This window comes from Chionomys nivalis, chromosome 21, assembly GCF_950005125.1.
Source record: "Chionomys nivalis chromosome 21, mChiNiv1.1, whole genome shotgun sequence".
In the NCBI taxonomy this organism is placed as follows: Eukaryota; Metazoa; Chordata; class Mammalia; order Rodentia; family Cricetidae; genus Chionomys; species Chionomys nivalis.
Window position 1 is genome coordinate 7,070,815 of NC_080106.1, and position 251,786 is coordinate 7,322,600.

General features: G+C 52.7%; 10 protein-coding genes across 27 annotated transcripts; 7 read left to right on the top strand and 3 right to left on the bottom strand.

Moving 5' to 3' along the window:
- Nucleotides 1-27,092: 27,092 nt before the first annotated feature.
- On the top strand, nucleotides 27,093-80,450 carry Cbfa2t3 (CBFA2/RUNX1 partner transcriptional co-repressor 3). 5 transcript variants are annotated; one of them, XM_057753364.1, is made up of 12 exons: nucleotides 27,093-27,633; nucleotides 55,038-55,184; nucleotides 57,790-57,867; nucleotides 61,746-61,987; nucleotides 62,129-62,218; nucleotides 66,469-66,650; nucleotides 67,248-67,477; nucleotides 69,811-69,896; nucleotides 70,563-70,761; nucleotides 71,279-71,347; nucleotides 72,642-72,832; nucleotides 74,462-80,450. In XM_057753364.1, exons 2-12 carry the CDS (start codon nucleotides 55,064-55,066, stop codon nucleotides 74,729-74,731), a joined length of 1,758 nt encoding a protein of 585 aa, XP_057609347.1. In that variant the 5' UTR covers nucleotides 27,093-27,633; nucleotides 55,038-55,063; the 3' UTR covers nucleotides 74,732-80,450. The 5 variants fall into 5 exon arrangements, with proteins under 5 accessions (XP_057609347.1, XP_057609348.1, XP_057609351.1 ...); XM_057753365.1 differs by lacking the exon at nucleotides 57,790-57,867; XM_057753366.1 differs by lacking the exons at nucleotides 27,093-27,633; nucleotides 55,038-55,184 and adding an exon at nucleotides 56,807-56,829.
- A 2,513-nt stretch (nucleotides 80,451-82,963) lies between these two features.
- On the top strand, nucleotides 82,964-85,895 carry Pabpn1l (PABPN1 like, cytoplasmic). The gene is made up of 7 exons (XM_057754283.1): nucleotides 82,964-83,191; nucleotides 83,491-83,626; nucleotides 83,901-83,968; nucleotides 84,533-84,639; nucleotides 84,732-84,819; nucleotides 85,225-85,367; nucleotides 85,799-85,895. The coding sequence occupies exons 1-7, from the start codon at nucleotides 82,964-82,966 to the stop codon at nucleotides 85,836-85,838; spliced, it is 810 nt and encodes a 269-aa protein (XP_057610266.1). The 3' UTR covers nucleotides 85,839-85,895.
- A 2,680-nt stretch (nucleotides 85,896-88,575) lies between these two features.
- On the bottom strand, nucleotides 88,576-92,509 carry Trappc2l (trafficking protein particle complex subunit 2L). 3 transcript variants are annotated; one of them, XM_057753647.1, is made up of 5 exons: nucleotides 92,378-92,509; nucleotides 90,530-90,702; nucleotides 89,791-89,878; nucleotides 89,590-89,669; nucleotides 88,576-88,765 (listed from the first exon to the last, which is right to left on the bottom strand). In XM_057753647.1, the coding sequence occupies exons 2-5, from the start codon at nucleotides 90,643-90,645 to the stop codon at nucleotides 88,720-88,722; spliced, it is 330 nt and encodes a 109-aa protein (XP_057609630.1). In that variant the 5' UTR covers nucleotides 90,646-90,702; nucleotides 92,378-92,509; the 3' UTR covers nucleotides 88,576-88,719. The 3 variants fall into 3 exon arrangements, with proteins under 3 accessions (XP_057609630.1, XP_057609631.1, XP_057609629.1); XM_057753648.1 differs by having other exon boundaries at nucleotides 92,352-92,385; XM_057753646.1 differs by lacking the exon at nucleotides 92,378-92,509 and adding an exon at nucleotides 92,175-92,227.
- Nucleotides 91,883-123,831, top strand: Galns (galactosamine (N-acetyl)-6-sulfatase). Of its 6 annotated transcripts, XM_057753642.1 has the most exons (15): nucleotides 91,883-91,968; nucleotides 92,695-92,827; nucleotides 97,951-98,074; nucleotides 98,704-98,778; nucleotides 99,411-99,513; nucleotides 103,674-103,817; nucleotides 105,274-105,340; nucleotides 105,434-105,561; nucleotides 105,938-106,077; nucleotides 108,619-108,722; nucleotides 111,599-111,735; nucleotides 112,433-112,535; nucleotides 117,753-117,874; nucleotides 118,834-118,951; nucleotides 122,785-123,831. In XM_057753642.1, exons 2-15 carry the CDS (start codon nucleotides 92,708-92,710, stop codon nucleotides 122,869-122,871), a joined length of 1,572 nt encoding a protein of 523 aa, XP_057609625.1. In that variant the 5' UTR covers nucleotides 91,883-91,968; nucleotides 92,695-92,707; the 3' UTR covers nucleotides 122,872-123,831. The 6 variants fall into 6 exon arrangements, with proteins under 6 accessions (XP_057609625.1, XP_057609622.1, XP_057609626.1 ...); XM_057753641.1 differs by lacking the exon at nucleotides 91,883-91,968 and having other exon boundaries at nucleotides 92,560-92,827; XM_057753639.1 differs by lacking the exons at nucleotides 91,883-91,968; nucleotides 97,951-98,074 and having other exon boundaries at nucleotides 92,328-92,827.
- A 1,119-nt stretch (nucleotides 123,832-124,950) lies between these two features.
- On the top strand, nucleotides 124,951-130,426 carry Aprt (adenine phosphoribosyltransferase). Its single transcript, XM_057753809.1, has 6 exons — nucleotides 124,951-125,107; nucleotides 125,237-125,343; nucleotides 126,353-126,486; nucleotides 126,615-126,693; nucleotides 126,783-127,375; nucleotides 130,252-130,426. Exons 1-5 carry the CDS (start codon nucleotides 125,028-125,030, stop codon nucleotides 126,923-126,925), a joined length of 543 nt encoding a protein of 180 aa, XP_057609792.1. The 5' UTR covers nucleotides 124,951-125,027; the 3' UTR covers nucleotides 126,926-127,375; nucleotides 130,252-130,426.
- Cdt1 (chromatin licensing and DNA replication factor 1) lies at nucleotides 127,703-132,573 on the bottom strand. The gene is made up of 10 exons (XM_057753807.1): nucleotides 132,235-132,573; nucleotides 131,611-131,754; nucleotides 131,381-131,532; nucleotides 130,702-130,899; nucleotides 130,464-130,609; nucleotides 130,222-130,322; nucleotides 129,520-129,708; nucleotides 129,113-129,265; nucleotides 128,829-129,030; nucleotides 127,703-128,450 (listed from the first exon to the last, which is right to left on the bottom strand). Exons 1-10 carry the CDS (start codon nucleotides 132,448-132,450, stop codon nucleotides 128,290-128,292), a joined length of 1,662 nt encoding a protein of 553 aa, XP_057609790.1. The 5' UTR covers nucleotides 132,451-132,573; the 3' UTR covers nucleotides 127,703-128,289.
- A 14,644-nt stretch (nucleotides 132,574-147,217) lies between these two features.
- Nucleotides 147,218-213,988, top strand: Piezo1 (piezo type mechanosensitive ion channel component 1). 3 transcript variants are annotated; one of them, XM_057753800.1, is made up of 51 exons: nucleotides 147,218-147,540; nucleotides 181,581-181,676; nucleotides 187,814-187,936; nucleotides 188,847-188,889; nucleotides 188,978-189,125; nucleotides 191,330-191,495; nucleotides 191,614-191,827; nucleotides 191,915-192,086; nucleotides 192,204-192,290; nucleotides 192,367-192,454; nucleotides 193,554-193,654; nucleotides 193,921-194,178; nucleotides 195,187-195,298; nucleotides 195,387-195,565; nucleotides 195,646-195,794; nucleotides 195,914-196,096; nucleotides 196,308-196,423; nucleotides 196,826-196,986; nucleotides 197,334-197,510; nucleotides 198,472-198,597; nucleotides 198,681-198,881; nucleotides 199,309-199,513; nucleotides 203,002-203,106; nucleotides 203,577-203,730; nucleotides 203,820-204,063; nucleotides 204,142-204,238; nucleotides 204,332-204,503; nucleotides 205,048-205,137; nucleotides 205,213-205,313; nucleotides 205,761-205,832; nucleotides 206,188-206,288; nucleotides 206,895-206,988; nucleotides 207,065-207,121; nucleotides 207,208-207,380; nucleotides 207,512-207,621; nucleotides 207,818-208,024; nucleotides 208,198-208,456; nucleotides 208,522-208,710; nucleotides 208,870-209,182; nucleotides 209,548-209,677; nucleotides 209,763-209,910; nucleotides 210,030-210,244; nucleotides 210,386-210,544; nucleotides 210,630-210,777; nucleotides 212,039-212,227; nucleotides 212,331-212,423; nucleotides 212,516-212,688; nucleotides 212,764-212,886; nucleotides 212,961-213,040; nucleotides 213,123-213,339; nucleotides 213,417-213,988. In XM_057753800.1, exons 1-51 carry the CDS (start codon nucleotides 147,477-147,479, stop codon nucleotides 213,664-213,666), a joined length of 7,632 nt encoding a protein of 2,543 aa, XP_057609783.1. In that variant the 5' UTR covers nucleotides 147,218-147,476; the 3' UTR covers nucleotides 213,667-213,988. The 3 variants fall into 3 exon arrangements, with proteins under 3 accessions (XP_057609783.1, XP_057609784.1, XP_057609785.1); XM_057753801.1 differs by having other exon boundaries at nucleotides 191,333-191,495; XM_057753802.1 differs by lacking the exon at nucleotides 205,761-205,832.
- Ctu2 (cytosolic thiouridylase subunit 2) lies at nucleotides 213,950-220,252 on the bottom strand. 4 transcript variants are annotated; one of them, XM_057753805.1, is made up of 15 exons: nucleotides 220,128-220,252; nucleotides 219,863-219,937; nucleotides 218,317-218,395; nucleotides 218,077-218,136; nucleotides 217,020-217,080; nucleotides 216,428-216,537; nucleotides 215,964-216,250; nucleotides 215,755-215,890; nucleotides 215,449-215,580; nucleotides 214,923-215,014; nucleotides 214,704-214,807; nucleotides 214,482-214,620; nucleotides 214,300-214,366; nucleotides 214,166-214,224; nucleotides 213,951-214,095 (listed from the first exon to the last, which is right to left on the bottom strand). In XM_057753805.1, the coding sequence occupies exons 1-15, from the start codon at nucleotides 220,193-220,195 to the stop codon at nucleotides 213,984-213,986; spliced, it is 1,581 nt and encodes a 526-aa protein (XP_057609788.1). In that variant the 5' UTR covers nucleotides 220,196-220,252; the 3' UTR covers nucleotides 213,951-213,983. The 4 variants fall into 4 exon arrangements, with proteins under 4 accessions (XP_057609786.1, XP_057609788.1, XP_057609789.1 ...); XM_057753806.1 differs by adding an exon at nucleotides 219,546-219,697 and having other exon boundaries at nucleotides 215,964-216,537; nucleotides 220,128-220,185; XM_057753803.1 differs by having other exon boundaries at nucleotides 213,950-214,095; nucleotides 215,964-216,537.
- Nucleotides 220,253-220,326: 74 nt separating this feature from the next.
- Nucleotides 220,327-230,035, top strand: Rnf166 (ring finger protein 166). Of its 2 annotated transcripts, XR_009055755.1 has the most exons (7): nucleotides 220,327-220,553; nucleotides 225,567-225,723; nucleotides 227,310-227,422; nucleotides 227,683-227,797; nucleotides 227,960-228,067; nucleotides 228,872-229,902; nucleotides 229,949-230,035. XR_009055755.1 is itself a non-coding variant. In XM_057754147.1 (6 exons), the coding sequence occupies exons 1-6, from the start codon at nucleotides 220,399-220,401 to the stop codon at nucleotides 228,935-228,937; spliced, it is 714 nt and encodes a 237-aa protein (XP_057610130.1). In that variant the 5' UTR covers nucleotides 220,327-220,398; the 3' UTR covers nucleotides 228,938-230,035. The 2 variants fall into 2 exon arrangements, 1 of the variants encoding a protein (XP_057610130.1); XM_057754147.1 differs by having other exon boundaries at nucleotides 228,872-230,035.
- A 5,688-nt stretch (nucleotides 230,036-235,723) lies between these two features.
- Snai3 (snail family transcriptional repressor 3) lies at nucleotides 235,724-244,479 on the top strand. Its single transcript, XM_057753793.1, has 3 exons — nucleotides 235,724-235,853; nucleotides 239,981-240,586; nucleotides 241,952-244,479. Exons 1-3 carry the CDS (start codon nucleotides 235,778-235,780, stop codon nucleotides 242,131-242,133), a joined length of 864 nt encoding a protein of 287 aa, XP_057609776.1. The 5' UTR covers nucleotides 235,724-235,777; the 3' UTR covers nucleotides 242,134-244,479.
- The last annotated feature ends 7,307 nt before the right edge of the window (nucleotides 244,480-251,786 follow it).

Sequence of the window (251,786 nt, forward strand, 5' to 3'; positions counted from 1 at the left end):
ACCACCATAGACTCATATATTTGAAAGCTTAGTCTCCAGGGAGTGGAACTCTTTGAAAAGATTAGGATTAGGAGGTGTGGCCTTGTTGGAGGAAGTGTGTCACTGGGGGTGGGTTTTGAGGTTTCAAACCCCGTGCCAGGACTAGGTCTTTTCTCTATACCTAGGAATCAGAATGTGGCTACCATGATGATAATGGAATAAACCTGAAACTATAAACAAACCCCCAATAAAATTCTTTCATTGGTAAGTTAGTTACCTTGGCCATGGTGTCTCTTCCCAGCAATAGAACAGTCACTAAGACAGGTGCAAGTCATGGTCTCCTAAGGAGAAGGGACTAGGGCAGGAGAGACAGGAAACCAAGCAGCCCTCAGGAGGAACATCAGACGTGAGGGTAGGATCAGAAAGCATGTGCCCTAAGAGACCAGGTCATGCCAGAAAGAGAGGTCTTGAGGTCCCTCTCTGACACCCCCTCCATGTAGCCCTGCAGGTCCATCCCTTAAACCTCAGCTCCTGAGGGTTCATGGGAACAGATTCAAATACCCCCAGGGTGTCTGCCTCAGCAGGGTTTCGAGACAAATGCCCACGACCAGGCACACCTTGGTGTGCCTGAACCTCCCCTCTGACCCTCTGCCTTCACCCCCTGCAGCGTCTGGAACTTGTATTGAACATGGTGGAGCAAGACAGGGTCTGGGAACCCCCAGAATTTGAGGCTCCCAGGTGGTATGTGCCCAGGCGTACCTCAGGCCTTGTGCAGGGATGCTTGGGGCGCAGGGACAGCGAATGTGCAGGGAGCAGAGCCACCGGCTTGGCTGAGCCTCAAGGGGTTCAGAGTCACTTCTCTGGCGAGCTCCGCAGCTGAAATCTGTATGCTAATGAGAAAGCTTAAATTGAGGAGATAAAGGGAAAGTCGTCTGCAGCATGGGGAAAGCAACCCTCCGCAGTCACTTTAGGATGAACCCCAAACTCTGAAGCTAAACAAGAGACACCAGCAGCAGGCAGGGTCCATAGTGATACAAGGATGCCAGAGAGTGGGCCTTTTGCTAGTTGTTGGGGGGGGGAGTAGGGGTGTTAGTACGGGACAGGACAGGGACAACACTGACTTTTAAATTATATTCTCTCTCTCTCTCTCTCTCTCTCTCTCTCTCTCTCTCTCTCTCTCTCTCTCTCTCTCTCGTGTGTGTGTGTGTGTGTGTGTGTTCAAAGAATGAGAGAGTACAGAGCTGGTTCTTTCCTTCCACTGTGTGGGTCCCAGGGGTTAAACGCAGGTTGTCAAGCTTGGTGACAATTGTTTTTACCCACTGAGCAATTTCAGCAGCCCTACCTGACGTTTTAAGGCGTTAAGTTAAAAGCCAGGTATGGCGGTACATGCCTATAATTCCAAAACTTGGGAGGCAGAGGCAAGAAAATCAGGAGTTCGAGGCCCGTCTCGCTTACAAAGTAAACTGGAGGGCAGCCTAGGTTACTTGAGGCCTTATCTAAAAAATGGGTTTACAGCTTTGGTGAAAGTGAGGGGCTGGTACGTGAGCATCACATCCGCTAAACTTGTGTGTGCAGCACAGAAAAACGTTACTAGAAACCTCGATTTTTAAAAAGCAATGCAAATTTTTTTTTTCTTGGCAGATACAGGTTAAGTTCCCATTTAATCCTGAGGTCGCGTCAATGGCAGTGCTGTAGTTGCTGGTGGTAGCACCCGTTAACACCGAGGAGTCAGCTTCCGGAGAAAACCTGGCTAGCTACATCCGTGACTAATCAGATTGGAGGGGTAACTCCAAGAGTCCCCCAAATCCTGCCAGGTGCCTAGACACCAGTCATCCTGTTGGTCCACCGTGACCATGGCACACCTGCCGGCAACCCACCCACAGGAGGAAGGGTGGCACCCTTAGTGTGGTGTGAAGGCAGAGTTGGCCCCAAGGGAAGCCGGCCAGCAAACACCAGGTTCCATGCCTGCTATTTCACTCCACGCATCAGGCTATAAGCAACAGGGTATTCAGAATGTTCTAGAACATGAGTCAATTGTCCAGAACCCATTGGCCCCTTTTTAAGCTGCCCCCAACACCAAAGAGCAATAAACGAAGATACAAAAGAAACAGTGTCTGTGCTTAAGGGAGGTTCTCCAGTTTCTGCTCCTGTGGTTCAGGCACCTGCTGCCCAGGCCAGCTGCACTTCTGGCTTCCCAGACTCAAAGGAAGTGAAATTAGAGCAGATTGCTGAGGAGAGTAGCTCCACAATAAGGGTGAGCCTCCAGCCCCAACCTCACACTCATACAGAAACCAGGGGCCGCCCTATGCGCTGGCCCCTTAAAGGGAAAGTGGCTTCTGGAGGGGCTCCCCCACCATGGGCAGGCAGCACCCAGGCTCTCAGGATGCCTGCCTCTTGAGGGTCACTGCATGGTGTGCTGGGTTGTATAGAGAGGCTGGCCTCTCCCCTGGGGGAGCCTTGCTTTCCTGTTCTGTAGTAGGAGCTGAGAGACCAGGTCTTGATGGAGCAGAAGCAGAGGTAGATTGGACCTTGTACCTGGAAGCGAGGGTCACAGTCATATCCAGAGTCACCAATCTGGGTTCAGCCTGGCTGGAGAATCCCAGCCTTGTTCCAGCAGCTGGGGAACCTCCCGTGATGTGATGCTGACAGTTAGATCCCACCAGAGGCCGAGTGGGTTCTACGAGGTCACAGGCAGGCCTAGCGTATCCAGGTGCTCAGTAGATGTACTTCCTGTGTGGTTTGGTGAATTTATTTATGTTCTCTGAAGCAGCTATGGAGTTTACCAGATAGCAAAGGTGTAAGCACACCCCCAAAAGATGAGGACCCAAATTCTAGCCCTCACCTGGGGTTAATTCCAAACTGCACTTAAGCCTAGGGACCCCCGCCCAACAGGCTTGTCTTCTCCAGATGTACACCTGATAATCACAGTCCCCCTCCTGGATTTTCACGTGTCATCCAGCCACGTGCCACATCACCTGCTCCGGGGCTCTGCATTTGCTCAGCCACACCCTGAACGGGTGCTGGTGGCCAGCACTGGCCAGGCTCACCTGGCACCCAGGGGAATGGTTCCTGCTATGCGCCCATACTAGACACAGCTCACCTGGGACCTCGAAGTGGAGGTCCATAGCCTGCTACTCAGTGCACATGGAGCTGCGTATATACATATGCACTGTCCTCCTAGTCTGGGGTGGCTGGGACTTCACAACCCTCTTTCCAGGATTTAATAACTGGAGACATCAACCTGCTGACCCTATCCCTTCTGTGTAAAGTGAGTTGCTATGAGATTTGAGTAGCCTCATGTTTTTATCCATCTGTCTGTCCATCCATCCATTCATATTTACCTATCCACCCGGCAGTCATGGAGTCTCATAAACTAGGACAGGAGACAAGAGTGAGCGGGGTGCCTCCTCACTTCCCATCTCCACAGCCTCTGCACCCCTACTCCCAGCCCTCTGGCTAGACTGTAGATTCTCAAAGCCCTGGAAGGAAGCCTGCCTGGATTCCTAACCCTGAATCACTCAGCCACATTATCTCCCACAGTGCAGAAGCAAGGCCATTTTGACATCTTGCTACTCTGGCATGGGAAGAATGTGAGGGTACAGGAGGAAGCTCCCAAACCCTGGCAAAAAAGCTAGGTGAAGACTACAACCAGCCATGGTTTCTGCAGGGAACCACCACCCCCTCAAGCCCTCTGCAGCCACTTCCTTCCCCACTCCTTATCTCTAGGACCACCCAGCTCAGAAAGCCACAGTCAACGTCTACTTCCCCACAAACATCAACTGCCCTCCTGGGGGCATCGTGAGCGGATGATCACCCCCAGGTGCTGGGGCAGCCCCCCACTTGCGGGCAACTTTCTTCTCTTTCAAACCCCACTTCTGTCAGGCCCGCTGATTGGAAAAGCATGAGGGCAGGACAATAAGCAATTCAGAGCCTCCTCTCGAAAGCGGAAGTGTCCCATCTGCGGGCCCCACAGGTGCGAGCCAGGAACATCTGCCTGAGTCTGAGGTGGAGCCACCCGCTCCCACCAGCCGCACCCAGGGGCCAGCCCTGCCGCCTCTCGGGTGTGGGGCTGTCTACCCAAGCCCCTCACTACCCCAAATCCAAAACCTCCCTTAGCTAACTCTCTTGGATATACTGGGGACAGTTGGCTCAGCTGGACGGGTGCTTCGAAGTCCAGGAGCCTGACCGAGCAGGATTGCAAATAAATAGACAAAAATCTAACACCCTCTGTCAATCCCACACTCCACCCTCATCAGAACACAACAAGCATGGTGACACTGGTGGACAGTCCTCGCTCACAAGGTCCTCTCTCTCCAAACCCTGAAGGGAGCAGTCAGCCAGCATGGCAGAGAGGGCAGAAAGGGTAAGAGACTCCGTGTTCCAGAAGTCTCCAACTCAAGGCCTAAACGTGCAGCTTGTCTACCCTTAACTTCAAGACACCCAAATGCCAAGTCAGAGACATCCAAGGGGACATGCTGACATGGGGATTTAACCAGCTATGTACAGGAACAACCTAAACATTAAATCAAAGCAAAGTGTAGCGAACCAAGTGACATCCTAGGACCATGTCTGAGGACCCCCACCAGGCTTAGGAGAATACTATTCCTTCCCATGAAGACACAGGACAGTTGCTGTCACCCTTTAGTAAGTAGCTGTCTCTGGAACCTAAACCTCTGGGGGCATTATTTCTGCTAGAAGTCAGCTGGAGAAGGGCTGGAGTTTCCCCCAAGTAGACAGCCTTCCCAGCCAGTTCTAGGCTGCCAGGCAAAGGGGCCCGCTTGACTCGAGCTCCCCATGGGGAAGATGGGATAGGACTGTTTCCACTCTCTGGGAGACTGTGAGCCTGATCCTGCTCAAGACCAGGCAGAAGGTGACAATGGAGATTCTTAGAGGGCACAGGTGGCCAGAGAACCCCTGATGGTACAATACAGAGAGCCCACCTGAGCCCTGCGTGGGAAGGAGGCTGGCCAGAGTCCTGACCAGGCTTACTCCTGACTCTGCCCCCCCACCAGGCTTTTCATTGGGGATAAATAGAAGGGGGATCTTGGGCAAAGTCTGGCCGAAGGCAGTTAAAGTGGGTGGAGTCTCTGGACCTCCCAGGCCACAGGGAGGGCTCTACTCCATGGGGAGACAGCAGATGAGCCACGGTCTCTCTCTGGCCAGGATGGACATTACCCCAGCATGGAGGAAACACACACCATGAGCCACACCAGACCGGGTCCTTTGGGAGGTTGCCCGGCTGCAGGCGGGATAGGAGGAAGTTGTTGGAAAGTCACACCGGAATGGCATGGTGGAGGGAGGTCTGGCAGCCGGGCAGATGGTTCCTGCCGAAGAAGCACTGGGCACAGCTGCAGTCCCCGACCCCCACCGCATTATCACTGTGACACAGCTGGCTGCCTCACCCCTGAAGGCTGCAGGAGGACCTCCCCCACGCTGTCCCCAAGCCCGCCCCATGTCACATGAGGCCCTGCAGCCTCCCACCCTCTGTCCAGGGCTACAACCTAGCTCTGCTGGCAGTAGTGACTAGAAGGGTCTGGGACCTCCAAGGAACTGAGGCACCGGCGCTAAGACACCAAAGCTGCCCCACACCTCCAGTTCTTTCTACACCCCAAGCAGTCAGAGAAGGTGCTTGAGGGTGGGTTCTGGAAGCCAGTCATTTCACCCCAGCTCCAGCACCGGTCAGTCTCCTGCTCCATCTGCAGCTCCATGTCCCAGGCATCTACCACCGTGGAGAGTGGGGCGCTGCTCTCAGGACCCCGGGGTCTTCGGCATGGCAGTCCAGGTAAGAGGCTAGGGGAGGGAAGGGGGAGGGACTGGAGAGATAGCAGCTGGGACAGGTGGAGCAGGTGACAGGAAGGTGACATCTCCAAGCTGCTGTGCGTGTGCCCAACTTTGTTGACAACGTGGCTGTGTTGACCTACCTCAAATATCAACACAGTCCCCCCGCCGACAGCTCACAGCTGGGGCAGGTGGCCCCATAGGAGCATGGCAGGTGCCAAGCCTGAGTCCTGGCCCCACCCAGAGGCAGGTGCCTGGCTCTGTGGAAGAAGGAATGGGCTATGTTTTCTACAAGTGGGGGATGAGGCTAGATGTCAGGGGCTCACAGATGCTTCCAGACACAAAGGCTCAGTGCAGATCGGATGAGGCAGCATAGTGCAGGCCCAGTACCGTGAGCAGACGACTTCCAGCAGGGCGGTGGGGGAAATGGAGACTTTCTTACCCGCAGGAGTTGCTGCTGGCTTCAGGAAGGGAACCCAGCAATCTGCCAGGCTCCTCTATATCTCTGTCCCCACTCCAAAAACTCCAGGGACTCAGAGATGGCTAAGCAGGTGGCTCCGTCCCCAGCTCACAGCCAACCATGTGGTCATACTCCAGGCAATCTTTGGAGCTTTCCTGAGCCCACAGTTCTGAGTCCCACAGTACTCTAGCTGTGGCAGACAGATTCGTTACCAGACCGTGGACCTGGGGCACCCTTTTCTGGAGAGAGAACCACTGTAAGTCTGCTTCAAACCCGCAGCTGGTCCAAACCCCCACATATCCAGAGACATACAGGACTTAAAGATGGTGCCTGGGTCTATATGGCCTAACTTCCCAAACAGCATGTGTTAGTCTTGGCTTCTGCCAGGTGAGGGGATTCAGCAACACCTGTGAAAATGTGCTGATTCATACACCCAGGTGTGAGCCCCCTGCAGGTGGGTGCAAGCGAGCTGCCACCTCAGAGGTCTGTCCTCACAGACCCACTGTCCTGAAAGCTGCAGCCAAATCTGTGCCCTTTGCTGCAGGTCCTGGGCCAAGTCCTTCCTTCCCTTCTACCCAGTCTTCCACATGGCTCCTCCGAGACTAGGAAGGAGGCAAGCGGCGAGCTAGAGGTTGAAGAAAAACCACTGTGTGATTTGGATGGAGCAGTAACCTTAGAAGCTCAGGGCCTCAAGGTGTACGTGAACTTGGTTGTGCCAGCAATAAGGATGTGTGTGTGGTGTTTGTGGGATAGGGGTGCGCAGAGCAGACAGTCTGTGTATGTCCCTGACAGAATACCCATCCTCCAGTTTAATGTCCCCAAGGTCACTTTGTACATACATATCACACTCCTAAAAACAACCTCCATCCGAGGGGTCAAAGGTGGGACTCTGCAGTTCCAGAAAGCACCATCAGAGGCAGTGTGGAGCTGGGCCCCTTTGGCAGGTCTAGGTGGCTAAGATACTTCTGGGTCCTCTGTAAACATCCAGGAATCTGTGCAAAATCTTGGAGACAGAATATGGGTTAATTGGCTTCATTCAAATCATTGCAAGAGCAGAGAGGTTTGAAACTGAGTGCCAAGAAGCTCTTTCTCTCCAAAGTCAGTATGTAGAGAACTCCCTAAACTGTGCTCATGGTTAACGGCAACAGGCGAGAGGCCTCTGCTGTGAGCTGGGACATGGAGGGCTATGGGAAAAGTGGATGGCAAAGACAAAGAAGACTTTAACCGTCCCTGTGACAGGGTGAGGAATGAGGAGTCAGCCCTGCACGGAGCCATCCCACCCCTTGGAACGAGGGTGGGGCATCCTGGTCTGTCGCAGACCCCAGAGCGCAGAGGGGCCAGAAGCAGACCAGGGAGAGTGTTTGCAGGCTCACATTTATTAGGTGCTTACTGTGTGCACTGGGAACAGCATGAGCACTGCCGGTCTTGGAGATCTGGATCAGATGGGGACTTTCTTCCCGGGAATGGGGCCAGGGTGCGCCATGTATGGAAACCTTGAAATCCACTCACAGTAGTTAGATGATCCAAGTGGATTTAGCACCCCACACATACACACATAGGGGAGGTCCAGGTAGTGAACTCCAAGGAGTAACCAAGTCAGGCTTGCTGGTGTGGCTTTAGAGAAACAACATGAGGCCCAGCTGAGCAGGAGATAGGGAGTGTCACTAAGTGGAGGAGCCCAAACAGAGGCAGGAGGGGCTCTGGCAGCAAGGACACCTGGGCCTCTTGGTCCGGATTGGAGTTCTGAGCCCAACCCTGGCCTGGCTTCTACTACACATTCCCTCCTCCCTCTTCTTCCCCTCCCCCCTGCTCTGCCATCTTCCTCTTCCTTCCTTCTTCCAGTCTATCACTGAGCTTGAATGCCCAGGGGTTCCTTCCTCATGCATAGATTCTGCTAACCCTGGGTAGAAGATATTCGTGAAAAAGACACCTGAACTGAGTCTCTTATTGTCCTCGTAGGTCTGCCTACTTGTGTCAAATATCACATTATCCAATGCGCACAGGACGTACACAGGTTCTGTGCAAATGTTGGGCCATTTTGTGTGAATGACTTGAGGCCATGCAGCCACCTGGAAATGGTTCCCTGGGATAACAAGGGATGACTGGGGATTTCATGGCAGATCCCACGGGCACCAGCTGCCAGGCACCGCGAACATCCCCAGGGCAACCACAGTAAAGACCAACTTAGACGTCCATGGATGTCTCCACTTCACACTCAGCCTCCACGTAGGCTGCCCAGCCTCTGGGCTTGTTAGTGGGATCCAAGCTTTGCCAGGGACAATGTGACTCACGCAGGAGGCAGATTCCTAACAGATGAGAGAGGCTAACATGGGAGCAAACTTCTGATGTGACAAGTCCCAAAAAGAGGGTGGGGGGGGGATGAGAATCTGCAGAGAGTTAACAGTGACCTTTGACCTAAATCTGTATGAGCGACTGTGATCTCTCACCCACATCTGCTTGAAATGAGGTGACCTCTGACCATATCTGTGTGACATAACATTGACCTCTGACCAGCATCATCACAAGGTGATGGTGCCTTTTGACACAAGTCTGTGTGATGTGGAGATGATCTCTGACCCATGTGGTGCCAAAGCACCTTCAAAGTGTCCTTCCTGTTAGGCTCACCAGCTCCGTGCTGTGACCTTGTGCTCCACACGCCTCTTCCAGCCCTTCTTCCTTGTCAGGCCACTCAGACTCCACCTCGGACTCCATCTTGCTGGCCTCATGGTCTTGGAACCTTCTTGTGAGATTGTACCCAGCTTTGAGAGATAGCAGAAGGTGGATACAGAGGCTCCAAAGAGCACCCAGCATGCTTTGCTGAGCTTGCAGCCTAGACCCGGGAGCACATGGGTTCAGGTGCAATGATCTGTCTGTGGGAAATGAGATAGCTCCCCCCCCCCCATCAACTGCTGGGTAAAGGGGCCAATTGCAGAGCCAGAAACACACGGGTTGGAAAGTGAACAAATCGTGAGGGACAGCTTGTGAAAGTCAGACAGAGGGAGGAAGGCGGAGCCCCCAGCCTGAGCCGGCAGGGAATGGAGGGATAAGGAGGGCCACTGGGGGCTCACGTCCTGAACTCAAGTCTTCCTCCTGCTAGTGGGCTCATCCTCCCACACCATGTCCAGGTCTAGATGAGGTAGGAAGCCTCTGCTCCAATCCCCAGAGATTTTCTCCTCCTGCCCTGGTGATAGACAGCTCCTTCTGGACACAGACCTCTCATTCCCACGTCACATACCCTCTCCAGCCGTAAGACTGAAGCCGGAGGGGCGGGGGGCGTGTATGCAGAGACAGGATGAAGTCCAGGCCAGCTTCCTAGAGAAAGTGTCCCCGAGGGGACAGCTGGAGGCCACTCTTCAGGCAAGGGCGACTTTCAGTTCTCAATGCAAATTGAGCAGAAAGCATGTTGGTGGGGGTGCTAACCTAGACAGGCCTCTCTGATCTCTGTTCCCCGAGGGGATGCCCGTCCTGTGCTCCATCCAGAACTGTCCACTTCAGTAGGGGAAGCCAAGGGAGGAGAGAAAGGGGCCTCTCTGAAAGTGGTCCACCCCCACCCTGGGAGTAGTATGGGCTTGGAGGTGTTGTGAGCATGGTGACAGACCCAAGGTCAGGCCACACGGAAGTGGTGGACTCGCCATGAAGTTCCCAGGTGCATGTCTCCCCAGCCCAGGAGTCAGGCCACTCAGAAGGACAGGAACTCTGCCCCGGGGAGGCTCTAGCGGCTCTTAACCAAGCAGAACTGTTTGCTGTCTCTTGGAAGAATGACGGCTCTGACAGGCACAGGCACCATTCTTTCCAACCGCCTTCTGCTCCTTGCGGTTCCTCCGCCTGATGAACTCCCCACTGTGTCCCAGGTTTATATGTGACATGTAGTCCGTCCCTCTCAGTTGTGTTTGGCTCCATAAGGTTGGGTCTTGGGCTGCTTAGAGCAAGAGGAGGGTGTGCTCAGGAGCACCTAGCACCGAAAGGGAAAGGGATGCCCATGGAGAGGTGCAGCCATGACAAACTCACACAGCCAGGGCAAGCAAATGTTACCAGGGTCTACGGAGCAGGGCAACGGGGAGAACATGATTCTTGGTCATGGATGCAGGGACACACCCCTTCTGCTGTATCCACTGTTGGCCTCCAGCCTGGCAAGATCAGAACAAGCTCTCCTGAACTCTAGGTGAGTGAGGAGCCCGGATGCACATTGACCCTCCTAGCAAGGAGGTCCCAACTTCCTACAGGGCCGAGAGACAGGGGACACAGTGGCCTCTTCCAAAGGGGCATCTCCCCAGGAGGATTTAAGGAGGATCAGTGAAACAGAGAAGAGCATTGTCCCTTGGAGGCCCAAGGGCAGCAGGCTTTAACTCAAGTTGGGTCCCTCAATTTCCTATCTTCCTATTATTAGCATGTTGCTTATAGAGGAGGACACAGAGCCAGGGAGCAGAAGTACTTACACAGCAGTGAGCTGACATCAGGCCATCACCTCCCAAACCCATGCTCCCTTCCTTTCACCAGCCACAGCAAAAGCCAAATTACCTCCCCAAACTGAAACTGCACGTCCTGACCAGGGTAGATCAGAGCCAGCTTTGTGGGGCTCGTCTACGAGAGACAGCGAGAAGTGAGGAGGAATCTCACAAGAGCGAGCCTTTGGCACTGGCTTCTCTGTGTGGGCGTTTGAGCCCAACAGAAGCACCCTAAGCTTGGCTTTTCAGGGGCTCTGCTTGCTTCCTAGAGTATCAAGCATGCCTTGAAGTCTAGCTGATGGCATTAACGGTCACAGGGCAAAACTGCTCTGCTAGGGCCCCCATAACAGTGCCCTGACAGAAGACCTCCCTCTGTGTGAGAACCTGGCCTCTGTCTTTACACACTACTGAAGTTCAAGTTGGTTTTGCAGCTGAGGGTCCATAGAGTAGAGCCCTGGGAGGAGGAGGGGGAGGAAGAGGAAGAGGAGCAAGGACAGAAAGCTTCCTTTCTACCTGAGAAAGGAGACGCCCTTTTGGGAAGCTCTGTGAAGGCAGAGGCAGGTGAACAGAGTTGGTTTTAGATCAGCAGCTGAACTCAGGGCCTTTTGAAGCCAGGCTCCTCCTAACGATGCAGCCTATGTCCCGGCTCTATGGACCAGAGTTAGCCCATGTCCTTGCTCCCCAAGCTACAGAGAGTCTGCCACATAGATCTGTATTTTGGTGAGCTGGGCTTCCTGGTTTTCTATAAAGTGTGAAGATGGGAATGGGCTCTACCTGCTCCCACACCTGGATGTGACGCAGACCGTGGAACACCCTGCTTAGCCTGGAATGGAACCGAGTGAGGACAGGCCCACCCTGGCATGGTGCCTGGCCCCCTCGTCTCAGCCTTACCTCTCCCTCACCACTTCCTAGGGTCCCCAGCTCCCACCCCATCAGGACTGATCCTAAACAAAGGGGAGGGGGTACCACAAGGCCTTGCCAAAGCCAGAGGAACTGGGAGTCTGCCCCACCCTCCGACCCAGGTGCACTCTGAGTATCTGGAAAGTCCCGGCTCTGGGGGAGGAGAAGGGGGAGCGCTGCTTGAGGGGCTCAGAAGGCCCCATGTTGTGTCTACACAGCTCCTCGCTGCAGCCACTGCCCCAGCGCACCTGTGTGCCAAGAACAGCAAAGTCTGCTGGGCCCGTGTAGTTCTACCAGACTCTGGGCTTCCTCAGAAAGCGTCCTCGGTACACCCAGGGCCTCAGCTGCTGTTCCCCAAGGCTCCAGCCTGAGAAGAGGGAAGGAATACATTTCCCACACACACTGTCAGGGAATGAAGTAGAGGTCCAAGTGAGGCCGCAGTGTTGGCCTGGCCGCACCTTGAGTCTTGCCTTTCCAGCTACATTGTATATCTTCATCTGTCTCACCTGCTCTATGAAACCCTTCTAATGCTCTTGATATCAGACAGACATCCCTGTGTGACTGCTAGTTTTCTCAGTGTAAAATGGAAACAGTAACAGCCAGGTTCTCCCCCAGATCCATGTCAGCTAGTCAAATGGGCAGTGCCAGAGTTCAGAGGTATGCTGGGCATAAGAACCGCCTGCAGCTCCCATGTCTACAGCGTTCCTCCCAGACACTATAGTGTTAAATCGCCACACTAAGAGCGTTCAGTCCTAAGCTCTCCGCCGCTCTGCGCTGGTCCCCATGGAGGCTGCTGGTCCCCATGGGGGTGGACATGCCACATAACCCACTTCTCTGCTTCCCTGTTGAGAACTGAGTCCCTGACTCCCCTGTTACAAAGATTCTCAGATGAGGGTCCTTTCCATATGCCCACATCCAAACACAGGGGCAAGAGTAGACAACAGGCCACATCCTGGTCCTTAGCAGAGGCCCAACTCTGAAGTGGCTGTGGCTATCACTCTCAGGAGCAAGAGGTTGAACTCCGAGATTGGCCCCTGGTGTGTGTGGCCCCAAGTGCCAAAGAAAGGCAGAAATGCAGGGTCACAGCTCACACTCAGAAAGGCTTGTTGTGCCCAATAACAGTTCTTGGTGATCTTGCAGGCCCTGGCACAGGTCCTCAGAAGAAGGTACTAGGTGCTAAGTGGGAATGGATGCCTGGTAAGGATGCGGGGTAGAACCATGGTCTGCCTGGCCCAGGTGTGGGAGAGTCATGGAGGATACCTAGCTGTACCTAGTTGTACTAGGTATAGATGCGAATATATGTGCTGGAACAGATGTGAGAGGAACCAAGAGGTAAGGGTACATGCCCTACGATCAGACTCTGCTCGTTGCCAGGTCACTCACAAATGTCCTCTGACCCTGCATGGGGTGACCCACCCTGGTACCCTGCTCCCAGCTAAGGCACTCAGGGAGACTCGAAAGTTCAAATGGATGGTGGACACCTGAGATTGTGCAGGCAAGTGCACACTGGGCTCAGGGACCTGGGAAAGTCTGCATAGTGGCCCGCGGGAATCACCTCAGCTCTGCCCTTAGTGCAGAAGGAAGGGGGAGGGTTGCTCACTCTACTGCGTGGGTGGTCAAGGGGAATTCTGACCTCCGTTCTGTGGACTCTCTGTGCAGGCCCTGGCCTCCCCTGCACAGCCCAGATTGAGCAGTTGGCCAGTGGGGGAGGGCATGTTCTTTGTAGAAGCCGGTGGTTCTGCGGTACTTTTTAGCTTTGGATTTGCACGGTCTCTAAAATTATTTGTTCACGTGATTACAAATTGGCCTCACTTAGCTTTGTCACACAAGAATTTGGGCTGTTCCTCTTTTAGCGGATAACAATGGCCCAGTGTCCGCTGGAATTCTCACCGGTTAGTTAGGCCTGGAACTTCCCCACCCAGTTGTGCAGCTCAGGGTCAGAGCATCTCCCATACCACACAAAGTCGTGGCAAGTGCCACACACCCCACAGTAGATATATGACAGCATTATAGTAGCCACATACAGGGACGCTGTTACCCAGGTCAGCATCTTATGGCAAGTCTCTTTCTGAACCAGTGGATGGATGTAGGACCTTGGCGAAGGTGCCCAGCGGAGTACGGGCAGATGGAGGGATGGATGGATGATATATGTATGATTATTTATGGAGGATGATGTATGGATGATGGATAGATGGAGAGAGTATGATAGAGGGTGGTGATAGGTGGATGGATAGAGGATGGATAGTTGATAGATAAATGAATTGTAGATGAATAGATGAATGGATGGTGAATGATGAATGGGTTGGATGGAAGATGGCAGATGGAGGGATGGATGGGTTGTTGATGATGGATGGATGGATGGATGGATGATAATAAAGCTTTTTATACTGCTATCTCCTGCCTGAAAACTCTATCCAGGAAGGATCTGAACTCTGATTTTAAATCGGATGGTTTTGAATTGCAAATAGCAGAGAGCCTAGTCAGAGACTGTACATGGTTTATGTGAAGCCACACAGCAAAAGCCCCAAGGTATGTGGACCAGCTGGAAGAGCAATGATACCCATCTGGAACCCGGGTATCCATACTGTCCGCTTTACTAGCCTCTTGGTTAAAGATTCCAAGACATAACGTGGCTCTACCGCCTTCAGGATTTCTATCTGTGTTCTAGCAGGGAGAAAGAGAAAGAGGGGCAGAAGGCAGAGGTTGGGCTTAGGTAGAAAGCCCAGTCTTCAGACTTCTACTTACACCCTGTGACAGGGGTTCATTCTGTCTACAAACTGAGAGCTGAGAGTGTTTGACCCTCCTTGTGTGCCATTTATGGTCCATTCAGCCCCTGTCCACCGGAGTCATGGTCCTCTGTGTCAGTGCCCAGCATGGAAACCCCTTGCTCAGTATCCTGTCTGAGCTATGGAGCAATGCCTCTCTACCCTTAAAGTCCACTGCAAAGAGACACACGGAAGCCAAAAAATGCCAGAACCCAAAGGTCTGTTTATCCCTCCACTTTGCCTCTGTCCACCCCAGGCTCTACCACAGTCCCTCAATACACACACACACACACACACACACACACACACACACACACCAAGACAACTTCTCCTTTCCTTCCTGGAACAGTTCTCCTCCTGGCAGCCACACTGCCCTCAGCTTCTCCTCAGAAGTTTCAGGCCCTGCAGTTATTTTAGATCCCAGCCACACCCAGAGACACCCCCCCCGATACCAGCCTTGAGGAGATACCCCCCCCAGCCATCTTGCCTTGAGGAGATACCCCCCCCAGCACCTCTGAGCAAGCGCAGAGCCAGTGGCTGCAGTCCACTATGACTAAAGTGGCATCAGCCAGCTGTTTCTCGCTCGGTGCCTCGGTCGCCACGGCCAGGGCATCGGCAGTACAGTTCTCAGAACATTCGCAGCTTTCTAAAGGAAGCCCTGTCCCCTCCTTCCCTGGCCACCACTAGCCAGTTCTCTGTCTCTGTTGGGTTTTCCCATTCTGGACGTCTCTTATCAAAGAGAGCATACGTCATTCAGACCCCCACTTCCCACTTCTTTCACCTAGTGCCATTTTTCAGGGTCACCTGTGTGTAGTGTATGAGTGTTTCTTTCCCTTACAGCTAACTAGCATTCAGTCCTGAGAACAATGCCCCTTTTTCAGTTTGTCTGCACTTTACTCTTGGTCTGAGGAGAACCCAATCCCACCACCTGTATGTCTTCCTCAGTGAGTCTCTGTTTACCTGATACGTTAATGAGGGCAGTGAGGACAGTGGCAATGTGCAGATGCAATGTGGTAGGAGGTAGCATTGCGATCTGGCTGTCACCTTCCTCTTAACCGCCCTGGACTTGAAGGGGCATTGCTGTCCCTACACAGCTCTGGCTCAGTTTACACTCTCTAACTTGAGGGGTGTGAGTGTGGTTGGGTCGGCCCTGGAAGTCCACCAACCCTGGGGCGGTGAGAGGTAAGGAGTGGAAGCTGTTCTAGAGTATTTCTGACTAGGATCTTCCTCCAAAAACACTGCTGCGTCTCCAGATCTGTAGCATGAAAACTCTGTAGGAGAGGGGCAAGTGCCTATCAAGGGTCCTCTAGGAGCATTCATGGGCATCTGGCCTTGGACACCCCCATTGGGGCATCAGAGCCCCAAGGGACCTCTATTCCAAGTTGACCTGGGTGCTCCAGACCTCAGATTTGGGGCACGGTTGTGTGTTGTGTGTCCCAGGCTAGGTGAACTGGGATGTGGTGGTCATTGCCAGAGCCGAGATGCCGAGATAGGAGGACTTTGAATTTCAGGTTACGTAGTGAGTTCTGGGGTTTGTTACTTACTTTTCCCATGGCTATGACAAAACACCCGGAAAAACAAGGAAGGAAAGGTTTGTTTTGTCTCACAATCTGAGGGGACAGTGCATCGTGGCAAGGAAGGCACGGAGACAAGAGGCGTGAGGCATCTGGTCACATTGCATCTGCAAATGTTCATCTCACATCCTCCTTTCTATTTAGTTCAAGACCCCTGTCCAGACACACAGTGAAGTTGGTGGCAGGATGGGGGTCTCTAGAGAAAGGCATCAGATTCTGGGGTAGATGCTTTCTGTGGGAGACACCTAGAAATGCCTGGGTCTCTTTGAGGTTTATCTTATATGTGTCAGAAGTTAATGGTGCCACACAGCTCAGTACTCAGAAACAGACCTTCATCCTAAATGGCTAGACATGGCACAGAGGGAGAGTTCCAGGTGTCAACCACACAAGGGTGGGACAGTCCCTCCTCCCCAGCTTCTGACTTTCCCAATCCTGTCCTCCATATGCACACCTGCCAAGTGACACAGCCCACACAGGCACTGCCCCTACAACCCCAGATGGGACCCTGAACTTCACCCGACCCACAGACATAGAAAGAGAACATATGTTCTCTTGCAACATAGGAAGGTATGGCAGTCAGTTCTGGCCAGGATGGTGGTACCCTTGGACTGACCCAATGCTTTGGCACCCTCAGCACACTAAGGAAACTGAGACTGTAGAGAAAATGGGATTCCTGGAGCAGCTGCAAAGGCTGGACTGAGCCCAGGCCAGGCGAGGGAGGGAAGTCAGCCCCTCAGCAAAACCCAGGATTTTGGATTAACATTCATGGGATGTCGTCAGCCAAACAAACGCAAATGTTTATTTTCCCAGCGGTAAATTACAACTTCAATAGACAGAAATTATGGTCCTGGGCCTTGAAAAGCAGTGACAGGTGCCTTGTCCCTGGATGGTCACACGGCCTAAATCTGTTGAGTCTAAGAGCCCCCAAGCTCATTCATGACTCCCTGAAGCCTCTCCCACCCCTCAGACTTGTGTTTCCCACCAGACACATGTCCAGGTCTGCGGCATATCTAATGCCCAGCTCTCCAGACACACAATCACTCTCTACAGAGTGACTGTCATCAGCCTCCACCACTGGCCTTGTCCCCAGCACACTTAGAAGCTCCAAGAAGGACATGGAACAGAAACCACACAATCTCGTGTGACCTCCCAGGAGGTGACTGGCATGGTGATGCCCAGAGCCTCAGTCCTTGTTTCTGGTCTTTTCTGCCCTCCCCTTTAGATACGGAGCTACCCAGGCAGATCAAGAGAGAGAGGCAGGGTCTTCTGCCATTGTGTCTTGACCTTTTATCCTCAGGCAATACTCAAGAGACCCAACTCTAGCCCCACAACCGGGCATAGGATCATCGCAGCTGCAAAGCACCCTGGGAAGGCAAGGATAGACAGGTGGGGCAGCTCCCATACCTCTTTGCACAGTGTTTCCCTAAGAATATTGAGTCATTTGACACAAGAACCCTACAGAGACTCCTGGATACTTTGGTCACACGCCCTTCTGATCTGCAGAAGACATGGTCTCATAAGATCGAGGGTCAGGGAAGTTGGGTGGAACAGAGCCTGGCCTGGAGAGCCGAGAACTCCGAAGGGCAATGCCCTCCAAGTCTTTCCCTCTCCAAGGCTCGGTTTCATTATGTGCAAAATCAATGAATTGTCTTGGGTGCTCTTAGGTCTCTTTACATTGTAATTAACTCCTCTCCCTAGATTCAGGGCAATATCTGGGACCTGCCCCCTTTTCTCTGGGCCCATGATTGGGAGTCCAGAATTAGTCTGTGTGCCCATTGAGGTTATGGGGCTGCGGATCAAGCACTAAGGGGAACATAAGAAGTGACTCCCCTAACCTGGGCACAGCCATCTGTTAACAATGTCCTCTCCTCTGTCATTGCTTGAGAAGGTGAGGACTTGATTGACAGATACATCAGGCCAGGCAGGTTCCATGAATGGTTATTTCTTCCCTTATTTTTGTTCAAGGCACTATCCTTGCAGAGTCCCAGTGTTGATGGGGCCCTGACATTTTGCACCTCAGCATCCAGTGGGTGCAGGAAGCCACAAGTTCTGATGCCGGGGGCCTCCTCTGAACCAAGGAGAACCACAGATCTATAATCATGGGACAGGACAGAGGAAAGTTTCCCATGGGATATGTTGAGGCTGGGCAGGACCCTCACTGAGAATGTATGCCTGCAAAATGTTCTGAACAGAGTATCTATGGACCTGGAGCTGGGAGGGGTGTGGAGGAGGCAGCTCAGGAGCTGACCCTTATCTGGAGCTGGAGGGGACAGCACCAGCCTCCCCGTGTCACATTCTCTCAAGTGGAGATGGATGGAGAGAGAAGCTCCCACCACCAGGCCTGGCTCCAGTGATAACAAACGGCCTGTCAGCAACAGACACTGTGGGTCGGGAGATCATCGGCTGCCTGGCCTTGATGGATGAGCTGTGCTGGCTTCTGTGCGCTCCCAGCAAGCCTGTTCCCATCACAGCAGGCGCTGGGTTACAGGAGCCGCTCAGCTCTGTGTGCAGTAGGACAGACAGGTGTGGGTCATTCAGGATTCTGGGGCTACAAGTGACAGAAACCAGCTCCAGGGAGTCAGTCAAGCACATCTGTGACAGGAGGTTTTCTGTCCTTGCCCTCTGTCCCCGCCGCCCACCCGTCCATTCTGCTGTGTCCCAGCAGATGGCCTGGGACAATTCGGCCCTTACCTCCCATGTAGAACCAGAGGCATGCCTTCCTTTCCTGTTAGCCAAAACAATCCTGGGGAAGGACTGTGAGTGGCCAGGTGGTCACCACCCTCCTTATCTGAACCAGGTGTCCACTTAAGGCCAAGGAACAGGGGCAGAGAAGCTGAAATGGCATCAAGGCTGGTGGTCCCATTGATTATTACCAGGGTGGAGTGCAGGCTAGAATTCAGAGATGTTTTAAAAAAGCAAAACTAGACCTAATAGGCCGGGCGGTGGTGGCGCACGCCTTTAATCCCAGCACTTGGGAGGCAGAGGCAGGCGGATCTCTGTGAGTTCGAGACCAGCCTGGTCTACAAGAGCTAGTTCCAGGATAGGCTCCAAAACCACAGAGAAACCCTGTCTCAAAAAAAAAAAAAAAAAAACTAGACCTAATATAGTTGGAATCCTATCATTCAGGAGGCTGAGGCAGGAAGATTGCCCATAAATCCAAGGCCAGTCAAGACTACATAGTAAGCACTTGGCCAGCCAAGACTAGCTATGTAGCAAGAATGTATGTGTGGGGCCAGGTGGTGGTGATCCACGCCTTTAATCCTAGCACTTGGGAAACAGAGGCAGATAGAGCTCTGGGAGTTCTAGGTCAACCTCGTCTTCAAGAGCTAGTTCCAGGACAGCTAGGACTGTTACACAGAGAAACCCTGTCTTGAAAAAGAAAAAAAAAACATGTCTATCTTCATATTACTCACAAAAACAAAAACAGAATAGAATGTTTCCTAGGGAGTGGCGTGAAATGACATGAAGTCACTTGTGAGTGCATGTAGTGGTACTGCATTCCAGGAGCAGAAAAGCGGTGGACAGTAGCCAGATGGGACACCAGAGCAGAGCAGGGAACAGATAAGCCATGGACAGACATAGATAAAGAGGGAGGGGGAAGGACACAGTGTGGAGGAGATTCAGGGGAGCCTGAGCTGAAGGCAGAGGCGGAGGAGTGGAGAAACAGCTGACCTTGGGAGGAGTTTCCCTATTTTATCCTCATGGGACTTAGCTATTCACATACTTTACAATTTGTATTTTTGCTTGCCTTTGGTTCTACCTATCCGTCCGTCCGTCCATCCGTCTGTCTGTCTGTCTGTCTGTCTGTCTGTCTGTCTGTCTGTCTGTCTGTCTGTCTATCTATCTATCTATCTATCTATCTATCTATCTATCATCTATCCATCCTCTCTGTGTGAATATATGTGTGCATGTGGAGGCTGGGGTACAACCTTGGTTGTCACTACCTTTCTTTTTGAGACAGGGTCTCTCACCAGCCCAGAGTTTGATGAGTAGCCTTCACTGAACCCCAGAAATCTGTCTCACCTCCCCAATGCTGGGATTATGAGCACAGACCACACCTGGCCTTTTCGCATGGGTCCTGGAGATCAAGCTCATGTTCTCATGTTTGCGTGGCAAGCGCTTTACTAAAACGCCACCCCAGCCTGCTGTTTTCTCTTCCTTCTTTGTGTATTGTAGCCTTTGGTCCTTCGGGCACATGTCCCAGCCTGTTTCTCATCTTTCAGGGTGAGTCAGGGCCCTGGGGAGTGCAGGAGCTGTCACCATCATACAATAAGATGTGTCCTTCTTGGGGTTCTGTGCTGACTTACATCCGCTACAGGTGTTCTTCTCTGCTAGCGTTCGGAGTGTCTTGTACTTCACAATGAATTCTTTAACTACGGACAGCTGAGTTTTGCAAGCAAAGCGGGAAATGCATAATATATTTATTCACAGTGGGACCTGGCCCTGATACAGTCTGCAAGAGAACTCCACATCTCTGGGGACATTACACGGTGCCTGATCATACCCCTACCCCTTGGCATGCATGTAAGCAGGTTGCCTCAAGTGTGCTTGACAGTGCCTCATTTGAAGCTGAGCCAAGAGAACAGTCTTTGGCCCTCTGCACACATGTATGGCTATGGCTCCCACTGATTCCAGGGCTTGCAGTCATCCCCACCCCAATATACACATCCACCTCCAGCCTAGAGGAGAAGGGCAGGAGCAACAGCTTGAAGGCTCCTACGGTGAGAGCAGCAGAAAGCGGGGCACATAGGGGACATGCACAGTCACTCAGCCATGCGGTGCTGCTGTGGCCTTCAGGGCATCCCCTTGGGTCTTCCCCAATCTATGGCCTGTGCTCTCCTCTTCACTCAGTGACAAAACCTGGACCCAGTTCTCCTCTGTCCATAGAGGATCAGTGATGTTCTGGGTCTTGTTTCACTGTCACTCAGAATGGGTGACAAGCCCTCTACCTTGTCATTGTTGGGCAGTGTCCAGGACTGCAGCGCACAACGCCTGTCTGCGTTCTGTGTGCTACAAAACAGTTCACGAGCTTCAGGCAAGGGGCTGGAGGTTGAAACAAAGACACACAGAGACAGACAGACCGAGAAACAGAGACACAGACCTCCAGTCACTGGTAAGAAGCCCTTTTTTCAATAGCACCATGGAGGCTTATATACCCAACAGTCAGGTGGGCCAACAGGTGAAAACCTTATCCTCTGATCCTCAAGGCAAGGCAACACGTGCTCGTGAAGCAGAGCTGGTAAACAACTTTGACACAGCTTTCAGTAACTCAAATCAGAAGGAAAGTAAAGATCTCTAGCAGGGAAGAGCAGTGGAGGCCAGGACTCCAAATGGTCCCAACGCAGGACAGTAGAGACTTTGGCAGATGACTCCGAATGTGTGACTTTCTGGATCATTCTTAAGCCTTTTCATAACAATGGCCACGGTGCCCTGCAAATGAGCGTCACCCTTACCCTGAGCGAGCCCTCCTGCAGAGCGCAGCTACACCACTGTGGGCTCCGATGATTTTCCAAATCTTGCTTTCGCATGCAGGCGAGAGGCAGAGTTGAGCTAAAACATCAGCATCAACGCAGGGGTCTTAGCAGGCAAGGGAAGCTCAACATCTTCCTGCAGTCCCAAGTTATCAGTGCTTCTGAGAGAGAGAGAGGTCGTGGAAAGAAGCTTCCTCTCTGACTTCTGGAGATCCTACAGGACGGTGTAGATGGGTTGGCCCTGGGAGTTCTGGGTGCAGGATGTGAGTTACTGGGGAGGGAGACCTGTGTTGGCAGCCTCTGACATATGCAGTGTTATCTCACTCACGAAGGCCACTTCTGAGCCACCCTGCCCCTCTCCACTTGGTCTCAGCCCTTGTGATAGCTGTGTCCTTGCCAAAAGCTCACACTTGTTCCCTGCTGTCTGAAAGGAACAGAGGCAGCCATCTGTCCGTCCTCCTGCCTCAAGACTGTCATACGCTGTACGGTTGGCTGGTAGATGGTCCCAAGAGGGGTGGGGGAAGCTAAAGGGTTGGGACTGAACCAGGAAATTCTGAAGCAGGTGGGGGAACAAAAAGCATGGAGGTTTCTGGGTGAAGCCAGAATTCATCCCAGCCGCCACAGGACTTGATTCTCCCAGGGCCAGCTTCCTCATCTGCAGAAATGCATCATTCCCAAGTGCGTATGAAAAGCACCTAGACCTCAGCAGAGGAGGGAGGCAGCAGGCGGTGCTTCCCTGAGCTGCACTCTTTGAGGTAGCTTGGCCCGAGGCTGTTGTCTGTGCAGCTTAGAGCTGGAACTTCAGCTTCCTGGATTTGTACACACCGTGACTCACTTTTACCTGGAGAGCCTCACCTCTCAACTCCCTCATTTCAATCCTCCCCTCTTCCTCCTCTCCCCCTCCTCATTCTCTTCCCTCTTCTCTCCTCCTCATCCCCACTCCTTCCTCCTCAACAGAATCTCTCTATATAGCCCAGGATGACCTGGAACTCTATCTTTCTGCTTCGACTCCCATATGCTGGGATTATAAGCATCTGACATTGCAGCTGGCTAAGCCTTGTTGAGCAGAATAGAAATATGCATTGAGAGGAAGAGGAGCCATGTAAGAATCCAGGTGCTAGACCAGTGTCCATTCCCCTACGCCTTCTCAATTGTGCGTACCCTTTACTATTTACATGAGATGCTTAAAATGTCATTGATATCTTTATTTTTCGTCTCCCAGGCTTTTTTTAAAAATAAATAGACCAAGCGTTTTAGAGCTGATTTGGATTTGCAGGGAGACTGATCAGAAAACAGAACTGCCCCTGAATCCCCACAACACCAGCAGGGGCACTGGTGACAGGCACTTGTAATGACATAGGAGGGGACAGAGACACAGTATTATTGACCAGAACCCGTGTTTACAATGAGCTCCTCAGAAGATCCAGCAAGGAGTTGGGTATTCTGTGCGTTCAGACAAATGTCTAATGATAGTGTCCGCCATCAACACGTCATCCACAGTGGCCTCCCTGCCTTACCTCCACCTGACCCAACCGGATCCAGGGGTTCAGGGATTGGGGATCACAAAGAGCTCATACTGAGCCGGAAAAGTCAGAAGCCAGGCACTCACATCTTTCCACTGCCCTTTCCTTCTTCCCTTTTGGAGGATGTTACGTCAGAGTTGGGCCACAGAGAGCTGCCCTCCCCAATGGGCTTCTTCTCTCCACAAGGTATACTTGAGAAGCCTCAGGGTTTTTTCATCTTCGTACAAATGAATAACATCCACCATCTGATGTGTTCCAGGCAGTGATATCGGTTCAGAGACTGGTCCACTATGTCTGACTTTGAGCAATTGCAAATACAATTGCTGTGAGCAGGTGCTGGCGGGCTTCCTTCTGGACAGTTTTTGTTCATTTGCTTTTGGTGGTGTTGTTGGTGGAGGTGGTGGTGCTGGTGGAGGTGGTGGTGGAGGTGGTGGTGCTGGTGGTGGTGAAGGTGGTGGAGGTGGTGGTAGTGGTGGAGGTGGTGGTGGTGGTAGGTCTATTTTGTTCTGAACTTTAGATCCTCCTGCCACCACCTTCTGAGTGCTGAGGTTCCAGGCATGCACCACCATAACCAGCTAATGAGGTTCTGGAGATTGAATCGGGTATTTGTGCCTACTGGGCAAGTGCTCTTATCACCCGAACTCCATCTCCAGCCTGGAAGACTCTGTTTACTTGTGTTTAAAGCTGCATTTAGTGTGTGTGTGTGTGTGTGTACCCTGGCTACTTGTGAAGTGTGGGTCTTTTCAGGCACTCGGGTACTTTGCCTTTCTCTTCCTTGAGAGACATCTGTTCAGGCATCTGACCCATGTTAATTGGGTTGTTTGTTTTCTTATTGTTTAATCTTATGGACTCTTTGCTTATTTTGGGTGACAGCCCTTTTCCAGATCTGCGTTTACACGTACGCTATCGAGATTGTGACATGTCTTATTCTTTCAACAATGTCATTGCACAGTGGAGGTTTCACACGTCTACGTTCCAATTCTTCAGACTTTCCTTCCAGAGAGGATATATTTGGTTGTACATAAGATCTCATTGTTTGGACTAGAGTAAGGTTTTTAAGGAGAATTTATTTTAAAACAGATAACAACACCTATAATTACCTATGACCCACTAGAAACTATTTTGTTCTTATTATATTTTATTGGACAGTCTCACTGTATAGCCCTGGCTAGACTAAAACTCACTATCTAGTCAATGTTGGCCTTGAACTCACAGAGATCTGCCTATCTCTGCTTCTTGAGAAAGAGAAGGGATTAAAACTATGTGCCAACATGCCTGGCCTAGATAGTCTTTTATTTTAAAATACCAGTATTTTTGTCAACTTTTCTTTTCTTGGCAGATATCTAAACTCCTGTTAAAGATTTTTCGATATCACAGGGATGTGTTTAAGGGAGTCTAAAGCTATTCGGAATTATTATTGAAGGTCAACAGCAGGTGACAGCTGGGACTCGGGCTGGGCTGGCCGAATGGAACACTCAGCTCTGCCAAACACTAGCTTGTGACATTCAGGTCCCCAGCATCCTCCTCAGGCAGGCAGACTGGCAGAAAGATCATCTCCCAGGGCTACAGAGAGCAAGGTAGGAAGGGGTAGTGCCTGGCACTTGGCACGGGCTCTATTGTAGGCTTTATAGGGTATCAGAAAAGAGTTTAATCCTAATAGATGAACTGTGGGTCAAGAATCCCTGGGCAAATATTTTCATGTCAATTTTGTTTATATCAAAATCCTGAGCTGGGAGCTATGAGGAAAAGAGATGCTACCTTTTTGGGGGTGGGGGGTCAGGATGGCAGAATGAACCCAAGTGCTGCTGGAAATGGTGGGCCCTGAGATTGTTTTCTTTAGAGAAAAGGATATCCATTCCAAAGAGAGCCCCCAGTTATGAGTCAAGGTATATGAGCCTGGTGATGGCTCTACCCTGGGTGTACAGAGAGACAGGGTTTCTCCGTAGTTTTGGAGGCCGTGACCAGGCGCAGTCAAGAGAGCCCCTCTCAGATTCTCCATGGGAGTCGGGGACCAGATAAAGATGTAGAGCTGGCTTTACTGGGGAACTCCACGATGCCATAAGCAAGGGACAGTGGCTTCTTTGAACTGAATTGAGCCTTGTCTCTATAGACAATAAACACAATAAAAGCGTCAGGCAGCACCTGGTTTCCTGACCCCACTGTCTCAAGTGTCCATTAGACCCTTGATGCTAGGTGATTATTTGTTGTTCCAGTGGGTGTGTATACATACCTTTGTGTGGCTGAGAGCTTCCTGAAGGTAGCATGACTAAGAACTGTGACCTGGCCATTCCCACAAGGAACCAGGCCTTAGTGAAGGAGCAGGGAGGCCAGGAGGGCAAGAGACTAGGCTTCTCTGTCTAACAAATGGGTCCTGGAAATAACCTTTTTAGCTCGTGGAAAATGTAGGGACTGTAGCTGTCAGGACCTAAGTGACAGTGCTGCTGTGGGACCCGCCCACTGCACACAAAGGAGCCCTCAGTGCTCCACCATCCTCTTCCCTATCCAGCAGCCATGGCTTTCTCAGGAGAGCTTCCTGAGTGGGGAGGCTCACGATTACATTGGAATCTGTATCTCCAAGAGGGGTTGTGAGCTTTTTTTTTTTTTTTCCTTTTGGTAGCTTTGGCATCTGTCCTGGAACTCGCTCTATAGACCAGGCTGGTTTTGAACTCACAGAGATGTGCCTGCCTCTGCCTCCTGAGTGCTGGGATTAAAGACATGTGGCACTTTCTTAAGTCCAATGGCTGCTTGCCACAAAGCAGACACACCACCAGCACCAGGTGGGAAAGACTGCAGCCCAACCTGAGGGTCCAGCTCCTGCATCAGGCTGAGCTCCCAGAGACTGGCTTAAGATTTCTGTTGTCAACCCGCTCCACCCAGGCAATGCTGCATGGTAGTATCTCAGAAGGGAACAGTGCTTTGCTTTCTTAGTGCATATACAAAAGTCCCTTCATGCTAGAATTCCACACAGCTCGTGTCCATATGTCTAGTGTATGAAGTGTGTGGTCTCAAGCCATATATCCAACCCAGAAATGGACTCAGGACCCTCCGTTCTGCTCCAGAATGGATACAGCCGGTGTGGTCAGGTACAGCCATGAAGAGAGATCTGAAATGTGGACATTGTCGGTGCCAGACTAGGGTTGGATACCATTTTCCACGGAGGGAGAACCAGGGGACCAAGGTGGCCAGGATGGGGGAGGACCGCTGTTTTGTGGATTCCTAAGAGGAACCCCCAAACTGGGGGGCGGGGGGAGGGGGAGGAGTGGTGACAGGCCAGTACGGCAAGCAGCAAACGTGGAGTGGGAGGTTTTTTTTTTTGGCATATTGTTAGATTTTTATTCTTCACATGCAAATTTATGCTTAATGAGATTAAAATCAAGGCCCCGCTGATCTGAAGTTCTGGCCCCTTCTGCTTCCGCAGACCGTGACCCTGGGTCTCCCCTAGTCTCAAAGAAGCCAAGTGTATGAGGAACAGTGGGAAGAGAAGGAAAGAAAGTGCAGCGAGTTTGCTCAAATGTACTAACCAGAGGACCGCCTGGGACTTGTCACAGGGCGCTTCCAGGCAAAGTGGGCAAAGTGGGTGGGGAGAAGGCTCGGAGGAAGAGGAGAAAGTAGGACACGGACAGGCAGAAATAGCGGCTGGGGGCTTTTCCTCAGGTTGACATTAAAATGAATGATATGCAAACGAATGCAAAGCATATGCGAACGATGGGCCCGAGGGCGGTGGGGAGAAACAGATCCTGAGCCCCTCTTGCAGCAGGTCGCCTGGCGCCTAGGGGACCAAGGCCGTGCGCGGCGGGAGTAGCGCGCCCCCTGCCGGCCGAACGCGCTGGTGGCCCGAGTCCCGGGAGGGCTTGTGGGGGGCGCGGCGGCCGAAGGAGGGGCGCCCGCCTCCCGTACGAGAGTAGACACCGCGGCTCCAAGAGCAGCGAGGCCGTCGGGCTGCGACTGCTCCGAGGTGGGTGTGCGCGGTGCGCTCAGCTCGCCCGCCCTCCCGGGGCGCGGCCTGCGCGGGGCGGGGGCGCACAGCGAGGAGTCCGCCCCGCACTAGGTTGCCCCGCGCCGCGCGCACTCCGCACACTGGCTAAGCGCTGGGGCTCCTCGGCCCGTTCTCACTCCACAGCCCCGCGCTCCTGCACCCACACGGGGTTCCACGCGTGGCCTGGAGCTCTTGAGGTCCCCGAGTCCTGAGTCGGGTCCCATAGCCAAGTCCGCCGGGTTTGTCCCGGGGCCCGGCGGCCACCCAGGCGGTGGAGGCGGGAGTCTCTCTGGGCGTTGGGCGGCGCCGGGCGCACGGAACCGGGCCTCTCTCCCGCGGCCGGCGCCCCGGGGCGGAGCGAGCGCGATGGGCGCCGGGCTGGAGGCAGGTGGCGCAGCGGCGGCCGGGCGCGGGAGGCGGGGGCGGAGCGCGCGGGGCGGGGGCCGCGGGGCTCCGTGAGACGCGCGGGCGAGCGCGCGGCAGCAGAGCCGAAGGCACGGCGGGTGGACCCGGCGGCCGCCGAGGCCGAAACCGCCCGGGCGGCGTGCGCGCTTTGTTCCCGCGCTGGGGGCCGAGCGCACTCGGCATGGCCCAGGCGGCCGCCCCGCCCGTCCCGACCCCGCCGCGCGCCTGAGCCCCGCGCGGCGCGAGAAGACAGCGTGCGGATCGCCCCCAAGTTATGGAGGTGGCGACCGAGTGAGAAGGAAAAGCCACTTCGAGAACCGGGTTGCGAGAGAGCGACAGTCCGCTGGAGCCCAGACCGTAAGTGCCGCCTCTGCCCCGCTCAACGCCGACGCTGTCACCCTACTCTGCTGATGACTGTCCTCCCGGGGGTCCGCACTGCGCCCTCCGCCCCTTCCCGGCCACTTTACAAAGTTCGTGCCCACGGCAGGGTGGAACCAACTCTGCCCACTCATTTGACCGAGTGCACCCACCCTAGGTGAGCAGACAGCTTGACCTGTCCAGGGTGTGTGTGGTTAACATTTAGGTGGGAGATGAGTCGGTGGAGGAGTACGGATTCACCACCACCCGCAGGCGCCCCCTGGGGTTCTGGGTTTCCTGACAAAGACTGGTAGCCTGAATGCCAGTGCTCGGTACTGACTGGAGAAGCAGAGGGCAACCCCCGGAGAGATGGGGCTGGCAGGAGAGGGTCTGCTGCTTCCTCTAGCCCTTCGCCCTTCTTATTTTGGTCCCAGGATCAGCCATTAAGGCCTTGGGGCTGAGCATCCTTCCTGGTGGTGGGGAGGGGGCTCATGACCGCCCTCCCTGGGGTCCTGACAGCCAGGTGCAGGCACAGCCTCCGGCTCTGATCCTTCTCACAGCCTTTGGGAACGGTCCATCTGTGTGTAGGGCAGGCCCAGAGCCAGGCTGTGGGAACAGCGGGGAGGAGGTGTGAGCACTGTGGAGGGACAGATGGCTGGAGATTCAGCCGGAGTCGGGCTGACTAAGGTGGAGCAGAAGGCAGCCAGGCTGGCAGCTCCTGGCTTGGAGCCGCCGACTCTGAATGCATAGCCCCGAACTTAGTGTGTTTGGGCTTCTTGACCAAAGTGCTGAATGGACTTAGAGTGCGGAGACCCCTACCCCATGAATAGAACTATCTGATCATGTGAGCTGAAGCCCAGTTCCTCTAAATAACAGAAAATCTCCCGCTCCTGTTTGTGGGGTTGATCCCAGTAACTGTCACACCCGTCCCTCTTACCCTGAGGCCAGGATGTGGCTTCATTATGTCTGGCTGGGTGTGTGCTTCCTCCCAGCGATCAGAAACAGGAGGTTCCCAGGCAGCCACTCAGAGGATGGGGCTGGCGGAAGACAAAGGGAGCGGTCACTGTGCCCTGGCATTGCCCTTGCAAGTTGCTGGAAGGTTTCAGAAACTTCTCAGGGCTGGGATTCTCTCATCATCTCCCCCAAATCCCAGGGGCTGGTCCCAGAGAGTTCAGCCATATCTGGCCAGAATGCACTTGGCTCCCAGCTTGGGAAGAGGTAGGAAAGCCCTGTGGATAATTCCTGGCCTTGTGCATGGAAGGCTGTGGATAGGGACACATCGGGGTCACGCTGTCGCCCACCCCATCCACCGAAGGGCAGAAACTAGAAAATGTGGTTGTCCCCAGTTGGCACTGGGAGCCCATCAAGCTGATGAAATGACACTATCTGCGACTGTGTTTTGCAGGGCCACAGCCACTCCTGTGCACAGAGAGGGAAAAGCAGAGAGAGAAGGAACAGATGTGATGCTTGGTGCTGCCCGGGAGCTAGACAGACGAAGGGAGGGAGAATATCACGTTAGGACTGATTTTCTGGCGGAATCCACCCTCATGGGAGGTGCTGTGATCTTGATGATTGGGGAGAGAAGGGAGGGCCATGTGTACCTGGCACACCACCATGTTGTTGCTTCTGCCAGCTCAGACTGGCATATGGAAGACACCCCTGGACAGCTCCCTGCAGGATGCTCTGGGCTTGCTGTGGGCCACCCACCAGCCCTCCAGGTCCCTGTCAAGCTCTTCCTCTGTCACTGGGTTATCCATGTAATTGAATTACCACCTCCAGGAAATCTCTCTGATTGGACTCCACGTATTTTCATTTCTGCATGACTGGAAGGTACTCATTTTCCTTCCTACACGAGGATCTGTAAATGCAAACGCTGGCAGGCTGGGTCACTGGGCCACAAGATCTGAGCCAGTGGGGTTGCCCACCATGGAGGGCCAGGCTTAGCTGCAGCCTCCTCTGAGGCAGGCAGGAGGGGATGTCAAGAGAGGCATTCCCACCACCTTCTGGAATGGTCTTCCCTCCCCTGCTGCGCTGCAAGCAGGATGAGTTTGGGGCTTTCTGATTCATTCTCTGCCTCCCACATGCCAGGGCAGTGGGACGATGGTAGATTTAATGGATCTGGATTTCCTCCACCACCAAGAGGGAAGAGAACCCACCTCGCTCATTCATGTCTGCACAGATGTACGTGCACACACAAGTGTGCGCAGGATCCAGCACAGGACAAGCAGCACACAGGCAGAGGGCTGCCTCCATGGAGCTTCCTTGCCTGGCCATTGTTCCCTCTGGGTCTGCGTGCTGCGCACCAGGGGTCACAGCATCTTCTTTAGCAGTGACTATGAGCATCAGAACTTAGCTCATTGTCTGGTTTAGATGGGCACGCAGTGAACAAGCCTAGGTGGGGTGAGTTTGATGACTGCCTGGTCCCTCCCAGCTTTGTAGTCTCCCCTGCCTGTGTCCTGGGATCCTTATGCCAGGTCTTCTCTTCAGCATCCTTGGAGCTCTGAGTGTATCCCAAGGGCTGCAAGCCACCAGGGTTGATGCTATGGGTGGGGAGCCCTCTGCTGGGCTTCCTCTGGCAAGTGGGGTAGAGCTGTCTCACAGTCCCTGCTCAGCCCCATTGCCAACATTATTGGCCTTCATGAAGCCGGGCCACCCAATCCCTGATTCAGACGTCACAGAATTGGGGGGTGGGGTGTCGCTCAAAACCCTCTGGAAACCACTGGAACAGTGTTTGGCTGTGGACACAAACCCACTGTAGCATCCGCTGAGCAGTGTTACCCCTGGGTCCCCTGAGAGTGGTCACCAGTGGGATTTGCTGAGGCTACTCTGCCTGTATAGAGCTGGCCCTGGGGAATGTTTGCCATTGTGCACTAAATGTCTGCTCCATGCCACGTAGAGGTAGATGACAGAAATAACCCAGGGGGTGGTCTACCTCACCTTTAGGACCTCAGGCTTGCCAGATCCAGCACTGGCCTGCCTCATCCTGCTGGGTCCTTACAGCAACCCAGAGTGGCAGCCAATGTCACTGCCCCCACTTTACAAACCCAGAGAGGTTTGGACCCCAGGGACCAATGGACACTTAGGATTCTCCTGAGTTCTAACCCTGCGAATGAGTTGGCTAAACAGTCATGCAAGGTTCTGTAGATATCTAGGTTGACCAGATGTACCCCTCAGAGGGAGGGACAGTATGGGGAATAGGCCACAGGCCTGAGGCTCCTTTTTACAAGGATTTCCAACCTCTAGATCAGATGAGGGGTATGGGGCTCAGCCGCTAGCCCAATAAGGCGGTTACCTGCTCTTTTAGCCATGTGGCTCTCAGTCTCCCCAGCTGAGTGACTACCCTCCTTTTCTGGGGGCATAGTGCCCAATGTTCCTAGGTACGGTGAGCAAACTCAGTTCTGCTTCTGAGGTCCCCAGACTGGAGCAGGATGTGTGAGCCGGGTTGCCAGGGCTTCCCTGGTGTGGAAAACAGTGCTTGGTAGAAGTAGCCCTTAGCAGGGAAAGGCTGGGCAGGGCCTGGCATCCGGGTGTGCACCTGAGATAGTGGGAATGATAAACACTCTGGTTCCTCATTTCCACCTCCAGGCTCAGCCTGACCAGGTGGAGAGTGGCTTGGCAGAGCCACCCCTTCCCCTGAGCGACAGTGCACTTCCTGAGGCAATAAAACACAAGTTCAAGCTCCTGCTTTTTGTAATTCACGAGACCTCAGGGCAAGCCAGATGTCACTGGGAAGGAAAACAAAGATGAATTTGGCCATAATAAGGAAGATTTCTCCAGGCCAGGACTCCTAGAGCACAGCCTGCAGCTCCTGAGTTCCCTGGCTCTTTCCACCTCCCTTTCAGCCATTTATCCCTGTGCTCCCAGCCTCTGGGGCAGATCCAGAGGCTCCCATAGGGGCAGCAGAATAGTCTCCTGTTTACCCAAGGGAGAGGAGAGGCAACAGAGGGATTGAGGGAATGGGAACATGGGAACACTCCTAAGTGTTCCCCTAAGGACCTTAAGGACACCCCTAAGGACAGGTGAAGAGGGCCCTTCGTATACCTCGGACCTCCAAGGCTGACTAGTGGGAATCAGAAGGAAGTGTGCCCCTCCCCTCCCCACCCTGGAACATCAAGGAGACAGTACAGAGAAAACCTACTTTGACTGTGGTTGTTCCCATATTACAGAGAAGGTGCATGTCAAGAGATTTGGGGCCCCTACCCATCTGTGGAGTCTCTCTTCTGTCCTCAGAAAGGAAAGGAACACCACTCTGGCTTTCAAAGCCTCATCCACAGCTGTGTGACCTGCTGCAAATTACTTGCCCTCCCTGTGCCTCTGATTTCCAATATGTCTACTGATGGGTCCAGACTGTCCTATCCACTCCTCAGAACTCCTAGTGCCATCTCTGGATCTAAAGTAGATCAGGTAGCCAGACTCAGGTCTCCCTCTTTTCTTCCTGACCCTGCGCCGAATGCTTGCTCTCTTGCTCTAGCGAGCAAGGTGGCCTCCTACACAGCAACTCCGCTCTTGTGGAGACGGCAGTGAGCATGGAGCCAAGCCTGGCTGTGTGTGCCATGCCCTTTGAATATCCACTTTATGGAAGGACACCAGAGCTGGTAGAGCACACCCTGAAGCTGCTCAAGAAGAAGCTACCAGGTGTGCACATAGGGCTCTCACTGTGGCTCTAGGGATGTGGCACGTACCACAGGGTGCACTGTCCTGGGGGACCCAGAGCGGCCTCGCAGAGGTGACCCATTTAGTTGAAGCCTCTGCCGGGCAGGACTCTGGGCTCAGACCCCAAGGCTTTCCTCTGGGCCGAGGAAGATCACTGTGCAGAGCCTAGAGAGGCCCTGCAGCATCCACACAGAGGTCACAGCAGCGCTGAGGGATGTGTACCGCTTAGGACCACCAAAGGGGCCAGAGCTGATAGTTTGTGTGTCTGAGGACCTGATCAGTCTGTGGCAGACACCCCCAGCTCTCACTCTGCCCCCCATAACCTCCCCAAAGCCCATCAGTCTGTCTGTAGGGCACTGTGTGTAGCTTTGTAGAGGGTACCTGGGCAGGGCTGCTGCGTAGACAATGACAACAGCTAGTCTGTGGCAGGGCTATGGGGACCTATGTGTATACTATGCAAGCAAGTTCAGGTGTGTAGGTATATGTATGTGCAGTGTGGAGACACAGTGTGTCTTGTTGGGGACCACTTGGCGTGTTTTCAGGGTTCTTCCAGTTATAGTATGTCTGTCCCTCCCTCATCCCCCCCACGCCATAGGTTCTAACTATGTGACAAAACTCCTTACATAAACCAGGCTGGCCTCAAACTCTTGGAGACCCACCTGCCCCTGCCTCTGCTTCCTGGGTACTGGGATTAAAAGTGTGCACCACTGGCTCAGCTTCTGTGGCTGAATGATGTTCCTCTGTGTGCACAGGTGGACATAGTATTTCTGAATTCCCGTTGGCTATCATTTGAAATGTGTGCCGTTTCTATCTCGGTTATGGTGACTTGTGCTACTGTGGGCATCAGGCAGGTTCCGAGGAGTGGGTCTGTGTTTGCTGGCTTTCAAAAGAGAAAAACCACCTGCCTAGTGGCCAGGGCTGGCTGTGTGGTTGGTTACCTGGTCCTCCCTGCCGGGGACAGGTGGAATAAGGAGTGCCGCCCCAGGTCCCCTGCTGGCTTAGGGATGCCTGACCAGTGCCTGTAGGGGGTTGTTTGAACAGCAGCAATTCTGCTTGCAAGCTGTCATCGTGTTTGATTCCACAAACAGCCACCGGGCTCCCCAGCACCTGCTCTGTGACCAGATGGTCTAAACCCAGTTTTGTCCCCAACCTCCCTGCTTCTGCCCTTGTTCCCGAGTCCATCCTGTGTGGGCGGCCAGAGGCGTCCCCACCAGTGCCCGTCAGGAAGGAAGCTGAGCCACAGATTTGAAGACCACATAACCCTCATCCCACTGACCACTCGCTCTGTTGCCCAGATGTGCCAGGCCCTCTGCCTCCGGGCTCTTTGCACTGCCTGGTTCCCTCTGCCTGTAATACTCCCGCCTCCTGGGATGTACACAGCACCCACCTTCTCTTCCTCGCCCTAATGTTGCCTCTTTGGTGACACAGACCCACTATCACCTCCTTGGTTTTATTTTCCAGTGTAGGACTCAGCCTACACTGTGCCATCTTCTGCTTCCAAGCATCAGGCCCAGCCAGCCAGCTGCCCTCCTGGCATCTCTGGGGGCAGGTTTTGTCCATTCCAAATCACCTCCTTTGGCAGGCGAAAGTCTGTGTCTAGCTGCAGAGTCCCTGCTGGCTAAGAGGCTCTCCACCAGACTGAGGGAGCGTCACTTGCTGAATGCTCTGTGTCTGTACCCCACCCCTGCCTACTGGGTGGCAGGGTCTTGAAGTCTCAGTCCCACCAGTCCGGGAGGCAGCTTGGGGTCAGCTGGATGTTCCTGGAACTGTTGATCTCCCAGATAGACGTTTCCTAAGGGACCACACCAGGCGATTGTGGCCCCTAGAGGAGCAGAGGAAGGAGAGGTGCCGACGGAGAGCAGCAGCTCACGGGGGACCCCAGAATTCACCCCTTTGCATAGATAGGACAGATGGTCCCACAAAATGGCTGTTTTGCTTTGCTCACAGGTTCTGGGGCAGGATGGGGACAGAGCCCATGAGGAGAGCATCCCTGCCCCATGTCCTCTGGGCATTTCATGCCTTGGCCGCCAGGGCCATCAGTGCATCAGAAGCAACCTGAGTGAGTGGTGGGAGGCTGGTGCTGGGGCCGCAGCTTTTCCTAAGTGGACCTTGGAGCCCTGCAGTGCTTTCGGTGTGGCCTTGGGTGGAGGCCTGAGCAGATGTGCCATCTGGGGAGCAGCACTGCCTGCTGGAAGGGGAAGCGAGAGTCAAGCTGACCTCTGGGCACACATAGGAGGGTCAGGACAGACTGGACTTTGGGCATCCCAGTAGTGTCTGCACCCTGAGTGGATGATACCAGGCTTGGGGAGAAAGTGGTATGGTGGGGGAGGCAGATGATCTGTTCCCCACTTGCTTCTCAGTCTCCCCCAAAGGCCAGTCTGTCTGGTGGCCACAGCCCAGCCCACCCTGGAGCCGCTGAGATCCACCTCTGGCTGGTGTGCCCCTGTAGCCAAGGTTGCTGTGTCCCTGACTCTGACCCTTACAGGACAGGGAGGCTGGTGGAGAAGAGCAGATGCCCCACCTCCCATGGCCCAGCCCCTCTTCCAGCTCCTGGACAGAGGGCAGAATCCCAGTACCAGACCCCCTAGGGACACAGTGAGCCAATTATGTTTTTTACTTCTCGCCAAATCTGAAAGCAGGGGCCCTCTCGATGTGCAGAGTGACGCGGTGTTCGGGGCTTGCAGGAGGGGTAGGTGGGCTGCACGTGGGAACCCTGGCTGTGGAGCAGCTCCAAGAGTTGCAGGGTTGCCCCTGGATCCCCTCATCTGAGATGTTGGCCTGGAGCTGCACCCCCAGGCTCACAGATGGGCAAGGGCTCTACAGATGGATGGGTGGCTGTGGAAGCCTGCATTCAATGCCAGCGTTCTGAGACCTCTGTCCTCAGTTGAAACAAAACACAGCAGGTAGGGAACGTTCCTTTGACAGTGACTGACACCTGCTACAGACTAGTGCGGTCCAGAGCCCAGCCAGTGTTGCCCTGTGTCTGAGAGGGACAGTGAGTGGAGGGAATAAATGGTGGAGTTGGAGTCTCAGCCGGGACCATGTGAGGTCCCTGGCTGGCTTGGTCTCCTGAAGGGATTGTGCTGAAACCTGCTGGGGAGCAGAGTCTCAACCACTTTTTTTGTGGTTGTGCAAAGGCCCTGAGGCAGGCATCCTAAAGGTGGTGGCAGATTGATTGTGCTGGATTTCAGGAGATGACCTGAGGCCTTGGCCTGTCCCTCAGTGGTGAGCGCACTCCTGGTGTGTGCACGACCCTGGGTCCCACCACAGTGCAAAAGATGTCAAAAGATTGTCACAGCTTTTAAGCACCAGAACCACTGTTCTCCGTAGCAGTGGCACCCTGAGCCCCAGGGGACAAAAGGTATGTTGCCTGTCACTGGTTGTTCCAGGTTCCTTCTCTTGCTAAGACAAAGTACCCCGACTAAAAGCACACTATATATTCATCTCAACAATTCTACGTCATAGTTCATCACGGAGGGTAGAGACTCAGGGTAGAAACTGAGGAGATGCTTGCTTGCTGTTCCACAGAGTATAACCTCCAAGGACTACAGCCAAAGAACTACAGCAGGAACAATGGAGGACGCTGCTTGCTAGCTGGCTTGCAGGCTGGCTTATATACAACTAGCTTTCTTACGAGTTCAGTGCCACCTGCCTAGGGCATGGCGCCTCCCACAGTGGGGTGGACCTGCCTACCTCAGTGAACGGTCAGAAAATTGCCCCACAGACAGGTCCATGGGCAGTCTGATCTAAGCAGATCTTCCGCTGAGACTTTCCTCTCAGATGGCTATAGGCAGTGTCAAGCTAACAGTTAAAGCTGGCCACAGTCCTGAATATTCTAGGAGCAAGCTTTCTGACCTCTTGGTGTGGTGTCACTTAAAGTCAGTCTCCAGCATGGAGGCGGTGGCCCTTAACCCTCAGGAGGCAGGAAAGAGGTGGGCAAGGTGAGAGCCTGCTGAAGAACACACACACACACACACGATGGCCTCTCTCCTAAGAACATCCTATAGGACGAGCTACAGAGGATAGACCACTCCAGCCAGCCGCTTGTGGTAACTTCCTCTCTGCTTAGAAAAGTGCCTGCCAGGTTCTCCTGTTTGTTGGAGTTCCTAGCTGTTGTACACACCTGCAAATCCCTAGAGTGAGCATCTCAATGGGGTGACCTCTGTTGTCCTCGCTGTTAATGGAAGCAAGCACCCTCTTCCCCGGAACATTCCCCAAGGGCTCCACCCCCAGATCTCAAGGTCCCCTGAATCCATTTGGTGGGATGAGTCAAAATACCCATAAGGTTCCCCCCAGAAAGGTAGGCAGCTTAGCAAGCCCCACGGCTCCCCCAGAGCAGCCGCACCAGCACCAACACCAGCCCATATGCCTGCCTGGAACCTTCCCAGGGCCAGAAGAGGAGATTGACGGGGCTAGGATGGGAAAGAGTTTCTACACACTGTGAACCATCCCTGTGTCCTAAAGCTGGGAAGGCAGGGGTAGAGCTGGGCTGTCTGTCTCTCTGTGTCCACCAGGGTCTCTCTGTGTCCACCATGGTGTGGTATAGAGCTGAGATGATGTGGACACCCTGCGCCTTTAGACATGACCAGTGGAAAACCCCACACACAAGGCTTACATTAGACATGTGCCTCTGTCCACATAGTCAGGGTCTTTCTCTATCTGTGTGGATCACTGTGTGCTCCCCAGATCCAGGGCTGGGCAAGTGAGCCTGAGCCCGAATTCTTTTACTATATGGTGGCTTATGCTTGTAATCCCAGCATCCAAGAGGCTGAGGCAGGAGGAACGATACGAATTCAAGGCTATCTTGACCTGTATACTGGGTTTCAGGCCAGCCTGAGCTACGGAATGAGACTCTCTCTCAAAAAACAAAATTTGACATCAACATGGCAGTGTACACCTGAAATCCCAGCACCCAAGAGGCCAAGACCCTGGAGGTTGAGGCCAACCTGAGCTACAGAGTGAGTTCCAGGCTAGGCAGGGCTAGAATGAGACCTTGTCTTAAAGGAACAGGCAAATAGACAAAAGCTGAGCCACGTGTGGACGCCTCCACCTCCCAGGTGTGTCCTAGTTCCCAAAGCAGGCCTGGATAAGACCTGGGTAAGGACTCCATTCTCTGGTTGTCCTGGGAGAGTGTCCTCCAAGAAGGTGCACAGTGGACTTTAGGGAGTCCAGTGTCCATGTTCTAACACAGGACCTTATGCCAGGACTCTTTCCCACTCGACAGCCACCACAGGTTGCTCTGAGATCAGAAGTGACATGCTGAGCTGCGTTCAGAAGATGCAGCCTCCACTTCCTGTGAAGCATGGAGCGAGACCATGCTCCTCCATGGCATAGCTGCAGTTTCGTCTTCTGTGTAGGGCATGCTCCTTATAGCTTAGATCAGTCATAGCTCAGACCCTTACGCTAAACAGTTGGTGTTTGCAGGAAATGTGGGCTACAGATGCTCCAGAAGGCACTCCAGCTGCGGCTGCTGTGTGATCCTGCAGCAGGAGGCTGGCCTGGACCCCTGCAACTGGGAACCCACAGGCACTGCCTTGGAGAAAGGGCAGAAAGGCCTGCATGCCCATGTAGTCCCGTTTCCCAGTAAGAATTCCAAGGAACCCTCCCTCCGCGCTCCACAAAGTAGACACTGACTTCAACCCTAAAGCTGTGCCCTCCCTCACCTTCTTGCTCTGTGGTCCGTCTCATCCAGTCTTGCCAAGTAGGGAAGGCATGGGAAATTCAGTGTGCCCTGTGTCGGAGCCAAGCAGCCATGTGAATGAGGGTTGAGGGCCTGTGTGGGGCAGGCTGGCTCTCTTTGCTGTGTGCTTCGGCAGTCTGACCCTCCCTGGGCTTCTGTTGCCCTGTCTATGAAACGGAGATTGGAAAACCCTTTCCTTTCTCATCTTATCATCTACCAAGCACAGGCTGGGAGGGTTAGATAAGCTAACATCTCACCCGGGGCACAAGCTGTGCTGCCAGAATGTGGTCTCCCCTCCGACACTGACCAGTCCTGGGAATTTGACCTTGGATGGGCCTCTGCACATGGCGGCCCAGCTTGGAGGTCACGATAGCCAGCTGCGATGCTCCCCAGAGGAGGCAGGCGAGGCTTCCTCCCTCCCTGAAAACAAACGGAGATGTTTGTGTGGTGCTGAGGTTGGAGAGGGAGGACCAGATGAGTAGATCTGGAGCGGTCGGCACCTATCTCAGGTGTAGTGAAGGGTATTCAAATTGTGAGGGCCAAGACAATCGGCACCCATGTAGTCAGACGTACACAGTGCTGGTGCCCATCCCTCCCGGGGATCCCTGACCCCAGCAGTAGAGCACAGGTGACTGGCTAGGTGAAACCCTGTTCTCCTGCCCTCCAGCCTTGCCCTTCAGTGGATCCGGGGAGCTGTATGTGGACAGCACTCCGTCCCTGATGTCCTGTATTAACAGGACCTGACTGCAGAGTCCTGGGGCAACCGAGTGGGAATGGCAGAGGCAGCTCGGGCCAGACCCCCACCCAAGAGACTCTGAGAAAAGGCGCCTGCTTGGCAGCTTTGGATCAGGAAATCCCGGCTGGCAGGATGCCACCACCTCCCTGCCACCCTGATCCGTCACCAGCCAGACATATTTCGGATCCTTGCCAGGCATGGGGGGAGGGGTGTCGGGGGAGGGATGCACCCAGCCCCCCTGCTCCATGCCATCCTTGCTGCTGCCTGTGTGTAATTAACAGAGTAATTAAAAACAGGATGAGTTAATTGGTATTCATTTATGTGGCAGATGTTTTTAATTGAGGCAGGAAACAATTTACCTGTTTACATAAACAATGGCAAAGGCAGGCTTGTAAAACACATTTAAAAAAAATTTTTTTTCCTCCCCCTGCCTGAAAAGAAGAATTGAAACCACTGGGTCTCCCCTGTGTAGCCCTGGCCTCGCAGTAAGAGTGGGAGTCTTGCAGTGGGGAGGGCGGGTGGCTCCGGCCTGCCAGGAGGAAACATCTGTTTGCCGGTTGCTTCCAGCAAAGGCTGTTTCCTTAAATTCTGAGAAAGGATGTGTTGTTCCTAGGTTGTGGGAGCCTGCTTGGGGTGACAGCTGTCCAGGCCACTGTGGTCATCAGAAGGCCTGGCAAAGCGAGGTCCAGCCAGATCTAGCTAACCCTCTGTTAGTGTGCTGTTGTCTGAGTCTGTATAATGGGCTACCGTGCTTCTCGGACAGTGACTGAGATTTAGAGTGAAATAAAAATTTTAAATTCAAGTCCCCTTCCATAGTCACCTGTCAAATACTTGCTGGCAGCAAGGGCTCTCGGGCCTTGTAATGTACATTCCCCCATCACAGGGCCCTGTAATGTAATCTACCCCGTCACAGGGACTTCGAGCGGGAGGACTCAGCGGCACCTGCTGGGGAAGGGCACAGAGAACTGGCACACGAGAAAACCTATCCTTCCGAAGTCACCTGATTACAGTGACACAATTAAGTACTTATTGTATGTCTGGCCTGCTTTTCATTTTGTGACATGCATGTTAATAACTCTTAATTCTATATGGTGTTCCCATGGTAATGCCCGAGAGAGGGGTAGGATGCTCCCATTGCAGTGCAGGGCTGGGGGCTGAGTTCCAGGTCTACACTGGAGAACACCTTGGCTTTGGTAGGTGGAGGAAAGCCTATGATAGAGCACTTGGCTTGGAGACACTTGGTGGGGAGTTGGGTTGATTTTGTTTTGTTTGAGACAGTTCTCACTATGTAGTCCTAGTTACCCTGGAACTCACTATGTAGACCAGGTTGGCCTCAAACTCACAGAGATCCCCCTGCCTCTGCCTCCTGGCGCTGAGATTAAAGGGTGCACCACCACACCCTGCTTTGGTTTTCTTTTCCTTTTTCTTTTTAAAGAGTATACATGACTGAAATTGCTTGCACTTAGCTAGAAATTCCAGAAACACCACAGGAGGGTGCAGGAAATGTTAGCTGAGCAGAGCACGGCGGAAGGGACAGGGATGCTGTCCTTGTCCAAACGCCAACCCTGGAGTCACCCGCCCCGCTTGTTCGCATCTGCCTGCTTCCGTGTGCGTCCTCACCTGTGAAGCAGATAAATGACAAGATTCAGGGGCAGTGTCTGAGGTGACACTTATCCCAAGCCCAAGCAGGCAGCAAATCCTTGAAACTGTCTTTTCACAGATGTGGAGAATCAGGGCTTTTGGAGACCTTCAGTTGGGATTTTGCAGATATTTGGAGATAGTTCTTCGGGTAGGATAGAGGATAGAATGTTCTGGAATCCATCAGGCATGAAGGTTTTAATCAGAGAAAGGGCCCCAGAATTCTACCTTGGGGTGGCAGAGGGTGTGGTCCTCCTTGACTCTAGACTTCATAGACTAAGGCTTACCTGGAAAGTCAGCAACAACTTTTATTTATTGTTTGTTGGGGCTGGGGGCCATGAATGTGGAAGTCAGGAGACAGCTTTCGGGCATCAAGCCTCTCCTCCTGCAAGCTCTGGAGTCGGAACTCCGCAGTAAGACATGGGAGCAAGTGTTTTTATCTACTGGGACATCCCACCAGCCCCACAGCCATAGATTTTTTTTAGGTCATCCAGAGGACAGGACACTGGACAAACAGTCTGTGGGGGTTCTGGGCCGGTAGCTGAGTGGCCTCAGAAGAATGCCAAACTTTCAGAGCACATGGCTGGGCCTGCCCAAGGCTATAAGCCCTGACCTCAGTAGTGTCCTCACAAGCCCCCAGCAAAGGCCCAGACCCACGTAGCTTCCCTGGGGTCTTCTGACAGCCTGTGGTCTCCTCTGCATGAGCAGGAGATTCACAAGTTTCCTCTGATGTGGTCTCAGACCTAGGTACTAACCCTGGCCCTTGCTAAGCCTTCTCAGGGCAGCCCTGTGCCCTAGGTATGGAAGAACAGAATGTTCCAGAGGGGAACTGGGTATGCTGTCACCTGGGCAAGACAGGAGAAAGAAAGCCATAGGCCTGTCCCTTCCAAACTCTGAGGAAGTGCTGGGCTTCCCACAGTGGGCACCACATAGGGCTGACTTTCCACCAGTCACAGCAGCTCACAGGACACCTGTGCACCAGAGGAAATTAGAGAAGCCCTAGAAGTGAGACGTCCGCCCACCCCACCCTCCTAGGGCCTGTCACTACCTCCTCCGTTGAGGGTGGACGCCTCAGGTCTCCCCCTGTGGACTCTAAACCCCTGTCTTCCATGCGTGTATCCTGTCCATCACTGTATCACTGGAGTGGGTGAGGAAGAACGGTCTCCATGTGACACTCAGGTACCACCATGAGTCCCTGGTTATTGTTTAACCTCCAGGTGAGCAGCGCTGGTGTTTTGACTTTGTAGCAAACCTCTGTGGGTTCGAGGTGCTGTGGAAACTCTGGAAATCAAGAGAACCCAGGGCTCCTTGCTCCGCTGGCACAGGGAAGTCCTGCTGCTGGCTTGTGTTTCCAGACTCTTTGCTAACCTCTCCTGGCCTGGTTTTTAATTTTTTTAAGTATTTGTTTGTTTATTTTGTGTGTGAGAGAGAGGGAGGAAGACACACACACACACACACACACACACACCCGTGTGAGTGCTCTATGCATATGCACACAGGTGCCTGAAGAAGCCAGAAGGGACTGTCAGATCCTCTGGAGGTGGCTGTGAACTCTCCAATATGGGTGCTGGAAGCCACAAGAGCAGCAAGTGCACTTAGCCCCTTAACAGTCTCTCCAGCCCTCCCGACTCTTTTTTTTTTTTTTTAGAACTTTCTGTTTTGAGACAAGGTCTCACTAAGTTGCCCAGGCTGGCCTTGAGTTGGCAATACTGCCACCCAAATGTCTCAAGTGACTGGGGTTGCAAGACTGCATCTCCGGGCCCAGCTTCCAGTGCTGTACCTATATAACGATTTAAATTTTTTTATTTCATTGTTAAGATCTATTCTGTTTAATTATCTAGAGGAGGGGCGTGTGAATGTGACTCCAGGCACCTACAGAGGACAGAGATATCTGAGCCTCCTGGAACTGGAGTTATAGGCTGTTCTGAGCCCCTGACATGGGTGGGAATCAAACCCCAGTTCCCTGAGGAAGTCTGTTCCCTTAAGCCATCTTCTACCTGTGCCATCTTTCAGCTCGTTTAGTGACACTTGTGGTGATTTGCAGTGACTTCTCTTTGCTGTCACTGTCTCCTCACTGCCTCCAACCCAACAGAGTTCATTCTCCTCCACCACCCAGAGGTGACCCAGGCTTGGCACTGCCGGTGACGAGGGTGAATTATAACAGTAAGTCAAGGACTTGATTTAATATAGGACAGCAGGGAGACAGAGAGGAGGAGATACCCTTCTCACCTGTGCTTTTCAGAAGTAGCTTCTCCCCCCTTGCAGAAACATCCTATGTACACGTGAGGTCACACGAGCCCTGGTGTTGTACCTTCTCCCTAGGTCACATGCCCTTCACTAGAGAAGATGTGTATGTACACCGTACACACGTGTACAGCCCCCACCCGCTCACACACACACATGCACACACCATGTATTCACAGATGCATCCACACACTTGCATGTGTGTGTGTGTGTTTGTGTGTGTGTTTGTGTGTGTGTGCGCCAGTGTGCATGTGGAGGTAAGAGAACAATCTCAGGTGTCAGCGGTCCTCACCTTCCACTTTGCTTGAGACAGGGTCCCTTGTCTAACAGGACATAACTGGTTGGTCACAGGTTTCTGAGGTCATCCTGCCCCCACCTCCCAACTTGCCATAGGATCACCGGGATCGAAGACCTGTGTTACCACTTCTGCATCTGAACTCTGACTTCACGCTTGGACATGGAGCACTTGACTCAGTGAGCCATCTCCCCTGTCCCATATTTTTCTTTACTGATGGTTTTTGCATGTCCCCCTGCTGAAAGGCTTGGTCCTGGTCTCTTTTAGGGACATAGTGAGGCAGCCTCCCTAAGTGCCCCCAATCACAGCGTAGCCAGGAGGTTGTCAATGCCAGGGAAGCAGGTGTCAAGTACCTAGGTAGCCACAACCCAACCTTGATTATCATTGCCATTTGTACTTAATAAACCGTGCCAGGCTGCTAATGGTGACTTCTTGGTGTCATTGATGGCGCAGGGTCTGGGGGTTCAGATCCATCCATGCCCCTTGCGTGCCAGGACTCATGCAGAGTTGAGGGGGTCCCTTCCCCCTGTCCTTCCCCTAGCCTGGCAGCCTCCCCTGGCAGTGGGCGGCCCAGATGGTGGGGCACCTCCCCCACGGCTCTCTGGGAGTTGTTGGCTGCGCAGCCCCAGCAGCTGGGAGAGGAATGTGTCTCCTTTGCAAGGCAGCCGCAGGGTGAGCGGGCTGGACATCTGGATCCCATTTGCAGCCCCGAGAACAGCATGGAAGGCTTTAATTCCAGCGTTCCCCATCCTCCCCTGCCTTTTAACTCTGTTTGGTCCAGGGTGCTGTGAGGACTGAGCATGCCAGGGTTCTGGATGCTCTCATAGGCTGGGCCGAGGGCTCCGGCATCTTCTTTCGAAGATTTCTGATCTTAGGTTCTTGTTCTGAAAGAATTATGTCACTGTCTCCTGCCCAGGAGTGTCGCCCCGTGTTGCTTGTCCTCATTTTTCCTCCACGTTTTTGTCTGCAGTGAAGGTACACGCTGCCGTCTGTATGAATGGTCACTCGTGGCCACTTTTTCATGTCAGTGAATAGCATTTGTGGCATTTTTGTAAGTCAAGAGACTTTGGGGTATAGCCACACAGAGAAAAATACAGTCCGAAGATACTCCGTGTACACACATCATCAGCAGACATTACCTGATGGGTCCCCAGACCTTAGGGCCCCTCCTGTCCTGGGAAATTACCTTCCTGACTTTGAACACCATACTAGGCTGTTTGCAAACTTCATACGCGGGGACCCTTGGGTGTGTTCCCTGGAGTCTGGCTTCTTCACTCATCTGTGTTTCTGAGATGGAGCTGGGTCATGCTTTTGTGTATGTCCCTTTCTCATGGTGGGGTAGTTTAGTTTTCTGCTGTATGGATATATCACATTTTTTTTTTCCTAGACAGGGTTTCTCTCTGTAGCCCTGACTGTCCTGAAACTAGCTCTGTAGACCAGGCTGGCCTCAAACTCACAGAGCTCTTCCTGCCTCTGCTTCCCAAGCTGGGATTAAAAGCATGCACCACCACTTCCCAGCTGTATTACAATTCCTGATGGTCACTTGGGAGGCTTCTATTAAGGCTTCTTATGGTCAAGTGGCTAATCTCACTCATTGCTTACAAAGCTATTGTGCCTTGATGCATTATTAAGATTGGCAGATGCTGACCTATGGGTTTCCAGATGTAAATCAACCCAGATGTCCCAGTCAGTTATGGGTGTGTAACAAACTACCCCAGACAAAGCGCTATGGAGCCACCACTGACCTCCAGCAGGGGGCACCTCAGGTGAGCTCCATTGGCTCCTTCTGGCCTCAGTTGCTGGTGTGGGAATTTTCTCCTGGGGAAAATGAGCCATTGTATCTATTAGGCTTACGTACAGGGTATGCATGAGGGTTACAGGCAGATGCATAGCTATACCAAAACAGCTGTAGTGGAACGTCTGCACCCAACATGGGTGAGAGCTCCCCACAGTTTCTTTCCCTAGTCCTCCCCAGCCTATACACTCTAGCACCCATCCTAGACCCTGGGATGCAATCAGGGCAGTAAAGCCTCCAGATGGTTGGGAAGAGTGACATCAGATGAGGGGCCATGACCCTCCCACCCACTCTTTCTCTGAGGAAATGTCAACAGTCCCCAGGCTGGATCATGACGAACTCTGGTAAGCAGGCACAGCTGATCTGGTGAAGATGGCGGCTGTTTTGCTCGGAGGGTATTTACAACAGCTGGCCTTGCCCTCGACCCTATGGTTGGCCTGGCAGGAGCTGCAGCTCTGTTGAGTGCAAGGGACTCTGGTGACTGTGTCCGCTGGGACAGCTCTATCCATGTGTGTGGCATGCCCCCAAGTGGTCTGAGCCTGTTCACACACAGTCCCACAAGGGAGCAGGTGGGGCTGGCAGCAGGTGACACCAAGCTCTAATGTCTCACGTCTCTTTGACAACATCCTAATGGTGATAGCCGGTCCTGTTCAAAGGACAACTAGTGGACTCCCCGCTCCAGAATGAGCTGGGGCAGGGGTCAAGGAGGAAGGGAACCTGGGAAGTAGGGCTGATACCACACCCACCTTGCAATGGCCAGTTCTGGCACACACTGAACTCCAGACAGAGGCCCAACTCAGTGGCTCAACAGTCATGAAAGGGGATTCTGTCCCCTTCTCCTGAGAGGAAGTGCTTGCTGAGTTTACCAAGTGGAGAGACAGGTTCCCCAGTCCCGCTGAGCCAGTGAGCTGGTGCAGGGCAGCAGAGGAAGCAGGGGCTATAGAAGGGTCACTAAGTGTCAGGCTCTATGCTGGTCTCTATCTAGGGGTGGGAGAGGCCATCAACATAAGGACCAGCATCCATGATGTTTTTTTTTTGTTTTGTTTTGTTTTGTTTTTTTTTTTTTATCCATGATGGTTTGTATCCTGAGAGGTGCTTCACTAAGCATATGGTAAGGGAGTGAATGCAGAGACAGGGTGGGCTGCAAGCCCACTCTGATGGATGTGGAGACGGCTGGGGGAGGGGTCTTGCTGATGCAAAGGTGCAGAGGAAGGCTGTGATGTGATGTGGAGTGACCAGAGCAGGTGATATCATAGCTCTGTGCCTCAGTTTCCCCATATGTAAATGGAGTTCTGAGACCCCATAGCTTTATGATGTGAAAGGGGAGAGGTCGCCGGGCGGTGGTGGCTCACACCTTTAATCCCAGCACTCGGGAGGCAGAGGCAGGCGGATCTCTGTGAGTTCAAGGCCAGCCTGGTCTACAAGAGCTAGTTCCAGGACGGGAACTAAAATAGCTATGGAGAAACCCTGTCTCAAAAAAGTCAAAAAAAAAGTCAAAAAAAAAAAAGGGGGGGAGAGGTCATTCCAAAGCCCAGGTTAGCACAGTGCCGCTGCACAGGGGAGCCAGTCTGACATGGCAGGTTACACATGCATGCTGAGAACAGCCTTCCTCCGTGGCCCCCACGCTGCCACCACGGGCCCACGTGTAGAACCACGTGTCTCGCCCACATGGAGTGAGTACTCTTTCTAGATGCAGCTCCTCTCTTTCCCTTTCTTCGGTTCCAGTGGCGATGGCTCCCAGGACCTTGCCCGTTCTAGGCCAGTGTTCTTTCACTGAGCCACCGCCCAGGTCATTTCTGTACCTTTTGCTTTTGAGATAGGATCTTGTTGCTAAGTTGCCCGGGCTGGCCTAAAACTTACAATCTTCCCCCATTTTGTAGGCAAGAAAACTGAAACTCGGTGTAGGAAGAGGAAACGCCAGTAATGTTCCCACTATAAGCTGGAAGTGGAGCTGCCCCTTCCCTGCCTGCCTCTTGTCCTCCAGGGCTTTAAAGATAAGGACGAGACCCAGACCCAGCCTCCCACCACAGGAACCATAGCAGACTTGGCCCATGAGACCCTTTTGCCTCTGCAGTCTCAACTTGTCCCACCCATAATGTGCTCCTATTTGGTGGTGGATACTAAGGTTCAGAGTCATATGAGGTAGCCCCCTAGTTTTCAAAGTTGGAGTAGGAACTAGGACTCCTGCCATGTAGCCCTCCACTGTTGCCATGGTAACCTTATGACTTTAATTGTCATCATGGACCAGGGATCATGGGGTTCTGGGGTCCTTCTTGAGGTGACCCAGTGCTGGACTGCAGGACGAGCAGTGGTAGCAGTGGCAGGCAGAGTTAAAGCCAGAGAAAGGGCCCTGATTCAGACCTCCGAGGACAAGGCAGGGCCAAGCAGGACCAGCCCTGCTTGCTCGGGGTCCTGTCACCGCTGGGGCAGGAGGGCTGCCTGGCCAATGGAGCAGAGAGCAGGAAACACTAATCCCTGTATTTTTGTATTATTACTTATTCATGGCAGTGTAGGCTGATGGAGACCAGATGTGGGAAGCCACTGGAGCAGACACCTGGGACTCATTAGGGCTGCATCCCACCCACTTCCAAGTTCCCTGCCTCAGGGATCAAAGCCCAGTGCCTCTGATCCTAGCCTTGGACAGGACAGGATGGAGGTCCTCCCCCAGGTCACACTGCTCCCCTAAACATGGAATCACCCAGAGGAAGCCCTCAGCTTTTTGCTGTGCCTTGGGTCTAGGAGCCCGTGTCTAACCCAGTCCTTTGCTGGAGATCAGGGTCCGAGTTGCCTCTGCGTGTAGCACAGGGGAGCTCCAGGAGAGGGCTGTATCTCCTGGAAGTTTGTCCTGGGCTGAAAAGTTGACAGTCTTACATGAGCCCGCCACCCAATGACTCCAGAAACTGTAGCTAGGCCTCAATGTCCAGTACAGGAGCCCCCACTAAGCCCCCTGAAAGAGGATGGGGATGAGAAGGACAGGCCAATGCTGCTACATCAGTGGCCTCAAAGGACTTATACCTGCCCCCTAGGGCTATTTCTCCCTGCCCCCATGGCTGCCCCACCCCCGTGGCTGTGCTGCCCATCAGCCAACTCCTCTCATTTTAAGGGGCCCATCTGAATGTTAGGCAGCTGGAAAACCCTCAGGACTACGACAGCTAGGACATATCCACAATTCCCAAGGCTCTGAGCATTCAAGAAAGGCGACCCTGTCAGCATGGAGCTGCAGTTCTCTAGGGTGTCCTTTTGTCCCCAGTGTCACAGGGGTCTCCATATCTCCTCATGATGGTCCTGTGAGGCTTCCTAAAGTGAATCTTTGCTGTGTCGCTTCCTGTGTGTCACATATCTGGGCTCACTCTTCACTGCTTTGCTTGTGTGTGCAAAGGATGAGAGATGTCTGGAGGCAGAGGCAGGTAGATCTCTGAGTTCAAGGCCAGCCTGGCCTATAGAGTGAGTTCCAAGGTGGCCAGGGCTGCACAGAGAAACTCTGTCTGGGGGGAGGGAATGATAGATGTCTGAGTTTGTTATTTAGCTTGTGAGGGTATCAGGTTGTTTGTGATTAGATGGGGCTGTAGGCCTTGCAGGGTTGAAAGACGTTTAATTTTTTATTATATTTATTGATGTAGTATTGATAGAATGTGTGTAGGGACACATTCTAGGATATGTATGTGGAAGTCAGAGGACAGCTTGTGAGGGTTGATTCACTAACTTCCACCACATGGGTTCTGGGGTTCAGGATGAGCTCAGGTTGTCAGGGTTGGTGGCAAGCACCTTTACCCACTGAGCAATCTTCCCAGCCCTACAAAACCATTTTAATGGAGATCTCTAAATGGCTGGATGAGTGAACGAGTAGATGGATGGATGGTGCATGCATGGTGTATGCATAGATTAACGGATGGGTGCTGGGGAGGCTAATGAGGGTTGGGTAGATGGAAGAGTGGATGGTGGGGAGGGGGTGGGTGATGGATGGGTGGATGATGGGCAGGTGGTGATGGGTACATGATGAATGGATAGATACATGCATGGATGGATGCATGGGTGGATGCTGAGTGTGAACTCTGCCAAAGATGTTCCAGTAGTCTATGTGATAGCATCAAGATGTTGAAGCATTCCAGTGAGCCTCCCAGTCTTTGGCCTCTGACATCCATGTGAACTCCCCACCCCTCAGTTTTCCCATCTTTCCCATGGGAATGGTGTTGCCCAAGTTTCAGGAGCCTCTGGGGAGCAGATTCTTTAAAACAAAACAAAACAGCAGCCGTTGTGACAAAGATATGAAGGATGAGAAGGTTGACAGCAAAGGCCTGGAGAAGGTGGCATTTGCACAGGGGGACGCTAGCCAGTGCAAAGGCCCTGGGGCAGGAGCATCTGAAACTAGAGAGTGAGACTGGACAGTAGGGGCAGAGAGGACAGTCAGCTTTAAGTGGCAGGCGGGGAATGTGTCCTGGAAGGTTAGCTGACCCTGCTGAATACGAGGAAATACAATCATGTGGGTTTACCTTGGCCTTGGTGGCAGAGTGTTGGACCACTTCCCAGCCGAATGTAGAGGCTGGAATCCAGAGATAAAGGCTCTGTGTTCCTTACCCACTGTGTGGCATTGCAGTGACCTCAAGTGAACTTGAGTATTGGTTACTCTGACCAGGTTATGAGGATGCAGTGGGGTGATCTCATCTTACATTTCCTGCAGAATGATACAGTAGCTCTCCATCTGTCTCTTTCTTTCTCTCTTTGTGTGGGTGGGTGTAGGAGGGGGCTTGCACATACATGCTTGTGGAGTCCAAAGGACAGCCTTGAGTGTCATATTTCAGGTACCCCCCCCTTTTTTTTGAGACAGGGTCTTTCATTGGCCTGAAACTTGCTAAGTAGACTATACTGGCCAGCAAGCCTCAGGAAGCCTGTCTCCCACCTCCCCAGTGCTGGAGTTACAAGACCATGCCTTCGTGCCCAGTTTTTGACATGGGTGCTGGAAATTGAACTCTGGTCCCGTGTTCAATCCCTGGCACCATCATATTCAGATCCTCGGCCCCGGAACACGGTAGTTTCATGACGGAAGGAGACAGTAGCCATCGCTAGCACACGTCTCTCACCTGATGATATGCCATACACGTCTGATCTTCACTGCAGTCCCCAAATGGCAGACGTGAAAACAAACGGCCCGCCCGGGTCAGTGTCCTAAGTCTGAACCCGTCCTCTCCAGGTGCCTTTATTTCTTCTACCTTTTATTTAGGACTTGCTGCTTTGGGGGACACTGGGTCCCCTCAGTATGTGAGGGTTTGGCTGCACTTGTGGAGGAGATACCTAGACCCGGGGGCCCCTCCCTGACACCCATGTGCCTTTGAGCCCCTACCTGTCTGTGCTCAGCCCAGAAACGGAGACACAGCCCAGCCATTTCAGCATTTCTGTCCAATCTCCACTCGTGTGAATGTGTCCCAAGACTTCATAGAGAAGAAACCTCACATTTGACCTCTTGGAGTGGAGGCTCCCTACCTTGCCGTGGCTCAGTTTCCTTATCCGCTGACCTCATGGATTTATGGTGGGGACAACAGGAAGTGGTGAACATAGAGCACTCAGGTCAGGGCCAGAGTCTCCGTCCTAATGTTACCTCCGAGACCTGTTGATACACGCAGTGACCCAGGTGACTGCAGAGGTCTGTCTGCCTATGCTGCAAGCCAGGCTCTGAATCTGCTAGGGATACAAAGGTCTGAAGAGACCCAGTCAGAAGGATGGTCAGCTCCATGCTGGGCCTAGGCCAGTTCCCAGCTGGGAGGGCGGGCTGGGAACCACAGCCGATGGGGACAGTGATGGATGGAGTGGCCTGTTCCGGCACATTCCATGTTCTTTCCCACAGGCTCCGCCTGGCCTTAGTGAGCTGCTTCCTCTGCCGATACTCAGCAGCATTCAGCTGGGAACTGGGGAATGTCATGGAGGACACAGGAGCTCCCCTGGGCCTACAAGCAGCCATGGGGCCTGGGAATTTTCTGGAGGGTGGGAACAGGGAAGTGGCAGAGACTGGGATGGGCTGGGGGAGGAGCCAGGCCTCCCTCACCCTCCTTCTTCCCTGAGACCATCCTAGACTCTGCCAACTTCAGGCACCATGGAATGGTATATGGGTGCTGCTGTCTCTGAGTTCCCTACTCATTCGAGTCCCTCAGGGTATCCCCAAACCTCTGCCAGGCCCTATATGCAGTTTCTAGGATTCAGGATAGGGAGCCCATAAACTCTCTTTTCTGGGGAGGACTGGAGAGAAGATAACATCAGCTCTTAAAAAAAAATAGCATGGGACAGTGGACATGCTTTAGAGACCTTGGAGTCTGACTGGGGTCACCTGCCTGCAGAGGCCCCTGAAACCAGCAGGGCCAGGCTATCCAAATCCAGTTTTATTGCTGGCCTCTCAAGCTGGGTATCCAGGACAAGTCACGAGACCACTGTGCCTTGGTTTCCCTACCTTTAAAGTGGAGCAGCAGGACTGTATGGATGAGGGCCGCCAAGGCCTTCATAAAGCAGACATTCCTCGCCACACGAAGACAGCTCTTTGGGATGAAGGAGCTGGGCACCCCCACACCATCTCCCCACCTGCCACAGCGCAAGAACTACCAGCGTTGTCCTAAGCCAAACAGCATGCAGGAGACAATGCAACAGAGAGCATTATCAAGCTGATGACAGAAGCTCCCCCGCGATCACTCCAGACTGGGTGACCACACAACTCTGTGTCCTTGCTGCTAGTGTGAAGGTTGACCCTAGGGGCACGGGCATGGATCTGACTCCCTGCACATCTCCATGCCTCTTCCACGTGGGTCGCACTGTGGCTGCACGCAGCCACCATGTCAGTTGCCCGTACTAACGAGCTCACAGCAATGGCTTGGCCTGGAGCTGATACACGATTCCAATCCAGGCTGTCCCACCCACGGACCATGAACTTTGGTGGGTCCCTAGGGCGGCTCTGAGGTCAGTAGCTATCACCTGGAACACGTCAACAGTGCCGCCACCAGGACGGCTGTGATTTTGTACTCCTACCCTCTCACCTTGCAGCAAGGAACATCCAGCTAAGCAGGCAAAAGAACCTCTGTCCAGCTGTCTGGCAACACAATTCAGAACCTGGGGACACAGGCCTGGGCAGATAGGTATAATAAGGATGATATGGCTTGGGACTGACAGACAAGATACAAGTCTGTACTACACAGCTAAATGGCTTTGAAGAAATCACTTCTTAGGCCGGGTGGTGGTGGCATATGCCTTTAATCCCAAGCAGAGGTAGGTGGATCTCTGTGAGTTCAAGGCCAGCCTGGTCTACAAGAGCTAGTTCCAGGACAGGCTCCAGAACTACAGAGAAAGCCTGTCTCGAAAAAAAACCAAAAGGAAAAAAAAAAAGAAAGAGAAAAAGAAAAGAAATCACTTCTTTCCTCTTTTTGAGATGGAGCTGTACCTCTAGGAGTACTGGGAAGGCTGGAGACCCAGCAAGAGTGTGGCTGAGGCCATGGGGTTGACCCTGGTGGGACAAGAGGAAAAGAAACAGCTCCAAGTGGCCCGGATTTCACAGTGCTCTAGGCCTCTCCAGGATCTGCTCTGGAGGGACGACACGCACCACCACCCCCACCCCGGCACTTGCAGGCTTGCTGAGAAGCAAGAACTCCCTCTTCGGTGGTTTCCCTGGACGCCTACCAGTGGAGCCGCATACCTGACCAGTCCCTGTTCAGGCTGCTTATGCTGGGTGCCAGGGAAGCAGAGCAGGAAGATAGAGCCTCAGAAGGACAAGTCTACTGCTCTAGTTCCTGCCCTTGGCTTTTCTGAGCCTGTGGGACCCAGGAAGTCTTCCCAACCACCTCAGTATGGGGAGGAAAATCAATGAAAATTAACGGCGGGGTCTTGAGCTGCAGCTCCCTTGGTAGAGCACTTGTGTGGCTTGTACAATGCCCTGGGTTCCATCCTCAGCACCCGTAAACTGGGAACGGTGACACACACTTGTAACCCCAGCTTTCAGAAGCGGAGGCAGAAGTATCAGAAGTTCAACCCCATGAGGAAACCTTGCGGATGGGTCAACCAGGGAGCGAGGTGTCTGCAGTGGGGTGACAGTCCAGAGGAACTGCCAGGAGGGCATGAGCTGGAGAGGAAAACGAAAACGAGGTTCCCAGGGCATGCTGGGAAGTAGACACCCTTAGGCTGCTGGAGGGAAGGCCAGGAAAGAGCAGAGCAGCAAGCAGTCCTGAGCAGGGGACCAGGTGACTCTCAATCCCCTCACTAGATCCCAGGATCCATGTGTGACCTGGGGCAGTTCAGCGCACCTCTGTGAAATGGGCTTTGAGTGGAATCAAGACCATAGGATCTCAGTGAGGACAAATGAGATCCGTCACGGGCTGGGCACAGAGTGCATGCGTGAGAGCATTTCAGGCTCTGAGGCAGATAACGACCTCTGGCCTCTACGATTCTGGTCCTATTGAAAAGAAAGGAAGTATCTACAGGTCACTAGGCAACAGCAGGGTGCCTTTGAGATCATGGTCATGCAAGTGGTGGCCTTCCCTCCAGCAGGTACCATGGCCTGTGGCACCAGGGTGCCTACCAGTGGTCCAGCACTGAGCGAGTGTGCTGGGAGGGGACAGCAAGTACCCAGCCCAGCTGCCCGTGGTGTCGCCACTCAATTGACTCTACTTTGTTTGGTACTTGAAACTCAGGTGAAGCCACTTCTCCCCTGCGAAAGGCTTCAGAGACACACAGTGTCCCCAGTGTCCTGGGCCTGTGACCAGGGCCAGCCTGGCACTTGAGACATTTGGCCCTGGCAATACCATCCAAGCAGCCCTGTCTGCCCAAGGGCAGACTGGACAGGTGAAGGGCTGGTGAGGACGGGCTGCTCCGTGCGGAAGCAGCCAGCCACAGTCGCCTTCTTTGGTGGTTGTCACCGGAGACTGGCCACCGGCCCTACAGCCAGGCATGGTGTTGATAGGTCCTCACAGCTGCTGCCACACATGTGCCCAGCCATCAGTCTTTGGACAGTTGGGGGGATGGGAGGGGCCAAGTGCCGGCAGGAGGTGGGGCCAGAGGCCACAGCTGGGGGACAGCAGGTGCCACAGCCTGGGTGGCTACTGTGTGCCATCTGCTCCCATTCTGCCCCTCCTCGTGGGCCCAGAAAGATGGGGGCTTCTTGCCTGCTCCTTGCAGACTCAGACACAAACCATCACGGGCCGCTGGGCTTGTCTAAAGTGTCTCTGAGCTTCTCTCCCCTCTGCAGACCAGGGAGGGGCTTAGATGAGATCTGCCACCTGGTAGGTATCACTTACAGATCACCAGCCACAGAGGCTGGGCCACCTGGACTTATATGTGTCTGCCAACGATGGGACCCTGAAATGGGGTGCAAGGTTAAGGGGTGATGCCCACAGTTGCCATAATGATGGCCAAGAGACAAGGAGTTCTGAACGTTTTGACACAGTCTGGCCGCCCTTCCCATGGGAGACCCTGTGGGTATGATCAGAACATGGCCTGCAGGCAGTCACTGGGGCAGAGATGTCAGCCTTCTGCCTATAGCAGACAGGAGTCTCCCCTTGCTGACTCTGGAGAGCTGGTCACATGACAAAGAAGCAACTTACACAGGTCCACCTACTCTACCTGACCATTCCTTAAGATGAAAGGGAAGTCCCAGGACTCACCATCATCTGCAAAGGATGCCCTAAGCAAGGCCTGCTGCCCCTTGGACTTCGGCTGACCCCCATGCCTTGGCTTCATGGTCGTATTCTAGAGCCCTTGGCTATCCAGGATCCACCTGACCGTTGTCACCACCTTACCTTCTTCCTCCTCATCTGACCCTGAGCTGAGCACTTTGCTGAGAGTTGGGTCACTGGGACATGCTTGAGCCTGGATGTCCTGAGCCTGTGGCTCACATTTCAGGGGCCAGGCTTTAAGCATCCTGACATCCACAAGCCTCCTGTAGGAGTCCCAAGGACCACAGGGCAGGAGATGGTTAAGATGCTGGTTCCACACCCTGAAGCCAGTTCACCTGTCCCCCTGCACAGGTCTTAAAGGAGACTATCTGAGCTCTGAAAATCTGGGGTCATCACTCGCCATGTATCTTACAAATGGGGATACTCAGGATAGACCAGGAGCATGAAAACCTGCGTTGTGGGTTCTCGTGCAGACTAGTCCTGACGAGCCCACCTTTGGCCTGACTCTGTGTTTCACCTGTGCGTGGACGCTAGCCACCTGTGAGAGCACGTGTGGTTCCCACTGGATGGGTGGAGTCAGGAGTCCACCTGGCCAGCGGATGCTCAGGCCGCTGCCCAGGTGCTGGCTAGCCAGCTCTGCCCTCAGCTGCTTGATCTCTCTCTCTCTCTCTCTCTCTCTCTCTCTCTCTCTCTCTCTCTCTCTCTCTCTCTCTCTCTCTCCTTAGCTGACAGGAAGGAGAAGACTGCAGCAATGCCAGACTCTCCGGCTGAAGTGAAGACGCAGCCCCGGTCCACACCCCCCAGCATGCCACCCCCACCTCCCACCGCATCCCAGGGAGCCACACGACCACCCTCCTTCACACCTCACACACGTGAGTCCCCCTCTAGCACGGCAACAGACCAGGGCAGGGAGAGTAGAGTGGGTAGAGCCACTTGAAATTCCGCACTCTACATTTGACTTTTGACCCTGCGACCCGTTTGCAGCCTAACCTTGGGCTCAGGTCCCAGCTCCTCCTACTTAACTGTGCTACTTTGCGTTAGCTACTTAACCTCTCTGGCCCAACTTCCTCGTTTCTAGAGTAAGGGCTTCCTGTGGTTCCCATCTTACAGCCATTGTGGAAATGCAATAAGTTAACAGACATTACCAGCCTATAAGCACTGATATCTGAAGGGCCCAGGTACTTGGGTTCATCTCAACAACCCAGAGCAGAGACCTGAGTAACACAGCACTCTGGGGATAGGGTGGGGGAATTCCAGGGAGCAGACATGGCAGCTCTCTTCCATAGCCACCTCTTTTCTTAGAAAGATTGTGACTTAGACTCTCGGGTGTTGAGCAGTTGGGAAGATAGAAACTCCCAGGGTTGGGCCATTAAAGGGGACAATTACTCATGCCTCCTCTCCCAAGATAAAGGCTTAGGAGTCTATCCTAAATGTCCTGGCAGGAAAAAGAAGCCACGGGCCATCCCCACTACAACCTTCAAATACACATACTTGAGGGACCCTTCCCCAGACCTCAAACTGAAGCAATACCCCTCTCTGAGGGAGGGGTCTCAGTACCTCAGCTTGATGTCCCCTGGTTTCCAGGGCATGGGTGCTTCTCTGGTCTTTCCATCCCTGGACATGGAGCACTGACTCTGCCCTTCAAAGGCAGCGCTCTAAACAAAGCCCTGCTGTCTAGAGAAAGGCTGAGATGGAGAGCAAGCAGCTCAACCTGAGGCCAGCCTTGTCCTGTTGACAGGGTGTCAGGCTCCTGCTTTGAGGGTTACTATCATCTCCTTCCAGGTACAGCGGCATGGAGCCAAGACCGTCTGAGAATGTGCCCGGCACAGGGCAGGTTGTCTTGTGGCTGAATGCTCATATACACCTTCCAGTCTCTTGGGAGGTTCTGGCTCCCACTTCCTACAGGGTTAACCAGGGTCCAGTAATTGGTGAGCCTGGGCTGGGGGCTCCTAGCTCTGCCTCTTGTAGCTGGGACTCTACCATTAGCAGCCTTGCTGCTCTCAGAGGACAGAGGTACTTGCCAGGCCCTGGATCTGCATGCTGGCCATGCTCCTCCAGGCCAGAGGTGCCTGTGCCTTTTCTCATATTCTTCCGCCCATAGTGCGTGGCTGAGATAGTCGCCTTCCTTTCCTTCCCCAACCACCCTTCCCTCTGGGTGAACTGCGGGTAGACTCTGGCTGCTGGGCAACTAGCTTCAAAGCTTATCCAGTGGATGAGAGGGGACTCTGTGGGACTGTGCCAATGTCACCAGCCAGTGCCTTAACCTAAGGACAGGGATTGTTTGTTGGGGAGACTGCTGTGCCCCCTCTCCCAGCAGTGAGGCCATGATACACTCCCTGAAACAATGTTCCTCCAGATGTCTGGAGGTCCCAAGCAGGAAGGACGAACAGAGCAGCTCACAAGCTGATCTTGGACTCTGAGCTGTCACCGACCCTGAGGGTGTGCCTCCCCCAGCCTGCATTTCCCTGTGGACCAGGTTCTGATCCCAAAAGCTGGCCTGGACACCAGATGTTCCTGGTTAGGAGTGAGGATGGGATCAGCTGGGACCTTCAGGGCTTTACTTTCATGGGGCCTATAAAGAGATGTGAGGGCGGCCAGTGCATGTGTGGTACATGAGAGGAGTTGTGTCCTCCCCCCGCCCCGCCCCTCAGTCCCACCCTGGGGGTCGCAGCTCTGTCTATAGAGCACAAGGCTTTCGTTTTTCTCTAAGCTGACACTTGCAGTCCGTGGGCCTTCAGATCTGTGGGGTTAGTTGGTGCATAAACCTGAGGCTCAGGCCTCCTGAGGTCACCTCAGGTTTGTTCCTAATCCACATAGTTAACCACACCCCTGCACCTGGCTGGTGCTGGTGGCAGTCCTGGTAAAGCCTCTGCAGCCAACTGCAGATTCCTGCCCAGTGCTTCAAGCCAAACGAAGAGACTGACCTTGAACCTCTACTTGAGGGCTGTGGTTTTCCTGGCCCAGTGATCATCCTGGACACAGCTTGGTCTCCGGCTGGAGAGATGGACAGGAGGCAGAGTGTGGAGCCTGGGACAGTGCAAAAGGCATTAACCCAGACAACACTCCTCTCAGGCAAGGAGCCCCTAGCTGGGTTGAGCTCCCATCTGCCCTTACACGCTTCTGAGACAGGGGGCTCACTACTCCTAGTACCCATCTCCACTGATAACCCCAATTCAAGTAGCTCAGACTTGAATCTCAGTAATTGATAACACACAACTCAGGCCCCAAGTCCCTTAAGGACAGTGCTGAGGAGCTGACAAGGCCCTTTCCGGGGGGATAGCTTTTAAGAGGTAGGTGCGTGCATGCTGACAGATACTCAGTGCAACTGTTATTTTGCAGAGGAGGAAACAGGCCCAGAGGAGGAGTGGACTGGCCCCAGTGGCAACAGCATGGTCTCTAGGACTGCCACTGAGCAATAGAGGGGACGGGCCGCTGCGGCGCCCTCCTGACAGCGTGTTCTTCTTATTTTGCTTACAGATGGCGAGGATGGACCTGCGACGTCTCTGCCCCACGGCCGTTTCCACGGCTGCTTAAAGTGGTCCATGGTCTGTCTCTGTAAGTAAAATAACAAGAACCATGGGCTTCAAGGAGACTGCCTGGGTCCTTCTTGCTGCCTCTACACCCCCTTTGTTGGATCTCCAGCCACGTTAGAGACAAGAGAGGCCCTTAGGGCTAGAGACTGAGACCCTCAGACAGTGTGCTGGGACTGGGGGACCTTCGCATGTGAATGCCTCCTGAGCCTCATCCCCAACAGCCAAACAGGCTGTGAGGAGACAGGGACATGTGTCAAAGACAAGTCAAGCTCCACTGTTTCAAGAGACTTTGGCTCCCACTATTGACAGATACTGGCAGATACGCTTGCCTGTGCCTCAGTTTCCCCACCTGTAAAGAGATGCTGTCACAGTATGGAGTGCCGAAGGTGATTCATGCACCATGCTGGCAAAGCCTTGTTGCCATGTCTGACCCATGCCGCGTGCCCTGTGGGCATCAGTCACTAGTGGATGATCCCACCAAAGCTCTGGGTGACGTCCATACTACTTGCCCCCATCATCAGGTGTTACTGTGTCTTAGCAGTCCTAAAGGGGCCAATTAGCTGCATCTCCCAGGTATTCGCAGCTGCCATGTAACTTCTGGGCTCTAAGAATAAGGAAGAGGTTGCATGTGTTATTATGTTCTATGTTGTCCTTGCTGCCATCATTCTATGCCATGCTTGGCCACACACTAGGGCCTGGCACATGGCCTGACTGGCCGTCAACTGTTGACTGGTTCTTGTTGTGGTGATAATGGTGTTCTCCTAGCCAGGGAGACAGCGTGGAAGAACCGTTAACAGGGTTCGTGCACCCCAAGCCTCAATACCGGGGGAGCAATGGGGGTGCTAGTTTGTGCCCCCAAACATCAGCCGAGGACACGTGTGCAGTCTAACTTAGTAACACACCTGTTGTGGTAATGAAAACACTTGTGCTGGGGGCTATTTTTGGCGTCTCTTTAGCTGCTGAGACTGCCCGGCAGCCGCGGGAGGGAAGACAGACAGGCAGTGAGGCGAACAGGCCACGGGGGACCCAGGCGCCCAGAGCAAGACTGGTAAGCGGGCCTCAGGAAGGACAGGACCAGGTCAGGCTGGGTCTGGTGGGTGGCGGACTAGATAATGTGGACATTGGCATGTCTTAGAAACTATTAAAAGATCCAGGGCCCTGCTGATAAAACACTTGGTCTTAAGACACAGGTCCACCTATTAGTGAGGTCTCCGTGGCAACAAGCCATCTCCTAGTCTGGCTGAGGTGACAGCAAGTGGCTGTCATTAGGTTTGACTGGGGCATGTGTGTCCGTGGCTGTCAGAGCTTACTGGTGAGAGAGAAGTCCACCCAGTGGGGTCCTCTGGACATGGTCTTAGAGAGGCTGGGAGCCCAGAGCTGTTGGTGTGCTGTATGCAGACATCACGGACCATCCTAGAGCAAGAAGGGTGCTGGCACGCACAGACTTCTGCTGGCCTGCTTCTACTAACATACAGTCATTCTGGAACTGACTGTATATCCTAGGCCCTGGGGTGGACTCTTGAGATAATGTGGGGAACCAAATGGAAAGGCTTCTGCTTCCATGTGCATAGCCCCCACCGGGACAGAGGAGCCGCTTAGAACTGTATGCAGAGGGGTTCATGCCTGGTGGTAGCTTAGAAACACCAAGGTGGCATGTGAGCCTGTGCCCTTCTCCCCACATGCTCTGCAGCTTCTGTTCCTCAGGAGCAGCTGTCGAGGGGTACCTCACCCAACACCCAACATGTAGAGTCGGTCAGGTCAGTGGTGGCATTGGCAGGCTTCAACAGCCATGGGGTGGGAAACAAGGAAGACGGCTGTGCTCTGATCCTAGAGCCACCTCAGAACTTCAGAGTGACTTGGGACCATTGGCAGACAGACCTAGGTCTGGCCTACATTGTTCGTCTGAACTGGTGTTGCTCCCCCAACCGTCCAGGGTTTATGATATGGGGGTGTCTGAGGACCTGTGAGAGTCCTTGTGTCAGGTGACTGTCAAGCTGGAGGTGAGGATAGAGGAATGGGAAGTGGTGTCCCCTGAGGGTACTATGACAGTGTTCACACCCACACCACACTGTAACAGCCCTGGGCTGGGTCCTGCCTTACACTTCTGGGGAAGGTAGGGGTCAACCCTAGGATCAGACAGTTGGGAAACACTAGTTGTGTCTATCCATGAACTGTTTATCCCAGGGCCTTAGTGGCCCTGTCTGCTACGTGGGTCTAGAACAAGCTCACGTGGAACCACCAGTCCTGGCCCCAGGTTATCTGGGCTGGAGCCTCAGGTAGTGTCTGGGCAAGACAGAGTTAGTTACTGCACTAGTTAGCAAGAGAGGGCTATGTGGGGCTCATAGGGGAGACAGAAACCCCAAGACTGGCAGAGTAGGATTAGGTCCCCCATCCTGTAGTGTGGGCAGAGGCGTGACAGGATCCTTCAAGAGCCGTAGGGCCAGGAAGGGAGGGACTTAGGTAAAGGCCCCACCTCACCTTTCCATGCCCAGTCCTTATGCCACCCTCCCAGTGCTTGGATCAAGATGTGCAGGCAGGTACAGTCTAGAGTGACTTGCTGAAGTACCCATTGCCTGAAGCAAGCAGATACTCCAGGGGAACTCAGCTGGAGTCTCTGCACTGGGCAAGCTTGGAGGGCTCTTCAGTCTAGAAAAAGGGCTCCCCTTCTCCCTTGGCACTTATAGCCTCACCAGGCCTCACCACAGCTGGAGCTTTGGGGACTATGGTAATGAGGGCACCCCAGACCTACACTCTCAGTACAGGCCTGAGAACCTGCACATTTGGTCAAGGCAGGGGACAGTGGTGCATCCCTAAGGTCAGGGGGCATAAGACGTGAACAAAACCAACAGTTGAGTGAGCCAGAGGTGTTTGCATGTGTCTATACCTAGAGGTAGCACTTATGGCCTGTGAACTCTGACCTGTCTGCAGACTCTGCTAATCATACCTTTGTCATTCCGGGCTGAGAGGCAAGGACTCTGAGGCAGCCCCTGGCCTTGACCCTGGTACTCTGAATTGATGGCAGGGTCACCCAGTGAGCCATGGCTCAGTGACTGGCAGCTGTGATCCTGTAGTATGCTTATCAGCTGTCTCCTTAGTCACCTGATTGTCCTTAGCATGAACTAGCCCCTGGACACGGTCTTCTGTGTCAAAATCCCGTGAAGAACCCAATCAGCCCTTCCTGGGGGGAGGGTCTCAGTCGCTCCGCCTGATCTCGAGTCCCCTCAACTCAGGCACTGGGCTACTTGTTGGCGGTGGTGTTATTCAGGCTTAGAGAGGCTCAGGATCCTCAAGGTTGGGGAAGTTCCTGGGCCAGTCCTCAGGGCTAAGGAGAGTTGGGGCATTGCTCAGAGGTGGGAAAGAGATTGGGTAGAGATTGTTGCTTGAGGTTATAACAGCAGAGGCAGAGTTGCTGGCCTTTTCTTGAGGCAATGGGGGTGACTTCTCATTTCCCGTACCGTGGATGAAGAGGCCCTGCGCTTGCTCCTAGTGGAAACCTGAGCCAGTCTGGTAGGATGGCCTGGGCATCTGCGTGTGGAGGACCTGGACTATTGGCTGGTGTGAAGGCCTTGCCCCAAGGCATAGGGTAAACCCCCAGAGACAGTGTAAGCAAGCCCCTCAAATGTCTGCTTCTGTAGCCACTTCCGGGGGTGTGAGCCCTACTACCCTCCTGGCTGGGGTACCTGAGGTGAAGGGAATCACCTCCCTAGTGTGAGTTTGCATATTTGCAAGAGTATAACGCCCACAAGCACAGTAAGGTTGCAAGGGTAGAAGGGCAGCTGTGCAGGCTGCTGGGCACAGCTGCTCTGAACTTTGCTGTCTGTCATCACTGTCATTTGGGTCGTTGTTGTCATTGTCACCATGTATAATTATGCCTGGCCCTCACACCCTGTCCTCCTGCAGTGATGAACGGGAGCAGCCACTCACCTACAGCCATCCACGGTGCCCCATCTACACCCAATGGCTTCAGCAACGGCCCAGCCACCTCATCGACTGCCTCGCTGTCCACACAACACCTGCCCCCGGCATGCGGGGCGCGGCAGCTCAGCAAACTCAAGCGTTTCCTCACCACCCTGCAGCAGTTCGGCAGTGACATCTCGCCTGAGATTGGGGAGCGCGTGCGCACCCTGGTGCTGGGGCTGGTGGTGAGTCTGCCACAGGCTCCACCATTATGTCCTGCTTATCCCCCAGGCCAGGCCCAGAGCCGCCTCCTTCCTGGGGTGGGGGTGGGGCAGCAGGTTCAGATAGTACATGGGAACCTTTAAGTGGGGTGCTCTCTCCTGCAGAACTCAACTCTGACGATTGAAGAATTTCATTCCAAGCTCCAGGAAGCCACCAACTTCCCACTGCGGCCATTTGTCATCCCCTTTCTGAAGGTAAGCAAATCTGTCCTACGGGGGCCTCCCTGAGAGACCCCAGTCCCCAGTCCCCTCCCTACCAGGCATCATTCTCAGCTGCCCAGGAAAATGGTGCTGGCCCCAGATCTGACTAGTAGGGCTGTAAATAGATGCTAGACCTCATGATTGCCCCAAAACCAGCGTGTTCTCATCCCTCACAGAGCTCTGAGTCGCCCGCTCCATGCCAGGGTCTGCACAAGGCTCCAGGGGTAGCGTGAACGGACAGGCAAAGTCCCCCGAAGCAATGCCCGTGCGGGAAGAGAGCGCTATCAGCCAGGTGTAGAATGTGGAAATGTGTGAAGTAAGAAAATATTCCCAAATCCCTCAAGGATAGGTATTTCACGGTGACTGAGAAGGCTGGAGAAGCCCTAGGGAGTGCCCTGCAGGAAGCAGGCCTAGTATATACAAAGGCCCTGGGGAAGGAGAAAAGGCTGGAAAAGAGGGAAGGGATAGGAGTGCCAAGGAAGTGACCAGTTGACAGATGGCAGGCACATGACTGGATGGCAGGGCGGTGGGAGCCGACTGGGGCCACATGAATGACCCGGTGACACTGCACCTTTGGCAGAGTCACCAGAGCCCCTGAGCCAGGCAGGCTCCTCACCCCAGCCAAACCCTCAGATGAGACACTCCGTTTGTTTGGGGTTGGGGGTTAGGTTGGGTTTTGTTTGGTTGGGTATTTGTGGTTTGGGGGTTTTGTTGTTTTCAGTGCTGAGGGTTCAACACTGTCTTGTAGATCCAAGTGTCCTACTGCTGAGCCCCAGCTCCAGCCCTGTGTAATTCTGAGACAGGGTCTCATTAAGTTTCCCAGGCTGGCCTTGAACTCTTTATCCTCCTGCCTCAGCATCCAGTAGTTGGAATTGTAAGTGTGCACCAGTAGGCTTAGTGAGATGCTGGATTTTAAAATCTGGTAATCACACATACACACACACACACACATACACACACACACTAGGAATGAGCCAGGTCCTCATGTAGGGTCTGTGACTCACTGCAGCCCTTCACCCTGAGAGGAGTGAGGATGGCATGCTTCCATGTGTTTGGCCGTGTGTTCTCTTCCCACTTAGACCTCGGGGGAGATGCTAGAATATCGACACCTTAGAGCACCCACCTCCACTTACGGCTAGAGCCCCAGGTTATGCTTCCTGCTTGTCTGTGCTCTTCTTAGTCAAAGTTCAAGGTCAGACCACACAAGGGTAAGCCCCGAGATGTGAGCCCCACCAAGCCGCCTAGCAGACACTAGGCTGGCCCCACGCCTCTGCACTCAGCCCCTGTCGCTTGAGTGCTCCATTCTCTCAGGGCAGCTACATCAGTAAGGTTTTTAACTGCCTAATTTAGACCAAGAATGGATCATAAAGATCTCCGCGTAGATGCTCTCTTGACTGCTGGAGGGGGAGGCCCATGACTATTTAGGAAGGTGCTACTCTGGCTTTCCGACCAACCAAGAGGGGCAGCGAGGCCCCTGGAGCTGCCTGAGCTCTTCATCTGGCTTCCTTCTTTCGAGCCACTGGGCCTGGGCTCTTACCATGTTGTACCAGCAAAGTCGCCATGCTCTTTGACTGGGCAGAGTGGGCTGCTGCTCTGGCTCCTGTTTTGGCAACAAGGTTAGAGGGACTGGCTGCAACCTCGTATTTTTAGGTTCTACCTTTGGCTCTTACTGCCCCTTCACCCCAGGATCTCCATATCATGGAGAAAGATGTACCACTCAGTGTCCCTAACAATGAGACACAGAGGTCCTAGGTCAGCTCTGAGGTGGGCAGAGAGAAATGAATGTGGAGAGGGTCCCTTGACAAAGCAGTGCTGGACAAGGTGTTCCACCCAGGGCTTGCTTTGGGTGATGCCACACTAGGTTAGGTAAGAAGGGTATGAGGGTAGGGACTCTGGGCAGTGAAAGCTGGGATATTCCAGGCATAAACAGGGTGGCCAACGCTACCAGGCATCTGCTGCGAAAACTGGCTCTGACAAAATAAGCAGGCACATGGCATCCTAAGGCAGTGGCAGAGTCAGCAGTATGTGGAGGGTGAGGAGAATGCGGGCCTCCAACGCACCGCAAATGACTGCCAATGGACCCACGCGCTGGCACCCGTGGCTGCTCTGTTGTCACTAGCTCCAGTGTGAGCCCAGCAAGGTGTGGGTGGGAGGGAGGAGGGGACTGGATATGGGGTGTCATGTGGGGTCCCCCTATGAGGTGCCAGAGGAATGAGACTGGTGGGACATGTCCTGTGAATGTTGTGGGGACTCTGAACCAGCCTTGGGTCTGTACCAGCTAGAAAAGTGAGGTTCAGCTTTCCTGCCTGCTAACTTGACAGCGTCAGGGCCTGTGTGTCCCCCTCCAGGAGTGGCATCCGCAGAGATTCTCATGGCCACCTCTGGGGATGCCATTCTGAGAAGAAACTGTTCTGAAGATGTGGCTGGGAGAGCTGGGCTCCGACTGCAGGGCCTTCTTGGGTCCTTTCCTATGCAAGACAGAACTGCCTGCTATGCAGGAGGCAGAAGAACTGAGTTAATCCACGTGGGGCTCACGGGAGCCCATCACAGCGCTTCCAGAGTTCAGGTTTATGGGGGAGGCAGGAGGCAGTGTGTGGCTTCCCAAGGTCACACAGCTCCTGAGTAGCCCAGCCAGGGTGAGTAACCCACCAGTCTTCCATGGGACAGCCCGTGGTGGAAGGCTCTGCAGAGCCCAGTGGAGCACGAAGAAGTCTCGTGGTTCAGCTGTCACCATGGTGGTTCTCTGTGTGCTGTGTAGCCTCCGCCAGAGGCCCATTGAGGAGAAAGATGGTTTAGATTTTCCCAGACATCAAAATCTCCATGCCAAGTTAAGTTGGGGCCCAGGGTGCCCTGTGACCAGCTTGGTGTGTCCTCTGAATGATGCTTGGGACTTTTGAAGAAGCATGGGGACTTGTTCTTTCTGGGTGAGCAGTGGTCTTGTACCCCCAGTCAAGGGCTGCTGTATATCTGGACTGTGCGGCTAGACTACCTGATACCTAGGTCCCCTCCACTCTCTCCTGCATCAGCCCTCATGTAGCTGGACAGTGGACTTTTCAGAAGCTGCCCCACCCGAGGCTCCAGCTCCCAGATGGCCCCAGCTGGCCAGGACCCCAGATGTTTCCCCACCCTAACTGCAACCAGATGGTGCTCATGTCCAGCCCCCACCCCACCATGCTGGCCAAAGAAAGGACAGGGTGGGTGGGGGACCGGTAGGGAGGAGACTCTGGGCTACTGAGACCTCCCAGGACCTCATCCCAGCTCATGCTTCTGACGTGGTCGGCAGATGGTGAGCTGGCCTCCGTTCAGCTATCCAAACAGAAAAACAGGCTTGGCAGCCACACAGCTCAACAAAAATGCATCGGCTGCCTGATGGGCCGGGTGGATGCGCCAACAGGGGCTGAAGAGGCAGAGGCTTGGAGAAGACTGCCCTGGCAGCTTTGAGACGCATGGGAAAGTTGTGGATTGTGTTTATTTACAAATACTTAGAACTGCTGGCTCTCCTAAGAGCTTGCCACTGGGCCCCTGTCCAGCATGCTCGGGGCCAGCCTGCCACCCTACCCACAGCAGCTGTGGAAAGGCTGACCACCAGCAGTGCCTGGAGACCCTGGTCCAGCACTAGGGCGAAGTTCATAGGTTTAGAGATGGAGTCTGGGAGCTCTGGTGGCCTCGTCTGCAAATGCAGAATCGAGTTGTGATATCATCCCTGAGGCTGGGGTTCATGAAGGTCATATTCCCTGTGTGCTCAGAGCTGTATGACCGCAGAAGGCATACTCTGGTGTCTGAGGTCCTCCTGTGAGCTTGTCCCTGGCTGAGACTGGAAGCGGGAGATAGTTCTATGGGGCTCCTGGCCTGTGCATTTTGGGAGTCAGAGCAGAGACCCTGCTGCATCTCTGTTGCCCCCCCCACACACACACACTTTCTCTGCTTGGTTGCTTAAACTTTGCTTTCCTTCTCTGCGCCAAAAACAACATGGTGCCTGCTTGACAAGGTACAGGTAGAGAATATTGCCTTCAGACTCAGAGAGGAAGCATGGTGATATAGAAAGTCCATACATTGCTGCAGATCCAGCAGGGCACAGGCCTGTCACTTCCCACAGTGCTATGAGAAGGAGCAAGGAACCTGAGGGACCCAGAGCCCTGAGTCACACGAGGTAGCCCTGGGCTGTCTTCTGGTCCGAACAGGTTAGGTGGGCTTGCATACCAGCTGACAGTCAACTGTGTCTAAAGCCCCTGTCCTGCCCCCAGGCTAATCTCCCGCTGCTGCAGAGAGAACTCCTGCACTGTGCCCGCCTGGCCAAACAGACGCCTGCCCAGTACCTGGCCCAGCACGAACAACTGCTGCTGGATGCCAGTGCCACCTCCCCTGTTGACTCTCCCGAGCTCCTGCTGGAAGTCAACGAGAACGGCAAGAGGAGAACACCAGACAGGTAACAGCCTTTCCCAGATCTGCAGGACAGGGAGGTGACCCACGGCAGCCTCTTCCTGCCCATCTGCCTCTGCTGCGATTCTGCCAGACAGCTGGTCCAGTCTGTTCTCTGCAGCAGGACCGATCAAGCGCTGCTAATACTGCTGCATGCTTCGGGGACAGGCTGGTGGGCTGGTGACACTGGGTTCTGCAGCATGCGCAGCCCTATTGAGCGACGACCCAGGGTCTCTGGGATCCCTGGAGGACAGCAGCTCAGAAAGGGGTCTGTCCCCCAGGACTCATTTTTCTTGTGCTATTTGTAGACCCTGAGTGACCTGGAGTCTACAGCCCATGGTGGCTGGGCTGGACAGGACCCCTTGACTGGCCGCTAGACCCCTAGTGCTGTACCACAATGGGGACCACACCTAGCCATGGGACTCTGGGTGTCTCCTCTCCATTCTCTATCAGGAGACCCAGAGGAGGTCAGAGAGGGGGACCAGAACCCAGTATGGCTTCTGAGTTTCTGCCTCTACCCTCTCCATCTCTTCTCACCTGTTATTACCCTCTGTCCTCTGTCCACTGAGGCTGATATTGATTGGCCACCTGTTTTCTTGATCAGGACCAAAGAGAATGGGTCAGACCGGGACCCTCTGCACCCCGACCACCTCAGTAAGCGGTCCTGCACCCTGAGCCCTGCCCAGCGCTGCAGTCCCAGCAATGGGTTGCCCCACCCTACACCACCCCCACCCCCACACTATCGCCTGGAGGACATGGCCATGGCCCACCACTTCCGGGACTCCTACCGACATCCAGATCCCCGAGAGCTGCGGGAACGCCATCGGCCCCTCGGTAAGCAGTGTGAGAGTTTCCATTGACCCTTCAAGGTATGGGCACAGAGAGCGTGTGATCCCGTGTCTGCGAGCCGGCCCACTTGTATAAGCCTGCATGTACTTGGGCTGGAGAGAGTTTACATGCATTTATTTAGGGGTTCAGTCAGCGGCTGGTTGTACCTATGCCCTAGTGGAAGACACTGACGCTGTAAGCAGCACCTCATTTGCCCAGGAGCCAGTAGCCACCCTGGTGCCCAAGTAGCCTGACTTGCCCCTTCAGACCCAAGTTGCCCTTTCTTGCACACAGAATAGCACTATCTTTTAAAGGACCAGCCTTTTCCACCACCCTAGGCTGGGCAGCCTAAGGCCAGAGTAGCTGAGGGCAAGGCAAGGGCTACCACACTTTGCTTGAATTCAGAAGTGGGTCATGTGACAGCTCTGTGCCTCAGTTTCTCAGAACAGTTGTGTGAGGACAGGGGCATTGATCGAGCACCTGGCACACAGTGAACTCCAAAGCCCAGTTACTGGCGACAGGGACAGCAGCTGACACAAAGCACATGCACTTGGTCATGTCTCAGCCTGGACCCATACCTCTAGGGAAACTGAGGCTCAGAGAATATAAGTGGGGCAGCCACGAATGGTCACAGCTACACCTGCCTAACCCCAGCCCTGCTCCACCCCTGTGTGTTGGAAAGGAATGCTACAAATGACTAGCCAGAGTCACTCAGGACACCTTTAGGGTCCCAGAGCAGGGTCAGCAGAGGCCTCTCTCTAACCACCCCCCCACATACACACTGTGGAAGCTTCCAGGGCCTGGGCCTAGGCAGCAGGTGACAGTGTCTGGCTCACCACAGCCGGGTCAGGCAGGTGCTAATTCCCACCCGCTTCTGCTAATGCAAAAATAAACGCCAGCTGTCGCACAGATATCAGCCTCTATTTTAGTTGGGGCGTTGGCATAGGCCCCTCATGGGCAGCCGGAGAGGGCACTGGATGATGGCTGTGGCCACTCCCTGCCCTTCTGCAACTCGAGGAAGGCATTTCAGGTTAGGTATTAAGAGGTCCTTAGGCACTGGTGGCGGCTTTAAAGAGAGGCTTTGCCCCCACCCCCAGGAAGGCTGGATTGGCACCAGGTCACCTGCACAGCCTCAGTTACCACACTGGAAGCTTCGACACTGCAGAAAAACTAATAGAGGGCCTTCATGTCCCTCATGTCCCAGCCAGTGGCAACCCACACCCTGCCCATTTGACCATCCCTGAGGGCACAGATTCAGGCTGGCCTCATGCCATATACTGCCTCCCCCACTTTCTGCCTGGTAACTGTGGGCAGACATAAGCAGCCTCAGTTTCCTGATCTGTTAGATGGGAAAGATGAACCTTCCTTCCAAGGTCAGGGCAGAAAGAAGGGAACGGTGCTTAGCACCAAGCCCTGCCTGGGGACACCCCTCAGTTTACCAGGTCAGCTTGGGATCTTCTTTCTAGCTACTCACTGTGTTAAGAACACGCAGAAGCCAGGCAGTGGTGGCGCACACCTTTAATCCCAGTACTTGGTGGATCTCTGTGAGTTTGAAGCCAGCCCTGGTCTACAAGAGGTAGTTCCAGAACAGCTAGGACTGTTAAAAAGAGAAACCCTGTCTCGGGGGGGAAAAAAAAAAGAACTAGGCAGGGTCAGGAAATTGAGGCAAGGAGTGGCACAATAAGGACCCCAGGGTCCCCGGGGAATGAGCCAGCCTGCCTTGCTTCTTTGTCTGACCCTGCTGTCAGTAGATCTGATCCCAAGACCACACTCAGGGCTGGTAAATACCCAAGCCAGAGTTCAGCCTGGGGACACAGAGGTAAACACATCACGCCATCTTTCTTCGTGGATCTGACAGTGGCGGGGAAGAATAAACAGGGAAGTCTTGTACCCAGAGACCAGAGACACACATGGCCTGAGGAATTCCAAAGACTCTGCAGCTGTAGAGGGGCCCTGTGGCCTGGACTTTGAGGAATGCATAGGAGTACCGATAGTCGAGAGGAAGTCATAAACACACATAAGTTGAGCAGCTGCACAGAGGCCCTGAGGTTTCTGGACCATGAGAAGGCAGACCCTTAAGATGAATCTGGATCTGCCTATCAGAAACGGGCATAGTAAAAGCAAGAGGAGCTGGGTTTGTAGGCTAGTAGGAAGGGAATGAATGGTCAGGGCAGAACCAGGGATGGCAAGTGTTTCAGAAGTTCCTGACCCCCTGAGGTAGGAATGGAACTGAAGACATAGGCACCTGGGAGTAGGGGCAGGACCAGAGATCCAAGTCAGGACTTAGTTATGGGCAAGGGTGGGGCTTAGCATCTAAATGTGCATTGCCCTTCCTGCAGCCATGCCTGGGTCTCGACAAGAAGAAGTGATTGACCACAGGCTCACAGAACGGGAGTGGGCAGAAGAGTGGAAACACCTCAACAGTGTGAGTATCTGTGATTCCCAGAATGTCTGCACACCTCTGGATCCCAAGACTTGGGGTGGGGAGCAGAACTGGGTTCAGCATCTCCTGGCAGGACCTATCTGAGAACCGAGAACCTGCTGTCTGACTGTCCCTTTATGTAAGCATCATTGTCTATGTTTGACCTGTCAGGGTGCTATGAGAGAACAGACAAGGATGCTGAACCCTGCGGACAGACCCTTCCTCCTCCACTGTTTCCTGCTCAGAGACTTGCAGGGTAGAGCCCCAGTGGTGTAGGACAGCTCCGTGTTAGGTGCTTGAGCCCCTGGTCAGGCCAAGTGGACCATGCCTTGATGTTCCTAGAAGCTCCATCCCTCTGACCACCATGCACCTTGAAGTGTGGATCCCTTACCTGCTTCTTTCTTGGGGATGTTCCCAAGGCAGATTGCTCTTAGAGTTTCCCAGGAGGGACCCTGAGCCTCTATCCTGCCTCCAAAGAAGTTCCTATTCAAGTTGGGTGCCCATAAACACTGGGAGCCATTTCACTATCTGTGGGGAGCCAAGGTAGATTTCTGTGCCCTGCCTTCAGGAATGATGAGCTGGCTCCCCACCACCCCCTCCATGCTGGATGGCCACATCTGGCCGCAGTGCCGGTTCCAATGTACTGAAGGCCCTGCCACCCACCCGCAGCTCCTGAACTGTATCATGGATATGGTGGAGAAGACACGGCGATCCCTCACTGTGCTGCGCCGGTGCCAGGAGGCTGACCGCGAAGAACTCAATCACTGGATCCGGTGCTACAGCGACTCTGAGGAAGGGAAGAAGGGCCCCACCCCCACCTCTGCCCGGCCCCTCAACAGCTGCAGTGGCCCCGAGGGGTCTCAGCTAGGTGTGTACTAGGGAAGAACAAGGAAGACCTGCAGTGAGGGGTTGCTAGCCCTATACAGTAGGACGTTACTGATTGCCCAGAAAGCTAGCCAATGGTCGGGTCGGTCAGGCCTTAAACAGAGCATCACTTGGAAAGGGGGGAGGGGTGTTTTCATTTGCAGAAATATGTGCCTGGTCTGCTAGGAAGCATGAAGCTCCCAGGTCCTAGTAGGTACAAGCCAAGCTTAGGAGGTGGCACCTAGGGGCTTCTATGTAGTCATCCACCACAGTGGTGACCACAGAGACTAGGGGAGGTCTAAGATATGCCCAGTTCCCAGCCTGAGTCCATGTTCACTGGCTATAGAGCATGCTACCCCAATCTCCCCATCCCCCTGGAATGTGAAGCCCTCTTTCCTGGGAAAAAAAAATTATTCCTTACCTTCAAGCCCTGGCAAGAGTAGAAGGGAACCCAGAGTGGAAGAAGGCAACTGACGACCCCACCTTGTTTATGACACTGTACCCCCATCCCTTTGTTTCAGATGTTCACCGGGATTTCATGCCCAGGACCCTCTCTGGCTATATGCCAGAGGAGATCTGGAGGAAGGCTGGTGAGTAAGGCTATTGGGACAAACCCTGGGGACAACCATAGGAAGTGTCTGCAACTCAGATGTGCTCCACATGCAGCAAGTTTGTGTATTTACACATTGGGACACACACAGAATGCACGTACACACACACACACACACACAGAGGGAGAGAGAGAGAGAGAGAGAGAGAGAGAGAGAGAGAGAGAGAGAGAGAGAGAGAGAGAGAGAGAATATGAATCAGTTACTTATGGCCAGAGTTCCCCTTCTGGCTCCCAAGCAAAGCCAAGGACCAGACCTGTTGTCCTCAAGGCAGGTTCTTAGCAGTAGCTTGCCTGAAGCCTGTTAGAACAGAATCCTGGACACTACTGGAACCTGCTGGATCATACTGTGGGGTGGGGACTAGCCCTCACCCTCTCCTGAAGCCTGTTAGAACAGAATCCTGGACACTACCGGAACCTGCTGGATCATACTGTGGGGTGGGAACTAGCCCTCACCCTCTGAAGATACACACCAGAGTGAGGAGCATGATGCTGGCAGGTGGAGCCACGGATAGTTTACCCATAACCCTATTCCTCTTGACCAGGGTTCACATATGTACCCAGGACTCACACATTTTTTATCCACATGCTATGGGACATTTTGACCACGCTCTGACATTCCTGAGACTGCCAATAAAGTTTACCTTCAATCAGAGGGCAGAGCTAGCGACTAGCCGACCAAAATTAGCCAAAGAGGTTTCGGAGGACCCAGAATAGATAAAGAGACAGAGGAATAGTAGAGAGGGGCTTAGAGAGAGTCTGGGCTTTTTGGATCAAGAAAGGAGACTGGTTATTTTTTAAAGATTAATTTATTTATTATATATACAGTGTTCTGTCTGCATGTATGCCTGCTGACTAGAAGAGAGCACCAGATCTCATTACAGATGGCTGTGAGCCACCATGTGGTTGCTGAGAATTGAACTCAGGACCTCTGGAAGAGCAGTCAGTGCTCTTAACCTCTGAGCCACATCTCTCCAGCCCTCGCTGGTCACTTCTTTGCCACTCCTCTGATCAATCAGGTTTTGACTCTGATATCTGACTCCTGAGTTTTTATTGATAAAGAATAATTAGATAAATGCTTCATCCACAAACCTGTCAGCAAAGATATGGGATCATTGACTTGTGCCTCTGTGTGAACACATGCAAAGTAAGATAAGCATGTGCACACACAGCTGCATTTAGGCTTCTACCCAAGTGGTGCATATCCAGAACCCCAGGCGAGCTAGCCTGGGTGATTACTGGCAGTATGACCACCATCCCACCTCTGTGCTTCACAGAAGAAGCCGTGAACGAGGTGAAGCGCCAGGCGATGTCAGAACTACAGAAGGCTGTGTCTGATGCAGAGCGCAAAGCCCATGAACTCATCACCACAGAGCGTGCCAAGATGGAACGAGCCCTGGCTGAGGCCAAGCGGCAGGCCTCAGAGGATGCCCTTACTGTCATCAACCAGCAAGAGGACTCCAGCGAGGTAGGGCCTCTAGCCACCTCTGTGCTCCATTTCTGCCTCCAGGGCTGACCAAACCTGGGTTAGAACACCACACCTCTGCAGCCTCTAGATCAATGAGCTCTCTGCTGTCAGAGGTCATAACTATCAGTGGTAGCATAAGCAAGCATGCAGTCTGTTCAGCACTGCTTGTCAGTAAATAAAGAGACCCATGAGGCCTAGTAAGGCATTTCTCAGGCCTTCCTAACCTGCAAGTTAGCAGTATTTGAAGATCCAGAGAGTAATGCTTGTCCCGGGCCTGGCACGCGTTAGGGACTATATTCCATCAAAGGCTATTGATGTCAAACCCTCTATTCTTTAACTTATAAAAGCAAAAGGTTTAAGGAGACTTTTCAGGACCCTGGGGTCTCCCTCAGCTTTGGGCATAATCAACAGAAAGGAGCCATGAGAGCTATGATCTTGTGTGCCTGGATGTATGGGTACTGTGCTCCATCCAGCAGGGTGGGTGAGGGAGGACTTCCTGAACCTGCTTCCTCTCCTTCAAGAGTTTGGTTGGCAGGGAATCAGAAGGAAAGAACAGCCCTTCTGAGAAAGTCATTCATGGGCTGCTTTTAGGAATGGCCAGCTCTCCAACACTAGAGAGACAAAGCCAGGTAGATCCTGGGGCTCACGGGTCCACCATGTTAGCCTTGACTGGTAAGCTTTAAACCAGTGGTTTCCAACCCTCCTGATGCTGTGCCCTTTCATACTCATGTTGTGACTCCCAACCATAAAATTATTTTTGTTGCTACTTTATAATTGCAATTTTGCTACTGTGTTTTCCAGTGGCCTTAGGCAACCTCTGTGAAAGGATCACTGAGCTCCCAAAGGGGTCAAGACCAACAGGTTGAGAACCACTGTTCTTAGCCATTGAGAGACCCTGTCTTAAAATGATGTGGACAGTATTCAGGAATAATACCAGATTGTCCTGAGGCCTCCACATGCACACACATACATACGTACCCATACACTCGTGTGCTTATGCACACATGCACACACACACAGGATCTCAAAGCTGTCAGGAGATGGGCAAAGCATCGACCAGAGTGTTAGGTATTTGGAGGTGAGGATAGTTTGGAAAGTACATCAGTAGACCTCAGAGCAGCATGGCCCCCTGGGGAAAGAGAGAAAAGAGCCATCCAATATCAGAGCCATCCTGACGGAGAGGCCAGCAAGACCCTCCCAGGTGGAGCAGCATAAGGGGTGCGGCAGGCAGGGGTGAGGCCAGAGCATAGAGATGAGAAGTAGGCTTTGATTCCTAAAGCCGGGGCAGCCTCCCAGTCTCAGCTGCCTTGCTGGGATCTCTAGCCATCCCCTGAGGGAAATACAGTCTGCAAAGAGAGTCCTGGTCAATGGCCACCTCTCCTCTCCTGAAAGGGGGAGTGAGTGCTTGACAACTCAGCTGCCTCCAGGGGCTCTAGAGTTCTTTCTTCTTCCTGGGTAAAACCCTAACTGGGTTTTAGCAGCTGGGATGGCTCTTCCCTGCACCACACACACACACACACACACACACGCAAGCACACGCACACATGCACACCTTTTCAGCAGTGGGCAGGTTATCATGTGCAGCCTGTCCCATCCTGACTCACCTCCTTTGCCCTCCTCTACATCCAGAGCTGCTGGAACTGCGGGCGCAAGGCCAGCGAGACCTGCAGCGGCTGTAATGCAGCCCGCTACTGCGGGTCCTTCTGTCAGCACAAGGACTGGGAGAAGCACCATCATGTATGCGGCCAGAGTCTGCAGGGCCCTGCAGCTGCAGTGGCTGACCCACTGCCAGGACAGCCTGATGCCACCGCCAGCCCCAGCGAAGCCGGCTCAGCAGGGCCCTCTCGCCCCTGCTCTCCGGGCCCACCAGGCCCACTGGACGCTGCCGTGCCCCGCTGACCTCCAGATCGGACGCCCAGCCCATGGACGCCATGCCCTGCCAACCTCCTGGCCCCACCTTGGCCCACCAGATGCCTGGAGCTGACCAGGTGGAGTCACTGCTGCTACTGCTTCTCTCCAAAAGAAAACACAGATCCAACAAAACTGCATCCGTGCAGCCTCAGCTACCTGACGAGGTCTTGCCGGGACCTCCCACAGCCTCTCTTCACAAGCATCCTCAGATACCACTGCGGAGCTGCAGACAGTGGCACCGGCGGAGTGTGGCCGGCTCTGCCACCGTCTGTCCCCTCTGTGTCTGTCTCTCTGTTATTGTCTGTCTTTCTGTGTCTGGTCTCCCTCTGTTTCTCTGCCCTGACTCTCCCTGTATCTGATCCTCTCTGTCTATGTAAAAGCCCGCGTGCTTTCTCTGTAATCAGAGAAACCTAATCGGTGGCTTTATTTTCAGTGAAGAACTTTTGGAGATTTTGTTTTGTTTTGTTGGCAAACAAGCTACTTAAAAAATGGACAAAGAACTGTGGGGTTCTCCCCATTCTTTATTAGAAAAGGAAGAAACTGTGATTTTTTTCTAGCTGGAGTTGCTGCCTCACCCAGCCAACCCCAGGGGGATCGGCGCGTGCAGCAGAGACAGTGAGAACAATTTCAATTTCCAACTCAAGAAGCATTTTTTGGTTTCAGGTTTTATTTCTTTTCTTTAATGTCAAACTCTTTGGCTTTAAGTGGAAAAAAAACCCAAAAAGTTTTTTTTAAGCAAAGGAAACATACCTGTAAACTACCTTGCCAGCTAGCCAGCCAAGGATGCCAGACACACCTCGCTCCAAAGGAAATCCAAAAAGCAAACTCAAGAAATCAAAATCAAAAATTTATTTTTATCACTGCCAAAGTATTTTTTCATTGTCTTTCATTCCTGGGTTTGTTTGGATGTCGGTCTTTTATTTTGGCTTTGATTTTGTCAGGGGTGTTGGGTCTCTGGGATTTGGTGGGTTGGGCCAAGAAGAAACATTTTGTTCCTTTTTGACTAGTGGGCAGCATCCTTGCTGGGCAAAGGGGTCAGCAGCAAGGCCACATGACCCTCAGCACCATAACTAGAAGCCCCAGTCAGCATGAGCCTGAGCGTTGTGTGCCCTCAGGCCCTGTCCGTGCGTCCCTGTACGCAAGGGAGACACCTCCATCTGTCCTCACACCTTCTGTGACTTCGCATAGTTCATTTTCCACTTGTGAAAAAAAAAAGTGCTAGTGTTCTTCCCAGAGAGAGCACAATTCCTAAACGAAACTGTGACAATCTTTTGGTTTGATTCTTGACTGCTTTTGAAAGCATAAGGTGACAGCGAATCACGCTTTCTTGGTTTTCCCTCCTCTACCTCTCTCTGCCCACCCATCTCCACCCCACCCCCACCTCCACCTCAGTCTTATTTCCCCATCCCCAGTGTCTTGCTGTGGCTACCTTCGTTTCTTTCAAACTTTTACAGAAAAAAAAAAAAAAGGAAAAAAAAAACAACAAAACAAAACACAAAAGCCAGCAGCCACCCTCACCTCACCTGGAAGACTCAAGCCCAGCTGTACATATCCCTGTGCTCCAACCCTCGTGTTCGTCTCCAGCCCCAGGAGTGATGCCCACCTGTGCTCCAGCCCTCGCCCGCCCTGCCCTCCACCCGCTCGACTTCCCTCAAGGATTCAAGGAGGAAATGAAGGAAGGAAGCTCATGCCTGTACCAAACAGAAAGACAGCAGACACAGTCCGGGTCTGCACCTATGTGTGTGGCTGCAGTAAGCTGCAGGCCTAGCGTGCAATATGGGGGAATTGCTCCTGAACCCTGGGCCCGGGGGGGCCCTGCCCAGAGCAAGGTGTGCAGCATGTGTTAATGTGAATGTAAATAGTCTCCACAGAGGTCCTAACCACGGCATCAGTACCGAGGAGACGTTTGCCAAATAAAAAGAAATTAAGACAAACCACGGAAGTATGTGAAATTTAGGAAACACTTTGGAAGGAATCTGAGCTGTGGTCCTATGGGCTTGTTTGGTGGCTGGTATTTCTTCACAACTGTAAAAGTTACTCTTTAAGAGAACATTGCATGGAAGGATCCTGTTAGGTACCATCAACCTGGTGCTACCCCGAATGGAGCTTGACAGCAGCTCTCGCTCCGAAGGCCAAGGTAGAGCTCATCCTCTGGAAGGTTCCTAAGGCCACAGCCCTCCAAGCCCACAGAGATGTATTTTTGTGGGTTTCGGAGAAGCCAGGACACATGGCGACCTTCTGCCCTTCCTTCTAGTGGACCAGTTGACCTGAGCATCTGCCTGTGAACACTGAGTCTGTGCTGGCAGAGACCTGCCTGCCATCGAAGGAAGCATCGCTGGATTTCATTCCCAGCTGCACCTCATGCAGTGCTGCTTGTCTCTGTTACCCCACAGCATGCAGCGTCCTTGGCCCTTGCAGGAGAGCAGGCCAGTGGCCATTCATAGGGGAAAGCTCTGGGTGGCACGGGGTGGTGAGCGCCATGTTTGTGGGGGAAAATAAAGCTAGGCCCTCAGGTTGTGCTTAAGAGCTGGAGTCTCTAGAGGTCTGGGCCAGGAGTCCTGGGGTGGCTTCCCTGATGACCCATGTCCCTGGTGTCAGGACTTGAGAGTGCCTGTTCCCATATATGTAGGTCCCAGAGGGTTCCCTTACCTGAAGGCCCGCCAATTTGCTTTCACTTCACATACCTCCTCTGCTACCTATACCACCCTTACCTACCTTTTCGGAACAAGAAGGCCCACCAGGGACAACAAAATGCTGCCCAGCCAAATTGGCCTCCACGAACCAGGTTACATATTTAGGGTTCAGCACAGCCCCCCCCTACACCCTAGCTGTTGGAAAGGATAGCCCCCCCAAGACAGCTATCAGATGCCATTCGACCACAGTGAGTCCCTTGTGCATGACATTTGGCCGGCAACTGTGGACACCCATGGTGAGGTGCTGGCCAGCTGATAGAAGAGCTCAGCCATCAAGGCAACTGCAGGATCAGGGTGGCAGTTAAGGTGGGGGTAGGAAGGGGTAAGTGAGGAAACGGGACTGGAAATGGCCGCAGGGAATTCTGGGTGGACATCAGCAGTGTCACTTGAAGCAAGAGGGATGGGGTGGGGGCCCTGAAAAAGCTGCAGGTGCTGTGTTCGGCTTCAGCCACCGAAAGACCTCACAGCAGAACCAGATAACCTCAGAGTTTTGGGAAGGACGGGGTCCATGGGTGTTCTTTGTTGGGAGGTGTACCCTGGGTGGCCATAACCATGGCATGCTCTTGGTTTCAACCTCCAGTCTGCCTGGGGCTCTACGCAGAGCTGGAGGAGGGTGATACTCCATCCCTGACTTCTGCTGAGAGCCCCTCCTGCTACCTTCTCCAGCTCACAAACCATGGACCCAAGAGCACCTGCCACGTCCTGCCTCCTGGTAGCCACAGACAAACATGAACCAAACCCCTACAGGATGTGGCTCTCACAGAGCCTTGCTCCCCAAAACCCCAAATCAAAATGCAACTTTGCTTCCTGTTCTGAGGCCAAAGCTAAACCAGGAAGGCTGAGTGGGGAGGCCAGGTGGCAGGCAGAACTCTCTGACCCCCAAGGCCCAGTCCAGATCCTGTCCCATGACCTTATGACTTCTTGCCATGTGTCCTTCTACCTCTGCCACCCCTCCTCTCATCTCCTTGCTCATCTCTGCCCCAGACTCAGACTGGCCTTACTCCAGTCTCCTGCATAAGGGCGCCTTTCCAGCTCAGTCCTCAGACCTGCACGGGAACAGAGGCCAATGGCTCTCATTCCACATATGGTCACAAGTGTGTAGGAGCAGGCTGGACTATACCAAGCCTAGGTCCTATTCCCTGATGGGTGCCAAGGCGAGAAGAGCCAGCCCCAGCAGGGGCTCCTGTAAGCAGGCCTGAGAAGGTCACTGGCGATGGAAAAGGGCAGAATAGGAGGCAGGGCCATGGGCAGTGCTCTCAAGGCCACAGTGGACAGGGATCAGGATGGGCTCCAAAGTTCTTAGTTTTTCCAAATAAATCCTTAGGCTGACACCAAAGTATCATCTCTGGCATCTGTCTATCTGTTACTCTGCTCCTCAGCCTAGCCACACTGGTAGATGGACACTTTCCTGAGTTCGCCCTTCTGACTTGGGCAGCCATCTTTCCGTGAACCCATCCACCTCCACCTGCCCTCTCAGTAACTACACCATTATCTACCTTGACCCACCTGCCTCACCGCCTGTCATCCATCCACCTGCTCGCCCATCTGCCCGCCTCCAGTTCCACCTGCGCACGCCACCCCAACCTACCATCCTTGTGTCTGGATGTCTCAGTCACACCACACAGCCATCCCTAGATCCATCCTTCCTATCGTCTCTCTACCCACTGTCCTCAGAGTAACTTCAGCTCCCTCAGTGTACCAAAGACACTAGGTCCCCCATGCCCTCCATTCTGCTTGCCCTGGACTGACCAGGGGTGCCCTAAGAATACCCACCCATGAGGCAACAGCCCCTTGGGCTCTGCCCTACCCTGGCCTGCTTTATATGGCCTCCAGATATATGAATTCTGACCACAGGCATTGTGGAAAGATTGGACAAGGTTTTGTGACCGTTGTGACACATCTGGACCTGCTTGGGGAGAGGAGGAGTCAAGAATGTGTGCCGAGAGAAGGTCTATACATTTGCTCAGGAGCTCTGGGATGCTATGTTAGGGAACCACATTCCCCAAAAGCAGGGGCAGTCCTTGATTCCAGGAGTCTGCCCAGAAGAGGGAGCTCTAAAGAGGAGAGTGAGCTGATGCTGGCTTCCCTTGAGACTAGCTCTCCTAGGATCCTGTTCATCAGCACACTTGGGTACCAGTCCCATCTTCTCAGTTAGAATCCCAAGTAGCTCAGAGTTGAACCTGTCCAGTCTGCCCCTACTGGATCCCCCGATGGTAGGAGGAATTTTTTAGGTGCTTGGGGCTGTCCACATCCTCCCCTCATAGCTAACTGCTCCTCCTGAAGCCCCTACCACTTAGAGAAGTTTCTTTTTTTCCAGTGGGGTGGGGGAGAAAGAAAAAAAGGGAAGGAGAGAAGGGAGAGAGGCAGAAGCTGCCTCTTAAGAAGGACAGTCAGAGAGCTAGAGAAGTTTCTGGAATGAGCCTGGGGAGAGACCCTTGGGTTACCATCATGTTGGCAAGAAGATAGAGAAACTTCAGGTGAGCTGGGCTCAGAGGAACTATCAGCTCCTGTAGACAGCTCACAGACAAAGCTCGGGACAGTCTGTCAACCACGTGAACAAGTCCCCAAATTCTAGAAAACTCTTATCTTGTTTTCATTCCTTTTCTTTCATCTCAGCTGGCCCTTAAGGTAGCAGCCCAGACAATAGGGATACAGGAATGTGGCATCTGACTCAAAGTGCGTCCTGCTCACCACATCCTCAAAGGAACAACCCCTGCTCCCACCCAGACAAGGCCCAGCAGTCCTCAGCTCACACCATTTCTGGGTGGGCCAAGGGTTGGGCCCAGAGTGCAGCCACACACAGCCTGCCCGGGGAACCATTGCTGTTCCGTTTCTTTTCCTCCTGCAGGAGCTGGGAGGAGAGGACTGGATGTTTTCCTCACAAAAAGCCGTGGTCCACAGCCCCCATGTCAGGGTGCCGCATCATACCGCCCACCACTGTCTTCTGCTGTCCTGTATGTTTGCCCTGTGGGCCATGGACATGATGATCAGGTTAATTACATCTGTGTAATAAAGTGAGCATTTGCTATGACGGCTTGCTGCTCCTCCAGATCGTTGCGCACACGTGATAACCATGTTGAAAGACCTGATGTACGGACCAGGGCAGACGTGGTGTTCAGCTGTACCAGAGAAGACTAGGGGTGGACAAAGGAAGGGACCTTCAGCTCCATGTGCTAGCTACTATATTCTGGCAAATAGGGCCCATCTTGGAAGGCTGGGCCTTAGGGAGTTCTGGAAAATCTTGGACCCCAAAAATGATCCTAAGTGTTTCAAGGGCCTGACATACATATATAGCTAGCTGACTGGTTCACTATTGGGGCCAAGTTCTTTGAGCTGTCCACATGAGGGAGATAGTGGGACCTGGCTGAGCGAAACACTAAAGGCTTGAGGGACACTGGGGATCTGAGGATGACATTGAATCTGAGGGAACACTAAAAGAATACCTAAGACCTGAGGGAAAACTCAGGACCTGAGGGGACACCAAGGACCTAAGAGTGGCACCGCAGAAAGACTCAACTCTCAGTCTGTTCCTGTGACAGCTGTGTCCTGGCTAAAGCTCTAGAACCAACTACTGGCCATAGTGCTTCAGGCTGCACTGGTAGCTGCCTGGAGGAAGTGACTGTGTTAATACTGTCCCAGCTTGGAACATGGTGTATTTTCGAAGGCATTGTTGGGAAGGCCTACATGGGGGTGAACTGTCCCTAAGCCAGGCGCCTGGCTGGAGCCCCACTGGGCCTGGTGTGTCAGCAATCTCAGGATAGCACGAGGGGGAGGAGGGTGACAAGATTTTTCCACTGCAGACACTGAGCTCAGAGGGGAGACTGGCCAGGGACTGGGCTCCATCCAGACGGTCTTGGCTTGGGCACAGCCTGCCATGTCCTGCCTCCCACATGGAAGTGCAGGAAAGACCCAGACAGGACCCTGACAGCTTCACACAAAGAGGTGGGGGAATATACAGGAGGACAGCAGTGGCCACTTGTGTATCCCTGCCCTTGTCCTGTATGGCCAGCTTGTCCTCTGCGTAGGCATAGATGCTGCCTCTGAGTAGCCTTGGTCTGCCAGGAAGGACCAAGGGAAGTAACAGAAGCAGGACTGGTGAGAGGCCAGTGGTCACTCAGCCTCTGGTCAGGACTACTTTATCTCAGGTCACGTGACTGTCCCACACAGTCCTTCCCTTATGAGACATGGAGGTCACAGCAGGTTTTATTATTGTTGAGCTGTTTGTGACAGGGCCTCACTCTGGAGCCTAAGCTAGCCTTGAACTTGTGATCTCCCTGCCCCAGAGGCCCAAGTGCTGAGTATAGGTATGAGCCATCGCATGAGGCAGTGTGGTTTTCAGCCACTTTGGAGAACAGAATGAGCACATGAGAAGTCAGGGTAGAGGTCAGAAGCCCAGCTTCCTGGGGCTCCAATAGCCACCACTACCCCCGACTCTGCCTCTCAACCCCTCTGCCCACCCCAGGATGTGGGAGGTGTCAGCCACCAAACTCCACATATACAGTGTAGCTCAGTGTAGCTCGCTAAACCTAATTCCTATTCCAGCTCAGGTTCTAAAAAAGACACCATTGATCTGCCTGGGAGCAGTGTGACAGAAGTGTGGCTGTGGATCTGAAGATGTGGCATCACCTGAAGGTTCCTGTGGACACCTCAGAGTCACAATAACATGGACAGCATGAGGCTCAACAGAGCAGACTCAAGAAGCATCCGTGCCCATGTCCAGCTACCAGCCGGCAATGTGCTGGTAGATCCGCCCCCCTGCTGGAAGGCCCAGGAAGGAGTCAGTGGATGTAGGCTGGCCACAGTCCTGTAGGGTGAGGGCAGAGGGGCAACAGCAGATGAACAGGGCTAGAAACCACTGTACCTGCCTGCATCCGCCAAGTACCCTTCACCCAATTCGTACAGTTCAGCCTGAGCCTCCCTTGTGGCCAAAGGGATCATCTAATTGTGCCTGACTTAAATAGGCTCCCATCTAAAGGTGCCCTGTGTAGAGGTGGGGAGGGAAGAGTTTGAGGAACTCATGGTTAGGAAAGAATATGGAACCCTACACTGGATGGGCCTGAGCTCTTAGCCTTCCAGGGGCCCTTGCTCAGACTCACCCAAAGTATCCAGACACCCACAGTGCCACCTCTCCCTGAAATAAGTCCTTTTCATGACTACAGTTCGGTAACTTGACCAAGATCTGATTATTGGTTAGGGCCAATTGTCAGAGGTGTGTGGTATGGCATCCTGCACACACCAAGGACGAGCGTGCCAAGCTCGCAGACGTAACACCCTGTCTTACCCACTTTGGACTCGTCTACTCTTCCAAGTTTTGGGGATGCAGCTGGTGAAGAAGACAAGGAGGAGATCTACAGCCTTTGACCCCTCTGGTCAACATGGCCTAAGCTGGGAGGCCCTCCTGTGTGGTTTAGTGGAAGCAGCTGGTCAGGAGGAGGCCTTAAAAGGGAGGGCCGTGAGGCAGATGCAGCTGTGGAAGCGAGCGGCCTGAAGAGCCAAGGTTCGCCCATTTCGCCCTTTCTACATACCCATGTGGCCCTTCCTGAGCAATGATCTCTTCCCGCCCCCTACTGAAGCCTGGCTCCAGAAGGTCTCCTCCGATCCGGAGGCCCAAGGTTGGGGGGCCTGGGGCAGGATTGAAAAGACCCCGTTGGGGCCAGGGAGTGGAACCGAGAGTGATGAGGAAGATGAAGATGCAGGCTTCCTGCTGGCCATGCTGAAGCAAGAGAACCTGCCCAAGTCCCCGGTGTACAGCCAGGCTGCACCCTGTCATGATGCAGGGAAGCAGGTGCGGACCTGGACATGGGGTGAGGGGCCAAAGCTGCAGACCACAGGGGCTCTCTGACTAGGGGGAGGTGTCCTGCGGCGGAGGCGTCAGGGACTTCTGGAGCCTGAGCCCCTAGCTCTGGACTATGGCTACAGGAAGAACAGGGTGACCTAGGTCATTCCGTAGTAGTCATGACTTCCCTGAGGCTGACTGGCCAACACCTGACCTCCATTCTAGAGGGACCTGCAGGTCACCTACCCCAAGCTTACTGTGGGTTGGTTGGCCAGCAGGAATTGGAGGCCATTAGGCTGAAGCTGTGGGCCATGGAACATGCTGCAGCCCTGCCAGAGCCACCCTATGCACTGAGAAAGGCCACAGAGGAAGAGGGGGCTGAGGTCAGACAGCTGCTGAGCCCTGAGACCATGGGTAGGAACCTGGAACTCTTGCTGACCTTGTCCCCAGAATGTGGAGGGAAGTACAGCTCTCCTCCCAAGGCCTTGACCACCTGCTCCCAATGCAGAAGTGCTCAGCACGAACTCTATATGAGGACTACTGAGGGAACATTCTGGAGCACCCTGTAGCACTAGACTTTGCAACCCCACAATGTGGCCTTGGAAGCCTGGGTGACCTTCCCTGGGGTCATGAGGAATGGGCTCCTCAATAAGGTCCTCCTATTGGTCCTGGGGTTCTCTCTCCACAGGCTGCTGCTTCCCTGGGACCTCCAAGGAGAAGGTGGAGGCTGACCACAGATCTGTTTATGTGGGCAACGTGAGTAGCAGATAGAGGAGGTCACAGCCCTCCCTCGGCACCTGGCTCCAATCAGGGCATTCAGCGGGGCAGACACATGAATGTCTGCCCTGGATGGGGCTGGCTAGGAACTGGAGGCAGAAAGCTGTGGGACTGTAAACTCAAGGGTCTCCAAGACTAGACAGAAGGGGCACATCTGACACTAGCTGCCGCCGAGGAAAGGGTGGGCTGCAGCTCCTGGGCAAAACCATGGAGGCGAGAGGTGGCCAGTACTTGACCATTCAGCTGAAGCTGAGGTCAAGAATTCTGGTTTCTCAACACGCACTGGCACTGGGAGTTCCATGAGATTCACTGGTCCACACACCTGGCAGGAGTCAATACCTGGGATGCAGCCAGCTGTCCACACAAGAAGCCTTGACTGGCTCTCAGCAATCAACCCTGGGCAGGAGTGGGTAAAGCCTCAGCCCCTTCCCAGCCAGGAGTCAACCAACCTTGGAAGTCCCTCCAGCCCTTCTGCCACAACCGCCTCAGCAGGAGGTACCCAGAGAGCCCAGCCCTCACAGCAGGTGCCCTTTCTGAGAGCAGGTAGATTATGGAGGCTCGGCTGCTGAGCTGGAGGCCTACTTCAGCCACTGCGGGAAGATTCACCGGGTCACCATCCTGTGCGACAAGTTCTCTGGACACCCAAAGGGGTCAGTGTGGGGCCGTAGCAGGCTGGGCAGCGAGGGTGAGGCCGGGTCCCTCCCCCCTTGCCCAGCCACTCCCCACCTCTATCCTTCTCCAGCTACGCCTATATAGAGTTTGCTTCTCAGAGCGCTGTGCAGGCTGCCGTGGAGCTGGATGAGAGCACCTTCCGAGGTCGGATCATCAAGGTTTGTTGCCCCAGGTGTCTCCGTGCATCTGTGAGCCACCACCGCGCCTTGCACATTAACTCAAATTCTTCAACAGGCTCAGAGAGGTTAGAGTACCTGCCCCAGGATGCATGAGTACCCAGCCCGACCCTTTGGGTATCTTAGCAGGGTGGGCATTGCTCAAGAGTTAGGGCATGATGGAAACCCTCAGACCCAGGGTGGAGCTTAGTGTAGGGATGGCTTGGGGAGGTGAACCAGACTCCTCTGCTGAAGGATGCTGGCCATGACCAGGCATGCCATGTGATCACAGCTGCATCCAAGTGAAGGTGGAGGGATAGCTTCAGCCTTAAATGGTACCTCTAGGTATCAGCCACCCTGGCAAGGATTCAGAACAGTGTTTTGGACCATGACATGGGTTCCGTTCAGGTACTTCCCAAAAGGACGAACTTCCCAGGAATCAGCTCTACAGATCGTGGTGGGCTGCGGACACACTCAGGCAGCAGGGCCCAGCCCCTCCTGCACAGTAGCCTGCATCGAAGGCCTCGGTTTAGACTCCATGGACCCAGCCGGTGAGCAGGCCCAAGGGGGAGTCTTGAGTCTGGAGATCTAAGTGGCAGGATTCCTGGAGCCTGACCCTGTTTTCCCCTCACATAAGCCTTAACTGGCCAAGGCACTTGGGAAAGGGTTGAGTAGGGCTCATGGTTTCTACCAGGTTACTCTGTGCAACCATCCCTGCCACAGACGATGGGCTCTACAGCAGGCTTCTCTGGCCTGAGTACTGGTAAGGCTGTAGCTGAGCCCATGAGCCAAGTGTGGCAAATTCTAGCCCCAGGCCTCCCTTCTCCCCTGGAACCACTACTCAAAAGAGCAGAGAGCCTGAGATGGTACCTCCCACAGTCCCTGAGCAGCATGGTGGTGATTTTAACCCTTGCCTGGTGTCTTCCAGGCTATCCCCTCTGAAAGCAACTCAGCTGCCTTTGTCTCCCCTCCCTCTCTGCAGGGGCCGTGGACGGGTCTCACCATGGTTCTCACCATATTAAAAGGATGGCCCAGTTTTGAAAGTGGGGCCAGGAGCTGGCTCAGGAGTAAACGGCAGTCTTTCCACTTAACTGCAAACTGGCCTTTGAGCCCGTCAGCCCACAAGTGCCTTTGAAGGTGGCCTAGACCTCCAGGTCACAGTGGGAAGGCACAGGGCAGGGAGATGCAGAGGGGAGGGGTGGAGGGGAAGCCCAGGGGAAGCTGGGATTAGCATACTCAAGTACTTTTAAAGAAAAATAGATGAATATTAATAGTAAAGCATAAATTATTAAACTTGAATATTTTAAAAGCATGTAATGAATCTCATTTCTTTTTCTCTGTAGCTTTGGGGCTTGTCCTGGAACTAGCTCTTTCTTGTAGACCAGGCTGGCCTCAAACTCAGAGATCCGCCTGCCTCTACCTTCCGAGTGCTGGGATTAAAGGTGTGCGCCACCACCGCCTGGCACAAGTTTCATTTCTTGATCCTCCCTCAGAAGCAGGTTTACTTTCTTCATGGAGCTCTGGAGGGTAATGAGATGTGACCATGAGTCCAGAAAATAGGCTCTTGCTCTGCCTTAAGACTCAATAGACAGCAAGCAGAATTCCACCCCATAGTTTTGTCTCCTTGCCCCAAGTTGGCTCTCTAGACATAGCTGGACTTCACCTCCATTCTGCCCTGGAAGGTGTCTGTGCTGGAGAGTCAGGAAGCAGAGGTGGAGCCTCTGTTCTAAACTTCAAGTGTGTGCATGGTCAGTATCAGTCTATAGCTTCCTCTCCCAGTGTAGGGCGGCCAGCCCTGGCCCAAAGGAAGACAAGCAACTGATGACCCCACAAACTACCTCCAGTAAGTCACAAGCTAACCAGAACTGCCATCTTGGTCCCCAAGGTCAACCTCTGGATGAAACCCACCTGCAAGCCGCAATGGCCAAATCTAGGCAAGCAGATGACATCATAAGCTTTGTTTGTTAGAGCTTGATAGTAAGAAGACTCTGTAGTGCATACATAGTGCACACACAGAGCACACTTATACACGATCTGACTATACACAGTGCACAGAGAACGCTTATACACGATCTGACTATACACATAGTGCACACACATAGCACACTTACACACGATCTGACTATACACAGTGCACACACAGCACACTTACACACGATCTGATTATACACATAGTGCACACACAGAGCACGCTTACACACGATCTGACTATACCTGTTAGAAAACCCAAACAGCAGCAGCTGAAACAGGAGAGAGCTGTATTTTATTGTCTCACATACGAAGAGAGACGTGAACGGTCCAGGGCCAGCCCATTTGCCTAGACTCGGGCTCCTTTCTGCTCTGTCCTCATCTTATTATCTTCTTGCTCTCAAGAGCGATGCCTAAGCTCCCACTATCACACTCAAGTTCCAGGCAGGAAAAAAAGTCTTGAGCACTCTAAACATTGGCAGAAACTACTTTTAAAGGATTTGTCCTGTAGGTCTCTCCCAAGACCCGCCTTCACACACCTTAACCACCTGCCCTGGTGTGAAGGGGAGGTAGCAAATGGCATTTAGCCAAGTTTCTCCAGTAAACCTGAGGTTCTGTCTGTAAGGAGGGATGGGAGGGGCACTGGGGAACAAGATGCAGTCCCCAATGCAGCTAATACTCAGGTAGGGTGGCCCCCCTTAAATACTCAAGATCCCACTTCACTGATGGGCTTTCCTTCTCTTGCCAAACCCACCCTCCGGCTAAATCCTTTAACTCAGGCACATTGTGGTCTCTGTCCCTGTCAGTCAGCTGCTTGCAGGACTTCAGTCGAACTTCATCTGCCGCTTATATCGATTGGTTGGAAGGTCTGGCTTCTTACTCCATATTTATTTGTTTGTTCATTCATTTATTTATTTAGTTTTTAGAGACAGGGTTTCTCTGTGTAGCCCAGGCTGGCCTCAAACTCAGAGATCCGCCTGCCTCTGCCTCCTGAGTGCTGGGATTAAAGGTGTGCGCCACCACCACCCAGTTACTGCATTCTTAATAAACCTGTGCTCACTGGAGCAAAGCCCTAATACACATAGAGATGGGCCGTCTCTTCTATTCCACCCAGCTCATGTGGACAAGTCACAGACTGCCGGGCCCAAGCCTAAGAAACTCTACAGGGAAGGGGGAGGTCCTTGGCTGATGACTTCGGAAAGCCAGAGGCTCTGAAAACAGCATGGGGCGGCAACATCTGCAGGGGCCTCAGACCTAGGGCAAGTCGTCTAGGCCTCTGCTGTCTCCCAGGACACACATTAGCCACACTGTCGAGTGGCACAGCTACAGGATTTTACATGGGGAGAGCCTGGTTTGTCCTTGGGGATGTGTGGCCTAGGAGCAGCACTGGGGTCCCTGTGGACCTCCACGCTCACTGTCGGCCAGGAAAGGCTCCTGGAGTTTCTCACTTGGCAGCTGCTTTAATGCTGTGTTCCATAAAGCTTTACAGGTTTTACCCCCTCCTCAGGCCAGGGTTGGGCCAAATGAACGATGGGTCCAGAACACTGAGGCCCTTGTCCAAGAGGAAATGTATGTGGTGTTAGCCTTGCACTGCCTCCATGCTCTGGAACTGGCTCTGGAGCTCCCCATACCCTGCACCCGTCTGGACCACCCACCTACATAGACAACGGCAGTCTGGAGGCTCCCATACTCAGGATTCTCCCTCAGGCCACCTGGCTGTGATCACAGTCTCGGAGACAGCTCTCAGTTCCTCAGCTGAGCCCTCCCTGCTGATACAGAACAGAGCCAATCTCGTCATGGGAGGACTTTAGTGGGAAGGTACCAGGCACACAGCTCTGCCCACGGGTTACAGTCAGGGAGGGGGAGGGGAATAAATAATCATCAGACAGGGTTAACACAGGCTTCTCTTCCAGGCAACTGGGGCGTAGGTCCAGCTCAGCAGACCTGGATCATCATCGAAGTTACCATGTTATCAAAGGCCCTGAGAAAAGAACCCAGATTTAGAGCAGGACAGGCGACAACCCTGCCCTCTGCTGGTGGAGACTGGCACTGCCGCACCAGGTCCTCAGGACTCTGGGGCTTCTTTAGAGTTCAGAGAAGCAGAAGCACACCCACCATCCTGGGCAGCGGCGCCCACCTTCTGACTCCACAATCCCTGCACAGCCCCCACAGGCCGACTATGTCATAGATTTCCTCAGCATACCTCCCAGGGTAAGGGTCACAGGGTGTGAGCAGGGGTAAGCAATGAAGCCCATGAGCAGGAAGTGCTATCTCTGCCCTGCACTGCATAGGGCACCACTGTGCTCTCTCTTGGATCTAGGTGGGTGCAAGACTCTCAACATCTCAGTCAAAGGAAGGTGCCACCAGAAGGGACTAACTTGGGCCACCTGTCAATTTCAAGGAGCTCCTTAGGAACAGACCCAGAAAAAGAATCTGGTAACAGGTTTGCAGCACCTGTGTTTGAAGCCCATGCCTCCTGCATGAGGTCCACTCAGCTGGAGGGGAGATACCTGAGCCCAACATAAAAGGCACATGAGGCTACATCAGGAGGACATTGCCTCCACAAAAGCTATGGTCACAGCATGAGCTGTGAGCTTGCTGAGCCCTTTGGAGGTCCTTAGGAACCCACAGACACAGCTGGGAGACCAGACGGGCGAACCTCGGCCCGAGCTGCCTATGCACAGAAAGGTCTGTGTCAGCACTAGTTGGGAAACCAGGGCTGGCCGCTTTGAAACAGCGGCCTTAGGATAGTACTCATGGCTCCGGCTCCCTCACTTTCCCCATGAGCACACTGGGCCCACCTACCTTGACTGGATGCAGTCTCCGGGGTTGTAGAAGGGGTTGCACATCACGTCTGTGTAAGAGTTATGCAGCTTCCGAAACATCTGAAAGAAGGACAGAAAGCAGTTCCGACGAGCATATGCATAGGGCTTTTGCAGACTTTGCATTCTCGGTGAGGGAAGGGAAGCAGCAGACACCCACTCTGCCCCCCCCCCCCGCACTTACACTGCGGATTTCGTTGTCCCGAAGAGCTGTATTGGAGGAATCCACCACCATGACAAATTTCACCTTGGAATTGGTCACGTAGCCATATCTGCCTGGCTGTTAAGGAACACGCTTTGGCACCGGGGCTGTATGACTGCATATGTCAGTCCGGGGCCTGCCAGCCCAGAGAACTTGGTGAACCCTCACTTCGGAGAAGACTGACAACCTTGAATCACAGGAAGTGCCCAGGCTGGGGAGGCTGCACAGCAACTATGCAAGAGTGCACCTCAACTGGGGACAGCTCTGCTCCTTTTGAACTGATGCAGGGCCTGGGATGTTAAGTCGCAAAACTAAACTTCTGCCATCAGAGTGTGGAGAGGCTACAATTAGTCCCCATGGGGGTGCTCTTAGATTCTGTGGTCTTAACTTGTCCAAAGGAATGGCCAAGAGTTTACAGCAGCATGGTGCTGAGCCTAGCAACAGTGTCGTGACACAATGACCCTTGATTCAAAGTTGGTGGCCTCTAAAGAGCATAGAGAAGCCCAGATCCCTGCTATGGCACCTTTCATCCTCCAGGAAGCTCGGTTTTGCTTTTCCAGTGACTCTTCCAATTGGGGGGAGTGAGGGCTAGAGGCCATTGTTAGCTTCAGGGCACCTGCCTGCCTGACCAGCTGAAACCCCTTACAGTTTCTCTTTTCTTGTGTTTACCCCCATATCCCACCCTGCGAGGGCAGGGGCCGTGCTGAGCACCAACGGATACACCTTGTAGTCCTCAGTTGGGTAGAGCAGGCCCAGGTACAGCTCCCTCTGGTCCACCAGTGCCTTCCCCATGGCCGAGATCTTCTCATCTACCACATCCAGGGACGTGTGCACCATGTAGTGGAACTTGAGCTCATCCTCTGTGGGACTGCTGCGGATGTACAGAGGGTAATTCTGCAAGAAGGGATGGGGATCCGCCGAGTGAGTTCCAGTTCTGAAGACACCGGCAAAGCACTCCTAAGGCAGGCTCTCAGCCAGTCAACCCCTCACACTCCGAAATACACCGCGGCAGGCACTGCCTTCAGGGGTGGGACCTAACCAAAGAGGACTGGATGTCATACGCAGAGGGGGGACGACAGATATAACTCGGTGGCGCGGCATTTGCCTGATATGCACAGGGCCCTAAGTTCAATTCCCAGTACTGGAAAGAGAAAAGACATTGGACTAGGGACATAGCTCTGTGGTAGGACGCTTGAGTAGCAGCACCAAGCGTCAGCTCAATCATCTGTACCAGAGAGGAGGAGGAGGAAAAGAGGAGGAAGTGGCAGCAGAAGAGGCACAGGGGCATGAAGGTGAGCAGAAATGAGATGGCCCAGGAATGCCAACTTGAGTACAGCCTAACAACATACTCTTTCTAGAATCATCTCTGCCTCAACCACCACCACACTCTCGTGTCATCCCAAAACCAGGCACAGTGGCTATTTCTTAATGTGCCACACAGCGGCAGTGGTCTGTGGCTCAGCCCAATACACATCTGATCATCCTAAACCCACAGTCAAAAGCTTCACTCCTGGGTCCTGCATCCATTCATTGTTCGCTATGTCCAGAAATCGTCTGGTCTACTGTAGTTGAATGAGTGTCCAAATCAGGGCACCTCCGCACTGATTCCAGACTTCATCGCGAGTTTACCAAAGCAGCAGCTGCATTTTTAATTGAGTTCTGATTTTGGTGGGCTTATGGGGCATAACTCCCTCTTTCATTCTGTCAGCGTCACAGCAGCCCAGTCCCTAACGGCAGGTCTCAGGGAAGGGCGCTCAGAACCAGCAGGATCTGTGGACCTCTGGTGCTGTCTTAGCATTCATAAACAGCTTTCCAGAGGAAATGAATATATATGTTGGCCAGCGGGGAGATGAAAGCTGGGAAGAGAAGAGGCAAAGGGAAGAGGGAAACTTATCAAGAGGTTTGCTGGCCTTCACAGCGGCTGGAGTAGAAGGCTGCAAGTGGCATGAAGGGAACTATCCTAAGGCAAAGAAAAGCACTTGAATTCTAGGCTGAACTTGCGACGCGCCTGGTTTGTATTTAAATAGCACCGGCGGGGCAGCCAAGGGGACGGTCCGGAAGGCGGGGCGGAAAGACCGGACGCGGAAGGCGGCTGAGGCCGTGAAAAGAAGAACGCATAGAACGGAGGGTGGAGGGCTGCAAGAGCCGCCAAGCTTCCCGGTGGGTCTCACAACCCAGAGACCGCGGCCTGCAAGGTGGCGTCAGGAGGCGGGCGGGCGGCTGGGAGCGAGAGAGCGCAGGAGGAATCCTGATCACAGCGCTTGGCTGAGGCTTGGGAGCCTAGAGCTGAGATGAAACGAGGGCATGGCAGGAAGGAGCCCCACCGCCCGCCACCCGCTGTCCGCCGCCCGCCGCTTCACACGCACCTCCTTGGCGATCACCGCGATGCACACCGCCATATTGGCAAGCCGTGCGCCGCATCATGTGACCCGGAGGGGGTCAGGCCCCGCCCACTCCCCCCTCCCTCCTCGCGCGGCGGCTCAGACCCCGCCTTTCCCTACAGTGGCTCTGCCCTGCCTTTCAGCTCAGACCTTGATGCCGACCCTTTCCTGTCAGGCTCGAGGCCCACCTCTCCTGTTAGGACTCTGGCAGCGCCCCTGCTTCTGGGGCTCCGTCCCACTTTTCCCGTCAGGCCCCACCGATCGTGTCACTGAGCCTGGCAGGCTCGGCTCTCATGCTTCAGCTTGGTGGTGTCCCAGCTTCTCTGGCAGCCTTGCCTGTCCTGCGGCCTCCCAGACCCAAGGCCCTTTCCAGTCTGGCCTAGCCCACTCTTCTTGTCAGTCCGGCGGCCTAGGCCCCGCCTCTCCTGTCACTCAGCCCCCAAGGCCCGCCCCGCGGTCCAAAGGAAACGCCGCGAAATTGGGACTGGGTCTCGTCTCCCTGCAGGAGCTTGTTTGCCATGGCGGTATATGCCACAGCCACCAGAGGCCCGCAGCTGCTGCTGGTTCTGAGCGCCCTAGGACTCTTGGCCGCAGGTGCTCCACAGGCCCCCAACATCGTGCTGCTGCTCATGGACGATGTGAGTGGGGTCGCGCGGCGGAGGGACACGGGAGATACAGGGCGGCCACAGCGGTGACCCGAGGGAGGCCCAGACCCCGGGGTCATTTCTCGCTCTTACTGTTTCCGCAATGGGGGTCGGTGTTCAGGGAGGATCCTCCCTGATCTCCCCGAGGGAAGAGCCTGGTGTCCCCCTCCCCCTCATAAGGTGGCCCTGCCCTCGGTGCCCACTTCCAGCCTGGGCCTCTGGGGAATTCTGACCAAAGTCAAGCCTGGGGGGCGCGGAAAGGTAAGAACGTACCTGAGGAGGCTGGTGTGCAGCCTGCAGTCATCTGTGAACTCAGCCCCAGGGCTGATCTGCCTCCCTGACTTGAAAGCTTAGAGGTCAGCACTGGGTCAGATAGAACTGTCCAAACTGGACGGGACCCTGTCTTCCTCTGAACCTCAGCCCCCTAGCCCCCCACTCCACCCCAGACACACTACAGAGTGGCACCTGTCAGCTATTGTTAGAACCGGAGTCACATCCAATTCGGGTTGATTTGGAACCAGTCGTGGGCACCCCAGAGGCTAATGGCTACCTCAGCCCTCTCCACAGAGCCTTCAGACCTGTGCTCATCCACGCTAAACTCCTCAAAGTGGTGCCCACCAGAATGGAGGGTGCCATGTATGTAAAATAAGTTGGATTTTAGAGACTTAGTAGAAAAAGAAAGTGAACATCCCATTTGATAATCATTAGGTTAGTGGTTCTTTATTATGAAGAAAATTATATGCCTGAAAAGTCCACTCCATGATCCCACTACCCAGAATCCACTGCAGGAAACCTTGAATGTTTCTTTCCAGCTCCCCATTCTGTGTGGACCGTGACTAATTCACACTCTGGGTGCCCGGCTTCTCTGGCTCCTGTTCTGGTGGCTGGTGGCAGGCTTTGTGATATAGTGCCTTTCGGTATTAGGACCTTTTAGAGCCAAATCACACTGGCTTGGTTTGTTGGTTTATTGGTTGGTTTGCTCAGACACTTGTCGGTTTTCTGCTCTCTCCTTTCCAAATGAGAGCCTGTGAGGAGCGAGAGGTCCTTCCTACCCCTCCATTAGGCTACTGAAGAGTGTTGAAATAATAGACTTTGGATAACTGAGTTAGGGAAATGTACTGTTAGCCTTCACCTTGCCTACTCACTTTTATTCTTTGTTTGTTTGTTTGCTTGCTTGCTTGCTTGGTGTTTTTTTTTTAAATATTTATTTATTATGTATACAATATTCTGTCTGCGTGTATGCCTGAAGGCCAGAAGAGGGCACCAGACCTCATTACAGATGGTTGTGAGCCACCATGTGGTTGCTGGGAATTGAACTCAGGACCTTTGGAAGAGCAGGCAATGCTCTTAACCTCTGAGCCATCTCTCCAGCCCCTTGCTTGGTTTTTTTGAGACATGTTCTTGCTGTGCAGTTTTGGCTGGCCTGAAACTCACTCTGTAGCCCAAGGTGGCCTCAGACTCAACGCAATCGTCCTGCCTTTGCCTCCCCAGTGCTAGGATTGCAAGCATGAGCCACTGCATCTAGTAGCCTAATGACTTTTCTAATCTGGAACTAGAAAACGTGGAGTTACATGTAAGGCTGAGTGTGCATTTCCTTTGGATGGCTACAGACGAATAGAGGGGTTTTGGATAATGGATGTGACTAGCACCAGATTAGTTTACCTGAAGGTGGTTGCTTAGGAACCCCCACCACCTATATCCTGAATACCCTGGGGCTGGCCCAGAACATTTTGCAAACCTTGGCTCTTGTCATATAGGGACTTTTGATGCATACAAATGAAAACGAACTCGACTTCAGCAAAACTGGGAATCCCTGGCTTTACCAACTAGGTCACGCTGGCTTAAAGCAGGTGGTTCCAGGCTTCCGCTTTCATAAGGCCGCTGTCTGTAAGCTGGCCCCTGGTGGCCCCATGATAGCCTCATGACAGCCCTAGGCGACTCCCAGTTCATCTACCCTATTGTCAGCAGTCCTAGTGGGGCGGTGGCTTTGGCTGTCTCTGGCCCACTCGAAGCATAAGGTGAGAAGAATACGCTGCACTGTGCAACAGCTGGACCCACCTCTGGAAAGGACACCCTGGGTGGGGAGGCCTCCTGGGTTCATACTCGACCTATTCCAGGGTGCCTGTGGCAGAAGAAGCAAGGATGCCACAAGGGGAAAAGGCTCTGAGGTGCCCCCTAGGTGGCAGATAAGGACAGCCTCAGCAGCACAGGAGCTTCCATACTAGTCCCTTTTCTTCTGCAAACCCCTCCCTTTGCTCTGCATAGCTGCCTTTGCCAAGCTGATCATGTCTGAATCTGTAACATGTGCTTATGTCTGTCTGGCTTACCTAGAATGACATGGCTCCAAGCTCCAGACTTGATAACTGTCTGATTGTCTAAGATTGTCTCTAGCTTAAATTCTTTAAGGATTGCCACTGACTTTGGACTGATTGACCATGGTCCTGTCCTGCCCTGGTCATATCATGAGCAGCTGGAGTGCTGTCCTCAGGAAGGTCATTGTAGGATGTTGCCTTTAGTGGGCACTGGAATCTGGGTATCCTCGCCTGGGAAGGGCGGTTTTTTTTCTTTTTTTTTTTAAATATTTATTTATTATGTGTACAATATTCTGTCTATGTGTATGTCTGCAGGCCAGAAGAGGGCACCAGACCTCATTACAGATAGTTGTGAGCCACCATGTGGTTGCTGGGAATTGAACTCAGAACCTTTGGAAGAACAAGCAATGCTCTTAACCACTGAGCCATCTCTCCAGCCCAAGAGCAGTTTCTTGTACCTAAGCAGTGTATAGGTATCTGGATTCATATGAAACACCACCTCCCCGTTTCACCACAATCTCACTCTGGATTCTCCTTGACTCCTCAGCCCTTAGGATCTCTGTGGAAAGAATTCAGATGAGGCATATAGACTAGAGTAGGAGATAGGTAGCGTTTATTACAAACCTATGAACTGCTGCTCTCACGGGTGAGAGTAGGCAATGGTCACAGGGACCATTGTAGCACAGAGCATACTCAAAGGATGAGACTGGACAATGACCAGAAAGGACCATTGCAGAGCACACTACTCATGGTCATTGGAGGCAAGTATGGGCTGGAAGTATGGGCAGGCTCATTGGCCTAGTGCCTCGGATGGCTTTCCACATAATCCTCCCTGACATGGGGAGCTGAGTGGAACAGAGAAGGACAAATACGACCCAAGTTCAAATAAGCTTTGGTCCTAGCCATCAGTGGAGGCACACACCTTTAGTCCCAGCACTCAGAAGACAGAGACAGGCAGATCTTTGAGTTCGAGGCCAGGCTGGTCTACAGAGTGAGAATACCTGAGGGGCTGGAGAGATGGGTCAGAGGTTAAGAGAACAGAGTGAGTACCTGAATACCCAGGGCTACACAGAGAGACCCTGTCTCAAAAAAAAAAAGAAAGGAAGGAAAGGAGGGAAGGGAGGGAGGGAGAGAGGGAGGGAGGGAGGGAGGGAGGGAGGGAGGGAGGGAGGAAGGAAGGAAGGAAGGAAGGAAGGAAGGAAGGAAGGAAGGAAGGAAGGAAGGAAAACGTCCAGCTCTTCTAGGTATGCCAACCTGCAGTCTTGTGTAGCAAGTATAGCCATAAATTTGGCCCAACACAAAAATCATAAACTTACTTAAAACATATTTTTGTCATGTTTTTGTAACTGATTGTAATTCTTTTTTTTTTTTTTTTTTTTTTTTTTTGATTTTTTGAGACAGGGTTTCTCCGTAGCTTTTGGTTCCTGTCCTGGAACTAGCTCTTGTAGTCCAGGCTGGCCTCGAACTCACAGAGATCCGCCTGCCTCTGCCTCCCGAGTGCTGGGACTGATTGTAATTCTTAAACATGAACTTTGTAGAAGACAACACTATATCACAAAGACAAAAATTGTATATGCCTACTTCTCTAAATGTCACGACTCTACCCAGGGTCATAAATACAACTCTAGGCCTGGAGGGATGGCTCAGCCGTTAGGGGCTAGGCTCACAACCAAAACATAAATACAACTCTAGTCACATTCTGTGAACTGGCCATTCCTCCCACAACTTCAGGTTTTGGTTTTGCAAGCTGATTGTTAAGGATCCATCCCCAATAACTTCTAGGCCTGCTAATATCTAATTAGTTATCTTATCCCCCTGTGTATCTGTCATCTTGGTGTGTGTGAGGTACACGTCTTCAAGACCAGCCAGCCCAAAGTGAGAACTCTAGATCCTAAACCTCTGGTTGCTTCCACCCACTTGTGCTGTCACAACCTGACCTTGGGGGAAGCAGGCTTGAACCTCCAGCCCTGGGGGCAGGAGGCTGGAAGCCGCCTGGTCTAGCTCTCCCACTGCCACCTGTCCGTCCTCGCCTTTGTCTTGTCTAACTGCTTTGCCATCCTCCACTGTGGTGAGCCACAGCTGGGAGCTGACTGCATGTCCTTCCTCCAATGAGAGTTTTCCACAGCTGGTTCAAAGCACAGTTTACATCTCAAAGGGAGTAAGAGTTTATTCTGAGCCAAATCTGAGTGATCACGGCCTAGACACACGGGTTCAGGTTTCCTTGAATAACATTCCAGTGTGGAAGTGTAATAAGGTCAGACTCATGAGCTCCAGATGGTCATGAATTTGGAAAAATACAATTCCACCCAGACACTATAACCTACAGCTTGTTCGTCCATCATCTGGTGGCCACTTGGACTGGCTCTAGCCTTTGATGGTTGGAATCAGACTGCCACGGACACTCATGTAGTCCTGGAGCGTGAGTTTTCAGTTCTGTAAGGTACAGTGAGCCAGGCTGCTAGGCCATGCGGTAACTCTAGGCTCAGCTTTCAGAGCAACCTCACCACTTGCTTTTGAAATCTAAATTTGCATAACAGTTTTATGCTGAAAATAGATGTGTATTCTTAGATACCAAGACTCTAGGAGCATACAGAGGTTGATCTCAGCTGGGGAGGAAGGCAAATGCAGATATATTCCTGGTGGTGGTCAAACTGATGTAGAGGCGAGAGCCCGCAAATTCCTAGTAAGCCCTGGAGCAGCTCACAGAATCTGCCAAGGTTTGGGCAAACTCAATGGCTCTTCCTTGGAACAAAAGAGCCATTTGTTGGAAGGGTTCACTCCTCATCTCTTTGATCTTCCCTGCAGATGGGCTGGGGTGACCTGGGTGTTAATGGAGAGCCTTCCAGAGAGACCCCAAATTTGGACCGGATGGCTATAGAGGGCATGCTTTTCCCAAACTTCTATTCTGCCAACCCGTTGTGCTCACCATGTAAGTTGCTGCTGCCCTCCATCCCGAACCCAGTTAGCCAGCAGAGTCTTCCATGTATGCCCCTCTAACCCTAATCTAGGTAGAGCAGCCTTTTCTCAGGCTTCAGGAAGGCTGCAGGTAGAGTGAGGACTATGTCACTGTCTCCCAGAACTGCCACATTGCCCTCAGAGTACTGTCTGTACTTCCTGGTCACAGGACATGGGTGTAATGGAGAGGTAGTGAGGCCATGTCCTCTTCCCAAGGAATGTCACTGTTATTACATTGGTGCTTACAGAAGTGCTGACCTTAAGTAAGAGCAGTGGGTGGGGTGAGGGGTCGATAGGAGGCAGGCCATAGGGGCCCACAGTCTGGTGGCTGTCCCAGAGTCTGGAGACTGAGCATGCGAACAGAGCTGAGTAGCAGGGCCTGCTATATAAACTGCCAGCTGTCATCAGGCCTTTGGGCCATCTCCCACTGCCTGACTTCTTCAGTCCAGAGGCTAGAGGAGACTGAAACACAACAGTTCAATGTCACCCTGATGCACTCATGACAGGCACATCCCAGGGGCTGTGCACATGGGAGGCACTGCAGAGCTGGCTGGGGGCCTACTAGATTTGTTTCACAATGTCTGTTTTTATCTTTCCATGTAGCCAGGGCAGCCCTGCTCACGGGACGGCTGCCCATCCGCAATGGCTTCTACACATCCAATGCGCATGCAAGAAACGGTATGCCACCCCTCACCCGCCACCCTGCAGGTACCTCTGTCTAGGTAAGGGAAAGCTGGTGTCCTAGGCCTTAGTGTGAGAGGTTTGGGGTCTGGAACAGTAAATAAAGACAGCCTAAGGTGGAACCGACTACCACAGTACAGACCCCATGTCACAGACTTTTTCCCTGAAGTGGCCCAGTGAAAACCAAGCTGGGGCTGAGGTACCTCAAGCACTGCACGGTACCCTCCTACTCCACTAGGAAAACCATGAGGTTTCAGGTCAGAGCAGGGAATGCTCTAGAAACAAGCTCAAGAGCTTGGATAGGTTCTCTAAGGATAGGGTCCTTATCCCAGATAAGATGGGATTTCAAGTGGCCTTGAAGAAAAGGACTGTGGGAAGAACCAGGATCACAGCCTATAGGGAACAGCATGGTGTCAAATGGCAAACCAGACTGAAGATGTGAGAGACAGGTGGGAGGAAGGGGCAGCATTACACCGTCCCCACCATGCTGGTGCTAACTTGGAGAGTACCTGGAGTATCTTGGGAAGTGTACCTGTCCTGACCACAGTCCTGCCTGTCCACCTTGATGGGGCAGTGTGTATATCCATTACAGACACGTGATTACTTCTAATGCAGTATTGTTTTTCCAGCTTACACACCTCAGGAGATCATGGGTGGCATCCCTGACTCAGAACTCCTCCTACCTGAGCTCCTAAAGAAGGCAGGCTATACCAACAAGATCGTGGGCAAGTGGTGAGTCCTGGACCTCCCTCTGGGCAGGTCTTTTCTGCCCAGGTCTTTCCAAATGAGAACTTCTTAGAAGAAGTAGAAATGGGATTCCAAGTCCATTTAGATTTTTGTAGTGATTTTTTTGTTTTCTGAGGCAAGGTCTCACTATGTAGCTCAAACTGATTTTGGTTTCATGATCCATTGCCTCATCTTCCACATGCTGAGATTATAGTTGTGCACCATCTATAATCTTTTTTTTTAATATTTATTTATGTATTATGTATACAATATTCTGTCTGTGTGTATGTCTGCAGGCAAGAAGAGGGCACCAGACCTCTTTACAGATGGTTGTGAGCCACCATGTGGTTGTCGGGAATTGAACTCAGGACCTTTGGAAGAGCAGGCAATGCTCTTAACCACTGAGCCATCTCTCCAACCCCATCTATAATCTTTTTGAGGGAACTTTCTTTTTAAATCCATCTGGGGTTAAAGGCATGTGACACCACCGCCCGGCATCTTTTAAGAACTTGCTGTTTCAGCCAGCAGTGGTGGTACACGCCTTTAATCCCAGCACTTGGGAGGCAGAGGCAGGCGGATCTCTGTAAGTTTGAGGCCAGCCTGGTCAACAAGAGCTAGTTCCAGGACAGGCTCCAAAACTATAGCAAAACCCTGTCTTGAAAAACCAAAAAAAAAAAAAAAAAAAAGTTGGTGTTTCAGACACACGTATAGTACACAGATTTGCATGCAAGTAAAACACAATAAAAGTAAAAGTAAATATATCTTTTTGTAAAATTAAAAAAAAAGAGCATGGTATTTAAAGTCAGGAAGTGGATGAATGTGGTAGAGCACACCTTTAACCCCAGCACTCGGGAGCAGAGACAGTTTGAAGCCATCCTAGTCTGCATAGCTGCAGGCCAGCCAAAGCTACATAGAGAGACCCTGGCTCAACTAAACTAAAAAGTCAGGGTCCTTAGTCCAGCAGGAGCTCAGACACCAGCCTCCAGCCGAGCATCTCAGCATGACACTGAGCAAGCACTCAGTTGTCCTCATCCTCCCTCCTTCCCACCACACTTTCCATCATCTCTGCCCCACCCATGCTTGTGGTCACAGCAAAATGCCGCTAATGAGCCAACCTCATTCTTGCATACAGATGAGACAGTTTGTCATTCGCCAGAGGGCTTCTGTCAAAGAAGCCAGTGCTAGGTAGGAGCAGGGAAGGAGCAGCAGGTGGCTGAGTCCGTGAGATGAGCAATCACGTCAATAATGGCTCCTGTAGCTTCATGGTGGCTGGTCTCTAGCTCTGACGTTCATCTCATTTATCCACAACATCCCGTGATCCCCCCCGATAGGGCTCTCCCCAGTCCGAAGCCAAGCAGGCCTCCTCACTGCTCATGGCCCCACTCATGGCTCCCCTTGGGAATGGTTTCTCTGACTCTGTTGTGAGTCACAGCAGTGGAAAACCTGATACTAGGAGATCCAGGCAACCCAGAGCCTAAGAAACATTTGTCATCATTCAAGCAAAAAATGAAACCTAGCCATAACAAGGGGATGGTGGCAGAGAAGAGCTGACAGGCATCAAGTCCCTCCTCATCTGCACAATCCTAAGCAGCTGGCAAGGAAGTCCATGAAACCATGGTAGAGGCAGGCAAAGAGCCGGAGGTCCTACAGTAACCAGAGATGCCTGTGTCTCACCTGACAGTTCTGCTAGGTCCACAGCTTCCAACTGTCGGGGACAGGGGGCCAAAGCTGAGCAGGAAGCAAGTTTCCACAGAGCTACTCCTCTTCCTGGATGACTTCTGATAGGAAAGAGGTGACCAAGAGGAACAGCTGAGGCAGATCTCTTCTATGAGCAGGGTTTAGTCCAGGGCTATCAGCTATAGTCAGTACTGTGCCCTTTATGTTGACCTTGACACAGAGGGTCTAGATTTCATTTCCCTCACCAAGTCCTGCATGGACACGGAGTTTAGACTCCTGCAAGTAGACTGCGGGGTCTGTCAGCAGCCAATTGTGGGTGAATGCGACTGGAACACAAATCTCAGGAGACCACCAGCCCACTCTCCAGTCCTGCTCGCCTGCTGGTCAGTACCAACCACTGTTAGGACCAAGTGCACAGGATTATAACTGTGTCCAGGCAGGGCACTGGTTGTGCTTTTCCTACACAGAGACATGGACACAAGGGTCCTCCCATCTGTTCTGCAGTAATCGGAAAGGTCAAATACCTTGTAGTGGGCCTGAGAGCACAGCAACACAGAGGATGTAATGCAGGCTGACATAATCTGAGATGTCATTGCACCATAGTGGTGCACTAGTCCTCAAAGGGGTGATCATAGACTGAGTATGTGAAGGTCGGAGAATAGTTCTAACGGTTCACTGTGTGCAGCCATTAGGCAGACCAAGCACTGCAGAGCCAACCATGCTGTGCCAGTCTCCTCTGCGGGTGTGGAAACTGAGTTCTAGACAGGTGTTCTTCTCTGAAGGTGAAGAGTTGATGACCATCCAGTTATCCCCCACAACTTCTCTGCTGCCCTTTCGCCCTACCCACGGAATGGTAACCTCAGATCTACATACTCTGTACATGGAGGAAAGGTCGAGGTGGAGCCCCCTGAAGATAGCCTATCCCAAGAACAGCTGGGAAAAGGATACTCCCCTCAGGGATGCTGTATTGAAAGCTATACCTGAAAAAGGCTTTCTGCAGGTGTGCGTGTACAACACACATAAACAGGTTTGTGTCCCAGGCTGGATGATAATGGCACACATAGCATGGTTTGGAGTCTGGTAGACTAGCATGTGCTCTAAAGAGCTGGTAGGAGCTGGAGTCCCCAGGAAAAGACAGGCTCTCCTGCAGGGATACCTCTGGACTGCTGACCCACTGATGCTTAGAGTTGGAGCTGGGATAGCGGCACTTCTCAGCAGCCTTCCTGTGGTTACTAGTGGATGGAGTAAATACGATTAAGTGTCCCTGAAAGAAAAGGAGGCAGGATGGATGTAGACGGAAGTTTCTTCCTGCCTGGTCCCACACCTATTCAGTCCCATATAAACACACAGAGGCTTATATTAATTATAAACTATTTTGCCTATTAGTTCAGACCTATTATTAACTAGCTCTTAAAACTTAAATTAAACCATAATTCTTGTCTATGTCAGCCACGTGGCTTGGTACCTTTTATTAGTGAGGCATTCTCCTCTTGCTTTCTCTCCATCTGACTGGTGACTGCGTCTCTCCTTTCCTCTTCCTAGAATTCTCCTAGTCTGGTTTCCCTGCCTGTACTTCCTGCCTGGCTACTGACAAATCAGCGTTTTATTAAACCAATACGAGTGACAAATCCTTACAGTGTACATAGCAGATGGGAGAGCATGGGGTAATACCTGGCATGGGGTGGGGAGATCCTGCAGCTTTTCCTAAGGCCCTTTACCCTGTGAAGCTTCCCTCTGTGGACCCTTCTCTGGGTCTCCGCATAGCTTGCACTCTACCAGAGTAAGCATATTGCCATATTCTTTTTTGCTCATGCCCTGGCCTCTGAGGATGAGGGGACAGTCCTAAGCACTGCATTGTCTTCCCACCCAGCCACCTTCCTGGTGATTTCCCTTAGCTGGGGTAATACTCTGGCTTTTGTGTTAACAGATGGAGCCGTGACCTGCCTGACTAGAAACCCAAGGGACAACACAGTCCTTGGAGTGTCCCTGAGGGTAAAGAAAGGCAGGGGAAACTGCTAGAGCCTAGAGATAGTTGAAATGGGCGCTTGCATCCAGCTGCTTTCAAGGCATCTGGGAGATTTCTCTCCATGCATTATCCTTCAGATACTGAGGGGACCCCTAAACCCTCTTTTGTGTCTCATTGTGCCCAGATGCCATTGGCTGTGCTGGGACACTCTCGGCTGTGCCTGGAAGCCCTTGGCTTGGTCAGGACATTCTGCTTTACTGAAATACCCCCAGTTATGCTTGGATGCCTTTGGATATGCCTAGAGTTCTGGACACTAGCATCGTCTGGGATGGCAATGGTTCCTGTGCTCCTCCTTGAAATGAGGTCTGACATTTTGTATCTAGGTGTGTCTAGACCATGGTGGGGTGCTACAGGCTGCTTATATGGTTTGCAATTGTGATGGTGACTGATTGTTGTTGATCAAAACATTGGAATGTCCCCAGTTGAGGGGGGGTCTCTGATGTGTCCTGGTTCCTGTTTCTAGGCATCTAGGTCACAGACCCCAGTTCCACCCCCTGAAACATGGATTTGATGAGTGGTTTGGATCCCCCAACTGTCACTTTGGACCTTACGACAACAAGGTCAAGCCCAACATCCCCGTGTACAGGGACTGGGAGATGGTCGGCAGGTAACAGACAGAGCCCTTTCCCTTCCCTCCTGAACCACCCACCAGCATCTGGTATCCTATGAGTTGAGAGTGAGATCTCTGCTTCTTAGGCAGTTTTTCCCAGGCCCTCCCGAGTCTCACCTGAGGCCGTTTCTAACCTTTCCAGAGTTATAAATTCCTTTCAGATATGTGCTCAAAAGTCCTCCTGCATCCAAGGTGTGCTCTTAGCTTATATTTTGGAGGATCTAGGACCCATGTACCCTCTTGGTGGGGTAACCATCATCTTCAGGCACTAAGTTGGCCTATTAGCTGCACACAAGAGAGGAGATTGTGGGGCTAAGTTGACGTGAGAGTCCGGGGACTGCCCATTGTTACACAGAAAGATATCTACTCTGGAGGGAGCCCACCTGGATCAGGCCTTGTACGCGTGCCTCCAGCTTGTAGCTCTGGTGTCAAGCTGACTCACCTTTCTTGAATTTTGATTGCTTAATTTTTCTTTTCCTTCCTCCTTTGTTCCTTGGGTGGAAGTTCTTATATCAGCACCTAAAGATTGAACCAAACACTGCCCTTTTAAAAAGGAGTGCCTTATATCTACAGTGACAGTCATCCCTGCAGTCAATAAAGTGTTGGCTTCACAAACCTGAGGACCTTAGTCCAGTCCTCAGTGCTAGTGTAAAAAGCTGGGAAGAATGGCATGCCCTTGTAACCCCAGTGCTGTGGAGGCTGAGACAGGAGGATCCCTGGGGCTCACTAGCCCACCAGCCTAATTATGAGTTCAAAACCAATAAGAGACTCTGGCCCAGCATGGTGGCGCACCCCTCTAGTACTAGCACTTGGGACACAAAAGGAGGCAGATCTCTGTGAGTGTGAGGCCAGCCTGGCCTGGTCTACACAGCCTAGCCAGGGCTATACAGTAAGACCCTATCTCCAAAAAATTCAGTAAGACAGAAAGAGAGAGACCCATCTCAAGGAGATTGTCCTCCATCCTCTACATCCGTGTGCACCCACTGTATGCACACCTGCATTACATGTGTACCTATACACACATATACACATGCATTTATTTTTAAAGCCTATGCCCTTAGCTGCACCTTCAGACCTTGTCTCATCTCTACAGCACACACACCTGCTCTACACTCATCGTACATGCTGGGGCCATCAGAGCCTTGTCACGTCAGACAGGACCTTCACCTAAGAGCTGTGTGAGCTCATGGAACATTCCCGACTGAAATTAAGGAAGGGGCTTTTCTGACTAAATTCTTTTAAAAAAAAAATATTTATTTATTATGTATACAATATTCTGTCTGTGTGTATGCCTGAAGGCCAGAAGAGGGCATCAGACCTCATTACAGATGGTTTTTAGCCACCATGTGGTTGCTGGGAATTGAACTCAGGACCTTTGGAAGAGCAGGCAATGTTCTTAACCTCTGAGCCATCTCTCCAGCCCCTCTGACTAAATTCTGATTTTTGCTTTCAGATTTTATGAAGAATTCCCAATTAACCTGAAGACCGGGGAAGCTAACCTCACCCAAATCTACTTACAGGTAAGACCTAGTAGGCTGGTCAAAGCAAAGAGGCAGGAAGATGCTGGGGAAGCAGAGGGATGAAGCAGAGGAGAATGGAGGCTATTCCCACAGGAAGCTCTAGACTTCATCAGGACTCAGCATGCAAGGCAGAACCCCTTCTTCCTCTACTGGGCCATCGACGCCACACATGCGCCAGTTTATGCCTCAAGACCTTTCTTGGGTACCAGCCACCGAGGGCGGTAAGTGTAAGCCCCACTGGGGCCTTCAGTTTGCTCAGTATCATTGGGTGGGTGCTCTGGAGCATTATGGGAACTCCAAAGCAGCTGGGATGTTTTCTAGTTGTGAAGATTGCTTAGCATACATGAGGCCATTGAACCCCCAGGGGTTTCATTCCCCAGCACCGTAAAAGAAAGATATGACTTCCTCATCAGTGATGAGAGGAAAGTTGTAGTGGTTATGTCGGCTTTGTTTGCAATGAACCATTTGAAAATGAGCTGGGACTTCCCTTTGAGAGGCAGCTAGCTGCCCCGCTGCTCACCTCCAAAGTGAAAAGATTAGTGTTCAGGTCACACTAATGCCCTCAGCTGCCTGATAGAATGTCCTCCTCCCCTGCAGGTATGGTGATGCTGTTCGGGAAATAGATGACAGTGTTGGAAAAATTCTGAGCCTTCTGCAGAACTTGGGCATCAGTAAGAACACATTTGTCTTCTTCACATCCGATAATGGTGCAGCCCTCATTTCTGCTCCCAAAGAAGGCAAGTTCTGTTTCCTGTCCTCTTGCCCCAGGTCAGTAACAAGAAGGCAGTCATAGCCGGGTGGTGGTGGTGGCGGCGCACGCCTTTAATCCCAGCACTCGGGAGGCAGAGGCAGGCGGATCTCTGGGAGTTCGAGGCCAGCCTGGTCTACAAGAGCTAGTTCTGGGACAGGCACCAAAGCTACAGAGAAACCCTGTCTCAAAAAACCAAAAAAAAAAAAAAAGAAGAAGAAGAAGAAGGCAGTCACAGACTGAAACCTCCCAGAATAGAGTACCTAGCAGCAAGGTCTTGACCCTACTGACTCAGGCCTGGCCTGGGTTCACATAAATTTGAATCCTGAGAGAGAGGAACAGGCAAGTGTCATGGGGAGGAGATGCTGTCTCGAGATGGTCCTTACCTGCAAGAAGCCAGTTTCCAGCAGCCTCAGGCTAAGGAGACTTTGGCAGCCAAGGCTTTGGCAGAATACCTGGTGGTGCTAGGGTAGAGCTTGTTTGGCTACTACAGAGGTGGCAGGAAAAACATCCTGTCTTGGGAGCTGTCCAATTGATGAACCTGGGATAGTCACCCACAGTGCTGCAAGGGCTCAACTATTAACATGAAGCTACCTGTCACAGCTGAGGGCACAACAGTCTCCTCATCCTGTACTGCCCTTAGGCAGTTTGGGCTCCGCTACCTCCAGGTGGCTCAGTCAGTCCTGCCACCCAGGGTCCTGGAGGCTTCCCGGTTTCAGGTAAAGAAACCCAGTATAGCCTCGTAAACCAAGGAAAAGCTGGTTTGACAATAGAAAAGACCATCGAGTCTAGCCAGGCTGACCTAGAGGTTCTTGATGCCCAGATATGTGATCCACAATGACCTTAGTTCTCATTCAAACTTTCTACATACGTCTGAGAGGAAAGAGCAAGCCTCCATCACCTCCAGCAGATAGCCAGAGATCAACTGTTACCTATTTGGCCAACTCTAAGAGATGGGAGGGGCTAGGCAGAGGAAAATGGTATCATTTCTAACTGTGACCTTAAGACCTTGGCAGCTGCTCTCATGTGTGGTAGATTAGAGGGCAAGAGTCATCCTGAACCTAGGGTAGAAGATGGTGGCCATAAAGATGACAAAAGTTCCTGGAGTCTGTCAAGTCTATGCTCCAACTTGTTATAAAAAGTGGAAAAATAGGGGGCTGGAGAGATGGGTCAGCAGTTAAGAGTACTACTGCCTGTTCTTCCAGAGGCCCTGAGTTCAATCCCCAGCAACCACATGGTATCTCACAACCTTCTGTAATGAGATCTGGTGCCCTCTTCTGGCCTGCAAGCAGAATACTGTATACATAATAAATAATAAAGAAAACATTAAAAAAAAAAAAGAATCCACATTCCATACCTAGCTTAAGAAAAGTAGAAATAGATTTGGGCGGTGGTGGCACACATCTTTAATCCCAGCACTGGGGAGGAAGAGGTATGCGGATCTCTGAGTTCAAGGCTAAACCTGGTCTACAGAGTGAGTTCTAGAACAGCCAGGGCTACACAGAGGAACCTGTCTTGAAAAACAGAGAGAGAGAGAGAGAGAGAGAGAGAGAGAGAGAGAGAGAGAGAGAGAGAGGGAGAGGGAGAGGGAGAGGGAGAGGGAGAGGGAGAGGGAGAGAGAGGAAGAAGAGAGGAGGAGGAGAAGAAGTATTAGCAATAAAATAGAATATGATCCCCTTCAGGCCCAGGTATCCTCCCCCAGAGAGCTTTCTTGTTACCTAACTTTTCTTCTTATGGGTAGCCATGCTTGTTTCTTGTCCATACCATTAGCCTGGGGAGGTGAAGAGGGCTGCTGCTGGGGCTTACACTGCTGTGTCTGCTGCATACGAGAAGAATCAGGATTCCACGGGAGCTGCAGAGCACAGTGACTGCCGTTCCCATGGATGAGAGTCCTGTTTGAGTTTCACCGGGGAAGTACTTTGTTTCTCCCTCCCTCTGTGTTTTGGGGCCTGAGGTAGAGTCTCAGCCGCTCATGCTATGGCATCTATCCTTGTGGAACAGGCCCACCCAGCTCCAAGACCTTGGATTTCTTCCTTGTGTCTAGGGTAGAGGCGTAAAGGGGCTTTGCCCCTACCAGCTTCTCACAGGCTTGTTCAGGAGCTAGCAGCTTCAAAATATAGCTGTGTACCCCTGCCCCACACACCGTGGGACCCTCCCCAGTACATGATGCCTGGGAACATTAGCATCTAAGAACACTAACTCAAAAGCGCCAGTGGCCGTTTTCCTGTTTCTGAGCAGTGACTGCAGATAGAGGCTGGTGGCTCCTAGTGAGGCAAGAATTTTCAGTTCTCTCTAGAAAGCTGTAGCCAGAGCATCTTAGTTGTCTGGATCAGAGCCACCCAGGTTTCCTGACTGCAGCTTGACCTCTCCTCTTGGTTCTTTGTCCCTGTGATGGCCTCAGGACTCAAATGTGCCTAACCAGGAGTTCAAAAGTCAAGATTGCCCACCAGGGGTGCTGTGTGTCCCTGATTCCCCAGATGATCTGAGCCCTGAGCTCTTGAAATTGATAGGTGGTGACTCTCGTCCTCAGGTGGCAGCAATGGTCCCTTCCTGTGTGGGAAGCAGACAACATTTGAAGGTGGGATGAGGGAACCTGCGGTCGCATGGTGGCCAGGGCACATTGCTGCAGGCCAGGTAAGTCAGCACTGCACACTGAAGCTATATCTCCTGCAAGGTCTCTGGGGCATCAGTGTCCAGGTGATAAGGAGGCTTCTGTAGTCAACTAACTGCCCATGTTCTGTGAACTTACCACAAGGGACAGCTGCAGCCCTACGTGGGACCCTGATGTCTTTGTGGCAAAGACCAGAGGTGGGCCTCAAGTGGATGAATCTGGCCACCTTCATATCAGGCAGCACCCTCACCCCCAAGCTTTGGCCCCAGGTAGGCCGCCCCTTATGTAAGAATCCCGTCTGGAACTTGTAGTCCCCACACGAAGTGCTTGCTGCTGAGATCGCTGTCCCTTAGCTGGCCTCTTTCCCTAGTGATCTTGAAGACAGTGTCCCTCTGGGTTCCTCAGTTCACCCTGCAGTGGCAGCCTCCATATACTTAGGGGCGGACAGGACAGCTGACTGTAACAAATACCGCTTGCGTGGACAGTACAGGCCAGCCTCCTGCTAGAGGCCAGATGATGCATATCCTCTATCCCACCTGCTGTCTCACGTGCCTATTGCTGTGTGGGATCCTATAGCCACAGAGTCCAGGGATTGAAATGCAAATGTCCCTGTGGCTGTCACTCTGCCAGACAGTCTTTACCCTCCCCTCTAACTGCACAGATTAGGAAAGTGAGGCCCAGCGAGGTCACCTGTCCAGCCTGCCAGCTACAATGGCAGAACTGGCAGCAACCCCCAGTCATCCAGACGGGACCTCCATTCCTACTCACCATGCTTTGGATAGTCTCCACGTGTCCCCAGCAACAACTGGGACTTATCCTCAGTATCTTGCTTCTAAACCTAGACCTGTTTGAGCCTCTGCACCTCACTCCCTCTGCCTATGGCCTCTTGATATGAAACTCCAGGTCACACTAATCACCAGAGCACCACAGGTTGGTGGATCTCACAGTTTGTCGAACAGGCCTGCCTGTCGTCTGGCCAACTCCCTCTGTAGAACAGAGTGTCCATGGCAGTAAACACGGCTACTGGGATCCTAATGGACACGCAGACTGGCCATGACCATCTAACCCGTATGAAAGGGACCTGGCCCACAGCTGCACCTGTGGATGAGAGGGAACTCTTCATTTCCTAAGGCCATCGCTCCCAGCTCTTGTGTAGCTGTGGGAGCACTGAGCCAGTTATCATTGAGTGAGGAATGGAGACACAGGAGATTCATGAGGATTTCCAGGGAAGAGACGCTTGGTATGGCCTTTGTTCCACCATGAGGAGCCATAACCAATCATAGGTTAAACCCCACTCCCACCTGGTACTGGCAAAGCACAGAGAGGTAACTGGGAAAAGGGAGCTGGAGCTGCCTGTGGGCCAGGGATGCCTAGCCCACTGAACTTAAGTCCATTGGGCTCAGAGCATCTGCTTCCACAGCTATTCCTGCCAGGTGCCCTCTGGCACCAGCTGAGGAGAAACGAGGTTTGACACTGGAGTCAAAGGCACACAGCCTTGCCTTCTGAGGGGAGAAAGAGCAGCGCTCCAGAGCTATGGCTTTCTTTTCACCATGCTTCCCATAAGACAACAAACTGGAATGGGTTTCCATGGGATTCACGCTGTGTGCTCCGTAATAACTTAAAACACCCCGACATTCATCCGCCCTGCAGCAGATACTTAGCACCTGGCAGCAGGGGTATAATTGCAGCCTTTGATGCAGCTTCATCTGGAAGAGCTCACAGCAACCTCCTGCTGCTGAGTACTGTATCACTCAGAGCTCCCTGTGCTCAGCGCCATCAGATCCCCTCCTTTCAATCCCTCAACCAGGGATGTGCTCCCTTCTCTTATTTGTTTCCAAATGATTTAAGTTTCTGGATCTGCAACCACATCCCCTCTTTTTTGGAGGGAAATACTTAGAAGGGACCGTGAACCACTCAGAAGGCCCTTGCTGTTCCCCTGCTGCCGTAGGTAGGGACTGGCATCTGTAAGAATGTCCCATTCCCAGGCAGACTCTATAGAAGAGTGTCCGTGTCAGTCAGGGACCTGTTATATGGTAAGTCATGTCTGTTAGATTTGGGGGTACAGAGTAAAGAGACAAAAGGCAGGAAAGAGTCTGACCAACTTCAACAGACAGTGAAGGAGGGGTCTACAGGGTGGGGGCGGGGAGAGCTGGTTGGGATCTTTTATAGGGGAGGTTGTGGGGTTTGGGAATGAGGAGTTAGGTACGAGAATACGTGCAGATTGCAAGGGTCTCTTCTGGAGCTGTTTGTCCAAATAAGGCCATTTTATCTTTAGAAACTGCTCCGCCCCCAAGCTATCAGGATGCGGGCGATGGGTTAGGCAATGCAGTAAGGGGCTGGAGTTTCAACACAGAGGTGGAGGATTTCAGCAAACCGTAGGGGAACAGAGGTTCCTCGGTCAGGTCTGGCCGGGTTTGTTCAAGGTTTATTCACCAGTCTCTCCAGCTGGCACAACTGAATGAGGGCCAAGCAGGGAGTAGATCTGACACTTTCACACAGACATACATGCAGACAAAACATGAATGCACATGACATAAAAATAAATTATTTAAAGTGAATAAAAAATAAATTATAAAAAAAAAGAGTCAGGAGGAGCTGCTAGCATTCTGGGTCTAGCTATGACAGCCGATCCACGTGTAGCGAAAGTGGGGCATGAATGTGACCTGACTCTGGGTCAAATATGCAGTCTAAATTCCCTTTGCCACCCACGAGTCCCGTGACTTCACTCAATCCTGGCTGTGACCCACCTCCCCCTATGGTATGTGGCAGATATGTACATGTTGGAGCATGTGTGCATACCTGCTGACCCAGAGGAGAACCGGGTGTTCAGCACCTCAGGCTCCAGCCCCCCAACACCACCTGCTCAGGACGCCTCAAAGGAGTACTACATCTATTTCAGGTCAGCCGCCAGCTGGGAAGCATCATGGACCTCTTTACCACCAGCCTGTCCCTTGCAGGCCTGAACCCACCTAGTGACAGGGTAATCGACGGACTTAACCTACTCCCCACCATGCTCCAGGGCCACGTGATAGACAGGTTGGTACTACACAACATCCTTTTCAGCCCCAATCCTACCTACCTTGCTCCCACTCTTCATGATGGGGCCCAGAGCTGCTCACAGGCTATAACTTCCTCATTGACTAGCTATGACCCATACGGAAGGAAGGAAGGAAGTATAGATGCAGGAACAGAGGGAGACAAGATGGGACCGGGGAACCTCGTAGCTAGACCCTTATATGCGCCTGGGAAGGAAACCAGCCTGGGTCCATTGGGACACTAGGAAACCCTGACTCTTAGGAAAGCATCTTAAGGCTTGGGAGGGGGGCTTCTTCCAGTTCCAGACCCATCTGATTTCCAAGAAGGAGGAGGAGGATCATTGTCACCAGTTCAACTCCTTTGCCAGCCCAACCTCCTAGGGCCTGGCTTTGCCTCACCAAAGGCCAAAACAAGCAGGGAATGACTTGGGCCAATCCCTATAGCCTTGTTGGCTACCACACACACACACACACACACACACACAGTGCCATGTGGGTCCCCAGGACCTTATGCTTGCTAGGAAAGCATTCTACTGAGCCACTCACCCCCACCCCTCCTACCTTTTGCACTATGAGACCTTAGTACATCTTTAAAGTATTAGCTGATTCCTGCATGGGCAGCTCACCACTCCCCAGCCAGAGCCCCACACATGAATACGTGGACTTGGTCATGATTCTTTCTCTCCTCAACATAACAGGCCCATATTTTATTACCGTGGCAACACACTGATGGCAGTCACTCTTGGCCAGTACAAGGCACACTTCTGGACTTGGACCAACTCCTGGGAGGAGTTCATACAGGTACAGGCCCCTGAGTACAAGCCTGGGAGATTCCTGGAGAACCGTGATTTATCTACTTCTAAGCTACCACCAGGGGAGGTACCATGGCTCTACAGCCTCCCTTCTTCATGTGGCCCTGTGGGCCCTACCCATTCTCAGTTATCATGTGCAGGTATCCAGGGATAAAGGCTAGGCACACTTCTTTCTCTCCTGTGATTTGGGCTCCCTGGGAATGCTAGGGGTATATGAGAGGTATCCTACAGAGAAAGACACTAGGGGACAAATACTCTCCTGGAACGTCCTGCCTTAATAGGGGGTCTTCAGAGAGCACAAGGCCCAGGTTCAGGCAGAGCGCCCCACTATCTACCATGCCCCTAAGCCTCTCCTTAGCGCCCCATTTCTTGCTCCTTCCAAGACTAGCCGGACGGGCGGTGGCCTGCCCACGCCCAGATGCTAATACCCACAAATGGCAGCACCCATATCTACATCTTTGTGCTTGTTCGCAGTCTGAAGCTGAAGTGCCACCCCACATATACCCTAGGCTCCTGCTGGCTCCTTGGCCCATGCGGGCCTGCCATAGACCTTATGTCCTGCGAGCTGCTGGTCCTACCCCCTCCATCCCCCCAGGCTTTGCAAGGTCTTTAAACCCTTGAAAACCTACTAATGTGCCTTAATAGGGAAGACATTTACTTAATGAAAAACCAAATACTAGAACATTCTGAACCAACTAGGACGCAAACCACAAATGTCTCAGCTCAGGAGGCTCCAGCTATTCAGGGCTTTGGGCTGGGCAGGATGCCAGGCTTAGCTGGGCAGGTAAACAGCATATACCCAGGTGGACATGTGGCCATAACTCAAAGGCATGACTCCCCAGTGCCTTGTTTAGAAGTTTGGGGCAGCCTAGGACAATGTCCAAAACTCATGTTTTGTCCATCCCCTTTCCGACCCATACTGCCTCAGGGCCGTCCTAAACATTGGCCTGCTGTGCCGTCAACACTGTTCTAGTCAGGATTCTTCTTGCTGTGATGAAACACCACGACCAAAAACAAGTTGGCTCCTAGCCTACTCCAGTCACGCCAGGAGACCGGGGTCCATCAATCCCACCCTCTTAATCTTAAACTGAGAGGCCCATGTTACATAGAGACCTGAGGTCTATACAGTGGGTCACCTGTTAAAGGTTACAGCTAGGCCCAGAAGAGCCAGCATCGGTCTTGTGCCACTAACATAGGCCCTGGCTTCTTGGCCTTATGTCACCCGCATAGTTTTGCGGGTCAGCCTGTGGGGAACTCCTGCTGTCACAAGCTCCTCTGCACCCTGTACACGGTGCTCTCCTTTCAGATGCGAGGGTCTCCACATGCTGTTTTGAAGCTGAGGAGGAATCCCACGAAGGACAAATTCATGCCATCTGAGCTGCCCCTGGGACACAAGTCCACGGGCTAGAAATCATGGGTCTGCTCACTGTTCCCTCCTGATGGCAAACACATAGGGAGAAGAAGGCTTATTTAGAGTCTATATGGCTATCCCACTAGGGTTGCTCTGTACCTTGGCCCCACTCTTGCTCTAAGGCCAGGCCTGAGTGAAAAGTTACTGCACTTTATAAGCCTCTCCGCCAACACAGCAATCCAATCAGACCAAATCAAACTGAATTAGAAAAACCCCAGGTTTAATGGGTAAAACACTCCTGGATGATCTTCTGCCCCACCCCCCCACCCCCCACCCCCCGAGGAAGGAGATGGGGAAGAGAGATCAAAAAACCATGAGTCTGTTTTCTGGAGGGCAGTTTAAACCCTGTGGTAGTGGTCTTGAGCATCTCTGGGGAGGGGGTCATTTTTTTTTTTTTAATTTATTTCTTAAAGATTTCTGCCTCTTCCCCGCCACCGCCTCTCATTTCCCTCCCCCTCTCCCATCAAGTCTCCCTCCCTCGTCAGCCCAAAGAGCAATCAGGGTTCCCTGTCCTGTGGGAAGTCCAAGGATCACCCACCTCCATCCAGGTCTAGTAAGGTGAGCATCCAAACTGCCTACGCTCCCACAAAGCCAGTACGTGCAGTGGGATCAAAAACCCATTGCCATTGTTCTTGAGTTTTCAGTAGTCCTCATTGTCCGCTATGTTCAGCGAGTCCGGTTTTATCCCATGCTTTTTCAGACCCAGGCCACCTGGCCTTGGTGAGTTCCCGTTAGAACATCCCCATTGTCTCAGTGTGTGGGTGCACCCCTCGCAGTCCTGAGTTCCTTGCTCGTGCTCATTTGATGGGCTTTCTGAGATGCAGCAGGGTTTGGAGAGAGATGAAGAAGGGGGTTTGGGGTAGGACTTCCACCAGAACATCCCAGACTCTTTGGCTATATGGATGCCAGGGGTCAGGGTGGAGCTTCCATCAGAACACCGAGGCTACTATAGCCTGCACACCCTACTCCAGGTCACTTGAATGGCTAGCCTGCTCCACTTCCTACTATAGCCTGCACACCCTACTCCAGGTCACTTGAATGGCTAGCCTGCTCCACTTCCTAATTGGTCCTGGGACCAGTGGAACCCAGGATTCCTTGGTGTGATTGTTCGATATAGACTAATGGGCAGGTCCTCGATACAGTGACAAGTAGGCCCCACCCTTCGGTGGGAGCTTTAACATCCCTTCCTCGCAACCCAGTGCTAGAAACCAGTCAGGCCTGGTGGGAAGTGAAGAGAAAATACAGAGATGGACAAGGGTGCCAGACCCATTTGGAGCAGGTTTTTTTTTTGTTTTGTTTTGATTTGGTTTGGTTTTTCTGAGACAGGGTTTCTCTGTGTAGCCCTAGCTGTCCTGGAACTCACTTTGTGACTAGACTGGCCTCAAACTCAGAGATCTGCCTGCCTCTGCTTCTCTCCCAAATGCCAGGATTGTGTGTGCCACCGCAACCCAGATCTTTTTGTTTTGTTTTGAAACAGGATTTCTCTGTGTAGTGTTGGAGCCTGTCCTGGCACTTGCTCTGTAGGTCAGGTTGGTCTTGAACTCACAGAGATCAGCCTCCCAAGTGCTGGGATTAAAGGTGTGCACCACTACTTCCCCAGCTTTTTTTTTTCTTTCTTTTTTTAATTAGCTGATTTTTTTTTTTTTTTTTTAATTTAAACTGCAGTTGTTCTGAGTTCCCATGATCTGGCTTTTAGAACTGAAGCCCAGCTAGAAGGGGGGGGGGGGGGGCGGTGTTTTTAAAAGGCAAAAGGTCACGATCCTGCTAACATGAGGTGTGAGAACAGCCCAGGTCTTTTGCATTCATTCCTGGAATTCCTGGCATTGTCTTAACAGCCTCAGATTGCTCAGTGGACTAGCTTCAGACTTCAGCTGCTACCATACCTGAACCTTCACCATCAGAAGGTTTCCCTGGAGAGTGAATCAGAGGGTTTGTGTCCCTCACCACCTCTGCACAATCAGTGTTTGATTTCCAGCATCCTGCCTGTGCCGTCCATCTGTGCCTCTAGAGCCAGACCAGAGTCCAGCTCTGTGGGGGCGATAAAGCTTAATGCACAGCAGGCAGACTTCCCTGCCAGTGCCCCGGGCTGAGGCGCTCAGACAACGCAGCTGTAAGAGAGCTCCTAGACCAATTAGAGGGATCTTAATTAAATAGCTTATTTGATTTGCCTCCAAATTATAATTTATGTGCTCCATCTAGACTTGGGTTCTTCTCCACTGTTTAACATTTTCATGCTAACAACGGTGGCTCCCTGCTGTGCAGTGTTTGTGTGTCATCGTTGTCCCGTCCCTGCCTCCCCCCCCCCCCCCCCCCCGCAGGGCGCTCCAGGAGGCCCAGATTCTGGAGCCCACTTTGATTGGAAGGTAGCCTGTCCTTCCAGCCTCCAACTTGTCTCTGCAGCTCAGTGCATGTGGAACTTCATAGCCTATGGCCTCCCTGTTTTAAAAACTGTCCACTGTACAACCATCACAGGGGTTTATATAACTGCACACTGTAACACCATCACAGGGGTTTATATAACTGCACACTGTAACACCAGCACAGGGGTTTATATAGCTGCACACTGTAACACCAGCACAGGGGTTTTATATAAGGTGTTAGAGACATTTGTTAGTGAGCTGCACTTTTCAGTCCAGCCACCATGTCAAATGTGAACAGTGTTGTCTCTCACTGTCAACATGGCTGGTACTAGGGCCCCTGAGTCACGGTACTTAGAGTAAGCTCCTGCCTCACAGTTCTGTCTAGGACTGTTGGAGGCTTGATTTGGGACATTCCCCATTCCCCATCAGTGCACCCTAAAGAGTAACCAGGAGATCTGGGAGGGAAGGTTGAAGGCAAAAGACAAGCTTGCATACAGGAACCACTGTAGTGGAACCAAGCTGTGACTAGAAGAGATAGCTTCAGCAGTCGAGTTATCCCACAAGAAGCCTTAGGGGTTGGCTCCATGCTGCATACATAAGTACTTGTTCAACCTTCTCTCTGTACTACTGAATGCAAAAATCAGGGTTATTTGTAGTCTGTGCTCTTCTCTTGAGTCTCTTGGTCACAGCTGTTTGTAGCCTTCAGCTTCCATGTTCAGGTCTGGGTCTCTTAGCTTTCAAGCAAAAGGTCCTTTTTCCTCTCTGGTCTAGTGACCCATCCTGACTCATCCCCTTCTGAGAGGCTCACTGTTCCCCCTGGCCACACACTGAGAGCTTTTTTATTTTATGTACATTGGTGTATTGCCTGCATGCACGTCTGTGTGAGAGTGTCAGATTCCCTGGAACTGGAATTTACAGATAGTTGTGAGCTGCCATGTGGGTGCAGGGAATTGAATCTGGCTCCTCTAGAAGAGTAGCTCTTAATCGCTGAGCCATCTCTCCAACCTCACACTGAGAGCTTTATGGCGTTCTCAGGAGCACTCCTTTGAACCAGTGGTCAAAGTCAAGATATGGAACTGCCCAGACTGTTTCATTTTGTTTTGAGACTCTCATGTAGCCCAGACTAACTTCAAACTCATCATATTCCTACTTCTACTTCCTAAATGCCCAGCCTAACTTCCTAGACTACTGTAAAAAGCTTTTTCCCATAAAAGGGTACAGGAAAACTTGGGCGGACACCCAGAGTGAGCTGCTGAGCAGCTGTCAGCCTGAAGCCTTTCCCTTCAACCAGGTGGCCATACTGTACCCGACTCCAGTCCACCAATGAACACTGCAGCACCGGCTATGGTGTGAGGAACGGGACCAGCAGGGCATCTCTTGCAGCGTGGGCTCTGGCTCTAGGATGCTCACTTGGTCTCTATGCCTCTCGTTGCAGGGCATTGACTTCTGCCCTGGTCAGAATGTCTCAGGAGTCACAACCCATACCCAGGAAGAACACACGGAGCTACCCCTGATCTTCCACCTGGGACGTGACCCAGGGGAGAGATTCCCACTCAGGTGAGGCATGAAATCTGAGGACTTGGTTCACATGCAGAATTCTCTCTGCCCATGGCTTGTCAGAGCCTGAGTTGCAGATAGCTGAGATTCGTCTGCAGCCTGAGCTCAGCACCCTGCATGTACATGGCCCCAGGCTCTGCCCTCTTTATTCCGTTGTGAGCATATCAGTGGTGTGTGCTGTGTGTTGTACGTCACACAGTGAGTGTGCTATGGTTTGCTTCACACTCAGCTAAAGGTTCCCTGACAGTCCAGCTGTGTGGTTTTTCAAGACAGGGTTTCTCTGTGTAGCTTTGGAGCTTGTCCTGGAACTAGCTCTGTAGACCAGGCTAGCCTCGAACTCACAGAGATCCGCCTGCCTCTGCCTCCTGAGTGCTGGGGTTAAAGGCGTGCACCCAGCTCCATTAACCTTAGTGAAAAATGAATCAAATGCTGGAGGCTTGTGCTGGAACTTTACGGCTGTATGTGTTTTCTCTCCATCTGTACCTGATCCCTTCTCAACATAAGACAGTTCCTTCTAAGGAAAAAGCATGTGTCATATGTGTATATGTTTCAAAATAGTACCCACTGCTGTGGCAGTTCTTGTGGAGAGGCCCAGTGTCCGACCCACACTCTGGGTTCTCATCACACACAGGTCATGTTGGCATTAACAGAGGAGGACTCGCTGCCATGGCTCAGCTTCTAGGCCCTCATTTCCCTCCCCTTGTGGAGTCTGACAACAGGAGAGCAGTTCACAGTACAGACAGCTGTCCAGGGAGGCTCGTGGTGGGAGCCCATAGCCCACTCTGACTTCAGACTGCCACCCTTGCTCTTTCCACCTCTAGAGACCAACACGAGGTCTCAGGCTTTCCAAACTAGACCACTTCATGTCCTAGAATGTCTGTGAACCTCCTGAGCTGCCTGCCAGGAGCAGATTGACCTTGGACACAATAGCCTTGTAACCAGAGCCGCCTTCTCTCCAGCTTTGCCAGTGATGAATATCAGGATGCCCTCAGCAGGATCACCCCGGTTGTCCAGCAGCACCAGATGTCCTTGGTCCCTGGACAGCCCCAGCTCAATGTGTGTAATCAGGCTGTTATGGTGAGTGGTCCATGCATGCATGCATGCATGCCAGGGCTTGCCTGTGGTTGACTACGTGTGCTTGTCCCATGCCATGAGGACACCTTGGCTCCCTGTACACATGCAGCTCAGCCTGGCAAGGTGTATTCAAGCACCAAAATGGAAATCATTGTTCCAATCAGTATGGGAGGGAAACACACAATATCCCATTATTGCTGAGGACTATTGGAGGGTGAGTAGCCTTGTTCAGTTCCGGGCACGGCCTCCTGTTGACAGAGGTTTCTGTCCTGCCCAGTCCCACAGCTGTTCAGTCCCCCAAAAAACATACAGAGGTCTACATTAATCATAAACTTGTTGGCCTATTAGCTCAGGCTTCTTATTAACTTTTTTTATTCTAAAACTGATTGGCCCAGTAGCTTGGGCTTCTTATTAATTAATTCTTATAACTTAAACTAGCCCATTCTTGTCTATGTTAGCCATGTGGCTTGGTACCTTTTTTGGCAGGCAGTCACATCTTGCTTCTTCTGCATCTGGGTCACTACTGCAGACTCAAACTAACCTCTTCCCAGAATTCTTGTTGCCCCACCTCTACTTTCTGCCTGATCATTGTCGCCCCACCTATACTTTCTGCCTGGCTACTGGCCAATCAGCATTTTATTAAAAGTAATATAAGTGACAGGATAAAAGACCAATGCCCCACAGCACTTCCCCCCCACTTTTAAACAAGAACTCTGAATCTAATGTCCTTTGTTTAGCTTTCTTCCTGACCATTATCCATAACAACTTGTAATCAACGCTCTAAAAAAGAAAAACATCCATAATCCATTTTTTGGGAATGTGGATGTAGTTTTGTAGGCTACTTCCTGCTAATCGGGGGTGCTGATAATCTTATGGGGACCTAAAGAAAAATTTGAATTATGGTCAAGTCCTAACTGGAATATTCTGTGACTCTTGATCATCTCAGCTAGCAGTCTTGAATCTGTTCTGGATGTAGAACTCATCTGGCCATCTGATCCTATTGTAGACTTTTCAGGGGGTCTTCCTTAATCAAACCTGATTTTTCTTAACCCACAATGAATCCACAGCCTCCCATTCCCTGTGGAAACAAAAGCAAAATCTGTTCTCCAAAGTAACATGTCTTGACTTAAAATTTGAAGTCAAAGAATTTTCAAAATATATATGTTCTATTAATCTAGCAGCATTTGTAATCAAGTGTCTTTTAGCAGCTGTTGTCCTTCCTCAGCCATCAAACCATTCAAAGACAACACAATAACATTCAGTATCCAGACTCTGTGTATTTTTCATCTTTGCATGGCTTTATTTTAAACTATTTCTTCTATTTTTATTTTTAATTTTTGGTTTTTTGAGACTAGCTTTCTCTGTATATCTTTGGCTGTCCTGGCACTCACTATGTAGACCAGGTTGTCCTTAAACTCACAGAGATCTGCCTGCCTCTGCCTCACAAGTGTTGGGATTAAAGGTGTGCACCACTACACCCAACTACTCTCTTTCTTTTTTATTTTAAGAATTTTATCCTTTTTCTTTTCTCTCCCAAGCCTACATATATTTTTAAACACACTCTAAACTGTTTAGAGTTTTTTTTTCCCATTTGAATCTATCTTTACTGTCTCTCTTTCTCTGACCACATGAGTCTTTAATTTGCTAAGCCATATGGTTAGGACTAAAGCTGTGGCTTTGACAGCTGGATCCACCCCATTCTTTAGCTTTTTGAGAGTCTAGCTTCATGGCAGAGGTACTGGCAGGAGCCATGTTTATTGCTACAACTCTGTGGAGTTTCAGAGTCCTGCTACCACCAAGAAGCTTGCTGTCGGCTATTCATAACACCATTTAAGTGTTTTGTGGTGGGGCCTCTTAATAGGGCTGCAAAGTTTTTTCAGTTAAAGCTGAGTCAGGAAGCCTCTCTTAAATGAGACACATTTGCCTCTAGCTAACAGAGCCCACCTGAGAAAATGCTGCTACCAAGAAGCCGTGTTTAACTCTGTTCTTTTTGTGTCTAGAATTCCTTCTAGAACTCTCTCAGGTTTTAAGTGGATTTAATTATCCACGTTGGCCCCAGCCTCCTCTGAGGGTCTCACTGGGACCAACTTCTTCACTGCATTCACAGACTGGTGCCTGTGTTGCTGGTTATTGTTAAACTCTTTCCCAGAGGAGATGGAAACATCTACCCCTCCTCCTAAAGTCCCAATAACAAAGGGAGGTACATCCCACCAATGTTTACTCTGAGGAACCAAAGAATGTATAGGCTTTCTCATAGGAGCATGGATGAAGAGTTACAGGCAGGAACATGGAACAGGAGAGGATCACTTAAAGCACCCATGCTGTAAAGTCTGTAGCCAGCAAGGATGACTCCCCATTGCTATGTCGATAGAGCTCCCTCCTATATACTCTAACCCCTCCCTAAGCCCCCAAGTCTGCCTGCAATTAGGGCAGAATTGCATGCAACTGACTAGGAGGAGTGGCTGGATACTCAGGTGAGAGTCCCAAGATTCTCCTGGTAGACTTTTTTTTTTTTTTTTTTTGGTGTGTGTGTGTATTATATATACAGTGTTCTGCTTACATGTGTGCCTGCAGGCCAGAAGAGGGCATCAGATCTCATTATAGATGAGTGTGAGCCACCATGCAGTTGCTGGGAATTGAATTCATCTCCTGGTAGTCCTTAAGGAAAGACAATAGTCAAAAAGCAAGCAAGCCCAGCTAAACTCCTGAAGATGGCAGCAGTTTGGCTCAGGAGATAGTCCCCACCAGACTAGTGTTCTGACCTCTAAATGACAGTGGTAGATCAGGGAGTTCCTCAGGCCTACCAGGGTTCTGGGGCCTCAAGAGCTCAAGTGTCCTCACAGTGGTACGTTGCCGTTCCCACCCAGTCTGCAGCTGCTCTTTAGTATAGTCCAGTGAGTGGCCTCAGCGGAGAATATGGTCTTTTCCTAATAAGTGGCTGTGACACACTCTAGGGTTTTGATCAGGTCGGTTTACTCTGCCAGTCAAATAATTAGAAGGCCGGAGAAATCTAGATGCAGCAGGTAGCAGCAGAGCTGTCTCAAGCACACACAGAATCAGCAGCTTAAGAAAGAAAGGCGTTTATTGGGGTAAGGAAACACACACATGTAGCAGACACACAGAAAAATAACTCCTCTGTGAAGCAGAAAAATCCAGTCTCTTCCTAGGGCTCAGCTTTTACAGTCTCTGAAAGTTTCCCTCCCCTAATTGAGGGTTGGCCAGTTGAAGAAAGCTAGGATGTGTGACTGACCCAGAGCCGATGTGTGACCTGTTCTGAGCAGGCCTTGAACTGACTGAGCCAATCCAAAAGCAGGGGCCTGCTGGTGGGAGACAGACGTCTACAAAGCTTGTGTCTTAAGTTGTCAGGCTTTTGTGAAGAGTCAGGAGGGTGAGGAAGAAGCTGGCCATCTTGGAAATTCATCATCTATATCACCTAGGCATAGCCCCTGTGTCTGTCTGTCTAGCTAACAGGGAGTCTAACTCCTTCATAGTCTCCCTGTGGCATAGCAGCCTCTTTTCCCTGGCTCCCCCACTTGTAAGCTGCCTGAGATGCAGACAGTTGGGTGCAGTTCCACCCTGAGGCTTCCCTCACTGGGCCTCACTTTCCTTGCTACTTGCTTTCTGATTGCAACCCCACCAGCCACCCCTTGTCTGCAGATCCGGAGCTGCTGCTTGAAGAAGGTCCTGGGGTTCCACATTCCTGGGATTCTGGAAGGCATGGAGATGGCCATGTCTGTGCACTCTGGTCAAGTGGGTGGGTGAGGTGGAAGGGCCACATCTTGTAACTGTGCCTAGATTGAAGAACTGAGTTCATTTTGTTGAATTTCATTTTCTAGAATTGGGCACCACCAGGCTGTGAAAAATTAGGAAAGTGTCTGACACCTCCTGAGTCTGTCCCTGAGAAGTGCTCCTGGCCCCATTAGCCAAGATCGGAATCTCCAGCCAGCCCTGCAAGTGCCTAGAAGGCTTTGGCCTTGGGACTGATGGGCAAAAGAGACCAGCTGTCCTCTGCCCACCCACCACTGGCTGCCTGGCCTCTGTAGCCAGTGGCAAGGGTCCAAGGCTGCATATACTGGAGACCTGATCCGGAGTCTGCTCCCTAGCACTGCGGGCCATCTTCCCAGCTGGCTATTGAAAGAGAAGTTCTTAGTGCCCTGGGGCCTTGACCATGACCCAGTGCTGCAGCCCAGGGTCTGAAGAGCTGTCACTTTGTCTTCTCACTGTGCCTGCATATATTTCAACCTTGGTGTCGTCGACAAAGGTGAAGATTTCAGTGCTGTGCCAAGGAGCCAACATCTACCTGGGCATCAGTCCTCACCCCCATGTCAACTCCCTGGAGTGACCCCCCCTTTTCCCACCAGCTGCAAACAAGAGACAAAGATATTTCATTGTCTGGTCCAAGGTGAGGTCAGTCACTGCCCCCAAGAGACAGGAAGATGACATCCAAAATTTCTGGCTCTGGCTCAGCACACTCTGGGACCACTTCTGCTGTACCTGCCTCCTGTCATGTGCAGGCCACAAGATATAACCTCTAAACCCCTTCCCTGAAGGCTCATGGGAGTTGTCCATCCTGAACAAGTTCTCATATCTGTGCAATGACTGTAGTGCCGAAGCTGAATTGTGAAGGTTGGAAAATGATAATGAAGAGAGATTGAGAGAATAAATTCCCTTATAATAAATTATTCTGTTCCAAGAATAAATGAACAGGAGATGTGTTAGCTGTTCTCTCTCTCTCTCTCTCTCTCTCTCTCTCTCTCTCTCTCTCTCGACAGGGTTTCTCTGTGTAGCCCTTGCTGTCCTAGAACTCACTCTGTACACCAGGCTGGCCTCGAACTCAGAAATCCGCCTGTAGCTGCCTCCTGAATGCTGAGATTAAATGTATATACCACCATGCCCATCTATCCTGGTATTTGGAATAGAGATGATGGGAGACATTGTACATTAGATGGCCCATGTGCTTGTTGTATGAACTTCTCCTGGAGAGACATAAACATCTGTGTGCCTCAGATAGAATACCAATGACAGACCAAAGGAACCACTGGGTACAATGAGCTCATTGATTACAGAAGCATGGATGACCCCAAAGCAGCTCCATCACCTTAACTGACAGTCTCAATCCAGCATGGATGACAACTTCCCCTTCAGTTAACCTTCCGTGTGTGTGTGTGTGTGTGTGTGTGTGTGTGTATGTGTGCGCGCGCGCACGCGCGCGCGTACTCTAACACCTCCAGAGACCACCGCAAATGGAAGAATTGCAGCAGGCAGGGTGGTGGGAGTGAGGAAAAAATTAGTTGGGATCTAGTAGACCCTCCTTACACCCCCCCTCTCCTTTGACAGAACATACGCCCAATCTGAAGGATTTCTTTTGAGTAATAACAACCGCATTGAAGTTGATAATGCTAACTCGGAGGACAGTCTTCCAATCACTACCTGTAGGCCCAGGTACTATGCTGGGCAGGTAGATCCCAGTCTTCTGTCCAGATCTTCTGGTCCCCTCCCCAAAGCGAAAAGGATACATCTTGCTGCAGAAGCACAAGAGAGTCTGTGGCCCTACCCCCACCCCGAAGTGCTACCCTGCTTTTCCCCTCTACTCCAGACCATACATAATTCACTTGCACCTCTGGACCTGAAGCTATCCGCCAGCTCCCTTCCGGGCTAATGGGAAAGCAGGGCTGAGCCTCGGTCCCTTCACACTGCGCGCTGGAAGCACAGTCCAGTCCAGGTCCAGAAGGCGGGCCCTGGGAAAAGCGGGACTGAATAGGCAGGAGTGCGGGAGCCAGAACCCAAAAGGGTACCAAGGCTCGTATCCTTTTTCCACCCAGAAATAACCCCAGGCTTTCAATTTGATGTCACCTAGGTTTCGAGCAAAAGATGTGCTACTTCCTGCCAGAGGCCACCCCCACCCCCGTCTCCCAGAGGCCCCGCCCCCTCACTTGCTGCCCCTCGTGCAGGACCACTCCCTAAGGACGCCCCGCCCAAGAAGCCCCGCCCACCGAGGACGCCCCACCCTTGTTCCCGGACAGGCGTGACTCCGGTCTGCTTACACTCCCTCTGCCCTTTCTCCCTCCTGCACGCGGCTATGGCGGAACCTGAGTTGCAGCTGGTAGCGCGACGCATCCGCAGTTTCCCCGACTTCCCCATCCCCGGCGTGCTGTTCAGGTGAGGTCACGAGCCCGCGAGGCGTTGGCGCCCAGCTCTCGGCTCCCGGCGCAGGCGCGTGGGCAGTCGTGAGGGGGATCTTGCTGGGCCTCCGCCTCCCCCACACACTTCGCCTGTCCTTGTCCCCAGGGATATCTCGCCCCTCCTGAAAGACCCCGACTCCTTCCGAGCTTCCATCCGCCTCCTGGCCAGTCACCTTAAGTCTACGCATGGCGGCAAGATCGACTACATCGCAGGCGAGTGGCCACGCTAGGCCGTGCTGGTCCCCCACTGTCCAGGCTTCCCTCCGTCTTCCCTACACCCCTCTTTCTTCAACCTCCGGACCCTCCTTTAGCAATCTGTTCTTACCTGCCTTAATCCCTTGTTGACCCTGGATGATTACTGCGTCTCCCACCCCTGCTAGGTCCTCTGACCTCGGTCCTCAGTGTCTGTTCCTATTAGAGATGGACTCTGCTCTGTCCATGTTTAGGGCCAGACCTTCCTCTTTTAGAGCGGGAGGTTGAGCAGCCTGACAGCAGGACTGTAAGGAGCATATGTGTGCTTTGAGAACTTTGAAGAAGGCCTTGGAACCCCTTGCTAGGGGTAGTCACTTGCTAGCTCATCCTAGAAAATGCATAGCCTTGGGACAAAAGGGGGCGTGCCTGGACAGGCTTAGAGTCTGGTAGCCTCAGGGGCTGCTTATCCCTCAGGACTATACTGGAGTGTCTCTCCTACAGTCTTGTGCTGGCTGATCACCTGTGGTGTACCAGGCTCCATGCTTGGGCTTCAGAAACACCCTAAGATCTCTGAATGTCAACCAGGGGAGTCAGACATGACCCAGATGGTGAGAACTCCAGACTACAGAGTGACCCTGACAAGTACTCAGAGGCCTTCTGGGAGGTGACCCATGTTGTACCCTGTACTACAGATAAAGTACTGCATTTGAGAGGTACACGCCTTTAATACCAGGAGGCAGACCTCTGAGTTCAAGGCCAGCCTGATCGACAAAGCAAGTTCCAGGACAGGCTCCAAAACTACAGAAGAACCCTGTCTCAAATAAAAAAGAGGTGGCAAAAGCGTAGGTGTCCCTGAGCTATACAGAAGGCAGATAACACCCCCAAGGCTAAGAAGCTACCCAGCAGCCATCAGTGCCTTCTAGCTATAGCTAGTAAGACCTAGTATTCCTGGCCAGTACTGTTCTCTCAATACTAGGTCTCTTGGGAACCCCACACCCCTCAGCTCCAACACCCTCTCTCATCCTAACAGGCCTGGATTCCAGGGGCTTCCTGTTTGGCCCTTCCCTCGCTCAGGAGCTGGGCCTGGGCTGTGTGCTCATCCGGAAGCGTGGGAAACTGCCGGGCCCCACAGTATCAGCCTCCTATGCCCTGGAGTATGGCAAGGTAGGTGGGTAGCTGTCTAGGAGTCAGTGTGGGATAGTTTGAAACCTGTTTTATGCCACAAGGAAACGTGGAAAGGCTAGGGGTGGTGGTCACTTGTTAACTCCTAGACTCTTATTTCCTGCCTGTAGGCTGAGCTGGAAATCCAGAAAGACGCCTTAGAACCTGGGCAGAGAGTGGTTGTTGTAGATGATCTCCTGGCCACTGGAGGTGAGAGCCACGGGTTTCAAAGGACAAGCTCTGGGGTGCTGACTCAGCAGAGAGCCTTACTACGTTCCTTACTTGTCCCTTCACCCCAGGAACCATGCGTGCTGCCTGTGAACTGCTGGGCCAGCTACGGGCTGAGGTGGTGGAGTGTGTGAGCCTGGTGGAGCTGACCTCATTGAAGGGCAGAGAGAAGCTAGGACCAGTGCCATTCTTCTCTCTCCTGCAATATGAGTGACAGACGGTGGAACAGTTGCTGCACCTGCGGCCGGCCGGACAGTGGCTCAGCCTCTGAGCCACCAGCTGCCCTTCCTGTGACTGTTGATTTTGCTGGTCAGCTGGTCACCATGCCTATGGACCACTTGGGTCCTTGCATTTTTCTATATGTGCTGAGTCCTAGAGCAGAACTACTGCAGGCTACAACACAGCAAGATTAATAAACAGTTTGATACATAAGGTTCTTCCTGTCATCTTGCTGCACGGATCACATAACACAGCTGCCTGGCAACTCCGGCCCAGTCCAAGGCAAGGACAATACCTGCTCCAATCCCAGGCAATACCGGACACCGTCACAGGACCATTGAAAGGGAAATCAGAAGTCTCTGTATCCTCCCACCCCCAGCAAAGGGTGACTGGGGGACGGAGGGCAGGTGGTGGCTATGTCACTTTGTGGACCTCATCACAACAGGTAGGCTCAGCTCTGTATAGAAGTTATAGCCTCTAGAAAGTTTTCTGGGCTTTTAGAACCAAAATGGAGACAGTGGACCAAGGGCATAGTCCAGTCACTACCTATCTAAAATCCTATTTTGAGGCCAGGCAGTGGTGGCGCAGACCTTTAATCCCAGCACTTGGGAGGCAGAGACAGGCGGGTCTCTGAGTTCCATGACAGCCAGAGCTGTTACAGAGAAACCCGCACCTATTTGGTTGAGCATCAACAGCAGTGGGTCCACCCCCAGAAGATTGTTCTCACCCAGGTTTTTACTGGCCCGGTCTTACGAGTCACAGAAGGCGAGTCACAGAAGAAAACACCACACAACAGTGGGCATCATTTAAAGGTATTTTATGGTGTGACCTATTCAGCTTGTTCTTGGTAGCACTTTTATTTAAATATTACAAGACTATATTAAAAGTCAAGATTAACAGTCACATCCAAGGCCATAGGAACGGAAAAGAAGCTTAAAAAAAAATCTTCATTTTCATAAATTTTGGTCTCAAAAGCTATAAAATTATTTTCATTATATACAGAAGGCCCAATTTCACTCTGCCATTCAGAGCTCACTGTCCTTGTTTTCCGTGTGGGTCTTAAGGCTCTGATCAGGAGAGCAGCTCTAATAGGACGAAGGAGCAGGCTAGGCTGGCCTGGGGCTCCCATCTGGACCGACAGTACCTGGAACTAGACGAGTCAGACATCTGGCATCCTCTGCTCTCAGTCCGCTTCCCCAGCAACCACAAAGAGCTGGCTCTGGGGTACCCCAAAGCCACTTTATGAGATCCATGGGCACAACCGCTGCCCATACTGGCGGTAGGCCTGTGGCATGGAGGGAGAGAGCTCAAGTGCGTTGTTCTGATCAAGAGAACAGACCATCAGGCGAAGAACTTAAGTCACAGCCCTTCAGTGTGGACACGCTGGGTCAGCCTCACAGTGAGGCCAGCTAGGTCAGCAGCTTTGTCCAGCTTGATGTAAGTGTCCGTGCGAATGCGATGCAGGCTGAGCCAGTCTGGCAGCAGCTCGGCTAGGAGCAGCACGTGCTTCTCCATCTCCCCTGCAGAAGTGCATTGTGAGTTTAAGAACAGTATCTGGATGACTTGCTCAGCTCACTTACCCAACCCGGTACCTTACACCCCTCAACATGGCCTTTCTCAAGGCTTAGCCACTGCTATGTGCAGTGGATCCAAGCAGAGGCCTGGGGGTCCCTGGGCACTGCTCTCAAACACCAGGGGAATGAACAAGGGGAAGACACACATACTCCAAGCCTGGTGAGCAGGCCTGAAAAGCAGAGATGAGGCCCTAAGTGGCAGGATTGGGATTCCAACAAGTCCATGGCAAACAAACTGTCTCTGGTCAGAAATGGACCCAGTTCCTTGCCAAGAACACAGGAGCATGACTATGCCCACCCTCCCCCATCTTGCTCTGTACAAACCTGAGCTCAGGGCAGCTTGGCAACTGTCCACCATCCTTGTGCAGACCACTTCCATAGTGAGTGCTGGCTTGCGCTCAGACACAAAGACACCACGCAACACCCGGGCTAGCTCTGGTAAGCGCTCTAGCCGCTGCAGCCGAAGCTCCTGTTCCGGGCACCTTGTCATCTGTGCCAGCTGTTTCTGGACCTCCTTGGCCCTTATCTGCATGAAGTGGGTCAGCACCACATGGTTACCAAGGCCCCGTCTGGTCACCAAGGCCCCCTACCTATTACCCAGGACTTACCCGCTCCAGCAAGGCCTGAGACACACCCTTCAGGGCACTGGGTGAGGCGGCAGGTGGGGTGGCTGGTGGAGTGGCTGGGAGTGCTGGACTAGAGCACCCAGGGCTACCAGGCTCAGCGGAGCGCAGGGCTAGGTTACTCAAGGCCCTCTCCATCTGCAGAATAAGCACAGGTCAGATGTCACAAACAGTGACTTGTGAAGGGAAGCCCTTTGCCCTCTCCAGGCCAAGTTCCCAGTATACACAGCCAGCTGAGCTGCTGCAGTTCGCGTATGTGCTTCTGAGAGGGTTGGGGCACATCTTATTTCTGTGCATTTAGCTGAGAAAGTAAGAAGCAACCAACCCAGAGGCACTCAGCTGCTACCTCCATACTACCTGAAGGGATGAAATCAGAGGCTAGAGAGCCTCACCTTGGGTGATAACAAGTTGCGGGCTCGGGCCAACACCTCCTGGGCGGTGGTGAGCTTCTCCGTGACAGGAGGCTGGGGCAATTCGGCGGGTTCAATATCGGGCACTTCATCCACATTGAAGCGTGGGTGCCAGCGTGTCAGCTGGTCTTCAGGCACAGCCATGGGGGGGTTCAATGAAGCAAGGAAAGCCTGGAGGAAAGGAGAGCATCGGGCTACAACTCAGTCCCAGCTAGAAGCCCTCGCTCAGCCTTTCTGTGCCTAGATAGAGATCCAGGTATAAAGAGGCACGTTCTTAGCATAATATAGGCATTGTTGCATTTTTTTTTCGAGACAGAGTTTCTCTGTAGCTTTGGAACTAGCTCTTGTAGACCAGGCTGACCTCGAACTCAAAGAGATCCCCCTGCCTCTGCCTCCGAGTGCTGGGATTAAAGGCGTGTGCCACCACCACCTGGCTAGGCACTGTTGGCAATGACACTAGATCCCTCCTCTCAGGGTCTCAAGGTAATCTGAGCTCTCCAGCTTTTGGGTTCCAGGCAGCTCTGCCCCAACTCCAGCCTATAGTGCAGAAGGTATCAGCAATAAAATCAATCCTCCTCAGTTCATTTTAAGATAGCCACGGCAAGGGACTAAGAGGAACCTTTGTGTTTGCAGTCAGGACAGTCACTGAACCCGCTCAATGGCTCCACAAACGCCAGCGCTCACCTTGTGATGTTCCTTGACTCGTTCCACCAGGTTCTGACGGAAGACCTGTCTGCGCTGCAAGAGGCACGTGGCTGTGAGCTGGGTGGCACCACCACCACCCTCTGCAAGAAGAAAACATGGTGAGCCCAGGTCTGTCCGGCTGCCCACCCGTGACGGAAATTCAAAAACTAGGCCTGACACCAACCATTTCACCCGCAAACCCAAGGTGAGCAAGTCCACCCAGGGCCTCACCAAAGACTCACCGGGTCCCAGCAAGGGTTCGATGGTGAGTTGGTAATCCGATCTCTTGATGCTGTCCTTGAAAGTGGGGACATTGCATTCCTGGCGGAAGCAATATGATGCGGGATACACGGTTTTGATCTGGCCCACATTGCGCTCTTCGAAGCGCCTACAGAAGGAAGAGGGCTGGGTCAGAAGGATCACGCAGACTGGCATCAGACGTCTAGGGCAACCAAACCCACTCTCTACCACACCACGCACTTGCGCATCATGTCCTGGACGCCTTGTTTGACTTTAGCAAAGGTCACGGTCTCAGACCGATTGTGAAGCATGCTCACGATGGTATCCATGCTCCGGAACATCTCAGCCAACACTTGATACTTGTAGGGCAGGACGAGGCCAGGGGGACCGGGCTGGGCCAGGGCATGGAAGCGCTGGTAGGCAGGGACTTTCTCGACACTGTAAATGGGAAGCAGTCTCATTATGCCAACAAACCACACAATTGACCCTACCCCCACCAACAGACAACAAGGCAGCAGAGTCAGAACCTCAGAACTCCCAATTTGCAAAGTCCTTGAGGATCTACTGCCGTCTGTGAGGACAGCATCAGACCGGGACAAGCAGCAGTCTGCTCCCTACACCTGCCTGCCCAGCACACTCAGCTTGGAGAGACAGGCACAGCATCCATACTGCCCACAGTACTTAGAACAAGCCAGAGGCTGTAGTGACCACGTCCTTTTCAGGTGGGGGACAAGGGCACAATGCTGGTGAAGAGTAGACTGGTGTATCTATGTCTAGACAGTCTGGCTCTCGGCCCCGTGCCCCATAGGCACACTAATTGTCTCCCTGCAAGTTATGGCACCCAGGCCACCCACCCTGGTCCTGCAGTGCCCCCTAACAGCCTGTCTTCCCGTGGACCTTGTGACCACCTAGGACTCACCATGGTTGCTCTGAGGGCTCCTTGGCATCTGATGTACAAGACTCCACAGCATTCTTCTGGACTCTGGCCCTCAGGGCCCGAGCCTGGGCTCCCAACTTACGTGCCCGCTTCAGGCAGGACTGGAGCTCAGAGACAGAGTCCTTTGAGGGGACCTAGGGACACAGGTACTGTTAGTTCTACCAGTTATTCGTAGTCCTGCCCACAGCCCACCCTCAGCCCAGCCTCCTTACCTTGTCCTGCTGCTGAACTGTGGCAGAAAGGCCTGGACCTTCTGAAACAGCGGTGCCCTTTATTCTCTTGACAGGAGATGGTTTTACTGGGGAGCCAGGGTCTGCTGGAGGGCTGGGGTCAGCTGGGGAACTGGGGCAGGAGTCCTGGTAATTAAGAAGCCACAGATCAGTACACTGGGGTGGGGGTGACCTGCTCAGCAGGAAGAGCACTGGCTAGAAGAGCCAGTACCAGGTGGTCTCAGTTCACTAGACCCTGAGGGCTGGAGCCAGGCTGGGGGGGAGAGGGTCTGTCATCTGAGGCGTCTGATGACACAGGCAAGATCCACCTGGTCTGTTGGACCTCTTCTTTCTCGAAGCACCTTTCAGGCCTGGCTCTCTTGTGTTTTCTCCCCATTTCAGAAGCTCCAGCCCAATTCTTTGCGCAACAGCCACCCCCAACCCCTGCCTGCTGCAGTCTCCCAGCAAACCCAGGTCTGGTTCCCCTGGGGAGAGAAAGGAGTCCCCAGCCTGAAAAGAGACTCTAATCCTCCTTCAGTCTTAGCACCCAGTCCCCTGCCTCAGTGCCCGATAGTCAGGGTTTCCTCTCCTGACCAGGGGTCCTCTAGGGTCCCACGCACGCCTCACCAGTCCAGGAAGCTGCAGCCTCCGGCGCACGGGCGGCGCGGGGTGGTCGCTCCCAGGTTCGGTGGAGGGACAGGCGCGCTTGCGGCTGCTGCTCCGGGTCAACTCAGTGGGCACAAGCCTACTGGGGCTTGGGGTGAGACAGACCGACTTGGCCCGCGGAGCGGTAAGGCCCGGGCGACGGCGAGCATAGAAATCAGTAACACGACTTTGCGCCATGGCGCCAAAATGCTAGTTCCCGCGGATTTCGCGCGGTTTTCGCGGCTTCATCCTTGCCCCGCCCAGACGCTCGCATACTCCAGAGCATGCGCGCTAGGATACAGCAAGACGCGCATGCGTCACGCCGGGCCACCTCCGGGCCGCGGTTTTGGGTTGAGTTAGCGCGCAATTAGGAGCGGCCGCAGGCGGGTGGACAGGAATGGGTTGGACTCTTGACCAGTGGCGGGCTGACGTGCGGCGTGGCACATGCGCTGTCCGTCATTTACGTGCGCTAGCCTGGCTGTGGCGCGTACGGCTCTCACGTCCACGTTGCGCGCAGCTCGAAGTAGGGCGGCTGCGAGCCAATGGCTCCTGGCCCGACAAACAGGCTGCCTGATGGAAGAGGACGCTTCTGCTCCTGTTGATCACATTTGCAGAATAATAGTCTGGTCTCGCATGCCAGCAGCGTAGCTGGACCAGAGTCACAAGCAACTGTTGAATATCTGGTTCCAGGCGCGCGATGAGTCTAGCCGAGCAGGCCCCAAAAGCATTTCTCTTGCCACATCCGGGCTATGGAGTGCAGAGGTCGGCTCTGGGAGGGGCTCCAGGGCAGGAAGCGGCCTAGAGGCGTGGGAAATCAGGAAGGCCACGCAGAAAGGACTGAATTCTTCAGTCACTGCCACCCAATGCTCCCCCACACTCCTGGAGGGAATGACCATGCACACGATGCTGTCATTTTGGGCAAAGGTAGCTCCCTAGGGGGAGGGAGGACATAAAGGGAAGGGACAGAGCAGAAGCAGAACCTGGGAGACCTGGAGAGCTGTAAGGACAAGCAGCACTGAAGGAGAGTTCCCAGGAGGCGGGGGCTTGTGCAGTACAGAGCTTCAGTCTAAAATGTATCTGCAGCCCTGGGGTAAAGGACCTGGAGTAGTGGAAGTTTTTGAGACTTGATGCTTGCACCTCATGAGTATGGTATACCTTGGAGCCTCACAGCCCGCATCCCTTCTGGATGCTTCCCAGCAGTCATAGTAACCATTCTGCCTTTGTAAGGCCACCCCTGGAAAGTAGGCCTTTGGGATGACACAGCATTGGAACCTCTCAGGAAATCTTGACTTGCCTCAGTGACAGGACAAAGCCAGCTGTCTCCTGGCCGCGGCTGATTAGATAAGTGACCGCGTGGTTGAGCCAATCAGATGTTCTCCTAGGATTAGCACTGCTGTAGGGTAGGAACCGCCCATCCTCCCGTGTGCTAGTGGCCTCTCTTACCGTACTGCACGGTGAGAACCAGCAAATAAGTGTACCTCCACAGGAAGCGCCAAGCACAGCAACTCCAGCTCTGGGTTTTGAAACAGTTTTCCTATGTTTTGTTTTTGCAGTGATGAGGAACGAAACCCAAGTCATTATACAATACAATAGCATGCTACCCTCCGAACGGTGTCTTTTCCATGAGGGATTTTTTTTTCCTTTCTTCCTTTCTTTTCTTTCTTTCTGTTTTTGATTTTTCAAGATAGGGTTTCTGTGTGTAACAACCCTGGCTATCCTAGAACTCACTCTGTAGACCAGGCTGGTCTCGAACTCACTGAGGTCTGCCTACTTCACGCTCCTGCCATGCCCTTCCCACCAAGGTGAACCTTCAGGCTGGACCTTCAAACTGGGAGGCAAAACAAATCCTTAAGTTACCTTTGTCGGGTACTTTGTCAAGGCCTCTTCCAATCCATGGAGGTTTACTTAAAACATGGTCACAAAAATCAGTCAAAATCCCAAGCAGAGGCAGGCAGATCTCTATGAGTTCAAGGCCAACCTGGTCTACAAAGTGGGTTCCAAGACAGGCCAGGACTGTTACATAAAAAAACTCAAAAAAGAAAAGAAAAAAAATCAAAGTTGGGTATGATGGGAAGCAGAAGCTGGTGGATATTTATGAGTTTGAAGCCAGTCTGGTCTAAATATTGGGTTCCATGTCAGCCAAAGCTATATAGACTTTTTGTTTGTTTGTTTGTTTGTTTGTTTGTTTTTTAAGACACTGTCTCTGTGTAACCCTGGCTGTCCAAGAGATCCATGAGGCTTGATTAAAGCCCCTTGAAAAGGAAGGAGTCTGTTTTTTTAGTCCATGGTTTGACGGTACCTCATGGCAGGGAAAGCTCAGCTTCAGGAACAAGAGGAATCTGGTTACAGCAAACCACAGTCAAGAGAGATGAATGCTCAGCTTCTTTTTTTTTTTTTTTTTTTTTTTTTGGTTTTTCGAGACAGGGTTTCTCTGTGGTTTTGGAGCCTGTCCTGGAACTAGCTCTGTAGACCAGGCTGGTCTCGAACTCACAGAGATCCGCCTGCCTCTGCCTCCCAAGTGCTGGGATTAAAGGCGTGCGCCACCACCGCCCGCCTAATGCTCAGCTTCTTTTCCTTGCTGAGGATGGTCTTCCCTCCTCAGTGAAGCCGTTATGGAACCATCCTCAGAGGTGCACCCAAAGAGCTGTGTCCGTGATGATTCTAAGTCCTGTTAAGTTGCTTTTGTTGGGTATTTTGTGGTGACAATGGAAAAGTAATCACCACCACCACTTTCACTGTCGCCATCAAGACCATGATCGCTCTTGTCACCGCCTGAGGCTGGTTAGAGTTGCCAAGGGGCCTCAGTATTGGTGATGGCCATGTTCTGGCCTTGCCTAACTTCCCTGGAACCCACTGTGGCTCCCTGAGACCTGCTCCCTGCCAAGCTGCAACCTCAATAATACAGGCACAGACTGAATGGTTGCAGGCTCTGCTCTTCTGCTGCATTCCGGAGTCATCCGTAAGAAACAGTGACCAAGCACAGCCATGCAGCGTTTCCCAGCTCCGCATCCTGTAATGCAAGAGAATGTCTGCTGTTTAGGTGTGCCGCACAGACGGCCCTGCTTCCTGTTGCTGGGATGGCTCCTCTGCCCCACTCAGAGCGCTTCTCTAGATCATACCGACATGCAGGTAAAGAAGCCGAGACTCCAGGCAGACAGCCGGTACAGCTGGTGGCCCAGAGAGCTGAACTTTCACTCCTCCGGTTTCCAGCTCTCCTCACAGGAAACTAATGTGGAACCCCCTGGAGACCTGCTGAAGGTCTGTGAGTCACCTGTAGCCGCGGAGGAACTTTTTGTGGTCTTGACTTTTAACTAGAGGTTTGTGGCCAAGCATAGAGAGGCAGCTATCACCTTCAATGAAGGCATCTGGGGCTCAGCCAGGATTGATCTGTCCTTGACTCCCTGTCTGCCAGACAACCTTGGAATCCATTGTGGAGGGACTAGAGCAGGGTTCATGGAGAAGATGCTCCTGCCTGCCACAGGTTGAGTGACACTAGCAGTTTATTCTCCCTCTGAAACTAAGCCTTCAGGGCTGGGGAGACGGCTCAGCACTTAAGAGCACTGGCTGCTCTTCCAGAGCTCCTGAGTTCAATTCCCAGCAATCACATGGTGGCTCACAACCATTGGTAATGGGATCTGATTCCCTCTGCTAGTGTGCTTGAAGACAAGACAGGTCACTCATACATAAAATAAATATTCAAAAACAAAAAACACTTGATCTCCTTGTCAGTACCAGGGTGTCTTGTCTTGCTGAACCTGCTTCACAGCACGGTTGCTGCAAGAGCCCCGAGAGGATGAATTGAGAGCCTCGTTTTACCTCAGTGATGATGAAGGCCCTCTCCTCACACTGGCTTTGGAAAGCATCAGATGGGGAGAGGGCTAGCTCTGCTTTTAGCCCTCTGAGCTTCTTTCCTGCTGCGGTGACCAAAGACCTTACAGAAGCATCTTCAGAGAGGAAGGATTTATCCAGCTCACAACTTTGGATTTCAGTCTGTCCTGACAAGGAAGTCACCACAGTGGGACCTTGAGAGGGAGCTGGTCACATTACATCCAGAGTCAAGCAAGGACAGCAAAGAATTAATGTATTCTAGTGCTCAGCTTGCTTCCTCTTCTTACACAGCCTATGATCTCCTGCCAAGGGAATGTTACCACAGTGGGCGGGTCTTCCAATGAACTTCAATTAATGTAATCAAGATTGCTCTTCATAGGCAGGCCTAGCGGCCTGCCTCTCAGGTGGTTCTGCATTCTGTTAAGTTGACAAGTAACCATTGCCATTCTTGTGTGGGCATCTAACTTTGCTCTGTTCAAAAGAAATGCAGTATGAGCCATGTGATTTCAAGGTTTCTACTAGTACATTACAAAAAGTAAGAATCAGGTGGTAATAATAGTTTCAAAGCTTTTGTTTTCGTATGAGTCTTTTGCCTGCTTGTATGTCTGTGTACCACATTCGTGCATTGCCAGGGGAAGCCAGAAGACGGATCCCTGCTGCTGTAATTACAGACGGTGGTTGTGAGCTGTCATTTGGGTGCTGGAAATCAAAACTGGGTTCCCTGAAAGAACAACCAGTATTCATAACCACTGGACCATCTCTCTAGCACCAGGTTGCAACATTTGTAAGAGCCTAGTGGTGGTGGTACCTACCTTTAGTCCCAGCAGAGGCAGATGAATATTTGAGTTCAAGGCCAGCCTGGTCTACAGAGTGGTTCTAGGACAGCCAGGGCTACACAGAGAAACCCTATCTCAAAAAAATAAAACATAAACAGTATTTACAATAATTACGTTGCATCATTTATGCCAAAATGTCTCTCGAAATAAATAAATAATTTATTATTTTGTTTGAGACATGGTCTCTCTTCATAGGCTTGGCTACCCTGGAACTCACTGTGTAGACCAGGTTGGCCTTGAACTCACACAGATTGGCCTGCCTCGGCCTCTGCCTCCAGAATGCTGGGATTAAGGTGTACACCATCCCTTCCAGTTTATTTATGTTTTCTAGAAAGGGTCTCACTGTGTAGCTTTTGCTGTCCTGGAACTCACTATGTAGTCCAGGCAGGCCTCAAACTCATAAGAGATCTGCATACTTCTGGCATCCAAGTGCTAAGATTAAAGGCATGCACCACCACACCTAGATAATAGAATTTTTTTTTTTTTTAGTGAGACATTTAACATTTTCCTTTATTGCTGGGCGGTGGTGCATACCTTTAATCCCAGCACTTGGGAGGCAGAGGCAGGCGGATCTCTGTGAGTTCAAGGCCAGCCTGGTCAACAAGAGCTAATTCCAGGACAGGCTCTAAAGCTACAGAGAAACCCTGTCTCGAAAAACCAAAAAAAATTTTTTTGCCTTTATTATTGTCTGCCAAAATCATCTTGATATCATCACCATCACCGCCATTACCATCCTCATCATCAGCATCACCATCGTCACCATCAGCAGGATATCCTGATTGTGCTCATAGCTCCATCTCTATTGGCTGAACAGCCTCAGATAGGATGCTGAACTCTCAGCACTTGACTCCTCTGTTGTACCTCCTCTTTCAAGCAGAGCTGCAAAGGTTGGTGCAAGTAGGACATGGTGAGAAGCCTAGCCCTGTCAGCAGGAAATGACTTATGGGTGTCAGCCTAGACAGCAACCCACCCTGACCACAGTGGAGCTGTAGAAGTTCCATGGACACAGCCTCCCCACTAGCTGCACTGCCGGCTAGCAAAACCAACTATGCCACAGGGCCCTGAATCCACAGCCTGGTCAATTTGGTGGAAGGTCACATAATTATGGACTTGGTGCAACAATTGAATCTTGGGGCTCTGGGTGCAGGTGCCCTGCTTTAGGACCACTGGTCAGCTGGACTAAGGTACCCACTGTCTCTCATCTGTCTGCTACCCTCCCCCTGCCTACTGATAACCATATTCTTAGCCCTCCTTCTTGGTGAAGGGTCTTTGAATTATTTATAAGAATTAAAGAGGGCCGGAGAGATGGCTCAGTGGTTAAGAGCATTGCCTGCTCTTCCAAAGGTCCTGAGTTCAATTCCCAGAAACCACATGGTGGCTCATAACCATCTGTAAAGAGGTCTGGCGCCCTCTTCTGGCCTTCAGGCATACACACAGACAGAATATTGTATACATAATAAATAAATAAATAAATAAATAAATAAATATTTTTTTAAAAAAAAGAATTCAAGAGAAACTGCCTGGAACTGTCTGAATAACTCAATAAAGCTCTGGCAGTGAGTTCCTCCGATATTTCCCCCAAAACAACAGAGCTTCTAGGAGGAAGCCAGGGCCTGAGCGTGGTAAGACAAACAGGTTCATCCCAAGGTCCTTTCCCCTGCACCCTTTCCAACAGACACTTCCGGGTGGCTGTTGCTTTGCAGCTCCTCTACCCAAGCCTTCATTGTCCCTGGAGGAAGAGCAGAAGCTCCCAGAGGCCTGGAAGACCTCACAGAACATCTCCCTACAGTACCACTTTTTTTTTTTATTATGTATACAATATTCTGTCTGTGTGTATGTGTGCAGGTCAGAAGAGGGCACCAGACCTCATTACAGATGGTTGTGAGCCACCATGTGGTTGCTGGGAATTGAACTCAGGACCTTTGGAAGAGCAGGCAATGCTCTTAACCACTGAGCCATCTCTCCAGCCCCCTACAGTACCACTTTAAGTGCCCCAGCAAGTCTAAATGGCCAGCTTCTATGTGTTTGCAGCCTCTGGGAGGCTGTTTAAGGTCTATTACATTATGGGAAGCTCCCATGGATCCCCTGGCTCCTAGAACATTCCAGTTCATATGAGGCGCTTAGTTTCTTGTTTCTGGCAGGGAGTCTGCATGGGTCTGGGAGCTGAAGGGCAGCTGATGTAGTTATCTGGAAAAGCCCACTGCAAAGCCCACAGGTGGATGGCATTTAAGATAAAGTCATTTAGGATGCTGAGGCAGGAGGATTGCCTCAAGTTTGAGCTATGATGTGAGACTCTTAACTCAAAAAACAAAAAGGGACTGGAGAGGTGGCTCAGAGGTTAAGAGATTGAGTCCCAGCAACCACATGGTGGCTCACAACCATCTATGAGATCTGGTACCCTCTTTTGTCATGCAGGGATACAAGCAGGCAGAGCACTGTATACATAATAAATTAATAAATCTTAAAAACAAAAAAAGGGTGGGGGCCAGGCATTGGTGGTATATGCCTTTAATCCCAGCACTTGGGAGGCAGAGGCTGGTGAATCTCTGAGTTTAAGGCCAACCTGGTCTACAGAGCAAGTTCTAGGACAGTCAAGACTACACAAAAAAACCCTGTCTCAAAAAATCAAAACAAAATCCCCAAACAAACCCGAGGTCAGATGCAGCATGTGCAGGACCTGCATGTGAAACTCAACCCCTTAGAAAACGTGCTCCCCGATTCCCCACTAGGTCAGCTGTAAACCTGTGTAGGCCTGCCTTGGCAGCGCTGAAGAGCAGAACCCACCCACAGTTAGGTGACAAATGTGATGTACCATGGTGACAGGTGAGGCAGCTCTGGCCCTAGCATTTGAGACCTGGGGAAAGGAGAACAGTATCCTGGCTGGGGCCCTTGAGCTTTGAAGATGCGTAGCTAGACTGTGACCTTTAGTAGCCTTTGAAGAAGTCCTGTCTGTGGTAAGAAGAGACACACATTTCAGGGAAAGAGGAAGGTTCCAGGCCCTGGGAGGGACATAAACAGGCAGATGGCAGACGGCAGAAGGGGTCAGTCATGGCGCCACCCTGAGAACACAGTCCGGTCTTCCAGCAGTCCATCCCCGACCTGGAATCTAGGAGGGAATTCTCAGCATTCCTGCACCAAGCCGTGCCTGAGAGATTGCTGAGAGGCTGTCTATGTTTACCCTTGACTTGGTCCAGCCTTCGGATGTGCTCCCCGCACAAGGAGGTGATGGAGTCTGCAGGGGACTTGATCTCTCAGTGACCTGTCTAAAGGGCCAGCTCAGGGCTGTGACAATGGGCGTTCCCTGAGCCAGTCTTTCTTCAGCAGGGAAATCTTCACAGCCAGCAGCAGTGAGGCATACCGGCTGTTGGCAGAGGTGCTGGCAGAGAGGCACTGGGCCTGCTGACTGACAGCCCTGTTTTTCCTGATAGTAACCAACACACTATAATTAAAGACCAGCCCAGTGAAATCCAGAGGTGAGGGAGGTCCTGCAGGAGAGTGACAGGCCAAGAGTGAGTGCTGAGCCTGCAGGGACCCTGGCTTGACATCAATTTTTCCCTTTCTCAACAACTGCCGTAGTAGGTGAATGATACAAGTAAGGCCATGGCTGCTCCTAGGTATGGCTGAGGAGAGGGTTTGTTGCAGATGTGGGGGCGAGAACAGCCAGAGGCGTCTGGAAGGGTCCAGACTGAACCAGGACAACAGACCGAACTGTGCCATGGGAGGAGATGGGGTGGGGCAGGAGGGAGATGAGGGTAGGGGTGGGGGTGAGAAGTGCTGAGAGAAGCCTCGGGTACTGAGAGAGACTGGTCCTGGTTGTCCTGGGACTGTGTCAGGGACTGGACATTGTACATGCACACCAACGGAAGCCAGGGATACACACATGGCAGGCCAACACTACCATTGAGCTACACCCAAGCCAGGGTTGGGACTCTTCACCTGGAACACAAGGGAAGGAGGCAGAGCTGGAGTTAATCCGGCAAGGATTCTTCTGAGGCACGTCCTTCAGGAAACAGTGCGAGAGGCAAGGAGGACCAAGCAGGACAGTCAGGGCCCTAGAGGCTGGTGTTGGCTGGGCTATCTCCATGAAGCTGGGCACTCGGTACACTCAAGGGTACCCTAAAGAGCTGGCCATACCTCGGGATATGAATATTTACCCACAGCTGTCAAAGGGCAGCTATGTCCCATTGGAAGTGGACCTATGCGGGTACAGGTGTGTCCCAGGTACCTTATTCTCCCTGCCAACAAAGAGCTATAGCAGAAAGTAGGTATGGGAGGGGCATGATTAAGGTTGGGGTTGGTATGAACTCATTATTGTCTATAGATACAAGGTGTACAGCTTGCTGATTGGGGTTGGTGGTTAGCATTTGTCATGGTGTCAAAGGCCCTGACCTTGTGATTATCTTTGTTGGCCCTGGGCATACCAAGTCACTGAGATAGCCTGGGAGAGCTCAGATCTACGGTGGTCATGGTTACACCCAGGAAGTAGGGTGGTCACAGGGTTCATCCACCCTAGATGTCCAGACATGGTGGTGAGTAGGGCAGCTAAGGGGCTCATAAGTCATTCAGAAGAATTAGGAGTTTGGGGATGGCATCCAGGTGGCTGTGTGGCGGAGGAAATCATGCTGGCTGCTCTCTGAGGTGTGTCTGCAGGTGCACAGTAGTTAAACATACAGACTGGTCGTCCTGAGATCTGTAAGTGCTGTCTATTGTCACCTGTAGGGACAGGAGTGACATAATCAGCAGTCAGGCCCTGGATGCTCAAGTCCTTACCTCTCACCTCTGCTCCTGACTTGGGGGGCCCTTGGGGCATGAGGAGGGGGTTACCTTCACCAGCATGGGTGTGCTTCCTGCCTTTTCCTGAGAAACAGGTAACTTTTCTTTCCCTGGGGATAGGAGACATCCGTGCACCCTCGGCCTGAAGAAAGTCAGGTCATGAAGGGATAGGACAGGCTTCCAGAATAGGGACAGGCCTTCCTTTGTAACCCCTCCTGGAGCTTCCGGAAGAGGAGGAAGGGGGATGAGTTCACCAGCAGTTCCACCCCTGCACAGGGCTCCGCCTCCACACCCAGTTGTGGGCAGGAAAAGGCTGAGTGGCAGGGATAGCCAAGTCTACACGCAGGCCTGTCCCTCCCCTCCTGGCTCTGAGCAGGCCCTGGAAGGAGCCATGCTGTGGTTCCCTGCCTCCAAGGGCCAGGATGGGGGAACCAGACCTTAAGGGGAGGGGAAGAGAAGCAAGGGACACTTACCAGGGCTGGAGAGCAGGTTAGACCTAAAGGCAGCTCGCTCTCTCTCTCTTGCTAACTTCTCATGTTAGCATGATTGGAAGGCCTGTTCCCTCCCTGGGGGAGCCACTCAGCTGCTGTTGCCCCTCAGAGATAGTGGGATGGTTCAGAGCCATGGAGGGCTGGACAGAGGTTGTCAGTTATAGCTCTCTGAGGCCTGTTTAGAAACAGCCTCACTGAGACATTTGTGTAGTTTAGTGCAATTCTGGGCTTGGATCTGGGCCATCAGCCTCTGGTTGGTTTGGGCTTGTCCCTCCAAAATCCCCAGTCCTGATCTGGTTTCAATGCGTAGATGGGTTAATATAACCGCAGACATCCTTCGGATGCCGAACTCATTTGGAAAATGCTGATGACTAATCTGGCTGCCTTCCCCATCTTCCTCACGTGAGTGTGGGCTGAACACTCGCCCCTGCCCCCACCCCACTCCTGTTAGTAACTTGCCAGAGACTCCTGGCCACAAGTCCCACTGGCATGCTTCCCAGAGGGGTCCACTACCAACTTTATTTTTCGAAAACATCTCTTTGATGTGTGTGTATTTATACGTCTGCGTGTGTGTGTCTGCGTGTGTGTGTGTCTGCGTGTGTGTGTGTGTGGTTGTGCTACAGTATGTATGGTGAAGTTGGAGGACAACTTATTTTCTTCTTTTGGTTTTTTTGAGACAGGGTTTCTCTGTGTAGCTTTGGAGCCTGTCCTAGACCTCTCTTTGCGGACCAGGCTGGCCTTGAACTTACAGAAGTCCACCTGCCTCTACTTCTTACAAGGTTTGTTTATTTATTATGTATACAGTGTTCTGCCAGTACAGGCTTGCACACCAGAAGAGGACACCAGGTCTCACTGTAGATGGTTGTGAGCTATCATGTTGTTGCTGAGATTTGAACTCAGGACCTCTGGAAGAGCAGCCAGTGCTTTTAACCTCTGAGCCATCTCTCCAGCCCTGCCTCTACTTCCAAAGTGCTAGGATCTCGAGTGCTGGGATCAAAAGCTAATGCCACCACTTCCCAGCGCCATCCAGCTTTTTAACATACACACATATATGTTAACACATATAATATGTTATATATGATATATTACATATAATAAAACACATACACACACACACACACACACACACACACACACACACACATATATATATATATATATATATATATATATATATATATATATATTTGTTTTTTGAGACAGGGTTTCTCTGTGTAGCCCTGGCTGTCCTGGAACTTGCTCTGTACCTCAAACTCAGAGATCCACCTCCCTTTGCCTCCCAAGCACTGGGATTAAAGGCATGCGCTGCCATATCTGGCTTTTTTGTTTTAAGACATGGTCTTACTCTGTAGCCCAAACTGGGCTTGAGTTTGCTGTGATCCTCCTGCCTCTGCTACCCGAATGTTGGACTCAGAATGTGTACCACTATGGTCAACTTTCTAATTCCACCTGACACGTAGGCAGCAGACAAGTTCTAGAAACAACTCCAAATAACAGACAGGGAGTTAGGGTCCTTCAGACTCTGGCCCAGGGTTGTCACAGCAGGGACAGAGATGGAATGGTTCTTCAAGTGGTAAAGAGTAGGGAAAGGCCAGTCCTCTGGACTACTGCCGGACTCCAGGAGGTGAGGGCATCTATAACCATGTGTGGTGGTTGGCTTGAGAGGAGGCAGGAGGGCAGGTGAGAGCTCCAGGTAAGTTCAACATGAGTGTCCCGGGTCCTCTCAATCTGGAGAGCCCGTCTGAGGTCACCCTGGATGGAGGGAGGAAGGAGGCGAGAATGCCATCTGCTGGGGTGGCATCGTGATAGAGCCTGGTTCTGTGCCCAGGCCAAAACAGCCCTTTGGAAGAGTCCTTGATCTGCAGGCAAAGGCAGGTATAAGCCAGTTTTCTAGGGATTGATGAATTTTTCTGTTTCCAAGAATGGGAACTGGCACTTGATAGAAATGTTCTCGAGAGCTGAAATAATAGCTTCCCAAGTATCGCAGTTGCTGGCCAGGAGTCAAGGAAGCAAGATGCTGGAGAAGTAGGCAACATGGGCTGCCTCTGGGGGTGGGTGGAGGAGGTCAGGCTGTGCTATTTTCTTAAAGCTGTTTGCCATAGTAAATCACACAGCATCAGCTTGGCATTTTAACCATTTTTCTTTTTCTTTCTTTGAGACAGGGTTTCTCTGTGTAGCCCTGGATACCCTGGAACTTGCTCTGTAGACCAGGGTGATCTAGAACTCAGAGATTTATGTGTTTCTGCCTCCTGGTTCCTGGGGCTAAAGGCATAGACCACCACCCTCCACCATTGAATCATTTTTCAAGTGTGCAATTGAGGGACTTTCAAAATCCTCCTCTTCCTCTTCCTTCTTCATTTCTGGAGATAAGGTGGCCCAGTCTGGCCTCAAACTTACAATTCTCCTGCCTCCTGAGAGCCAGGCTGACTGGTTGGTGCTGCCATGCCTACCTCTGGAGCCTTTTAAGTTTCTCATTAACCATCTCTTTCCTCCCCACACTCTACTCGGGCAGTCTTCTATTCTCTGTGTATGAACTGACCTCATCTAGATACTTTCATAAAGTCAGGCATGATCCCAGAATGCCTCAGAGGCAGAAGTAGAAAGATCTCTATGAACCAGAGGCCAGCCTGGTCTACATGACAAGTTCTAGGTCAGTCAAAGCTACATAGTGAGACCCTGTCTCAAAAAATAAAATCAAACATGGCCAGATGGCACTAGATAGATACGTTTTGTCAAGAAGTCCTTGGCTGATGGCCCTTTTGTCTACCATGGATGGTTTTGTTCTCAAGACTCAAATTCCAAGTTCTGCTTGAAAATCGGTTTTTGAAGAGTCAAAAGCCAACCAAATAATCAAAACCCCAAACAAACAAACAAACAAAATTCTGTAACCACACACAGTTTGTCTTTTGTGGCAGACACCCATCTCTTGGCTCAGTGTTTTCCAGATGTTTGGTTTGCAGTGGTGCCATAACTTGGTTCCCTGCTATAACCAGGTAACACTCAACTGCATGATGGCTCATGTTTGCCCCCCTCCCATTCACCCACTAATAGACACTTGGGGGTGTTTCTGCTTAGAATTAACATTCCAGAGTACACCAGTAGGGTTGACTGGATCAACTCTGGGGAGGGGGAGAGGGAACCCTAGTGGCAGAGCTGAATCCATCGTCTTCTCTGACCCTGTTCCTCCTCCCCACCTAGGGGACAGATGCCTAGCTCTGCATGAAACTCGGTGTGGCGGTGCACACCAGCAATCCTACACCCCTCCTGGAAGCTGCAGAAAGATGAGAGGTCATCCTTGGCTACCTAGCAAGTTTGAAGCCATGTCTAAAGAAAGAGGAAGAGGGCTGCAGGCCGGGCAGGCTCTCCCTGCGTGGCAAGTAGCAAGTAGGCAAGTTCTGATCCGAAGGATCTGGTCCACTTTATTTGGCCTAGATAACATAACACAGGTTTGTGACTGACCATGACACCAAAGGGTAGGAGGCTTACTTGCGGGCTGAGAGCACATGCTTGCTCTGTTGCACGCGAGGGAGGCATGGAAGGGTGGTGTAATTTTTCCAATGGTAACAATGTATCTTACAAGGCAGGGGTCTTCAGATACTCTTTAACTGCTACAGAGAACACCATAGGAGACATTCTAGTTTCTTTGACAGTTCTTGTGCTTTGGCCTTTATGGTTTCACCTTTTGCTACTTTGACAGTTGGTGGGACACAAACATTTCAGTTCTGCAGCGGTTCCCAACCTTCCTAATGCTGCATCCCTTTAATACAATACAATTTAATACACAATACTCCTGTTGTAATGACCTCCAACCACAAAATTATTTTGTTGCTACTTTATAACTGTAATTTTGCTTCCGACATGAATCGTAATGTAAACATCAAATATGCACGATATGCAATCCCCGTGAAAAGTCCTTCGACTCCTAGAGGGGTCGCGACCCATAGGTTGAGAACCACTGCTCTAGAAGCTGCTCTGAATGGATTTCAAAACCTCCCCCATGTCTCGGCAGCACCCCTTCAGAGCCAGGCTAGAGGTGAGTCTTGGAGCCAGCGTTAGGAGATGTTTAAATATTAGCTGTGCAGGGAAAGCCTGCATTTCTTGTGGTTTTGCAGAACTGAAGATTCTGAAGTTGTGATTGGTTGACTTTAGCCTGCTGGTGACCTGAGGCTCAATAGCGGTCATACCACCTCTCCTGGTCCTTAAGCCTCTGTCCCTAACTCCACTCATTTCCCAGTGCAGCTGAGTCTGGGCATGCTGGACTTGGTGCAGCTGTACAGTCATGGGCCCTTTTCCCTTTCTTCCTTCCCGTCCACCTAAATACGGAAGACCGAGCCAAACCAAGATGGCTTGGGTGAGGTACCCAGCACGTGCAGGACTCAGAACCAGTCTGGGTATCAATGGAACAGCAGGTGCTCGTCATCATTTGCTACCGTCTATAGCACACTGATTAAGGACAAACCACACAGTGGGGACAGCTACGACTGGAAGCAGCCCTAAAGCCCCAATCCAGACCACAGCGGGATGCAGCTGTCCGGTGCCACAGCAGTACAGTGTCTCTCCACCCCAACCACCAAGTCCTGGCCAACGTGGCCACTGTGGAGAACAACGACAACCCCCAGGGGGCGCTGCGCTCTCGCGACTTGGGGAGCAAAGGGGAAAGTTACTCCAGCCACGAGGGGCGCAGTTGCGGTGGGTGCTACCGAGGGTCCAGGGAGTCAGGCCCTTGGGAGTCTTTTTGTATCGCCCCGACCCAGGGTCCCAGGCTCCGGCCCCCCGGGGAGACGCGCCCCACCGGCACTGTGCGAGTGACCGCACCGGGCTGCAGGCGGGGGGTCTTCTGCAGCGTGCGGACCGGGGTCTCCGGCTCACCGGCACCAGCCAGGCCCGCAGGACCGGCGAGCGCGCCAACTGCGCTGGGCAGCGAGGGGTGCCTGGGCGCGCCAGGCCGTCGAGGGAAGCGCGGAGGCGGGCACTCCGGGGAGGGCGGGGGCCGAGCTTATAAAGAGAAAGAGCCGCCGAGTCGCCGTCCGGCCCAGCTCGGCCTGTGAGAGAGCCGCCCTGAGTTCCGCCCCGGGCGGGCTGACACCTCAGCGCGCGCGGGCTCCGGCTGTCGGGACTAGAGGGCGCGGCCGGCCCGAGTCCCGGTCAGAGGACGAGGCCCACGGGAGATCCTAGCAAGCGGCGCGCCACACGTGTGGAGACCCGCCCTGAGTGCCATGGCGCGTGGTTCCTCCGGTCCCCGTACCTCCCTTTAGCCACGGCGGCGCGACCCCGGGCGGTCCCCGGGCCTCGGGGCATGGAGCCGCACGTGCTGGGCGCCGGGCTCTACTGGCTGTTGCTGCCCTGCACGCTCCTGGCGGGTGAGTTGGAGGGCGCGGGCCGGAAGGCTGCGTCCGGGTCCCCCTGTGCTGTGTCGTCCGGCCCCGCGAGGGTGCGCGCGGGCGAGCATAGCTATGCGAGGCTATTCCCCGGGACTCGCCGCCCAGGGCGCCCGCATTCCTGAGGCGTGAGCGCGCAGGCGACCTCGGCGGGCTCGGGCCGGGCACCGGGTGGAATCGCGGCAGGCAGTGGCGAGGCGCGGGTCCCCGAGCGCCCCAGATAGCGTTGGGCGTTTCCGCGCGTGTTCGGAGGAGAGGCCCGAGCGAGGGGTTGTTAGCGTCTGAGACGGGAGGGAAGAGCGAGTTTCTATTCTCTTTCTTCTTTCTTTCTTTCTTTTTTTTTTAAAGAAGAAAGGAAAAAAAAGTCAAACTTGCTTCACGACTTCCTGACCAATCTGGGAGAAGGCAGTGTTCTGCCTGGAGCTTTTCAAGTCAGACTTTTCCTACTAGAAGTAATAATGTTCCAGCCCTAGGCGCAGTCCCTGGTGTTCTCAGTCCCAGTTCCGAGGCTGTCTACCCCATGCCTTGGAAAAACCTGTCTTCTTCATACCTTACTTGGTTACCTTCCAGTGGGACTGGGGCACAGGGCGCCCCAGAAGTCTCTGGCCTGGTGTCAGAACTGGAGATCCCAACCGTGGTATGTGTCCGTTGCTGGCCAGAAGCTCCTCTCCTTCCGTGTCATAAGTGCTGGGTTCCTCTGCGCTCTCCAGCCTCACCCAGGGCACCGTGCCCAACTCTTTACCCCCCTTATACCTTCTGGAGCAGCCAGCTCCCCTCCACATGGGACCTTCTCCACGCTCAGATTAAGTTAGCCCGCAGAGAGATGGAGCGGTTTGCGTTGTGTAAGTTTGTCTGCCTATGTGAAATTCATCTGTCAGAGGTGGGGGATTGTGTTTGGTCCCTCCAGTTCCTCCAGGGACACTGCTTGCTCACCCTGTTTTAGGTAGATTTCTTAGGAATAGGCTCCTGGGGTGTCAGGCATCCTGGGCAAACCCTACTGGGCCTTCCAGACAGGCTGAGTTTTGATTTGTAGCACCAAACTGTGGTGAGACTGAGGGAAATTTTTCAAGGCAGGAATCAATGAAAACCATTGAGCTTGGAAAGGAGGGGCCAGGGGACACTGTCCTCAGCTCAGCCTGGACTTGGGAGAGCCAAGGTCCAGGACCCACATTGATGGCTTGTTTTCCTCACTGGCCTGTAGACACTTCAACTGTAAAAATAAGCTGAGTGGGTGACGGTAGTGTTAAAGACAGGTACCCTTCCTACAGGGATAGCCGCAACAGGAGCTGTCTCAGGACACCTGAGGCTTCTTAACTGTCAGTGCTTGGGGACAAGAAACGCAGGGCAGGGAATAGGTGGTCTTGTTGTGTGGGAAGAAAGGTTTGTCTTCTTCAAAGAGGTCCTCTTCCACAGACAGGGGCCTTCTTAAACAAAGTTGGCAGGGTTTTCTCTGACAGACCAGATGGTGAATGTTTTCACATCACGAAATACTCTGATATTTTTTTTCCAGTCATTAAAAAAATGCACAAACCATTCTTAGCTCATGGGCAGAAAGAAATTGACTGTGAACTCTGGTCCAGCCTGCAGCTAGTGACCCCTGAAGATCACTCAAGGCTCCGAGGTCCCCTAGCTTTTCTGCTGCAGTGTGTGGGTGGCAAGAGAAGCTTCCAGTCTGAGTCTGGTTAGGATGTGAAGGAGGCTTTGCCAGCTCAGGGGGTTCCCACCCAGGCGGTGTGTTAGTCACCTGGGGAGCTTTCAAAAGCATATTGATGACTAATTCTCCCATTTTTCCTTAGGCCCAAACTGTCCCCCCAATAAAGTTCATTCATGAGCACATACCCAAGCATAGGCCACACCTCCCCTGACTCTGAGCCCTGGGTGTGGGCTTGGCCATCAACAGTTTTCTTTATGCTGGGGGAGGTGAGCAGGGGACACAGAGTCAGCCAAGAGCACTGCACGATGCCATAGGAGATGCTGGCATTCTGTTCATGGCCATGGGGTGTAGCCATCTCTGAGCGTCTCTTGCAGGAGGTGGGACTCCATCTCTTGTGCGAGCTCCCTCATCCTCTACCCTCTGACCAGTTTTGAGTCCTGTGTTTTGGAAATAAGGCTTCTCAGGTCAGTCATCCTGTAAGCTGGGTGCTGGCTCAGGCCTGAGTGAAGGTGTGAGTCACCCTGGCTTGTTCAACCCCCTTGTCAACTCGCCTACTAGGATGGCAACCTGAAAAGCCAGGCAAGCTGATGCCCCAGCCTCAAGGGAATAGTGACCGGCTCGGGCAGACTTGCCTGGTGACCTAGAGACCTAGGATCAGGACCCAGGGATGGAAGCTTCCAGAGACATCCAGGAGAGATGTTTGGTGCTTGGGAGAGATAGGACCAGGTCTGGCTCTTGGACTCACAGGGGAACCAGACACTTAAATACCAAGCAAGAACCAAGGAGTAAGACAGCTCATTGAGGGTGACAATGAGAAGACTTGTGGTCAAGCAGCATGGTCTCTGCTCTCAGGGTCCAACACATGGCACCCGCCATAGCATGGGGGGGGCATTGTCACATCCATGACAGAGTGGCACCTGCGTTTGACTGATTGTCTCTGAGAAGTATCACTGTTTACGGTGGAGCTATGTCTTCTCAGAGTGTCTTCATTGTCACCATCTACTGTCCCCTGTGGGAATGTATCTGGCTTGCCCATCACACACACACACACAGACATACCACATGTACACACAGACACACTCAGGAACTGGACAGCCCTCACTCAGTGGTCAGATCTACTGCTGAAGCTCAGGGCCAGAGAGGGCAGTAAGATGGCAGAGAACCGAGCCTTCCCTGCCACTGGTGCAGTAGTTTTGGTAGCCACAGCATGGGTGAGGTCCCACTTCCCCCTGCAGCACTGTGGGGGACTCCCTGCTGAGCCTAGGTGCCTAGGCCTGGCGGAGATGTGGGTGCTACCTCCACGCTGGGTCTGGGAGGGAATGAGTAAGCAGGCCAGGAACCCACTAGGTCCCAGCATGTTTAGGGGAGGAGCTGGGGACAGGCTGAGAACTGAGGGAAGATACGTCATACTGTTTTCTTTTTGCAGGTGGTCACTGGCAGTGGGGGAGGGGGGGAGGGTCCTGCAGAGGAAGTGACCTTGCTGGGGTGGGCAGAAGAGCTAGCTTCAGATCCTGGCCCCAGGCTGCTTCCTGGGCGGTGTCTCTGCCCGCTCGCTCGTTCTGACTGCTCTGAGTTGGAGAGGGCAGGGCCTTTGACTCCACTGGGTCTGAGATCTCCTTTCAGTTCTGTTACCTATTTTAGACATGTCTAATTAGATGTTTACTTCTTAATATACATTTGCTCTGGTTACTAAAGCTCAGCGTTCACACCTGCCTTCTGTCGCACTGTTGGCTCTGGGACTCCGTGTCAGAAAGCAGCTGCTTAGGATTAGGACGGGTGAAAGGAATCGCCTCACAGGCCCAGGATCACATGGATGGGAAGGGACAACCCTGAAATGAAGCGTCCTTTGCCTTCTAGCTGGCAGGTGCCTGTTTAAGGTCCCCGGGAGGACGAAAGAAGTCTCCTGGAGCATGTGCCGTGGGTGGAAAAGCTGTGGAAGGCAGCAGATTGCAGCCCGGCCCTTCATCTCGCTCTGAACTTGCCTGCCCTTTAACCTCTTTCTAGGCTTCATCTCCTCCCTTGTAAATGGAGCTATAAAAGCTTTCAGATCACTTCCAAACTCTGCTCTCTGGTCCCTGGGTTCTGACTCTCACACCCAGGCTGGGGAGGTGGATGGGTCAACTGTCTTTGGAAAAAGGCCAGTCCTTCGACTGGCGCTTCCTCCTCTGTCTTGGTGGCTAGGAGCCCCCGAGTGCTTTCCCGTGTGCGCTGAGCTGGGCCAGGCATCGGTTAGTAGCTGGGTCAGGTCTCCCGGGAACTGAGTAGAATGGGGCCTTCCACTACCGGGTTCCCTTCAGCACAGATGCTACTTCTTAGGGAAAGTAAGCACTGGTGTCCCCACTTTCCATGCATAGGTCCTGTCCCCGAGAGGGTCTGCAGTCCTGCACCCTGCATGGGACACCAAGCTGCACACTATCCTGAACCCTCCGAGTTCATTCATGCATTCTGTCATCTAGGTCTCGTGGGAAAAAGCACTGGGTAGCAGCCAAGAGGCAAGCTCTGGTTCCAGACCAGTGGTGCCAGGGCATGGGGGGGGGGGAACTCATGGATGCGGTGGAGATAAGAGTGATCACTTCTTCCTGACCAGGCCCGAGGACACTCTGAGCCCCTGCGGCTGTACATAGTTGGAGAGAGGGCTCAAATGCAGCAGTAACAAGCAGGCTTAGCTCCCTTCAGAGGGGCTCTGTGATGCTGTCCAAGATGGTATTTCCCAGGAATGGCATCCCAAACAGGGCTCCCCCAAATAATGCCATCCCAAAGGACTCCCAAACTGGTCTCCCCAACAATCCCTCTAGGTGGGACACTCCAAAGTGGTTTGCTCCCTATTCTATCCGGACAGAACAGTATGCATGGCCAGGGCTGATGACCTAGCAGCCTGGTGCTGGGCTCTGAAGGCCAAGCTAGCTTGGGTGGGCAGAGGAAACCCAGGAGGAAGCCATGAGTTGCAAGAGGAAGAGGGTATAGGATGGGGGTTAGCTAGTCTGGAGGGAGACAATAGATAGCCAGGCTACAGGATGAGGTCACTAGCATTCCAAGGCCCTATGTCTCCTTAGAAGGAGACCGGCTAGGGCCTGGTAAGGTGCTATAGTCAGTGCTACTGGGACTGGGTAGGGCCTGGAGAACCCTCCCTGTGCCTGTCCCCTCTTTGCAGAGAGGCCTCCAAAGGTCAAGAACCAGGGAGGGAGGGTGGGCTGGGTGGAGCCTGAGGATGCCCCCCAGCCAGGTTTTCAATTATAGCTGTTCCCTTATCTGTATTCTCCTAGACTCTTGGTGGAGCCTGTCTTGGTGACCAAAGTCTATAATCCCAACTACCCTGGAGGCTGAGACAGGAGGGTCACCCGTTCAAGGCCTCTGTGGATCACTTACCAGACCCTGTTTCGAAGTAAAAAGCAAAAGGAAGGGCTAGTGGAATAGTCCAGTTATAGAGTGAGGGCCTGGATGTGTGAGACCCTGGGTTCCGTCCCCAGCACCAGGGAAAGCAAACAAAAAACCCTGGTGGATCTCTTGTAGTATAGTAAAGAAGCTGTTTCCTTAAGCAAATACCTCTGATAGATATTTGGAGTCTACCATTGTACCAACCAAACTCTTTATGTCGTCAGTCACTCTGTACATGCACCTGTGATAAGGTTTAACTTACATATTAGGCACAGAGGTTAACCTCCATAGCTAATGATAAAATTAAATAATTACTACCATATATGGCATGAACAGTTGTTTAAGACAGGCATGGTGGCACGAGCCTTCAATCCCAGCATCAGGGAGGCAGAGACAGACAGATCTCTGTGAGTTCAAAGCCAGCCTGGTTCTACATAGCAGAGTTCCAGGCCAGCCAGTACTTCATAGTGAAACAGTGTCTCAAAAAAAAAATTATTTAAGTGTTGACAAGACGACTCAGTGGATAAAGACTCTCAGAAGTTGTCCTCTGAGTTACTCACATACTGTAGTACATGTGTGCTCCCCATGTGCACACACAAATGGATAAAATACTTTTTTTTTTTTTTTTTTTTTTTTTTTGGTTTTTCGAGATAGGGTTTCTCTGTAGCTTTGGTGCCCGTCCCGGAACTAGCTCTTGTAGACCAGGCTGAACTCCCAGAGATCTGCCTGCCTCTGCCTCCCAAGTGCTGGGATTAAACGCGTGCGCCACCACCGCCCGGCTGATAAAATATTTTTAAAACTTATGAAATGCGGGCTGGAAAGATGGCTCAGAGGTTAAGAGCACTGACTGCTCTTCCAGAGGTCCTGAGTTCAATTCCCAGCAACCACATGGTGTCTCACAACCATCTGTAATGAGATCTGGTGCCCTCTTCTGGTTTGCAGCATATATGTAGGGAAAACGCTGTATACATAATTAATAAATAAATCTTTAAAAAAAACTTATGAAATGCATAAAATATTTTTAAAACTTATGAAATGCAGAATTTTTCATCTAATATTTTTGTATTATGATTGGGTGTAGGGAGGTTGAAAGCTCAGATCAACTGAGAATAAATTCCACTATAACTCTTTTATTTATTTATTTATTCGTTTGTTTGTTTGTTTATTATTGGTTTTTCGAGACTCAGTTTCTCTGTGTAGCCCTACCTGTCTGTCCTGGAACTCACTCTGTAGACCAGGCTGGTCTTGATCCACCTGCCTCTGCCTCTCAAGTGCTGGGATTAAAGGTGTGTGCCTCCTCCATGGTCTGGCTCTTTTAATTTCCAAACCCATCCCTATTCCCAGGAGAGCTTGGTCCTGCCCTAGCTCTTCCGTATCTCAGCGTGAGTGGCATCTGCTGCATGTGGCCTCCTGCTACTGTCTTGTCACCTCATCTTGTCCTTCATAGGTGGAACATCCATGGTTATTTTGGGGTTCCCCCTTATGTCCTTCCCTTCAGTTGCTTCTAGGTTTCCCGTGTCAAGGGCACCTCTGCCCTTCCATGTGTTTCTCCGGGCTGGACTCTGAGTCCTGTCACATTTATGCATGGAGGTCACATATGTCCGGGTGGCCACTCACACTGATCCCTTGGGGAACTGGCCATGGGGAAGCAAGCATCGTCTTGTAGAGGACAAGGGCAGCTGTCCAGCCAGGCCAGCCTCCTGGGTGATATCAGATATCTTAGCCAATATGTGCAGCCTTCTGACTCCCTGTAGCCATCCCAGGAACCCTTGCTGAGTAGGGTGGGCCCATTTTTCTGGTATGTTTTAATAGCATAATTATAGGGGGGTATTTTTGGTTTTCTCTAAGAGGCTGGCAGGGTGAGCCACGGCTGTTTACCAGGCTGCAATGTGGACGCTATTTTTCTCTGTAAGTATATATAGCTGAGGCCATTTCTTCTCTGAGTTCAGGCTGCTGAGGGATGGTGGCCACCTCAGCCTCCTGTGGTTTCCTTTGCTATTGAATGGGAGCCTAAAATGGGCCCAGGGAGCAGCTGCTGGGCTCTGAGGAACGTGAACCTGGGGTGGCCCCCATCTTAGTTACTGTTCTGTTGCTAGGAAGAGACACTATGACCAAGGGAACTTAGAAAACATTTAACTGGGGGCTTGCTTACAGATTCAGGAGGTTAGATGGTCATGGTGGGAAGCATGGTGTCAGTCAGGCTTGGTACTGGAGCAGTAACAGAGCTTAGAACTGATCCATCAAGTAGGAGGCAGAGAGGTCATGAGACTGGGCCCGGTGTGGACTTTTGAGACGTCAAAGCTCACTGTTAGTGACACACTTCTTCCAGCAAGGCCACACCTCCTCATCCTTCCTAAACAGTCCACCAACTTGGAACCAAATCTTTAAATACATGAGCCTGTGGGTACCAATCTCATTCTAAGCATCACACCTCCCATCCAGGCCTTGAACCTTCCACGGAGTGTTCCTGCTCAGCCTGGTGAAGGCCTTTAAGAGGGTGTAAGTTAGGCCTCCTCCCTGCTGCTTGGTTTTCCTCTGGTATCGAGCAGCCACCTCCATCCTCCAAACCTTGGCCATCATCCAAAGACTCTTTTTTTTTTTTTTTTTTTTTTTTTTTTTTTTTTGGTTTTTCGAGACAGGGTTTCTCTGTAGTTTTTGGAGCCTGTCCTGGAACTAGCTCTTGTAGACCAGGCTGGTCTCGAACTCACAGAGATCCGCCTGCCTCTGCCTCCCAAGTGCTGGGATTAAAGGCGTGCGCCACCACCGCCCGGCCCAAAGACTCTTAAGTAGGAGAATTAAACTGCTAAGGAAGGAAGTCCCGGGGTCTGCACTGAAGACCTGTGCTTGTTGGGGATCTGAGGATGAGGTGTGGGTTCTGGACAAATGGTCTGAGGGGAGCCTGGGAGCCTGCAAGCATAGGGTTTGATAGTCACCTCTTTTTTTTTTTAATTAATTTTTGATTTTTTTCAAGACAAGGTTTCTCTGTAGCTTTGGAGCCTGTTCTCTCTCATTTACTTGATTTCTGTTTATGGTTAAAAGGCTGTTTAACAGCATCCTCCTGATAACATGACAGGGAGTTTCGAGAGGGAAGTGAGGGGCTGGAGAGATGGCTCAGCAGCTGAGAGTGTGTACTGTGCTTGCAGAGGGAAGTTCGGCTCCAGCATGCACACTGGACTGCACACAGGAATCTAGAACTCTAGCTGCAGAGAATCAGACATCCTCTTTAAGACTCTGGAGGCTCCTGTACTCACCCGTGCCTTCTCCCCTGCCCCCAATACATACACATTTTTTAAAAAAATAAGTAAAATCTTTTAAAGGGAAGTAAGACCGTCCACTAGTTTGACAGCTGTTTTCCTCACTAGCATGTTTGAGGGACAGTGACAGTAGTGACCCACGTGACTCCTTTATGCCCTGTGATAAACTTTGTGTTGTGATCTCTGTCCCTGGGAGGGCTTTTCTTGTCCTGTTTGGGAAGGAACAGGCTGACTGGTTATCCCAGTTGCCCGGAATCACTCTGTGAACAGGTGAAATCGCTCTGTGGGCAGCTGAGTACTCCCAGTCCTGGTCAGCCTCCTGCTCCCCCTTTCACCTACAGTGAGATGGTCACATGCCGGCTTACAACAGCCTTGTGGGCGGTGGCTCAGTGCCTGGCCCTATCTCCTCTGTCTGTGAGTGGGGCCGGGACTGTTTTCCTCAACTCTGACGTGGTCTAGCTACCTCGAGTGGCCAGACTCTTGGGTGCATTTCTGCACAATTTCCTCTAGCTCCATGCGGATCCAGTAGTTCTCCCTTGCCTGTGGCGACTGAGGCCCATGGTACATGCCAGTGTCCTTTCCTCCAAGTAATCCCTGGAGCAGTGTTGCCTACTATGAGAGCCTGGGGCCTTTGGCTTCCCAGTCTCACCAACTTACCCAAGCCGTGGCAGCAGGTGTCACAGGGTAGGAGTGGGCAAGTCCTTGCTCTGTGTGTGTGTGTGTGTGTGTGTATGAATGTGCTTGTGTATACATATTCTTGTTTAAGGTTGTGTTTGTACTGTGACAAGTGTGTGGAGGTCAGAGGACAACCTCAGATGTTGGTCTGCACCTTCTACCTTGTTTGAAGCAAGGTCTGCCTTGTTTACCACTGTTTGTGTACTGCAGGCTGGCTGGTTTATGAGCTTCTGGAGGATCCTCCTGTCTCTGTCTCTCTCCTCACCATAGAGTGCTGGGATTACAGACACACACCGCAGTTTACGTGGATTCCAGGGATATGAACTCAGGTTGTCAGGCGTGGGTGACAAGCACTTTTACCCACTGAGCCATCTCCCCAGCCCAGGCAGCCTGATTTCTCAGGAGAATATGGTAAAGTGTATAGCATGGTTCAGGATATATGGTCCTTATCGAGAGCCAACGTTCTGCTCCAACAGCCCTGTCCTCCAGCCCTAGCGGCTCCAGTGTGTCCTGTCGGCAGTTTCCCTGGCTCTGCCGTCCTGGGTGGGTCCCCAAGGATGTCTTTCCACACATCTCGCTCTCATCTAAGGCTACTGTACTCTGCTCCTCCTCCCCCAGTAGCTTCTCACCTGTCCTCTTCCATAGACATCTGGTCACTCACTGCCTTTGGCATTCAATTGACAGATGCCATCTGTAAGGCCTGCTCTGGCCCAGGCTGTCTTAGGGGTTTGGGGTCCCACTGCTACTCCCAGTTTCTGGTGCACCTGAACACTGAGTACCCCGAGTGTTCTCCACCTGAAGTGTTACCAGCATCCGATAGAACCCACAGCTCTGTAGTGATGCTCAACAGCTGGAGATTTCCAAACAACCATTCCAAAACAAGTGAAGGGACCCTGTGCTGCCCTGCAGCTCATGAGCATCGCTGTCATCTTGCTCAGGTGTGTGAGATTCATTCCAGCTACTGCTCCTTTTTGTGGTTTTTAGACAAAGTCTCACCATGTAGCCCAGGATGGCCAAATCCTATCCCACTCTCCACAGATGCAATAGCACTGTTCTGTTTATGTCATGAGTATCTGTGGGGAGAGGACTTTGTCTTTCTGAGGTGCACATGTCCGCCCTTCCTTGCTGGAGAAGAAGGTATGAATGTAAACTCAGGCAACCTCTAGCCTCTAGGTCCTGCCCACATGTCTGAGGAATTGGTGCCCCACAGCCCATGTGCACCATAGTGAAGAGGGGACTCCTGTGGCTTCAGTTTGTTTTCTGTGATGCCTGCTGAGTTCTCACTTGCGCCTGGTATGCGACGCTGTCTGACTTCATCGTGAAATGTTTATGTCTTTCAGCCATTAAAGCAAAACAGCAACAATAAAAAACCAGGAATCTGTTTTGGTTTCTCTTTCTTCCATTTTTGTTCTGGTGTTTGTGTGTGTGTGTGTGTGTGTGTGCGTGCGTGTGTGTGTACGTGTGTGTGTGTGTGTGTGTGTGTTTACAAGGAGACCAGAGGTCAACCCAAGTGTTTGTCCTCAGGAGCCGGCCATCTTATTTTTGAAGGATTTCTCAGCAGCCTGTAACTTTCCGGTTTAGACTAGGACTGACTAGGGCTGCTGACCAGCAGGCTCCGAGAAGCTGCCCGTCACTGTCTCCCTGGCACCGTGTGCACGACTGTACCCAGGTTTCAACTATTTTAGATAGGCCCTCACTCTATACCCCTGGCTCAGCTGGAACTTGCTGTATAGATTCGGGTAGCCTCAAATTCACAGAGCTCCGTCTGCTTCTGCCCCTCAAGTACTGGGACAAAAGGCGTGTGCTGCCACACCAGGACACCCAGCTTTTTAAAAGTGTGGGTTCTTGAGATTGAACTCAGCACAACCACTTTACTGAGCTAGCTCATCTCCGCAGCCTTACTTTTAATATTTCAGATGAGGTCTCATACAACTCAGGCTGGCCTCAAGCCTTCTGTGTAGCCTAGGATGTTCTGGAACTCCCGACCATGCTCTTGAGGGCTGGGATTACATGGGTGTGCCACTGTGCTTGGTTTGTACATTACTGGGATCAATCCCAGGGTTACAGGATTACATGCATGCTTTGGAAGCTGTAAGCAGATGACCAGCTGAGCTGTATGCTTAGCTCTATTTGTTTGTGAGACAGTGTAACAGGAGCTACACTAAGTAGCTCAGGTTAACCTCAAACTCTTGTGTATGGTGGAGGGACGGTGTGTGCGTCACACCTGGCTTCCTCTGTTTTTGGTCCTTGGAGTTTGTTATGTTATTTGACATTTCAGCCCTCTATCAACTGTGTATTAGTGTTTTTGTGCCTATGTGGCATGCTTATTCCAGTCTTCATGGTGTCATTTTAGGAGCGGGCCCTTCTAATCCAGATGGAATCCAGCTCAGCAGTGGGACTACTGTCTGCTCTGTGTAGACGGTCACTTGTCCACAAGAATGTTTTCACTCCTTAGCCACGTGGCTCTCCCTGCCTTCCTGTGTGGCTGGACCTTGTCCTGCCCACCACCTGCCTAGATGCCTTATGGAATGTTCTGTTCTACCACTACCACCCCCATCCTCACCATCGCTTCCCATCCTCCTCTGCTGGCTTGGCATCCAGACACTCAGATGACCCATGTCTTGTGGATCCTCTAGGGAACCCAAGCAGTCCATGGCCCCGTCTCTCCAGAGGCTGTGTGCTAACTAGCTGAGTTAACCCTCAGTCCTCAGCCCTTGTCCTTATCTGGGACAGCATGCTTTGTGGGGTCTGAGTGCAACCTCTTGCCTTCTTTCCTGCCTCCCCGAATCCAGCATGACCCTTGGCTGGCCCTACAGAGCTGGCCCTGTTTCTGCTCCACTATGTGAAGGTGACTGGACATATTGCCTGGAGCTTGGACCTGGGGACAGTGGCTGGGCCTCGCATATCTACAGCCCCACTGGGCATTCCTGCCTGTGCCTGACGCCACGCCTCTGTGTTTTCCTGTCTGTGTTGACTTAGTGGGGTCAAGGAAGGCTGGGAGTTGCCATCCTGTAGGTGTGAAGGGAATGTCAGCAGAGGCCAGGGGAGAGGTGGCAAGGTGGATGTTCCTCCAGGTCGCAGAGGTCACACCTGTCCAGGCTTGCCTGGTGACATGGTCCCATGGCGACTACGTTCCAAGCTGTCCTAATTTCATTTCTGTTGCTGTGACCAAGTATCTGGACAAAAAGGCAGTTTAGGGAAGAAAGGATTCATGCTTCGTGCATGGTTCCAGGTTATAGTTCGTCACTTCAGGGAAGCTGTAGCCATAGGAGCTTCAGACAGCTGGCCACAGTCAAGAGCAGAGAAAATGAATGTGCGTATGGTCACACGCTTGTGCTCAGCCTGATTTCTCTACTCTTACAGAGTTCAGGACCCTCTGTCTAGAGAATAGTGCTCTCCGCAGTGGACTGGGTCTTTCTCACACCAATTAATAATCAAGACAATGCCCACAGACAAACCCACAGGATAACCAGACCTAGACAACTCCTAACTTTCTTCTCATGTGATCGATTGATTCTAGCTTCTGTCCAGTTGACAGTTAAAACTAACTATCACACAGACCTTATCAGTGGGTGCAGACCTTCCCAGTGCATGGGGGGAGGACAGCCAGGCAGGCCCTAATCGCTAAGGGTCAGGAGTGTGGGGGGGAGAGACTCACAGCATTGTGGGAAGAGGGACCTAAGAAAGTTGTTGAACAAAGGTGTGGTGCTGCCTGGGAGAGCCTTGGTGGAACCTGGACCCTCAGGCAGCTTCCCTTGAGCGGCATCTGAGCACTTTGAGCTGTGTAAGGGCCTCCTGCCTCAGTTTCCAGTTCCCACAGCGAAAACGAGCCTAGGAAGTAGATAAGTGAAGTGTGTGGTAGGGGCAGCTCTGTGTGCCTGTCAGGGTGCTGTGGGTGGGATGTCCCTGGGCTACACTGGAGCCTCTTTCTCCCAGCCTGGGTGGACAGCAGGTGTCTCCTTTGCTGATACATTGAAGGTCAGTGGTCATCCCCTAGCTTCTGGGATGCTTTCTCTCAGCCTGGGGAAGCACCAACCATCACCTTCATTGTGCACTCCTGAGTGAGGCCAGGTTTCTGCAGGACCACACAGCACGGAGTCTTCACTACCACTAAAGACTTAGCCCCCTGACTTTCAAGGCAGGCTTCTCTTTCCCCTCCCACCTCTACCCTTATCTCATACTGTGTAAGCAAACTTCTCCCACCACCTCCATTCAGATCTCTGCACCTCTCCCACATCCTCCTTCTCTCCCTCAACTGTATAAACCCTGTGTCTACCAGAGACCCTGGAGACACCTTGGCCTTGGGGCTGTGGGAGGAGCTATAGTCCCCGCTCCCCGGAGCTCCTGGACCAGCAGGCTGAGTTACATTCCAGAGATGACAGGCCATTCCAGGGAGGCCAACAAGGAGGTGCAGGTGCGCTGGGCCCCAAGTGAGGTAGGGAGTGTTGAGACACAGTGATCCTTTCCCCTCACTGGAGGAATACTGGCCCTGCTAAGTGAGCTCACCAGCTTGTAGTTTTGCCTTTGAGAAGGGGATAGACCTAGGTGGGAACTGCTGGGGGGGGGGGGTGTCTCAGGAAATGGTGACGAGGCAGGTGTCTCCAACATCTTATGGGACAGACTCAGGCTCAGGTACCATCTGAGATGTGCTAGATCTTACAGCCCACCTGTCTTTTGCCAGGGCCTGGTGATGTGACTATAAAAGCAAAGACCACCCATTCCCCTACTGTCCCCAAATCTTTGGTTATTTGTGACCCAAGAGTCGCTTCCTCACTGAACTGTGTTCTGAGTTACCTTAGCTCCAGCTGGGGGCTAGCCACAAGAGCCCCCGGGCTCTGCAGAACCCTGGGTGGCAGTGATAGTGCTGTATACTCTCTCTCCTGCAAGGTAGGTGGCAGGCTGAGGACAATTCCCACGCTTGGCTTCCTGTTGAATCTCTCCCTTTGTCCTCAGACAGTCTGATTCTTGACTGTGCTGTTAGGCGCCTTTAGGCAATTTACACAGCTTCTCTGAATTTTGAACCCTTCATCTTCTAAAAAAATTAGCATAATCTTTATTATTTTTAAATTCATATACAGGGCTAGAATGGCTGGTCATCTGAGCATAGCAACTCACATCTATAATTTCAACACTCAGGAGGATGAGTCAGATTGCTGATAGTTTAAGGCCAGCCTGGACTACCTAATTCCAGGTTAGCCTGGGCTACAGTATGAGACCCTGTCTCAAAAAACAACAAAAGATATTGCGAGTTTGAGTGCAGTGGTGCATGCCTTTAATCCCAGCATTCAGGAGGCAAAGGCAGGTGGATGGATCTCTGTGAGTTCCAGGCCAATCAATCTATTCTACCTAGCAAGTTCCAGCCTAGTCAGAACAATATAATGAGACCCTATCTCCAAACCAATGACAAACAAAAACACTGCTGCATTACCTGTCATATGGGATGCCCCTTCCAGAACCCGTGGAGCCGAGTGCCTGGCCATCAGCACCTGGAGCAGGGCCCTAGCACTGTAACTATTCTGTGGTGGAGCCTCCCTCCTGCAGCCAGTCTTTGTAAATCACCAGATATCAGATTATCAGCTGCCCTGCTTGACCCCATACCTCTCTGGGACAGCCCTGCAGGTTACACGTGTGAAAATGCCTTACAAAATCCATCTTGGGGGAGGCAGGGCTGGTGCACAGGCCAGGTTGCATATTGCATATGCTGTGCTTCTTGAGGATGGCAAAGAATAGCCACATGCTCATACCATTGCCTGCTGGCAGTGTGTACCTTGGGGGCATTCTGATGGCTGGCCAGGTGAGGAGGTCATCTGGGTGTCTACACTTGGAGACAGGGGTATTGGATATCTGCCACTGGTGTCTTTATAGGCAAGTTAAACAGCTCCTCTGTACTTCGAATCCTCCATCTTTAAAGATGGGCTTGAACCAGTGAGATTCCTCAGAAGCTAAGGAAACTTGCTGCCAAGTCTGATGACTTCCTTGATTGATGTCAGCCCACAGCTCAGGGACTGAACTAGAACTCAGGAGCAAGGTCATGGTGCCCTACATGGCTTCATTCACTGCGAGGTCCTCTGGCCGAATGTCTCGGCAGGTCCTGCTCTAGACTCCATCTGTGGTGTCCTTAGATTGTCGTAGTAGCTGCTGTCCTCGGCCCTGCAGTGCAGGTCATGGCCCTGGGAGGCCGAGCAAGGTCTTCTGTCCATAGGTGTGGCCACAGGGAGTGGGGTACAGCTGGCTGCAGAGGCGCTGAGATACACAACGTGAGCTGAGCACTGGGGGTCTCATGGTTGTCTGCACCATAAGCTCCCTCTGGCCTTAGCAGGTTCTATCTACACTAGACTGTGAGGACCAAACCTTGCATCTTTGAAAGGGAAAGTGACCGTAGATGTTCAGCCACCAGGGTTAGTGTGAGTGTTATTTCCTGCCCAGCAGGAAGGAGGCCAGAGGTGTCAGACTGCCATTGCTGAGGCCTGGCTGTGAGTTGAAAGCCCCTCCCTGCCCCTAGCCCTGGTGTTGAAACAGGTCTTAGAAGCCACAGTAATCTGCTGTTGGGAAGGGTGAGTGGGACCCAGAACCCCCAGTGATCTGTCCATGACTCTCCGCCCACACTAGCCTCAGTGGGAGCAACACCTTGTAAGCACTTTAGCCAAGGAGTAGAGAAAACTGAGACCTGCCCTGGCCCCTCCCACCCTGCAGGCTTCTTGCCATGGGTAGCCCTTTAGGAAGCTCACCTATTTCTCCTGCGTTAGCTCCATAGCCTTGTCTGGGGTAGGGCAGGTTTTGTTGTCCTCAGACCTCTTCCTTCCTGTGAAGGGCCCGAGCTCAGCCTAGACCCTTCATAGTGACCCTTAGAGGCCCACAGGAAGCCAAGAAAGGCTCTTTGTGGTCAAAGGCCCTCGGAGTCAGGAGTCAGGCTCAGAATTCTATGGCTTGAGGCTTCCAAGGCTGCTCAGAGGCTCAGTGGCACTCCATGCATGCCCAGTGAGCAGTTGCCAGGGAGTGAAAAAGGAAGTGTGGTGTGGCTGTAGAGGCAGCAGCAAGCTGTCAGCACACCACAGTGTGTACAGTGCTTCTCGTCTGGTAATCTTTGAAGCTGATAAGATTGTTGACCCATTTTACCGATGAGGAAACTGAGGCCCAGAGGTCATTCAGAAGCTGGACCAGGACTCTGGACAGGGTTGTTCTGACCATGAGGCTGCCATGCACACACAGCCCAGGTCCTGGGAATACACCTGTCCTGCGCAGCATCCCCAGGCGACAGCTGTCCCTATTCCTAGACTTACCGAGGCCATAGAGGACATAGGCTAGCCCAAGCTTGGGTGGATGATGAAAATCAGCCTGCATCTCACTGGTAGGAAGGCCCATTGATCCAGCTTCTCCCTGGGAGGGGAGAACGTGACTAAGATGGGATCTCCATCTTCCAGGGTGGGGCTGGCAGGGGGGTGGCCACTCTGGCCACTGGGCAGAGGGGCCTCACCCTATGGGGCTGACCTTGAGGCCCCCGGAGACCCCCAGGGGATGTCTGCTGCTGGCTTCACCAGCAGGAATTAGATTAGTTTTCCATAAAAACAGGATGCGGTGGTAGGAGGGCTGGCCCGCCCGTCATTTTTCTCACTCCTCTTTTTCCAGGAACTGAACATATAGCCCTTGGCCGGCACTGTCCCTGTCCCCACCCTGCCTGCCCATGCAGGGAGCAGCCCGCACTCTGCTCTTAAGTGGCTTCTTAATCGGCTTCTCTTGCTGGCTGGGGAGCTTACTGCTTCTCCTGGAGCCAGTAAGCCTCTGTGGGGATATTCTGGCAGTGTTCGAGGGCCAGGCGTGGTGTAGCGTGGGAGGAAGGGTTTGGGTCCCTGAATGGCCGACCTCATCCCTCTGATTCTTTAGCCCCCTCCCCAGGATCCATCACCGGGCACAGAATTAGGGTTCATGGGCCCCTCTATGAGCCTCTGCCCCAGAGGTCACAGGCTTGAAGGAGCAATACCTACTGTAAGCAACTGTGGAATTTCTGAGGCAGAGTCTCCAGGCCATGGCCTGAATCCAGAGAAAGTAATGTGTGTGAGTTGCTGGCCATGTTAGGGGATTCCAGCTATCTTTTGGGGGGCATGGAGTATGTTAGGTTCTGTTCAGTGGGTGATAGATAGGTCCCACAGAAGAAGTCGGTAGAAGCTGAGTTCCAGTCTTCCTCACTTGACTCTGACTTCTGTAGGGTGAGGGCGGAGTCCCTGAAGTTGAAGTTGGCATAGTGGCACATTTCTAGGTGGCTCTTTCCTTCCTGGAATGGTTCATCCTCCATGGGTGGGGACAGCAGAAGTGCCCCCATCCTAGCTGTCCCAGGTTTGTGCTGCTCCTTGGCTGACAGTTGGTAATGCTGCCCCGAGGTTCTGAGGTTTGAGGGGAGGGGTAGAGCTTCCCAAGACATAGAGTTTTTTTTTTTTTTTTTTTTTTTTTTTTTTTTTTTTTTTTTTTTTTGGTTTTTCGAGGCAGGGTTTCTCTGTAGCTTTGGTGCCTGTCCCGGGACTAGCTCTTGTAGACCAGGCTGGCCTCGAACTCAGAGATCCGCCTGCCTCTGCCTCCCAAGTGCTGGGATTAAAGGCGTGCGCCACCACCGCCCGGCTTCCCAAGACATAGAATGGCAACCACTCAGCACCCCAGCATCCTCAAGAGGATAGGGATCAGAGCCTGATGGACTGGGCTGCTCACCAGTCCCCTCCCCGCAGGTCTGGGGCTCCTGTGGCTTCTGTATCCTGCCTGGTCTTGGAATGGCTGCTGAGGGTTGGGAAACACAACTGTCCTGCCAGGCTCTGCTAGGTCCCTCCTCAGGCCTGGAATCCAGCTGTTTTCATCTATTCCAGTCCCAAACATTCCACAGTTCTGGAATGCCCTTGGAGGAGACCCTGAGTAAAATCTCAGTGCAGAAGCAGTTCTTGGGAAGGTTCTAGGGAAGAAAGAGGACTATGGGAAGCAGGCAGACAACACCAGCTTCATTTGTTTCAGATAGGGAACGTGTAACAGCAGGGAGTGCCCTCCCCCTTTCCTTCATTTTAAAGCCTTGAAAATTAAGACCACAAAGTGTTCTGAGAGTTGGTCAGGGGTTTCATGAAAGGGGGAAACTGAGGCTTGCTGGGCCCAGGTTTCCAGCAGGCCCTCAATGGTCATCTTCTTCTCACTGTTGGGGTGGGACCAGGTATGGACACCAGTCTGGTTGTTAGAGCTGATATAGTTGATCTTTCCCTTGGTCACTTTACAAGATTATCCACCTTCCAGAGTACGTGTGGTGCCCAGCACTTTGTCACCTTGCTGTGGTCACAGCTGTTGAGAGCAGCACTTGGGGCCAGGCCTCTTGCTGGCTGGTCATACTTGGGCCCATCTCATGCTGCACCCTCTTGACGCCATGTTGAAGTGCTCGGGCTAGGGAGGAGTCACCTGTTGCAATCTTAGAAAGGTGTGTTCCAGCTGCCTGTATCCATCTTTATCACCTATCTGCTTATAGTCTGTCATCTGTCCATCCATCCATCCATCCATCCATCCATCCATCCATCTTCCATCTGTTCTCCTGTCATTTACCCATCCATCATCTCTGTATCTACTACCTACCGTCTCTGATTATGTTGTCTGTCCATCTGCTCAATGCTGCCATTTACCAAGGTGTGGCTGAGAGATGAGGGGACCAGATCCACTTTCCTGCTGAAAACACAGAAGGGATGTAGATACCAGGGCTGGGAAGGGGGTGCCTGTTCTGGGGATTTCCCTCACGAGGGACTTACTGGGCCAGTGACTATTTCCTGCTGTGCTTGCAGCAAGAGGTGGTCAGGTGACATTCCTCCGAGGTGCCGGAGAGGCCCTGTAGTGCTGGATGGCCTATGACCAGGCCCTGGACAGCTTACATAAGGAAGACTGAATGGGCCACGAGGCACGATGGTGAATCACAGGGCTGATTCAGTGGTCTGAGTCAGTGCACAACCTGGAGTCTCAGCCAGAGCTGCATGGCAATGTGAGGGGGCTGGAGCTGCTTAGGCCAGGTACCCACAGCTAGAAGGAAACCACGGCCCTAATGAGCAGTGGCCAGAGGGTGTCCAGGTCCCAGAGCTCCTGTGGAGCTCACACCTTTCTGGGACAAACTGCTACGGGTTATTGCTCGTGGAGTTAATCAGAGCTGGCCATAGTCGCCATGTCCTGCCGGCAGCTGTGGTTCTGGGTGGCTCGCTGGTGATACTGCATTTATATAGGTTGTAGCAGGCAGAGCTAGTTAGAAGTATGGCTCCTCAAGGGAGCTTAGGGAGAGCACCCTAGGACTGGTGGTTTGAATGAGAATGTCTTTATAGGCTCATGTGTTTGAATACTTGGTCCCTAGTTGGTGGAACTGTTTGGGAAAGATTCGGAGATGTGGCCTTGTTGGAGGTGTGTCCTTGGAGGTAGGCGCTGTGGTTTCAAAAGGCTGCTATTCCTAGTCAGCTCTCTGCCTCAAGCTTAGAAATTCCCAGTCAGCTCTCTGCCTCAAGCTTAGATAAGATGGAAGCTCTCAGCTGCGGCTTCAGTGCTATCCCTGCATACCGGCCTGGATGGTCATGGACTCTGACAGTGAGCCCCAGTAAACTGTCTTCTATAAGTTGCCTTGGTCATGGTGTCTCGTCACAGCAGTGAAAAGCAACTGAGACACTTGAGGCTCCACCTTTTCATGGGTTCTCATGTGAGACAGGGCTGGAAACCTCACCCCGAGGACTCGTGCTCCGTAGGAAAACAGTGGGATGCGTGGCCATGTGCTCAGCGAGGGATCCCGTTCGGTGATTGATGTGCCTCACTGCAAGTCCCGCCCCATCACCTTTGCACTTGAAGCTTTTCTACTGAAGTCCCACAGTCCAGGCTCATCCTCTTACCATGCCTAGCTTTAGTGCCCCGCCCCAGGAATCCGTCTTGTGATGTTCCCTATATGTACTGGTTTATTGTCCACCACGGCCTTGGGAAAACATGGGTTCTTAAGGATGGGTCTTGCCCCTCTCTCCTTCCGGGGTTTCTCTGTGTAGCCCTGGATGTCTTGGAACTCACTGTGTAGACCGGCTGGCCTCCAACTCAGATCTGCCTGCCTCTGCCTCCCAATCGCTGGGTTAAAGGCATGCACCCCCATGCCTGGCTCTCCTTGTTTTTTATTACATCTGCTCTGTAACCACATGACCCACTGGGAACTCCTGTGTTGTTGGGCCTCATATCTGCAAATTCTGCACCCGTGGACCTTGAGTCTCATTCCTCCGCTCTGAGGTTATGGTAATTGCCTCTCTACTAAACTGTACAGATTGTTTTTCTTGTCATTATTCCCCAAAAAGCTAAGCCTAATGTGCTGCATTTATGTCGTGTTAGGTGTCATAAGTCATCTAGAGGTGACTTAGAGTACTGGGGAAGGGAGGATGGCCATAGGTTCTGTGCAATCCATTTTATTGAAGGGCATGAGCACCGTGCCCCGAGCCTTCAAGGGTCCCAGAACAAGTCTGCCCTGTGTATTGAGGGTCCCCATATCATTTCTGTTTGTTTTCAGACAGGCTTTCAACTTTGTATCCCAAGCTTACTTGACACTTTCCATGTAGACGAGGCTAGCTTTAAACTTACAATAATCCTCCTGCCTCAAGTTCCCCAGTGTTTGGGGAAGATCTGGATCCTGTACTGACTCAGAAGGCCAGGGGGCTGATGCTGCAGAGTCCCAAGTGTTGTCGGGGTTTCCTAAGCCTCTCGGTACCCTGCTTAGAGAGCTGGCAGTGAGGAATCTTGCCTCTGGCAGCTTAGGATTCTGGGGGCAGTGCCTCCAGATCAGGAACTGTGTTGTTTACCCGGAGCTCACAGCCAGCCCTCCATGCTAATCAGTGTGGTTCAAGAGGCTTCTGGAATGTGCTGTCCACTCTATGGGGAAATTGCCTGTGGTGACCTGTTCCCCGCCCAGCCAGTGAATGGAGGTGCTAAGGACTTTGCCCAGGAAGCCCCCCATAAAGGTCTTATTAGAGCACCCCATCCCTGAGAGAGGAAGTGGGGCCACAACTGCCTTTTCCAGGTTCATCGAGACACAGGGGCTCACCCACTGGTTTGGAGCCTGCTCTGCTCACCAAGGAGCACCATACATACTCAGGCAAGCAGGCACCAAAGCCCCCAGCTCCTGGGGCCCAACTGATGCCGTCACTGGGCATCCAAGAGCTACTGTTTGCTCAGTGTGCTGGCTTCACCCTGTTGCTGCAACTTAACCTGTGGGCACTGGGCAGGTTTGAATCATAGCCTGGAACTCCGGGTGTCATCAGGCCCCACACCCAAACTCAGGTCCTGAGGCAGTGTCTGTGGCCAGCCTGCTTCAGTTTGCCTCTTCTGTGGCACCCACTCTGAAGCTCTCAGGTGTCCCTAGTTGGAGAATTATGGAATTGGAATTGACCACTGACCATACTAACCTGGGGTCATGTGAATGCCCAGGTGGGGTGTGTATAGCGGGGTCCCAGGGTCTGTGTGTTCTGAGGAAAGAGCCCAAGGCACCTGGGTGCGTGTTGCCAGTGGATCAAGGAACAGATAATGCCCTGGCCTGGTTATTTTGTTTTGTTTGTTTCTATTTTGTTTCTGCAGACAATCTTAGTCTGGATTCAGTGTCGGAAGAACAACTGAAGCTGTGAAGGGGCCATGCCCACTGTGCCTCAGTTTCCCCCGTGCCCAGACAGACAGTGCATTGTGTAGGGAAGGGGAGGCTCTACCTAGAAAAGCCTTCTGTAGACTGCTGGGTCCTTGCTTGTCTGCCCTGTATAAATCACACGATGCCTTTGCAGGTCAATCCTGTACCCTTCACGTCTCAGCTGCGAGGCCCAGACACGCTTTTCCTTCAAGATAACGGGAACTCTTGTCCCTGGGAGTCTTGAATAGCCAGGATCTGGAAAGGGGTGACTTGTGGTCAGATGAGGGCATTGAACAGGGCTGACCCCCGTGGAGGTCAAAGAGCAAAGCACTTTGCTCTCTTTAGGCTCTGGAGAGCTCTAGGTCTGAGGCTAAATTTGTCAGTGGCACCCTGGACAAGGCTAGCAATGGCCCCTTCCTAGCTGGGCTTCCTGCTGAGAACAAAGGCCCCTGGCCTGGGAGGAAGGTGTCACTTTCAGTATAGACAGTTCTGCAGGCCTAGTTCCCTCCCAAATGGGATAGGGACTATTCTGGACCCATGTACTTCTGGGGCTCTGCCCATGTTGCACCCTGCCTGTTTACCTGTGGCAGCCAGTAGAGATGGCGGCAGATATGCCCGGCTTCCTCTGTCCTGGAAGGGAAGGACTCACAGGTGGGTGGCGAGGACTGGATGACTGGTATGGAATGTGGCCCACCCTGTGCCCTGGAGCTCTCTGAGGTGTCTCCTGTGGGTAGGTCATTGGGGTGGCTCCAGTCCCAAAACTCCAAGGGACTAGCGTGGAGTACAGACTGTGCCTCTGTAAGATGGGCCGTGTGAGTTGTTTGTCGTCAGGCCCCACACCCAAACTCAGGTCCTGAGGCAGTGTCTGTGGCCAGCCTGCTTCGGTTTGCCTCTTCCGTGGCACCCACTCTGACGCTCTCAGGTGTCCCTAGTTGGAGAATTATGGAATTGAAATTGACCACTGACCATACTAACCTGGGGTCATGTGAATGCCCAGGTGGGGTGTGTATAGCCGGGTCCCAGGATGTAGCTGCCTGACAGGGACCAACCTGGCTTCTGCTGTAAGAAAGCCCGTCATGGTCTAGTAAGTCTCCTCTCCTCTTCTTCTACATCTCTGGTGTTTGGCTGTCCTGAGTAGTTTGGAATGGGAGACAAACAGCCCTATGTCAACTTGTCTCTGCTGCCAGGTTGCCAGCAGTAGCTTGTGTCATCCTTGCCTTCTCTGTCTCCCTGGTTGAGAGCTAGGGCTCAAATACCAAGCCATTTCCTGCCGGTCTCCTAGGGAACCACCTCCTCCAGGAGCTCTGATCTGCTTGCCTATGAGTGGGTGCTGTGGTTACCCCAAGTTAGTGAGAAACCAAGAGACTAGTAACCAGTGCCTTGCGAGCCACATCCAGCTGCCTGGGAAGCAGCCATCCCTCCCACCTCCTCCTCGTGTCCATACTCAGCTTGAGACTACTGTTCCTTTGTCACCTGCACAGCCACCTTATCTGCACCCAGTCCCCTCTTGCCCTGCCACTTCCTCAAAGTATCACAAGGTCACTGTGGGCTGAGAGAAACAAAGAAATGTGACTAGCCGTCCAGACTGGAGTACCTGACTAGAGGTGCCCTGCTCCTCTAAGGGTAGGGGTCCCTTTGTTTATTGTACAGTTACTGCCAGGTCACTCTGAGCATTGACCATCTAACTGCGGTGTGGGGCGGGGAGAGCTGGGATAACTCGACCTGCCCCATGCAGGTCAGATGAGCCATGAAACCACATTTCCCAGACACCACACTAATTAAACCCCGACACTGTGGTAATTAAATGCTCCAAGGGCTCCCAGAGCCCCAAGCTGTTTGGCTGGGCTCCAGGTAGGTAACACCGTGTTCCCGTGCCTCTCCCCCTCCCTCGCTGGCCAGGCTGGGGCAGCTCCCATTTTGACCCCTCCACTCACTCACCCAGGACTGGTCCACGTGCCCTCCTGATGCCGCTGTCCTGTGGTCTCAGCCTTCTCCCATGGGCATCAGTTTTCTCTCTAACAAAATGAAAGTCCTGGTATGTTTAGATCTCCGTAACCCCAGTGTGCTTTGAAACCATTTCCGGCACCACCAAGGCTGATTCGTACCCTGAAGAGATGCCGGCTAGGCATTCTCAAACCCTTTGTCTTCCCTGTCTCCAGCCATGCCTGGTGCAGGTCAGGAATGGCAGGCACCAAGGGTGGGCCAGCCAGATCAAATATATCTGTGAACAGTTTGTATGTAGCCAGCTCTGAAATTACCAAGGGCCTGAGGTCTCTGCTGGTGTGGGTGGAGTGGGCTTTGGGTGCAGAAGGTAGAGCCTAGGTCCCCATGGCTACCTTCTTATGGTGAGCTCACACGACTGCCAGGCTCAGTGTCGACCAGTGAGGAGCAAGGTCAACTTCCAAAGACCGGAGGAAGTTTCAGAGTAGGCCTGCCCTCTTTCCTGCCAGCTCCGCTGGTCCTGATCTCAGGGGCCTTAGATTGGCCACATTGCACATACTAACCTAGATATGAGCCATAGGCCCAAGCCATAGGCACATATCTGGGCAGCTGGCCTCCTCATGTGCCCTCAGCTGACTGAACTAACCCTCCTCTCCCTGGGGGGGGGGGGAATTGACCAGAGCCCTCTGGGCCTGGTTTGCCTTAAGTTTTTGTTCTCTGCTTCCCTGGGAGTGGCAGGTGTGGCCAATGGGCTTGATTGACACCATAATCTGAGTTGCTTCAGCAAAGAGCAGAGCTGACCTCGCTGCCTCCGGAATCCTCTGCCACATCCTCCCCCTTCCTCTTCCTCCTCTGTCTGGCCCCACCCACTGACAGAAGCCTCACACAGAAGTGCTTATGGTTGCAGCTCAGGCCAAATAAGGCAGACAGGCAACAGGGAATTCCAGTGGGTTGTGGGGAAGCAGCCAGGGTGTGGATCAGGACCCCCAGTCCTGTAGCATTTTTGCTCAGCAACTGTCATCTGGTCCTCCCTTGCACTCTGTGTAGCCAAATGGCATAGCATAAGGCAGGGTCTAGCAGGGCACTCACCTAGGTCTGGAGATCCAGCTTCTCGTGTGGTTTATTTGCTCATTTATGTATTTCGTGTACTGGGTGGTTGAGCCTGGAGCTTCACACATGCTAGGCAAGTATTGTACCACTGAGACTCTGGGCCGCATCTCCAACTGGGCCTTGTCTAACCCAAGCCGGCCTTGAATTCCCTAGGTAGCTAAGGATGACCTCACCTGTCTTAACCTCCCAAGTGCTAAGATTATAGGCACACATACCTAGTCTCTAGCCCTTTTTTATTTTGAGGCAGGATCTTGCTGGGTTTCCCAGGCTAGACTGGAACTTGGAAACCTCCTGCCTGAGTATCCTATGTAGCTGGGATCCCAGGCCTGAGCCACCAGGCACAACTAGGATGCTAGTCTGTTAGCCACTGTGTACCCTGGGAGTAAGACAGCTTGTGGCCTTCCCCGTGCTACCCACTTCTGGGAAGGACAGACAGGGCCAGATGCCCAGGCCTGACCACACTTCGCAGACTGTTTTTCCAGTCAGCTCATGTGTGAACCATTCTAGTAATCCGTGGAAACATTCTTTTCGTGAGAAAAAGAGATGTGAAGTTCCAGATTTTGAAAAAATTATACTTATTTTTATTATATCTTGTGTGTATGTGTGGTTGCAGTATGGGTGTGTCACAGTGAGGTTGCGGAGGTTTGAGGACAGATTCTGGGAGTTAGTTCTCACTGTGTTCGACCTGAGGATAAAACTCAGGTCCACAGGCTTGATCTTTAACACACTGAACCATTTTAACGAGTCCCAAGGAAAAGTGTTAGTGAGAAGGGACCCCCTTTTGCAGAGATCTTGGGGACTCTCTGAGCCTTCCTGTCTATTTACAAAGATAAAGATCAGATACACGGGCAGTTTTTTGCTGAGATAGATTTATTTATTTATTTATTCATTCATTCATTCATTTATTTATTTTCAATTCAAATTTTTGTTTAAATGTATGGATTTATTGCCTGCATGTGTGCACGCACGCATGCACCATATACATTCCTGGTGCTGCAGAGGCCAAAAGAGGGCATTAGACTTCTGAAACTGGAGTTACAGAAGGTTGTGAGCCACTGTGTGGGTGCTGGGAACTGAACCTGGGTCCTCTGGAAAAGCAGCTAATGCTCTTAATTGCTAAGCCATTTTTGTAGCCCTCTAGTTTACTTTTAGTTTTTACATAAAGGATTTAATAGATGAACGTGCCTCACCATGTCTGTATCTTTTGCTCAGAAGTGCCGGGCGGTGGTGGCTCACGCCTTTAATCCCAGCACTCGGGAGGCAGAGGCAGGCGGATCTCTGTGAGTTTGAGGCCATCCTGGTCTACAAGAGCTAGTTCCAGGACAGGAACCAAAGCTACAGAGAAACCCTGTCTTGAAGAAACAAAACAAAACAAAAAAAGTGTGTGTCACCTTGCAGGGGCTATATACAACACAGTATGCCTTCAAGAGTCCCATAGGTGGGGACAATTGGGACTTGAAGAACGACTAAGCAATGTGAGATAGGTTGGGCTTATCTGTGGCTGTCAAACAGTTGTGAGGAATCCAGGTGCCCTGAGGCATCAGTTTTGCAGAAGGGGTCCCATTTGTGGGGTCCCCGGCACTGTATGCCCCATGGCCTGAGATACTGGTGGACACAAAGAGTGGCTGGGCTTGTCACCTCTTGCAGGTCCACAGCTGTGTTTCTCCAGGTTACCTAGAGTGGTGGCAGTGAGCTGTTTGTTTTCAAAATGCTGTTCCCTGGCAGAGGCTGGAGGAAAAACAGTTATGTGTGAGCTTCCGTAGGCCAGTGTGGTAGATACCAGTCTCAGCGAGCTGAGTGAGAGACAACAGGAAGACAGAGGAGAGGCCAGGGCACTGTGCCAGCCAAGGTTGGGCTGCAGACAGCACACTGGCTCGTGTAGGAGTCACAGAAGGTCCACAAGGTTAGGTGGTCACACGAGGGCCTACAATAAGGACCTTGAATGCTGGGCAAGAAATCGGGCCTGCCCCTGTCGTGGAGCTATAGAGCACCGTCGTCCCTTGATTGACAGCAATAGGAGGAGAAGCAAGAGCAGCCCCTGCCTGGGGATGCAGCCGGGTTGTGGGCATGAGGCCGAGGGATGTAGGGGACATATTCCCACCTTGCTGATTAGGGCAATGGAGACGGTTGGGCTAGCTGACCAGGCCTCCGTGAGGCATCTTCTGGGGTGGCTGGAGTCTGTAGCACTGACATGGACTGGCTCTGGACTTTCCTGCCTCCCAGACCATCTGCTGGAGTAGGACTAGGTGGACCAAGGTCAGTTACTGTCCCATGCAACACCCAAAGGCCTGCTGTTCCTACTGTCTCAGGCTCCCAGCCCCAGGGGTTGGGCACAGTACCAGGTTTAGAGCCCGTCCCTTTTTGACACCAGCCCTTTGGCACTTTTTACAGAAGAGGGAAGAGGAAGGGCAGGGTTCCACCTAGATGCTCCACTTCTGCTCTCCACACCTCTTCTAGAATCTCTTACTATCACTCTGTTCTGATGCCTGCCTCCCTGCTGTGCCCAGCATGCACTGTATCCTCACCCTCACACTGAAGGGCCCCACTGAGCCTCCCCCAGTGTGCAGGTTACAGTGATGAGAGCCCTCTAAAGTGGCTGTTCTCAGAATTCATTTAGACACAGTTCCGCTCACCCCAAGGACTCATTGTGGGCTCCTGGGCTGCTGTGGTCCCTCACCTCACGTGCTTTCCTCCTGTCCCAGGACGGTCCTTGGCCTCTGTGGATACCGATTGAAAATCCTGGTCTTTCCTTTGTCCTGAGAGATCTTTTGCCTGTCTCAATCCTTCCTTCTTTTTTTTTTTTTTTTTTTTGGTTTTTCGAGACAGGGTTTCTCTGTGGCTTTGGAGCCTGTCCTGGAACTAGCTCTTGTAGACCAGGCTGGTCTCGAACTCACAGAGATCCACCTGCCTCTGCCTCCCGAGTGCTGGGATTAAAGGCGTGCGCCACCACCGCCCGGCTCAATCCTTCCTTCTTACAAGTATACATAAACCACACGAGGACAGGAACTCACCCCCGGGCACTTACCGCAGCCGCTGGTCACTAGGCTCTTTGTGTACACTGTGTGGCCAGATGCCCAGTGCTTGGGGGCAGCTGCTCAGCTGCAGTGGTGGTCAGTGCTGGCCACTGATGTGTCCAGGACCCTTGTCGGATGGACTTTGAGGCATGGAGATTTCTTTCTCTGATCCCTGTCTTTGATCTTTGAAAACCGCAGCTTTCGGAGATAGTTGTGGGACTGATACCCATCCCAGGACTGTACCAGACCCTTGGCTGAGCATGGCATTGTACGGACAGACCTTTTTGCAATACCATGGGAGGGGGCAGATGCTGTCCCTCTGAGAAGTGGTATTCTGGGTGCATAGGCCACTTGAGGGCCTCAGACACACCTTGTAGAGCCTCTCCCAGTCTGGCAGCTATGGCTCTCTAGTCAGCATGCTCATCTATGGGACCCGGGCTTTCTCAGAATTGCCTCTACTCCACTCCTGAACGAGGATGTTGCATAGGTAGGCTGCTGCCCTTAGGGACTCCAGACCCTGTAGGGCTTGCTGACTCCAGGCCCTGATCTGATCTGCCTTACAGTTCCTTGCCAATCTAGATACCACTTCCCCCAGGTCTGAGACTGTGGCTGCCCCAGTGTCTCAGGCAGGCCCTGCCTTGCCTTGCCCTGCCCTGGAAATGGGTTGCAGTTCTTTGGGTTAGCCTGGTCCCTCTACCAGCATCCCTGCCCAGCTCCCCTTGTCCACCAGGTCCTTTCTTTTGACCTGAAGGTGCTTGCCTCCCAGGTACCTTCTGCTTTGTTCTCAGAGGCAGCTAGCCTAGAGGCTGGGAGGGTAGACATCTATACCTCATTGCTCTCTTCCACAGGTAGGAATAGCAATAGCGGAGTGGGGAATTATGTGAGACACTCATGCCTGTGTCTGCTGGGCCGCGGTATTAGGGCTGAAGTGTGTCTTCCACGCCCAATCTTCCCTTGAGGAATCCATGCTGTTTGTCTCTGCCTGAGCCGGTCAGCTTCCTATGTCAGTGCAGACTAGGATACCTTGTGTGAGCCTTCATTATATTCTGCCCCTGCTGCTACAGCCTAGCACCCTAAGGGACCCATTTGTCTTGACCAGACTGACTGCTGCCTCTCCACACACCTTTCCTGCTGTCTGTCCAGCACTGGCTGTGGCAAGGGAAACTCCCAGAAGTTCAGCCTCATGCTTGTTGTTGTTGTTGTTTGTTTTGTTTTTGTTTTTTCGAGACAGAGTTTCTCTGAGTAACAGCCCTGGCTGTCCTGGAAGTAGTTCTTGTAGACCAGGCTGACCTCGAATTCACAGAGACCCACCTGCCTCTGCCTCCCGAGTGCTGGGATTAAAGGCGTGCGCCACCACCGCCCAGTCAACCTCATGCTTCAAGCTGCATTCCATTTCCAGAACTATTAACAAATAAGTCTGGCATTTCCTTGGGGTCGCTATGAGGCTTCATTGAGCAGACGCATATGGGATGCTCACACATGCTGGTTCGCTGTGCTGAGCTGCTTGTCTTACTCTGCACCGCAGAGGAGACTGAGAGCTGAGTGGGGAGCAGGTTGGCCCCATGAACTTGGGCCAGGCTTGGGGGTGTCCTAGGAACCACATATTCCCAGGATCTTGAGTAGCTGAGGTCCCACTCAGAGCCCTATCTGCAGGCGGGTTTTGTCTTCCTGCATACAGTGGGGGGAGGGGGGAGGGGCGGTAATTAGCCTTCTGTGCGGAACACTCTCGGAGTCTGTGTGTGGTCCTCTTACCTCCTAACCCTCCCTTCCTGACCCAGTTCCCACTAAGAGCAGAGGTCCGCTCTGCTCTGGGTCACTCAGAGGCCAGGGGACCATCCCGTGGACGTCAGTAACCCCAGCCATGGCTTGAGGACCCCAGAGTGAATGCTAGCAAGGGTCTTCAGCTTTGTGCTGTAGGGTGAGCATCTGTAAAGGGTTAAGCATGTGCCGGCCTGCAAGGGGCCCTTCCTGCCTTTCTGTCCTATTGTTGCTGGCTCAGGAAAAGCCTATTTCCTGTGAAATCACAGGCTTTGCTCAGCAGCTCCACCAGAGCAGGCTGAGGCTCTATCTTCTTTTAGGAATGTCTTTGTCCCCCATGACTCCTCCAGCAATGAAGCTGTAGCTAACCTTCAAGAGAAAAAGCACGGCTGTCACCTCCAAGCTGTCTGTAATGATGGCTCCGGCACAGTTAAAGCCATGGTTATTACAGTCACATCAATGTGTTCAACCAACAACCCCGTCAGGACGGGGGAGCATCTAGGAGCCCTGGCACCAGCACAGCCTGCTTTGTTAGTGATCTTTCCTCTCCTCCCAGAAGCTAGGGTTTCATCTGAGTGCTCCACTCTGCCTTCCCTCCACACTGGCCCACTGGTCACTCGCTCTTCTGGCTAGCTCCTTACCCCATACAGCTCTTGAGGCCTGATAATCTGGGAGGGGTGATGGCTGGAAAAAAACTCACAAAGCCGCTTTCCTTGCTCCATCCACAGCAGGCACTACAGCCAAAGGCCCAATCTTCCCTGCTCACATCTTCCAGAGATGGCTAGGTGCTACCTGTCTGCTCAGAGTAGCCTCCTCATAGGGCTGGTGGTGGCCGATAGAATCAGGACCCAGGCCAGCCAGACCCAGGCACCTGAGTCTCACAGTCCACAGCAGGCTGGCTGCTCTGAGGGTGTGGGTGGCTACCTTTCAAGACACCCTAGCACCCAGACACTGGAAGACACTCATGTTTTACCCCATTCCTTTCTGAGCCTGTTTGCTTGTGTGTTGGGGTAGAAGGTGAGTCTCTAGATGTAGCCTTTATTCAGCTGTGCCGTGTTGGGGCCAGCTCTGCACTGAAGGGAAGGAAGGAAGGAAAAGAGAGGAGAAAGGGAAGAAAGAACTCAGGGCTTGTGCCTCTCCCATACTGATTAGTGTGGTTGAGGCAGGGAATATGGCCCTCAGGGTGGGGCGTGACCCTCGACCTGGTGCCTCACCTCAAATTTCCTACCTTTGGCACATAGAATTATTTAGGGTTCTCCTGGCCCCACCTAGGGTTGGGAGTAGTGGGGAGGTCAGGCCTCAAGCTCATTGGTTCATATCACATTTCCTTGTTGCCAGTAGACCAGACATGGACCTGTCTCTACCACTTGCCATCCTGGGTCTCTGACTTCTGCAATCCTTCACAGACTTGAACACCATTCATTTATTTATTCTGGAAAAACAAGTTCACAAAGTTTGCCGTCTTAACCCATTTTTGAGTGTATAGTGCAGTGGCGTTATCCTCACATGATGCTGTCGCTGCTGGCCATCACATTTGATAGCCGTTAAACTCTAGCCCTCCCCCACTACCACCACCACTACACACAAGAGCCGCAGGGTCCGGATTTTAAGCTTGTCGAGCAGGCTGCAGGGTAGAGCAACTGTCACTGCTCCAGCCTCCTGCAACACCTACCCTTCTGCCTCCAGGCGCCTTCCTGGTTCTCACTCCACACTGGCTGCCCTTTATGGGCTCTACTTGTGGAAGCCAGAAGCCAAAGCCAGGCGTCTTCCTTATTCATGTTCCACCTTATTTTTGGAGTCCATTAGTTGGCTAGACTGGGCAGCAAGCTCTGGAGACCCAGCTATCGCTCTTTCCCACAACCTCCCCAGCACGGAGGTCGCAGGTCTGTGCCACCACACAGCCTTTTATGCCTCTGTCTATTGATCTATCATATATAATCTAAGTGTCTGTGTATCTGTAAGTTACATGTGTGAACGCGGGACCGTGCATGTCACACATGCACATGAACGTCAAAGGGCAACCTTGAGGGCTGGTCCTCACCTCCTACCATGTTTGAAACAGGGTTTCTGTATTATTCACTGCTGCTTTTGCCAGGCTAACTGGCTTGACGGCGTCTGGTGATTCTTTCTCCGCCACCCATCTCCTGGTACAGGTGCACCGGGATTACAGGTGCATGCAGTACACCTGGCTTTACACGGTTTCTGGCGATCCAAGCTCAGGTTATCAGGCTTGTATGGCAAGCCACTGAGAAACATCCCTTGCCTGGCTTTTGATCTCTTTATATGGGTTCTGGTGATCTGAACTTAGGTCCTCGTGCTTATGTGGCAAGCACTTTTCTGACTGTTTCTTCTCCCCCAGCTCCCTGTCATGGGTTTTCGCTCACCACCCCTCATGTGCTTGGACTGGCTCAGTGCTGGCATTCCTGGTACATCAGACCAAACCAGCATTCTCAGAGACAGGACCTGTAATATTAGTGTTGGGAGAAAGCTCTCAGGGACCTGCGGATGAATGGATGAGTTGGTGGGTGGTTGTATAGACAGGTGGACAGATGGATGAGTGAACGGACAGCTGGGTAGGTATCCTCCTGACTGGAGAAGCATCCGGTTGGTGTGAGGGGAGAGTGCTGCCTTCCTGAGATGGGCTGACTGCACGGGTGGGGCTGGAACGTGAAGCCCTGGAAAGCAGAGGGATTTCGGAAAGCTGCGCCATAAATGCACTGCCTCCCGCCTCTCGGGCCAGAGAAGATTGATTTAAAAAATATATATTCTTGCCGGGCGGTGGTGGCGCACGCCTTTAATCCCAGCACTCGGGAGGCAGAGGCAGGTGGATCTCTGTGAGTTCGAGGCCAGCCTGGTCTACAAGAGCTAGTTCCAGGACAGGCACCAAAGCTACAGTGAAACCCTGTCTCAAAAAACCAAAAAAAAACCAAAAAAAAAAAAAAAATATATATATATATATATATATATATATATATATATATATATATATATTCTTGGGCTGGAGAGATGGCTCAGTGGTTAAGAGCACTGACTGCTCTTCCAGAGGACCTGGGTTCAATTCCCAGCACCCACATGGCAGCTCACAACTGTCTAAAGATTCAGTTGCAGGGGATCTGACAATTTCACACCAATGCACATAAAATAAAGTTAAATAAACCATAAAAATATTTTTAAAAATATATTCTTGTTGAAAACTTCAGATTTAAGAGAGCCGAGCTATGTATGGTAGCCAATGTGTATAGTGAGAGAAAAGCCACACCCGGACTCCAGGGAGGCCCTTCAGAGTTTAGAGAAGTGCTACCCACGGCCAAAACCTTCAGCCTCCTTGAAGCAGCAGGTGCCCTCAGTAGCTTGGATACATCCCATGTCCACTCTGGTCCTGGAGGACGATTGGGGGACTTGGAAAGGGTTCAGGCTGAATTCAGACATGCTTACAGAGAAGTGCCCTTCATGGAGTCACCTACCCAAAGTGGGCAATGTTGCTTTGGTCTCCATTCCCCGAGGAGAGGACCTGGCTCAGCTTATTTTTAATGTACCGCACACTCTGGGTATCCCTAGCTGTCCAGAGCTGTCGTTAGACTCATGGTTCTCATACTTGAGGGGTTTGAGTATGGAGGACGCCCCCTGAGGAGGTTACTCTCAGTGGGATAATGAAGCAAGGTTTGATGCTGCAGGATACAGAAAGTCTGGTCTTGGGACTATGTTGTCCAGGAATCGAGGTTCATGATGCACTCTGGCTCCTAGGTCATGTTCTGCTATCCCTGCCCATCTGGGGCAGTCAGTTTCTATGAGGTGAAATTGCCTGAGGTGTAGAGGGAGCAAGGAGGTGGCTTGGGGTTTGTGAGTGGCTCTGGGTGGCTGAGGTCAGGCAGAATGTAGAATCCCTTTGGTCTGGCTCATTTTGTACCACCTAGGACAGGTAGAATGGCAGAGTACCCCTGGGACTGAGAACTGCATAGGGTTCTCCTGGAAAAAAACCCACATTTCTGGGAAGAAACTTGCTCATTGGGTAAGTGGCCAGCCCTGTTATCTGCTTTCTACATCAGGTTCTTTGGCCTCCCTGGCAGACTTCACTAGGACAGCATGGGGCAGCATGGGCGTTAGGGAAGTTCCCAGAGGGAAGCTGTGATGTTTGTTGGCACAGATAGGGATGCAGATGCTGGCAGAGTGGTGGGAAGCTAGGTTAAGAATTACTCAGTTCCATCAGTGACCCAGGAGGGGTGCCAGAAATCTCTGTGTCCTGGTAACTTCCCTCATGATAGTTTGTGGATCCAGACAGCAGTTGAGCTGCCTGCCAATCAATAGATAAAACTTCAAAAAGAAGGAAAAGTAAGTTAAAAGGGGGTAGACTTCAGAGCTCTGTGTGTGTAGGATTAGATCGAATGGCCAGAACCTTGTGTGTATACATGTATGAATACATGTTTTATGTTGGGAGAATCCTATAGCATCATGGAGCGTGTGCGCCTGGTGACGGGAAGATGGTTTTCTGTCTGTGGTGTACAGCCTTATGTATGCAGGGGTGAGAAAGGGGTGCTGGGCTGTAGTGCCTTGCCACCCCTCAGGGTTAGAGTTGCCCCTATTGCTGCTGTACTAACGGTTTGTTTCCCCTCTAGCCTCCCTGTCGCGCTTCAATGCTCTCTCGCTGGTCTATTTGCTGTTTCTGCTGCTGCTGCCCTGGCTTCCAGGCCCCTCAAGACACAGCATACCAGGTAAGGGGCAGGGGCAGGAGGTGGGGGTGAGGATGGAGCCTAGCTCCTTGGAGCCCTGACCACAGGGTAGGGGACTGGGTATCGGGATAAGCCCTGCATACCACAGACTCGGTTCAGGTTTGCAGCTTGGTAACTGCTGAGAAGATAGACGTTATTCCTTCGTTGCAGACTCTAGCCAGTTCAGTTTTTTGTTTTTCTGATGACTGCTTGTCACAGGAACAGGGGGCTCTATCGTCCTTGAAGGTGACAGAGGAAGGGTTTACGAACCCCCATCTGTCGCTGAGCATCCATCAGAAGGCAGAGGGAATGGGTGGGTCCTGATGTCCTCTCCAGGGAGAAGGTTTGGGGATCTGCACTGGGGTCCATACCATCTTCTAGCTAAGCTCCAGGATTGATACATTGCTTCTTCTGTCTGTGGAGGCTCTGGCCAGCTTGTCTCTATCACCCTGGAATGCCAGGCCCTACCTTAGACCATCTTGCTATTGGACCACTGTGGGCTCCATCAGGGCCTGAGCTGGGCAGGGATATGTTTCCCTGTTTTTGTGCCTTCCCCAGAGTTGTGTCCATAGGAGGGACTGGACAGTGGGCACCACAAGCCAGGCAGGTCTCAGGGGGGCAGGATCTCCTGAGACCCTTCATCCTAGCTCTGGTCACCTATGCTGTAGGTGCCCAGAGTCCGTTTTGTGGTATTCAGTAAATGTTCTGTGACCCATCCCCTAGTGTACCTGCATTCCTGAAGGAGGGAAGGCCCCGTGTTGTCCTCTGCGCTTGGGTGGGGAGGCCAGGTCTGTAGCTTGTGGCAGTATCCTGGAGAGACCCTGCTCCCGGAGCCACAGCCAGTGTAACATCCGGTGTCTGTGGGTCAGCAAGGTCAGAGCTGGCTGTGACTCCCTGGGCCCAGGGGAGGCACTTGTATCCTTGGCACTGCTGGATTCAATGTGCCTAGCTGTGTGGGGCCCAGGGAGAGTGAGTTTCTAGCAGTTTCTGTAACAAGTCATCCTGATGAGAGCCACACCTATGGGCTGGAGGTGGGACTGAGTGGCATATGGGGCTACAGTCAGGATGTGAGCCCAGCTGCGCCCTTTTAGAGGGCTCCAGGGACCGGATTCCTGTCTTTTCTTGTTTTTTTGGGCATCTCTGGCTCATGTCCCATGGCCCTGCAGTCCTCTTCAGTCCTAATATTCTGTGATGGCAGTGACTGAAGATTCCAGACAGTCTCCCCTCGTTCAGTTAGCTGTGACATCAGCTTCACCTCTGCCTTGGTTCCTTTGCCATGTGAGTCACATGTACACGGGGACAGAGATTGGGCAAGGATGCCTTTGGGTCCATTATTCTGCCAACATCCTGCCCAGCTCAGAGTGCTTTGGAACCAAAAGGGGTCATAGAGCGTGGGCAGGATTTGAGGATTCAGGGTCGTTATTTAGGGAGTTCAGCCCGGGCAGTGTGTTGGCAAACACGGGGGCCCTCGGTCAGATCCCTCCGGGACACACAGCCCAGGCACTGGGTGCTCCTGCACTGAGCCTCTGGTGAAGGTCTAGCTTCCGCTCTCTGCTCACCACAGAGCCCGCTCCTCTGTCCCCGGGTCCCTTTGTGGAAACCACTTATCTCAAGACTGTTTCATGTGAGCAGCTGGAAACACTCTTGATCAACCGTGGGAGGTACAGGCTCCCAGCCAGGCAAGAGGGACCATGCAGGAGACTTGGAAAGCAAGGTGGGAAGTCTTTCCCATGCGACCCTCCATCAGCCTGACTGTCTGTCTGTCCAGTCTCAGAGGCCCTTCGGGGACATGATGCTGCCTGGTTTTTCCGGGTGTGAGGGGAAAATGTGAGGCCCGACAGTGCAGAATGGAGCGCCCTGTGTGCGTTTATGATTTGTGCAGCTGCTGGCCTGGCACCGGCCCCTGGAAGGTCTGACACTGCTGGGCCCTGTTCCCCACGTAGGCGGCTGCCTGATTCTCAGGGTCTGGGCCCAAGCTGGGCTGCACTGAGAGATGTTGAATCAGCTTAAGGCTGAGTGTCCCCAGCGGGACGAGGCAGGACAGGACAGAGTTGGGGTGTATCAGAACCCTTGGTGTGTGGGATCTGTTCCCAGCCACCCTGCATTAGAGCTAGGAAGCCTACTCCTGCCCTAGTGGAATTTACCTCCCAGACTGCCCTTGATTTCTGACCCCCCCCCATTTCTCACTCTCCCCAAGGGTGCCTGCTCCAGTCTTAGCTTCACCAGTCCTTTGGTAGCCTTCCCCCCAACACACACACAGTTACTGGCCCTGTGTAGACTCTGTCTCCTGCTTTGGATGCACTGTCTCTCTGGTTCAGCCCTGGGAAGCTTCAGAGCCCTCTCACTCTGCCCAGCCCTGCCCTGCAGGTACCTCCGTACTCCTGGCTGTCAGGTACTCTCTGTGCCCTCTCTGGTCTTAGCTGTTAGGTACTGTGTGAACTTCTTAGGCCTATGACAGAGAGAGGGATAGTGGGATGACAGCAGTTGATTGGTAGGTAATCAAATACACTGGGATCCCAGGCCTGTGAACAGACTGTCTTGCCCTCCAGGACAGAAACCTGCACCCTGAGACTGGTGCTCAGGGATGTTAGGTCACAGCTGGCTTCTTGGTCTCTGGGTTTATCCATGTTTTGCTCCAGAATAGATGGGAGAGGCCTTCCCATCTTATCCCCCTTGCTGGGTGAGCTTCAGCTCAGACTTTTGGCGTGATTCCCCACCCTATGCTCTCTTAATTCTATTTCAGATGTACCAAAGACATTGCTTCCCTCTAGGACCTTAGGCAGCCCGCCCTGGCCCAGCTCATATTAGAAGGGTAGTATTTGCCAACAGCTCGTGAGATATTGTAGAGTGGTGCCCTTACCTAGGGTCTGGGAAGTGCTTGAGTCTACTCTGAGTGAGCTCTAACTGGGGCTGCAGTCACTGGAGGCAGGACATGAAAGGCTCCAGAAGGTAGGAAAGAGACAAGAGGATGGGAAAGCAGGAGACTGAGAGGCACCTCTGAGCCTATGCTGACTGATCAGTGGATCTAGGAGTTCCAGCAGGGTCAAGGCCATGGCTCAGGCGCCACGTCTGCCACCCTCCTCACTGCCCCAACTCACTTATTTTTATCTAGAGAGCACCCATAATAGTCCATCTTGTTTGTTTGTTTGTTTGTTTTAGTTTTTTTGAGGCAGGGTTTCTTTGTAGCTTTGGAGCCTGTCCTGGAAATCACGCTGTAGACCAGGCTGAACTCAGAGCACCTGTCTCTGCCTCCTGAGTGTTGGGATTAAAGGCGTGCGCCACCACCGCCTGCCTGATAGTCCACCTCTTTTTACTGGTGGATATTTGTTGTTGTGCTGAGCCCCTTCCTTGCCTGAATGGTACAGGGGTATCACCTGTCCTCGTGTGAAATGACAGTCCCTTCCTTGAAGATGGGCTCCTTCCATCAAGCCAAGGGGTCAGAGCCCAGACTGTGGTAGGAAAGAAAGGTAGCCAGGAAAGGTAGCTGTCATCCAGGGCCTTGGGTGAGCTTGGCTAAGTCCAAAGCACTCTCTTCCCCGAGGCAGGGGAGTGGCTGAGAGCACTCAGACTGGTGGAGGAGACCCTGCCTGGAAAGGATCCAGATGCGGTGTGATAGGAAACTCAGGGCTTTGAAGAATCTGGCCTCCTGGAGGCAGCTGAGTCTGTGCAGGACTGAGTGTGGATCTGGGTGCCAACAGGGAGTTGGAGGAGCGGCTAAGCCTGGGAATTCATCGCTCTCTTGGAGCCTCCACTGGGTTTACTGCTGCTTCACAGGCTGTGGCCAGGACCAAGCAAGGACCGACTCTCAGGTGCAAGTGGAGATTCTCAAGGCTCAGTAGGAAGCCCTGACCAACTGGTTGCTGGTTGTGATGGAGAGCTCTCCAGAACTGTCCATCCAGCCATCTCCAGCAGCCAGGGGTATTCTAGCAGTCAGGGTTTATTCTGCAGAACGGGCCACATTGAGCCACCTCTTTCTCTCCTGGTGGTCTCTGCTGTGCTAGGGCCTGTGTGCATCCTCACTCCACTTCCAGCCCCTACTGTGACCACCACCTCTGTAAGGTCTGGCCCAGGAGGACTCTCCCAGAGACCCGCTGCCCTCTAACTTCCACAGGGCCTTCTCGCAGGCTGTTCCACTACTGAGATCCCCTACCACCCTCCTCCATATGCCTTCTCCCTGCATATGACACCTCAGTGGGAGTCACTTCTGACCCCACACAAATCTATCCTGACGGCGGTGGTGGCGCATGCCTTTAATCCCAGCACTTGGGAGGCAGAGGCAGGCGGATCTCTGTGAGTTCGAGACCAGCCTGGTCTACAGAGCTAGTTCCAGGACAGGCTCCAAAACCACAGAGAAACCCTGTCTTGAAAAACAAAAACAAAAACAAAAAAATCTATCCTGACATGCCCTCTCTGCGGTGGTGGTCCTATGCCCTCTCTGTGGCAGCACGGGGGTACCCCTGCGGTGATGGTCCTCATGCAGTAACAGTTTCCAAGGACTGGGCCGTGTAGGATAGATCTTCCACAGGGTGTGCTGTGCTATGTATAGCTGACTGGGACAGCGCCTACATCTATCTGTTCATGGCGCCTGCCCTTGCTAGCACTCAGGACCTACCATGGCTTCCTGAGGACTCCCCTTTCTGGTTCTTCTGGCAGGAACCAGCCACACCTTTGCCTCTCAGTGCCACTGGAGCCCTACATGTGCCTGATCCTCCTAGCCCTGCGGTTAGGGTTGCTCTTTGTGCTGGTCTTGTCCTGTGGTCAGGCTTGTCTCTCCTCTGTCCTCTGATACCCTCCCAGAGGTTGGGCACTGAAGAGTATTGGGCTCCAGCCAGAGCGTCACCCTGCTCTCTGATACCCAAGGCCTACTCCGGAAGTCAGTAGGAGAGGGGCACCTGGCTATACACACAATGTGGCTGAGTCCCAGAACCTTCTGGGTGGGACCTACATGGGGAAAAAAAGGAGAGTCACCCATGAGGCTAGTCCAGCAGGGACCGAGGTCACTGTGCCCAAGAAACCACACGGGACAGACACACTGGCAGTGGTGGCCATGGGAGAGGGAGGACAGGTGCGAGGCTGCTGGGTTGCCTTCGTGAGAGAAACCCGTGTCTCTGGGGCTTTCCATGATGATGGCCTCAGTAGCCTTGTGGCCCGGTTTGATGGCGCTGCTGCCTTGGGTTGACTGCCAGCAGGCGAGGAGCTTGAAGCTGGCTCCAGTCTCTGTCATGGTGTGAGTTGCCCCCCCACTCTCAGAGGACAGAGGAAAGGACCGGGGAGGGTCCTGTGTCCTCCCTGACCAGTTATGACCACTGGGGTGGCTAGAGGCAGCGCGGAAGTGCAGAACACCCTTTAGCCAAGCATAGTATATCCTATGTGTCAGGGTCCCGTGGTCTGATGGCTGAATTCTAGCCTGTTTCTTTCCCATGAAGTAATCAGTACAAGAAGATCTTTGAGGGCTGGTGCTCAGTGGGGCCTGAGGCTGGTGCTTGTGGCTGGGGTCTGCGTCCTCTTTGTCGTGGCTTTGTATGCTTGTGGGACCTTCTGCTGTGCAGCACCCCAGATGGAGGCAGCTGGTCACCCATTCCTCTGGGACATTTGGCCCCCACTGCCCAAGCCTCTTCTTTGTGATACCACATTTTTCACCCCCTCATTTCCAGACCTAACCCTGACATCCCTATGATAGCTAAATCAGAAAATTAAATTCTGTCTCTCCTGTTCAGTGTTGGTCTTTGAGGGGCAGGGTGCCTCTGCATGCAACAGGACAGTAGCGAGCAAAAGCAATGTAGCAACTGGCCAGAGTTGCTCCCTAGTGACCCCTAAACAGTCTCTGCCAATCCCTTCCCCATTCTGGGATGACATCCTCATCTATAAGCCAGGGTTACAACAGCGTCCACCAGCTAGGTACCAGGGGGTTTCAGAGTGGCCACAGGAGGAAACAAGTACCCTCTGTGGGCTACTCTCATCGCTGGAGGCTTCCACTGCCTCCTGGAGGTGCCATGAGTCTTGCCATGAGTCTTGATTCCTTGCAGCTGGTCCCCTTGCCTAGCCCCTGTGTCCATGCTGACTGTGTCTTAGGCGTATAGACAAGCATACCAGCCTAGGCAGTAACCACACTGCCTGCTGCTCTGCCCGTTCTGCCACAGGTCACACAGGCCGCCTACTTCGTGCACTACTCTGCCTCAGCCTTCTCTTCCTGGTGGCCCACCTTGCCCTCCAGATATGCCTATACACCATGCCTCACCTGAGACAGCTTCTGGATCAAAACTGTAAGTGACTGAGGAGCAGAGCCGGGGAGGAACACTTGAGGACAGCAGTCCTGGGGTAGAGCAGAGGCCGGGCCAACTGGGAGCCTTAGGCCTCCAGCCTCACTAGGCCACCCTGCCTCACTCAGCTTCACCTAATATGGGCTGCCCCAGGTGCCTGGCCACGATTTATGTCTGACCCAGATGGCCTAGCCTGCATATTGCTGGCAGTGATGTGGTCAGTGTGGCCAGGCCAGTCAGTGCCTAAGTGGCATCAGGTGGGAACAGCCTCAGGCTTTCTGTCCCCACCTGTCAACACCCTCCTGTGCTTACTTGTAGCTGAGTCATGTGGCTGTGTAACATGAGGACTCCTCAGTGTCCCTGTCCAGCCTTAGTGTCCCCGCCCTATACCTATGGTCAGTGTCTCCTCTTCTAGTCAGGCAGGGCTGATACCTGCACCCCAGCTTCATGTGTAGAAGTCTTGGGCTTCAAGTCTTTGCCACTCTGGAGCCCAGTGGAGCTTATCAGCCACTCTCAGCCCCACCTGACTGAGATTTCCTGTCTTGCCACTCATAGCCAACGGACCAACCAAGCAGTATGCGTGTCTGGCCGGCCTCAATTTCCCTGTCTGTAATGATGGCGTGGTGGCACACACTTTTAACATTAGCACATGGGAGGCAGAGGCAGGAGGATCACTGTGAGTTTGAGGCCAGCTTGGTTTACATAGCAAATTCTGGACAGCCAGGACTACATTAGAGAAACCCTCAAAAACAAACAAACAAAAAAGGTGACTTTTCAGCATTCCTGACTCACTGACACTCTGTTCTACGTGAGATCCCTAGCAGCCATGCCTGCAGGGCCCCAGGACTCACTAGAATAACTACTGGGCATCTGCCTGGCCTGGAGCCTTCTTCCTCAAGTCTTTTCTCTGCAGGCAGCCTTTGGGAGAAGGTGTCTCGACACATAGGGGTTACAAGGTAAGATCCCCATTCCCTCCTCACCCCTGTGAGCTTCCCTTTGGGTTTCTGAAGGATGGCTTGGGCGTGTCCCTGTTCTCCTTCACAGGCTGGACCTGAAGGACCTGAAGGACATCTTTAACACCACGAGGTTGGTGGCACCTGACCTGGGAGTCCTCGTGGTGTCCTCTCTTTGCCTTGGCCTCTGTGGACGACTCACAAGGAAAGCACGGCAGAGCCAGCGCGCCCAGGAGCTGGTAAGGGACAGAGGCCGCTGAGTTGGTGGTGAGGGCATGAATCCTGGCGTCCCACCCACTCTGACGGTTTTGATTTTAACAAACTTAAACATTTAGAGTTAAGTTTGGAGAATTAGCATGAAGTGTGTGAAAAGGCATCTAGGGGAGGAAAACATGTTGTGCCACATTTTCCTGCTTCTAGTCGTGTGGAGGCCTGCTCTGCAGAACCCCAGAGTGGGTCTGTGCTCTGGGAACTCTCACTTGTGGGCATCAGCCAAGCTGAAACATGCCGGCTGGGTAAGAACCTGAGAGGCTGTGGTTGCCTCCCTGCAGGACTTAAGGCTCTAATCAGCTTATTTTTAGGGAGGGACAGGGTCCCTCCACTGTTCCCAGGGGCCACAGCTGGACATTTCAGCACCCTTGCGCCCTGCTCGAGGGCTGCAGTCCAGCTTTCCCACACCACGCCAGCCTTAGCCTACCTCCCTCCCCCAGCTGAGATAGGATTTATGGCCACCCAGGTGCCTTGGTGCAGGCACACCCTACTCTTAGACACCAAGTCTCAGCATCCATTCATCAACACCTGCCACTTGCTAGGCTCTAGAGGATACCAGAGAACAGAAGGGACTCCAGAAGTCTCTAGAGGTCGGGGGCTGGGTGGAGCTGTGAGGATCAGGTGACTTGGGGGCTTCTGTCACGTGGTCAGCAGTTATCCTTGTCTTCCTCGGCCTAGAATTGCTCATTTGTCACCTTGCTTCTCAAGAGGTTCCCAGGGCCTCTAGGCCAGCCAGGGCTATACAGTAAGACCCTGTCTCAAAAATAAAATCCAGCCGGGCGATGGTGGCACATGCCTTTAAATCGCAGCGCTCAGGAGGCAGAGGTAGGCAGATCTCTGTGAGTTCGAGGTCAGCCTGGTCTGCAGAGTGAGTTCCAGGACAGCCAGAGCTATAGAGAAAATACTGTCTCGAAAAACAAAAATGGACAAACAAAAAAAGAGGCTCCCAGGGCTGGGCCAGCATATCTTCCACCCAGGTGCATCTCCTCTCCTCTGGACTAGCAGAATATATCTATACCTTCCCTCTCAGCTCCTCCTCCCCAAGATCCTCATTGGCCTTACTTTCAGCTTCTGTGGGTTCAGCTACTCTATCTCCTGGCCTGACCTCCCGGCCTCATGCTTCTAGTCTACGATAAATGGTACATCCCTGCGACTTCGATAGCTGGTTCCTCATTCTTGCCCAGGCTCCACAGTTTTCTTTGCAAGATGGGAGGCAGACTCAGAGAGGTTAAGTAATTTTCCCAAGGCTATACAGAATCGAGACTACTGGAGCATGGGAGGTGCCCATGGCATCTAGCCCCAGAGCCAGTACCCAGTAACCCCTCAACTGTTCTCACAGGCACAGCTGGGGACATGGGCTGCCAGCAGCTGGCTTGGGCTAGGGCTGCTGACGACAGTTTGTGTTCTTTTCCACCATACCCTGGCTTTTCCTGAGGCCTGGGATGCAGCTCTTTTCTGGGAAACCCTTCTGTCAGTGCCAGGGAAAACAGGTCCTGTCAGGTCTCAGTCTCCTGCCCCAGGCAAGGACTGTTTCGTTTCTTCTCAGGTAGCTGGTCACTTCTGTCATTCTGGAGGGTCAGAGAGGGCAGCAGGACATGGTCCCTTCTCTGGGGTGTGGGAAGATTAGAAAATGCCTAACTGGAGGTCCTGATGTTCCTGTGTCCCCAGCCCCCACCTCCCGAGAGGCCCCATAAGATACAACGTAGCCCTGTTCTCCCTGACCTGTGGGATTGGGGCAGTCACCCATCGCCTCTGGATCAAGGACTATGGGTCTGAGGGTGCTATGAAAACGCAGTGTAGGGTACATGGTATGCGTGTGTACATCCTGTACAAAAGTGACACGGGGTCTTCAGGGACAGATTTGGGGTCTGGGAGGCGATCCTGCCTTCTAGGGAATCATGACCAAGCTGGGACCAAAAGAAGGCTTGAGGTGTCCCAGAACAGCTGGGCCATTCTGTGTCTGGCCTGCCGGGATTGTGCATGGGGCTCTGAGGGTGACATTTGTGGCAGAGCTCTAGTGAGAAGGGAGAAAGGCTTGAGCAAAGGGTTGTCAGGCTGTGGGCAGCATCAGAGGGCAGCAGTGGGACAGGCCTTATCTCTCCCCTCAGCTAGGCAGATGAGGCTGCAGCAGCCCTGGGGTGATGATGCTGATGTCACTTCCCCATGCCTTTAGCAGGATGGCGACGACATGGATGCCTCCCCGGCAGTGGGGCCACAGGGAGGCCCTGCCCTGGCAACCAAACGCAGGCTGTGGCTGACCTCCCGTTTCCGGGTCACAGCCCACTGGCTGCTGATGGCTTCTGGAAGGATGCTGACCATTGTGCTGCTAGCGCTGGCAGGTGCTTTGGGGCAGGGAATACGAATCTTGACACTGACTGGCATGGGGAGATGACTCAGAGCTCCCTGATGGGCCAGGCCAGGTGTGACCCAAAGTGCCCGTCCCCCCTCTCCCCGTAGGTATAGCCCACCCTTCAGCTTTCTCCAGTGTCTACCTTCTGGTCTTCCTGGGCATCTGCACGTGGTGGGCTTGCCACTTTCCTCTCAGCTCCTTGGGCTTCGACACACTGTGTGTCATGGTGAGCTCCTTCGGCGCTGGCCATCTCATCTGCCTCTACTGCTATCAGACACCTTTTGTCCAGGATGTGCTACCGCCCGGCAGCATCTGGGCCAGGTAAGGCTTCCGCGTGGGCCTTCTCACCCAGCCATGGTCGTGCTGCCCTCAAAGCTGGCAGTCAGTGACGTGCCCTCTCTCCGATAGGGTGTTTGGTCTCAAGAACTTTATAAACCCCCCTAACTGCTCCAGCCCCAATGTGCTGGTACTCAACACTGACCATTCCTGGCCCATCTACGTGAGTCCTGGGATTCTGCTGCTGCTCTACTACACAGCCACCTCTCTGCTGAAGCTCCGCAAGAGCCGCCCCTCAGACCTGGTGAGTCCCTGCCATCCCCTCCGCTGGCTTCTGGGACACTGGTGAGACAGATGTCCTGAGACAGGTCTCCTGGGGCCCTGCCAGCCCGGACCACACTCAGGGTTCTGGTCTCTGCAGAGGAAAGAGGCACCTAGAGAGGATGAGGAACATGAGCTGGAACTGGATCAGCTGGAGCCAGAGCCCCAGGCTAGGGATGCCACCCAGGTGAGCATGGTCGTGGAAATCCGAAAGTCACTGGGAGCTGCCTGCAGACGCTAACTCGCCCACGTGTCCTCTGCAGTGTGCGACGCCGACGTCCACAGGACCTGACATTGACAACTGCACCGTGCATGTCCTGACCAGCCAGAGCCCTGTCCGCCAGCGTCCCAGTGAGTTATAGGCCTGGTGGTTATGGGGTTGCCTTCCTGTGAACACTTATTTAACAGGGGCCAATTGGCTCTGATCTCTCTGTGGGCAAGTCTGAGGCTGCCCCCTAGTGGCCATAGGTCTTATGCACACACCTTGCCTTATGCCCCAACCTTCCAGGGCCAGTCCCTATGTCTAAATAACTGATTCCCCAAGACCCTTTGGGTGGCTCTCTAAGTCTCCCATTCCCATAGCCCATGGTCCCAGGAGCCTCTGTCATCCTGGGAGTGCTGGCCTTGGAGTTTCACTGGTTTGCATTTCTGTGGGGGCCATTAGGTCTTTTTCTGGGTCCTTATTTATTTTGAATTTTAAAAAAAATCTTTAATTACATTAGTTTGTTGTGTGTAGGGTGTCAAGCTATTGTATGTATAGGGAAGTCAGAGGACAACTTTCAGGAGTTTGGTCTCTCCTCGTACTATGGGTCTTGAGCTCAGGTCCTCAGGCTTGGTGGCAGGCCTTAACCTGCTGAGCCATCTTGCAGACCTCTGCTTTGAACTCTGGTGTTGAAATTATTTTCTGATACCGGAAATTGGCTGCGGGACCTGTGTGCCAGGCGTTATGCTGTATACTGAGCTACATTTCCTGACCTTCACTTTTGCATCTTGTCTGGTGTTTTGTTTTGCTTTTCAAAATTGGGTTTCTCTGTAGCTTTGGAGCCTGTCCTGGAACTAGGTCTTGTAGACCAGGCTGGCCTCGAACTCACAGAGATCTGCCTGCCTCTGCTTCCCAAGTGCTAGGATTAAAGGCGTGCACCACCACCGCCCAGCCCACTTTTGCAATTTGTCTGGTGCATGTGAGTTACAGATCTGAAAGGGCTGTCTCCTGCATCAGAATCTTAAAAAGTGAGGCCAGTAGGGTCTGGCCAGGGTCACATGGCCAGAAGGGTCAGATTCTTCTATTTTTGGCCAGCATCCACTATGACTGCCTGGTGAGCCTGACCTCATCCCACCTGTACGCCTTGCTCATGCAGGTGGCCTGCTCCATGCTTTAGGGCCACAGTGAATATGGGGAAGGGAGTCCAAAGGGTTCCTATGTGGTAGCTAATCTCAGTCCCACCCCCAGCACGCCCCAGGATAGCTGAGTGGAAAGAGAAGTCACCACTACATGGCCTGGGCCACCTCATCATGGACCAGAGTTATGTGTGTGCCCTGATTGCCATGATGGTAAGGAGCCAACCCTGGGGCCACGGCAGTTTCCTTAGAGAAGGCAGGGAGGTGGGATGTCGTTCATTTCAGAGACTGAGACCCACAATCTAGTCACCAGAAACAGTCCTGGAATCGCCCATGAAGTCACCCACATCCCACATATGTGTGCCGTGCATATATACACAATGTTGTGTATGGGTACCTCATGGGGGCCTTACTGTTGGGGACTGAAGAGCCGGCCAAGTGTCCCATGCAGTCTCTGCTCACTGGCCCTGGCCGTCCAGGTGTGGAGCATCACGTACCACAGCTGGCTGACCTTCGTGCTGTTGCTCTGGGCCTGCCTCATCTGGACCGTGCGGAGCCGCCACCAGCTGGCCATGCTGTGCTCGCCCTGCATCCTGCTCTATGGGCTGACACTCTGCTGCCTGCGCTATGTGTGGGCCATGGAACTTCCCGAGCTGCCCACTACTCTGGGTCCTGTCAGCCTGCACCAGCTGGGGTTGGAGCACACACGCTACCCCTGCTTGGACCTTGGTGCCATGGTGAGTGTCATCTGCCACATCTGGGCAGTGGTGGGATTTCTGCCTGGGAACCCAGAAGGAAAGTAAGTGTTAATTTGTCACGTGATCAGTTGAGTGGACACTGTAGGAGAGTATGTCTAGTTCATCATTGAGTTACTCTGGGCCCACCCTAGAATAAAGAAGTTGTGCTGGGTGATGGTGGCTCACGCCTTTAATCCCAGCACTCAGGAGACAAAGGCAGGTGGATCTCAGTGAGTCTAAGGCCAGCCTGGTGTACAGAGTGAGTTCCAGGACAGCCAGAGCTACACAGAGAAACTGTGTCTTGAAAAAAAAACCAAACACATATATGTGGTATATGTGTTCAAAGCATGTTTGCTGAGTAAGTGGCATTGTGCTGTTGCAGGTGCTATCTCCATGTCCTTGATGCTGGGGGTGACCTTGGGTGTCCATGGCTTGTGTCTACTCAGTTTGGCTCTTGAGTCACCCAGGGGTTCCTGCATGAGGCAGGTGTATAACAGTGTCTTGATGCCTGCCCATGGTGTGTGGGCTGATGGATTGCAATATAGCTCGTAAGACTGTGCGCCTATGTGTGTACTAGTATGAGTGTCTATATGCATCTTTAATAATAGGAGTGCAGGGGCTGGAGAGATGGCTCAGCGGTTAAGAGCATTGCCTGCTCTTCCAAAGGTCCTGAGTTCAATTCCCAGCAACCACATGGTGGCTCACAACCATCTGTAATAGGGTCTGGTGCCCTCTTCTGGCCTGCAGGAATACACACAGAATATTGTATACATAATAAATAAATATTTAAAAAAAAATAATAATAGGAGTGCAAACATGTGAGTTTGGCCAATGTATGTAAGGTTGTGAACCTGTGTCTGTGAGGCTTTTATGTACATCTGTGGATCTGTGGCCATGTAAGCCTACACATGTGAGTGAGATTGCATTTGTGGTCACGGGAGGAGTCGGGGGCTTTCCATGACCCCGCGTCATAGACTGGGCCCTCGGTGACACCCCTGCTCCCCACAGCTGCTCTACCTGCTCACATTCTGGCTCCTGCTGCGCCAGTTTGTGAAGGAGAAGCTGCTAAAGAAGGCAAAGGCGCCTGCTGCACTGCTGGAGGTCACGGTGGCGGACACAGGTAAGTAGCATGTGGGGCTGGAACAGCCGCCACCCCCCTGTCCTCCCTCTGCCAAGGCCATCACTCTGCCTTCTGTCCTGTTCCGCAGAGCCCACACAGACTCAGACGCTGCTGCGGAGCCTGGGGGAGCTGGTCACAGGCATCTATGCCAAGTACTGGATCTATGTGTGCGCCGGCATGTTCATTGTGGTCAGCTTTGCTGGCCGCCTGGTGGTCTACAAAATCGTCTACATGTTCCTCTTCCTGTTGTGCCTCACCTTATTCCAGGTGCCCACAGCGATGGGCAGGGAGGGCTAGTGAGCGGGCTCTGTTCCTCGCTTGCCCCGCTCACCGGTCACCACTTGCAGGTCTACTACAGCCTATGGAGGAAGCTGCTCCGGGTCTTCTGGTGGCTGGTGGTGGCCTATACCATGCTGGTGCTCATTGCAGTGTACACCTTCCAGTTCCAAGACTTCCCCACCTACTGGCGCAACCTCACGGGCTTTACGGATGAGCAGTGAGTCGGGGGCCGCAGCGGCACCTTCCCTCGTCCCTACCCCACGCCTCGGCTCTGTCCTGCTCACAGTGGGCGCTGGGGCAGGGCAGAGTGGGGTACTGACGGGTTTCTTCTGCCAGGTTGGGAGACCTGGGCCTGGAGCAGTTCAGCGTGTCGGAGCTCTTCTCCAGCATCCTCATCCCTGGCTTCTTCCTGCTGGCCTGCATCCTGCAGCTGCATTACTTCCACCGGCCCTTTATGCAGCTCACTGACCTAGAGCACGTGCCCCCACCAGGCACCCGCCGCCCTCGATGGGCTCACAGGTTCACTGCCTCCCAGGGCCGTGGGGACACAGTGTTTTCTTAGTCTGTGTCACGGGGTGAGATGGCCGTTCTCAGCCTGGACAGGAGCTGGTCCTGTACACTCGGGCTAGAGTCCACAGATGACAATGGGGAGGCTGTGCGGGGATGGGGGCTTCCCCAGGGAAAGAAGAGACAGGAACACAGGTAGGAAGTGGCTCTTGGTCTCTCCCAGGCAGGACGCAGTGAGCGAGGCCCCTCTGCTACAGCAGCAGCAGGAGGAGGAGGAGGTCTTCAGGGATGATGGGCTGGGCATGGATGGGCCCCACCAGGCCACGCAGGTCCCAGAAGGTGAGTCTGGAAAGGGTGGGCAGAACACAGCCCCACCAGGCACACAGGTGCCAAGAAGTGGGCCTGTGTTCAGTCCTGTCACCTCCTGGATATGGATTTGAGGAAGGCACACATAAGCCCCAGGAGTCCCAACCCTCCTTTCTGGCCCTGCCCCTTTCTCCTTGAGCCCAAGTTCCTCCTCACTTCTATCCCTTCCATACTGAGCTCCATCCCACCCCATCCCTGCTAACCCTCATCCTCCCCACCAAGCCCTACCCATTACTGAGCCTCTCCTTACTGAACCCCACTCTCTCCACCAGCACTGAGCCCCCCCCTTTTACAGTCTGCCCTCTTACCAAAGCCCACTGAGTTTGTATCTCCTTCCTAAGCCCCACCCCTCCTCACTGAGCCCCACTTCCACAGGTGTAGCCAGCAAGTGGGGCCTGGTGGCTGACCGGCTGCTGGACCTAGCTGCAAGTTTCTCCGATGTCCTCACTCGCATCCAGGTGTTTGTGCGACGCCTGCTAGAACTGCACATCTTCAAGCTGGTCGCCTTCTACACTGTCTGGGTGGCCCTGAAAGAAGTAAGTGTAAGCCGGGCGGTGGTGGCGCACGCCTTTAATCCCAGCACTTGGGAGGCAGAGGCAGGCGGATCTCTGTGAGTTCGAGACCAGCCTGGTCTACAAGAGCTAGTTCCAGGACAGGCTCCAAAACCACAGAGAAACCCTGTCTCGAAAAACCAAAAAAAAAAAAAAAAAAAAAGAAGTAAGTGTAGCATCCCGGGCTCGGTTTCCTTGTCTGAAGCAGGGCCGGTCACTCCTGGTCTGACTTTGCTGGCTGCCCTAGAGCCAAACCCGACGGGTCGTGGCAGTCATCCTGGAATCCAGTCAAGGTGCTGCCTGGTTTGCCCACTGCCGCCTGTTCCCCGCAGGTGTCTGTGATGAACCTGCTGCTGGTGGTGCTGTGGGCCTTTGCTCTGCCGTACCCACGCTTCCGGCCCATGGCCTCCTGCCTCTCCACCGTGTGGACCTGTATCATCATCGTGTGTAAGATGCTCTATCAGCTCAAGATTGTCAACCCACACGAGTACTCCAGCAACTGCACAGAGGTGTGGGCAGGGGGCTTCCCCAGGGTCCGGGGGGCTTCCCCAGGATGAGTTGTCCCGGCTGGAGTGATTGCACACTGGGCCAGTGACTCCTGTAACCAGACAGGAGAAACCTCAGGACAGCTGTGCCTAGATATTCACCTGGTTCTGTCCTTTCTATTTGCACTCTGTTTACACCCATGACCTTGGCCTGTCCCCTTCCCCATCAAGGTGGCCCCAAGACTGACAGTCCAATGAACCTCTGTACCCATCCTGGAGCTTCAGCCGTGGGATAGGTTTAAGATAGCACCACAGGGGGGAAAAAAGAATACTATGGCACAAGCAAATAAAAAAGCAGTGAAAGTTAAGAGTATGTTACGAGGAAATGAGCCCACTTTGCTAGAAATATTCAAGGTCCTTTGGGAAACTCACCAGAACTTTTGTCGATGCACTTGTCCTGCCTATAAGAAACCATCCTAGCCGGGCGGTGGTGGCGCACGCCTTTAATTCCAGCACTTGGGAGGCAGAGGCAGGCGGATCTCTGTGAGTTTGAGACCAACCTGGTCTACAAGAGCTAGTTCCAGGACAGGCTCCAAAACCACAGAGAAACCCTGTCTCGAAAAACCAAAAAAAAAAAAAAAAAAAAAAAGAAACCATCCTGCCTATTCAGATTTCCTGCGCCTAGGGAAGTGTTCTAGACACAGGATAGATATCTGCAAAGTCATGAATGAATGGGTGTTACAAAAACTGAACATACCTGCTATGTGAAGCAGACTACTGACTTAGTAATGACACTCAGTGGTCCCTCCTGCATTCTTCGCAGAAATTTAAAGATAGTGTGGTCAGGATGTATTGTATGAGAAAAGAATCTATTTCCAATATATGAAAAAAAACCAACCAAACAAACAAACAAAAAAAGATAGCACCACAGTCCCTACTCCATCCTGACCTGGGACCTAGGGCTTATGCTCACCCCTCTCTGCAGCCTTTTTCCAACAGTACCAATTTGCAGCCCATGGAGATCAACCAGTCTTTGCTGTACCGTGGCCCTATCGACCCTGCCAATTGGTTTGGGGTGCGGAAGGGCTTCCCCAACCTGGGCTATATCCAGGTGAGTGAGGACTGGCAGCCAGGGCAGATGGTCCCCTGATGGTCCCTGATGGTCCCCACTGACTCCTGGCCCCACCTACACAGAATCACCTACAGATCCTTCTGCTGCTGGTGTTTGAGGCTGTGGTGTACCGGCGCCAAGAGCACTACCGCCGGCAGCACCAGCGGGCCCCTCTGCCTGCCCAGGCCGTGTGTGCAGATGGCACCCGCCAGAGGTTGGACCAGGACCTACTTAGCTGCTTCAAATATTTCATCAACTTCTTCTTCTACAAATTCGGGCTGGAGGTGAGGCCGGGTATCCACACATCACTCCTTTCGGTAGGACCAATGGCAGGAGGCTCTGTTGAGCATCTGTAATGATGTCTAAGAGCTCGAAGCAGAGCCTACCCTGAGGCTAGCTGAGAGGCTGGCCACAATGCTCAGGAAGGCCAGGGAGGTGCCCTGGCAAGAGTCGGCCAAGGCTGGCCAGTGTCTGAAGCTGAATCTTCCCCAGCCATGGAGCCCCTCATCCCTGAGCCTTGGCCTGCTCCTTCCAGTATGGTGGAGATATGTCTAAGCCTCTGCTGCCCACCTAGGATAGTGGTTTAGGTGACTGGCCGTCCAGTAAAGACGAGCCACTCAGTGACCTCAAGGCAGGGGTCCTCTGAGTCTGTGGACCCGGAGCAGGTTAAAGAGTCCTTCCTATCATGTCCATCCCTTGTATTCCCTCCAGATCTGCTTCCTGATGGCCGTGAATGTGATCGGACAGCGCATGAACTTCATGGTGATCTTACATGGCTGCTGGCTGGTAGCCATCCTTACACGCCGGCGCCGAGAAGCCATCGCCCGCCTCTGGCCCAATTACTGTCTATTCCTTACATTGTTCCTGCTGTATCAATACCTGCTGTGCCTCGGCATGCCACCCGCACTGTGCATCGGTAAGCCACGAGTTGGGGGCATGTGGTTGCATGGAGAGTCATGGGCTGCTTCCTGTCCACCCTCTTCCTGGCCACACCTAGATTCCTGTCAAGGGCACCAATTATATTCTCTGTGACCTGCACATTCGCTCTGGGCCACATCCATAGTTGTGACATGGCTTGAGGTTGGCTTTCTGAGGGCAGGGCAACCTATGCCTGCAGGGCTGTGGCCTCTTGTGACAGCCTATTGCAACAGTGCCATTGTCAGGTGTGTAGTCTGCATTAAAATGGCACCAGTTTTTTTCTTTATTGATTTTTATTGAGCTCTACATTTTTCTCTGTTCTCCTCCCTTCCTCCCCCGCCCCCTTCAACCCTACCCCAAGGTCCCCATGCTCCCAATTTACTCAGGAGATCTTGTCTTTTTCTACTTCCCATGTATATTAGATCTATGTATGCCTCTCTTAGTGTCCTCATTGTTGTCTAAGTTCTCTGGGAATGTGATTTATAGGCTACCAGTTCTTTCTTGTAGTTGTGTTCAGTTTGGCCTTTGGCTTCCTTTTGGGCCACCAACCAGCTCTCAAATCATGACATGGAGACTTCTTATTAGCTATGAATGCTTGGCCTCATAGTATGCTTGTCCCACTAGCTCTTGTAACTTAACCTGTTTCCCTTTATCTGTGTTTTGCCTCCGGACTTTTTACTTTTCTTTCCTTCTGTGCGTCCTACTTTCCTCCTGTGACTGGCTGGCTGGGTGGCCCCTGGTGTCTCCCCCTTTCTCCTTTGTTCTCTCAACCCTAGATTCTTCTTCCTACTTATTCTCTCTGCCTGCCAGCCCCGCCTAGCCTTCTACTGCCCAGCTATTGGCAATTCAGCTTTTTATCAGACCAGTGGGGTACCTTAGGCAGGCAAGGTGAAACAAATGTATCACATCTTTACCTCATTAAAGGAATGCAGTGTAAACAAATGTATCACATCTTTACCTCATTAAACAAATGTAGCGTAAACAAATGTATCACATCTTGGCCTAGTTAAACAAATGTATCACATCTTTACATAGTTAAAGTAATATTCCACAACACTGTATTCTCTGGCTCTTTCATCCAGCTTTTCCCATCCCTATGACATTTCTGGAAAGCCAGGCTGGTAGCTTTGCCACATGCCCCAAGGGTTGGATGTGCTTAGCTAGGCATGGGTAACTTTATTGGCATGGGCTTCGTGATGGTTCCATGGAGGTGGTGTGACCCATGACTATAACCAAGCTTGCCCATTTGACCTGTTCACATTTGCCTGCCCACATCTGGATGCTACAGACACGATTACCACAGTGTGACTCTGCCCACTGCTCCAGAGATGGTCTTTCTGTCCTCCTGTGTCTTCAGTCTTCCACTAGCTTCTTTGCAGGGGAGAGCTTGCATTTTTCAATTGCCTGTTTAAAGTTTCTTTTAGCATCCTCGGAGTAGAGGTGGAGCCCATGACTTAACACGTGTTAGGCAAGTGCTCAGACATTGAACTGCACCCCAGTCCCTCGTCTTTATTTTCAACAGAGTGGAAAGCGTTTCAGGTCCCCAGACTGTCCTCCTGCCCCAGGTTGTGGGAACCCAGTAGGCATCCTTCTCTGCAGCAGGGGTGATTCCTTGGGATTCCTTGTCCTCTGTCCTGGAGGACAATCCCCCTCCCTGTGAGATTGCCTAGGATGCCTCCCATAGCTTGGTTATGTACCTGGAACAGTTTCAGACATTTCAGACAAGTTTTGAGAGTGTCCATGGGGATACCATGTCTTCCTGCTGGTGGCCTTAATCTTCTTGACTCAGCTACAGTGGCATCTGCCAGGTTTTCCCATGAACATTTGTATTTTTTCCTCATAGTGAATTACTATCACAGGGAGATGCTTTAAGATTGTGCAAATCTCATTTCCCATTCAGCATCTTTTAAAAGAGAGCTATTGCCCCTTCTGTTTGTTTATTCAAATGTATGTTCCTGTGCTAAGATAACTGTTTTTTTTTTTTCCTTTCTCTACTCTGGAACCATTGCTGTGTGCTTTGTCTCTCAAACCTTCTAGCTTTGGCTATAGGTATTCCCAGCCCTCTCATGGCCTGGTCTTCCCAGGGACATTGGCATTTCCTACTCCTGAGATTCCGTTTCATCTTGTGCCCCTGGCCACAGAACCCCGGTGCTATTCAGACAGAGCTTTAGGACAGACCTATCATGACTATAACCCTAGGGTGCCACTATCTATGGTCCACATGGCTAGTGGTACCTCCTTCTTTTTTTTTTAATATTTATTTATTTATTATATACAATATTCTGTCTGAATATTGTCTGCCAGAAGAGGGCGCCAGACCTCTTTACAGGTTGTTGTGAGCCACCATGTGGTTGCTGGGAATTGAACTCAGGACCTTTGGAAGAGCAGGCAATGCTCTTAACCACTGAGCCATCTCTCCAGCCCCCCTCCTTCTTCTCTTGAAGCGTGGTTTTCTGTGACTCTAACTGGTTCCTTTCTTTCCAGCACCTTCTGAGGTCTTCACTCAATGATCTTCAGTTTGTCCCTGTCTTCCTCCAATGCCTAGAACACTCTCTTGACATAGTATGAGTTGTACTATGTCATTCCATCCTTCAGATTTGACAGGGCCCTGGTTGGTTTATTTATTTTGGCTCTTTGAGACAATGTCTCTGTGTAGCCCTGGCAGTCCTGGAACTAACTCTTGTAGACCAGGCTGGCCTTGAACTCAGAGATCTGCCTGCCTCTGCCTCCCAAGTGCTGAAATCAAAGGTGTGCACTCCTACTGTCCAGCTTGGGCCCTGGTTCTTGACAAGAATGCCAACCACCCTACATGCCCTTCATGCATCCCTTCGAAGTTAGCTCTGCCCTTCCTCGGGCACCAGTCTACCTTCTGTCCAGTCCAAGAATGTCACATGGTAGAAATGGTATAGTGTGCTCTGTTGCAATTGACTTCTCTCTTAGTGGGCACAATCAAAATTCCTCAGGTGTTTGCTTTCTGTTAGCAGGTGATGACAGGGCCTCTCAGGTGTTCATATTCGCTTAGGCAGAATTCTTCCAGGTGTTGATGCCTCAGCAACAGTATCCAAGGTGTGCCATAGTTGTTGAAGGATTTCTGGATTATTTCCAGCTTTGGGTCATTATTTTACATGTTTCATGCTATTAAATTACTTGAACATAATTCATTCCAAACACTGGCATCTCCTTGGGAATGTACCTGGCTTGTCTTAGGCGAGGCTCACCATGGTCCTGCCCTCTGACCATTAGTGACCTCTGCCACCTCCAACTCACTCCCCCCATACCTAGTGTAGTATCTGTTTAGAAATTCACATCCTGTTAGACTCTCTGTATCCGTGGGTCAGTGTTCTGAAGACTGAGTGGTGTTTAGAACAACTAGTTAACTAGTTAACCACACCGGAATGTGTGACACAGTCACTGGCCTCTGAGACTCCTGGTAGCAGAGGGGGTGAGGACAGCCTGTGCCTTTTCTGATGTGTCCCCCACCCACAGACTACCCGTGGCGCTGGAGCCAGGCTATCCCCATGAATTCTGCTCTCATTAAGTGGCTGTACCTGCCTGACTTCTTCAGAGCCCCCAACTCCACCAACCTTATCAGTAAGTGCAACCCCACCACTCACTCCAGGATACCTGCCCACCCCACAGGAAAGTCTAAAGACTCCATAGGCAGGGTGCTTGTTGGATACACAGGGACCTGTGACTGGAACCAGCAAGGGGACAAGCTGTCTAGGTGCTGACAGTCGAGTGGTGCTTCCTTCTGTAGGAGAGCCATGCCACCCCACAGCCTCATCCAGATGGGGCTCATACAAATAAAACATGCCAAACAAGTGTATGGGTGAACACAGCGTGGTCATAGGTGTGCACACTGATGGCCCCACAGATTGCAGGGAAATGTACAGCAGCCCATGCTCCCTGACGCATGTGCACGTGTGCAGCACACACAGAGACTGGCGTGTCCTGTTTCCAGCTCTTACATGTAGACGCTTTCTCGGCTGTGAAATGGGAGCGGCCCCTCAGCCCATCCTTACTCACCTGCAAGCCGCATTAGCAGCTCTCCTGTCCTGCAGGTGACTTCCTCCTGCTGCTCTGCGCCTCTCAGCAGTGGCAGGTATTCTCGGCTGAGCGTACAGAGGAGTGGCAGCGCATGGCTGGCATCAACACTGACCACCTGGAGCCTCTGCGAGGGGAGCCCAACCCTGTACCCAACTTCATCCATTGCAGGTAGGTCCCATTCTGCCCCCTTGGAAGCCCCTGCTAAGAGGGGATAGCTGGCCTGACCCAGCAACCTCAGTGATATCCCCACTTGCCAGGTCCTATCTGGATATGCTGAAGGTAGCCGTCTTCCGCTACCTGTTCTGGCTGGTGCTTGTGGTGGTGTTTATCACAGGGGCCACCCGCATCAGCATCTTTGGGCTGGGGTACCTGCTGGCCTGCTTCTACCTGCTGCTCTTCGGTACTGCCCTGCTACAGAAGGACACACGGGCCCAGCTCGTGCTGTGGGACTGCCTCATCCTCTATAACGTCACGGTCATCATCTCCAAGAATATGCTCTCGGTGAGTAGACTGCCCACCCAACCCTGCCCCAGGCCTCCCCAGGAGCCCTGGATTAACCTGCCCCTCTCCTGGCCCCAGCTCCTGTCCTGTGTCTTCGTGGAGCAAATGCAGAGCAACTTCTGCTGGGTCATCCAGCTCTTCAGCCTTGTGTGCACAGTAAAAGGCTACTACAATCGTGAGTGGGCAAGAAATGTGGCTGAGGGGCAGGCACAAGCCTCTCCACTGCTTCTGGTGCTAACCCCTAGCCTTGCTGGCCTCCGCTTCACAGCCAAAGAGATGATGAGCAGAGACCGGGACTGCCTGCTGCCTGTGGAGGAAGCGGGTATCATCTGGGACAGCGTCTGTTTCTTCTTCCTGCTACTGCAACGGCGCATCTTTCTCAGCTACTACTTCCTGCACGTCAGTGCTGACCTGAAGGCCACTGCCCTGCAGGCCTCCAGGTCTGCCTAGCTTCTTTGCCCTGGGGTGGGGTAGCGTCCCTCATCCTCAGCACAGGTTTCCCCTCAGACAACATCTCTCTGTTCTGTCACCAAAAGGGAAAGCAAAGGACCCCTAGCACCTTGGTATCATCAGAACTGCCCTTACTGCCCATGGCTGAGAAGACAATGTGGCCCTGCAGTGGTTTAGACCAACATATGACCCAAGTTGTCCTGAGTGTCTTCCACTGGAGGGCTGTGACATGGTATCATGCTCCCAACAGAGTTCTCTGCCCCTGGAGCTGAAATTAGGGCCAGCAGCTTCATTTACCTACCTCAGAGCTGCCACCCAATGTCCCTTCCTGTGTTGGTGTACTGCCCCAGGAAAACAGGTGGCAAAAGATATTTTTTCTCACGTGGCTGCAGGTGTCTCCCAGTATATACCTCAGTAAGAGTAGGAGGACCAGCCGGGCTCCCTAGGGGCAGGGGCTTGAGTTCGGCCAGTCCCAGAGGTAGAGAAAACCCGTGCATCTAGAGGGAAGTGCTGAGGTCTCGCTCTTCCCTGCAGGGGTTTTGCCCTCTACAACGCAGCCAACCTTAAGAGCATCAACTTCCACCGCCAGACTGAGGAGAAGTCGCTGGCCCAGCTGAAAAGACAGTAGGTGTCATCTGGGCTAGGGACCCTTTGATCCTTCTGGCCAGCCTGGCACTCAGAGCTCCTTCCTGCTCACAGGATGAAGCGCATCCGTGCCAAACAGGAGAAGTACAGGCAGAGCCAGGCAAGCCGTGGTCAACTCCAGTCCGCAGACTCCCAAGATCCCAGCCAGAGGCCAGGTAAGTATGTGCTGTGGAGACCACGCCCTACTTGGGAGGCTGGTATCTTAGAGGCTATTGGCTGAAGGAGCTCCCACAGCAAGCATGGACGAAACCCAGCAGCTCAGAGGAACCCCCCCCACACACACACACACTGCATCCAGGCATGCTCATGCTGCCCCACACCCTTGTCCTGTCCTGTGTACGTGTAAGTGGTATGCTTCAGGACCCAGTCCTGTGCCATGTGTTCCCGTCTGTCCCAGCAGGCCATATGGCCACCTGGGTCTGTCCACCTGCACTTGTGTCCCCTCTCCATCCCTTCAGGGCTCTGAGACGTGGCACTACATGGAACCTTGTCACTGCAGGAGTTCTGTGTCTGTTTCTGCCTTTGCCATGTGCCCTCGTGCCCAAGATAGGCTGCCCTTCCAGCCTCCCTTGCTTGTTCACGCTTGCCTTGCCCCTCCACAGGGCCTGACAGCCCAGGGGGCTCCTCCCCGCCACGGAGACAGTGGTGGCGCCCCTGGCTGGACCACGCCACAGGTATCCGGCCTTCACCCCTCTGCACTTGTGCTATTGACCCCATGCCTACTAGCTTTTCCTTGTCCTGTCTGGTCACGTCAGACTCTCTGACCTGTGTTCTGTGCATGGACCACCTTCCCTATCCTTCTGAACCCTGGATGGGATGGTTCTAGTGGGAAGGGGGCACTCAAGCAAGGCCATGTGGGTGGAAGATGCTGAGGGGAACATCACCCTTAACAACGGGTCTGCTACCACCCAAGTCAAAACTTAAGATAGGAACTCTAGGATTTTCCGGGTCTGGCTGGGGAGGAATCGGCTTTGCCAGGGAGACTAGCTCTCACATACACATATTCTTTCCTGTCCCTGCTGACTGCAGTCATCCACTCTGGGGACTACTTCCTGTTTGAGTCGGATAGCGAGGAGGAAGAGGAGGCCCTACCTGAGGACCCCAGGCCTGCAACTCAGAATGCCTTCCAGGTGAGTTGGAGCCGTGCCTTCCTGCTCTGTCTATGGAGTTCCTGGATGGGGCAGTGTGGAAGGACAGATATCCAAGGGCCTTGGAGTCCAGCTCCTACATATCACAGAAGTCCGCCTAGCCCATCAGACCTGTGCAGGTAGCTGGGGAAACAGGCTGTAGATAAGAGAGTCATAAGTAGCCCCTCTGCCACCTTTCATCAAAGTCCTGGCTCTGACACCCTCCTCCTTACCTTCTGGGCTCTAGGAGAACCACCTGATCCGAGAGAAAGCCTACATGTGTTTGATGGATAGTGGTGTCTAGGAGAGGCCCTGGTTCTGAGAGAAAGCCTACATGTGTTTGATGGATAGTGGTGTCTAGGAGAGGCCTTGGTTCTGAGGCGTAGGTCATGCTGGGCAGCTGCATGTCTGCCTTCCGATTATCACAGTCTCTCCAGTCCGTTTCCAGAGAGGTTTGAGGAGGTAAAGCTGGATAGAGAGCAGGAGCTAAGATCTGGTCCGATATGGTCGTCCCTACATCCTCTTCCTTGGGAGGGGACCGTGATACTAGGCTGAATGGATCTCTCAGCTCGAGATGCCAGAGTTCTAACCAGGAAATCTGGCTGGCAGATGGCATACCAGGCATGGGTCACCAATGCCCAGACGGTGCTGAGGCAGCGTCGGGAACAGGCACGGCAGGAGCAGGCAGGACAGCTGACTTCTGGTGAGTTGTACTTGGGGGACTCCAGTGGGGGAGCTGCAGGGCAGGGCTACCTGATGCTGATTATCCCTGTGCCCAGGAGGTGACTTGAGCCCGGAGGTGGAGCCAGCAGAGGCCCCAGAGGAGGAGATGGCAGGTGTGTGGCCTTGCTGGGAAGAGGGCAGGGGGCTGAAGGCTCTTGCGACCAGCCAACCCTCCAGCCCCATCCTGCTCTCTTTGTAGGCCGCAGTCACATGATGCAGCGTGTGTTGAGCACCATGCAGTTCCTGTGGGTGCTGGGCCAGGCCACAGTAGATGGGCTAACACGCTGGCTGTGCACATTCACAAAGCACCACCGCACCATGAGTGATGTGCTGCGTGCAGAGCGCTATCTGCTCACCCAGGAACTTCTGCGGGTAAGTGCTCCTTGAGCCAAGCCCCTCCTCTACCTCATCAAGGCCACACCCATAGCTACTCCCTGCTAAGCACCTGTGAGCAGAGCTGGGCCCATCCCAGTGGCCTGAGAGCTTTTCCATGCTCTCCGCAGAGTGGAGAGGTTCGCCGAGGGGTGCTAGACCAGCTTTATGTGAGTGAAGCCGAGACCACACTGTCAGCAGGTCCCATGGAGACGCGTGATGGACCCAGCACAGCCTCAAGGTTGGTGCAGGACCCGAGGGTCCTGGGATGAGCCAGGGTTCCCATTTCTGCTTGTCCTCTGGCCCAAAGCAGGGACTGATCCCTGAGCTGCTGACAGGTCATCAGTCTCAGCTACTCCTTGTATTTCTCCAGGCACCATTTCTCTCCTTCCCCAGAGCCTAAGAACTGGCCCTCTCTGTGCCCTTTCCTTCCACAGTGGGCTGGGAGCCGAAGAGCCTTTGAGTAGCATGACAGATGACACCAGCAGCCCCCTGAGCACAGGCTACAACACCCGCAGTGGCAGTGAGGAGATTATCACCGATGCTGGGGACCTCCAGGCTGGGACCTCTCTGCATGGCTCCCAGGAGCTTCTAGCCAATGCTCGCTCACGGATGCGCACAGCCAGTGAGCTGCTCCTGGACAGGTGGGGCAGGTTTTCAAGGGAGTTCTGAGCAGGAAGCCCAGCGGGAGGAGCTAGGTGAAGGAGGCAGGAACTGGCTAGGCCTGGGTCAGACTGTTGCCATGACTGCAAGCTGGGCTCTGCATCCTAGGGGTTCTTCTGGCTCTTGTCCCCATACTCCTGTGGTCTTGTGGCAGGCGCCTACACATCCCCGAACTGGAGGAGGCTGAGCAGTTTGAAGCACAGCAGGGCCGGACGCTGAGGCTGCTGAGAGCCATGTACCAGTGTGTGGCAGCACATTCAGAGCTGCTTTGCTACTTCATCATCATCCTCAACCACATGGTGACAGCCTCAGCTGCCTCCCTGGTGCTGCCCGTGCTCATCTTCCTGTGGGCCATGCTGACCATCCCAAGACCCAGCAAGCGCTTCTGGATGACAGCCATTGTCTTCACTGAGGTGGGTGACCGCTTGTAGGGTTGGGTCTGGGCCACTTGGCCCATGCTAAGTGCTCTGTCCTGCAGGTCATGGTGGTCACCAAGTACCTGTTCCAGTTTGGCTTCTTCCCCTGGAATAGCTACGTGGTGCTGCGGCGCTATGAGAACAAGCCCTACTTCCCTCCACGCATCCTGGGTCTTGAGAAAACTGACAGCTATATCAAGTATGACCTGGTGCAGCTCATGGCCCTTTTCTTCCACCGCTCTCAGCTACTGGTGAGCCCACAGGCCAGTGCAGGGGTGGCGGGGGCTCCTTGGAAACGCCAGGAATTCTTGAGCCCAGTGGTGAGGCCGAATACTTGAGTGACCCAGCATGAGTCTGATATAAGTATGGCCTGGGTTGGCCTCCTGATTGCTCGTCCATATTCTCCATAGTGCTATGGCCTCTGGGACCACGAGGATGATAGTTTCTCCAAGGACCGCTGCAGGAATAGTGAGAAGGACCAGGAGGCTGAGGAAGAGTCAGAAGCTATGCTGGAATCACAGCCTGACGCAGGCGCTGAGCATCCAGAGGAGCTGGTGTTGGCTGGTACCCCAAGGGACCACATCCAAGGGAAAGGGAGCGTCAGGTCCAAGGATGGGATCCAAGAGCCCTTAGAGGACCTCAAGCCCCAGCAGATGAGGCACATCAACATACGCTTCAGGAGGAAGAAAAAGACCCCGGGATCCAAAGGAACAGCAGCTATGGGTGAGAGCCCAGACTAGACCCCTGCTAGATTCCTGGGAGGGGAGGAGACACAGATGACCCCTCAGTTGGAGATGGTCAGCCCAGCACAGGGACAACCCATTAGGATGGACACAACTGCTCAGCACTCTCCCTGTATCTGTCCTTGGAGTTGTCCCTATACCCAGGACGAGATGTCTATAGGCCTGGGCTGAAGTCTCAAGCCTACCCCAAAAAAGAACACAGCAGAAGTTGCTCCCTCACTGGTGACTGTGGGGAGGTTCCTGTGCTGTCTGTAAAGTGGGTGACGTCAGCTTGTTGGCGTGGACACAGTCCCTGGTGGGTTCAGGTGGGTTCACTGGCATTCCCCTGGACATACACACTCACAGAGGCTGAGGAGGAGGAAGAGGGGAAAGAAGCTGCAGGAAGAAAGAGCCCACGGCATACTCGAGGGAGAGTGAAGGTCCAGGAAAGAATGAAGGCAGCTGGGCGCTGGTTGAAGAGCTTCTGCCTGGCACTGTGAGTGACCTGGCTGGGGTTGGTGGGCATTGGGGCAGGAAGGTGGTCCCTAGCTGGATACCGATCTGAGGCTGTCCATCCACAGAGTTCAGAGCATCTACCAACCCCTGCGGCGCTTCTTCCGTGACATTCTGCACACCAAGTACCGAGCAGCCACTGACGTCTATGTTCTCATGTTCCTGGCCGACATTGTCGACTTCATCATCATTATCTTTGGTTTCTGGGCTTTTGGGGTAAGTGGGCATGGGACCCCAGAGTGGAAAGCCGGCTTCTAGGCCTTTGGAGCGCCATGGGCTCAGAACTCTGGGGTACAGTACAGCTCTATCTCCCTAATCTGTGCCCTCTACTGCAGAAGCACTCTGCCGCCACGGACATTGCGTCCTCGCTGTCAGATGACCAGGTGCCTGAGGCCTTCCTGTTCATGCTGCTGGTCCAGTTCAGCACCATGGTCATTGACCGTGCCCTCTACCTGCGCAAGACTGTGCTGGGCAAGCTGGCCTTTCAGGTGGTCCTGGTGGTGGCCATTCACCTCTGGATGTTCTTCATCTTACCAGCTGTCACTGAGAGGTAGGTGATGCGAGGCACTGCCCCCAGGAGCCTCAGTCTACCGAGGCTCTGTATGTTCTGGGTGTGGCCCAGCTTGGGTTGGCCTCCAGAACTGTTTCTGTCAGGTTCACCTTCCCTGACACCCTGTCCTGTTCCATTCAGAATGTTCAACCAGAATGCGGTGGCCCAGCTGTGGTACTTTGTGAAGTGCATTTACTTTGCCCTGTCTGCCTACCAGATCCGCTGCGGCTACCCCACCCGTATCCTAGGCAACTTCCTTACTAAGAAGTACAATCATGTAAACCTCTTCCTTTTCCAGGGGTGAGTGTGGTCTGCCTAGGGATCATGAAGAGCAGGTAGAAGCCATGGTAGGTTGTCCCTGCTGATGGAACCTTGGCCTTGGCAGGTTCCGACTAGTGCCGTTCCTGGTGGAGCTGCGGGCAGTCATGGACTGGGTGTGGACCGACACTACACTGTCCCTGTCCAACTGGATGTGTGTGGAAGACATCTACGCCAACATCTTCATCGTCAAGTGCAGCCGAGAGACAGAGAAGGTGCCGGGGCAGAGGATGGATGGGCATCTCTTGGGGGGTTACAACATGCACAGCAGTCCAGAGAAAGAGGTTTCCTAGAGCTCATGGAGAGCTGGAGAGATAGCTCAGTGGTTGAGAGCACTGGCAGCCCTACCTAGAGCTCATGGACAGCTGCAGTGGGTCTAGCGGTCAGCAAGGGACAGTGGACTGGGCCCTTGGGTTTGAGTGGTGGAGCAGGCAGATATCAGCAGTGTGTTACCAAGGCTGTGTTTCGTGGATTAGTATAGTCACCAAGTGCACGTCCTCACTACTGCAGCATAGCCCCGCCCCACAAAGAAACCTTGTCCCCTTTCTTAGTTGCTCCCCATCTCCCCTCTCCAACCCTGGTGGTCTGTAGTCTCCTTCCTGTCCATGGGTTTGCCTGTTGGCTTTCTCCCCTCAGCAGCGTTCTTGAGGTTCTTCCTTGTAGTGGCTCAGGATCCACTCCTTAGACCCATGTAATAGACTCCAGAGTGTGAAACCCCAGTGTCTGTTTACCTTTCCACGGTGGACGGCTGCTGTTTTCACTGTGTCAACCTACACATGGCACTTATGAGGTCACTGTTCAGTCACTTGGAACTGTTTCTCAAGTGGCGACATCTCTCTCACCAGCAAACTGAAGTTCCAGAGTTTGACAGTTCGTGTGCTGCTGGCCGATTATCCTTAGAGAATCATCTATTCAGATCACACCCTAAATGTGCTCAGGTCATCTGTTAGATTTGTAAGCATTCTTTGTAGGCGCTGGCTACTCCATCCCACCACATGGCTGCTCTGCACCCCCACGCTTCTGTGTATGTGTGTGGGTATGCGCACCAGTGCAGGTGCCCGTGGAGGGCACCAGATTCCCCTGGAGCTGGAGCTGCAGGCAGTTGTGAGCCACCCAACATGAGTTCTGGAAACTGAACTCTGGGCTTCTACAAGAGCAGTCCACCCTCATTTTCACTTTTGAAACCCAGGTTAATTTAAAAAACACTTTTCCCTTTTGTGTTCACTCTGGTGTTCCCCAAAGGTCCCCAGCCATAAGATTGCAGAGATGTCTGTCTTCTGGGAAATGTAAACCCACATCAAGCTCTCTGCTCCAACGTCCTTGCTTGCCACTGTGCAGAAAGTAGGCTCCCCTTCACTAAAGCACCTGATCCTATTCAGGGCTATTCCTGGACCTCAGGCTTATTCAGTGACACCAGGTTGAGGCTTACAGCCTGCGGCCAAGAGCCTGGGAGGGTGACCAGTATCTCCCTTCCAGAAATACCCACAGCCCAAGGGACAGAAGAAGAAGAAAATTGTCAAGTATGGTATGGGTGGCCTCATCATCCTCTTCATCATTGCCATCATCTGGTTCCCACTGCTCTTCATGTCCCTGATACGCTCTGTGGTGGGTGTTGTCAATCAGCCCATTGATGTCACTGTTACCCTCAAGTTGGGTGGCTACGAGGTGAGTAGCCGGCCTCCAGCCCATCCCTTCTCTACTAGCGAGGCTACACCCACTCCTTGTGGACTACAGATGGCTCCATACTGATCATGCATCTCATCCCCAGCCACTGTTCACCATGAGTGCCCAGCAGCCATCTATAGTGCCTTTCACGCCCCAGGACTACGAGGAGCTGTCCCAGCAGTTTGACCCCTACCCAGTAAGTGATCTGCACTGTATCCACTTGGTACAAGGTGGGCTGGCAGGGAAAAGGTGGCCTGCTGCCCCCTAACCGAGGTATGCTCCACACAGCTAGCCATGCAGTTCATCAGCCAGTACAGTCCTGAGGACATCGTCACTGCACAGATTGAGGGCAGCTCTGGGGCACTGTGGCGCATCAGCCCCCCAAGCCGGGCGCAGATGAAGCAGGAGCTGTACAATGGCACTGCTGACATCACTCTGCGCTTCACATGGAATTTCCAAAGGTGGGTCCTGTGCTTACAGGGCTGTGGAGGATGCCCCACACTGCCTAACACTGCCCAACACTGCCCTCCCTGCAGGGACCTGGCCAAGGGTGGCAAGGTGGAGTATACCAACGAGAAGCACACCTTGGAGCTGGCCCCCAACAGCACAGCACGGAGGCAGCTGGCCGAACTGCTCGAGGGCAGGCTTGACCAGTCAGTGTGAGTGCAAACCATTGTGGGCAGGTGGGTAGGAGGGCTTAAAGATGCCCCTGACTTGCTGACTCCTCCCACAGCGTCATTCCCCACCTCTTCCCTAAGTACATTCGTGCTCCCAATGGACCCGAAGCCAACCCAGTGAAGCAGCTGCAGCCAGGTGAGTGTGGAATCAGGGTGCTGGGATTCAGCCTAGGCCAGGGATGGGTGAACCCCAGCTCTAACTACCCTGCTCAACTCAGATGAGGAAGATGACTATCTTGGTGTGCGTATCCAGCTGCGGAGGGAACAAGTGGGCACAGGGGCTTCTGGGGCTCAAGGAGACACAAAGGCCTCTGACTTCCTCGAGTGGTGGGTGATCGAGCTGCAGGACTGCCAGGCTGACTGCAACCTGCTGCCCATGGTCATCTTCAGTGACAAGGTCAGCCCTCCTAGCCTCGGCTTCCTGGCTGGCTATGGGTGAGTACTGCAGAGGAACCTCCTGGAGCCCCCAGGGCAGTTCTGAGTGGTGGTGGCTCACGTGCCTCTCCCGACAGGATCGTGGGGCTATACGTGTCCATTGTGCTGGTCATTGGCAAGTTTATGCGGGGCTTCTTCAGTGACATCTCACACTCCATCATGTTCGAGGAGCTGCCCTACGTGGACCGCATTCTCAAGCTATGCCAGGATATCTTCTTGGTGCGGGAGACCCGTGAGCTGGAGCTGGAGGAGGAGCTGTATGCCAAGCTCATCTTCCTATACCGCTCACCAGAAACCATGATCAAGTGGACACGTGAGAAGGAGTAGGAGCCCAGCTCCTGGGCACCGGGAATGAAGGAGCTGCCCCAGGGCAGCATGGCCACCAGGGCTGACAGCGCTCCTTGGAGAGGAGTGTAGCTGCCTGAGGCCGCGAGCTGTGACACATCCTCCTGGCCCACGTAAGCCCTGATGATGCTGCTGTCAAAGGGACACTGGGTCCCTTACCTGTTGCGTCCCCACCCACCTGCTGGGCTGGGGGCCCAGTGTAGCTCAGGGCTAGCCACACTGGGTCTGGGGGCCTGGCTCTCCCCACAGTACTGTAGAGTTTTCTAAGTAAAAACATTTTTATTTATACAAATGGACAGTTATAGACCAATCCCAGTGTTCTCGCCTTCCTGCTTGATGGCTCTGCTTTCTTCCTCCTCTTCCTCATCATCTGTAATCAGATACTCCTGAATTTCCTTAGAGACCCAGGCCCTAAGGGAGACTGCAGTTAGAACCAGCCCTGGGCGTCTCCCCAGAGGTCTCCCCAAAGAACAGGCATTACCTCTGACTGCGGAGCTGAGCCTCGGCCAGGACATAGGGTGGCAATGGGTCCAGGGAGGGCTACAAGAGATGGCAGTGTGAGGAACCATGGGGACCACAGGGACAGCTCATAGGGACATACGGACAGGCACTCACCAGGTCCTTCATGTTTACCCGGCAGCCATAACACAGCTGTTCTATGACACAGGCCTGTGTATCCCCCCTGTAGAAGCAGAACTGAACTTGTGTGCCTGGTCTCATTCTGAACTCTGTTTAAGGCCACAATCTTTCTGCCCCCTCCCCCCTGTCCATAGGGCAGGACACAGGCAGGGTCTTACCTCCTGCCAACTCCCCTGTGGCAGCTCTGGGCCTGACCCTCCCCTGCACCACAGCAGGGGGTGGTAGGTATCCCAGCCTCAGCAGGCAGCATCTGGGAGAGATGTGAGGAGGACTGAGCCCCAAAAGCCGTGGCACTGTCTGCAACAGAGAGTGTTTGAGGGAACCCTGGGGCAGCCAAATTACCCCCCTCCCCCGGCACTCAAAGAAGGCCCTGCACGCACCAGCAGTGTCAATGTCCAGTGCACACATGCAGAGGAGGCAGCTGGGGCTAGCGGGGCCAGAGGCACAGCCCTCCCGGGGAGCCTTGACCAGCTTCTCACTTGTCCTGTCGGCAGGTGCACAGGCAAACAGGGACAGGTAACAAGTATGTCCCCAGCCAGGGTTCTGCGCCCTTCAAGTGTGGGCAGCAGGCTCAACAGCACCCCCAGTGGCACACACACCTGTACACAGTACTGACTGTAGAGGGGAACAGAGTCTGCAACCTCAGGATAAAGGCTTCCATCAGACGGTGGATGCTAGCCTTTTCTGGAGCCTAGGGACAATCAGATAGGGGTTTTAGAAGGGCCGAGGGCCACCTAAAGCAAGTACCATGGGCTTCACATGGCCAGCCCGAGGGGACAAAGATCAGCATAGGATTTACACAGTGTGGATACAGGTCCTCTTGCCACCTCTTCACCTCAGGGACCAACTACCCTCTCCCTCCAAGCCACCTCCTTAGAGGTACCAGCCTGCTCCTCCAAGGTACAGGGCATGCTTGGAGGGCCCCTAGATACATGGACACTGCTACTGGCCTTTTCAGAGGCAGTGCTAGAGTCACAGAGAACCAGCTGGGACAAGGCCAGTCCTAGGGCAGGAAGGGCTGAAGCTGTCTGGCAAGGACTCAAGATCTGACAGTGCACCAGGGATTTCTGACCCTGTATGGTGGGGCTGCCCCCAACCAGCCCACGCACTTCTCCACAGGCCCACCTTGGTATCGATGGCTGGTGTGAAGACCGAGGGAACACCAAACAGGCGGTTGTAGAAGGCCACTTCCTTCAGGGTGTGGTCCCGCATAGGCCTCACCAACACCACATCCCCATGCCGCTCATCTGAGAAGCCCTGGGGAGCAGACACTATGGCTCAAATCCTAGCGTACCTCCTATTATTGCCACTGCCAGCTATGGTTGGGTCTCAGGCCTCTCCACTTGAAAGACCCCAGGATAACACAGAAGTGCTTTCAAAGGAAGGAGGACAAAGAGGCAAGGGACACCATGACCTCTAGGCCCCACATACCGTATCCCAGGCAAGGAAGGCTCCTCTCCCCAAGGCCAGGTTGGTCATAAGCTTGATGGCCAAGCGGGTACAGCTCTCCCCAGTCATCACCTTGCAGTAGCCATGGGTTCGGGCTACATGCACAATCAGATGGGACCTGTGATGGGTGAATCATAGAAGCTGGAGCTGGAGTCCTACAAGCCAGGCAGGGCGAGGGGTGCTGCACTCACCTCAGGGTCTGCAGAAGCTCCTCTTTGGCTGTCAGTGTCTTTATGGAACTGAACAACCTAGACAAGGCCTCAGTCTGAGCAGCTGTGGGGAACCCAGCCATGCCTAGGGGCTCCTGGCTATGGGTTGGGTGTGACTGATCCTCCCCCTGAGCTGGGCTGGCACAGCCCTCAGACCCTAGCACATGCTGCTGCTGCAGGAAGCTGTCCACAGCCGTTTTGTAGGCCTCCTCTGTCCCTGCGGGCTCTTGGGAAGCACAGCACAGCACGGATGGTGGCAAGCTGAACACCTTCCAGGATGTAAGAATGGATATTGAGGCCGAGGCCATACCAGCCCTCTGAAACAGTGGGAAAGCCAAGGCCCAGGGCAAGAGGCCCACAGGATGGCTCCAATAAGCAAGAATGTGGCCCTGATGGGTATCCCCTCCAAGGTTACCACAGGTCACCACGTGGGCAGACCCACCTACCTCCTCTAAGGCAACTACATGCCACGGGAAGCCAGTGTTCTGCAGGATCAGCTTCACCTCAGCCAAGGTCTTCACCCTGTCCTGTAGGCTCTGGCCACAGGCTGCTCCCTCTGTAAAACCCAGGCAGGAAGTATATCAGATTCACAGAGGAAGTGGAACAGACCGAAGTGGTCAGTGCCACACACAGAAGTCATACCATGTCTACTCTTCAGGCATTTTGTTTGCTTGTATTTTGAGATAGGGTTTCTCTGTAGCTTTTGGAATCTGTCCTGGAACTCACTCTGTAGACCAGGCTGGCCTAGAACTCACAGAGATCTGTCTGTCTCTGCCTCCAGAGTGCTGGGATTAAAGGCGTGCACCACCACCATCCAGTCAGAGAAAATTTCTGTAAGGGTAGGACTGGCTTCCCTCACAGCTAAAGAAACTGCCTAGTCTTTCATCCCCAAAGACCAGTTCTAAACTCATCTTCTTCAATCCCTGGGCCCTTCAATAGAGCTGGGAAGGCACCGCTGTCCCCAGTGTGTCCCCTAAAGGGGCTGTTGAGGTTCACCAGTCATTGTTGGGGACTGGATGGAGGAGCAGCCCAACATACCATCAACATAGATGACTCCTGGCACAAAGCGAAGTCGTTTTGCAGAATCCTGACTCAGACCCTGGAAGAGAAGTGTCAGGACTCAGGCCTGGCCAAAAGCATTTCTCTGGACTTCAGACTCTCCAGACAGTGGACGAAACTGCCTGGGTCTCCCCTCAGAGGGGTGTGTATGGGTCAAGTCTTCCTTCCACAGGAGAAAGTATGGGTCTGTCTTCCTTCCTATAGATGGATCAGTGGGTCTGGGTCTCCCTTCCCCACAGGAGAAGGAAGTGGTTAAGTCTTCCCTCCCATATGAGGGCATGCCCTGTCGGTATCAGAAACTTCAGAACCCACCCTCTCTAGTCTGTTTCTGACACCTATGCAGCCTGAGACAACCAGCTGGACCATGGGGCAGTGGGGGCACTGTACCACCTGCTGGGCACCTCAGAACCCTCAGGACTGTTTGGTAGGTTAAGAACCATGGGAGGCAGGGGCAGAGAAGATTCCAAAGGGAGCGGGGTCAGGCACTGACAAATGGCTTCATGGCGAGCTCCTCCACATGTACAGCTTTAGGGGAGCAGCAAGTGTGACAAAACCCCAGAACTACAGGGTGTTCCCGATGGAGCAGCATTGTCACTTAGGTCGGACTGCTGACTCCGATCAACCACAGCCTTGACTCTTTTGCCGCTCTATGGTGAAAGGAGCATGTGGGTCCCTCTTCTGTGCCAAGGCCCCTCAAGGAAACCCTGCATGCCCTCAGCAGTGCCAGGCATTCTCAGCTCGAGTCCCCATTCTCTCTCTGCCTCACCCTCTTCCACCTAGGCCACTTCTCCCTGTCTTCAGCAAATACTTCTCTCTACCCACAAGTCACAATTGGCCAAACTTGGATACTTCCAAGTAAAGCTAAATGGGAATGTACCTGGGGACCCTGATGAGTACATGTGAGATCCTACGGGTGTCCCAGCTGGGGAGGGAGGCGTCTGTCTAGTGTCAACCAAAAATTTGCAGTGCAGGCTGAGGAAAGAGGCCCCGGTTAATTCAATCCAGAAGTTCAGGCCAAGGGATGGTGTGGACGTACCTCAAGGACTTGCCAGACCATGGAGCTGGATGAAGGCCCCCCAGACCACGCCAATAGCACCTGGAGTGGGAAGAGGGGATCAGCAAGGACCTGCATCTCCAACATGAGCCAGTCTGCTTCATTCTTAGACAGCCCAAGACACCAAGTCTACCCTCAAGGTCCAGAGACAGCAGGCCAGCTGAAGAAAGGCACATATAGGAAGGAAGCAGGGGCTGACAGCCAAGCACTCCCCACGAGTACCTTCTCGCCAGGAAAGATGAGTCGGTTCTTCCCAAGCATGGCTCTGAACTTGTGAACATAGAATGCCTTGAAACAATCCCTGTAACAGACACAGAGAGAGGCTGTTCCACACCTGCCCACCAGCCTAAGACCCTGTGGGTGATACTGTCCCTGTTGGCAGTATCCACTCTTAGAGGCAGATACTCTGCCAGAGCCTGTTGGGGAAGTTGGATGGAGGAGCTGTCCTGGCTATGACTCAGTGCACCACCCAGATCCCATCAGATGTGAGCTGTGGAAGCTCCATGGGTGCTTGGAAGGACTCAGCTAAAGGAAAGCTGAACTGGGACTAGAACAGGGGGAAGTCACCAAAGCCTCTCAATAACAAGTGTTGATCTATTGATGATGCCCCAACAAACAGAAGGGTTGCTTCTCTGAGACTCAGACCCCTGCTGGACCAAGCAGCCCTCATTTCCAAATATTACTAAGTTGTTAGTTACATCAGTACCTACCTTGCCCAGGTTACAATTACTGGTAACACTACCTTTTCTTTCAAATTTGGGCTCCCAAAACATGGTGGGTGACAAGATAAGTTCTGGAAATCAGTTTCTGCCCTTCCACTAGAATCTTTTGTAGAAAATCTTTAAAAAACAGACTCAGAGATCCAAAGGAACTTAGACACATGAAATCCTCACTCACCCAACAAACATACACTACACAAAGCTACTGCTAACACCACCAGGTATTAGAGGGAAAACACTGGAGATTCATGTTCCTGCCCTCGGGGGGGGGGGGGAGCTAGAGTTCTGGGTAAAACAGTCAAACATGAAAAGCTATAATTCAAAAGAGGCATGAGGGACCCATTAAAGTTACAGATAAAACGTGAATCCTCCTGCTGTGGCCCCCATGGGAATAATCTCTTGTTCTCCTTCCAAGTCTGTGTGGCCATCAAATAAAACGGGTATCCTATAGCCGGACAGTGGTGGCGCACGCCTTTAATCCCAGCTCTCAGGAGGCAGGTGCAGGGGGATCTCTGTGAGTTTGAGGCCAGCCTGGTCTACAAGAGTGAGTTCCAGGACAGCTAGAACTGTTACAAACCTGTCTCAAAAATACAAAACAAAAGCAAAAACAAAAATAGGTATCCCGTGAAAGAAGGAACAATTTCCACCCAGAGTACCTGCCCAAGTTCCCAAGATGTTCTGATCTGATCTGGACGGATTCCAAGTGCCCGAAAAGCCTGTCTTTCAACGCACCTTTTCCCTCGAGTCTGGGCACTCCACAAGCTTCCCCAGAGATCTTCCTACCACTAGGCCCATCAAGGAAATTTGTGGGATTCTGTTTGACAGGATTTCTCTGCAGCCCAAGCTGGCCTCGAATCTGAGGTAATTCTCCTATCACGGAATCCCTAGTGTTGGAAATAGAGGCGTGAGCCTAGTTTAGATGACAAGAGTCGTTACCAAGGGTTCCCACCACTACTTGTGGTCCGGGCCAACGTGACAAGCACGTACAACGTAACCGTCCCCTTACAAGGAAAAAGCAAGCCTGGAAAGGGGGGCTGCCGAGATCTCACCTGCAGAAGGCGTCTCCCGCTCGTATCACCACCACCGGCAGGCCTTCCGCGCACTTCACACATTTCTGCTCCCGGCTGTGGAGAAAATAAGAACATCCATGGCAAATCCTCCCACCGCAGCGAACCTGGAGGAGCCAAAGTCTCGCTTCCCAGCCTGGCTCATACACCAGGGCCTATGCTTAGTTCTAGCTGCCGACTCCATTCCGGGTCGCTGCGACCCTAAAGGCGTGGGGACAGTCCCTGGCCTGGTACAGAGGGCTCTTACCCCGGCCGTGGCACGGGCGGAGGCTCCCGCTGAGCCGACACCGCGTAGTCCTCCCCGGCCTGACACATGGAGATGATGGGCTGGTCCGCAGTAGTGGAAAGCCGACGCGCCAAGATGACGTTGGCGCGCAGCTGACACATCGTGACGCAAACACGGGGGCGGAGCGAGCGGTGACGCCAGTGCGGCGCCGTCGCGGCAGTGACGCCGGCCTCCCGGCCTGGATAGGGGGCAGCGGCGGCGGCGGCGATCGCGGCGGCGGCCTGTCCGGGGAATGGCGATGTTCCGCAGCCTGGTAGCCTCGGCACAGCAGCGGCAGCCGCCAACTGGGCCCGCGAGCGGCGACAGCGGCCTGGAGGCGCAGTTCAGCTGTCCCATCTGCCTGGAGGTGTACTATCGGCCGGTGGCCATCGGCAGCTGCGGCCACACGTGAGCGCGCGCGCCGGGAGCCCGCGGGAGGGGGGGCCGGGCCGGGGTCGTGGCGGGCGGCCGCCTGGGGACTTGGGGAAGCCAGCCCTGTCCCTACCCGCCGGCCGCGCGCGCGGCCCCCCGCACCCGGGCCGAGGGAAACCCTGCACCCGCCCCGGCCCCGCGCGTTGCCAACGGCCGCCGGCTGCTTCGAGGGTGGCGGACGAGGCCGCTGCGCCAAGCGCGGGCGTTCGGGCTTGTAGAGATCGGGCGGGCCGTTGTAAATAAATGACTTGTGGCTTTTGCAATCCACTCTTATCCACCCCATGTCTACTCGTTTTGACTGTCACGGAAATGAGTTCCCTGAAGTTAGGAGAGGAGATCGTTTGGAGCCTGATGCTGTTTTGTTTTGAAGGACTTGGCCTATCCTGAACCTGAAGCTTCCAGGCAGCAGGGCCTACGGGGCCCCAGACACCGGAGACCTTGTTAGGTGCCCAGCTGAGCCAGGACCTCCCCCAATCTGGCTCCTCCTCCTCCGTGTTTCAGGAACTAAAACTTGAGGTTGTGACTGCTCGCAGGAGGGAGCAGTGCTTAAGGCCTTCCCAGCGCCAGCCTGGTTGGGAGGGAGCCAAGACAGAGCGTCTGCTCCATGACCTCCCCACAGTACAGCTCTTGAGATGAGCAGTTAAAAAAAAAGGACAGGAGGACTTCTCAGTAGAGAGCCACGCCGCTCAGGAGGTGGGGCTCCCCACGGCTTGGGGTGCACGCAGATTGGTAGGAGGCTTTTTGCAAACAGAGGCAGCTGATTTTGGAGACTCTGCTGCAGAGGGAACTGGAACTGCTGGGTGGGCGTGTGCCTGCTAGTCATCCAGGGAGGTGGCAAGGACCTTGTCTCCATCCAAAACTGCCTTCCCTTTCCCTGCCCCAGTGTCAGGCTGAACAGGGGTCCTGCTCCCCCTGGAGAGAGCTCTACGGAATTGTCTGTAAGGGCACAGCTCCTACCCAGTCTAATGTTACTGGGACATTTCTAGCAGGAAGCCATTGATCAGGACCCTCTTTTTTTTCCTCCTTTTTTGTATGCTTGCATGAGTAGGCGTTTTACGGTGTGTTCTGTGAGATTTGTCATTTTGAAAGCCTTGCCTCCAGCCCCTTCACTCAGTGCACATAGGCCACCATGTTTTCCGTTTCCTAGTATTCACCAAGCAGCACTTGACACCCCTTCCCCCCAAGTCTTATGCTGTCCCCCTGGCAAGATAGAACATAGGATTGGAAAGCATCTGTCATGTAAAACTGTTTACATTGCTACTTCTGCAAGCTTCTGTCCGGACATCCTTCACCAGGGTGGTCCTGCTTTCTTTGCTGGTTCCATTTTCCATTTGCCCAGCTGTTCTCACCTACTTTAATCTGCAGTCTCTTGGGTGTGGCCTGTGTTCAGATGAGTGTGAGGGTTAAGCTTTTGTCTCACTTTTTAAAAATGCACTTCTTTGAGCCACCTGACTGGAAGCAGTTTCCTTCCTGAGGCTTTCTTGTGCGTAGAGCCCTGCACACCTGGGTTCTGCTGTGAACCCTGGCATGTCGGCTGTCGGGGGGCCCCGTTGGATGCACCATCTTACCAGCCTCACAGGGATTGACTGGCCGTCCAGCTAATCAAATCTTAGGGCCAGTGACAAGAACCAGTTCCAGGGCTGGGTGTGTGGTTGCTGATGCCACCTTACCTGTGCTGTGGGGGTAAGGTAGGTGACAAGGAGCCAGTCTTGACGCCAGGAAAATGCCTCTGAGAATCCTTGCACAGTTGCTGCTGCCCTGTCTCAGGCTGCTTCTCTTAACTTGGTTAAACATGTCTTGCCAAGTGGTGGTGTCCTCAAAAATGAGAGTGCAGGAACTTTTGACACAGCCTGAGCTGTAGGCCTGTCCTCACTGCAAAGGGACCTTTCCTTGAGATCTCATAATGCCAGAGGGACATTGACTAAGTCATCTGCAGATTCAAGAAGATTCTCTCATCCCTTCTGACCAACGTGACTTCTCAGCCCCACCCCAGAGCCTGCTGAGAAGTCACAGGAAACAGACTACACACTGGCTTCTTGCAGCCTCCTCACACTCTTCGACGCTGCCGTCTTCCTGGAGGCTGAGTCAGTGCCCCTCTTCCTCCCAGGTGCCATCAGCACTTGTGATTTTGTGCAGGAAAAAACCATGAGCTTCCATCTTCAACCTAGACTCTCCTTCATTCTGTGTACCCATTCAGTAAACTCAGCCTAGTTCAGTTTTACGTTCCTCCACCGTTATCCCACACCCTTAAAATCCAGTCCTAACTTGCTTGAATGAATTAGCAAACTCATTAAGCTCTTTATTAGTAGTGTAGTGCACTTCCTGCTGGGCTACACTTCCTATTTCCCCTGTAGAAGCGCGTTAATGTGCATTTATATGTTCTTAAAAACTTCAGTCTGGTTACAGGTTAGAGCTATTGATGGGCCCTGGGGGACATCAGTACCACCTGACCTGGCATCTCGTTCACGGAAAGTCACTGCTGGTTCAGTAGACAGTGAGGGATTTCCTCAGCCAAAGGTGGAAAAGGCAGTGACTCAGGGGTTTGGGGATGAAAGTGTATCTTCTGGGTGGAGATACTACTTCCTCGGGTGTAATAAACCCTTGAGAATCTGATGGTCCAAAGTTCTCAGCTTTAGTAGGGTCCTCCCACATATCTCCATTCCAGTTTACAGGATCCTGTTCTTTACCAGTTATTGCTCACACCCTCAGTGGTTGGGGCTTGAATTTTTGTTGTAATTCAGCCAACCTTATAAATGAGCTTTGATTTTCTGCATCTTGAGCTCTGTGGCTGCTGGACAGAAGATTCTCTTCCAGAGCACACTTGGAAACCTTTAGACTGTTGGTGCACATCAGGAACTAGTTGGTTTTATCACGATACTATTGTTGTCCTTCCTCATATGAGATGCTGGAAGTTGGTTAATTTTATTACAGAACTCATCCAGAGATGCTAGAGGCGACCAACCACAGCATCATTTCCCTTATTTTCCCACAAATTGTCAAAAGTTTTATATACAGAGTCACCAAGTCCATTGCCTCTAACAATTAGTGAATCAAAATAATCAAATCCATTTATCCCTTAAGTTTATAAAATGGTTAACACCATGAACTTCCAGTACTCTCCAAGTTTTTCAGGAACTGTGGGTGTTGGCAATTGGAAAGCCAATTTCAGATACTTTAAAATTTTTTCCTTATGCTTCTCTTACTTTAAAACCAATTCTGACACCAAAATCTGTATTAGGCAGTATTCTTTAGAGAAGCAGAACATACATAATGAATATATATACATATATGTGTACATATGTATATATAAATATAAAGGAGATTGAGTAGAATGACTTACAGGCTGTGGTCCAGCTAATCCCAACAATGACTGTCCACCAATGGAAGGTCTAAGAATCCAGTAGTTGTTCAGTCCACAAGTCTGGATGTCTCAGTTCATCTTCAGTATATGCCAGAATTCCAGAAGAGTTGCCTCTAATGCCAGTGAAGGAATGGATTTGCCCGTGAGAGCAAGAGCAAGCAGGCAAAGAGAGCAAGCTTCCTTCTCTCGTGTTCCTTATATAGGTTGTCAGCAGAAGGTACAGTCCAGATTAAATGTGGGTCTTCTGCCACTTTAATCCCAGCACTCAAGAGGCAGAGGCAGGTGGAGTTCGAGGCCACCCTGGTCTACAGAGCAAGTTCCAGGACAGCAAGGGCTACACAGAGAAACCCTGTCTTGAGAAAAAATAAATAAATAAAAGTGAGTCTTCTACTTCAAATGATTTAATTAGGAAACTATCCTTCATAGGTGTGCCCAGCATAAGTCCAGATACAGTCAACCAAGAACAGTTGTCAACTTGCACAGCTATGCCCCGTTCCTTTCTGTTCCCTATGGGTGTGCATCTGATGAATGGAAGATCCTGCAAACACCAGCTGGGGTGTGGGCAGGCAAGGACAGAGCTCTTGCTGCTGGCATCTGGGAGCATGTCACAAAGAGACTGGGCCCCTACCAATTCTCAGTACTCCAAGTCTGTGCCCAGTACCCAAGCCAGGGTAGTCCCTCCTGTCTCCAGGCTTTGACTTCGAATCCAAGAACCCCCTCCTGGGGAGGGCCTTAGTCCTGCCTCAGTGAAGTGATGGGAAAGACTTAATTGACTTCCCAGGGGAGGCCTTAACCTTTCTTAGGAGTGGATGGCAAGTAGGCTGGGGGGAAGGGGTTGGAGAGGAGGGAGGGGAAATTGGGATTGGTATGTACAAATAAATACATAAAAATTTTTAAGGGGCTGGAGAGATGGCTCAGTGGTTAAGAGCATTGACTGCTCTTCCAGAGGTCCTGAGTTCAATTCCTAGCAACCACATGATGGCTCACAACCACCAGTAATAAGATCTGGTGCCAACTTCTGTCTGCAGGGACACATGCAGGCAGACCATTGTATGTATAATAAATAAATAAATCTTTAAAAAAAAATTTTAAAAAGTAGGCTGTTGAAGGGATTTTTGAAGCTATGCCCACTCACACTGCCCCTTGTTGGATGGTCCCAACTGGGATCTGGGTGCTTGCCTGTGCCTGCAACACCTTAGGTCTCTTAAAAAAAAAAAAAAAAAAAGGACCCCCCCCCCTGCTGCCTCAGGAGATTTGCCTGGCCAGTGTTGACCATGTAGTGGAAGGGCTCCAGGCCTGGCATTTTGTTGTTAGTCACTTTACTCCCTGGCCCCCTGGTCTGATACCCTGACCCCTGAGGTTTTGTCAGTTAATCGCATGATCTCGAGACTCTCAGGAAAGAAATGATCATCCTATCCCAGGGGTGCTCTTATTGGGATACAGGCTGCAGGGGATACACCACATACAGGAGGGCTGTACTAGGAAGGGACAGCTCACCTCTTAACTATGACCTGTGGGGGGTGGGAGCGTGGGCATAAGATTGTCTCCAGAACTATCAGTAGCAACTGGGGAGCCACTCTGTACATGCTGGCATGGAAGAAGTAGCCTCAGGTCCATATCACCTGCAGGTTCTGCGGGGAGTGCCTCCAGCCATGTCTGCAGGTGCCATCCCCTCTGTGCCCGCTCTGCCGTCTGCCCTTCGACCCCAAGAAAGTGGACAAGGCCTCTCATGTAGAGAAGCAGCTCTCATCTTACAAGGCACCCTGCCGGGGTTGCAACAAGAAGGTACCCGCCCTGCTTGGATTTCCTAAGGCTGGGAGGCTCTGGGTGGGGCAGCTTCTGCCCTTGGGTTCTACTATCCCATAGAGGAACTGGATACATGGGCTCACACCCCTTCCTGTCGATTAACCACATCTGCTTCAGCGTGAAGCTACCTGGCAGACCCTCTATGAGCTCCAGGGAAGCCATGCTGTCACAGCAGCCTGACCTAGGCTTAGCTGACTCTGCACTGTGGCTGATGGGGACTGAGCACTCAGGCTGTGACAGACAAATCTGGGGAAGCCAAGAAGGTTCTGGGGACTCTGAGGTGGCAGGTGCAGCCAGACAGAGACAGAGCCTTTCGAGGCTGAGCTCCGTGCACCTAATGCTAGAGTCTTGTCCTGAGGAGAATGGCGTGAGTGCTGTTCCTGCACCATCACACAGGCCCTGCCACTGGTGTTGGGGCTTACAGGCCTCTTTCCAGCCTGTCCCCAGAGCCTCCTCACTCCCCCTTTCCCATTTGTTCCCAGGAAACTAAGCAGCCGTGAATGCACTTGTCATTTATGTTGCAGGCCTCTCTGTGTCTCTAGTTACTGTTTTTGTGAACTTGTCACAGTGTTCTAAAGGTCACCAGGCAGATGAGCTAGAACTGCCCTGGGCCTGGAGTAGCGAGGCTGAGTTGATTGCCGTGGTCCTCCTTGGTGCTTGGGTGTCCTGGCTGGACTTTCCTAGGGAGACTAGAGGCCAGAAGCCTATTGGTGTTACATGTGAAGTAGCCCCACCCCTTGCTTGAACACCTCAATTTTCAAACTGTCTTCTGGAGCAAATTTCCCTGCTGCATGGGTACCCAGCTGTGACAAGTGTCTCAAGGAGGACCTTCTTGGACCCCTGCAGGTCTTAGGTACAAACTCTGGATGCTGGGGACATGTGCTGTATCCACCTGCCAAGGCTGGTATATCAGCATGTCTTCCTTCCCCCTTAGTCTTTGAGCTCCACCCCCAGCCTTGGTGTGCACCCTCAGGGAAAGGCTGGCCATGGGTTCTTTTCTCTCTTCCGGGTAACTCATTGAGCCCTTATTGGGATGGACCCTCCTGCTGAGCATCCCCTGCCAGTTCCCTGTCCCTTGCCTTCAGGCCAGGCTGCTGCCCTTGGCATGGCTGTGATGACTTGATGGGGAGCTGAGTGGTAATTATCACACTGCATTGTGATCTTCACCACTAAAAGTATTTGTCAGAGCAGGGGTCTTTCATTGGTTTCCCCTTGGGGGTGTGAGCCTTTTTTCCTAGTAGGTATGGATCCTGTCCACTCATTGGAACAGCTTCTCTGAGTCCCTAAGAGAGGGACCTGTTAGTCTTGTCCTGGGGGATTAGTGACCTGCACCTGCTCTATACAGCTACCCTAAGAGCCATGAACACGTCTGTCTGTGTGGCTCTGTGGAGACCTGTGTGTCTTCATGTGTTACCTCGTGTTCACCAGGGTCCCTCCCGGCAGCCCCAGAGCCTGTGAGTGTTTTAGGAGCAGAAGGGATGGGTCTGATCTTTTGCTGGTCATTCTCTGTCCCTGCTGCCTGAGGTCATGACCTGCCCAGTTCTGCTTCTCCTCTCATCTCATAGGTGACTCTGGCGAAGATGAGAGTGCACATTTCCTCCTGCCTGAAGGTCCAGGAGCAGATGGCCAACTGCCCCAAGTTCGTCCCTGTGTTGCCCACATCTCAGCCCATCCCCAGGTAGGCAACCTTCAGGATGGGGACCCAAGACGGGCAGAGTGAGGGTACTTCCTAGGCCAAGGACCCTATAGTCACCTCCCCTCTGTCATGGCCATATCCCATTAGTCCAGCATGTGGGGTAAATAGAGGACCAGGACTTTCTTTCCAAGGTGTATGGTCCTCCTTAAGGCCAGACTGTCCACAGAGGGGAGGGCAGGTTTCGGGAGGAGTTCGGATGAGTGCTCGCAGCCCTAACCTCACTCAGTGTCTTCCACCCCCAGCAATATCCCCAACCGGTCTACCTTTGCTTGTCCATACTGTGGAGCCCGCAATCTGGATCAGCAGGAGCTGGTGAAACACTGTGTGGAGAGTCATCGCAGTGACCCCAACCGTGTGGTGAGCATTGACAGCATGGGGCTTCTGCCTGAAGGAGACACGGGGTCAGAATATACAAGTGTGTACCTTGGGTGCTGCTCTGTAGGCCTTGCTATGGTTGGGTGGGTGGGCATGCGGACAGGGGAGGCCCCCTCCCTGCTACCCCCAACTTCTGTGTTCTAGGTGTGCCCCATCTGCTCGGCAATGCCCTGGGGGGACCCTAGCTACAAAAGCGCCAACTTCCTGCAGCACCTGCTGCACCGGCACAAGTTCTCCTATGACACCTTTGTGGTAGGTACCCCGCCCAGCTCCCTCAGGGTCTCCTGGGCCGTGACAGTGCCAAGACTCCGTTGCCACTGGAGGGCACCAGGCACCCAAACTTGTCATGAGGCTAGCTGCTCTGGGTCCCTTGGTGCCCACTCTGGGCCATCTGAGGCAGTACCTTGGTTTTGTACCAGCTTCAGAGACAGAGTCCCTGGTACACTCACTTCAAGGTGATAGTGAAGAGAAGCTGCCTAATCACAGCCCACCTGCCACCCCTTACCCAGGCTTTTCCTTCTAGGCATCCCCCATGTATCCCTCCTGCATCTTCCAGCCAGCTAGGATTTTCTTTCTTCTGGTCCCCAGGGCCCGAGATCTTGTTGCCCTTGACTGAACTTTGATCTCAGAAACCCCAGTTCTTGGCCAGGAAAATGGGTCAGTGGATAAAGCCTGACAACTTGTGCTCAATCCCTGGAATCCCTAAGTTAGAAAATCCTCTAACTCCCATCCCCACGTATGTCACACACGTCTGTACACACCCACTAAATAAGCTGGACAAAGAAGCTGTTCCCTCTGAAGGGAAACCAGCTCATTCATGAACCCACCCCTCTTAGTCTCAAATCTGCAGACTGCTGACCTGCAACATGATCCCGAGAGAACTTTGGGAAGCCGCTGGGGAGCTAGATAGGGCTCTAGCACCCTGAGGTATTTTTTTGAAGGGAGACTTGAGATCACAGAATAGTGTTTGGGTGGATTAGCATGGAAATGTTCTGGCTGTTGGGAGCCATCCTGGTCCTTCCAGCACTCCCAAAACTTACCTGTACTTGTTTCTAGGACTACAGTATTGACGAAGAAGCCGCCTTCCAGGCTGCCCTGGCTCTGTCCCTCTCTGAGAATTGAGGCACACACAGCCTGGCCACCTGCCTCAAGTCAGGGGCCGAAGACACAATCCCACATCACGGGATAGGGCGGTTGCCCTCCTGCCCTGGCACCTGCACAGGAGTGCGCCACTGGGCTAAGTGGAATTTCACACAAGGAGAGCTGGTCTCAGAGCCCCCAGGGCCGGGGTGCTGGCTAGCTGACCCCTTGCCATCAAGCAGGGCCACTGGGTCCCGGCCAGCAGCACTGGGTCATCGGTGCTTCAAGAGGCAGGTGCTGGCCATTGGGTTAGAGCAGTTGGCTGCCTTTCCCAGCCGTGCTATCCTCGTGTGGAGAAGGATGAGGTGCCCTAAGCTGTGCCCAGCAGGACCAGGGGAGGAAGAGCCTAGCCAGGCTGCCAGCCCACCCGGTCCCCAGCTTCGCTTCCACCGTAAGCATTTGGTACTGGCTTTTGTGATATTTAGGAACCCTGCGTTTTTCTATCTTATCCTGTGTGATAATCTTTTCACGTTTTATAGAGCAAAGACAAAGCAGTTCCTCTTCATACCGCAATACCTGTGTTTGACTAGGAAGAACAGTATTTTTATGGAGCATTTACAAAGCTATATTTTTAAAAAAAAAATAGTCAAAAATAAACACTTGTGTGGGATCAGTGCAAAGTGGGAAGGAGAGTGGGCATAGCCAGGGCTTCATCTGTGAGAGACAGAGGTGGGGTCCCCAAGCCACTTGATCTTTGAGGAAGAGGCTCTTGTTTGCGGTTTTCTTTATGATAATGACCCAGACGAAATCCTAGTACCCCTGGCCACTTGCTGTGGCTGCTCCAGCAGTTGTAGGACAATCGAGGCAGAAGGGGGTCCTTCTCCTGCCCTAGGAATTATCCATGGCTCTCTGTCACCTTCCAGAGCCAACCACATCCTTCCTCAGGCAGGGACTGCCCTTAGCAATGGTAGGGCCCTAAGAGGCCGGAGAGGCCTGCTCGGTGGCAGGTCAGAGTCAAGCCCTCAGAGGCCAGAGAAGCCTGCTCGGTGGCAGGTCAGGCCCGGAACCATTTGTCGGCATCTTGTTCTGTTCATGGCATACATCCTGCCTTTTCAGAGGAGTTTAAATAAAATGTTTGAAAGCATCCACGGCAGCCCTGGTGCTGGGTTTGACTGTCAGTGTCAGCTAGGGGCTGCCAGGGTCCACAGCCCTTCCTCACCTGACAGTGCTTTTTCTCTGGTAGTTATACCATCATGTGCCCTTGGTCACCTTTTTCCTGGCCTCTGGGTGGCCTACAGAGTGGTGGAGGCATCAGCACCAGTTCCCTTTCTCAGGGGCTCCATTTCATACTGTTCTGGGGCTGGATCCTGGATCTTGTGAGGTAGACCAGCTGTTGTGACTGTTCCAGGGGCCACCTCCAGGGCACAGGGTGCCCTGCTGTCATCTTGCTCACCAAGGGTTTCTAATAGCTGAGGAGAGCTGGGAACAGAGATTCATGCTGGGAGTACCCAGCACTCAAGAGGCTGAGGCAGGATTGCTGTGAGTTCAAGGCCAGCCTGTGCTACTTGGAAAGCTCCAGGAAGTCAGTAAGGACTACAAATAAGACCTTGTCTCAAAGCAACAATAAACAAAAGCTGAGGAATCGGGACAGCCAGCTTCAGCACGGCAGATGGGGCCGTAGCCTGCTGCCTGCCTTACTGTTCTACTTCGTCCTGAGGTGGCACCCAGTGGCAGGTCTCTGTCATAACAATTCACACTTCAGTGGACATGGGCAGGCAAGTCAGAAGCTTCCACCCACAGGCCGTAACTTAAGAGGGACTGGTTGCTGGACAACTGTATGCCCTATAAGAAGCAAAGTCACCTTCAGACTTCTATCTGGGAGGTTCCCATAGCTGGGGACCCTTGCAGACAGTGTCAGGTTCTGGGGTTAGTACTGCTGCAGCAAGGCTGGCCTCCCCATTGGTTTCCAGAAGTGGGCCATCTCTGAGCTGTCGACTACATCTGAGCAAGGCTGGTCTGTGTTCATCCCCTGGCTGCCACCTAAGCCTACCCCTTCTTGGGCAGGCACTCATTGTCCAACAGGAACTGAAGTGCTCTCACAGGCCCAGGCCTGTACTGTGACCGACCACAGTGACACAGAGAGTCATCATAGGGCATGATCTCTCGGTGCCCAGGAAACCTGGAGGCAGCTGCAGGCCAGTCACAGCAGGCTGTGACCTCAGTTGCAACCTTGCACTTGAGATGCTCCTGACTTCTATGCTGCCCCTCTGGAGGCCACTGTGCAAGTGCAGCCTCTGAGGCTCCTCGAAACTGCAGAGCCTGCACACTTGTGGCAGTCGGGGAACAAGGAGGAATGGCCGATGGTAAAGCCATTTGTCTGCAGTCTCAGGCTGTGCTCTGATTCCTGGACAGTGCAGGCAGTAGGTCTTGGAGCTCACCGATTAAGTATGGGCTCATTAGCCCCTGTACACTGTGGCATCTGGTCCCATCCCTCAGGAGGCCTGGGGGGAGGAGCCAAGGAAAGCAGGGGCAGGAAGGGATCCCTGTCTTGTGTCCCATGTGACTAGCTGCTTTTTGAGTTCATGGTTCCCACTGTGAGTTTGAGGCCAGCCTGTCTACAAAGCGAGTTCCAGGACAGCCAGAGGTGTTACACAGAGAAACCTGTCTCTGAAAACCAACAACAAAAACCTAGCTGGGCAGTGGTGGCGCACACCTTTAATCTTAGGAGGCAGAGGCAGGTGGATCTCTGTGAGTTCAAGGCCAGCCTGGTCTATAAGATCAAGTTCCAGGACAGCTAGGACTGTTACACAGAGAAACCCTGTCTTGAAAAACCTAACCTACTCCAAGCAGAGCCGTCCCTCTGAGCAGAGCTGCCTATGACCCCCCAAATGTGTCCCCTATTTCCAGAACATTCCACCCCGTGATGAGCTTTAGCCCTTACCCCCTCTCTGGGCTTGTAGAACTCCTGATTTCTTTGTTTGATCTGGTCTGTGGAAGCCCTGAGTTGGCCCCCTCAAAGCTGCAGGATGGGGTGTGACACCTGTGCCCAGAAGGACCTACACCCTTCTCAGCCCTGTGTCTCGGCTTTGGGGGTAGTCGCCCCCTTAGCAAAGCCGTGAAGCAGCATCCTCCAGAAGGTACTACCACAGTCTTGCTCCCCGGTTGGCTTTGGCACCTTCAGGTGACTCCCCATCTAGAAGTCTCTGGAGGGACATCAGAGTAAGCCCTGATGGGGGCAGGGAACCCAGATGGTGAGGTAGTTTTAGATTCAGAAAGCAGCCAACTATTACCTTGTATTTTCGTGGGGGGGAGTTCTCTTTGGAAACAAGTAGCTAGAATCTGTAATACTAGTGGGGTGCCCCTTAGGACAGGGGCCATGACCCTTCCTGAGAGTAGCACACAAACCTATTGCCATGTAGTCAGTCTGACAAAGAGACAGAGTAGTCTCCCCAGGCTGTGAGCAAATCAGCACAATGTCTGCGATCAGGTAGCCCCTGCCCTTAGATGTGGTTCACCTCTAGCCTGAAGTTTAGCAAGCTACGATCTTTTCCCACCTTGGACTATTCTATGAATAGTAGGAAGCTACCTGGGTCTCTCCCCGCCCCCTCACATACACACACTCAACCATCCTCCCCCAGCCTATGTTGCTGTGCCCTGCGGCATCTAGGGTGTCGGAAGCCTGGGCTGGCAGCAACATGCCCTTAGTTTCACATTATGCAACAGCACCAGAAGCTGCCCCCTGCTTCTTAGAAAGCATCCTGATCACAGGTTTCTGGACCTTAGGAAAGGAAAACTCAGCATGGGGCTCCCCAGCCTCAGACCTCTGAGGAACTATCAGTGATCTCCACATCTGGGTCTCAGGAGATCTGCGTGCTGCCCCACCGCACCCGAATAAACACAGCCCTGTGTGCCCCAGAACCTCACTTCTGAACCAGCCCGCCAGTGCCCAGCTGCACTTCACCCATCCACCAGCCCAGCTGGCTGCAGGTGTCCTGCCTTCCCGTGAGTCTTGAAGCACATTTCTGTGGTGTGCTTGGCGCTCACCTACTTAGTGTAGGAGCAGCCCGGTTTGAGCTCATGGGGTCTTGGAGAAACAGAAACTACTGTTACCATTAGATGAAAAGATTTTGGAAGGAGATCCTGCCCCAAGCCTACCCTGGAGAGGACAGAGTGGAGTCCTCCTGCTTCCTACTCAGCTCACCTGAAGCCCAGGCTTTGCAGAGGACTCCGGTCCTCAGCTGAGGCTGTCATACCAGGAGGGGTGGAGAAAGAGTCCTTGTGTATGCAACACCTGGGTGAGCCAGGCCTGGTTGAGGGATAGTATCAGAAAGTCCGTCACTGAGTTGCCCTCCTCTTGGGCCCTCCCCTGCAAGATGTCACTCCATGCCCTCTTTCTGAACAGTCAAAACCCCAGAAAAAAAAAAGCTTCATCCACACATGGTAGGTGTCAAGACCTAGTGTAGTTCAAGGACTCTCTACGAAGGCCAAAGAATGTCTCCCCCTGGGATCTCCTGGTAGTAAGTGGGAAGACTGAGCAAACTCCCACCCTTCATTCTGAACTTTTCCTCAGGGAAGTGCAGGGAGAAGATGGGCCGGTGGGGCCATTTGCAGACCTCATCCCCCTTGTACAATCGATCAGTTCTGAACTCCAGAAAGCCTGGGAGATCCTAGGGGAGACTGCATACTGGGAGGATGGGACACTGGCACCAGGAAGTAGTGACAGCACGGCATCCCCCACAAGCTCTCAGCAGTGCAGTGGAGCTGTGGGGTGCTCATCCATAAACCTGCCGTGTTTCTGCAGGGCAGAGCCAGCCTGCTGCTCCACCCTCTTCAGTCTGTGAAAGTAGCATGGAATGCTGGAGTGGAGTTCCGCAAAGTGGGTCTCTGTGCAAACGAACACCAGGCCAGGCGTTCCACATGGAGGTGTGTCAGAGCTGTGAGGGGAGGTGACAAGGGCTCCCTGGCTGCCGACCGCCCAGGACTTAGGCTTCTCTCCTGACTCTCCCGCCAACCCTGTACAACCCCTGTCCTCACAACAGGTGGCTCCTACCCAGTACACACTTAAGTCTAACTGTCCTCTTTTTGGGACGCTAACCGTTGGGTTAGAACCCATCCTAATAACCTCCTCTTGAACCAGCAACATCTGCAAAGACAGCATTAATCTATCACAGTTGTATCCCATTGAATTGACATAATCCAACCCGCAACACCATCTACGAGCCCAGTCAATACATCAGGGACCAAGGCAGGGGCAAACCATGACTTCTCTTGTGGGAGCCCCCAGTGAGGTAGCATTTGGAGCTGGTTGTCACTCTGATAAGGGGATGAATGTCTGCCTTCCTGTTGCCAGGGCCGCTGGTTTTCCCGTGGCCTGCTCCACGCTTGCTTGTTGGGGTCGCTGGGAGCCTACAGGGCCTACAGAGCATGGCTAAAGCCTGTGAGTTGGTTCCCAAACCTGGATTTCTGCTAAAGGAGGTGAGTGACTAGCGCAGACAGCAGCGTAGGCAACAGATAAGGCCCAGGTATCTACACAGCCTGTTTCCTTTAAGAGGCTTGTGCTGCCTGAGGCAAGCCTCTCCCCCATTGGGAGGCTTCTCGCTGCAAGGGGCTTAGAATTTTAAACCCTAGTCATGGAGACAATCACGCCTTCTTCCTGGGGCTGCATGGCGCCCTGTGGTTGTAATGGTGAGTCAGAGTCACCTGTTGGTCACCGCTGAAGAATGAGCTTGCACAGCCCAAGGTGAGGGGCCTGAGAAGTGAGGATCTCCAACTTCCTCCAGGGTCATGGCTTGTGAATGCCCTTTGTGAGGCTGGCGGTCCCCACAGGTGTGTCAGATCATCCCTATTTAAGGGGGTTAGGAGATGCGTTTGGAGGATTGGCCCAAGCCCACACAGCGGATGGGTGGGAGTTGGTTCAGGAACCATAGGCCTTATCTATGCCTGAGAGGAGAGAGGTAAAAAAACAAAAACAAAACAAAAACAAAAAAACAAACAAAACCAGGTGACTGGGCAGCCAGCAGGCATGTGCCCTGGAGAGCCTCCCTACAGATGCCCTATTTCACACTTCCTTACAAGCAGTAAATGGGCGCTCTCAGCCACATCTAACCAGCCACAAGTGTGGGCTAGTCCCGGTTTTGCTGTCCACAGACCTCTCAGAACCTCGGGGTTTTTTTTCTCCTATGCAAAATAGAACGGGATGACTCCAGCTATTGCGCCCTGAACGCCCAGGGTGACTCAACCCTCTTTCCCCACAGTCTCCTACTCGGCAGTCCCACCTTCTCTTCCCACCTCAGCCCACAGATGCCAAGAAATGGCGTGTTACGGGGTAAGGCTCATTTCTGGCCAGACAGCCCTGCTACTCAGCCACAGACACACCCAGGTGGTGCTGTGTCCACTACTCCACAGACTGTCGCACCGGACCCCTAAAGTCGTAAACATCCTCACGGAGAACCTAAACAACCAGACAGGGCTGTTCCAGTTCTCGGGGCATTGATTATAAAGGATGCTGCAGAGGATAGGGACTAGACTTGTTCAAGTTGGCCGGTCACTGTCACCCAACCCTGAGTTCTGCTCTTTCATCCACGACAGGTCGATGGCCAGCCCCCGCGGGGTCGGTGCGTGACCGCGGCGCGGGCCAGCCAAGTCCCGTGGGGCAGACACCGCTGACCACGCGGCGGGTTCCCCGCCCGCGCACCTGTCCTGGGCGTGGCTTAGCGGCCCCGCCCCGCCGTGCTCCGTGCTGGTTGGCCGAGGTGGTGCGCTATGCTAATGAACCTGACCCTTCTCGCACCTGCCGGCCCCGCTGCCCGCGGGCACCGCGCGGACGCTGCAGCCCGTATCCCGCTGCAGGCTCGAGATCCTGCCGCCTCTAGGGAGGAGACCATGCCGCGCTCCTTCCTGGTGAAAACGCACTCCAGTCACAGGGTCCCCAACTACGGGCAACTGGAGACACAGAGAGGTAGGAGTTGGCGGGATCTCTCTCTGTCCCCAGTTCTCAGCACTGCGGGGCAGGAGGCCATTGGAAAGTCCTTGGGAGCTGGGTCACACCTCCCCCAGGTGAGAGGGGAAAGGGTGAAGTTTCTCAGCACAACAGGGGACGAGGTTCCCTTCTGGGCTAAGACTGGGCCTCTAAGAGGGATGTGTTCAGGGCAACTTCTCTGCCTCGGGAGTCTTGGACACACCTTGAAACTCTTCTCCCCACTTGGAAAAGTTTCCTGAGCCCCGGAACTCCCTGGAACTCTCCCTGTGTACTGCCAACGCTCCAACTCCAACTAAGGAGACCCTGAAGGCCTCTCGGTGCAGGCCTGAAAGAGTCCAAACTTAAAATATGTCCCAGGCGCTGTGTACACCCACCCAGAGAAGGCCTCACCGACCGCAAGCCAGGAAATTTGTCCTACCCTCAGAGGGTGGCTGGTGAGAAAAGGCAGGACTCCCCCAGAGCATCCTACCTGGGGGTGGCGAGCTCTCTGATAGAGCAAGCAGAGCCTCTGGCGACCTTCTCTCTTCCCAGAAACCCCCTTGCTCTCCTGGTGCAGTGACCAAGGTAGAACCACTCGCCCACACACAGACTCAGGTGTCTACCATTCCTGCTGGGCTCACGGGCTTGAGGTCCAAAGCACCCTTTGCCCTCAGAGCCAGCCAGCTGCCGTAGGTAGGTCAGAGCCAGCCCCACCCAGGTGGGAAGTTTCGTGGAAGAGACCCCCTGGGGACTCGGCCAGTGCCTGAAGGTACCTTGGATCTCAGGGCTCAGGCCAGCACCTCTGACATATGTGAGTCTTACCCAGAACCCCTGTTGGGGGGGCGGCGGGAGGGGGGGCGTAGTACCTTGGATCCGCCCCCGGCACCCACGCTGCCACTAGGGGGTGCTATCTAGGACCCTGCTCTTCAGGGAACATTTTGAATTCAATTTAATGAGTCACCCCAGTAATTTTGTAACAGGGAAGACACTACTCCAGTGCCGGAAACGTTTTCTTTTAGTCGTGTGGTGGGTGGTGCGTCTCCTTACTTGAGGAGGTGGGAAGTTGTATTTACAATGAATGCAGTGTTTTTCTGGTACTGAGAATGCAATCAGTGCCTCATACAAGGCTAGTCAAGCCCTAGACCACAGAACCACACCTCTAGCCCCAAGCCATGGTTTTGAAAGTTTAAAATATTAGGGTTCACTTCTACAGCACACCCCAACTTCCCACTTGAATGAGCAAATCAAGTGCCCTACAGGAACCTCTCGGGGGATAAGGGGTTGTCCAGGACAGCCTTGATGCTCTTCAGCCTTCCCTCTTGGCTCTCCAAGGACCCCATGGCCTCGGTGACTCTTTTTCCTATCAGAGTCACCCAAGATACTGAGGTCTGGGGCCCACCTTCTTCTTAAGTAATTGTTTTTTAGGGGCCTCAGAGATTCCTTGAACCAGAGGACACTGAGACCCTCAATTCCCAGGAACCCCCCCCCAACCCCCCATGGGCCCTTTTCCTCTGCCTGTGATCAGAGAACACAGATGGGGTTTGAGTCTGGAAGTGCCTGAGGCTAGGCAGCATAGATTTGCCTGCAGATAGGACCCAGTAAAACTCCCAGGTCGGTGGTGGCGCCATTCTATTGTCCAGACCTCGCCTGACAGTCTCTTAGCTAGCCTGCTCTCCCCCCCACCCCATCCAGAGTGTGATGTCCTGGGTATATATTTCGGAAATTTGTGAAAGAGCTCAGATAGGGAGGGAGTAAAGGGGTTTCGCTCTCTGGTTCTCCACATCCTCACCAACACTTGTTCTTAGGTTCTAGCCATCTGTGTAGTATGAAGGGGCATGTTAACGTGGTTTTAATTTGCATTTTTCTGTTGTCTAATGATGTTGGGTATTTTCTTGTGTGTTTGTTGCCCAGTTCTATATCCTTTTAAAAATGTTAGTCTTTTTAATTAAGAAAACTTTGTTATATTGTTTGTGGGTGGGTATGACACATGTGTATCATGGCCACGTGTGTACATGGTTTGTGCATGGACACGTGTGTATCAGGGCATGTGCATGGGTCAGAGGATAACATGCAAGAGCTAGCGTTCCTCTTTCATCATATGGGTGGGGGTAAAACTCGGGTTGTCAGAGTTGGCTGCAGTGTGTGTACCTGCTGAGCGGTCTTGTCAGTCTCATTTGCGTATTGTCTTTGGAGAAATAGATATTCCTGTATCCCCACTATTTTTGAGGGGGGTTGTCCCATGTATCCCAGGCTAACCTTGAAATAAATATCCCTGTATCCCCACTATTTTTGAGGGGGTTGTCCCATGTATCCCAGGCTAACCTTGAAATAGATATCCCTGTATCCCCACTATTTTTGAGGGGGTTGTTCCATGTATCCCAGGCTAACTTTGAAATAGATATCCCTGTATCCCCACTATTTTTTTTTTTTTTGGTTTTTCGAGACAGGGTTTCTCTGTGGTTTTGGAGCCTGTCCTGGAACTAGCTCTTGTAGACCAGGCTAGTCTTTTTTTTTTTTTTTTTTTTTTGGTTTTTTTTGAGACAGGGTTTCTCTGTGGTTTTGGAGTCTGTCCTGGAACTAGCTCTTGTAGACCAGGCTGGTCTCGAACTCACAGAGATCCGCCTGTCTCTGCCTCCCGAGTGCAGGCTAGTCTTGAACTCACAGAGATCCTCCTGCCTCTGCCTCCCGAGTGCTGGGATTAAAGGTGTGCGCCACCACCGCCCGGCTTATCCCCACTATTTTTGAGGGGGTTGTCCCATGTATCCCAGGCTAACTTTGAACTCTCTGTAGCTGAGACTGACTTTCAACCTCTCATCATCCTGCCTCTGCCTCCCTGATTAGGATAACAAGTGCACAGCGTTACACCCAGTTTGGAGAAGAAAGCCAGGACTTCCTGGGTGGTAGGCAAGCACTCTATGCTATGCTCACCCTTCTGTGCCTACTCCTAAGTTGTGCTATTGGACTTTTCATTGTGAGGCTGTACATACTTTCTTTGTGCATATACTAGTTTCTAATCAAGCATTTCGTTTGGGAATATGCCCTCCCGACCTGTGCACTGTCGCTGCGACCCCAAGCCCTATCATCAAGGCAGAAACAAGGCTGGAGATTTGTCTGAGCACATGTGGAGTAGATGGAGGGCTGATTGGTGCTTCCGTCTTTGGGGAATCCAAAATCTGCCTTTAACTTCGTGGTCTCCTTGTGTGTGGGGAGGGATACTGTGATTATTTGATTAAATGCATGAAATTCTGGCCACAAATCCAGGAGCCACAACCAAAAGACGCACAAAGCCAGGACTAGAGCTGATACTGCCTAGTTAGCAGCGGGCACCAGCTCCGGCCGCTTGCCTGGTTGGGCGTGTTCGTGCATGTTGACAAGGAGCAAGTGTGTGCTGTCCAGTGGCCAGGGATGTGGCCGAGCACAGCACATCATGACACACTTAAGGAGACGCCACAGGAATGGGTGACCCCGTGGTGACAGGAGGCTGATTGCTGTGGGGGCGGGTGGCTGTTTTTACCAGGTTCCTTTTGTTCTGAGCTCAGACTTGTGTATGGGAGCCTAAGGGTGCTTAGTGCCAGCTGCTACTCACTCTCCAGACATGGGACTGGGGCTCTTTAGACAAGCTGCCAGACACAGACTGAGAGCAAGAACTCCTGTGAGGAGCTGATTCTTGGGGTGTCCTATATAGCCAAGGTTGGCTCAGCCTTAAAACCCTCCCGGTTTAGTCTCCTGAGTGCTTGGTTTGCAGGTGTGTGCCCACGAGTCTGACTGTGCAGCTGTGTGTGTCCTAGGCAGTGGACATCCTGGAGGGTTTTACTTCCCTGTCCTCATTGTAGACAAGGAAGTTCAGCTCACTTTCTAGTGTCTGGACCTGTCTAAGTCATGCGGCCCTCGGCTCTTGCCTCCCATTGTCACCACCTCGTACCAGAACAGTAGGTAAAGTGGGCAAGCCTGGCTGCTGTAGGTATGATGGGGTCGTGGTAGGCATTTGTAGTTCAGGCTTCCCGCTGGCTGCCGATGACCTATGAGACTAGCCAGACTGCAGTTAGATAAGCGAACAGAAGTTTGGAAGCCCAGACATGGTGGCATCACTCCTCACTGTGTGTTCTCTCTCCCCACTGCCCTTCTAGAAGCTAATGGCTCCTGCTCTGCCTGCGAGGAGCTTGTGGGATCCTGCCACCCGCCAGATGAGGAGGCCCCTTCCACTCCCGGTGACCCTCTACCGCCCTGGGACAGCACCTCTGCCGTTGCCTGCATCTCTCTGCCTCTTCTGCCACATCATGGGGAAGCTCTGGGAGCCTCTGGGCCAGAACCCCAGGAAACCAGCTGGGTGGGCCCTCGGGCTGGCCAGGCCCCCAGTGTTCCCCTCAAAGACAGCTTCACTCTGCCCTCATTGTTGGTGCTGCCCACACGGTGGCCCCCAATCCTGGGTCCAGATGGAGCTCTGGATAAACGACTAGGGGCAGAGGGAACCCCTCGAGCCCCAGGCAGTTTCGAGTGCATCCACTGCCACAGGCCCTATCATACTCTGGCAGGCCTGGCCAGGCACCAGCAGCTGCACTGCCCCCTGCCGGCTGGGCCCGCCTTCACCTGCAGGTACTGCGACAAGGAGTATGCCAGCCTGGGTGCCCTCAAGATGCACATCCGCACCCACACGCTGCCCTGCATCTGCAAGGTGTGCGGCAAGGCCTTCTCCAGACCCTGGCTGCTCCAGGGCCACATCCGCACCCATACAGGTAGGATGGACAAGGCTGTAATCCGGATACAAAGGGAGACAGGTTGGGGAAGGGGCTGGACCATTGGCAGAAGAGAGGAGAGGTCGGTCTCATTATTGAAAGGGTTCTTACAGCTCCTGCAGCTGCTGGCAGACAGCCCACAGAGGAAGAGCCCCACAGAGGAAGAGCCCCACAGAGGAAGAGCCCCACAGACATGTCCTTTCAAGTTCCTGAGGCCAGAAACCTGAAACCCAGGCATCACCGGGCCACATTCTCCCCAAAGACTGTAGGAATGACACTTCTTGCCTCTCTTATCTCCTGGAAGCCGGCCCTACTCATTGACAGTTGGCTACATCTGTGTCTCTGCCTCTGTCCTCCTTTTTTTAGTTCTCAAGACAGGGGTTGTCTGTAGCCTTTGGAGCCTTCCTGGAACTCTCTCTGTAGTCCAGGCTGGCCTCCAACTCACAGAGATCCACCTGTCTCTGCCTCCCAAGTGCTGGGATTAAAGGCATGTGCCATCACTGCCCAGCGCTTCGGTTCTCTTAACATCTCCCCATGTGTCTGTATCTTCACCATAAGGCGAGGGAGACCCTTATAAGTCATAAAACTATGCTTCACCCAAATGGCCTTATCTTAACTCAGTCATCTTTGCAAAGGCCTTGTTTCTGAGAAGGGGAGCTGTCAGGAAGCAGGTGTCTCAGGAAAGGCGAGACTAAGGGCTGCAGGGCTACAGTGGCTCCTATCTACCCACATCTGGTGGCTTCAGGATCAGCAAAGTGTGGGACAGCGAGGAAGCCTGGCCACTGTGGAGACTCCAGTAGGAAGGGCAGACTCTGGATTTGGAGAACTGTAACCAGCTAGGATACAAGTGCCCCGGGTGGGCTGCAGAACCAGGCAGAAAACTCAATGGCCCCCTCCCCTTCCACTCGGAAGGGTTATCCTGGAAGCCAAGGTCCCAGCAGAAGTATTTGTTTGTTCCAGTCCTCGGTGGCCCTGACTAGAGATGGTGCCTGTGTATAGGAGTATAGCTTACTTTGTCCAGCTCTGCCCTTACAGTGGCTCAATGTTACGCTGGCCAGTAGCCAGGAAGGGCTGCCAGAGGCTCCCAGCACTTCTCATGGTCAGAACTGAACACCCAGGGCTTGTCAGAGACAGAACAGCTGCCACACTTTGCCTCTGCCTCAGAAGAGCCTCTGATACTGCGATCCTGCCCAGAATGACTTTCCAATTGTCCAAAGGGCTCTGACCTTGGGTCAGAGGGCTCTGATGAGCATTTGGAGGGCAGGGGCAAGTTACTCATTGATAGACAGGGACATTTCACCTTTGGCCACCGTCTGTGGGATTGTCCTGTGGTCCCTCACCTGACTTCCCATATTCCTCCCGCAGGTGAGAAGCCATATACTTGTCCGCATTGCAGCAGGGCCTTTGCTGACCGCTCCAACCTGCGGGCTCATCTGCAGACTCATGCTGGCACCAAGAAATACCGCTGTCCTATCTGCTCCAAGGCCTTCTCCCGCATGTCTCTCTTGGCAAGACATGAGGAAGCTGGCTGCTGTCCTGGCCCCTAGAGGCACAGCAGGGTGGAGGGGCCAAGCCTGACAATATTCTCAGTGGTTCTATATCGTCCAGGACAATCGGGAAAGGCAGGGGCCCAGCCTACTCTTGCCTGTGTCCAGCCAGAACCAATAAGCCCAGTGGAGCCTTTGGGTGTCTTTCTCCAAGGCCCACATTCAGAGTAGAATCACCACAAGACTCACCAAAACAAGAACCAACAGTTCCGTTTTCAGCTTGGCCTGTCTGCTGGACCTATTCCAAAAAGGAGAGACTATTGGGAAGCGGCTAACCCTGGACAAAGCCTGCCGCAACACCAGTGAGCCTGCTTACCTGGGTCCCTTTGTGTGCAACTTGAAATGACCATTTTTACTTGAGGAGAGCGTAATGTGTGTATAACCTTGGGAAGCACAGCTACCTCTCAACCAGCATCACTTGCCTTTGCCCTGGGGTTAGAGACACATTTTCTCCTGCCCGTTATGTGCACATGCACCCTAGCTCCTTCCCCTAAAATGAGGCAGGGCCAGGCAGGATTGGGCTGAAGCCAGGTCCTGCGTCTCATCTCCATCTTCCTGCTTGGAGCAGGCCTCATGGCTGCCTAACGTCTCAGGAGAGCAGCCGTGGGGTAATAAAGAGCCTGCGCACTCAGGCCTCCTGTCTTGAGCCTTGAGGTTTTGAGTCTTTACCAATCTCCTGGATCTATGGAGGAGGCAGAATTCTTCAGGAGCAATGGGATTCCAGATAACCTGGGCCTTTCTGAGCACAGAGCAGGCAGGAGACTGAGGGTATTTTTGCTAGCGCATTTCAGAGCCATTTGAGCCTGGAGCCTTCCCTGGAACCTGAGAGAGAATCTGCACGAAGTGGTTTGGCCTGAAGAAATGAAGATGAGGGTACAATTAGCACCAGGATTAAGGACCCATGGAGGACACTTGGATGGGACCAAGGCGGAGAACTGGTAGGGTGGCTATGTGATGTTGAGTAGCATCCCGAGCCAGGACAGGGAAGGACTTGCTTCTCCCAGTGGATCTGGTTGACTCTAGTTGGCATTTGGACAGAGAAAGGAGACCCACAGAGAATTCTTGACACGTTTGAGGTAAGAGGCTATTGGTCACTCCCAGGACAAGGAACATGAGTCAGCATCCTTTGTTCAGGCCCAGTAGAAAGAGGTTCCCAGCATCCGAGCTTCCAGGAGCCTGCTAGAAAGCTCACGGGTCATGCAGGTATCTTAGCCTCTGGTTTTGCAACTGCTTCGGGTCAGACTTGGTAGTAAGCATCTGGCTGTGGTTTGCTGGTGTGAGGATAGCTCTCTAAGAGGCCATGGGGACCCCCCAGAGAAAACTTGACCTATTTGGAGAAGGTCTCAAACAGTCTAAGGCTATAGCCCACACTGGCCTTAAGCTCACAGAAGTCTTCCTGCCTCAGCCTCCCAAGTGCTGGGATTATAGGCGTGAGGATCATTCCTGACTTACAAACTTGACCTTGAAGTTGGACTTTTAGTCCAGGAGTGACCACAAATGCAGAAACACCTCACCCCAACTCCTGTGAGAGAGTCGGCTGCAGATTGACCGCCCCAGACCTATGCCAGCTGGTGGAGGGACCCGCTTTTCAGACAGACATACTCATGTTTTCAGACCAAGGCCACTGCCCCCCAGGGGGGTAGATAAGAACTGGACACAAGGGTACCCTCTGAATGGAAATGCATCCACCAAAAGTTCTGGGGCCAGAGTCCAAACTCAAAGTGACCTTCAAGGCAGGAGGTGGATGCTGTCCTTGGCTTGTAGGAGGAGTTATTCTGTTTCTGCCTTGGCCATCACACCGCCATGTCCCGTGAGTCCCTCCAAAGTGACCTCATCTTAGCATCTGTGAAGACCCATTGTAAGGTTGCATTCTAAGGGTTAGGATTTTGGCATGGATTTGGGGTGGAGGAGGCTGTTCAGACCAAACACCTGAGAATGTGTGTTTCGACAAGCCAGCATCCCTGTGACTTGTCCTCACTCTTAGAGCAAGGCAAAGGGGTCTAAATGATCCCTTCTCAAAATCTACACGGGATCATAGGCTAATCAGTTACCTGAAATAGCTTCAAAGTTGGGCAAGAAACCCCTCCCCCACTCCCTCTTCATCTCTTTATCAAAGCAAAGGATGGAATCTTGTCCCCAAATGTCTGGCCCTTCTGTAAGTTCAAGATTCCCCAGGCAGAGGGGCCTTCAGAACCCCAACCAACATGAACCTGGATTTCTCACAAGAGCGTTCTTTTAAAATAGCATCCAGATGCCCAAAGGAAGCTATATTGTAAATTGTGTTCTATTCCTGGTTCCTCATGTCTAAATGGGGCTGTCGCACCTGTCGGGTATGAAGCAGGGAATCTCACAGCCGAAAATAAAGTGGAATGTTTCCCTCCTTTGGTTCCAGCTCATGGAAAATGCTCTTGTATTTATATCCAGACTGGTGGAGGGCTGAGGTCGCAGAGGGTGGGGGTTGGCAGAGGAGCAGGAGGAGGGCACCTGCCAGGGAACTGATACCGAATGAATGGAGGACGCTTTCCACTGGGCAGGCCAGGCTGAAGTCAGGTCACTGCGGCTGAGCAGCCCCACCTGCAGACACCTCTGCTGCGCAGCCAGCCTGATATGCCATGGCTTCCGCCGTCACGGTCCCTCCTTATTTCACACAGCAAAGGAACTGGGGGTGTTGACTCCTCACTTGATTTCTGGGCCCAGTCCCTAATCTGCAGAACGAGGGCCAGGAAGGGGGGGTCCCCACAGTGCTTGACCAGCCTGTTTTCTGGGGTGAGGGGGCGGTGTTTGCCTTTCCTGCCTGTCCCCTTCTACCAGGTTACTCTTCAAAATCCCGCTTTCCCCAGTTAGAACCTCTCTCCAGAGTGGGAGCAGGGGATGAGGGACACGGGCCCAGAAGAGGAGAGCAGGTAGTCTTGCCATGGCCCAGTTGAAAGTAGAGGCCCAAAAACCCAGTGATGGACAAGCTAACTATAACTATCACCTCTGTCAGCTGGCTACTCTGAAGTGCTGGCAGCTCTCCCGGGGTGTGTATGTGGGGGCGCAGGGACTGCTCGTAGGACAGGTACCTGCATGGGGTCTGAGGCCTCCATGGCTCTTCCAGCCAGGGCTGAAAGCAGAGACCGTCCCTGGCTTTCTGGAAACAGGTGTGTGAGGTCCAGCAGGCCTTTGGATGACCCAGTCCTTCTCCCCACAACCTGCTGAAAGAAACCTCTTCAGAAAGCCAAAGAGGCACTAAGGTTATGGCTTTTGCTTCCAAAAGCCCAGTGGATTCTATAAATATCATTTTGGCCTGGAATATTCTAGGGGGGTTCTCTAAATGCTTGAAATAGCCCACTTGTTACTATCTATACTCAGAGCACCCACTCCTGGCCACACCCACGTGGCTAAATATAGATTGGTGGCGGAGCTCGATGGAACACAAGTTTCCAGGCTGCTGAGGCTGGAACATCCAAGGAGAGTGCATGGCTGCTGAGGTAAGCAGCCACACCCTTCAGCCCGGCCCTGAACATCCAGAGTCGGCTGAGTTAATCGCGTAGCTGGCTTCTCTGCGTCTAGAAGAACCACTGACCCTGGAGAGGTGGCTCAGGGGTTAAGACAGATATGTCAGGCTTCTTACAACCACCTGTAACATTGAAGGGGTTCAGTGCTGCCTGCTGACCTCCAGGGACACCCACACATATGTGGCTTATAGACAAACATTAAAAAAGAATCCTGCCGGGTGGTGGTGGCACCTGCCTTTAACCTCAGCACTTGGGGAGGCAGAGGCAGGCAGATCTCTGTGAGTTTGAGGACATCCTGGTCCACAGAACAAGATCCAGGATGGGCTCCAAAGCTACAGAGAAACCCCGTCTTGAAAAACAAATCAGTGAACATTGTCCTCTCAGGCCCTGTGTCGTGAGTACCATACATTTCCCCCTCATCCCTAGTTCCCTACATAGCACCTAGCTCTATTCTCTATTGTCCTCCAGCCCCTGATAACTACAAGGACCCCATACTGATGACCAAGTGTTCTAGTGTTTCTATTGCTGTGATTAAAACACTACGATCAAAAGTAACTTGGGGAGGAATGGGTTTATCTGGCTCAAGAAGTCAAGGCAGGAACTCAAACCAGGCATGGAGCTGATGGAGAGGCCATGGGGAATGCTGCTTGCTGGCTTCTATAGTTTGCTCAGTTTACCTTCCTATGAAAACCCAGGTCCACCACTCAGGGGTAGCCTCACCCACAATGGAATTGCCTCCTGTCCCCCATCAATTGCTAATTAAGAAAATGCCTATATCCAGGTGGTGGTAGTGCACGCCTTTAATCCCAGCGCTCTGGAGGCAGAGGCAGGTGGGTCTCTGAGTTCAAGGTCATTCTGGTCTACAGAGTGAGTTCCAGGACAGCAGCCAGGGCTACACAGAGACACTCTGCCTCAAAAAAGGAGAAGAGGAGGAGGAGGAGAAAATCCTTCAATGCCCTACACGCTTGCCTGCCGTCGGCCCAGTGCTTATGGAGGCATTTTCTCAATTGAAGCTTCCTCCTCTCACATGACGCTAGCTTGTGTCAGGTTGACACAAAACCATCTCTAATGTCTCCTGGGAGCCAGCCCATCAGGGACAGATTCCACGTGTGCCACCTCAGCTATGCCATCTGGGTTTCGAGGACGCCTGTGTGGTTACACTGCTCATGTTCCTGCTTCTTCGGGTCTCACACTAATCCCACCGCCCCCATAGTCCACAGCCTCACAAGCCAGAGTGGGAGAGATCCTCTGCCTGTTTAAAGCTTTTCCCTGTGCAGGCGGCAGCTCCAGCACGGAATACTCTTTCATTACCACGGATGGAGCAGACGGTTGCTCAGACCCCTGGGTCTATACAGTGGACCAGCTGGGCGGTGGTGGCGCACGCCTTTAATCCCAGCACTTGGGAGGCAGAGGCAGGCGGATCTCTGTGAGTTCCAGACCAGCCTGGTCTACAAGAGCTAGTTCCAGGACAGGCTCCAAAACCACAGAGAAACCCTGTCTCGAAAAACCAAAAAAAAAAAAAAAATGTTATACAGTGGACCGGAGATTTTCCCTTTCTCTTTATCTGAGGTCGCGCTTGAAGGGTGTCTTCTGTCATCTCTGTCTCACTCTCCTTCACCATCGCATTCCAGGCTGCGGGATCTCAGCTGCAGGGCTTTTTAATGCAGATCTGACTCAGGTTTTCTTTACCCTTTGGCCTCCAAGCTCCGAGAAGAGGCAAGCTAACACTGCCATCTCCTCCTCCACTTTTTTTTATACTTTAATTTTTGTTGTTTGTTTTATTTTTCGAGACAGGCTTTTTCTGTGTAGCCGTGGCTGTCCTGGAACTCGCTCTGTGGACCAGGCTGTCCTCGAATTCCGAGATCCACCTGCCTCTGCCTCCAGAGTGCTGAGATTAAAGGTGTGCACCACGCCTACCCCTGTGACGCTCTACCCTTCAACAGCACAGCTTCCGCTGTCTGTCTCGTTACCCATTTCAGGGACTTACCGCTCTTCCTGCCAGCTGACTGTGCTGTGTGGCTAAAGTTCCTCTCCGGGGTGAGACACAGACAATGTCTGCCCCTCTCAGTAAGGCTCCCTCTGACAAACTAGCGTACAATACCTCGGCTTACTGAGGGTGCCGTGTGTAAGGGGCTACAGGCAGGAGAGTGGATGAGCTTGAAGCCGTCATACTGGAAGGTCTGCACCCAGCATCATGACCCCTGACCTCCACCTGGCTGTGGCTGTAAGGGCCCCCTCCCTTAGTCTTCCCGACCAGCCTCTCTCCAAGAGCTGAAAATTTGGCAGAATTGCACACAATCGGGCTGGAGAGATGGCTCAGTGGTTAAGAGCATTGCTTGCTCTTCCAAAGGTCCTGAGTTCAATTCCCAGCAACCACATGGTGGCTCACAACCATCTGTAATGAGGTCTGGTGCCCTCTTCTGGCCTACAGGCATACACACAGACAGAATATTGTATACATAATAAATAAATAAACATTTAAAAAAAAAAGAATTGCACACAATCGATTGGAAGGAGTGGTTGGGTACTCGGGTGAAGGCTCCATGACCTTCGGGAAGAAGAGCAAACCTAACTCCTGAAGATGGTGGAAGTTTGGCTCAGAAGATAGTCCTTTACAACTGCAGGCCTGTGGAGGAGGAAGCAGGTCGTGGCTTCATGGCTACACAAATGTGGGCGTGTTCAGCATCACCTACGTATATAAAAAAGTCGTGGCAGCTAATTTTTCTTTTTCGAGACAGGGTTTCACCGTAGCTTTGGAGCCTGTCCTAGCTCTCATAGACCAGGCTGGCCTTGAACTCACAGAGAACCACCTGTCTCTGCCTCCTGAGTGTTGGGATTAAAGGCGTGCACCACCACTGCCCAGCATGGCAGCTAATTTTATGGTTTGTAATTTGTTTTTTGAGACAACGTTTCTATGATCCCAGGTTGGCCTCCAATCTGCTATATAGCTGAGGATGACCGTGAACTCTTAATCCTCCTGTCTCTGCCTCCTGAGAGCTGGGATTACAGATGTGTGTCGGCATACCTTGTTATCCAGTGCTTGCTAGGCAAGCGTCCTACTAACCTAACCTGGTCAATACCTACTTGGCCACAATTAAAGAACAAAGTGAAGGAATTACTTGTGACACCTGGAAAGGACAGGAAAAGGTGTATCAGAACAAGCCACTTCCGTTTACTTGCTCCTTGTCTGAGGTTGCAGGCATTTCCTGCGACACCCTCTGTCTCAAAACACACGAATAGTGTTGGCTCACTGGCCCCTGACAGGAAGTGTGGCTCATAACTGCTCTGAAGGTCATGTTGGGCTGCGGTCACAGAATTTAAACAAAGAAGGGCCTGTAGAGGTCACCCGGCGCAGGGGCCTCATTTGTCACAAGGGCCAAAGCCCAGGCAAAGAACCAGCTGGGGAAGTGGGAAAGCAGGCGGAAAGAGCCCTGAAGGTTTGTGGCCAGGCACCAACACACAACATGGAGGCACTGGTCACTACACCTCTGGCCCGGGCTAAAAAAGGAATTTTCTTGTCAAGGGCAAGGGAATTCTAGCCCAGGGTAGCCCCAACGTGCCTCTTTGCCTTTTTCCTTCCCTGTGACCCTAACCCTGGCTTTCTTCCTCCCCAGTTCTGTGCAGGCCCCACTTCTCCTCTAGGTCCTTTCCTACTAAACACAGCGACCGCTGGCAGCCTATAACCACCTGCTAGATTGGCTGCATGTGTTCTGCCCTGTGCTGTTGTTCACACGGGACCAGAACCCCTGGATGAAATCTGCCTCTCTCCTGCCCTCTCCAGTGGCGCAGGCCAACTTACTCTGGAAAGATGTTGACCTCTGAAGACTTCCCTGGGGACCTGAGTTCAAAGGGACAAGGGACAGGGACACAGAAATCCACAAACAGTATCCTCCCCTTTTAGGCCACTTTCATAGGTTTTCTGTTCCCAGTGCCTGGCCTGGAAAAGGCCTGTATGGGAAGCACAGCTGTGCTTTGGTCCCCTCTGCTGGCCTGTCCAGGCCAAGCTCCAGGGTACAGCAGATGGATGCTCATTCCTGGGTGAACTTCCTTCCCATGGATGCTCAGTCCTGAGTGGACTTCCTTCCTAGCCCAGTATTGGGCTGTATTCCCCTCTCTTCTCTTCTCTTTTCCCCAAAGGGCCTTCTTCCCTGGGTCTCATACATGTCCCTGACCTAACAATCAACCTCACACCCTTGACAGACACTTTATAACATCTGATGAGCAGAGAGGTGACTGCCCACTGACTCTTAGCTTTAAGACACACAAGGTTCCAGGATGTCAAGCACTGGGGTCCTTCAGCTGTGAGGTGATCTTGGCCTCTGGGCCTGATAACAACACACACATGTTCCAATGGGTGTAACTGTCCCTTCTGTATTGAAGCCTTCTCTCTTCTCCCCTCCCTCCTTCCCCTCCCCCCCTCTCTCTTTCTTTCTATTTTTGGTTTTTCAAGACAGGATTTCTCTGTGTAACTGTCCTGGCTGTCCTGGAACTCACTTTGTAGACCAGTCTAGCCTTGCACTCACTGAGATCCATCTGCTTCTGCATCGCTTGCTTGTGCTGGGTGGGATTAAAGGCATGTGCCACCGCCACCACCTGGCCAGTTCTTTCTGGTCGGCTGTGTTCACTGGCTTTACATCATGTAATACTACGATTCTAAACAGTAGAACAGGTGAGGTACCCAGGAACCCAGGTTTCCGCCCAGCTCAGTGTCTAACACAGAGGCTCTGTAGAAACCTTCCCTTCCTCGTCACAAGAAGGGCAGGTGCAGATTATTGGGTGCCCTCTCCATCCCTGTTGCCAGGGAGCTCAGTGATTCACTGAGACTGTTCTCCCTCTGGAGCAACCAGACAGCACCTTTGGAGAAGTCCTTTTTTTTTTTTTTTTTTTTTTTCTGTGAAGCAGAGACGTGATTGCAAGAGAAATTGAAAATAAGAGCTGTCTGACGTACAAGGAAACAATAGTGAGACTGGCTAGCTCAGCCTGATGTGACAGGCCATCTTCTGTGCTGCTGAAGGGCTGTTCACACTCCCATACTCCGGTGGAGAGAGCCAAACAATCGATTTAGCTTCCAAGGTGGCAGCATGCCAGCAGCTCTCAACAGTGCCCCAGGCATATAGCTACTTGGCTGAGCCACCCACTTCTAGGAATCCTTCTACAGAAGCACACACACTCACACAAAATGCAAGGACAGCACCGTGCATGGCTTCAATGGGGGGCAGTCTGAATAAGTTTAGACAGTCTAGACAAACAAGGAAGCTGTTTCGGTGTGGAGTTGAAAAGCGTTCAAGAAGCACCCACATAGAAAAACAGGCTGGAGAAAGAGCAATTCCCCACTATTGTGTATAAAATGTCAACTAAAGGCTATGGAGGCATTGTTACATCTACTCTCCTGAGAACCGAACTGGTGGCCTGGCTATTTCATAGTGTGTACTCTTGCATTTTCTTTGAATTCTGAGCCATTCAAAATACACGAATTTTGTGGCGCACGTCTTTAATCCCAGCACTTGGGAGGCAGAGGCAGGCGGATCTTTGTGAGTTCGAGGCCAGCCTGGTCTAGAAGAGCTAGTTCCAGGACAGGAACCAAAAGCCACGGAGAAACCTTGTCTCGAAAAAAATCCAAAAAAAATCCACGAATTTTAAAAGAGATGGGGGAACTGGAAAGTTGTATCTGTTTCTGCTGGAGAATGAATGGACTCAGCGATGATGGCTGTACCAAGTGAGGACACTAAATGTCACTGAACTGTAACTTAAAAATAAAGGCCAAATGGCAAGATTTTTGTTTTGCATATTTTGCCGTAATAAAAGTGACATAAAAGTCAGGTGGTGGTCATGTGCTTAATCCCAGCAGAAGTAAAAGAATCTCTTGAGTTTGGGGCCAGCCTGGTCTACAGAGTAAGTTCCAGGACAGCCAGGGCTGTTACACAGAGAAACCCTCTTTGGAAAAACCAAAACCAAAATAAACAACAAAAACCCATAGAGATGTGTTAATCCATTTCAACTATGAAAAGTGACAAAATTCGTGCTTATGTAAAACCTGGAAAAAGAGGACAGCATTTGAAAATACCCAGTTCGGATGTAGCGCATCCACCTGCAGCCCGAGATCTCCGGTATGCTGTACGGTCCAGACAGGCTAGGGGACCCCAGACTCAAGATAGT

What these genes read in the sequence shown, in the direction of transcription:
- Cbfa2t3 (XM_057753364.1), top strand. Translation starts at nt 55,064, where the DNA reads ATGCCAGACTCTCCGGCTGAAGTGAAGACGCAGCCCCGGTCCACACCC. An exon ending in CTCCTTCACACCTCACACAC is followed by an intron (nt 55,185 to 57,789) that starts GTGAGTCCCCCT and finishes TTTTGCTTACAG; the next exon opens with ATGGCGAGGATGGACCTGCG. An exon ending in CCCTGGTGCTGGGGCTGGTG is followed by an intron (nt 61,988 to 62,128) that starts GTGAGTCTGCCA and finishes TCTCTCCTGCAG; the next exon opens with AACTCAACTCTGACGATTGA.
- Pabpn1l (XM_057754283.1), top strand. Translation starts at nt 82,964, where the DNA reads ATGTGGCCCTTCCTGAGCAATGATCTCTTCCCGCCCCCTACTGAAGCC. An exon ending in GATCTGTTTATGTGGGCAAC is followed by an intron (nt 83,969 to 84,532) that starts GTGAGTAGCAGA and finishes TTCTGAGAGCAG; the next exon opens with GTAGATTATGGAGGCTCGGC. An exon ending in TCCGAGGTCGGATCATCAAG is followed by an intron (nt 84,820 to 85,224) that starts GTTTGTTGCCCC and finishes GGTTCCGTTCAG; the next exon opens with GTACTTCCCAAAAGGACGAA.
- Trappc2l (XM_057753646.1), bottom strand. Translation starts at nt 92,207, where the DNA reads ATGGCGGTGTGCATCGCGGTGATCGCCAAGGAG. An exon ending in CCAACTGAGGACTACAAGGT is followed by an intron (nt 89,879 to 90,529) that starts GTATCCGTTGGT and finishes ACAGCCAGGCAG; the next exon opens with ATATGGCTACGTGACCAATT. An exon ending in GGGACAACGAAATCCGCAGT is followed by an intron (nt 89,670 to 89,790) that starts GTAAGTGCGGGG and finishes TCCTTCTTTCAG; the next exon opens with ATGTTTCGGAAGCTGCATAA.
- Galns (XM_057753639.1), top strand. Translation starts at nt 92,344, where the DNA reads ATGCCGACCCTTTCCTGTCAGGCTCGAGGCCCACCTCTCCTGTTAGGA. An exon ending in TGCTGCTGCTCATGGACGAT is followed by an intron (nt 92,828 to 98,703) that starts GTGAGTGGGGTC and finishes CTTTCCATGTAG; the next exon opens with CCAGGGCAGCCCTGCTCACG. An exon ending in CCTGGGAGGAGTTCATACAG is followed by an intron (nt 112,536 to 117,752) that starts GTACAGGCCCCT and finishes CTCTCGTTGCAG; the next exon opens with GGCATTGACTTCTGCCCTGG.
- Aprt (XM_057753809.1), top strand. Translation starts at nt 125,028, where the DNA reads ATGGCGGAACCTGAGTTGCAGCTGGTAGCGCGACGCATCCGCAGTTTC. An exon ending in ATCCCCGGCGTGCTGTTCAG is followed by an intron (nt 125,108 to 125,236) that starts GTGAGGTCACGA and finishes CCTTGTCCCCAG; the next exon opens with GGATATCTCGCCCCTCCTGA. An exon ending in ATGCCCTGGAGTATGGCAAG is followed by an intron (nt 126,487 to 126,614) that starts GTAGGTGGGTAG and finishes TCCTGCCTGTAG; the next exon opens with GCTGAGCTGGAAATCCAGAA.
- Cdt1 (XM_057753807.1), bottom strand. Translation starts at nt 132,450, where the DNA reads ATGGCGCAAAGTCGTGTTACTGATTTCTATGCTCGCCGTCGCCCGGGC. An exon ending in GAGTCAAGGAACATCACAAG is followed by an intron (nt 129,709 to 130,221) that starts GTGAGCGCTGGC and finishes CCTTTCCTCCAG; the next exon opens with GCTTTCCTTGCTTCATTGAA. An exon ending in CTCAGGCCTTGCTGGAGCGG is followed by an intron (nt 129,031 to 129,112) that starts GTAAGTCCTGGG and finishes CACTTCATGCAG; the next exon opens with ATAAGGGCCAAGGAGGTCCA.
- Piezo1 (XM_057753800.1), top strand. Translation starts at nt 147,477, where the DNA reads ATGGAGCCGCACGTGCTGGGCGCCGGGCTCTACTGGCTGTTGCTGCCC. An exon ending in CCAACCTGGGCTATATCCAG is followed by an intron (nt 198,598 to 198,680) that starts GTGAGTGAGGAC and finishes CCACCTACACAG; the next exon opens with AATCACCTACAGATCCTTCT. An exon ending in AGTGAAGCAGCTGCAGCCAG is followed by an intron (nt 213,041 to 213,122) that starts GTGAGTGTGGAA and finishes TGCTCAACTCAG; the next exon opens with ATGAGGAAGATGACTATCTT.
- Ctu2 (XM_057753803.1), bottom strand. Translation starts at nt 220,195, where the DNA reads ATGTGTCAGGCCGGGGAGGACTACGCGGTGTCGGCTCAGCGGGAGCCT. An exon ending in CCGCCCGTGCCACGGCCGGG is followed by an intron (nt 219,938 to 220,127) that starts GTAAGAGCCCTC and finishes TTTTCTCCACAG; the next exon opens with CCGGGAGCAGAAATGTGTGA. An exon ending in ACAGTCAGTACTGTGTACAG is followed by an intron (nt 214,808 to 214,922) that starts GTGTGTGTGCCA and finishes ACCTGCCGACAG; the next exon opens with GACAAGTGAGAAGCTGGTCA.
- Rnf166 (XM_057754147.1), top strand. Translation starts at nt 220,399, where the DNA reads ATGGCGATGTTCCGCAGCCTGGTAGCCTCGGCACAGCAGCGGCAGCCG. An exon ending in ACATCTCAGCCCATCCCCAG is followed by an intron (nt 227,423 to 227,682) that starts GTAGGCAACCTT and finishes TTCCACCCCCAG; the next exon opens with CAATATCCCCAACCGGTCTA. An exon ending in TCTCCTATGACACCTTTGTG is followed by an intron (nt 228,068 to 228,871) that starts GTAGGTACCCCG and finishes ACTTGTTTCTAG; the next exon opens with GACTACAGTATTGACGAAGA.
- Snai3 (XM_057753793.1), top strand. Translation starts at nt 235,778, where the DNA reads ATGCCGCGCTCCTTCCTGGTGAAAACGCACTCCAGTCACAGGGTCCCC. An exon ending in GCAACTGGAGACACAGAGAG is followed by an intron (nt 235,854 to 239,980) that starts GTAGGAGTTGGC and finishes CTGCCCTTCTAG; the next exon opens with AAGCTAATGGCTCCTGCTCT. An exon ending in CCACATCCGCACCCATACAG is followed by an intron (nt 240,587 to 241,951) that starts GTAGGATGGACA and finishes TTCCTCCCGCAG; the next exon opens with GTGAGAAGCCATATACTTGT.